The 288,358-nt window shown below is 35.7% G+C and overlaps 4 protein-coding genes and 1 long non-coding RNA gene across 17 annotated transcripts; 4 read left to right on the top strand and 1 right to left on the bottom strand.

Annotated features, from left to right (window-relative positions):
* The first annotated feature begins 11,993 nt into the window (after nt 1-11,993).
* Nucleotides 11,994-40,412, top strand: PLAC8 (placenta associated 8). The gene is made up of 5 exons (XM_051966631.1): nt 11,994-12,200; nt 30,413-30,545; nt 35,971-36,095; nt 37,905-38,020; nt 40,153-40,412. Exons 2-4 carry the CDS (start codon nt 30,431-30,433, stop codon nt 38,007-38,009), a joined length of 345 nt encoding a protein of 114 aa, XP_051822591.1. The 5' UTR covers nt 11,994-12,200; nt 30,413-30,430; the 3' UTR covers nt 38,010-38,020; nt 40,153-40,412.
* A 406-nt stretch (nt 40,413-40,818) lies between these two features.
* On the bottom strand, nt 40,819-76,918 carry COPS4 (COP9 signalosome subunit 4). Its single transcript, XM_051966630.1, has 10 exons — nt 76,804-76,918; nt 64,718-64,797; nt 60,563-60,714; nt 59,519-59,622; nt 56,163-56,316; nt 54,560-54,710; nt 51,445-51,615; nt 49,325-49,440; nt 42,062-42,146; nt 40,819-41,323 (listed from the first exon to the last, which is right to left on the bottom strand). Exons 1-10 carry the CDS (start codon nt 76,875-76,877, stop codon nt 41,190-41,192), a joined length of 1,221 nt encoding a protein of 406 aa, XP_051822590.1. The 5' UTR covers nt 76,878-76,918; the 3' UTR covers nt 40,819-41,189.
* A 52,558-nt stretch (nt 76,919-129,476) lies between these two features.
* Nucleotides 129,477-193,101, top strand: LIN54 (lin-54 DREAM MuvB core complex component). Its single transcript, XM_051964089.1, has 12 exons — nt 129,477-130,233; nt 134,482-134,602; nt 137,268-137,410; nt 148,166-148,391; nt 161,933-162,009; nt 162,305-162,502; nt 167,424-167,515; nt 169,266-169,337; nt 170,995-171,097; nt 172,138-172,275; nt 179,684-179,886; nt 188,812-193,101. Exons 1-12 carry the CDS (start codon nt 129,535-129,537, stop codon nt 189,011-189,013), a joined length of 2,274 nt encoding a protein of 757 aa, XP_051820049.1. The 5' UTR covers nt 129,477-129,534; the 3' UTR covers nt 189,014-193,101.
* A 5,834-nt stretch (nt 193,102-198,935) lies between these two features.
* On the top strand, nt 198,936-206,167 carry LOC127539967 (uncharacterized). 4 transcript variants are annotated; one of them, XR_007948069.1, is made up of 5 exons: nt 198,936-199,053; nt 200,007-200,095; nt 200,492-200,572; nt 205,188-205,382; nt 205,811-206,167. It is a non-coding gene; the product is annotated as an uncharacterized LOC127539967 (long non-coding RNA). The 4 variants fall into 4 exon arrangements; XR_007948067.1 differs by having other exon boundaries at nt 200,007-200,117; XR_007948068.1 differs by having other exon boundaries at nt 198,936-199,071; nt 200,007-200,117.
* Nucleotides 206,168-208,429: 2,262 nt separating this feature from the next.
* Nucleotides 208,430-284,127, top strand: SEC31A (SEC31 homolog A, COPII coat complex component). Of its 10 annotated transcripts, none has more exons than XM_051966267.1 (29): nt 208,436-208,597; nt 210,258-210,337; nt 212,263-212,386; nt 214,345-214,543; nt 219,274-219,369; nt 219,812-219,952; nt 222,242-222,384; nt 224,569-224,668; nt 226,239-226,400; nt 226,593-226,745; nt 229,946-230,176; nt 231,638-231,712; nt 235,795-235,833; nt 236,304-236,381; nt 238,854-238,929; nt 239,384-239,562; nt 245,816-245,942; nt 248,448-248,593; nt 249,555-249,728; nt 250,762-250,938; nt 260,518-260,610; nt 261,328-261,451; nt 263,271-263,609; nt 267,966-268,004; nt 271,117-271,175; nt 272,606-272,875; nt 274,245-274,364; nt 276,423-276,494; nt 278,723-284,127. In XM_051966267.1, exons 2-29 carry the CDS (start codon nt 210,259-210,261, stop codon nt 278,900-278,902), a joined length of 3,795 nt encoding a protein of 1,264 aa, XP_051822227.1. In that variant the 5' UTR covers nt 208,436-208,597; nt 210,258; the 3' UTR covers nt 278,903-284,127. The 10 variants fall into 10 exon arrangements, with proteins under 10 accessions (XP_051822234.1, XP_051822235.1, XP_051822227.1 ...); XM_051966269.1 differs by having other exon boundaries at nt 210,255-210,337; nt 263,271-263,564; XM_051966266.1 differs by having other exon boundaries at nt 210,255-210,337.
* The last annotated feature ends 4,231 nt before the right edge of the window (nt 284,128-288,358 follow it).

Genomic DNA, 288,358 nt, shown 5'->3' with positions numbered 1-288,358 from the left:
ATCCCCTCCATGGATCTTCCCTTTACCTTCTATGCTTTCTCACTTGATGATCTCATCAGCTCATGAAATCAATGGTCATCTTTATGATGATAACTCTTAGATCTAAAGATCCAACCTTTGTCTGTCTGTCTGTCTCTCTCTCTCTCTCTCTCTCTCTCTCTTTCTCTCTCTCTCTCTCTCTCTTCTCTCTCTCTCTCTCGAACATCAGTCCCACCAAACCAGCTTTCCACTGGCCAAATCAAACTAGAGATCCCAGAGGTGCATCAAACACAACATGTCCAAAACAGAATTTGCTATCTTTCTTCTAAAATCCTCTTTTTTTCCAAACTCCCCTATTAGTGACAAAGGTACTACTGTCTCCCCCGGTCACAGGAACTCACAAACTCCTCTTCTTTCCCCAAATATTGTTGTTCCTAGCTTCCTAACATCTCTCAAAAACTCCACATTCCCTCCAATCATGCACTTTAGAGTAGGACTCGGTTGCTTCTCACCTGGATTACTCAAATAGCTTTCCAATTGGTCTCCCTGCCTCAAGTCTCTGCCTATTACAATCCACTACCATCCCTCCTCAACTGCCAATGTGATTTTCATAAAATGTCGGTCTAATCATGTCACGCCCACCCCCAGTAAACTCCACTGGCACTCTATTACCCCTAAGATCCAATGCAAAATCTTCTTTTTGACCTCAAAGACTCTCAGCCAACCAACTGCTTGCAACCTTTCCAGTCTTTACTCTTCATTCCCCCAAGCCTGGAAAGCATATTTTGGGGTGTTTTTGATACCCTTGGCTTTCTTCAAGATTTAGCTTAAATGCCATTTTTTGCAGAGAACTTTCTCTAAGGTTACTTTTCTTCTATTCTGAATATATCTTGTAGGTATTTATTTATTTATGTGCTATCTCCCCTACAAGAATATAAGCTTCTTGAGTACAGGGACTGGTTTTTTGTCTTTATGCAGCGCTTAGCACGGTGTCTAACATACAGTAAGCACTTAATAAATGCTTAAGTGACAGTACATCATATTTAACTAGCTACTTCTTTCCTTTATAGCAAGAGTGCTCTAATCCCCTTTTCAAAGCTGGACAGGCCATATATCTGCAGTTCGGGTTTTAAGGCATCCTGAGACATTTGTATGTATCTCTCTTCTCTGCTATCAGCTCAAACCCCCTACCAACTGTGTTCCCCTCAATTTTTCATGGGTGTGGGGACTAACACCTTTAGTTCCATTTATCCCTTAATATTAAATTAGCTTTTACTAAGGTATATTAACTTCAAAGATGTAGCAAGAACTAACATGCGTTTACCTCCTCTAACACTCTGGGGAAATATTTGTGCCCACTCCTGTATGTCCATTAAATGTGGATGACCCCCAATGGTCTGAAGTGGACCTTCTTCCCTTTACTTCGCATTTTCACTCAGCAATCCCCATTTGGCCCCACAGGTTCAATGATAATCTTTATGTTGATGACTCCCAGATGGGGAGATCCAGTCTCTCTCCCAAGCATCAGCCCCATCAAACTAACTGCCTGTTGGAGATTTTGGACTGGCATAGGATTAAAACTTGGCTCAGGCCAGTTCCAAGGGATTCCCCCCCTCCTGCCCCATTACTCCAACCCGAAGGGTTTTGGGTTTTTTTGCTCTGACCCCTACGACTTGAACAAGTTGTCTCCCTTCTCAGACCTAGCTTCCTTATCCATAAAGCTGGAATGATACTGCTTGTTTGGCATATTAGTCATGCATGTGCATTTCCTTAAAATGTGCTAAGGGCCCTTCTTGCCTCCACTAGCCACGTCAAAGCTGGCTCCTGCTTTTGGCCATAGGTGGCCCAGCACTGGGAGGATCAGGCATTTTAGTAAAAGGGGATAAACTTTGGTAATGATCTTGGTCCTTCACTATTAAAAATAAAATTAGAGAGTTCAAATCTGGTCTCAGACATTTAGCACTTCCTAGCTGTGTGACCCTGGGCAAGTCACTTAACCCTAATTGCCTCAGAAAAATTAATAAATAAAATAAAATTTTAAAAAGAGCCTGATTCTGATTTCTTACTTGATTCACCAACATGGCAGTTAGTTTCTCTATGTACAGGGAGGGGAGGATAAGTAGCAGTGCTCTTCCTCCCACTCCTCTTCCACATGGAGCTTCTACATGGTTTATGAGTTTATGTGGCTCCTCTTTGTACTTTGTATTTCCTTTATTTAATAAGTTATTGAGAAGCAGTGGACAGAACACTAGCCCTGAAGTCAGGAGGACCTGAGTTCAAATCTGGCACTTCCTAGTTGTGCGACCTTGGGCAAGTTACTTAACCCCAATTGCCTCAGTAAAAATAATAATAATAACAATTGATTGAGCATGGTTTTTGAAGGTATAACCTTATGAGTTTAAGAGATCCTAGAAGTCTCTTTGGGGCAACTAGATGTAGCAGCAGATAGAGCACTGGGCCTGGAGTCAGGAGGATCTGAATTCAAATCCAGCCTCAGACACTTACTAGCTGTGGGATCCCGGGCAAGTCACTTTACCCTGATTGCCGCAGTTCTTCCTCTGTAAAATGAACTGGGAAAGGAAACAGAACACCATTCCAGTATTTTTGTCAAGAAAATCTCCAATGGGGTCATGAAGAATCAGACATGGCTAAAATGACTGAACAACTACAAAGAAACCCCTTCAGGTTGCAGTAATGGTTCAGTAGGGGAGGAGTCCTTGGGAACTACTCCCATGTTCTTGGAAAGAATCACCCACAAGACAATCGGCCTAAAGTAAACCTTTTAGCAATAGATGTGTACCCAGAGTTCTTTGGACAATGTCAAAATGAAATAAAATATAGAATGCTTAATTTGCAGTCCCAAAAACTTCTTTATTCTCCTATGAAGTTGAAATATCAGTTTCCTAGCACATTATAAGAGTAATTGCAAGTTACAGAATCCTATTTGTTTTTTATTTGATGTGTACTTTCATTGTTAGTGTTTCTTTTGTGTGTATAAAAACCAACTACCTGCCCTACACTCAATACTCAATTCATTTTATATATTGAATACCTTTTCTCCCCCTTTTTGAGGAAACTTTAACTGTAAACCATTAAGTAAATTATAAGTAACATCATCTCTGGGTAGTAGGGTGGGGTTTAATAAACCAAAGAATGTGAGAAAAGGGAGCCTTCTTTTTTTAGAAGGCAGTTCTCAAACTGAAACTGGTCTAAGCCACATGAGTGGGTACAAAAGAGGGAATGGTGTAGAATACCATCCCCTAGGTATCCAATAGCGCTTTACTCTAGGTTGGACTTGTGTCTACCTCTCAGGGTTGTCGTGGGGAAAGTCCTTGATGAACTTTAAAATACTTGATGTAATTTTTACCATGTTTAACATATATTGGATTACTTGCCATGAGGAGAGAGGATGGGAGGAAAGGGAGGAAATTGGAATACAAGGTATTGCAAGGATCAATGGTAAAAAGTTATCCTTGCATATGTTTTGTAAATAAAAAACTTCAATAAAAAAGATTTTAAAAATACTTGATATGATGAATTGTTATCATTATTATTATCGGTACAGGGATTGTTGTGACGCGAAAATTTTCTATTCCTGCTGCAGACCATAGTAATCTTTCCATTTCTCACTATCAGGAGTACTTAAAGACTGCAGATGTGACATAGCTATCTAGCAAGATTTGTTTTATACTATTCTCTAACATCTCTTTAATTAGATTATCAACTGCTTGAGGGCAAAACCTATATCTTCTATTTCTTTTGCATCTCTCATAGCAAATAGTTATCCTTGACTTCTTCCAGAGTTTTCCCCACACTCACTTAGGGCAGAACCTGACTATATGAAATGATATGAACTATACTCAGGAGTGATAAACTACAATGATGAGTCTTATTCTTATTATATAAGAATATTAGAACATTATATTTATTCTTTTTTTTTCCCCTGAGGCAATTGGGATTAAATGTCTTGCCCAGAGCTAAGAAGTGGTTAAGAAGTGAGGTCAGATTTGAACTCAGGTCTTCCTGACTTCAGGGCTCCACTTCACCACCCAGCTGACCCTAATTTAATATTTATTAAGTATCCAATTTTACATTTTATCTTTTGACTTGACTAGGATTACTGATTTGGTACTGGAAGGAATCTTAGTAATACAACTTCTTAATTTCCCAGATAAATTACCTGAAGTCCAGAGAGATTAAGGGATTTCCTCAATATTTTATGGATAGCAAAATCATAGGATCTTAAATTTAAAGTTAAAAGGGACCTAAGTCATTGAAGTCATAGAATCCAAGCCCACCATTTTACATATGAGTTAACCAAAACCCAATGTTTGTGTTCTATATATTCTCTCTCTAGGAAAAGATCACAATCCCAAATAATAATGTTGCTTCTCTGCCAACTTTCAGACACCATACCTGCTTCAGTTTCCATGTTATTCTATTTATATATGTAATGGAATTCTCCCCTTCCTCCCCCATCTCCACTTCAGAATATGAAAATATTCATTAACTACATGTGGTGCAGTTGGGGGGGAAAACCATCTATGACTCAGTGAGGAAAGTTCCCTGATTGGTTTCTAATCCAGGAGAGGTGATGACATGTGGTACCATTCCTGCCTCTTGAATACAGTCCTCCAGTGACAAGATGTTATTTCAGTAAAGGGTAGAGGAAGACAGTCTTTCTCCACCTGATACATTGATAATGGAAGCCATGATTCCCGACATAAATTCTCGTCAATAAACACTTATTAATTATCTTCTCTGTGTCAGATACGGGTATGGAGCTAAACTGGGGCTACAAAAAGAGGCAAAAGACAATCCTTGCCTTCAAGGAATTTATAACCTAGTCATGAACTCAACTAGCTGGTCATATACTTAGACCACTGATTGTCTTTATGAATATCCAAAGGTCTGGAGCCTCCCAAAAATACAGGCATTGAAGAGGAAGATCAAGAAAGATGCCTGAAAAAAACTCTTCAATTTTACTTTTAAGAGATCATTGATGTGTTTAACATATATTGGACTACTTGCCATCTTGGGAAGGGGGCGGGGAAATGGAACATGAGGTTTTGCAAGGGTTAATGTTGAAGAATTTTCCATGAATATGTTTTGAAAAATAAAAAGCTTTAATTAAAAAAAAAAAAGAAAAGAAAACATCCCTTGAATGTAAAAAAAAAAAAAAAAAAAAAAAAAGAGGTCATTGGGGAATTATGACAATTCTAGGGTTCTACTTCCTGTTATAAGATTGGCAAAAGATGGAAAAAGAAGAAAATATAAATTGTTAGATGGATTATGGGAAAACAAGCACATTATCCACTAATCCACTCTTGGTGAAGCTGTCAACCATTTTCCAAAGTGGAATTAATTTGCAACTATATCCCAAAGTTATTAAATTGTTCCTATCTTTTGATCCAGTGATATTAATTCCTGGTCTGCTTCAGCCATGTCACTATTACTTTACTTCACCTCCTCCCTATTGGTAAACTAGACTCTACCCATGAATCCATCAGCTCTGACATGTCAACTTTTGCTTTATCTTATCAAGACCTGTTTTTCCACAATATTTCCCAGATCTCTTCCTGCTATGTTGCCACTGGAGTACCTTTTCTCTACCTCCCCCTTATGTAAAGTCTTCTTCTATTAAAACATAAATTCTTTGAGGCCAGAAATTTTCTTCCTTTCTTGCATTTCTAATCCTTAGCTCTTAGCACAGAGCTTGGCATGTAGTATTTAATAAATGCACTATTTAACCACTATCTTTCTATATTGAATCTTGTTTAATCTGTTAATTCACATTGTGATTCTCTTATATTTATCATTTTCTGTGAGGGAATGAAGACCCATTCTAAGTTTGATTCAAATTGGTGTGCATTAGAGACAGACATTTTTTACTTCATCTTTTTAGAGGAAACCTAAAAATATTAGCTTTCCAGATTAGCTCAGTAAGGTTATTCTCATGGTTTAACACCCAATGAGTATTCGAAATGGGGAAACCTACTTCTCCTGTTAGTAATGAACCTGGTAGATGATTGATTGGCTGAGTTACAGTACACAAGTTTTCAAAACTCTGTGAAAACCTGTCCTGGACATGTAGCCCAAGTTAGCTGGCAGAGAAATTTTGAGGACTAGTCTTCCAAGTGCTTAAATAAAGTGAGCTGGCATTCAGGAAATAAAGATTTCAAAAATGTGTTTATTATGTAATTCCGATTTTTCACAAATTCAGATTAGCCCCAAGACAATGAGATTTTTTTTTTTGAGGGGAGCATCCCTATCCTAATTCACCATGACATGTCTCCTTTTCCCCAAAAAAAAGAAAGAAAGAAAAACAAAGCCTTTGTAACAAATAGCTACAATCAAGCAATACCAATTTCCACATTAGCCATGTCTGAAAAAATATATCTTATGTTTAATATGATTTATCATCAGTTCTCTCGCTTTATGGCTGATCATTTCACTAATCAAAATTCTTAAGCCTTTCAAAATTGTTATTGTGTAAATTTTTCATTAATTTTATTCACTTCATTATGTAGCACTTCATACTTCTCTGCTTTTCCTGAAACAGAATATTCCATTACATTCAGATTCCCAATATTCCATTGCATATACATTCCTAAGTAATGGGCACCTTCTTAATTTATAATTTTTTTCTTAGTTTCTGGTTCCTTGCTATTACCAAAAAAAAAAAAAAAAAAAAAAAAAAAAAGACCTATTGTAAATATTTTTGTATATATAAGTCCTTTTCCTCTTTTGATCTCTTTGAGTCACAGTTTAGTGACTTTTGGGACATAATTCCAAATTGCTTTTTAAAAAAATGTGCCCACAAATATGGAAATATGTTTAGAAGAATTACACGTATTTAACCTATATGGGATTGCTTGTTATCTATGGGAAGGGGGAGAGAGGGAAAGAGAGAAATTTGGAACACAACATTTTGCAAAGATAAATATTAAAAACTATTTTTGCAAGTATTTGGAAAAATAAAAAGCTAATAAATAAATAATGTTATGCAATCAAAATTATTTTATGTTGTATCATCTCCGTCATTTTAGTAATGAATTCTTCCCCATCTATTATATGAAATTCTATTTCTTCATCTTTAAGATGGGGATGATAAGACCTCCCATTTCCCAGCATTGCTGTGAGGAAGCAGTAAAATAATTATAAAGCTCCTAGCATAATTCCTGACACATAGTAAATGGTATATAAATATTTTCTCTTGTTACACATGTTCCTTGCTTCACGATTTTGTTTATGATGTGACATTTCCCAGTCCTACCCACTATTTGTGTCTTCCTTCTGAGACTATCTCCACTTTATTCTGTGAAAATCTTGATTGTTGCATATTGTCTCCCCCATTAAAAAGTGAGTTCCTTGAGGGCAGACTGTGTTTTTGCTTTTCCTTCTATCCCTAGCATTTGACACAGTGCCTAGCACATAACAAATGTTTCATAAATGTTTCTTGACCAACTGATCTTTTATATCTAAGTCATGTGTCCATTTAGAGTTTAACTTAGGTTATAGTATGAAATACTGGTCTAAATTTAATTTCTGCCAGACTGCAAAATTCCCAGTTGTTTTTATTGAATAGTGAGTCCTTATAGCAGTTACTGGAGTTTTTCAATTTTTCAAACAATATGTTATTTTTTTGTTGTTGTTTCTGTATGAAGGAAAGCCAGAAGGAAATAGACAAATAAAAGGGTTTTAAAGGTTATATGTTGAATTTATTTTATATATGTATATATATGTATATATGTAATATAATATAAAAATATAGTATAATATAAATGTAATCATCTATTTCTATTATGTTCTGTAAATGGAATGCTTATTTCATTTAGTGTTTTAGTTTAGAATATTTTTAATTGAATATAACCCTGTCACCCATGCTACACATATGGAAGGAGACATGACTCCTAATTGGCTGCGCACAATGCCTTGTACTCATGTAATTGAGATTTTTGAAAGAAACTTTGCTGTAGGATTCCAGGAAGGGGGTTGTGAAAGGTAAGGTGAACTTGTGAATAATCATCAGAAATCCCTTGTGTTGCCCATATGTAATGAAACCAGCCTTCCACATATACCTTAGTTTCTAACACCTACAATCCTAGAGAATGGACTCCCCTGGTGAAATCATACCCTCTTTTGCCAAGATCTTGGTTTAGCTGAAATCTTTATCTTGCTTCCAATTGAGGAAATCATTTACTCTTGTGTTTTCTCTGGTATATTCCACTTTGTAAAAATTTCCCTGATTTCCATTTGCTCTTTTCCTTGACAAAGTTTCCTTTTGTAATTATCATTTGGTAGAAGGGACTAAAATGTTGGTTGTAGGTTTATTCACTTAAAAGTGATTTTTGTTCTGAATCTTAGAATTGTATCCCTGGACTAGAGATATATGCAGGTGGCTGACAGAAATAAGCCTAGCTTATTATCTTTCTTCTCTTATTGATGAAGCTAGCATTTCTAATACAATTTTGAATAGTAATGGTGATAGCAGGCAATCTTGTTTCACTCCTGATGTTACTGGGAATGGTTCCAGTTTATCCCCATTACCTATTATGCTTGCTGATGGTTTTAAATAGATGCTACTGACTTAAGGAAAAGTCCATTTATTCCTATACTCTCTAGTGTTTTTAATAGGAATGGATGTTGGATTTTATCAAATGCTTTTTCTGCATCTATTGAGGTAATCATATGGTTTTTGTTAATTTGGTTATTTATATAGTCAATTATGCTAATAGTTTTTCTAATACTGACCCAGCCCTGCATTCCTGATATAATTTCTATTTGGTCATGATGTATTTTGATATCTTTCTTGAACACTAGATTTCAGCCTCAACCTCCCTGGATCCTGCCACTTTCTCCACTCAGATGCTTGGTGGGCAGACCCCTCCTTCTAACCTTTGGACACATGGACCAGATTTCAGATTAAATTTACCCATGTTGTCTATGAGTTAGCTGCCTCTCTCTCTGTCTTTCTCTCCCTCTCTTTCTCCCTCTCTCTCTCTCTCTTTATAAATAAACAAATAAATATATATATAATCTCCACTCCTATCACACATAAAAAAGAGAAAACCTGCTACTCTCTGAGGCAACTAGGTGGTACAATAAGTAGAGCAATAGACTCAAAATCACGAATTCATTTTCAGGAGTTCAGATCTAGCCTTGGACACTTTCTAGCTATGACATCCTGGGTTATCACTTAACCTTAGTGTTCTTTTCTGTAATATGGGGATAATAATTGAACCTACCTCCTAGAATTGTTGCGAATATACAATGAAATAACATTTATAAAGTGTTTTACTAGCCTGAAATATCTATATAAATGATAGGTTCATCATCATGATGGAAAAGGCCTAGGGAGTCAAGGGAATGACTAAGTAATATGCACCTCTGATCTACAAAGTTCCAAATAGTCTAATCTCTAAATCCAAACCATCAGTATAGACAATGTTGCCCACGCCATCTCCAGGGCAAAAAAAGTAAATATATTAAAAACAACAATGAAGTAAGACACAAAAGTTATTTTTTTAATTACACCACAGCATAGAATAACAACTTCCATTATTATTAACAAAATGATATTTTTCTACAATTCCAGATGATTACATTTGTATTATACAAATTTTAACATCTTAAATTATACATCAGGTTAAAATGAAAACTTGTATTAAGGTTGATCACAGATTGTGATGTGATAGCCTTCCCTCTTGAGTATAACTGATTTATTTTCCTTCTTGTACACCTTATAACTTTTCCATTAGATGCTGCAGTGAAATTTGAATCCATGTTTATCATTCATTGTAAACAGACCAGAGGCAGTAGGAGACTCTCCTGACTAAGCTAGAGTATTAATCTGTTTCCTATTACTATAAAAGAAGCAATTTCATTTCCTGGGTGATTCCCAGCAGCTACACTGGGGTGGGGGTGGGCAGTTGAGGGGAAGAAGAAGGGAAGGACCCAGTTCTCTTTTTTAAAATTATAATAGTTATAATTCTTCTGCCAAAAGTTACCCTGGAAGTGGGCAGGTTGCCCTGACTGGCCCTACTTTGCCCTCCCATTCATTTTCACTTTCTAACACAAAATGGGATCAGGAAAAAAATGCTATTGGGCCCAAGGGTACAAACATTCCTGTTCCAAGTCATTTAACTTCGTTCTATGAGGACTTAGGACTGACAAGTCTCCTTTTCAGTTCTGTTCCCCTTAGTCCCCAAGAGCTTGCCTTAAAGTTCTTGGTTGATGTGGTCCCTGAAATTCAAGGGCCTGATTCTAGGCCTCTTCCCCAACAGGGAGTGGGAGTGGGAGTGGGAATTCTTTGCACCTTTCTACAAGGCCAAATGTCTCTCCCCCTCTCCCTTTGTCTCTTTGTTGTATGAGGGCTGTCATGCGTGATCTTGGGGCAAATGCTGTAGGGGACCTGCTTGACCCTGACCCTGGGCCTATTCTAGCTTATGAAAATTACTAACAAACATTTTCTAATTTTTTTCTAAATGTTTTTAGTGATTTTCTAAAATCAACAACATAAGTTTTATATATAAGAACAATTAGAACAAGTTTAGATTTGTTGAACCATAGAAGGAACACTTGCCCTGTTTTTTGAATTCAGGTATCAAGTTGCCTTTAACATAAAAAGAGATTTTGTTTTTAGCAGTCTTAAACATTTCTAACATGATTTAGAGCTAGAATTATGGCAGAAAAACTTTATTTCCCCTGGACCCTAATTGCCAATTAGTTTCTCCATGCTATTTGACCTGACCACTTTGGCCAAATGAAACTTCTGACCTAAAGAAAATCTTGAGGGAACGTTCTCACTCCCACTCCCAACCAAAGGCTCTCCCACAGCAATGGTGTACTTCTGGAAAGCATGAAGGAAATAGGGGAATCTCTTGAGAGCTGCTGGACTCGAAGGCTATCACAGATAGCTGAAGGCTTTGGCAGAGGGTACAATTCACTCCACAAATGTGTGTTCTTTTACAGCTCCAGTGTAGAGAATTTGCTTCTGGGTTGGGCTCTGTCTCCAGAACCCAAAGCAGAATTGTCAGACAGCTTTTGAAAAAAAACCCAAAACAAACCTTCCTTTCCTCCTTTTCTAGATTTATCTTCCAATCATATCACATGAGGAATCAGAGGATCATGGACCTAGAACTTTTAAAAAAATTATTATTTTTATTTTTTGTTATGGTTTTCTTTTTTTAAAAAAAATTGAGTATTATTTTATTTTTCCAAATATATGTAAAAATAGTTTTCCACATTCATTTTTGTTAGACTCTGTGTTCCATGATAATTATATAAATATGTGTACATATATTGGATTTAAACATATATTTTTTAACATGTTTAACATATATTGGATTACTTGACATTTAGGGGAGGAAGTAGGGGGATGGAGGGGAAAAAATTGAAAAACAAGATTTTGCAAGGGTCATTGTTGAAAAATTATCCATGTATATGTTTTGAAAACAAAAGGCTTTAATTAAAAAAAAAAAAAAAGACTTTTGTGTTTCACATTTTTCTCCCTTCCTTATCTTTCCCCCTCCCCAATACAGTAAGCAATCTGATAGAATTTAAATATGTGCAATTCATACATCTAGAACTTGCAAAACTTTCAGGCATAGAATTAAAATCCTAATTTTACAGGGGGAGAAACTGAGGCTCAGGGAGGGTTTGTTTTTTTTTTTTTTTGATCATATAGACAAGGATGTGATCCTTCAGTCTGCCATGTAACTGATTTCTCCCTTTGCTTCAGGATATTTTCGCCTCATCTAGAATATGATGGCATTTGTATACACTAAAAAAAATTAAGTGACACTGGCTTGATATGTGGCAAAACATACTGATATAATTCTCAGTTTTTCTATAGCCCCAAGGTAACCTATTTGCTATGCAGATATTGGGGAAGTAGAAATATTTAGATAAAACCTATCAGTTGTGAGATACAAATTATGATGCAAATATACTTCTCTTTTCTCTGACCACTTCTAGGAAAATCTTAGGTAGGCTCAAAATGTGTAAATACACCTCTTCTAGAAGACTGTTTTTTCACTTTTTTTTTCATTGGCCACTAAACACACTCTAAAACTCGAGTGCCTCTGAGCTTATCCTTTGTTCCACTTAATTACTGTAGTACATTTGTACTTTCCCCCTGCTTTACCTAGGTTTCACTTCTGTTGTGAACACCCAGCAGAGAAGATCTCGCTCTCCAACTCTGCAACTGGCTTTGGACTGTGAGTATTTATTTGGTAAAATAAACAATAAATAAGTGCTTTTTATTATGATTATTATCTCTCAACACAAAAAGCATTATTTTTCGTTAACATTATCTTTCTCAAGCACTTGACTTTGTATGTGCCTAGTATATAGAAGGCATTTGGGAAACAATTGTTGATTAATTGTTTCTTAAGATAATATTAAAAAAAGACTTTTTCGGATGGGCAGGCAATACCTTATATTCTGTTGTTCAAATGAAAAGGGGGGACTCTTTCTGTTCAAGTCTAAAGCCTTGAATTGTTTAATTGGTAATAATTACAGATTTTATTTCTTAGGTATCACTATTTGTTCCCAAGTGTATTCATATTTAAGTATGACTGCCTGATTTAATTTTTTTCACAAAAATTTATTAAGGGTCCTGGTGTGTCTTAAGATATATTCTCACATTTCATCTGCACAAATTATTTTTTAAAATTGAAAAGAAGATGTGACATCTCTGTGGTTTGAGGTTTCACTCTTTTCATCTTTGGATGGGACAATTTGTTGCTTTCTTGTTATTATTATTGTTTTAAAAGTTTATTATTTTATTTTAAACATTCTTTTTTTTTAAATTTTGAATTCCAAATTCTTTCCCTCTCTTCTACTCCTCTCCCACCCACTGACAGCAAGCAATATATAAATTATATATGTAAGATCATGTAAAACCTATTTTCACAATAGCTATATTACAAAAAACTATTAAAAATAAAATATCTCTGGAGGTGGGAAAGTTTTGGGGTTTTTTTTGAGTATTTTTGGAAACATCATGGATCATTGTCATTTACTGCTTTCCAGCTTGGTTTCTGGGTGTCATTTTCTAGTATTTAGAATGTTTCTTGCCTTGCCTAATTCTTATTTGTGGGAGAATGCCTACTATGTGAGATGACAGCATTGGAATGAGAAATTTTATCCATCAAAAACCAAAATGAGGGAGTATGAGTGACATCAGTAAGAAAAATCCAAGCACTATTCTTCTTAACTCATATGCTAGGTCTGCAAAGGAGAGAAAATGAGATACCCCGGCTATAAATTCAGATCCATGAGGTAGGAAGCATTAAATAAGGGGAGGTCTAACTCTGGAATATGAAAATAATTGAAAAATAAAATAAGCAAGTAAAAGATGGGAGTTAACTTTCAGCTGAGACACTAACTCTTTGTTAATTGTCTACATTTTACCCAGTAATTGTTTGTATTGATTTATGGGTAGCTAGGTAATTGAAAAACCAGGCCTAGAGTCAGGCTGGCTTATTTTACTAAATTCAAATTTAGCCTCAGCTTCTTTGGGTGACCCTCAGCAACTCAACTCTGCCTGCCTCAGTTTCCTCATCTGTAAAATGAGCTGAAGAGGAAAATGACAAACCTCTATAATATCTTTGCCAAGAAAACCCCAAATGGGGTCACAAAGAGTCAGACAGGACTGAACAACAATTTATATGATGTCACTCTCATTACCTATGAGCTCCTTGAGAGTAGGGATTATTTTTCTACCTTTCCTTATATCCCTTCGAGACCTCTCAGGGTTTATTTAGCACTGTGTCTGACACTTAATAAATATTTACTGACCTACTGATTTAACAGCCTAATTGTATCATGCTTTAAAATTTGCCCCAAAGCATCTCCCCAGTTACTTGAAGTCTGGGTCATTTTGGGTAGTTTCTCCAGCGGGTGGAAATGGATGGGGATATCCTGTGGGCTTTATCTGGCTTACAGTTAAGAAGAGGCTCATTCTGAACTTCCTGAAGCTTTCCAAAGATCACAGATGAATGGATCTCCAACACTCTCTCCTTTCACATCCTCTCAAATGGAAAGCAGTAAAAGGAACACTTCTTTCAAGGAAGCAAAAAGGCACTTTGTTTAGAAAAATGAGATTTCAAGGAGAGTTTTGGTAGGGAATTTTTATTCATTAAATTGATGTTTGCAGAAGGAGCTAGATTTGAAGTTAGAGAGTCGAAATTTGAATTCTGACCAGATTCTTGAGAATTTTGTGAACTTAACCATAGGGTCTTAGATATGGAAGGGGAAGGGTCATTAGAAACCATCCAGTTACAAGCCTTTTACTTCCCGGAGAGGAATCAGCTCCTTGCCCTCAGTCACAGAGAAAGTCCAACTGAAAGGCCATTTCCTATGAGGAAGCAGTCTAGCTGCTGGCCTGCAGATAGGTCAGCCCCCATGGCTGCTGAACTAGACCAGGCTTTCTGTTCCTTCACAGAGCCGGAATCCCAGGGCTTGCTCTTGAACTGGGATCTATAGTCTTCACTACCTCTAACACCATCTTACAGTAAAGGACACTTTTCAGCAGTCATCTCCCTCTCTGTTGAGTCTCACTATATTTATCTATTCAATGGGAATAATAATAATGCCTTCCAACAGTGACTGTAAGAATTGGATGAGATAATGTATGATTAGCACTTTGAAAACAGTTAAAATGTTCCACAAATGTCAGTTACAATGGGGAAAATAATTCCTGACCTCCAAGAAGTTGTATTAATTTATATTCCTTTTTGTTTGTATTTTTGCTGAGGCAATTGGGGTCAAGTGACTTTCCCAGGTTCACACAGCTAGGAAGTGTTAAGTGTCTGAGGTCAAATTTGAACTCAGGTCCTCCTGCCTTCAGGGCTGGTGCTCTATCCACTGCACCACCTAGCTGCCCCAATATGTATTCTTAATATTTATTTGGTGTCCCAAATTTTGAATAAATTTAAATTTTATTTAAACTACCCTTTAAGCTTTAAATAAACTGAAACTTTTGGGATACCCTGTATAATATAAGTAAATTGCTTTGCAAACCTTAAAATGCAATCTTGATATTATTATTATTGTTATTATTATTATTATTATTATTCCACTGTGGCTAGAATGCCAGACCTGGAGTCAGGAATCCTAACTCATAATCCTGAATTCATATCTGGCCTCCAATACTCACTAGCTGTGTAATTTAGTTCCTCATCTCTAAAATGAGCTAAAAAAGGAAATACCAAACCATTCCAAGTGTCTTTGCCAAGAAAACACTAAATGGGGTCACAAAGAGTTGTACACCATTAAAACAAAGGAACAACAGATTAGTTATTCACAGTTCCACATACAATCCTCTTTTTCTGTTCCTCTTTATATGTGAGAGAATCATGTAGATTTGTGTTTTTCACATTTAGAATAACAAGAAATTAAGTATATATGAATATGTGTGTATGTATGTGTATATAAGTGTCAATAATGAGTGTCAATAAGTGTGTCAATATAGCACTTTCCTGATGTCATTGGTCTTTTTGGAGTACCAAGAACAACAACAACAAAAAAAACAGATAAATATATAGGTGTATACAACACACACACACACGTTATATATACCTACATGTATGTGCATATATTCATATACATGTTTATATATGATGTGTATATGTAACATGTATGTCCTATACATATAAAGGTGTGTGTGTATGTGTATGTTGTTTGTGTGTCCAACCAGTCCAATTATTCTCTGACCTCTGCTCTGGAATCTCTTGACGTAGAGTCTTATCAACAATCCTGTACTGCCCAACCCAAGCCCTGGGTCACTCCCCACCCACCTTATTTGCACTCACACCATATCTGAACCTTAGCCTTTGTCAGCGGATGCCTGAGGAACCTGCGTTCTTTGATCCCATTGGGCAGCCTGACACCTATAAGAACTCAGTAAAGACCCACTGACCGACTGATTGACTGACCGACTGGCCTTTCCTGCGGCAAACCTTCCCCCCTTTATTGACTCACTAATGCACCTTCCAACAGTCTTCTCCCGCTTCAAGCTGCCCGTATGAGTCCTTTTGTCCTCATTCACACAGAGGACGAATGTCCTATTTTACTTCTGTTTTGCTCATCTTCCTCTTCCCCTGCTCACCCACGCTGCTTTTTTGAATACCTATAAGCAGGACATTCTCAGTATAACAAAATAAATACAAGGTAATTTTGTCTGGAAAGGACATTAGTATTGGGGAGAAGAACAGGAAAGGAAGCAATAATTCCAAAAAACCAATGATGGAAAATACTATCCACAGTTAGAGAAAGAACTGATGGGGTCTGAAGGCAAATCAAAACCTACTATTTTCACCTGTTTTGTTTTTTTTTTTTCATGATTTTTTCCTTTTGTTCCATTTCTTTTTTCACAATGTAATTAATGCATAAATACGTTTGCCATGATGGCTTGCCATCTTGAGGAATGGGGAAGAGAGAAAGGAAGGGAAAAAATGTTGAAACTCCAAATCTTTCCAAAAAATGAATGTTGAAAATTGTCTTTAGGGGAAGCTAGATGGCACATTGGATAGAGCACCAGCCTTAGCGACAGAAAGACCTGAGTTCAATGTGTACTCTGACAATTAACATTTGTCAGCCGTGTGATCTTAGGCAAGTCACTTAACCGCAATAATCTTGCCAAAAAAAAAAATTTGTCTTTATGTGTAATTGGGGAGGAAAGATGTAAATTTTTTTTTAAAAAAGAAGGGGGTGCTTGAGCTTTTTTGAAGGCAGCCTAAAAGGAAGAAATGAGGAGGAAATATGTATGTCTGCTCCAGGTATGTGGAACAGACACTGCAAGGGTATGTAGACTAGCAATAATGAGAAAAGGGACCCCGGAAGCCATCTAGTTCAACCTGCTCATTTTACACTAGAGGGAACTGAGGCAAAATGTCTTAAGAAAAGTCACACATTAGTCTCAGGTGACCCAGATCATGAAACCTATTCACGATGCTTTGTTGTGTTTTCCTTCCATGATGTCTCCTTTTGTCCAGTCTCTGATGAAGTCGGTCCTCCTCTCGACTTGTGTTCCTGATCACATCCCCTTCATCTCCTCACCTCCTCAGTCATCTCCTCTCACTCAACAACCTTCAGCATTTCTCTGTCACCTGGTTCCTTTCTTGTTCCCTTCAAACATACTCAAATGTTCCCCATTCTTTAAAAACAAACAAAACCCCTTCACTTGGCCCTGCCAATCCTCTCAGGCTATTGTGCTGTATTTCATTTTCCTAACAACCAAACAAAAGCCTTCTACTTCCTTGACTCTCTGTCTCTTCTGTCACTCTTGATTTACTTTTTAGTTCACCACTCAGCTGAAACTGCTCCCTCCAAGTGTTTCTTACTTGTAAATTCAGTGACTTCTCTGTCTTCATCTATCTTGAGCCTCTTGCAACATTTGACAGTCCTCCTGGACCATGATTGGGTCTTTCCTGGGTTTCAGTGATCCCTCAGCTTGATTCTCCTAATTGACCAATCCTTTTTATCCTTCCTTTTTAGGTCTTCATGTCCTGATAAGGTGATGTGGAACTTTTAATTTTGCTCTCTCTCTCTCTCCTTATTTCTTGGTATCCTAGTCATTTCCTGTGATTTCAATTCTCATCTCCATGTTGATAACTCCCAAACTTCTAGATGGAACCATCTTGTCTTTCTGCCCTGAATTCCCAGTGGATTCGCTCCTCATCTCAAATCTAGAATAAATTTTAATCTCCATTTCTACCTCTTAGAATCCCAAGCCTCCTTCCAAGTCAACTCACAAGCCACCTGCCATGATAAACCTTTCCTTGTCCACTGCTTATTGCTGTCTTTTCTTCCTTCTCAAATTGCCATATATGTACACATTTACCCATTTAATGATATATCCCTCTCAAAAAGCATCTTCCTTGGGGAAGGAGCAGTTTTTCATCCTTTTCTTGGAGTTCATAGTTCCTTGCATATAGCAAACACTCAATAAGTGTCATTGTTGTTTTACTGGTTAAGAGGTAACTAACTGAAGTCCAGAGAGACTAATTTGCCCAAAGTCATGAACATGTCTGGTGACATAGATAGTTGTGATTTGAATCCAAGACCTTCCAACTTGGCCCATAAAATGGTGACCTGAGAGTCAAGTCCAGCAGGACCAAAGACAAAAAGACACTATCCTGGCAGGCTCAGGTCCTTAGATAGAGAAGCTTATAAATCTTCCCCATCTAATCCAAGAACTTTCTTAGCTCAGAGCCAGCAGGAGAGAAAAGGGAGGACAGAAAAGGCGTCCTTGAGGAAGAGGGAACCAGCCAGCCACAGAGATGGTAACAGTGAGGTGGGGGCAGAGCCCATCAACAGACACAACAACGAGATTCTCTCCTTAATTCCCTTTACCAAAAAAATGTCTTTTAGAACAAAGACTTCAACTCCTTAACCCTCAATCGATTGTTGTTCATTTTCAATCCTGACTCTTTGTGATCTTATTTGGGGTTTTCTTGGTAAAGATACTGGAGTGGTTTGCCATTTCTTTCTCCAGTTCATTTTACAGATGAGAAAACTGAGGCAAACAGGGTTAAATGATTTGCCCAGGGTCACACAGTAAGTGGTGTCTGAGGTCAGATTTGAACCTAGAAGCAAATTCTTGGGTCACAAACCAACTAAGACTTGTTATTGAGACTAAAAGTAGTAAAGATGACTGAATGAGTATACATAGGAGGTCATTTCCATCTCGGTGCATTTTATCATTTTCTTTTCTAGGTTTTTAGAGTTGAGGGATTTGGGAAGCTTGATAGAGTAAGTGTCAGGAGGCAGCTCGATAGCTTAAACTTTTACTAGCTGTGTGACCTTGAACAAATCACTTTTATCTGCCTCAATTTCCTCAACTGTAAAATGGGGATAAAATGATAATAGCACCTACTTCCCATTGTTGTTGGGAGGATCAAAAAAGACAATAAGTAATGTACTTAGCACAGTACCTAGCACATGATAGGTATAGTGCCCAGCAGAGTAGGTAGTGTATAAATATTGATATGTATATTAACATTTATATATATACATATATACATATACATATATACATATAATTACTAATCCTAATGGATTTTTCTCCCTCTTCTTCCAAAGATTTTCCACAAGGAATTTATTCAACAGAGTAGAGAACTTTTTCTAGGTCTTGTCTCAGACACTTACTAGCTGTTTGACTTTGGAGAAGTCATTTAGATTGCTGCCTGCCTCAGTTTCCTCGGTTGTAAAATAAGGATAAAAATAGCACTTACCTTGTGAAGATCAAATGAGATATTTGTGAAGAACTTAGCATAGTGCCTGGTGCAGAATAGGTGCTCTGTAAATGCTTATTCCTTACCTTCCCTCTCATGTTAGATTTCCCAAGGAGCAGTATAAAACTTAAGGTGTCCATTCTTACCACATCTCATATGTAATTCTTGCTAATCACATCCACAGACCATCATTAGCAATATGCTACAACTTTCTTGTATTTACCCTCAGTCAATCTATTAACTAGCATTTATTAAGTGCCTGTTGTTCAGTTGTTTCAGGCAAATCCAACTCTTCCTGACCCTATTTGGGGTTTTCTTGGGAAACCTTCTACGTTTTACAGATGAGAAAACTGAAGTGAACAGGATGAAGTTGATATGGTACAGCTTCTAGGGGAAATAAAGCAGTAATCCTAAGGTCCGTTGACCTTAGGTGCTATAGATCTAATAATGTCTGTCAATGATTCCGGACTTAGAAATACAATCATATTTTTCTTGGCAGGATGATAACTGTGGAAATATATATAGAAAAATTGCACATGTTTAACATATATTGGATAACTTGCCATCTAAGGGAGGGATGTAGGGAAGGAAAGGGAAAAATCTGGAACACAAGATTTTGCAAGGATGAATGTTGAAAATTATTTTGCATAAGTTTTGAAAATAAAAATCTTTAACAAAAAAAAGATTTTTTGATTAAAAAAAAGAAATATAATCATATAGCATATATTTCTTTCCCTAGATGTTAGGGAAATATAGCAGTAATCCTAAAGTCCACTGACATTCTGTCTGTCAATGACTAATGTCCTCTGGCCTTAGATTAGTCTTACAAACATTGATAACTGTAATATAGATAATCTGCTGGTCAGTGATAACCAGCTTCCTGAAATAATAGTGAATAGACCACTCCTCAAACCCATAAGCCATAAAATTAGCAAATGAATAACGAGAAGCTCTCATCTCTCTAACTTTTCCTATAAATTTGTCTTCTTGCCCTTGATTCTTTGCTAAATCCTTTTGGAACTTAGCCCGTTTGAATTGGCTTTACAATTACACTTTATTTTGTCCCTTGAGTTGGAGATGGGTTCTAGCCTGCAGATTCTTTTGAGACACCTCATGTCGCCAGTCTGAGACTCCAACCTTTTGGGGTCTCCTTTCTGAACCTCCACAAAATGACCGGGTCACTCAGCTAGTTCGTGTCTGAGTGCCTATTAAATATCTACCAGGTGCCAAACACTGGTGCAGTGAATTAATCAGAGACAGGAGAACCAAGCAAGGAGTCCTGGGGGTGGTGGGCAACCCCACCAGACCTCCAAACTCTAACAGCCATCATCCAGGGGAGCGAATACTATGGAAAAGGGCCCAATCATGTCCACTAACTGCCAACCAGCGGCTACCCATCCAGCGGGCACCCAGTCCAGCTGAAGCATCACGGGGCAGACTAGGCAAACCACCACCAGCTGGACCACCATCTCCCTTCAGGTCCTGATGGAGCTAGCCCAGGACCCTGAACTCAAGAACTTTAGGAATAGCCAGATTTCTAGGCTGAGTTTTCTTTAAACAAAGAAAAAAAAAGAAAAAGAAAAGAAAAAAGAAATCTGATTTTTCTTAATGTTTTTGTTTAACATCATCCTAATTTACAAATATATTCCTCCCCCAGCAGCAAGACATACTTTTTAATCAATTTGTTTAAAAATAAAAAAGGAAAAAAGCAATTTAGCAAAATCAACCACATCTGATAACATATAATATGTATATATACATATGTATATATAAAATATTTCATATTGATACTTCTTTACTTCCGCAACAAAAGAAAGTATATTGTCTCCATTCATCTTTTGGGTCAAATTTGGTCATTATAATAATAACAATAACTTTTTAAGGTTTGCAAAGTGCTTTACAAATATCATCTTATTTGATTTTCACAACTCTATTATCATTTTACAGATAGGTAAACCGAAATTGAGAAAAGCAAAGTGACTCCCCTAGAGATATCCCTTAGATACCTCTGTATCAAGTATTTAAGGTGGGACTCAAATCATTTAATAATAGAGGGGGGTAATGTTCTTTTTCTTTTATAATAACTAAGTCAGCTAACTTAGCCTGACACATAGTAGGTACTAAATAAATGTTTACTGATTAACTGATGGATATTGTGGATATAGAATGCTGAACTTGAGTCAGAAAGACACTGAGTTCAAATATTTCCCCTAATATTTGCTAGTTATGGGGATTTTGGCTCCTCAGCCTCAGTTTCTCCATCTGTAAAAATGGGGAAAATAATAACACCTATCTCAGGGGTTGTTGTGAAAATCAAATGAAACAATCTTTATAAAGTGCTATATAACCTTAGAGGTTATAGAAATACTAGCTATTATTATTGTTTTAATCCTAAATTGCTCGGTAAAGGTGAGTTATTGTTACTTGTTATTTATTTTTACTAAGCCCTGATGTTTTTTTTTTTTTTTTGTATGAGTGAATGCTAGTCCATTTAATTTAACTTGAATCTAAAAACAAGAGCTCTAGGAAGAAAGGAAGATTTGCAAAGGTAACTCCTATTTATTTGAGAAGAAAGGGTGTGTTTAAGTCTTCCTAACTTCATCTTAATGAGTGTGAGTAATAGAAATTGAACTTTTTTTCCCTTTCATTTCCCTGTACTTTTGATTAGGGAAAATGGGTTTGAAGTTCTTAAAAAAGGGTGTGGTTGCTTTTTATCAAGATGAAACTAGGGACTGCATGACTAAATCTTTATTCTATTGCCTTTTAAGAACCATAAATTAATGAACTGTTCATGGAATTGTGAATTGATCTAATCATTCTGGAGAATAATTTGGAACACTGCCCAAAGGGCTATAAAACTGCATACCCTTTGAACTGGGAGTACCATTGCTAGGTCTATATCCCAAAGATAATAAAAAAGAAAAAAGAAAAGAAAAAAGAAATCTGATTTTTCTTAATGTTTTTGTTTAACATCATCCTAATTTACAAATATATTCCTCCCCCAGCAGCAAGACATACTTTTTAATCAATTTGTTTAAAAATAAAAAAGGAAAAAAGCAATTTAGCAAAATCAACCACATCTGATAACATATAATATGTATATATACATGTGTATATATAAAATATTTCATATTGATACTTCTTTACTTCCGCAACAAAAGAAAGTATATTGTCTCCATTCATCTTTTGGGTCAAATTTGGTCATTATAATAATAACAATAACTTTTTAAGGTTTGCAAAGTGCTTTACAAATATCATCTTATTTGATTTTCACAACTCTATTATCATTTTACAGATAGGTAAACCGAAATTGAGAAAAGCAAAGTGACTCCCCTAGAGATATCCCTTAGATACCTCTGTATCAAGTATTTAAGGTGGGACTCAAATCATTTAATAATAGAGGGGGGTAATGTTCTTTTTCTTTTATAATAACTAAGTCAGCTAACTTAGCCTGACACATAGTAGGTACTAAATAAATGTTTACTGATTAACTGATGGATATTGTGGATATAGAATGCTGAACTTGAGTCAGAAAGACACTGAGTTCAAATATTTCCCCTAATATTTGCTAGTTATGGGGATTTTGGCTCCTCAGCCTCAGTTTCTCCATCTGTAAAAATGGGGAAAATAATAACACCTATCTCAGGGGTTGTTGTGAAAATAAATGAAACAATCTTTATAAAGTGCTATATAACCTTAGAGGTTATAGAAATACTAGCTATTATTATTGTTTTAATCCTAAGTTGCTCGGTAAAGGTGAGTTATTGTTACTTGTTATTTATTTTTACTAAGCCCTGATGTTTTTTTTTTTTTTTTTTGTATGAGTGAATGCTAGTCCATTTAATTTAACTTGAATCTAAAAATAAGAGCTCTAGGAAGAAAGGAAGATTTGCAAAGGTAACTCCTATTTATTTGAGAAGAAAGGGTGTGTTTAAGTCTTCCTAACTTCATCTTAATGAGTGTGAGTAATAGAAATTGAACTTTTTTTCCCTTTCATTTCCCTGTACTTTTGATTAGGGAAAATGGGTTTGAAGTTCTTAAAAAAGGGTGTGGTTGCTTTTTATCAAGATGAAACTAGGGACTGCATGACTAAATCTTTATTCTATTGCCTTTTAAGAACCATAAATTAATGAACTGTTCATGGAATTGTGAATTGATCTAATCATTCTGGAGAATAATTTGGAACACTGCCCAAAGGGCTATAAAACTGCATACCCTTTGAACTGGGAGTACCATTGCTAGGTCTATATCCCAAAGATAATAAAAAAGAAAAAAGAAAAAAAGACCTATTTGTACAAAAATCATTACAGCAGTTCTTTTTGTTGTGGCTAAGAACTGATGTATAGTGAAGTGAATAGAACCAGGAGAACATTGTGCACATCTTTGATGAAGAATTGTAAATTCTTTGTAAATTGAAAATGACAGCTACTCTCAGCAAAGACCCAAGATAATCCCTGCAGACTAATGATGAAGTATATCATCAAACTCCAGAGAAAAAACTGATATTGACTGAATATAGACTGAAGCAAACTATTTTTAACTTTTTTTCATTTTTTTCTATTATTTGAGTCTTCTTGTACAAAATAATAATTATGAAAATGTTTTCATAATTGAACATGCTTACTGTCCAAGGGAGAGAAGAGAGGAAGGAGAAAGAATTTTGAACTCAAAACTTCAAAGAAAAATGGTTTTAAAGAACCCTAAATACTTCAAGAATAAGGTTTTTTGGTTTGGTTTGGTTTTTTCTGTTTTAGTACTTATTCTTACCATCTGCTATCTCCTTTTTCCATCAGCACTGTGACCATGAATCATTGATTTTTGTGTTTTGAATCTATAAAACACATACACAGAGTACTTTCACCCAAATTTTCTTTAAATGTTTCTTGAAACATTTCTTGAAATGTTATGTAATACCAGAGAGACTGAGGCAAGTAAAGATTGTTTTTTAATTTTTAATGTGAAGAGCTTAAGCTAGCTGACCAAATGGGATTACAATCCAAAGCATTCGTTGGAGCAGATAAACAGAGGCAGAGAGCTTATATAGGGTTTTAGCTAACTAGGGTTTGCAAACAGAATACATAACCTGAATATACAATTTTATCCTACGAGCTGTTAACTTTAGGAGAAACAAAAGCAGATAAAGGAGAGCAAGGACACTGGGAGGATGAACAAGCCATAATTCCAGAAAAGGATCATAACAATCCTGAAGGGTAGGGGTCTAGATAAGAAGGTCAAGGACAGGAGATAGGGAGATAAGGGGAATACTCAAACGGAGGAGGAAATTATCCTAATGAGGATTGACACAATGCACCTGGATTGTTTATGACACAATGGATGTAAAGGAGTCTCAGAGCTTCAAAGGTTTCCTGGGCTCTTTTCTAAACTAAATTTTCCCAGTCCTAATGGCAAGGAAGTGAGAGTGGCTATGGCTTATTATCCAGGACTCAACAGTTATTATCAATGATAATATTGAAAAGTAAATGCCATTCCCTTAAATTATCAAGAGACCTTAGAATTTGTCTACTCCAACATCCCCATTTTATTGATGAAGAAACTGAGATCCAGAGTCTATATTGCCTAGGCTCTTCCTGACTTCAATTTCAGTAGAATTCCACCTAAAAAACCATTCTGCTTCTGTAAACTTCTGCTTTCCAAGAAAAGAGATTTGCCATAATCCTTTGAGATGATAACTCATATTTATATGGTCACTTTCCCCACAGCATCTTTGTTAGGTAGGTAATACAAATATTATTATCCCCATTTTACAGATAAGGAAAATGAGTTCATCAACTAGTTAGCATTCATTAAGCATCTGTCAGAAATTGTGATAATCATGAGGTTTAGATTTGATTCCCTGAACCCCAAAGCTGCCACTAGACCTTATCATTTAACTCCCTGATCACCAGAAATCCTAATTTCCTTTGGGTGCCCTAAGTCTAAACCTCATCAATTCCACACGAAATGAGACTTGTCCAGTTTATTAGAAGGGCACAGCGGTCAGTTAAAGCCATGATCTCCCTCTAGTATCTGAGTTCTGATATGTGAAGGTGTTCTCTCGCTAGCTCCCCACATTGCATATGTAAAAGTCAAAATGATCCATTAAAAGGAAACTAATTTAGTGAACAGACCATTGCCTACCAAAGTATAACACCTTTTCAGTATTTGCTGACTTGACTTGTTGCTGTCCTTATTTTCCTTGATTTATTATTTTATAGGAAAACTATTTCCATAAAACCTAAAGGCACATATCACAGGGTAGTTATAAAAATGGCTCATTTATCTCCACAGCCTTTGTGGTGGGGAATCTGGGGAGGGGAACAAGGAGGGAGAAGGATGGAGACACAGAGAATACATGGTGACATTCAAGGCTCTCCAATTCATTTTTTTTGTGCTATGGTAACAGTTTAGTAAATACCATTTCTTCATCAGAAATATCTTAGGTTTTGTTCTGCATTGAAACAAGGATGGTAACCGTGCCAGCTTCTGTTTATGTCACACTTTAGGTGTGATATGATGGAGTTAGGGGGTGTAGGGGATAGAGTTATGGGCTGGGAATCAGGAAGACTCATTTTCCTGAGTCCAAATCCTGCCTCAGACATTTACTATCTGTGTGACCCTGTGCAAGTCACTTAACCCTCATTGCCTCAGTTTCCTGATCTATAAAATGAACTGGGGAAGAAATCACTTCAGAAAAAAAAGAGGGAGTGAGAGAGGGAGGGAGAAAGAAAGAATTCCTGCTCTCAAGGAGCTTATATCTAAAAGGTAACAAGAAGCACATATAAATATACACAAAATAAAAAATGAGGTAGTTAGGGAGGGAAGATTTGAAATTAAGATCAAAAAAGGCTTTATTGTAGAATGTAAGTCTTGAAAAAAGAGAGAAATTCTATGAGGTGGGAGTGAAAAGGGGTTCATCCCAGCCTTGGAGAATAGCCAGTGCAAAGGGGCAGAGATGAAAATGTTAGATGTGAGAAATAGAAAGAAGGCCAGTTTGGCTGGACTAGAGTGAAGAAAGGGGAATAATGTACAAAAGGGATATAAAGACATATTGGGGCAAGGATGCAAAGGGCTTTATAAAGTTAAATAACTTCAGAAAAAGAAACTGAGTTAGCTATAAATGAACTGCCAAAAGGGAATGAGGAGCAAAACCAGGACCAGATGGATTCAAAAGTGAATTCACTATCAAATTTTCAAAAAATAATTCAGCCCAATACAGCATAAACTGTGGTAAATATAGCAAGAGATGGATTCTCTCAAAGTCCTTCTATGACACAAATATAGTCTTGATATCTAAACTAGGGAGAGAAAAAACAGAAAAAAGAAAACCAAAGACCAATATTGATAAAAATTTTAATATTAGCAAAAAGGCTACAATTATATGCTATTACCAGGTTGGGTTTATATCAGAAATGCAAAGTTAGTTTAATATATTTAAAACTATAAACTTAACCATGTTAATATTAAAAAAAGAAATCATATATTGATAGATGCAGAATTAGCCTTAAACTACAACCATTTTTGTTAAAACACACACATGCACACACACACACATCCACTAGAAAACAAAGATAAATGTACCTTTTTTTATGCGCTATATAATATATATCTAAAAGAAGAGGAAGCATTATATACTCGAATCCTTTTCATTAAAACTAGAGATGAAACAAGGATATTCATTGTCACCACTTCTATTTGACACAGTGCTAGAAATGTTGGCTATGCCATCAAAACAGAAAAAAGAAATTGCAGAAATAGGCAGCAATGAAATAAAACAAAATAATTGCATATGGTATGATAGAATACTTGGAGAAGAAATAACTTCAATAAACTTGAAGGATATAAAATAAATCCATACAAATTATCAGCTTTGAAGAATAAGACCAATATAACCCAGGAAGAAGAGATAGAAAATGAAATTTTATTTAAAATAACCACAGAACACTCGAGGAATATGCCTTGGGACCTCACCAGGAATCCCTCAGATTACAAAGTGAACTGTCCCTCACTCCACACTCACACACTCTTAGGGCGTACCTGGCCAGGGAGTTTCTGTGATATTCTCCTTTCCTCTCCTCCCCTTCCAGGAAGCTTAGTGTGGAACTTGAATAGGAGCCACAAAGGGATGGAAGAGTAGGGGTGACAAATGTCTTTTCATTTTCTCTTAGAATACCAAAGGCAACTAAACTCAATTACAAAGCAAAAAAATAAAAATAATACAGAATGTGTAAAACACTTGGGAGTCTACCCACTACAGCTCACATAGGAACTCTGTGAATGCAACTATAAGCTATTGTTTCATAGAAATAAACCAATTTGATAAAAAAATTTCTGGAGAAATTGGAAAACTGCACAAAAGACATTTAGTTTATACCTCTACCTATATAGGTTACACCTATAAAATTTATACAAAAGAAGCTCTAAATAGACATATGACCTAGATATAAAAGTTCACGTAATAAATAAATTAGAGAAATGAGTAAGAAATCATGAATGGGATCTTTGGGTAGAGAGTAGATTCATGATCAAACGAGAGATGGCATCAGAGAAGATAAAATCAATAATTTTGATTGCATAAAATAAAATCAAACTTTTTGCAAAAACAAAACTTACTGGAGACTGAATATAAATCAATACCTGCTATGGTCAGTTTTTTTCCTGTTTCTTATGTCCCCCCTCCCCCCATGGTTTTTCCCTTTTATTCTTATTTTTCTCTCCCAACATGATTCATTAAAAAGGTGTGTGTGTTGTTTTAAAATAAACACACATGTATAACGAGAAAATAAAAGAAAATAAAAAAGTTTTCAAAAATAAATAATTAGTTTGGTAAAAAACAAAACCAAAACCTTATATGACTAAGATGAGTAGGGAAACAACCAGGAAGAAACTTTGAAACTTGTTTCTCTGATAAAATTCTCATTTCTAAAATATATAAAGAACTAATTTGAATGTATAATAATAAGAACTTTTCTCAATTGATAAATACTTTAAGGATATGAACAGGCAATTTTAAAAGGAAGAAACTCAGGCTATTTATATCCACACACACAAAAAAAATGCCTTAAATATAAATGCCTTAAAAATAAAAAATGCAAACCTCATTCTGAGATTCTATCTCACACCCATCAGATTGGCAAAGATGATGAAAGAAAAAAATGACAAATGTTGGCAAGCCTGTAGGAAAGCAAGGCTTTGTGAATGGGTCCAGCCATTCTGGAAAGCATTTTGTGACTATGCCCCCCAAATTACTAAATTCTGCATGCCCTTCAACCTATATCACTGCTAGATTTACAGATTAAAGAGATCAAAGAAAGAGATGATCTTACATGTACAAAATATTTATCACAACTCCTTTCATGGTCACACAAACCTCTGGAAATGAGGGGTGAAGGAGTTCCCATTGGGGAATGGCTAAACAAATTATCGTGCATGAACATGTTGGAGTATTATTGTGCTAAAAGAAATTAAGGGGAAAAGTGATTTCAAAGAGACATGTACATGTAACTACTTAACACAAAATGAGGTGAGCAAAACTAGAACAATTTATAATAAAATATCAATATTATAAAATCGACCAATTTGGCAAGACTTAAGGATATTTACTAACTGAATGATCAACAATGATTCCAAAGAACTGCCCACTTCGTGACAGGAAGATGATGAATTGAGATATATATATATATATATATTAAAAATGTTCTTTCTTTTTTTCTTTTTTTTTCTTCCTTCCTTCCTTTTCCTTTCTTCTTTTTTTTTCCTTCCTTTATTGTGTAAGGAGGAAGTAGGGGAAGAAAAAAATGAATGCCCAATAACTGGAGAAACATTTTTAAGCTAAACAAAGGAATTTATCTTTTATTCTAGAAACAATGGGAAGGCACTGGAATTTTTTGTTTTTGTTTTTTAAATAATAGGGTTAGAGCTATACTTAAGGAAAATCATTTTGGCAGCTATATAGATGATAGACTGGGAGAGGTGAGACTTGAGGCAAGAACAATTAGGAGACTATTACAATAGTCTAAGTAAGAAGTGATGAAGGGGCTTGAATTTGGGTAGTATTCTGTGTGGGTCAAGATTTTGAGATATCCTGTGGATATTTAAGCAACCAAACTTAGCAATTGGTGGAGTGAGAGTGAGGAGTCCCGGATGAAGCTGAGATTATCCTGATAGACTGGAGGAATGGGGGTACCTGAGATAGAAATAAGGAAAGTGTATTATTTATTAAAAAAAAAAAAAAAGAACTGGATGTAAAAAAAGAATGAGGAAAAGATGATAAATTCTCTTTTGACATGTTGAATTTCATAAGAAACTTAATCCCCCTAGGGAACTCCCTGACTATAAATTTCATAGCACAGCCTGGTCTATATTGGTAGAAAAAGTTTGCTAATGAGGAGTTTCCTTTCCCAACAATCGCATAGGTCTGAGCTAACTGATTGACTAAGTGAATGAACAAATGAAAACATGCAAACAACTTCATGAGCTAGCTAGTACCAATATTATTCCCATTTAATTTTTATTACTTTAAAAATGTTTTGTCGATGCCTTCTATTTTACAGCAATGATGTAGCACCCTACTGACCCTCAATTTATTATTATTATTATTACTAATTATCATTTTCTATAGCTAAGAAAGACTAAAGTTTTCCAAAGATGCTTCTTTCATTATCCCCTATGTGTGGTTCAGAAGTGGTGAGGGGTCGCCATTTAATAAAAAAAAGTTGGAGAGATCTCTAGAAGCAAAGCAAAGTTCATTATACATTCTCGCATCCCACCCATCAGCAGACAATGGAAGGGAGGAAGCACCTTTAGGGGCAGGGTCAGCACTTTTAATCCCTAATGCAAATGCCCCCTCCCACCACTGACCCTCCTCCTCATTGGCTGAGGGTCTCACATTCGAAATGCGGGAACTACTCAAGAAATTGAACTTGACCAATAAGTACATAGTTGCCCATATTTGGCTGAAATGGGAGAAAGGGGTGTCATAGGAGGATAGCAGGAAGGGGACTTAGGTATGACCTTGACTCAAAGTCCTTCAGGTCTACTCAAACTTTGAATTTTCACAACTGCCTTGGAAGATCTCACCTCATCTCGTTCACATACACTGAGAAGCAGCTTGATCCAGAGGACCTAGTGGCCAAGGCCATCAATAACCTTGAGTTATCTGAAGACACATCATTTCTCTCTTTTCTTTTCAGGCTCTAGACGTCTCAACAATGCAACAAACACCGCCAGTGGTCATCATGACTCAGCCCCAGAGGGGGGGTATCTATCCTCAGAGCTCCAACTGGCAGACGGGTCTTCTAGACTGTTGCAGTGACTGTGGAGTCTGTGAGTCCTTAGGCTGAGTTAATATTGAACGTGACTGATTTAAAATCAAATTTCCAATCATCTTTTCTCATTCTTCTGTCTCTATAGAGCATGTTCCAAATGACATATATCCATTCCTAGTCAATGTGATGCTGTCTTTTTTAAAAGCATCTAATAATGGTCACCAAAGGATTGATACACCATCTTTGTACTTGTCAGTGAGGAATCTTACGTGTGGCTCAAGATTATTTGCATGAAAAAACAACTGTGTAAATATGTATGCATATATTGGATTTAACATACATTTCTACCATGTTTAACATATGCCTGCCATTTAAGGGAGGAACCGGGGGAAGGAGGAAAATTGGAACACAAGGTTTGAAATAAAAAGCTTTAATTAAAAAAAAAAAAAGATTATTTGCATAAGATTCTTCTTATTGATGGAAAATGTTAACTAGGCTCTCTTCCAAGTTCTCACTGATTCTCACATAAAGAAACAAAATGCATTGAAGCATCATTCTCTACCAAAGAGGAGAATTTTATGCAAATAACCTTGAGCCCCAGATTATACTGGAATATATTTAAAAGTTGAGGGAACAATCGATCACTTATCACTGATAAGTAAGTATATAGTTCATAATTAGATCTAAAATTTATTTTCTTTCATTTTTATTAAATAGAATATTGTCAATCAATAAACAAGCATTTTAAAAATACCCATCATGTGTCAGGAATGGTGCTAGCTTCTGGACATAAAACATCAAAAATTTAAATTAACTGTCTACCAGGGGAAAACAACATGTACATACAAATACATGTAACATTTGCTACTTAAATGAAAAGTAATTTTGGATTAATCAATTAAAATTAATTTAATTAATTGACTTCATTAATTTAAATAAAAAGACATTTGAAAAGGTCTCAAGTAAGAGATGGCATTTTAAAAAAGGTAGGAGAATTCTTGGAGACGGGAGTAGGGAAGGCATTCCTGCCACAGTTTGCCTAACCTAAGGTCAGAGGGAGAAGATATGGAAAGTCATATGCGAGGAAGAACTAGGTTGCTCTATTTACTTCTAAATGCATATCAAATCCCTACACAGAAATCAACCATGTTACTTTATAATGATACTATAGTGTAGGAGAAATGTCAGAAAACTGTCAAAAGCCTTGAATCTCTTCTACTATCGTATAAAGTGGGCAAATTCCCTAACCTATTTAATTGCATTATATTTGTTTTTGTTTATCCTTCTGGCATGGTCCAAATAACTCTGCCACCTGATCTGATTAACCTTTATTTAAAATGAAGGAAATGGCAAACCACTCTAGTATGGTTTTCAAGAAAACCCCAAATGAAGTCATGTGGAGAGTTAGACACAACCAAAATAACTCAACAACAAAGCAATATATAAATGCTAACTATTTTTAAGAGCAGATTCAAATCCAACGGCTATTTCCTTTTCCAATGATCTCTCCCACAAATTTTTAGCTTTTTAATTTTGATCCTCATTTTACATCGTTGTTTGTTTTTTCAATGACACTCATATTAAGTGTGGTTTAGAAGCTACAGCAGATTTATCAAGCTGGAACCTTGAGTCATTCTTTACTTTCTAGTTGTATTCAAGATTATCTGGTTGAAGTATCAATTCCTTGGTAATGGTACTGTCTCCTTTCGGAATTTTGATGTGCCAAAAAAAATAATAAAATATGTGTGTATTTATATTTATATATTTATATCTATATCTATCTATCTATCTATATACATATATTTTAGGGGGCAGTAGATTTCTCTTGTTTTTCATATGTCACATTCCAATCCCCCATTGTATTTTTAAATTATTCTACATGATGTAAATGTGTACTTTTTTAGATTGATTTTGGAACAAAATGAAACATTCATGGGTCATTCAACAGTTAGCAAAAGGAGATTCATTTATTTGTATCATGAAAAATCTTTCAACAAGGATAAGCATTGAGAAGCCCTTAAGGTGATTTAGCTAAGCAAAGAAAGCTTCAGTCTTAATTCCCTAGCCAAGTATCAAAGCTCATTGTGGATGCTTTGTACTCTTGATGATGAAGAAACAGCATCCAATGGTTTCAGCCTTTAGTCCCCTAAAACAACCAAATCTCAAGGTTTTTCTCAAAACATTTAAAGGAAAAACCAGCTATACCGGGAAGATTTAAGATATTGCTCCTATCACAATGTTGATATGTAAATCTCACCTTTTTGGCTGCTTGTAAGATTTATTTTTTGATTTGAAGCCCTGGAACTTGGGACAACTGGGTGAATAAAAAATTAGAGCTCCTCTTAGTCAGCATTCTTTGGTTTCTATCAGTGGACTGTCTCCATTATTAGGAGGCAATTTACTTGTATGTGATACTGGGAAATGGGACTCAATTTCTTTAATTGGGCAGGGAGGGGAGTTTAGTCAAATTTTAGTTGTGTTTAACGTTTCATGACCCCATTTGGGGTTTTCTTGGCAAAGATCCTGGAATGGTTTGCTTTTTCTTTCTGTAGCCCATTTTACAAATCAGGAAACTGAGACAGGAAACTGGCCCAGGGTCACCCAGCTAGTAAGTATCTGAGCCACATTTGAACTTAGGAAGATGAATTTTCCAGGACTGACATTCTATCCATTCACCACATAGAAGCTAAAACATCCAATTTGCAAGAAAAATCACTGAGGCAGAACTTCAAGCTAATTAACCATTTAGGGACTTGGCCCCATTTAATGAATGGGTCCTTAGACCTTCCTCACAATTAGAGATTAACCTCCTTACCCTCAGGACCTTACTTTTATAGTACTTGCTACCCAGACAGTACAAAGGAACAGATCAAAAATACAGTCTAATTGATGGATAAATCTTGCCCTTGACCTTCCAGAAGGACCTACACAAAATATAGAATCCCATTAGCTGACAGACTTGCAAACTGACCTTAAGAGACCTCTTTTGACCTTCTAAGAGGTCCTTCCAAAATGGAGGAGCAGACTCATGGGATTGGGCTGATGAACAGATGTCAAAATATCTGCATGTGCTGCAGCCAGGCAACCATGGTCACTCTTTGGCCAAAGCTCATAGTCATTTCCTCGTTGGCCAATAAAAAGCTAATGGCAGAGGGGCAATAGAATGGCTGGGGGATTTTCTGTGTAATTAAGCCACATCTGTCATACTGAACTTAGTCCCCCTGCTCACAGGAAGAGAAGAGGGAGGTTTTCTAGTTAGCTTTCTATGATTAAGTAAGCAAACTTTTGGTAAATGACTTTCTGATTATATAATATACAGTTCGAGGCCTTTCATAAAAGATTTTTTGATTAATATACAGTGATAAGTAATATGTTAATTGATTAAGCGCAAGTATACTGATAACAGATATATTGATTGACTAAATGTATATTGATTTATTTAGTTAACTTGATTGACTAAGTGTATAATGATTGTAGATATACTGATATATTAATAATTACTGCTAATCACCCTTATAAAATCACTAGCTGATTAATATAGAATATAGAGTAAATAGAGATTTAATCATCTAATTCACTTAATTCTTTAGACTTGCAGAAATCTGCCTTATGAGGACTGCTGGTTTGTTTTTGGTTTTCAATTTTATTCTGTCCTTCCTTATTCCTTCTCTAAATTTTCTCAATCTGCCTGAATCACTCTATTCTTTAGAAATGACACAGCTTCATTAAGAATTTACCACCATCAATAATCAAGGCCTATGGCAATCTAGTATTTGATAAATCCCCAAACTCCAGCTTCTAGAATAAGAACTCACTCTTGACAAAAATTTCTGGAAAAACTGGAAAATAATATGTCAGAAATTCAGCATAGACCTACATCTCACACCCCATACCAAAATAAGGTCAAAATAGATACATGCTTTGGGGATAAAGGATGATACCATAAACAAATTAGGAGAACAAGGGATAATTTACCTTCAGATCTTTGAAGAAGGGAGAAATTTATAACCAAAGAAGAACTAGAGAACATTATGAAAGGTCAAAATGGATGACTAAATACATTAAATTAAAAAGGTTTTGCACAAATAAAACCAATAGAAACAAGATTAAAAAGGAAGTACAAAGGTGGGAAAAAATCTTTACAGCCAGTATTTCTGATAAAGGTCTCATTTCTAAAATATATAAAGAATTGTTAAATTTATAAGAAATCAAGTCATTCCCCAATTGATAAATGGTCAAAGGATATGAACAGACAATTTTCAGATGAAGAAACTGAAACCATTGTTAGTATATGAAAAGATGCTCTAAATCATTATTGATCAGAAAAATGCAAATTAAGACAACTCTGAGATACCACTACACACCTGTCAGATTGGCTAAAATGACAGGAAAAGATAATGATAAATGTTGGAGGGGATGCGGGAAACTGGGACACTGATGCATTGTTGGTGGAATTGTGAATACATCCAACCATTCTGGAGAGCAATTTGTCCAAAAGGGCTATCAAACTGTGCATGCCCTTTGACCCAGCAGTGCCATTACTGGGTCTGTATCACAAGGAAATCATAAAAGAGGGAAAAGCACATACATGTGCAAAAATGTTTGTAGAATCTGTTTTTATGTAGTAAAGAACTGGAAAAGGAGTGGATGCCCATCAGTTGAGGACTGGCTAAACAAGCTGTAGTGTATGAATGGGATATTATCGTTCTATAAAAAAAGGTGAACAAACCTGATTATAGAAAGGCTTGGAAAGATTTACACAAACTGATGCTGGGGGAAACAAACAGAACCAGGAATGTAATATACATAATAATAGCAGGAATATGTGATCAACTATGAAAGGCTTGGTTCTTCTCAGTGGTTTAAGTGATCCAAAGCAATCCCAATAGATTGGACAGAAAATGCCATCTGCATCCAGAAAAAGAATTAAGGAGACTGAATGTAAATCAACACATGCTATGTTCACTTTTTTCTGTTTTTTAAATCTCTCCTATGTTGTTTTCCTTTTGCTCTGATTTTTCTCTGCAAATATGAGTCATAAAGGAATGTGTATTAAAAATACTACAATTTAAAAAAAAAATTTACCATCACCTTTGTTACCTTATTTTTATACAACAAATGTGCCAAATCCATGGATCTATAATTAATCACCTATATATGCATAAGAAATAATATTAATTAGAGACCATACTCAGGTTTTTCATAAGCCATGTTGGACCAGTATGGGAGCTCAACATATTATTATTCATGCAGATCTTATGAAAGTTTGTACATGCTAAATGGCATATAAGAACAAGCTAGGGAAATAAGGAGAGCATAGAATGCTTTATCACTGTCAGAATAATGGCTATTTTGTGTGTTATGATGTATTTTATCCCTCCCCCTCACCCCAAATACACTGGGTATAACAGTTTCTCTTTAAGGGAGCCTTGGAGAATTCAAGATTTAATAAGATAACTCTTGCCTGTGGTTTCTTCCCTAAGGCCTCTGTGGGATCTTCTGTACTGTCTGCCTGTCTTGCCAAGTGGCTTCTGACATGAACGAATGCTGTTTGTGTGGAACAAGCGTGGCCATGAGGACCCTCTACCGGACCAGATACGGCATCCCTGTGAGTCAGCTCCTCAGCTAAATGGTGACCCCTGACAGGCTGCTATACAAACGGATGTTACGTGTTCATATTATTAGAAATTGTGCTTTTACTCCTGTACCAGGAACATAATAGGGACTTAAATATTGATTGATAAAAGTTGACCGAGTGGGGGAGATCCTAAATTATTTGCAACTCACTGGCTGTCCAGCAATGTTGCCTCACTCTTCATTTCTTGTCTGAATAAAAGAATTAAAATGCACCATGGGGTGGGGAAGAGAACTAGGGCTGTCTCTGCTTTACTCACTGAAATTCTTTTAGGGCAAGGATTCTTAGGTTGTTTTTCATGGGTTCCTTTGGCAATTTACCCTCTTCTCAGAATGTCTTTAAATGTATCAAATATATAAGATTCAAAGAAAGCAATTATGTTGTTTTCCAGTTTAAAAACAACCAAGTTCATGGATCTTGGGTTAAGAATCCCCTGGCTCTAGGACATAACAGAATGCCTTCGGATGTATTTTAACAATCCCTGCATTTACTCTTTGCATCCTATTTGTACATAAAATGTCCATTATATTTCAGCTATTGTGGTAGCCGTACCCTAGGCAACACTGGTACAAATAAACACTTGAGGTGTTTGTTCTATGGTCATTGACACCGTTCATGTACTTGCCCCCAAGTCTTTGCTGGGGAAGTGACCGGGGATTTTGGCAGACAGTGTCAGCAGAAGCTGGAAAGGCCCAAGTGTGGCTTCTATGATTTCCGCTCTGTCTGCCATCCCTGAACCAGTGTGGATACAGCTGCTAAAGACCACACACTCAATTATATGGATCTCTATCCATGGGTCAAAATGATGGGTCTTTGAAATATTGGAGTCTTCCTAATCGCATTGATGTGGAAGATCCTTTAGGACTGTTGGAATAACTACCTGATCTTGGGAATGAAATAGTGGAAACCCCAAGAGGAGTCGGGATCCCAATCTTTTTCAAGAAATCCCAGCCGATCAGACCCTGGGAATGATGTAATCACCTTCGGGGAATGTAGCTACTGGGAGTGATGTGGCCCAGCCTTGAGGATGTGTGTGAAAGAAAGGGAGGTTGGGCCTGATATCTTTGTTTTACTGAGCTATCTTTCAAGGATGTCTGTTTTGTCATCCCAAAGCCTGGGCAGCTATCTTGCACCTGGACCCAAACAATAAGCACTTAGTTCCATGAAAGAAGAAAAGTATGTGGGGGGAATCATTGTTAGCCCCCATGACCAAACTTCCCACTAGTCATATGAAGCCCAAATCCATGATGGCATTTACCCTGCTCTGCTCTTTGTTCTGTACTCCCCAACTCCTCCTCCTCCAAATTTACCTGCTTGTTCCTTGCTCTTGGCTATCTTCAAGTTTTGGAATTTAGCCTGCATTAATTGGTGCTACATTTATAATAAAACTTTGTCTCTTGACTTAAAAATTATCTAAGCTTCCAAATCTTTTGGGACAGCCATGATACCAGTCCTGAACCCCAATATATCGGGATCTCCTGCACCCAATATCATGAAGTATTGGAAAAAATATAAAAAGGAAAATTTGTATGAAAAAACAGGAAACCTCCTTTACTATAAAATCAATGAATTTGATTTAATCAAATTGGATTCACTGTCTGGTTTTGCCTCCAACATATTTTGAAACCATTTAAAAGTCATAAGCTTCAGACACTTGACACTTAATTAGCTCTGTATGACTCTGGGCAAGATACTTAATCCTGATTGAGTCTAAAAACAAAACAAACAAAAATAAATAAAAGTCATGAGCTTAATGATTTTGATTCTGATTTCTTTCAACAGGGATCTATTTGCAATGACTGGATGGCGACTGTGTTCTGTCTTACATGTTCTCTTTGCCAAATTAAGAGAGATATTAACAGGAGAAAGGAAATGAATGCTTTCTGAATAAGCTAACGGTGAGTCCCTACAGGTCTTTTAAGAACTTTGGACTTCTTAAATTTGGTATTTTCCAATCAAGAAAACTTAGATCTCTCGCTATCATAAAGGTTGATTTCTTTAGGAGAAATAAATTTAGTTTAGTTTGGCACCCCATTTCAGTGGACAGGTACAATGAATTAGAATGGTCGATTTCCCAGGAGCCTACTCAGGATTTGGTCAATCTGTCAAAAATCATTTATTAAGCACTTCCAACATGTAACAAATCCTTTACCAGGTACCAAAAAGAAATAAAACAAATGCGGAGTTACCTCTGACTTCAGGGAGTCAGATTGGAATGACAACTGCAAAATGTCAATTTGAGTTTGTGATGGCTATAGATGAAGGGACTGAGCAAAGTAAAAGCCTACTTGGCAATATTGAGTCTTGAACTAAATAAGGTAATCATAATCATAAACTGGCTCCCCTATGCACCAGCCAGTATCTAATGTCCCTAAAACATCGTTCTGTGCGTTAGCTCTTCCTTCCCTACTCAATTTTATATTTTGATAGGTCAAAATCCAGTAGAGGATTTGCACTCAAAGGGCTTTAATATGAATGTTGAACTTCCATGAGTTTCAATCTCATTTGTAAAAATAAAAGGGTTAGATTAGGTCAATTTAATGGACAGTGTTGAACAGCTGAATAAGTTATGGTATATGAAAGCTATGGAATATTATTGTTCTATAAGAAACAACCAGCAGGATGATTTCAGAGAGGCCTGGAGAGACTTGCATGAACTGATAAGTGAAGTGAGCAGAACCAGGAGATCATTGTACACAGCAACAGCAAGATTGTACAATGATCAATTCTGATGTTTGTGGCTCTTTTCAACGAGATGATTCAGGCCAGTTCCAATGATGTTGTGATGGAGAGAGCCATCTACATCCAGAGAGAAGGAGGGGACTGAATGTGGATCACAACATAGTATTTTCACTTTTTTTATTGTTTGCAATTTTTTTCCTTTTTAATCTCGACTTTTCTAGTGCAGAATGATAATTTTGGAAATATGTATAGAAGAATTGCACATATTTAACATATAAATGATTACTTACTGTCTGGGGAGAGAGGGAAAGGTAGGGAAAAAATTTGGAACACAAGGTTTTGTGAATGTTGGATTTCATCTTTGCATGTATTTTGAAAATAAAAAGCTATTATTAAAAAAAAAAAGACTATTAACAACTAGGGGATTATGAAAAGCTCTGTGTAAGGGGTTAACACTGGGGCCAAGTCTCAAGAAGAGGCAATAGGGCGGAAGGGCAGCCTTTAAATCATACAGAGAAGAGGAACTTGGCTGAAACATAGCATGAGAAATCATATATGATCAGTCTGAAACGATGAGAGGGAGACAGCTCATAAAAGGCCTGAAATGCCAAATAAAGGTAGTCTTTATTTTACTTCTGAGGCTACAAATAAGCTACTGAAGCAGTTTCTTGGGCTTTGGGCAGATTTTGGCAATGGTGGAGAGAGAGAACTAAAAGCCAGAACAGTTGGGTATTATTGATACCAGAAAAACAAAGGGGGAAGGAGGTGTTGGAATTTTTTTTTTAATGAACAAACAGAAATTTAGAAGGAAATAGAGAGGAAGGTATAGACATTGGAACTTACAACATTTAAAAAGGTATAAATTGTTTTTACATGTAATTGCAAAAATATTTTTTAAAAATTTTAAAAAAGAGAAGAAAATACACAAGTCTTGAAAGTAATGTGTGAAATTTGCTATTTAATTTTTAAAAGTGGTATGAAGTGAGGAATTTGGTTTCATATGCAATCTTGTGTTTATGTTTCACTGTGTCAAGAGAAATTAGAGTCAGCAGGAGTATGAGGGTTCATTGGAGATTAGGTAATATGAATTTTCAGAGGACTCCATAATTCCTAAGATTTTAGTATAGAGGAAACTACAGTGACTATCTCTCTGACCTGGCTTAAAGTAAGAATCCCCTTAAGTCAATCTTAAATCTTGCTCATTTCCTTGGCCCATCTCCTGTTCCCCAAACTTTTAAGACTTTAAATGAACAAAATATTGAAAAATAATTAAAGACATGAGAATTAGAACAAGGTTATATTTTTAAATTACCTTAGATTCTAATTCAGCTATTTTTTGTCTTTGCAGATGAAGTTTGTTAATGAAGAAACAACTGAAAAAATTATTTCTTTAGGTATTCCTCTAATTCTTGCTCCTAAATTGCTACATGCCAAAAAGATGTTTAATCAAAATGGAGTGCCATGGAAGTGAAGCTCTTCTTTATTTCTAAGACCTCTTCCCAGAAGACTTTAACCTGCAACTTACTGTAATTCTTATAATAATTCTTGATTTGTAACATGTGGCTTGACCTTTTTGAATGTAAAACAAATAAAGAATATTCAGAGTAAGATTTTTTGCATATATTTTATATTATTCAAGTGATACTAATTTTATGCATTTTATTTACATAACAATTTAGCTCTCTCAGAAATCTTTAGTTTACTGACAATGAATTTTGGTCTATACGTTACAAAAAATAAGATTTCACATCCTTTTGAGGAAATTCTCTAAATGACTTAATAATGATACCCTGACTCTCTAAATCTCAAATATAGCAATGGGCTATATATTATAGTCTATTTTTGGAGATATAATAAATATTTAAGCATGTAAATATGGAACATGTAGTGATATGGTTTTTTTAAATAAAAAAATTAGGAACAGATGTGAAACCATAATAAGGAACTTTTTTTCTTATATAACTATAGGAAGCTGAAGAGAAAAAATATTTAATAACTAAAACACACAAAAAAATTTTTATTTGGCTCATTCCCCTCTTTATTGGAACATCTGAGAGGAAGAAAGCACATACACAACATACCACAAGGTAAAGAACTGTAACAAATCTTTTTAGTCACAGAGATTTCACTCCATCAATTTAAACAAACACTTTCAAAACAACTGAATTAGTCTCATAGACACCCATCAAACAGGGGTACTAAGGATTTAGAAATTTTAAAGTGTTCATTCATACCATCTCCTCTTAAATAATGCTTCTTTAAATAGATTCTGCTGTAAGAGGACACTGAAATGTGAAGGGTCATAGCACAGATTCTTTGGAGTTGTAGTGAAATTAATCTGTATAATAAAGGAGACACTATAGAAACCATCAAATTAGTGTTGAGTCACTGAGCCATCTGAGCTTCCATGGCCTGTGCCGTCCACTCTGGTGCTGTCTGACTTATCTTCTCCAAAAGGTTATTCACTTGGAAACAAAGTGATTGAATCTGTTTGTCCCATGTTGGCAAAGCCTCACGAGCTAAAGTAAAAAAGGAAAAACATAAAAACTTCATTGATCTGCAGTACTTCTAAGTAGAAGGATAGGGACAAGGACTAGACTTGTGATTTCATTGGTTTAAGATAAGAGATATATAGGAAGAATATAGGAACCAGATTATAATGTAAATGGGAAATGTTTTAACAGATTAAATAAAGACACAGCACAACACAGACAAAACTTAATTGTGGTTTTGTAAGTCACTGTGCCTTCAGAGATCCATTTCCACTGGCCTAGGGGCTTTCCTACGTCCTCCCTCCATCCATGTAGACTGGTGCCTGCTTTATAATTTACAGTATGAGGGAGCTGCCATGAGTCACCCAGGCAGGACATGCATCCAGATCTTTCTGTCTTCAGGACAGCTCTCTCTCTCTCTTCATTATACCAAGCTGTCTTTGAGTCAAAACAATACTACAGATTCAAGGTCAGACCTCTCCTACAATTTCTTCTAACACAAAAGAATAAATTGATTATGAAACAATCATTAAGAATAGTATTAAAATGTGTCACCAAAGCAAAAAAGCCCAAAGATTATTACTATTCTTAGAAAATGATAATAATTATTAGACAGTCTCACTTATATCGGGTACAATGTCACAGTCTTCCTATGAATAAAATTACTGCCATCTATTGGGGAAAGAAATTCTTTTTTCATACATCCACTTTAACAGTTACTGACTTGCATTTTAACAATAACAATAAAATGAAAATTCTTCTTACTTTCAAAATGAACTATTCCATCAATTTGATCAATAAATCCATTCATTCGGCCTTCTGTAATCATTTGAGATGCAATCTTTTCTGCCTGAAAATCAAAAATTTTAAAAATAATAGAATCTCAGAACTGGGAGTTCTACCCACCCTTGACAACAATTCTCTAACACCCCAACAAAAAGTGATTCATCACCCATTCTCTGCTGGGAGATTTCTAACAAGGAGAATCTACAATGTCTTGGGGTAGGCCCATTCCCATAATATAAAACTCAATAATGAATTAAGATTAACTTCTCAACAGGTATAATTCAAGACTTTTAAATCTATAATGCAAAGTCTGGGGAAAAAAAACTCTTAAAAGTGTAATTTTATAGGGCTTTTTTTTTTTTTTAAAGCATTTAAAATCTCTGTCCTCATTTTCCTAAACTGAAAAAAATTCAAAGGGGAGGGAGTCTATGTACATCAGAGTGGTATGAAAAAAGGTATTCAGAATTTATCCACTGGAGTTTTACTAAATTCCCACATTGTCACAGAATAACAGGAGACTTAGGGAAGATGATTTACCTCTTTCTGGGATTTAGAAGAGAAGGGAAGAAAGGGAATAAGCATTTTTTTTTAACCAAGTATTCTTTGTTATTAAATTAAGTTAGGAAATTTTGACATTTAAAAATGACTTCATTACATTTGCTCTTCACAACCCTGAATTTAAGTTCTCTTACTACTTGCCTTCTTTTTTTCCCCCACCCATTTTACAGATCTGGAAATTAAAAGTTAGAAAGTTTTATGACTTGTTCATGATTAATCATGCTCATGATTAAAGCCTTCTTTGTGTCTATGTAAAAAAATAAAAATTTAAAAAAGGAGGGGGAAGGTTAATATCTCTAATATTTTCTGGTGTTCCTTCACTCCTAAATTTTGAGATTGTTTTTCTCCTAGACCCATCTTCCAAATCTGAAATTTACACCTGCATGGCTTCCAAATATTTTTTCCAGTTGGGTTACCTTCTGACCTTGTTTTTCTACTTCAACTATGTTCTTTCCTCCATTGCATTGTTTTTTGGCCAGACCCATTGAATTTTTCTAAATTCTCTTCATTATCCATCTTGACAAGTTTTTCCATGATCTCTTAATTCTTCCTTTAATTCCTCTTGAGGTTTTTCTGCTGCATTAAGCTATATTTTTGGTGATGGGGGAAGGAATATGTAAAATGTTCCTTTTATTCTGTTACCCACTTGAGTCCATCTCTATTACTTTGTTCCTCATGCAACTTTTCATATTGTTTTTGCACTTCTAATATTTCCCTCCCTTGTTTCTCTTTCTCTGTAATTAAAAAAAAAAAAAGAAAGTATCTGCTTTTCTTCAGTTTGCTCATTGTCTTTAAAACATTAAAGTTTTAATTTTCTTGTAAAAATTTCTGGTAATTTTGTTTTCAGCATTTCTCTTGCGATTTTTGAGGTAGAACATTAGGAATCTGGCTTCTTTGCAACCTTTCTCATTCCACTGTCTTCCCAGAAATTTGCAGGCATTTCAGAGAGGGCCCTCCACCCTTTGGAATCCTTAGTTTCATCGAGACTCAACTGCAAGAAATAAGCGTTCCTAGAGAAGAAAATTGGGCAGGAGCCAGATTGGCTTGGTGACCAAGCAGTACAGAATCAAAAATAAGTGATGTGATCAAAATGGGCCAAGCTAAAAGGATGACAGTCTTTTTCTTGGCTTCCAGAGCTTCAGAGTGATTTGATTTCTCTCTCATGCCATGAAAATCTCCTCATTTTAAGTGTTTTGGCCCAGTATCTTCTTTAGAAATAAGCATTTCTATTGCACTACTATTATTTTATCTTTTTTTAAATTTTATTTTTTTATTTACAAACCATATGCATGGGTAATTTTTCAACACTGACCCTTGCAAAACCTTCTGTTCCAAATTTTCCCCTTCTTCCCCCCACCTCTTCCCCTAGCTGACAGGTAGTCCAATATATGTTAAATATGTTAAAATGTATGTTAAATCCAATATATGTATACATATTTATACAGTTATCTTGCTGCACAAGAAAAATCAGATCTAGGAAAAAAAAAAAAAAACCAACCTGAGAAGGAAAACAGAAATGCAAGCAAACAACAACAAAGAGTGAAAATGCTATATTGTGTACCACACTTAGTTCCTATGGTCCTCTCTCTGGGTATAAATGGCTCTCTTCATCATAAGATCATTAGAACTGGTCTGAATCTTCTCATTGTTGAAGAGAGTTACATTAATCAGCATTAATCAGATTTGATCATTGTACAGTCTTGTTGTTGCCATATACAATGACCTCCTGCTTCTACTCACTTCTCTCAGCATTAGTTCATGTAAGTCTTTTCAGGCCTCTCTGAAATCATCCTGCTGATCATTTCTTACAGAACAATAATATTCCATAACATTCATATACCACAATTTATTCTGCTTTCCTTCAATTGATGGGCATCCACTCAGTTTCCAGTTTCTAGCCATTACAAAAAGGGCTGTCACAAACATTTTTGCACGTATGGGTCCTTTTCGCTTCTTTATATATATATTATATATTATACATTATTTTATATCCCTTTGGAATATAAGCCCAGTAGAAACACTGCTGGGTCAAAAGATATGCACAGTTTGATAGTGCTTTGGGCATAGTTCCAAATTGCTCTCCAGAATATTTGGATTCGTTCACAATTCCACCAGCAATGTATCAGTGTCCCAGTTTTCCCACATCCCCTCAAACATTCGTCATTATCTTTTCCTGTCATCTTAGCCATATGTTATCTCTTTTGATCCATACAACAACCCTGCAAGCTAAGTGCTGTTAGCCCCATTTTACAGTTGAGGAAAAACAGGCAGACAGAGATTTGCCCAGGGCCACTGGGTCTTCCTAACTGTAGGCCCAGTTCTCTGATCACTGTGCTACCTAGGAGTTTCATTAATCTTCCTAAGAAAAGGCTTCCTTCTAGTGGGAGAAAAAAAAACCAACAAACCACACACACACACACCAAAGAATGACAAATATAATAAATATTTGGTCATCATCTTATGAGGTGGGTTAAAAATGCTGTTTTGTTTACAAAAAGAAAGATGTCATTCAACTCTCATAAAAGATTCTGTGAGACAGTTAGGATATGGATTATTTACCAGGTTACTTAGAAGTTTAATTTTTTCTGATCATATCTGAAAATTCCTCAAATAGGATAAAAGAAGACCAAAAATTCAATGTTCTATTTTCACTGTTTTAGTCTTTCAGTATGTATACATACATTTGTGTAAATGTATACAAACGAGCGTGTATGTGTGTATGTGTGTGTGTGTGTGTGTGTGTGTGTGTGTCTATTTCACACACCTACTATTCATTATCACACAAGTAAGTATCAAAATCACTTACAATTTTTTCTATTTGTACCTGGAACTAAATAGTTTTATGCTATTTGAAGGCTACAATTAGAAAGTGGGGCATTGAGAATGAGTGGGGAGGGAGATAGGGACTGGAATAAGCTTCACAACTTTTGTTTATTAGCTGACTTTTCAACATTAAAAGTAAATAGAAACCAATGTGGGTTTATGGCTATATATTCATATGCATGTAAGGGAAGAATGAAGTATGGTGAGCAACTTGGCAAGTAACACTTAAGATATTTCCTTTTCTCTCCATGACCAAGGCTTAGGGAATGTAAACATAAAATATGTATATATTAATGTATTGCAGGAGATGGATTTTTTTCCTTGACAATCTCAAGATTCTCCACATATGCTATTACCAATTTACTGTCTATTAAATATTGGCACTCTTGAGATCCGATCCTCACTTTTTAAAGACATTCTTAAGACAAAATTATATTACCTAACAAGTAGAGTTATAAATTAAATTAAGGGGAAAAGTTTTAACAAGAAACTTGAGAGCAGGGAGTCTTAACCTAGGATTTCAGAATATCTTGGGTTTGAATAGGAAAAAATTTACATTTTTATTTGTGCTTATCTAACTGAAATTCAGAATTTCCTTCAATTAATTGGTAGGAAACCAAACATTATTCTGAAAGGGATCCATAAGTTTCCTATGAATCTTTATAGGGAGCTAACTGCACAGTGGAAAGAATGATGGGCCCCGATATTAGCTGTGTGAATCTGGGCAAGTTAATTACCCCTTGTCTGCTTTGTTTTCTCAGCCACAAAATGGATATAATACCATCTATCTGTTGTGAGAAGCCAATGAGATACTATTTTTAAAGTCCTTTCCTTGCAAACTTTCAAGTGTCATATTAATTTTTTTTTAATCACACTATGCCATTACACAGTAAAGATTAGGAATCCTTGTTCTAGAGTATCACTTTACTTTCTACTTGCCAAATTATAGAACATTAAAATATGTAAGTTCCATTTTATGTTACTCTTGTTGCAAAATATAATTTTTTTAAAACAAAAATAATTTCACCTTTATGCTACATTCCCATTTCTTTAAGCTTCCCCCATACCCACTCAATTTTGTGAAGCTCTAAGGAATCTTTAACTTCTCCATTCTTCTCTTCTCCACCCAAATTATACATACTCTCAAAAAACAAATCTAACCAAGTCATTCCCTTGCTCAAAAATCTTAAGAGATTTGAAAATTAAATTGCAAACTAGTCCATTCCACCATGAATTTATTATATCTATCAGATGTGAAGAACTGTGGCTACAATATTCAAACAGATCAACATTTGATAATCTGAGGAAGCAGATAGCTCCAAAAATGCTTCCTGGAAAAGGTGAGCACTTAAAAGATGAAGAAGCAGTTCAGGGGATTCAAGGAAGAAGCACTTTCCAGGCAGGAAGCATAGTCTGTACAAAGGCATCTATACAAGATGTGGAATGAATGTGGAGACTAGAGAACAGAGAGTAGGTTAGTTTGCGCAATAGTGACATGGATTAATACTGTAGGCAGGCTGGTATGCTGACATAACCAGAAAGGATTGAAATGGCCAACAGAGAAGTCAGCAACATAAAACCACTGAGAGCTCCTGAAGAGAGAACAATGCAGTTAAACTTAGGCTATAGGGAAATCATTACATTGGCTTGGTTGGAGGATGTATTGGAAAGGGGAGAAAACAGAAGCTGAGAATCCAGTTAGAAAATAACATGGTTTAGGAGAGAGTTTATGGGGGCCTGAATTAAGGTGTCTGTAGAAGTGGAAAGGGACTGTTGCTTCTCACATGGAAGTATAACTCACAAGTCTTGGCAATAGGAAAAATACAGATGATGGGGAGAAAGATGATCTGACCATGACTTCAAAAATCCAGGGACCACTAGGTGAGTGATGCCTTCAGGAGAAACAGGGATGTGTGAAAGAACTGAAAGAGGAGTTTTATTTTGGACATGTTAAATCCAAACATCTTGTTGGAAATGTCCAAGAGACAATAGATGACACATGAACAAAACTAAGAAAAACTAGGGCTAGATTTGCAAGTCACTTGTGTAGAAATGAGGAAACGATGAGATCACCAAAAGAATGGCTATAGAGAGAGAAAGGAAGAGAGCTTTGTGAAATGTTCAGGATTAGAAAGTAGGATACAAATCATGATTTAGACAGAGGACTAAAAAGAAGCAAACAAGAAGAAAGTTTTTTTTTAATTTAATTTTATTTTATAATAACTTTTTATTGACAGAATCTATGCCAGGGTAATTTTTTTTACAACATTATCCCTTGTATTCGCTTCTGTTCCGATTTTTCCCCTCCCTCCCTCTACCCCCTCCCCTAGATGGCAAGCAGTCCTATATATGTTAAATATGTTGCAGTATATTCTAGATACAATATATGTTTGCAGAACCGAACAGTTCTCTAAACAAGAAGAAAGTTAAGTAAGAACAATATGAAAACTCAGGAAGGAGATAACATGCTGCAAAGGAGCAAAAAAGAATGAGAAAGATCACTAGATTTAGCAATTAATGAACTGCTAGTAACCACTATAGAGGGAGTTTCATCTAAGTAATGAGGTCTAAAGTCAAATAAGTTAAAGAAAAGCAGAAACAATGAGAGGCTTTTTTCTGAAACTCAGACTGTGAAAGAATGAATAAAAACATGAAGAAATGGTACAGTTAGGTAAAGATTATTCAAGGATGGAGGGAGGCCTAAACATGTTTGGAGGTAGCAGGAGAATCAGTAGATGGGGAAATTGACAATTAGAAACAGACAATACAAACGAAAAGGCAATCTGCTGGAGGAGACAGAGCAGGATGGAATGAAAGGCACAAGTAATGGGGCTGGTCTTGGTGAGAAGGGCTACCTCTTTATCAGAGACTAGATCAAAAGAGAAAAGAAATGGAAATGATGTTAAGGGATTGTGAGGTACAGAAGAAGAAATTCACAAGGAAGAAGAGAATATCTGAAATAATTACTCTGCAGAGTATGATGAATCAATAAGGAAAAAAGTAAAGCACTGCTGTGGAGCAGCCAGAGCCCAGCTGATGTGAGATTACACAACTGTGATTGGACATCTTCTTCCATTGCCATTAGTAGCACAAGAGGGTTCAAAGCCTGGCAAGGTATTAGGAGGCACAAGACAAAGGGGGGGAAATGGGAGAGTGTAAGACTGTACAGTTGAACTAGTTAACTACAGGTCCCAAAGTGATATGTGAGTAAAGTGAGACTCAATAAAGAAAATGTCCTGGGGGAGCACTAAGGAGGAGAATGAAGATATCACAGGAAGTACAAAGGACATAATTAAGAGGAATGAGGCCTGGAGGATGGAAGAATATAATCATGTACAGAAACTTTCTCAACTCTGTATCGTGTCCTGGGATGCCTCTGGCCAGATTTCTGTGAATGGTAGAAGACCATGAGATGTTGAGGGAGAGGAAGATCCAGTTTTATTCCCCATTCCTCCATGTAAGCACCAGGCTCTAGCTAAACCAAACTCCCTTTTTTGTGGCTAGGTTCTTTGCTTTTCTGCCTTTGTTCATGCAGTTCCCTATACTTAGAATGTCCTTCTCCATACTACCCATATGTATCTGTAATAGCTGCCAATCCTTCAAGGCTAAATCAAACAAACTTCCACAGCCCTTTGTATGCCTTAAGATACCAAATATATTCTGCCATTTACCACAGTTTTTCATCTGGGCCTATATCAATAACCATTGATCCTGAGCTTCTTAAGCTTGTTCTATTCATCTTTGTAAATTTCCCAACATCTGACATTTGGCAGATGCTCAATGACAAAGGAATTAATTCTAACATTCTGCCCCCCCCTGAAATTTTATTACTATTATTTGATATACAATATAAGCAAATACCTTAGCTGCAGGGATCTCTAATAGAGCTCCAAGCTCTTCAAATGTGATATTATTATATAACTTGCTTGCAGACAACAAATTGTGCTCAATGACAGCTCTGTCCAAGATGCTGGAACCTTTATAAATTTAAATAAATAATGATAAGCTCTCAACTAATTTTGTTCTGCATTCCAAAATTACATTAATTTCTTTGCATGTAATACTTATACCATTATCTATATGATGCTTCCAACCACACACAAAAAAAGTCAGTTTAGGCTGTCACCACACACTGATTTTAGCAAAATATCAATTCTAAATTCAATCAAGTGGAAATAGTTTTTAAAAATGCTAATTGGCTGAATGAATTCAACTTTTGGGCTCTTCTTAAAACCAAGATAAGGCATAGTAAGATGGTACAGTGAATAAAGAACTGGTGCCAGAATCAGAAGGCAAGCCCCCGAGGATCACATTCGGCCTCAGAAACTTAATCATTACTAGATGTGTGACACTGGGGAAGTTATTTAACCCATATTATCTCGTACAAAACAAACCAAAACACCAAGGCAGACCTTGTTACCTTGCAAAAGAGAAGAAAAAATATTGAACATTTTTCAAGATAAGAATAAACAGTGACTTTTTTCAAAAAATGACTTTTTACCTTTAAAAGCAGTAATGAAAAAAACACATATAATTTGAGTCAAAAATATTATTGTAGGCATTTATAGATTAGTAAGGTTTTGACCACACAGTATATTCCTAATAAATAAAATATTAGTAAAAATGCAAACGAATTTGGTTAAAATATATACAGAACCTAAGCAATCCTTGGTCAAACTTAACTGCATTATTTTTCCAGGCATTCAGTTATTTTAGCCATAACTAATCACAGTCACAGAATCTCAGAGCTTGGCAGGAGGTTTAGCTCACAACTGACTAAGAAGTACTCTCACAATATCTCTAACAAGCAGTCATCAGGGCTTTTCTTAGAGATCTCTATCAAGGCAAGAAAACTCGTTTCCCTTACACAGGGAATTACTTAGTAAAAAAAACCTTTCCAATATGTTTCTCTAGCTTCTAAGGAGGTAAAATATAAGACTATTCAATCAATAATCCATAAAAGTTGAATAAAAATATACACTTAAAATGAAGGTTTCATTTTTAAAGGTAATATCTACTACTCTGGTCCTTGTTTTCCTGAATTGAAAAAGATTTCAGCAAAAATCAAATAGAAAGAGTCTATGAAAATCAAAAAATAGGAAAAAATCCATTCAGAAGCCAACCACAGGTGCTTTACCAAATATCCACAGTGCCAAAGTCACTATAGGATAACAAAGAACCTAGGAAAGATGACTCTTTTTCTTCTGGATTTTAGATACCCTAAGAAAAGGCTCTCTAGATTAGATGAAATGATAGGGAGTAACAAAAACTAGCTCATTGAGTTAAAAAATATTGATTTGTATTTACAAAAAGAAAGATCTTATTTAGCCCTCACAAAAAATTCTAAGTTAGAATAGGGATTATTGTCTTAGATAAAAAGTTGATAAAACCTAGATGAGAGATTTGTAGTTGTGACTCGCCCAAAGTCATATGGCTGATCACTTTCAGAGCTAAAACTAGATCATTTGTTCTTTTTTCTAAAAAGCACTCTTAAAAAGCACTTTAAAGAAGGTCAAGAAATAAGAGGATAATGAAGACAATAAGGGATAAAATTACTGGCCTTTGTCCCTACTTCATGATATGGAGGTGCTCAAATGATAACGTACTTAATTTTTCTCCATATCAAACAAAATTAATAATATATGTGTAATGTATGTAATTCATGCTGTTTGAGGATAATTACAATGTTTATTAAGTGCCTTGAGATATGAAAAAGTAGACACTTCGTTTGCACATGGCATTTAAAAAAAAAATCTACTGGCTTGCAGTAATTTTCTCTAGTAGAATTAACTTTGTACATAACACATGTAACATTTTTAACAGTTCAAGCTGTATGACATATAAATCAAAATTACAACTAAAGTTAGTTTATAATTAATACTGCCTGATATCTACTAGCCTAAAAATATTAAAAAGCTCACAGGACCATGACATTTATAAATCAGATTATCAGTATTACTGCTATTCATAAAGTCTTTTACCATCAGCTGTAGTTGCTTTTTGGTGAGGCATCAACATAGCAGCAAATTCTTGAAGTTGATTTCCTCTGATAATCCTATCTAGATACATTTTCTCTAGGATTCCATAGGCTGCAAGCTGCTGACACCTTTCATCTTTAAAAAGAGTGGCTAGCATTCGAGAGCGCTGTTGTCCTGGAGAAAAACAAACAAAAGCATCATCAATACATTTCTCTAGTAGAAAACTTATTATTTATGCTTTTAAGCATTAATAAACTATATGGAATTTGTTAAGATGTTTCTTAAAAATTGGACTGCTGGCTTTACATGAAGTAGGTCTAGCTCAAATATTTTTAATGTAATTTCTTTTTTTTTTAAGAGAAGATAATTTGTCAACTTTATTTTTTTTATTGTAGCTTTTTATTTACAAGATATATGCATAGATAATTTTTCAGCACTGACACTTGCAAAATCTTCTGTTCCAACTTTTCCCCTCCTTCCCCCCACCCCCTCTCCCAGAGGCAGGTTGACCAATACATGTTAAATATGTTTAAGTATATGTTAAATACAATATATGTATATATGTCCAAACAGTTATTTTGCTGTTCAAAAACAATCAGACTTTGAAATAGTGTACTATTAGCCTGTGAAGGAAATCAAAAGTGCAGACGGACAAAAATAAAGAGATTGGGAATTCTATGTAGTGGTTCATAGTCATTTCCCAGAGTTCTTTCACTGGGTGTAGCTGGTTCAATTCATTACTGCTCTATTGGAATTGATTTGGTTCATCTCATTGTTGAAGAGGACCACATCCATCAGAATTGATCATCATATGGTATTGTTGTTGAAGTATATAATGATGTCCTGGTCCTGCTCATTTCACTCAGCATCAGTTCGTGTAAGTCTCTCCAGGCGTTTCTGAATTCATCCTGCTGGTCATTTCTTACAGAACAGTAATATTCCATAATGTTCATATACCACAATTTATTCAGCCATTCTCCAATTGATGGGCATCCATTCAGTTTCCAATTTCTGGCCACTACAAAAAGGGTCGCCATAAACATTTTGGCACATACAGGTCCCTTTCCCTTCTTTAGTATCTCTTTGGGGTATAAGCCCAGTAGAAACTCTGCTAGATCAAAGGGTATCCATAGTTTGATAACTGTTTGAGCATAGTTCCAAATTGCTCTCCAGAATGGCTGGATGTGTTCACAATTCCACCAACAATGTATCAGTGTCCCTGTTTTCCCACATCCCCTCCAACATTCCACATTATCTTTTCCTGCCATTCCAGACAGTCTGACAGGTGTGTAGTAGTATCTCAGAGTTGTCTTAATTTGCATTTCTCTGATTAATGATGACTTGGAGCATTTTTTCATAGGGCTAGAAACAGTATCAATTTCCTCGTCTAAGAATTGTCTGTTCATATTCTTTGACCATTTATCAATTGGAGAATGGCTTGATTTCTTATAGAGTCAATTCTCTATATATTTTGGAAATTAGGCCTTCATCAGAACCTTTGACTGTAAAAATGTTTTCCCAGTTTATTGCTTCCCTTCTAATCTTGTCTGCATTAGTTTTGTTTGTACAAAAACTTTTCAATTTGATATAATCAAAATTTTCTATTTTGTGATCAATAAAGATCTCTAGTTCTTCTTTAGTCATAAATTCCTTCCTCTCTTCCACAGGTCTGAGAGGTAAACTATTGTATGTTCCTCTAATTTATTTATAATCTCATTCGTTATGCCTAAGTCATGAACCCATTTTGATCTTATCTTGGTATATGGTATTAAGTGTGGGTCAATGCCTAGTTTCTGCCATACTAATTTCCAATTTTCCCAGCAATTTTTGTCAAACAGTGAGTTCTTATCCAAAAAGCTGGAGTCTTTGGGTTTCTCAACACTAGATTATTAAAGTTATTGACTGTTTTGTCCTTTTAACCTAACCTATTCCACTGATCAACTAGTCTATTTCTTAGCCAATATCAAATGGTTTTGGTAACTGCTGCTTTATAATAGTAGATCTGGTACAGCTAGGCCACCTTCATTTGATTGTTTTTCCATTAATTCCTTTGAAACCTTTTGTTTTTCCATATGAACTTCGTTGTTATTTTTTCTAGGTCATTAAAACAGTTTTTTGGGAGTCTGATTGGCATAGCGCTAAATAAATAGATTAGTTTAGGTAGTGTTGTCTTTAATGTAATTTCTTAAGCAAACGGAGACCAAGATTAAAAGATTTCATATTTCAAAAAGTCATGTTTAATGCGATTAAAACTTATGCTTATCAATTCCTTTCTTATTTTTTTGAACTGAAGTGATTACATTATGTAGATTGGTATAAATATACCTTCTAAATCCAATTCTTCCTGTGCAACAAGAGAACTGTTCGGTTCTGTACTCATATATTGTATCTAGGATATACTGTAACATATTTAACATGTATAGGACTGCTTGCCATCTGGGGGAGGGAGAGAGAGGGAAAATCAGAACAGAAGTGAGTGCAAGGGATAACGTTGTAAAAAATTACACTGGCATGGGTTCTGTCAATAAAAAGTTATAATTGTTAAAAAATAAAAAAATAAAATAAAATAAAATGGATAACAAAAACAAACAAAAAAGATTGGTATATATAGCTTTCTAAAAATGTTAACAATTCACCACCAAACTGAGGCAGACTCTTAGTATTTCTCTGGGCATGCCTTATTTGTTACAATCAATTTTATGTCACATCATTCATTACCTTTTGAAAATTCACAAAGCACTTCCACAGAGATAAATCTTACACAATCTTCACAATTACCTTAAACTTAAATCCTTAAATCTTAACCTACACAACAGCCTTAAAAAGGTGTCTGATTCCTTGTTCAGAACTCTTTAGAGTACAGCAAGGTACAATGCTTAAGTATCAGTATGATATCTGAGTCATTAAACATAAGTATATATTTAGAAATAAGACATTAAAGAAAAAAGCAGTTATTCAGTACACTGACCTCTCTTTTGTTAACACAACTTTTATCTGCCAAAAATATTGGCTATCATCATATGTAGATGATTCTCTCTACAAAAATTGTTAACAACTAGCGGAAAGTTATTAGTCATCATTTGATACAGGGGATTCAGAGACTGAATAATGTACTTACCTGCTGATGCTAAGATGGTACAATGCAAAGCATGTTTTAAGGCCTCTAGTCTCTCACTTTCATGGACTATTGTCTTATATGAGAGCTCATTGTATCTTTGGGCAGCTTCAATGAATTTTCTTCTATAATCAAGAACACGAGCATAGCACACCTGCAGCAGCAAGAGTATGTCTAAATTAGCAAAAAATTAAAATTAAAAATCGAAGGATCAATGGGTCTCCCTTCATATCCATCCAGCCAAAGGGTCCATGACTTATGTGTATTGTAGAGCCTTGGACAGCTAATTATCTCCTTCTAGAATTAAGTTTTATTATGTATAAGATGAAATACAAAGGACTCCAACAACCAACTGTACTGAAATCCATTTATCAAAATATAACAAAAGCCAACCTCCCAGATGCTGGATTAAGAATCCCTACTCTAATGCAACCGATAATTAAAATTCTCTCTAGAACACATTTCACAATCATTCTATCATCCATACTTTTCCTGAAACCACAGTGTGCAAATAATGCTACAGAAGAAAAGAATGGAGGAAGCAGAGAGGAAGGAAGAAAAGAAGGGACAGAGTAAGGAAAGAAGAAAAAGGAGAGGGAAAAACTCTGCACTACTTCCTCTTCAGCTTCTGAGGCAGGTAACTGGGTTTTCTTTCTTTTCTTTTCTTTTTTTTTTATTATAGCTTTTTAATTACAAAACATATGCATGTTAATTTTTCAACACTGACCGTTGCAAACCTTCTGTTCCAACTTTTCCCCTCCTTCCCCCCATCCCCTCCTCTAGATGGCAGGTAGTCCTATACATGTTAAATATGTTAAAGTATATGTTAAATACAATATATGTATACATATTTATATGTTAACTTGGTTTTCTTCTGCAGGCTTCCCTCCTCACCTCCAAAATTTAAGAATTCCCCAAGGTGCTTGGGGGATCAACCTGCTCTTAAGGTTCTCTGGTGGAAGTCATTTGTAAACCCTTTTCTACTAAGAACTTCTTTAACTACATTTTTTTGATTTCTGCATGTTGCACTCATATACTCATAACCCCACTTTACACATCTCCTCACCCTTGCAATTTGTAGCTGGAGCTCTGACAAGACTGAAAAAGATATTAACAATTACAGTTTATACATTAATAACAACCAAAAAAAAACCAAACCCAGTATCAATCTTTAACATTTTTATTACAACGTGAGCCTGGCTGATTCCTAAATAACTTTTCCAAAGGGTAGATTTAGTAAGTTAAAAACATGTCCATACAACAAAAGACTCTGAATTTAAAAAGAAATTAAATGGGATTTTTCTGCTTGGGAAATTTTCTCTGACCTTTATCACCATTATTAATGCAGAAAAATTCCAAAAATAAAATTTAAAAAACAAGTCCAACAAAATAATGGGATAAGCTTAACAAAAACAAACTGTTGGATCTTCAATTTAACTGCTCTTTTCTTCTAGGTCCTCTAATTTGTAAATTGTTCCATTGTACTTTCATGGAATCTTTCCTTCTATTCTGGAACCTGATTCCATTAAATAATTATTCAAATGTTTATATTATGAGCTGTTTAAAGAGAAAAAAAGAAAACAAGTAAGTGCCAAAGTAGGATCACCTTGTAATGGATCTGCAACTGTTCATTGGTTGATTCGTTCTGGAGCAGGGAAGCTCGGTTGATATAAGCCTCTGCCTGAACAGGATCATCATCCTCCAGATACAGTCTGGCAATTTTCAGATAGGTCTCCAATTTATAATCCACATTGTACTGCCTGCAATTAAAAAATTAAAAACCCAGCATATCAACTTTAAAAAACAATATCCATTCTCTTATATGGAATCCTAACTTCTCAAAGAAGCTCAACAAGTTTAAATGTTATCTAATGTATCACAATTAATACATTATTTTTATATCATTAGAAACAAAATATTATTGAGCTTAGTAAATGTATATCATTTGGACCTCTAGCTTACATCATAGTCCTTGCTTATATTTTAATGTTCTTCCTTTTTTGCTTTATTTACACTATATCTTAGCTCCTTTACTTAAATATTCAAAAAGTTGCCAGCCTTCTATGGCAGATATTTGCTTTAATGCTTACTACTTTAATTTAAAATTAAAAAAACAACAACATTGTATCTGTTTTCCCAAACAAGGAAGACAGTAATTCCATTGCTATTAAGAAAAAAAATCAGTTAAACCAAATGGCCAATATGCAATTCCCTAATCAATCTATGTTGTAAGAAAAACCAAGAGAAATTATTTTTAAATTAAAAAAATAACAAAAATGTATAAGAAATATTGTCAGAAGCCTTGCATTTCACAACTACTGAAGGAATAAATAAATGTGAGTCACCAAATATGCTTTTAAGGACAAGAATGGTTTATTATATACTAAAAAGATCTCTTTCAATTAGCTTCTTTTCAGTAGTGTCACCACCAAGGTGTTTCATAACATAAATGTTAATGGAACAAAAGTCCATATTGGTATCTTTCTCACCATTACAAAATTTATGTAGATAGAATCTACCATCAACTGGAAAAGATGAGAAATACTTGGAAATCTGACATAAATCAACTATTAAATCTGTCAGATGAAACAAAGTGAATTTAAAATTGTACTAGAATATTTAATATCTTTCTCCCTTATAGAAATTTGGTGTGGCCATCATATATGCCAAAATATTTCTAGGAGCACTTTCTGTGGAAGTAAATGGAAATGAAGTGAATGTCTTTTGACTGGAAAAAAATTAAATGACACACCTTATTATCACAAATTAATGTAATAAATCACAAATAGTGATTGTATTATAAAAAATCCTTCATAAGATTTGGAGAAATTTGAAAAGATCTGTATGAACTGGATGCAAAATAAGACATGCATAATTAAAAGAACAATCTACAAAATAACTACAATAATACAAAGTGAAAGAGTATTTAAAAACACCCAAAAAAACAACAGAATTCAGATCAATGCACTGATTAATTGGGATTCATGAAGGGACAGACCTGCCCTACTCTAAGGAGAGAGATACGTGCTATCAGATACCATCCCTCCTCTTTCATATCAAAAGTCTCTTTGGGGGGAGGAGGTACTGGAAAATTAAAACTATATGTATTTTTTTAAGTTATAGCTTTTTATTTACAAGATATATGCATGGGTAATTTTTCAGCGTTGACAACTGCAAAACTTTTTGTTCCAATTTTTCTCCTTCTTTACCCCACCCCTTCCCCGAGATGGCAGGTTGACCAATACATGTTAAATATGTTAAAGTATATGTTAAATACAATATATTATACATGTCCATAGTTATTTTGCTGTACAAAAACAATCAGACTTTGAAATAGTGTACAATTAATCTGTGAAGGTAATCAACAATGCAGGCGGACAAAAATAGAGGGATTGGGAATTCTATGTAGTGGTTCATACTCATTTCCCAGAGTTCTTTCACTGGGTGTAGCTGATTCAATTCATTACTGCTCTATTGGAACTGATTTGGTTCATCTCATTGTTGAAGAGGGCCACCTCCATCTGAATTGATCATCATATAGTTGAACCTGAGTTCAAATCTGGCCTCAGACACTTAACACTTACTAGCTGTGTGACCCTGGGCAAGTCACTTAACCCCAATTACCTCAGCCAAAAAAAAAAAAAAAAAAATACACACACACACACACACACACACACACACACACACACACACACACACTTACTTTCAAACCAAAGTAATTCATATGTTCAAAACTTACAAATAAGGTAAAAAATTAAAACTGGAAGTGATAAAATCAGTTGGTTATGTCTGACAATATTTTGTTATGAGAAAATCAAAGTGAACTCTCAAGTACCCAGCCATCCTATCCAGAAGGCCTGGTCAGTGAATTAAAGAAAGTGGATTTCGAGCTAAGTGAATATTTGATTTTGATTACTCCAGCTTCCTAGTCATGTGGTAATCCACATCCATTGTGAAGAAAAGACTAGCTTATGAATGAACAGAAATATGGCCTTTATCTTTTCAATATTCAAAGGAAAAGCCATGAATATGATTTAATACATATTAATCTATATGAGGAAGTAGAATGTAGTTGTCCTTGAAAAGAGGAAGACCTGAGTTTAATTCCCAATTATGACATATATGGGTGTATGAGACTGTGGGCAAATCAATTAAGTTCTCACTGCCCAGGTGACAATAGTCTAAGACTATAAATTGCAGAGAAGGTGCTGATCTATATTTACTGAGGGAGTATTCTTATTAGCAAATAAATCAATAAATTACCAATCAAGCAATAAACAAGACTAAATTTTTTAAAATGACTAAATAATAGGAAAAAAGAATAGATTTAAAGTAAGTTGCTCAAAAACACCATAAGGAAAAACAATTAACAAAGAATTAGGAAGAAATCTAATCAATGCAGTAACCAACTACAATTTCAGAAAACTGATACTTATACATGCTACCTACTTTCAAAGAGACAGGTGAACTCAAAGTGTAAAATATCTAGAGTTCTTCAGACACAGCCAATGTGAGGTTTTCTTTTACAAGGATTTTTGTTTTTCTTTCATTCAATTTTTTTGTTTTGTAAAATGTAAATAAATAATGAAAATATAAACAAACAAATAAAAGTGTCTTCGAAGTGGTTTTTAAAATACACAGAAGAAAGATCAACTGTAAATACAGTCAAGAAGGACAGGTCTGAAAAATACATCTCAGATTTGACATATATTTAAAGGGAGAATGAAGCAAAGCTGTCCACGGTATAATTTCATGGCCATTCATGCTATCGATATTATTTTTCTATTCTGTTTTATATAGAAAAATGTTTGTCTTATTTGCATCTAAGTTCAGAATTCTTTAAATAAAAATTTTTTTAAATCTTCATTTTAAACAACTAGGACCCATTAGCACTTAAGTACTAGTAGAATATATAAAGAAAATTTTAGGAAGAAAAAAAGCATCTTTCACTATTTACTATACTTTTGTCCTGTTTCCAAGGGAATTCCCACCAACACTTGTGCTGCATTTCTCCAGTCTTCTTCTTTCTCATATATTGATGCAAGATGCTGTCTTATTGAAGCAACCTTAATAATTTAAAAAGAAAAAAATCCAACTGTTAATTTGATCCAATTTCAAATGATAAAGTTATTTTTAATTGTCCAAAGTAAACAAGTTCAAATATTAGTGACCTGAAGTTCTCAGATAATAAAAATTATCATAAAACACAATTATTTTTTTAGAGATATTTTTAAAAAGTTAAAACTTCAAACTAATCTACTATATAGAACTAGTGATGTGATACAGTTGTAGTAATAATATTCCTTAAAGAGAAATGACAATTCATTCAAAATTCCCCTGTAGATTATTACTATAAAAATATCTGATCAACATTATTTACATTGTATAGTTGATTAGCACTGTTCCTAATTCTTACTGAAACATTTTTTAAAACATTTATTCCAAATATATTTCTTTCCTCCTTTAATCTTTGTAAGAAAGATTAAAAGATAAAAAACCCTGGATAAGAGCAGTAAATGGCTCCCCAAATCTAAGAATCTGTGCAATGTTTCATAGCTACAAATACCCACTTCTTCAATGAAAAGAAAGGTACATTTTCTTAGTTCTAAACTCTGAGCACAAACTTGGCATTACTGATTATTTTTAGTAGCATTTCAAAAATAGTGCTAAGTACTTGGAAATTCACTAATAATCCCCAAACTTTCTGGAGTGTGTATAATCCTATTACTTGATAGTCTCACGTCTCTTTAATTTGCATTTTATTTTTCAGAATTTCATGACATCCCTTAAAAAACTCTTTGGAGGCACAGTGAATAGAGCACCAGTCCTGAAGTCAGGAGGACCTGAATTCACATATAGTCTCAGACACTTAACACTTTCTCGCTTGTGACCCTGAGCAAGTCACTTAATCCCAATTGCCTCAGCAATTTTGAAAGCTGACAGATAATCAAGGTTTGGAATCACTGCTCTCGACTTTATAAGTAGGATCTGGTTCCTTGCTTTTACCTGCTCCTCAAATGAAATGACTCTGGGCTGGATCTTTTCCAAGGTGAAATGATAGATTTCTTTGGCCGTGCTGTCAGGCAGATTAGGTAGGTGTGTGCAGAAATCAGTCAGCAACTGCCGAGAGATCACTAGACTGACATTCTCATTTACCACTTGGTTCGAAAACATGAGACAAAGAAATATGAGTAACTTACATACTTTGCAAATATTTCACAAGACAAATTTTTCATTTGCTTAATTCTTACACAGGAAGCATCTTATATTTGCTGAAATAAATTAACTCATCTGACAAAACCATTAAGATTTTTGATCTTGATGACAAAAATATGAAAAAAACATCTGCACCAAAAGAAATAAACATTTGATTTTTTAAATATAATATTCAAAGATAATTTTCATAAGTAGTTAAGAACTGAGAAAGCATTCTTTTCCCTACCTACATTTATGTTTTTTTAAAATTACAAAACATAATAGCTATGAATCCAATATAAAAAAGCAAAATTTAACAGAAATGGTTACACAGCTCTCCACAATGAAATTAATCAAGCACTATTCAAGTCAATATCTATGCTATAAACAAGCTGCTTTTAAGAACTAGAGTGAAGATCCTATTTTTAAAACACAAAGCTGATAATGTATTTTTTTATTCATTACTTGATAACATTAAATGGAATGGATTACAATCAGAAACACTAACATTATTGACCTTGATGTCAGTACCAGACCTACAGTGAGGAGCAAATGATATGCCAAGTTCCCTTACTGTGGGAAGGAATGGGGAGAGCAGACTCTCTTCTTCAGACCCTCCAGACCCCACAAGGCCAGGGCAAGGACTGTCTAGTTTCTCATCCCAGTGAAAAAAAGTCATGAGGAAGCCTTAAACTGAAATTGATTTTCCCACAGACTTCCACAGAAACATAACCTGCTTCTTCACACTTGGTACTTGAGCCAAGAGGTAGTAGATGCTCTGTAACAAAGATGTTTTGGGGAAAGGGACTGAAAAAGGCCACCCTCTCTTTCAACACCCACCTCCCAATAAAAACAACCTTCAAGGTATTAGAGACAGAAGGGATCACTTAGTTCAACTCATTGATTTTACAAAAGAGAAAATTAAATCCTCAAAAGAAAGAAAGCCTTGCCTGAGATCACAGAGACACTATGAAATTGAGACTGAGGTGAAATAGACTGATAGATGTCAAGCCTTTGTTTAATCTCATTTTACAGAGGGGGAAAGAGAGAACCAGTCGGTGCCTTACACAGTTCTGGTCTCTCTGCCAGGCTGCTGACATTTGGGCACCTCTGGAGGGCTGCTCTTCCAGAGCATCACCGCTGGTGTCAAAACTCAGAACAAACAGCTGAGCACAAAAGAGAACTCTCTATCCTTCCTGTTCCAAGCTCACCAGCAACACCCAGAAAGGCTGAAGCAGATGAGGAAGATAAAGTTCTCCCAGATTACACTGCATGGGACAGGTAGAGGTAGGACCAGGAGGTCCTATTTTTCTCAGGGAAGAATGCAGAGAGCATGTGGATACCTCCTAGGCCTAGAGAGGCACTTGCAGGAGTCAATTTCTAGCTTTTGTCCATAAAATGGATAACCTGAGGCCTGAGAAAGGCTTCAAATTCTGCACCCATTCCACTGCACTATACTAATTTCCCATTTTCCATATGAAAAAAACAAACTCCTTGAGAAGAACTGAGGTATCCAAGAATTCTTTTGGTTTTTTCGCCCACTTGAATTTGGGGAGCAGCTCATTTGGGATGACTGTCCCAGATTTATAAAAATATGGAAGATAGGAAGGGTCCCAGGCTTTTCAGGAGATTCCTTGAATAGGTCACCAGGAAGATATGGTCCCCCTGCTTCCTTCCCCCATCATGCCTAGCCCCAAGGACCCCTCTGGTACTGGAGCTATCTCATCTCAGGAACTGGCCTGTAGGACTGCCTTTGAGGAGCCATGCAGCTTTAAGAGCCAATGTTAGGGCTCCCTCCTAGGTCCTAGAGCCACCCATGATCTGGACTCCAGCAGCTTTGCCCCAGCCCAGAAGCCCTCCTCCTGATCACTAATGTTGCTCCCCCAAGGCTCTTCCATACAATACCATCAGCCTCAGTCCCTGGCTTTTTTCTTAGAGGAATTCAGAAGCTATTCAAATGTCTCACGAGAACCTGTCATCAGCTCTGGCTTATTATGGAGTAATAGCGGCAGCTAAAGCAGCTCTTCCAAGAAATGCCATTTAAAACTGTCTGCTACTCATATCCAGTCCAGTTTCAACCTTCAGTCCCTCCTTTTCTAGAAAAGGTCATGAAACCATGCCAAATGGTGCGCCCACTTCGCCTCCATCATAGCAAACCCTCTGACTTGGCTGCCAACATTCTCTAACATAAGCCTCACAAAAAGTGTTCCAAATTTCCTTGGTTATGAAACATCTTCAATCTTTCTCACATGACTTGGCCTTCTACTTGCCAAAGAAAGCTGATGCCATCTTTATTTTTTATGAGTTCCCTATCTCCCCTACTTTTCAAAATCCTTCCTTTCCAGGCTACCTCAATAGCTGCCAATTCTAAGACCAGACCCTACACCCTGGCTGATGATCCACTACCTTTTAGGATTCATTCCAGCCCTGATTTCATTTCTTTTCCCACCTAGTGACTGCCACCTTGTTAGCACCACCCCCTCTCCCCCATTCCAGTTTTAAAACCCTACTCAAATCAAATTGTGGAATCATGCTGGGCCTGGAATCCAGAAGACTTGAATAGATTCTGTCCTCATATACATGTGACTCTGGGCAAGCCACCTACCTATCCTGGTTCTCCTATTTCCTCATCTGTAAAATGGAGAAAATAATCACACCTATTTTCCAAGGTTGTTGTGATGATCAATTGAGATAACACATAGCTCCTACTACCACTACTATCAGTATTATTGTTATATTATTGTTAATTCAGCTTTATTATTAATCCTGGAAAAGGGTATATTAAAATCCTCTTCCCATAGCCCCACCAATCATCCTTAGAACTCTTCCTGGCACCAGTAGAACTTAAGATCCTTGAAAGCAAGAACTGTTGATTTTTATTTATCTCTCCAGCACATAATACAATACTGGGCACTATTCATTAATTCCCTCCAGGTTCATCTCAGATAAAAAATCTTCACCAAATACTTGCTGGTCCCTTCCATTGTTAATGCTCTCCCCCCTTCCTCAAATCACCAGATGTTTACTTATTATCAGTAAGTGTCTCATTCTCCCAATGGGAAGCAGACTCCTAGACAGTAGACACTGCTTCCAGGTTTTCTTTAATCCTAATAATTTAATGTCTAATAATCTCTGGACCAGGACTTTCTTAAACTTTTTTCCATTCACAATCTCTTTTCACCCAAGAAATTTTTGTGCAATCCCAAAGAAATTTATGATTTATTATCAGTAATTGTTTGATTTGTGTACCTATTGTTTATCTAAATAGGGATGTTTGTGTACAATAGATATCTAAATAGGGATATTTGTGTATAATAGTGTACACAATACACGATATCTATTGTACATAGATATCCCTATTTAGATATACAATAGGTACACAAATCAAACAATTACTGAAATTGCAAATGATTAATTAATTAATTTTATATTAAAACAATTCTTTGGCAATCATATAATTTTTCCTAAAGATGAAAAGTAAATTGTATACTGAGATTGCTTGTTTATTTTTACACAAGAATTAAATCTTGGCAGAACATCTGATATCTTATACAGTTGCAACCTCATATAGGGTCTTTACCCACAGTTTAAGAAACTTTGCTTTAGGCTACAGTATATGCTTAACAAATGATTAAGAAATTGAATTACAGACTACAAGAAAATTTCACTACAAATTAAATGTATAAAATGTGAGTAATGCTTGAAGTAATATTTGATAAGACATTTCATAATTCAGAAATAACGTCTTTAAATTACCAACTATAAATATGCAATCTGTCCTTAAATTTCAATCTATTTCAAAATAAATCCTATGACATACATAGTTTAAAAATCTCTAGATGGTATTTAAAAAAATACATAGGGGCACTGAAATTGATAATGATTAGCTTCATTATTTAAAAGTTTTTATTTTCAAAACTCAATAATACATAGGAAACCCAAGTGTTAAATTTCAGTTCCACTTACTTGCTTCCACAAAGGCTTTTAAAGCCTCAAGCTGTTCTGCCCCAGGCAATTGAATGGCTTTTTCCAATATCTGCCGATATCTAACAAGACAAAATTAAAATTACTGTAACAGATGCTTAGTGGACTTACTTTCTCTTTACAATGCCTTAATTAACTGACCTCTGGACAGTATGATAATGTGGGAAGAACACTAGATTTCTATTTCAAGAGGATATGAAAAAAAAGAGCTTTTGAATCCAAGCTCTGCTTAGATATATGCAAGACCTTGGCCATGACTTTCACTTCTCTGGGTGTCAGAGAATATCTATAAAACAGTCAAGTGTCAAACTTCCCAGACAGACAACTGCTCTTCTGATGTGGTCAGCCAGATTAAAATGTAATTAGTGTTTAACAAAATAGATAAAAATAAAACACAAAGATAATGTTAATTTTTGGTTTTCTAAATCAATATGCAGCCAGGCAAGGCTCAGTTTCTATGAGCATGACACTACTGAATTATGTAATTTCCTATGATCCAATATCACAGAACATATTTAGTCTATAAGTTTCCATTACTTTGAAATATAAAGATAGTTATACTTAAGCTAATTTAAATTATATTTTATCTTTTTTAGACATATACCTCTGAAAATTTTCTAGGTGCTTTCTCAACAGTTAGATGAAAAAGCAAGACATTCTGAAAAAGAACTGATAGGGAAACAGACATAACTATTACCCAACAAATATCAAATAACACTCTCACTTCATATTCAACTGAAATCACAGCTACTGATTTTTTTTTTAGCTCATTAGTAATGTAAACTGTGTCGCCTTTGATCTTTGGGGGAAGGGTGGTCCAAGAGTGGTAAAAATGCTGCTTGTTATCTTTCCTTCAGATATCTCAGAATATTCCTGTGAATCCATAGAGGGGTTCACCTAAACCTTACTCTTCCTCAGAACCTCTGAAAACACTCTGGAGAAAGAAGGGCGAAATTGTCTGTGTCCTTCTTTCTCTCACTATAATATTCTTCCTTTCTTTTTCTCACTCCATGAATGAGTATTTTGCTCCCAGCATTTTCTCTCCTACTTTTCTTGATGTCATTCTATGGCCCCCACCAGTAATTAACTCCTCCTTAGCCTTTCAGCTAGGGAGCTCTGTGGGCAATGGGGCATTGAGGACTGTTAGGTAGGCCCTCAGCATCCTCAGCCCACAGCCTACAGATGGGATCTGATGCATTATTTGCAAAGGCCCCATTCCCAAATGTCACCATCTCCACCCTGGATGCCACTCCATTTTTTACTTGCTTGTGAAATTTGTTTCCTCCAGGCTCCAAGCTACGAACTTCCATCTACTCGTTCAGTCTGAAGATCATGGGACAACTGACTTGGACACCAACATCTCCTAGATGCTACTGCCACCTACAGATTTCACACTTCCCCTCCAGGCCTGAAACCCCAATGAACATAGTGACAGTTCTATGGCCCTTGTCAGCTTGAAGCAGTTCCAGAAGATGAGAACTTCATCCTTTTGCCCCAAATGAATTTGAGGTGACTCCCTGAGGGGGGAATAATGTAAACTGTGTCTAGGGGCAGCCGGGTGGTGCAGTGGGTAGAGCGCCATTCCTGAATCAGGAGGACCTGAGTTCAAATCTGGCCTCAGACACTTAATACGTCCAGGCTGTGTGACCCTGGGCAAGTCACTTAACCCCAATTGCCTCAGCAAAAAAAAAAAAAGACAAATCGAATGTAAACTGTGTCCCCTTTGATCTTTGGGGGAAGGGTGGTCCTGGGTGAGAGAAACCCTAAAATCTCAAACCCCTCCTGACTTCTGGGAGGGGCCCCACTTTCCAGTTCATAGGGGAAACTCCCAAGCTGTAATCTCCTATTCAATTGGAGATCTTGGCCTGGGAGCATAATTATTACCCTCCATTGGGTTGAAAATTAGTCCCTCAAATTGCTCCCTAGCTCAGGGCAATAAAAATCCAATATAACCAAAAGCCTGTAAATCCATCTCTGCAAAAGATCCTAACAGGATTTTGCCCACTGATGAAGATATTTTCTTCTCAGTGCAATTAACTCATTTTTGCCACAAACCTTTTCTCATTCATTCAGGACTGTGAATTCTTTGCAAAGCCGGCAGCACCAGCCAAGTGATTTCTCACCCTCATTTTTCACACCTCCACATTAGTAACAAATATGTGATTTTATCAATGTGGAATACTCACTCCACTAATGAATTGCTCCCCACGAACTGTTATGACTAAGATAAATTCATCACTAGGGATCAATCTTTTAATAGCAAGACTATGAATTTTGGCTAGGATGGTCTTCAAAATTTTGTCACAAAGTTCATACTTGAAACCTTTAAGGAAGGCTCAGGAAATTCTGCCAAAATTTGCTGTCTAATGTAACTTTCAAGAACCACAATCATAGAATCAAAAGGCGAATACATAATCTCAACTACATTTAGAACCATCATAAAAATTGACTACATATTTATAAAAGCCTCATGAAAGAATACAGAAAAGCAGAAATACTAAACATATCCTTTATTGACCATAATGAAATAATAATTGTAATCAATAAAGGATCTTTGGGACTCAATCTTAAATTCAAATAACTTGATTCTAAATACTTTGTATGTCAAAGAACAAATCACAGAAACAATAGATAATTTCTGAAAGATTACAATAATGAAACTAACTTACAAAAACAACTGGAGTGCAACAAAACTAGTTGTAAAAGGCTGAAACTCTTAAAAGGTTTGCTTGAATCAGTCAACCAAGCACTTAAAGCTAATTACCTATTGGCCAATGATTGGCTAATGATTCTATTAGCATATGTTTGGAAAAATGACCCTTCTCACTGATCCATATTGGCTAGATGTTCTGTGTATACAGATAATTGTAGGTAAGAATTAAGGGGGGTAGGGTGAGAAAGGGGAGAGGACTTCATTTTGTAGCAGGACCAGGAGAAGGGAGGTTGGTGGTGAGCTTGTGGCAGTTTGTCTGTCTCCTTCACTTCTCCCCCTGAAGACCAAGGACTTTTACTTATCCTGACTCTGGCTGTTCCTGAGGCCTCCAAGGAGCTAGCCTGGACTTTACAACTAGAAACTTGTTAAGAAAAAACTTTTCCTTAAACACTTTCATCAGTAAAAGAGAGAAAGAACATACCAATAAAATATAAATAAAGCCAACTAAACTGTAACATAAAAATTCAGGAAACCAGAAGATTAGAATTGGTGACCTATGAGGTCCTCTCCTACTCTAAATCTATGATCCCACAAAAATCAACAACAACAAAAAATTGAATTGATATAGAAAGCTCAAAGCTGTATTTAAAGAACAGATTGGACTCCAACCAAGAATCAACTACCCAGCAAAATTAAGTATTATCTTTCAGGGGAAAAGATGAACATTCAATGAAATAGGGGATTTTCAATCATTTCTGATGAAAAGATTAGAGCTGAACAGAACATATGATTTTCAAATACAAGATTCAAGAGAAGCATAAAAAGTTAAAGAAGGGAAAAAACATTTTTTAAATGTTAAAATGTTTAGATTCTTACATGAGAAGATGATAATTGTAACTCTTGAGAACTGTATCTTTGGGGAAAAGGATCCACATGTGCAAAAATGTTTGTAGCAACCCTTTTGGTAGTGGCAAAGAACTGGAAACTAAGTAGATGCCCATCGGTTGGGGAATGGCTGAATAAGTTGTGGTATGTGAATATGGAATATTATTGTTCTATAAGAAACAATCAGCAGGATGATTTCATAAAGGCCTGGAGAAACTTATATGAACTGCTGCCAAGTGAAATGAGCAGAACCAAGAAAACATCATACACAGCACCAAAAAGATTATACAATGATCAGTTCTGAGAGATGTGGCTCTTTTCATCATCGAGGTGATTCAGGCCAGTTCCGATAGACTCGTGATGAAGAGAGCCATCTGCAACCTGAGAGAGGACTGTGGAGACTGTGTGAATCACAACATCGTATTTTCACTTTTTTTGGTTGTTGTTTGCTTGCTTTTTGTTTTTTTTCTGATTTTTTTTCCCTTTTTGATCTCATTTTTCTTGTGCAGCATAATTGTGGAAATAGATAGAAGAATTGCACATGTTTAACATATTGGATCACTTGCCATCTAGGGGAGTGCATGGGGGCGAGAAAGAAAAAATTTGGAACACAAGGTTTTGCAAAAGTGAATGAAAATTATGGATAGGTTTTGAAAATAAAAAGCTTTTTAAAAAAAAAGAATATCTTTGACAGGGTAGTTAGAAGGGGTATACATACAGTGAAGGTATGTGTATAAGTTGATTTTAGTGGTGATATGAAAAAGAAATTAAGGGATTAAAAAAAAGGAATGTACTGGGAGAATGGGAAAGGGAAGGTAAAATGTGGTAAACTACATCACATGAAAAGGCACAAAAGACCTTTAACAGTGGAGGGAAAAAAAAAGAAGGGGGATAAGCATTGTTTGAATTTTAATCTCATTAGATTTGGCTCAAAGAGGGAATAACATACATACTCAATTTGATATAGAAATTTGTTTCACCCTATAGGGAAGCAGGGGGGAAAGGGAAAAGGAAAGGAGGAAGCTAAGAGAAGGGAGGGCAAAAGTAGAAGGAGAAAGGGATAAAGAGGGGGAGGGTTAATAAAAGGAAGGGCAGATTGAGGGAGATGGGATCAAAAGCAAAATACTGGTGAGAAGGGAAAGGGTGAAAGGAAAGAGAAATGTTTAAATAAGGAAAAATAAGATGCTGGAAAATACAGAGTTAGTAATCTTAACTGTGAATGTGAGTGGGATGAATTCTCCCATAAAATAAAACCAGAGAGCAGAGCAGATTAAGTCAGAATCCTACATTATGTAGTTTAAAAGAAAATCACTTTGGTAACTTAATGGAGAATGGATTGGAGAGCAGGGAGACTTGAGGCAGGCAGACCCACCAATAGGCTATTGTAATATCATGTGAAAAAATGAGGGCCTGCAGTAGGGTAGGTGAGAGTAGGGGAGATATTGAAGAGATGCTACCAAGGTGAAATCAATAGGCCTTGGCAACAGATTAGCAAGGAGGGATAAGAGATAGAGGATCCAAGGATAATACCTAAATTCTGAGAATAAAGGAGTGGAGAGGATGGTATTACCCTGTATCTAAGGAAATATTATATAATAGGGAAGTTTGGAGTGGGAAAGATAAGGGGAAGGATATTAAGTTCAGTTTTAGGTATGTTGAATTGAAAATGTCAACTGGACATCCAATTTAAGATGTCTGAAAAGCAGATAGAGATGCAAATCTGGAAATCAGCAGAGAAGTGAGGGCAGGAGAGGCAGATCTGAGAATCAGCACAAAGATAATCATCAAATCCAAGGGAACCTGTAAGTGTCAGAGAAGAGGACCTAGGACAGACCTCTGTTGAACTCTGATGGTGGGAGAAAGCTGGATGAAAATCCAACAAAAGTGACTGAGAAGGATTTTCAGAGAAGTAGGAAGAGAACCAGGAGAGTGCTGTCCCCAAAACCTAGGAAGTATATCAAAGAGAAGGAGATAAAGTCATAAAGGGCAGAAAATTTCAAATATAGGATAACAATAGAGATAGAAAGATCAAATAAGGATTTTTTGGAAAAAGGGGAAGACATGGGCATATTTTTAAACAATAAGGAAAGAATTTGAAAGAGGATGACAAAGGGGACAATTTGCTGGAGAAGATGGGATGAAATGAGATCACAAGGAATAGGGCCACATCTTCATGTGAATTGGAGGTGGAGGAAATAGTGGCAGAAAGAAATGAAGAAGAGGGGAGAAATTATTCATTGTAAATGGCTTCAATTTTTGCTATACAATATGAGGCAGTTTTCAGCTGACAGAATTGGGGGAAGGAGAATGACACAGGAGGGACACAAACATGAGGAAGCTTTAAAAGTTATAGAAGAGCCACTATAGAGAATGGGAGAACAAGTCAGTAAGGGAGACATAGTAGGATAGCCTAGAAGCAGCAAAGGCCCAAATGAGATTGTATAACATTTGTGGTAGACCCAATCATAATGGTCTAGAGTGAGGTCTGGTTTGGAAAGGCAGAGGGAGGAGGAAGGAAGGCCAATAGATTATGGCCAAATAATTCCACTTTTGTTATTCCACTGCCATCTAAACATAAATTCATCTTTGTCTAGAAACTCTCCAGCTTATCAAACTTCTTCCTAAAATATGACACTCAGAAATAAATTATAGTTTTAGTCTGATCAGCAAAGTAGTATTCCTGCTTCTCCCTAGAAACTGTGCCTCTCTTAATGCAGCTCATGTTCACATTAACTTTCTTGCACCACTGCCACATTGGCATTGTGAGCTCACAGTGGGGAAGAGTTCACTCCAATTCACAGATCTTTTTCTTCTTTAACTCCTATCTAAGCACTCTTCTGACTTGTACTTAAACCTTTCTTTCTCCATCTTTTCCATAAAACAGTAAGATATTAAATACTAAAAACTTCTTTTACAGACATATAACCATAATCAAATTAATGTTCTTCTTTGGAACTATAGACATGATCAGTTTACCTAAACAGGCCACAGAAGCTCAAATATCCTTGCAATTTGATTTTCTAAGAGCACAGGCATATTTCAGTTCTTAATGGTTAAAATTTATATTTGGAACTGGCATCTATTTCAACATTCTACTTTTTTTGTGTTTTAAAGACAAAGTTCTATTTTTCTGGTTTGCCTATACAGAATGAGAAAGAAAAAATAATTGTAAGCAAAAAAGACAGTGCAATGATCTACCACAATTTCAAAGGGCTGATGATGAAACATTCTATAATATTCACCTCTAGAGACTAAATTGATGATCTCAGAGGGCAGACCAAAGAATGTTTTTCCTTCTTTCTTTTTAGATATGACTAATGTGGGAATTTGTTTTGCATATTATACATATTATACATATGTTTAGGTATGGATTGGACTATAATTCCTGAGTCACTTTGTACTTCCAGATACTATGGTTATTAAATCCCGGACTTTTATAATTCCATTTTACTTTCTTTTTTAAAATTCAATTTTATTTTCAATTCAAAATACTTCCTTTTCATGAAAGCTGGAAAAATAAAGGGTCACACACCTGATTCTAATCTCTAATGAAAATGATTACCTATCAAAAACGGAAAGAGCTATTGACTCTCAAGTCTTCTTCAATCAATATATCCAATTCCTTCAACCAATCATCATATGGAACTGTTGAGGTAACAAGGCTGTGTCAGCATGGTTTCCTTGGCTGCATATACTCCAGCTAGTTAATATCTTTGTCAACAAACAACAGCTACTTATTAATTACCTACTATATAAAAGACAGTGTACTGGGAGCTAGGGATTCAAAGACAAAACTAGAAAATCCCTTCTATCAAACAGCTCATATTTTACTGGGGGTCGAGTAAAATACAACATGTAAACAGATAAATATGTACATTATAATTATTATTTGAAGATGCAGAAGAATCAGGAAGGAACCTCATAAGTAGTAGTATGTGTTGAAGAAAGCATAAAGTTACAAAAGGACTTAAGATATTGAAAAGCATAAATGCTGGAAGGAGAATTAGAAGCAGCACTAATTGGCTGAAGTTTATGTATGGAAATAATATGTAATAAACCCGAAAAGGAAAGATAAGAGTAAGACTGTGACTTTAAATGGCAAGTTGATAAATATGTATTTTCTCCTATAGCCCACAGGGAGACACTGAAGGTTCCTGAGGACAGTAAAGTGACAAAGGCAACTTGTACTTTAAGCAGCTGATTTGGCCAGCTAGGTGGAGAACATATCTTGAAGGGGAGAGACAAGGAAAGAGGCTAAGACAAGATCTGAACTAAAGTGATAAAAAGAAAGGGATGAATACTTCCTATGGTATGGAAGTAGAATTGAAAATACCTGGCCACTGATTAAACAGAGGAAGATGAGGCAAAGAGAAGTCAACAAGAATGCCCAGGTTCTCTAAAGATGGTGGCACCCTCCAAAAAAAGTATGAAAGAGGAATGAGTTTAGAAAGAAAAGATAATAAAATCAGTTTGGGATTTGTTGAGCTTTTGGTCAAAAACTCACAGATGATACAGGAGCCCAGGAGAAATCTGGGCTGGTTAGTGAGATCCGGGAATCATTGTCACAGAGATAAGTGAACTTATGGTAACTGAAGAGCTCCCCAAGAATACTGTAGAGAGAAGAGAGCCTGGGTCAAAACATTGGCAGACATTCAAAACTGAACAAAACATTCAGATATGATCTGAGCAGGGTATGTAAGGCGAGACGCTTGAAATGTCCAGTAAGTGCCTGCTGCATCCAGAAAACTGCTAGGAACTTAAGCAAAATTCAAATAAAATACACAGTCCAACGAGGGATACTAAACAATACTAAAGTGGTGGATCTGTGATTTTATCACTGTAGGGACTCCAATTACTTATTATAATCACTTATTAACCACCTAATGTATGTGCCAGGTAGTTTGTGGGCTCCTTCAATACAAGTGAATGACTGTACTAAATGCTGAGTATACAAAGGCAAAAATTTTTAAGTATTTGTGAAGGCATTTTTATCTACTAGGGGACCAACAAGTACACAAGGTAATTTCAAAAGGAAGCACTAGCAGCTGGAGAGATAAAGTCATTATGCAATAGTTGGCAATTAAGCAGTGTTGTGAAGAAAGTTAAGAATTCTAATAAGTTGAGATAATGCAGAAGTATACTTAAGATATAGGGAACATCCTGTACAAAAGTATGGAAATGAGACTTTGCAATGTTCTGCATGGTGAATAGTAGGAATAATAGGCAATTTGGCCCAAACATAAGAGTTCTGTGAAGAGGCATGTTTTATAGTAAGTATAGAAAATTAGACTGAAGCCAGTTTGTGAGGTTTATATGTCAAACAAGAATAAGCAGGTTTATGTCAAGGTTTATATGCCAAACAGGATATAATTATATCCAGAGGCAGAACGGAACTTTTTCAACAGAGGAAAGACATAGTAAATAATATCACAAAAACCCAACAGTGGAAAATTCTGTAGAAGGGCCAAGGATTAGGATTACTCCAATTTTAATTACTAAAGGATTAGGAAATCAAAAAAACACTGACAAATTTGGAGAGCTGTAATTCAAAGAGTGAAAAGTGAATGGAGAGGAAGAGGCAACAAACAGTTTTTTCATGAGAAAGGATAGAGAACTTGAATAACCTGTAAATTATCAACATGCCCTCAAATTCAGGCTACCTCTATCCTTCCAGGCACCAAGATCTACAAATTTAGCACAACATTACTCTACAGAGTCTCAGATGAAAGGCCTGGTTGTTGTCATCTCCAAAACATCTTCTCTATCTGTCCTCTCCTTACGGTCACAACCTCTTAGAGATGAGAACACTGTCTTTCTTAGTCTCCCATGCTCAAATCTTTGCCTCCCCCCTCCAGATCCATGTCAAAGAGAAATTCCTAAAGCCCAACTCTGACCATGTGGCACAACTCTCCTGCCCGGGTACCTTGAGTAGTGCCTTTAGTAGAAAAAACAAACTCCTTGTTTGGTATTTAAAGCCCTTCAAAATCTAGCTCTAGCTGACCTGCACATTTCCCTTCTTCACATGCCAGCTCAACTAATCCACCTTTTCCCAAGAGACAATCTAACTCCTGTCTCCAAGCCTTTGCCTTGTACCCTAATCGTACACCACCACCTCACCCCTGCTTCCTAAAGCTCACTCCAGTATCATCCCCTACAAGAGGTCTGTTCTGAACCTCCCAGGTGCTAGTCTTCCCTCTGTACAATCCCTTTGAATCTATTTCGTAGTGTCCCCCCCCTGCCCCCGCTTTTCCCCACTAATAAAATATTAGCTCCTTGGTGGTAAGGGCTCTTTTCTTTTTTGTTATTATATCCCAAGTGCCTAGCAATGCCTGGTACATATAAAGTGCCTCATGCGGGTTGAATGAGTATCAAAGTTCACTACTGTCAAAAGCAAAATCACTGCACACTTTTCACCTTTTTCATATATTTTAAATTATATATCTGATTAGAGGAGAGAAACTATGCAACTAGACATAAATGTAGGAAAAGATGGGGAAATTATCTCATATTGACTTAGTTTTAAAATGTAATATCTATGCTGTATTTTTATGTTATTAAATATTTCCAGATTACATCTCATTTAATTAACCTACATTTAATTAATTAATCTAATCTAGTTCAATGGGTTATATGACACTTATGCTCAACAAAAGAAAAAAGAGCTCCCCCAGTTTTCACTTGAACATCCCCACTGGGGGGAACTTTATACCTCCCAAGATCTGCATTCCAATATACTGAATTGATGACTTGTTTCTCAGATTGTTTATGAACATGGATAGGGTTCATAAAATACACATTTGTTTCAGGAGTCAATCAGCATTTCTTCTTTGGATTATATTTACAGAAGATAATGTCACAGGTGAGTCAGGCTTTTTATTAAAAAAGCTTGTCTACTATCACAACTTCTACCTAATTGTTGATCCAGAGGCACATGATCTAGAAGGGGAACTTTTATATACTGACAAAATTTCTACATTCTTATTTACTAAAGAGGATATTTGAGATTCATTCTTACATTCAAGGTATGTGAAGTTGTTTTATGTTCCTGTCAAAACCAATTATTGGGTAATTTCTCTTTTTGACAAAAGTAGTAGTACGTCCTGAGTAGTAGTTAGTATTACTGTTTAGTCAATGTGTCCCACTGATATACTTACTGTATTATGAATCAATCTGTCCTCAATCTACATCAAAAAAACATGCTTCCACCATTCAATTACTGGGGAATGGGTCTTAGTCTCAGGTACATGAGTTGGGTTTTAAGGACATGCCTGTACTTCTACATCTATGGTACTTATTTCTATAGAGAGAGTATTCCCCCCAGGAAGCTTTTTGAAAATAATTAGGATTTAGAGCTGGAAGGATCTTCGAAAGTCAACTAGTCCATTTTGCAGATGGGAATGCTAAGGTTCAGAACAGTTGACCAAACTTGAATGGGAGCAAAACCATAATTTGAACTCGAGGTCCCAGACTCCAAATTCAGTGCTTTTTCTATTCCTCTTCCCTCGATCCTATGTCTTTTATCATCATATTTTCAACACACAGAATATGAAAAGAATAAACAGATGTTTAAGCACCTCTCTTGGAGAGATTCATTAAGCTTTAAGCTTCCTGAGGGGCTGTCTTTTGACACTTTTTGTATCCCCATTGTTTAGCATAGTGCCTGACACAAAGTAGATACTGGATAAATGTTTCGTGATGAACAGGTTTGATTAATAGAATTATCCAGGTAGAAGAGATGCTACTTTCCAACTTCAATCCATTTTGATGACTGGATAGACTCAGCTGACACTGACCATTCTGCCAGAATAATCCCTTCCCTGGATTCAGGGACTAAGTGCCCAAAGAAGTCAGTCAGTCCCTCAAACAAGCATTTAGGAAGCATCCACTAGGGGAGGGAGAGAAGGCTGAACTCACTCAAGGAGCCACAGAAGAGACAACATGTAAAATACTATGAACAAATAATAAACAACATGAAGTGGGGCGAATAAATAGGAAGTTGTAAGACGTAGCTGAGAATGGAGGACAGGAGCCGGTCATGGGAGGCGTCAGGGAATCGGATGACTGAGAGATGTTAAAGGACCCAGGAGGAGGCCAGTATTCCTCAATATCGGGGTACGGGGGAAGAAAGGGGGCACAAGGTGTCAATGAATTCGAAAGAGGGCGAGGGAGGTATATCGGGGAGGTGGATAAATACGAGAAACCGTAGAAAGGAGCTTAGCTCCGACCACGACGTCTTCAGGGCAGGCCCGAGGCCCGCTCCTAGCTCGCTCCGGGGCCCGGGGCAGGACCCCCCAGATCCCCAGCCCCAAGCCAGGTCGGATCTCTCGCGCACGCGCACCTTCTAGAGCGTCCCCTCCTTCTCTCTCCCCCCCCCTCCCCCTCCATCCTATCCCATCCCATCCTAACGCCTCTAAAGGCCCGGGCGGGCTCCGCCTCCGATACCCGCCGCTTCCCCGCCGGCCCGCCGCGGCCTGGACCCTCCTGCTTCTACCCGCAGCGCCTCCTCCAGCCTTTCCCGTTGGGCACTCACTTGCCCGCTAGGTCCTTGTGAGACCCGCTTGAGTTCATAAGCTGGCCCAAGTCCTGTCGCACTGCCGCCGCCATCTTCGCTCCGGCTTCGGCCCCGCCCCCAACACAGACGAAGAACGTCACTTTTTCCCGGAAGAGAGAACGAGAGCGAGTCTCCAGCATTCGGCCAGAAGGATCATCGAGAAGCCGGGAGAAGGCTAGAGTATCTCTCTTCCTTCCTCCTCCTCCCGCCGGAAGTGGGGGGAACCGGAAGCTATGAACAGGGACAGCCCCTGAATGGAATTCTTGTCTAGGAAAACTAGAGGAAATCTTGGGAGTTGGGATCTCCTTATTTTACAGGTGTGGAAACGGAATCCCAAAGAGGCAGCTAGAGGCAGAGGTGATGCAACAACAGTTACAATAATAAATCTAACGCTTTAAGATTGCCAAAAAAAAGAAAAATGTGTATTTACGGAATCTCTCTATTGAAGGTGTCATAGTCAAGATCCATAAGGAATTGAATTTAAGATTTAAGAGCCATTCATCCAATAAACGAATTGTCAAAAAATGCGAACGGTTTTAAAAGGAAAAAAATCCAGACTATCGACAATCCAAAAAGTTCTAAATCACTAATTAGAAAAAATGCAAATTAAAGCAATTTTGAGGATGCTCCTCACTCAGAACACTGGCAAAGATTCTTTAAAAAAGGAAAATGACTAACAGGAGGGGTTGTGGGAAAACAGGGACATTTGTGCTACTGGTGGAGTTGTAAACTGTTGCAGACACTCTGGAAAGCAATTGGAACTATTCCCAAAAAGTTATTAGAAATGTTTGTGTTCATACTTGTGACCCACTTTCATCATTACTAAGATTCTACCTCAAAGAAATTAAAGAGAAAAATTTCAAATTCAAAAACATTCAAAGAAGCAATTTTCATTGTTATCAAAATTTAGAAACTAAATTACATAAATTAGTTCTGTAATTACATACTTATATTAATTTAATGAAATGTTATTGTGCCCAAAGAAATAATGAAATGGACAGTTTTCAAAGAAGAGAATTTTATAAACTGAGGTAGAGATAAATAAAAAGCCGGAGAATAATTTATAAATGACCACATTACAAAGGAAAAACAAGCTAAAAGCTGTTCTTTCTGATCAAGCACTGATAAACCTTGAGTCCAGAAGACTAAAGATAAAATACACCACCCATTTCATGACACAAACATTTTTGGGCAATGTCAATCTGGGAATATGTTATGGTGGATTGTGAATATTTGCTATGGTTTTCTATTCTTTCATTTTTGACCAAATTGGGTTTTTCCCAAAGAAAAATTTTAATTTCATAAAACCAGAATTGTTCATTTTCTATTATGTTAGCATGCTTCTTTATTAATTTATTCTTCCTCTATGCATAGAACTGAAAGGCAATTTCTTCCCTGCTTCTCTTAATTTATGTTGTGTTCTTTTTTAACATATCCATTTGTAATTTATCTTGGTATTTGATGTCAGATGTTCTCAACCTATTTTCTTCCAGGCAACTGTCTACTTTTCCCAGCAGTTATCTATTTATTATCCATTCATTATCTCTCTCCAGTTAACTTTTCCTTTAAATATTTAATTCCTATGTTAGTTAGGTACATGTATATTAAGTGCTGAAGTTGATCCATAGTATCTTTAAGCATAAATATAAACTTCTTGCTTATCTATTTCTATCATGTCTATATTTGCTATAACCTTATCTGAAATTATGATGGCTGTGCCTCCTTTTTTTAATTCTGGAGAAGTGTAACAGATTTTTCTTCAACTCTTCATTTTAACTATTGGAATTTTTGTGTTTCAAGTGGTTTTTTAAACATTGTTGAATTATTTTTTCTAATTCATTTTGCTATTCTCTTCCATTTTATTGAGTGAGTTCATTCCATTCATATTCATGTTAAATGTATATTTCTCTCAAATGTATTATTTTCTTGACATTTTTTTCTCTTTGATCCCACTCTGCTCTACAAATAAAGTTAGTAACAGGGAGAGTTTTACTCTTGTGATTTATAAGCAAAATAGCTTGTTTCTATTGCAGCTCTTTTCTTCCTCTTTCTCTGTCCTTGATGCCAGGTTTTTACTCTTTATTTCATTCTTCCTAAACCTCTTGCAAGTTCTTCTCTCTGACATTTCATGTTTATGACTATTGCATTTTCTCACCTATGGCTCCAAGAAGCTGTACATGCATGTGGCCACACCCTATTAAAATAGATGAGCTAAAAAGCTTGACAGGCCTCAAACTTATCAGTTATGGGATCTGTCCACTCCAAGGATATAAAGATTCCCCCTAGTAGAATGAACAGATGAGAATAATTTGTTCAAATGGCACCGTGAAGTGCTTAGAGCTTATCCAACATCAAAGACACCAAGAAATCCACTGAATCTCAAAACAACTAACTTTTGTTCTGCCACTGGGACTTTGATGACTCTGGAAGAGAAAATGAGGCTGACTTTGTATAACTCTGCCTCCCTTAAATCCAATTTACAGGCAAAACGGAACTTCACCCATGAAGTCATTGCCCTTTTCAAAAATTAAAGACAAAGAACAACCAGGTTTGCAAAATACATGCATATACATTATTTCATATGATTCTCACAATATTGTAAAGCAAAAGCTATTTATTGACCCCATTTTACAAAAAAGAGAAACTGAGGCTGAAAGAGGTTAAATGATTTGTTCATGGTCACACAGGCTACTATGTTAGACAGGATTCAAAATCAGGTCTTTCCTGATTCCACATCTAGAAGTAATAGAGCACCCCACTGTCTCAGATCCTACTCCTTCTGGAGTTAAAAGCCAAATTCTGAAGCTGGCATGCCACAAGTCCACCCACTTCAAAGCTATTATTATTATTATTATTATTATTTTACCATTATTTGGATTATTAGCACTGCCAGAATTTGAGGTGGCACAATGGATAAAATGTTGGACCTGTAGTGAGGATGACTGAATTCAAAATCAGCTTTACTGACCCTGGTCAGATCCCTTCAGCCCTACCTGCCTCAGCTTCCTCATCTGTAAAATGGAGATAATAATATCTCTTGATTGTGGGGCTCAACATGAATGGTACCCTCAATTAAATACCAAATTTGAAATTCTGAAAATAAAAGAGGAGATTAATAAAACTGAAAGTAAAAAAAAAAAAAAACTATTGAACTAATAAAACTTAGAGTTGGCTACATAAAAAACCCCAACAAAATATATAAGCTTTTAGTTAATTTGATTAGAAAAAGGAAATGAGAAAATCAAATTCTTAATATCAAAAATGAAAAGGGTGAACTTTCCACCAATGAAGAGGAAATTAGAGCAATAATTAAGAGCTATTTTGTCCAACTGTATGCCAATAAATCTGATAATCTTAAGTGAAATATTTACAATGAATATTTACAAAAATATAAATTGCCCAGATTAATAGAGGAGGAAATATATTACTTAGTCTCATGCTAGAAAAAGAAATTGGACAAGTTAATCAATCCCATTAGAAAAAATCTCCAAGGCCAGATGGATTTACATGTGAATGCTACCAAACATTTAAAGAACAACTAATTCCAATACTATGCAAACTATTTGGAAAAATAGGGAAAGAAGAAATCCTACCAAATCCTTTTTATATCACAGACATGGTGCTGATACCTAAACCGGAAAGGGTCAAATCAGAAAGAAAATTATAAACCAAGTTCCCTAATGAATGTTGATGCAAAAATCTTAATTAAAATACTAGCAAAGAGATTACAGTAAATTATCCCCAGGATAATTCACCATGACCAAGTAGGATTTATACAATGAATGCATGGCTGGTTCAATATTAGGAAAACTATTAGCACAATTGACTATATCAATAACCAGATTAACAAAAATCATATATCTGAATAGATGCAGAAAAAAGCATTGGACAAAATCCAACACCCATTCCTATTAAAAACACTAGAGAGTATAAGAATAAATGAAGTTTTCCTTAAAATGCTGAACAGTATCTACTTAAAGCTATCAGCAAGCATCATATGTAATAGGGATAAACTAGAATTATTCTCAATAAGATTAGGGGTGAAAAAAGGCTGCCCATTATCACCATTACTATTCAATGTGTATTAGAAATGTTAGCTTTGGCAATAAAAGAAAAAGAAATTAAAGAAATTATAATAGTTAATGAGGAAACCAGATTATCACTCTTTGCAAATAATATATGCTATACTTAGAGAACCCTAGAGAACCAACTAAAAAACTACTAGAAACAATTCACAACTTAAGCAAAATTGCAGGATACAAAGTAAGTCTACATAAATCATCAGTATTTTTATGTGTTACCAACAAAATCCAGCAGCAAGAGATACAAAGAGAAATTCCATTTAAAATAACTATAGACAATATAAAATCTTTGGGAGTCTATCTGCCAAGGCAAAGTCAGGAACTATATAAACACAATTACAAAATACTTTCTACACACAAAGTCAGATCTACACACAATTAGAAAAATATCAAGTGCTCATGGGTAGGCCAAGCTAATATGATAAAAATGACAATACTACCTAAATTAATCTACTTGTTCAGTGCTATACCAACCAAGTTCCCAAGAACTTCTTTTACAGAGCTAGAAAAAAAAAATTAATACCAAAGTTCATCTGGAAGAACAAAAGGTCAAGGATTTCAAGGAAATTAATGGGGGGGAAAAAAAGAAAGCAAATGAAGGTGCTCTAGTTGTACCAAACCTAAAACTATATTCTAAAGCATCAGTCATCAAAACCATTTGGTACTGGCAAAGAAATGAGTAGTTGATGAGTAAAATAGGTTAGGTTCACAAGACACAAAAGTCAATAGCTAGTGTTTGATAATCTAGCAATCTAGTGTCTGAGAAACCCAAAGACCCTAGCTTGTGAGGTAAGTCTATCTATTTGGCAAAAATTGCTGGGAAAATTGTAAATTAGTATAGCAGAAATTAGGCACTGACCCACACCGAACACCCTATACTAAGATAAGGTTAAAAAGGGTTCATAATTTAGACATAAAGAGTGATGTTACAAGTAAATTAGAAGCACAAAGGATAGTTTACCTCTCAGATCCGTGGAGAAGGAAGGAATTTTTGGCCAGAGAAAAACTGGAATACACTATGGAATGCAAAACGGATAATTTTGATTATATTTAAAAGATTTTATATAAACAAAATCAATACAGACAAGATTAGAAGAGAAGCAATAAACTGGAAAAAAATTTACATTCAAGGGTTCTGATAAAGGCCTCATTTCTAAAATATATAGAGAATTGACTCAAATTTATAAGAATTCAAGCCATTCTCTAATTGATGTCATTAATAAATAGGAATAGACAATTTTCAGATGAAGAAATTGAAATCATTTCTAGTCATATAAAAAGGTGCTCTAAATCACTATTGAGGAGAGAAATGCACATTAAGATAACTCTGAATTACTACTACACATCTTTCAGATTGGTTAAAATGACAGGAAGAGATAATGACAAATGTTGGAGAGGATGTGGGGAAACTGGGACACAAATACATTGCTGTTGGAGTTATGAACTGATCCAACCATACTGGAGAGCAATTTGGAACTATGCTCAAAAAGTTATCAAACTGTGCATACCCTTTGATCCAGCAGTGTTTCTACTGGGCTTATATCCCAAAGAGATCTTAAAGAAGGGAAAGGGATCCATATGTGCAAAAATGTTTGTGGCAGCCCTCTTTGTAGTGGCAAGAAACTAGAAACTGAGTGGATGTCTATCAGGTGAAGAATGGTTGAATAAGTTATGGTATGTGAATGTTATGGAATATTATTTTTTTATTTTATTTTATAACAACTTTTGTTAAAAGTTATATAATAACTTTTTATTGTTATTGACAATACTTTTCTATAAGAAATGACCAGCAGGATGATTTCAGAAAGGCTTGGAGAGACTTACATGAACTGATGCTAAGTGAAGTGAGCAAAACCAGGAGATCATTGTACACAGTAACAGCAAGATTATGGGGATGATCAATTGTGATGGACGTGGCTCTTTTCAATAATGAGATAATTCAGGACAGTTTCAGTGGTCTTGTGGAGAGAGCCATTGCTTTCAAAGAGAGTACTGTGGGGACTGAATTGTGGATCACAACATAGTATTCTCACTCTTTTTGTTGTTGTTTGCTTGCATTTTTTCTCATCTTCCTTTTTGATCTAATTTTTCTTGTGCAGCATAATAATTGTGGAAATGTATAGAAGAATTACACATTTCACATATATTGGATTACTTGCCATCTAGGGGAGTGTTGGAATCTTTACAAACTGCTAACTCATTAGAGTTGATAGATTATTGATCTGATCTTACAAAAAGATATTTTGGGCCAGAACCTGAAACAAGGTACTAAGTAGAACTAATTGATACAATGCTTGTGTTTGCACCTTTACTCATTGGAGTTCACATGTTTGGGAAATTTCAGGGTTTAGTATGGGATATCTGAATTCACACCTCCCTTGAAGCTCTTAGGGCCAGAGAGCACTATGGGAGAAAACCCATAATCCCATTCTCTCAGAAGAGTCATATATAAGCCAGTGAAGAGTGATTCGTTGGAGAATATTTTCCACTTGGCTGGCTGGTGGCAGAAGAAGAGTTTTCAGAGGAAGAAGCTACGAGTGGAGAGCTCAGTGAAGATTGAGAAGGCTCTCTCAGAGGCAAGACAGATTCAACTTGGTGCTGGCTCTGGAGGTTGAAGAAAGCAGAAGCAGAGACTGAAGGACAAAACCTTTGGATTTGGAGATATTCGGAGGGGGCTCTTGGAACCAAGCAGAGAGAGAGAGAGGCCTCAACTAACCAGGCTACTTTGGAAGGAGAAAATAAACATTTGTATTTTTACCAGATGGCTGCATTTGGGGTAATTATTGATCTGAACTGATACTAAGGCTGCCTCCAAGAAAACCTCCCCCGAGAAACCTACCTTTCTCCCCCAGAGAGAACTCACCTATATATTTAAAAGAAGAAAAAGATCACCACATTTTGGCGTCCAAACAGGGACAAATGGATGTGACCCATTATAAATCTTTTGGTCATCTGTCTTTTATACACATTGTAGTAGACCTTTTCAGGATTCACTTTTGCAATACCAGCAGCAAAAGAGACAGCCCGAGTGGTCACTGAATTCCTCATTCAAGCATTCGCAATTATGGGTGTGCCACAAGAAATAAAAACAGATAATGGACCGGCATATACCTCCAAACATTTTGAACACTTTTGTGCACAGTATAAGATTTTACACACTACTGGCATACAGGCACATACTGACCTTTAATCCTCAAGGTCAGGCAATCGTAGAAAGAAGAAACAGAGACATTAAGACTCTCCAAAAACAAAAGAAAGGGGGAGCCGCGGGTAACCCTAGAGAACTTCTAAATTTAGTTCTCTATACCACTAATTTTTTAATCTTTGATAAAGATGCACTGGCTCCAGCAGACAGGTTTTATAACCCATCAGAAGAGAAGTGTCCAGTGCGAGCAGCTCCACTATCTTTAGATAATCGCCAGGTGATGTGGAGAGACCCAGAAAGTGGTGAATGGAAGGGACCAGATAGGCTAACTGCTTGGGGGAGAGGGTTTGCTTGCATCTCTACATGTAGAGGGTGCCAATGAGCCGCATTCGCTTTGTCCATCGCAGAGAGATGGAGCAGACCCTTGAAACGAAGGAGAAGACCCAAGAAATATCGGGTGGTTCTGTTGCTGATTGTGCTCACCATTGAAAGAGCATGGCTGACAATGAGACTGTTAAAAAAACTTTTAAAACCAGCAAGAATCATTGGATTCCCTGAGATGAAAAATTGTTGATGACACTTTTGCAATACATCAGAGCTTACAGGAACTATTGGATTCCTGGCACATGAACTAATGGGCAATGGAATCCTTTTGGACTATTTCTAGGACTTATGGACATGTGTAAATTTTCAGGATGATTCATGTTATTTGTTACATTACTACTAGCCTGTGTTATATTGCTATGTGCTTATGTGTTTTATGTAATTGCAAGAATCACTGGACTTCTTGAGATGAAAAATTGTTGATGAGACTACTGCAGTACTTAAATTTTCATGTCGATGCATGTTATTTGTTACATTATTACTAGCCTGTGTTATATTATGTGCTTATGTAAATTATGTGTAAAGCCTCCCATATTGATGGATTTATGTATACCATGTATATCTGTTTTAAAGTTCTGGCCCATATTGATGGATTTATGTGTACCTGTTTCAAGTGAGCCCCTTCAGAAACCCGCTAATCTGATTTGACTTCCTATTTCCTTTAGTGTTATTCATCTCCCTTCCTGAGGTGTCAGGGAAGGCATGTGATCACCTTTTTTGCGGGGTTCTCACCTCCTTGAGAAGTCAGGGAGGTCATGACCACCCTATGTTCTAAAGCAAAAGAAAGGGGGAGATGTTGGAATCTTTACAAACTGCTAATTCATTAGCGTTGATAGATTATTGATCTGATCTTACAAGAAGATGTTTTGGGCCAGAACCTGAAACAAGGTACTAAGTAGAACTAATTGATACACTGCTTGTGTTCACACCTTTACTCATTGGAGTTCACAAGTATGGGAGTTTACAACTTTGTGACTTTGTAATTTTGTGAATTCACACCTCCCTTGAAGCTGTTGGGGCCAGAGAGCACTATGGGAGAAAACCCATAATCCCTCTCTCTCATATCCCACAATTCCTCTCTCCCATATAAAAAAAACAGACAGAGGCTCTCGGACAGATTTCAGTGGAATTACATGAAGAGTGGAGCTTGATTGAAGGCTGAAGAAAGCAGAGGCAGAAGCAAAGGACAAAACTGCAAGAGCTCTTAGAACCAAGCAGAGAGAGAGGCCTCTAAGCTAACCAGGTTATATTGGAGACAATAAAAGATCTGAACTTTTATTACCTGGCTGCGTTTTGGGATAATTATTGATCTGAACTGATACTAAGACTGCCTCCAAGAAAACCTCCCTGAGAAACCTGCACCTTCTCCCAGAAAGAACCATTATCTTATTATTTTAAAGAAAAAGAACACCACAGGGGAGGGATGAGGGAAGGGAATAAAAAAAAGCTTTGGAACGCAAGGTTTTGCAAAAGTGAATGTTGAAAATTATCTATGCATGTGTTTTGAAAATAAAAAAAGCTTTAATGATAAAAAATGGTATTCCATGTTTTGGAAACCTAGAAATACTATATAAATGAAGTTTTTTTAGTTTATTAATTAATTTGTTTTTAATATATATTGCTTTATGAATTATGTTGAGAGATAAAAATCAGAACAAAAAGGAAAAATCATAAAGGAGAGAGGGAAAAAGTACAAAAAAGAAGTGAATATAGCATATGAATTACATTTAATCTCCATAGTTATTTTTCTGGATGCAGATGGTATTTTTTATCCAAAGTCTGTTGGAATTGTCTTGGATCACTGAACCACTGAGAAGAACCAAGTCTTTTGTAATTGATTATCATTCATTCTTGCTGTTATTGTATACAATGTATTCGTGGTTCTGCTGGTTTCACTCAGCATCAGTTCATGTAAATCTTTCGAGGCCTTTCTAAAATGAGCTTATTCATCATTTTTTATAGAACAATATTATTCTGTTATCTTCATATACCATAACTTATTCAGCCATTCCCCAGTTGATGGATATCTATTCATTTTCCAATTTTTTGCCACCTGTTGCTACAGGTGCTACAAACCTTTTGTACACATGGGTCCTTTTCCCTCCTTTATGATTTCCTTTGAATACAGACCCAGTAGTGTCACTGCTGAGTCAAATAGTTTGCACAGTCTTATAGCCATATGGGCATAGTTCCAAATTGCTTCCAGAATGGTTGGATTGTTTCACAATTGTACCAACAATGTATTAGTGTCCTAGTTTTCCCATATCCTCTCTAACATTTTCATTATCTTTTCCTGTCATCTTAGCCAATCTGAGAGGTGTGAAGTGGTATCTCAGACTTGTCTTAATTTGCAATCATAACTTAACAGCATTTTTTTCATATGACTGGAAATGGCTTTAGTGTCTTCTGAAAAGTGTCTGTTCATATCCTTTAACCATTCATCAATTGGGGAATGACTTGTATTCTTATAAATTTAACACAGTTCTTTATATGTTTCAGAAATGAGACCTTTATAAGAAACACTGGCAGTAAATTTTTTTCCCCAGTGAAACTGTTCTTATTAGTGTTGTGGTGTAGACAGTGTAGACTGTTCCTGCTTTTTTGCCTTGAGGGGAGGAGACTCCATCCCATTTTCTCTTTGAACTGGAAACCTGTAAATCAAAGGTAGGCCCTGGGACCACAAAATCCAGGAATTTATAGGTTATGGAGGGGACAAGATACCATGTGCACATGTATTTTTCATGTGCTTTAGGCAACTTCTAATATATTTCACAGAGATCTAAGTTGATACCAATAGACTTGGGATGGAAAATCTATCTACATTCAGAGAAAAAACTATGGAGACTGAATGCAGATTGAAACATACTATTTTCACTTTTTTGGGGTTGTTTTTTCTTTCTTGTGGTTTTTCCCTTTTGTTTTCATTTTTTTCTTTTGCAACATGGTTAATATATTTTAAATGATTATACAGTACATGTATAACCTGTATCAGATAGCTTGCTGTTTTGCAAAGGGGGAAGGGAAGAAAGGGAAGGAGAAAAAATTTGAAATTCATAATCTTACAGAAGTGAATGTTGAAAACTATCTTTATATGCTATTGGAAAAAATAAAATACTATTAAGTGGGAATATATATATATATATACATATAATGGGAATATATATGTATATTTTTTAATCTTTATTTACTTATTTATTGCTGAGACACTTGGGGTTAAGTGACTTGCCCAGGGTCACACAGCTAGGAATATATGTATGTTTTTTTGATTACATGGGTTGAACTAAGTGGCTGCTAGTTCAAGCCATGTCATCAAAGAATTCTCATTACAACACACAAATGGTCATTCTGAGTAGTTTCTGCTTGAAGAAGTTCTGGCAATCTTTCTATCCTGTAAGAGGCCATTGTACATTGAGATTGTTAGAAAGACATCCCTTACTTTAGGCCTAAATTTCCCTCTTTGCAATTTTCACCCATTGCTCTAGAGCTGCCTTCTGTGACCAAAAAGAATGCAGTTCATAGATTGTACACAGATCAGAGGATGCTACCCCTAGAGCTAAAAAGATCTGCAAATGAAAGGAATCTCCTAAAAGAATATATATCATTCAGCCTTTGCTTTTTTCTATCTGGGTCCTCTCTACTATCACCTTTTAGCTAAGTAACTAGTATAACTTAATTTTTTTAAAAAAGAAACTTGAAAAGACATTGGTGAGCCATCAGATATTTTTTGTTTTAACCATGGGTACTTTAGAGGATAGTAGCAGGTACAGCTTCCCCCAAGAGATTGCCTCTTCTCTATTACCATTAACTTGTACCCTACTAATTATTCCCCATACAGCTAGCTATCAGTGACTGATCAGCACCCCAGGTCCATGGTACCATGTAATAATTTTTAAAGAAAAAACACACTTTGAAGATAAAACAAGAACACAAATACAAACCCTCTCTCTGTCCTTAGCACCTTGTAGGGCATACTCTTCTTAATAATCACCTTGGTTTTTAGTGAGAGTAGACTCAGGCGGCACAGTTTCTACATAGTATTGGTTACACCGAGTTCTCATCCAAATGCTAGATTAGTCCTTGTGGACTGATTCCAAATGTTGCTCCTTGAGACGTCATCCCTGGGCTAGCTGAAAAACCCAGCAGGGACTCAACTCCTATTGAATTGACTAGACTCCTATTCCTTTTTTTTTAACTCAAGTTTTTTAAACTGGCCTCCAATTCTTCCATGTAAAACAAATGACCAAAGGCCTAGACCATTTTCACAGGATCACATCTCAGCTTTAGAAGAAGCTTCTCCCCTTGTACAGAGTATCTCTCAGATCACCATCCACAAAGGAGTCAAGCCTTTGGAAAGTGCTCTTAATTCTGGTTCTCCTACTTCAGTCAGAGGCCTCTGTCCACCATGTTCTTAGCAGATCAGGACCAGTCATAGAATATCTGCACATGGGTCTCTCCAAAACTCATCATTATGATTCCCCTAGAAGCAAGGTCCCCAATCTCTAGCAATTGCCTGTCAGAGGCACTTTGCACATGGACTAGTTAGTCCCCTGTTATGGAAATAAACATCAATATCTCATAAATCAGTTATTTACTTGGTCCATTCTTTTCTTTTTCTTTTTTTTTTTTTGAAATGCAATCATTGTATCTTTTTAAACCAGAAAAGAAATGTAACCATTTATATTATTTATTTAACTTAGTTATCTGGTAATCTGAATGGAAAAATATGGATAATTGAGATCCACAGATGACTAATGATACAAACTTGTCTTTGCTGAAGTTGTTGTTTGTCCTTTATTCTAGAAGAGAACCATGACATCAGGGAGGGGATTTGAGTGAGGGAGGCTGAACAAGGTCACCTGTCTCACTTTCCCCTCCAGAGCCACCTGAGTCTAATGACCAGATTTCTGCTTTGGCCAGAAACCTGAGGTTCTTCCCCTCCTAAATTCATTCATTTATTTATTTAGATTTTTTTTTTTTTAACTAGGTGGAAGAGGAGATTCTTTGTCTCAATTGCTACCTTGCCTTCATTATTGATTCAGAGTACTGCCTCAGTCAAAGGAGACCTGTTGAAGACCTTAGCTTAAAAAGGCTAAGGCCTCCCACTGTATCCAGAACCATCTCCAGTTGTCTGCTGAAGTAGTTTACAAGAGATATAAGGATATTTTTAGATTCCCAGGCACACAAACAGTATGGTAGACGGATCAGAGGGTTATAGAATCAGTTAGGAGGGCCCCACATCCTCATTTCACCCATCAGGAAGATTAAGTGATTTGCTTAAGGCTACACAGGTAAGGAAGCTGTATGTCAATTTTATCCTTCCCACTGTGCTACATGACCTCTAATGTGATGGAGTATAACTATTACTTTTCTTAACCCCTTACAATTGATTAGCTTTGAAAATGTGAGTTATTCTCCTCTGCTGACTCACCTGGACCCCTAATTGTCCATGCAGGGGTCCTCAAACTACGGCCTGCGAGCCAGATGCGGCAGCTGAGGACGTTTATCCCCCTCACCCAGGGCTATGGAGTTTCTTTATGTAAAGGCCCATAAAACAAAGTTTTTGTTTTTACTATAGTCCAGCCCTCCAACAGTCTGAGGGACAGTGAACTGGTCCCCTATTTAAAAAGTTTGAGGACCCCTGGAATTACTTGTTTTTCATTTGTAATAGCCAGTATTTCATAAATGTCCATTGAGTATAAAGTATTGCAACATACTCAGGAGATACAAAATAATAAAATGTGCTGGCTATTCTTTGTTTTACAAGGTTGAGGGAAAAATAAAATAGATGCACGTGATATTTTCAGACATGACCAATTTGTGCAATATTTTACTTGACCATTTTTATTTGTTGCAAGAGGCTCCAAATCATGAAAAATGGAAGAGTATCAAAGAAACATTTTTAAATGCAAGGAAGAGAACAGGAAGTTAAGAGGAAAACACAAGAAGGACAGCTTTGTAACTAACATGCTGTCTTGATTATACAGTATAATTATTTTTCAAAAGCAATCTCTACATGACAGATCTACATGTATATGTATATAGGTTCATTTTTCTTGAGATTGTCATTTTCAAAATAATCATTAAAATCTAAAATATTTGCATGCAAACAATGTGAAATAATCACAATAAAACCTAGAAACACAGGCAGAGTGATGTAAGACAGAGAACTGACTGGAATGAAATAATTAGAGTGGCACAAGATTAATCTGGAAAGGTTCTTTTTTTTTCCTCTCTTTTTCATCTGACCCGTGTATCTCTCTACTGCACAGAAATTTCATGCCGCGGGCTGAATTCTGTGGGCTGAAACAGCCTCTTGGCTCGACGTCAAAGTGGGGAGAAAAGGGGAAGCAGGTTCAGCCGGTGAGTCCAAAATAAGAGCAAAGCGACAGAATGAAGGCTGTGTGGGGAAGCGGAGCCTCGAGGGTGGGGGAGCGCGGAGGCAGCTGGATGGCCAGCCAGTACCCAAGTGGCTGCCTCCGCTGCCGGCTGCCACCCGCCACGTCACCGTGTCCTTCCCTCATCTGATGGAACCCCCTCAGAAGGGGAGAGCCTGGGAGGCAGGAAGGCTTTCGGAACTTTTCTTTCCCAGGGATCTAAGAAAGCCAGGGCTGCGCCGTAAGCTCGGTCTCAAGGCTGTCCCTCCCTTCCTGGAGGTGGGCAGAGGTTGATTCTGAAGTTTTCTGTTCTTTGATTTGTTTATTGCTGTTTTAATTAACACGCTCGCACCAGCTTATGACAAGTAACGCTTAATCGTTCCTTGTTTTTATTTGCACATTCCCTGTGATTATCATTCGAGTGCTGCAGTAGCTGAGGTCTACATCATGCAGAGGGGATGGGGCCAGGGAATGAGGTCACCCCATCTCTTGCAAACACTGAGAATGACTTCATCAGCCGTTCTTTATAAAGTCCTTTCCACCTGGACTCGGAGACTGCTGCGCAGCGCGCGCGCGCACACACACACACTTTCCCACACCCCCACACAGGAGAGATCGGGGGAGAGAACCTATTAAAACTCTTTACTCGGGATTTGTATTGATGTGCAAAAAATACCCCAAATATGCCCTGCCAAGTATACTAATGAAATATGGGATAGGCTTTTTAAAGTATATATAATATACCAATAAAATTTGTTATAAAAAAGACCCCAAAAGTTCTTTTTTATTTGAGAGGAGTAAAAATAAGCAAAAAAAAAAAAAAAAAAGAAAGAAAGAAACAGTGTCCCAAAAATCTTGGTGCAGGTTTATACCGTTAAAGTTGTATAAAAAGCCTGAATAATATATAATACATATGTATGCATAATTATTGTATTTCACGTTGCAGTAAATACAGTTGAGGAGGCTGGGATTTAGACAAATTAAAAGGCTTGTCCAAGGTCACATAGGCAGCAAATAGAAGCGAGAGCCAGGTCCTCCTAGTCTAATTGCAGTGCTCATCCAGATATAATGGATAAAGCACTCAAGTCTGGAATCAGTAAGACATGAGTTCAAAACTGGCCTCAAACACTAGCTAGGTAGATCACTTGTCCTTTTTCTGCCTCCATTTCTTCATCTATTAAATGGGGATAATATTAACACCTTCCTCCCCAGAATTGTTGTGTGAATCAAATGAGATAATAATCATAAAGTGCTTAGCCCAGTATAGGGTACATAAGTAAGAATGTAATAAATATTTATTTACTAGTGAGTCACTATTCCATACACAAACCAGAGTTCTTGACTTGACAGTTCAGTGAATTGCTACTGAGAAGGTCAAAAGCTATCTATGTAATGAGTGTCCAGCCTCAGACAATTTACTAGCTATATGACCCTGGACAAGTCACCTTACTGTTTGCCTCAGTTTTCCTCATCTGTAAAATGAGCCAAAGAAGGTCGCAGCAAACCACTCCAATATCTCTGCCAAGAAAATTCCAAATGGGGTTATGAAGAATTGGATAGGAGTGAAAAACAACTCAACAACAACAATGGGAATTTGGTAGTGTACATAAGTTGGACTCACCCACACAGAAGGGACTAGCTTCTGGAGGTCAGGAGAACTGACCCATATGTGGACATTTTGCAATGATCCCCCAGAAAATTGTGTATAGCATCTTTTCACTGGCTGCGTAGCTAGAATTGTCTGCATTTTTCTATCTCACCAAACATGGTCACTCTCTTTCTGGTATTTATATCTAGGGAATGACTTGTTCACTCTCACTAAGTGGAGTGGTAAGGAGGGGACAGAGCAGGGAAAGCCTGAGGGCTACCTCCCTCATCCTTCTTTTTAGGCTATATGGTCTGTGATAAATGAAAATATTAAGAGACAGAGTTTCCAAGTAATTAATGATCACTTTATTAATTAGGTTAGCTAATAATCAATGATTGATGGTCGTGGTTTCTCTCAATAATCAAAGACAAAGACCTGCCAAGACTGGAAACCTTACTATACTTTTGGAAAAGGAGATGCCACTGACAGGTGAAAATCAATATTGTTGGGTGAACAATTAATGAAGAGGTAGACAAGAGTTTTCAACTCTTCCTCTGAGAATGTGAGTTGATCATAAGATTTGGCAGGCTCCAGAAATTTGGTCAATCGCTACCCAGATCACTCTGGTTGGTTTTCTCCCTCATGAGCTTGGTCATTGTAAAACTCCAAGGGAGGGGTGGAAGGATACAAGCTCACTTTTTTGGAGTAGGGATTCACTTAAACTAGATTTTATTTACACTTTAAATAGAAATAAGGTCTCCTAGTTAGGAGATTATTCCAGGAGTATGTTCCTGGAGGATTTGGGCAGTCTCATCAGTCAGCCACATCCTTCAGAGACTGACTTACAGGGGCTGGGTCTTAAATAAGGAAATAAAGAAGGAAAAAACCTCAGGTCCCAAGAAACAGGCTTGAGAATTTGTCCTTTTTTGTGAGTATCCTTTTAAGCTCTAAGTACAAAAGACTCCTTGCCTAGAGCTCAAGCTGTGGGGATCTCGGAGCCCAGGATTTGAGGCCAAATGCCATAACCAACAAGGATAATTTAAGCAGCCATGATGCTAACCTAGGTGGGCTTTAAACTTGAATCTGGAGGAACTAATGCTAGCTAGATAGGAAATGAGTTAAGACATGAGTCTATTCTCCTTCTTAGGAGACTTGTGGTGTAGGGACATTTTCCCCAAGATGTTTGAGGAAATGTGAGTGTGTTGGTTGTTATAATATCTCTGCAGTAAATATTCCTTTGTCTTTAATGTTAAGTGGCTAAAAGGAATTAGAGTACTAGTCACCGAATCCCTAAAAAATCCCTTAAAAAAAAGATTCTTAGAAGGGGCTCAAACTGATAGATGGAGAACAAAATCCTACAAACCTTTTCAAGATACTGGAAAACTTGAGGGCCCTGTGGATCCAAATAGAGAAATGAGCCATCCCCTGTTCTCAAGAAGCTCACATTCTAAAACAGGGGTGATAACATATATTGCAAGATAAAGACTAGTGGTCTTGAGACCACACTGATGGAATTCTCTTAAGTTTGTAATTCATGGAATCTATTCAGGGAAACCATTGCTATGAAATCCAGGAAAATCGTGGAAAAATGCCGGTAGTAATATTCTAAAGTTAATACAGCTGTGCATCCAAAAATAATATCTTGTCAACTACCAGTTTATCTTTTCTTCCTACACAGTACCTGTGTACCTTAAAAATTCCCTGTGTAACCTGAATCTTGATATGTAAATCATCCATCTCCAGTCAGCCACGAAGATCAGAGTTTAAGTATCCCTTTCTCAGAAGGATAGGAGTATATACTACTCTTCCCTGAAAGCCCATCTCCTTTTCCTCTGAGCATGTTAATCTTTTGGGACCAAGCTTTCTTTCCCACATGAATGGACCACTTGAATGCCCCTATGCCTCAGGGTTTCCCAACTCTGTGCCACTCTTATGTGAGTTTTATTGTGTTAAGAATATGTCTGACCTGTATATTAAGAGCTTTTCTCCCCTTTTTTTCCTTCCTCTTTCCCTCCTCCTCTTCCCTATTCTTTCTTTTTTTCTTTTTTATTTTTTTGCTGAGGCAATTGAGGTTAAGTGACTTGCCCAGGGTCACACAGCTAGGAAGTATTAAGTGTCTGAGATCAAATTTGAACTCAGGTCCTCCTGATGGCAGGACTGGTGCTCCCTCCCTATTATTTTTAGATAAAACTTGAATTTTAAACTGTTTTTTACTGTTATGACACATTATTCACGGAAAGAGAATTAAGTAAGAAATTTGTTCCCCAGGGCAACTAGATGGCACAGTGGATAGAGCACCAGTCCTGAAATCAGGAGGACACCTGAGTCAAATCTGACCTCAGACACTTAACACTTCCTGGCTGTGTGACAGGGGCAAGTCACAACACCAATTGCCTCAGCACAAAAAACAATAATAATAGTTATTTTTTAAAAGAAAGAAATTTGTTCCCCACCCCCATCTCTGGCTGGCCTATAGTTCTGTCTCTAGGCATAAAACAGTCCCTAGACAAGGACTTTCCTTTCTGACAAGTAGGGGCTTGCACACTCTGGACCCATTCCTAGAAAGCCAGAGGACTGTCCCAAGGGAGCATACTTGGCAGTTTCAGCAGCAACTTAGATGAAAAGATCTCATAGTCCTGAGTGTACAGCAGCAAAGCCTCTTCTTTAATGCTATTTCCAATAAAAATAATAATTTCAGTTTCTGATGCTGAATTATTTGATATTGACAAGAATTTTATCTTCTGGGTCTTCAGTAGCTGTGGCTGTAGCACCTGCTGAAACTTGTCCACAGGAATGATTTCTTTTCTTCTTTCCTCCCTCCTTCCTTCCCTTCTTCCCTCTCTCCTTCCTTTTCTCTTTTCCTTCCTTCCTTCCTTCTTTACTTCTTTTTTCTTTCTTTCAACAGGTATCTAATAAATAGATAGCATGAAAATATGCTAGAAAAATAATTTCTCTAACTCTAAAACTACAATTTCTTTCTAATATTGGTGGTAGTTGTTTAAAGTCCTAGGCTGTCTCCATTAGGGTCTGAGGGAAGATGACAGTCCAAGTGTTGGCTGTGGTTTGACTTACCTGGCACATGCTACCTTCCTCAAGGTGCCTACCTGCTTCAGCTAGGTTGGTTTGCTTGCCCTGTGGCAGTTGGTGGCAATGGTAGAAGAGTAATTGAAGGCACTTTGCTGTTGAGACAATGGCAGAAGCAGGACTCCTATATCGGGTGACTACTGATCCCACCCATAGTATCAGGAAGGAGTTGTGCTTAGTACATGTGATTCTATTGCTTAAAAAGCTATATAGATCAAGAAGGAGCTGGGGAGCTAATAACTGGCTTATTTTCCATTATCTTTCTCTACCCATTAAACAAGTGCATAGAAATCTTTGAACAGAGAGGGAGTCAAGGCCAGTGACTAGAGAAATCATTGCTAATGGGAGGAGACTGGACTGCCTGGACCTGGTTAGTTGCCCTCTCATTTCAAGGGAACTGGCTAGGGAATGGAGGAAAGAACGCCCCTCCTTTTCCTTTCTAAACTAGCCTCCAAAATTTCACAGAAATCACTAAGACTATGCTGGTAACAAATGTGAACCTAGAATATAGGGAAGTTTTTTATAACAGTACATGTACCATTCATAAGAGTATAGATTCAGGGGGCAACTAGGTGGCGCAGTGGATAGAGCACCAGCCCTGAAGTCAGGAGGACCCGAGTTCAAATCTGATCTCAGACACTGTCTAGCTGTGTGACCCTGGGCAAGTCACTTAACCCCAATTGCCTCAGCAAAAAAAAAAAAAAAAAAAAAGAGTATAGATTCAGGATTCAGAATCATCTGTAATCTAAGACCCTCATTTCACAAGTGGGAAAATAGAACCGGAAAGGGTGAGGATTTGGGCCAAGATCACAGTGATAAACAGAGGTGACACTGGAACTTATGTCATGTCTCTAGATCCAGCTATTTTTCCTAATGCCTCTTTGCTTCTTGGACTAGTGACTCGTTGTTATAGTTATTCTGTTGTTTTTACTTGTCTGACTCTTTGTGATCCCATTGCTACTTCTTTTCTAGCTCAATTCCTTGATTTCTCAGATGAGGCAAATAGAATTAAGTGAATTTCTCTGAATTACACAGCTAGCTTATATCTAAGTGAGTCTTCCTGACTCCAGCCCCAGGTATTCTATCCACTGTGCCATCTTGATGAACTAGACTCTTGGAACTAGACAAAAATGGTACTACAGTCAGTTGACTTTTAATGAGTACCTGATTATTAAGAAGTGGAGTAGGGACTTTCCAGAGCACATGAATCAAAAGATGGCCCATTTCTACATTCTCTATTAACTACGCCCCCCCCCATAACAACAACAACAAAAACAGAGAGAAGTTTAACACCTTTGTAAAGAAATTGCAGCTGACCAAAAAGAGAGAATTGTAATGAGGTAAAAGCCTTATGAATTATCAACAGAGAACACTCATCCTTTTTAAAGGGTTCATTCAACATCCTCTCCTCTCTCTGCAAGGATACAAAAAAGAATAAACAGCAACCCTCAGGCCAGTGCCTGGAATCTTTTCTAGAATATTTTCCTGCTATTTGGTACCTTTCATGGCCCATGTACCTTCCACTGTCAGCAAGCAGAAAATACTGATCTGCCTAAGAAGGAGATGCCTTCTACCTGGTGGCCTCAAGGTTAAGGACTATTTCCCCCTGCTTCCCACAAGGTTATAGGAACTCAGTCTGAAATGACCTACCTTTTTTTCCCCCAATCCTACATAAAGCAGCAAACTCTGAATCAGCTCTGAAGAAGAAGGAAAAGATGAAAGCCAAGGGAGCAACTGAGACAGAGAATCAGCCTAAGAGGCTTCATTGAGTTAATGAAGGGAAAAAATGGATCCAGTCCATACATTTCTCCTCCTCACCCTATCCTCAGAATCAGGTTGGCAGTGTATAAATCCACATGGAAAAAAGTGAAATAGGAAGTTAGAAAGTGAGAGTCAGAGGAATAGAATGAAAAAAAAAAAAGACAAAGCAAAAGATTTGAGGCATTCCTGGAAAAATACAAAAACACCTACATGAGCAAGATTATTCAATTTGCAAAGATCCTAAACAACAGAACACAAGAAAAATTAAGAAGTCTAACTGTAAAGTATAAATAAATAAATAAAACCCAGTAAATAAAATATAAAATAAAAATTTAGTATTCTGTGTTTTAAGCATATACATATAGCAGAACAAATTCATTATTTAAATAAATTTTAAGCCTTTGTGCTGGGAAAGAGAAAATGTAAAGAGATAGAGATCCGTCATGCTTTTGAAAATCTTTTTGACAAGTCATGTCCACTTATTCCTCGTATTCTCAAATAAAAAACAAAATTCTACATTGAAGATAAGACATAGTTTGGATAAATTTTTTGTTGTTTTTTTTTTAATAATAGCTTTTTATTTTCAAAATATGTACAGAGATAGTTTTCAGTGTTCACCCTTGTAAAACCTGGTTTTCCAATTTTTTTTTCCATCACTTCCTCCCATTCTCTCCCCTAAACAGCAAATAATCCAATATAGGTTAAATATGTGCAATATATTTCCACGATTATTATGCTGCAAAAGAAAAATCAGATCAAAAAGGAAAAAAATGAGAAAGGGTGAAAATACTATGTTATGTTTCAGTCTTTATTTTTTTCTTTTCTGAGGCAATTGGGATTAAGTGACTTGCCCAGGGTCACACAGCTAATACGTGTTAAGTGTCTGAGACCAGACTTGAATTCAGGTCCTCCTGACTTTAGGGCTGGTGCTCTATCCACTTCACCACCTAGCTGCTCCACTTTTAGCATATTCTTGAAGAATCATTTTCCTAAAGCCAGCTTCCTTTCACCAGTTTCTTTCAAACTGGAAAAGATGGACTGAAAATTTGCTTCTATTAATTTGAATTAATCAAGACTTCCACCTTTTCTTATTCTGATGGGATCCTAATCAAATCTAGGCTTAGGGAAATGGCTTAATCAAGATCTTTGTCAAGTGGCTGCCTTAAATCTCTCTTTGGTCTCAATTAATCAAAGCATTAATTAAGCTCTACCTTATCCTAGTGATGTAGCTAGGTGGCTAGATGGATAAAGCACAGGGCCTGGAGTTAGGAAGATCCGAGTTCAAATCCAGTTTCAGATACTGTGTGACCTGGATAAGTCACTTAATCCTCATATGTAAAATGGAGACATAATGCAAAAAAAAAAAAAACCAAAAACAAATGGCAAACCTTCCTAATACAATCTTTCATGCAGTCATACATAATCTAGAGTATGGTATACAAAGAAAGCCAAAAGATAGCACCTTCTTGAATCTAGCATTGAAGGGGGATTGGGAAAGGCTGGGACTTTAGCTGAGACTTGAAAGAAGCCAGAAAACAAAGAAGAACTAGACAGTTCCAAGCATTGGGGAAGTCAATGAAAACACTCAGGTTGAGATTTAAACTCTTTTGTTGCAAGTAGGCCATTGTCACTGGATTATAGAAAACTTGGATCAATTTGACAAAGAGTAGCAATAAGAAGAAAGAGAGGATTTGGAGAAAAGATAATGAATTCAATTTTGGATATGTTGAGCTCAAAATGTCCACTAAACTACCCAATCTGAGATTCCCAATAGATCACTGAAGATGCTAGACTGGAAGTCAGCCCAGAGGTTAGATCAAGACAAAAAAAAAAAAATCTGAAAGTCATTTTCATAGAAGTAATAGATGAATTCATGAGAGCTGATGAAATCACCAAGTAAAATAGTATAGATGGAGAAAAGAAAAGGGCCTAGAGCAGAGCCTTGGGGCATATGCTTTGTTAGTGTATATAACCTGGATGAAGATCCAGCAAAGGAGAAGATGGGTAGCAGAGAGAAGTGTCATGAAAACCCAGAGAACAGACAGTATTAAGGAAAAGAGGTAGATTGACAGTGGCAAAGGTTACAGAGAGGTAAAAAAAAAGATGAAAATTAAGAAAAGTCATTACATTTGTCAGTTATGAGATCATTTGTAATTTTGGAGAGAGCAGTTTCATTTGAATAAAGAGCTCAGAAGCTATATGTAATGAGTTCAGCAGAGTATAAAAAGAAAGGAAGTGGAAGACCTGTTAATATAACACAAAATATTATTATAGTTGGTATCAAATTTGGAGTTCTCTGCATTTTATTTTAATACATCAAGTGCAACAAGTCAGTAAGATGACATGACCAATTCTAGCTGCTATAACTATATGCCAAGTGGTAAGTAAGAGGGTTGAAGCATGACTTGGATAATGTGAAAGATTAGATTAGAAGGAATAAAGAAAATTAGAAGTAGATGGAGACAAAAAAATCTAGCATTCAGACATATTTAAATCACCAAACTTTCAGTCTCCCAAATAGTAGCCTATTAAAAAAGGCAGAACTGTCTGAGATCATGGTGGTTATTTAGGGCAATTGGAACTTGGAAATCAACTGATCAGTAAGCAGATAATCTGCTCCCCTAAACCACAGTTATTACAAAATAGACATTCTATGTTTCTTTGCTGATTACAATTATACTGCTCATTTGGAGCGTGTCCTTCCTATCCATGGTTCAACCCTTAATGAACCTTATACAACTAGATTCTCATTTGTAATGCTTGCACACACTGTAACTGTGATTGTTAAGGCCAGAAAGTTCATTGATTTTCTCTTTGAGATCAGACATTCCATTATTTCAGGAGTATTTGTGAATAGATTAGGCTCTCTGACCTCCTACAGATCATGTATCCCTGCCAGGTTTCCTATGTCACTCTAGATTCCCATAGTGTCATTATGGGACTGATTGTTATTCTGTGAGTGGAAATACTTCCATTCTGAGGATCTCTGGGCATAACTATGACAATAGCTCTTGAAGGGATTCTTGATTCTTTGTTTAAACTGTCAGGTCAATATTGAGAAGTAAGATACAAAAAGAACAGATAGGAATAAGAGGAAACACTAGGTAATACAGCAGTTAGAGCATTAGCCTGGGCAAGTCATTTAAATCCCATTTGCCTCTAAAAAATATTAAGGATTTATATAGCATGTACTAGTGCCAGGCAGTTTTATCATTTTATCCTTATAACCACCTGGTGAGGCAGGTGCCATGATGATCATAATTTTGCAATTGAGTAAGTTGCATTTGAGTAAAAAGTTGAGTAAATTTGAGGCAAACGGGTTAAGTAACTTGTCCAGTAAATGTCTGAAGCCAAATTTGAAATTAGGTCTTCCTGACTCCAGGCCCAGTGCTCTATCTATTGAGCTATTAGTTGCTTCTAAGTCATCTAATAAGCTCCAAGGATGGTCATTCAAGAAATTCTGGGCCCCAGGGCATTCTTGGTCCCATTGGAATGCCTAAGATGATGATCTCATTCATTAATGAGGAGAGGAGAGTTTTCAAATAAGTGCCTGATGAAGAAATGATGTGGACCATTTCCCAAACCCATTTGTTGTTGATGTGATTAGGTTCCTGTCATAAATTTTTAAAATAATTTTTTGTTGCTGTCTTTTTATCTTTTCTTTTCTTTTTTTTAATAGAGAAGAAAAGAGAGTCCAAGATTTGTAGTTCACTCACAGTTAGTGGATGTAATAGAAATATAGGTTCAGCAAAGAATACTGAGGGATGGTCAGACAGCCTGGAAGAGAACCCAGAAAGGTTAGAAGAGAAGGTAGGCAATAGCATCAAAATCCTGACCTGCAGAGAGGATGACGATTGCAGAAAGACATTAGGTTTGTCTATTAAGAGATCATTTGTTGCTTTGGGGAGACTATCTCTCCAAAGAGCTAGATGATGAGATCAGAAGCCAGACTGCAGAGAGTGTAGAAGATAGCATGGGAAGACATGTACAGCCTCAAACTTTTCTTTTTTAAGGAATTTAGCTGAGAATTGGAGGAAAAATAAAAGAGGAGAATAGTACAGCTGGTGCAATGATTACTCTCATTCCTCTTTCTATTTTTCTGTGAGTGTTATTGTCTCTTCTTGGACTATTCTTGATCAGTCCAAATCTTACCCATGCTAGAAAACCTCAAATACAATGGAAAGGATATTGATTAAAAAATAGAAGGACTTAGGTTTGAATGCTGCTTCTGCTGGATCTCAGTGATTGTGGTCAGGTCGTTTAATTTGGGGGTGGTGGTTTATGTTTCTTCATTAAGGAAAAAAGAAGGTTGGGTTATATGATTACTGAGCTCCTTTATAGTTTTAAATAAATGATTCTTGGTTACAAGGCACCAAGCATTTATTTAGTGCTTATCATGTGCTGGACACTGTTCTAAGCACTAGAGATTCAAACAGAAATAAAAAGGTAGTCCTTACCTTCAAGGAATTTAGCTTTCAATAGAGGAAGAAGGTAGAAGATATCTGAATCATTCTGCGGGGAAAGGGAGGGGAAAAGACGGCATATACAAGTCCAGAAAGGCAGAAGCAGAGCCAGGATAAGAATGGAGATTGACTGACTTTGGCTCCTCCTCACAATGGAGGCCTTTTCTCAGTAGAGGGATGTAGTAGAGGAGAAGACTTCGGGGCTGTTCTAGGATGAGGGGTTCATGATGAGATGGTTGCTGAGGAATGGTGGCAAAATCCAGAGAAACTGAAACAGAGGCCTGAGGCTCTTGATCCAGCTTTCCAGACTTAGTTCAAGCTCATTATGACTCCATGAAACCTTTTCTGAATTTTCAATTTCTCACTAATTTCTCCTGCTCTGAATGCCTAGGACATTCATAATCTGTAACATATATTAATATTATTTTGCTAATTTGTAAACTTGTAGGTCTCAACTCTCAAGGTTGTTCTGATTTCCTCTTTTCTTATTATTAGTGATCTAGAATATTCTTTCATATGGTCATTTGTAGTTTGTTTGAGAATTTTCATATTCTTTAACCAGTTACATTTGACCAGTTGATGGCAGGTGTCAAATTGGCTAGAACACCAGCCCAGGAGTCAGGAAGACCTAAGTTCAAATCCAGCCTCAGACACTTATTAGCTATGTGATCTTGGGCAAGTCACTTAACCCTGTTTGTCTCAGTTTCCTCATCTGTAAAATAAGTGGGAGCAGGGAATGTCAAACCAGTCTTGTATCTTTGTCAGGAGAACTCCCAAAATGGGGTCATGGCATTAGATTGAAGTGATTCAATAACAATATGACCAAAAGCCATTCCCTACTTGATGGTCATAGCAATTAGACATTGCATAATAGCAACATTCTATATAAAATAAAAATACAATAGCTTTTCTGGTTTTTATTACATCAGCGTAATATAATGTAATATAATATAATACAATATCATAACAACGTATTTTATACTGTTTTGGTTTTTCATTCACATGTGTATATTTTGACATCTTAAAATTGATTATAAATTACTTTAAGGTAAGCATCATATTTATATTTCTTCTATAGTCTGCTCGGTAACAAATATCAGTGGATTGAATAATTAATCTTTGCTGTGAATTTATTTCCTCACTTATTAGACTAGGTAAAAACTATCTTCTATTACGTATCTATGCCTTTTCCCCTTTTCTTTTAATAACCATCTCCAATTTTTCTTCTTTTCAATCTGACATATTTACAATTCTATAGCAGAGCTCTCATCATATCACTTCCCTACCTGGTATACACTCCACCCTTAGAATCCCCTTCTTTGTTGAAAGCTTACCTCAGGTACCAGCTCTTTATTCAAGAACCAGCCTGAACCCTTGGCCTCGTTGTTATTACTGTCCTCACTGGAAATTACTTTGTATGTAGGTTGTGTTTCTTTTTCTATGACACCTGAGAGATTGCAAACTTCTTGAGGAAAGAAGTGGTCATATTTTTATATTTGTATCCCCAGTACTTAAGTCTGGCACATAATAGGTACTTACAGAATGAATGAAAATGTATTGAAATTCACACTATTTTATAATTTACATATATATATATAATTATGTGAAATAGATATCAAATTTTTTTCTAGTACAATGGAAATATGCAGTGCAAATTTGAAATAATGAGATGCCTTCAAGGGATCCCTTATTCAAACTATTCAGGACTTAGCTCTATGTGAAAATGAAAAGTATTGCATATATTGCAGGCAAAAGAATGTCCTTCAGATAACTGTCACTTATATAATCTTGGACAAATCAGTTAACATCTCTAGACTTCAGTTTCCTCATATGTAAAATGAAAGAAATTAAATGAAGCTGTGAAATCAGCAAAGTCTGAGTTTGAGTCCTGTCTCAGACACTTATGTGGTCCTGGGCAAATCATTTAATAGTTCTGTCTCAGTTTATTTTTCTGTAAAAAGGGGATGATATTTGCACCATAGGGTTGTTCTGAGGAAGAAGTCACTTCAATAGGTCTCAGTTTCCCCATCTGTAACAGAGGCAACTGGGTGGGACAATGAACCTGAAATCAAAAGATGGGAGTTAAAAGATCAGAATTCAAATTGTATCTCAAGACACTTAATAGTTGTATAACACTGGGTGAGTCTCTTAGTCTCCTCCTCAGTGTTTTTCCTCTGTAAAATGGGGATAATACTTATTTCCCAAATTGCTGTAAGGACCATGTGATACATGAAAATATATGTAAAGCACTTTATAAACTTTAAAGTGCTATTTTTTAATAATAGCTTTTTATTTTCAAAATACATGCAAAGTTAGTTTTCAACATTCACCCTTGCAAAACCTTATGTTCCAAATTTTCCCCCTTTCCTTCCTCCTCTCCCCTAGACAGCAAATAATTCAATATAAGTTGAACATGTGCAATTCCTCTATACATATTTCCACACTTATCCTGCTGCACAAAAAAAAAAAAAAAATCAGATCAAAAAAGGAAAAAGATGTCAGAAAGAAAAAAAAAGCAAGCAAACAAGAACAAAAGTGAAAATACTATGTTATGATCCACTTTCAGTCTTTATAGTTCTCTTTCTTGATGCAAATGGCTCTCTCCATCACAATTCTTTTGGAACTGTCCTGAATCATCTCATTGTTGAAAAGAGCCACATCCATCAGAGTTAATCATTGTATAATCTTGTTGATGCTGTGTACAATGTTCTCTTCTTCTATTCACTTTACTTATTATCAGTTCATGTAAGTCTCTCCAGTTCTGATTGTTTCTTCCTGCTGATTCTTATAGAACAATAATATTCCACGATATTCAAAGAAACATAACTTATTCAGCCATTCTCCAACTAAGGCACCCACTCAGTTTCTAGTTCTTTGTCACCACAAAAAGAGCTGCCAGAAACATTTTTTACACATGTGGGTCCCATTCCCTCCTTTAAGATCTCTTTGGGGTACAAGCCTAGTAAAAACACTGCTGAATCAAAGGGTATGCACAGTTTGATAGCTTTTTGGGCATAGCTCCAAATTACTCTCCAGAATGGTTGGATCAGTTCACAACTTTATCAATAATGCATTAGTGTCCTAGTGTTCCCACACCCCCTCCAACATTTATCATCTTTCCCTTTCATCTTAATCTGAGAAGTATGAAATGATACTTCAGAGCTTATTTGCATTTCTCTGGTTAATAGTGATTTAGAGCATTTTTTTCATATGACTAGAAAAGGCTTTAATTTCTTTGTCTGAAAAACTTGTCTGTTCATATTCTTTGACCATTTAGCCCAATTGGAAAATGACATATTTTTGTAAATTTGAGTCAATTCTCTACATATTTTAGAAATGAGGCCTTCATCAGAATACTCAGATGTAAAAATGTTTTCCCCCAGTTTTTTGCTTCCCTTTTGATCTTTTTTTGCACAAATATTTATTTGCATTAAAAAATTGCAAAAAAAAATTTGCATAAAAAAAGTTCTATTATTGTTAATAAAATGAATGAGGATGGATGAGATTGACATTCCAGCTGTTACCTATCTATGACTCCAAGTCTCTTTGGTTTTTCTGGCAGATGGGAGTCTTTTTTCCTCCCGTCCAATCAGTTTAGGGACTAGAAAACCCTGCTAAGAAGCATTTATTACTATTAATCAACCTTCCCCACCCTCTCATGTCAATAGCTGAGTTATCAGACTGTGGGAAGCACGACAGCCGGGGAAGACTTCCTTAAAAGGGAATGGGGGGAGCAGGAATGGTCTCTTCCAGCGGGATCTTTGCCTCCTCTTACCCCCATGGAACGTTCCATTTGAAAGCTCCAGGGCACGTTCCTCGTCACGTGGTGACCCCACGCCCAGCGTATTGACGATGCTACGGTCGGGTTGCCAAGGGAGGGAAACGGCGGCGAGGGAAGGGAGGGGGAAATCGCGGGGGGAGGGTTCAGCCTATTATGGGATGCGGCGGTGGAATGGCGCTGGGCGCGTGATTTTGAACAAACCCGGGTCTGTGTTTCGCAGGCGCCGCCGCCGCCGCCGCCGCGGCTGCCGGGAGCAGAGGGAGCGCGGGGCGAGGAGGAGGCGGCGGCGCCGCCGGCTGTGGTGGGGGGGTGAGTGTCAGTCACCGGTGGGGGGCAGATTGTGCGGGAGGGGGGAACGAAGGAGGGGGAGACCCCGAAACTGCCGGGGGAGGGAGGGGAGGATGGCGCGCAGGAGGTGTTTGTGGGGGGGAGAGCTGTCAGCGGAGGGCTGCTGCCATCGCGTCTGCGCGGTCTCCGGGACCGGGCGGGGCAGGGCAGCTCCGCGGCGTGGCGCGGCGCAGAGTTGAACAGCTCGGAGCCCGCTCGGGGGAGGGAGGGCCCGCAACCCGCCCTGCGCTCCGGCCCCTTTGTGTGCCACGACTCCCCTCCCCCCACCCGGGGCCGAGCCGGCTCTTCTTATTTCCCCCTTCTCCCCCACTTAAAGCTCTTGCCTAGTGAGCCGAGAAGTGACAACCCAGAATAAAGTTTGGGAAAAGAAACACTCCTTATTGGGCGCGAGCGTAGCAGCGAACCTGGAATGAGGGTCCCCTACTGAGGATCTTAGGGGCAGATAACCCCATCCTTTTCCCCCCAAAGCCGAGAGCGCTGTTAGGAGCCCCCAAACTGTGACTATATCTTACCTGAAGAGGTTGTGCCCGCCAAAAGGGGAATGACAGCTGGTAACAGCCCCTCCCTGCTCCGCCCAGCTTCTCTATTCTCCCCTTCCCCCACTGTCTGCACTTCGGAAGGTCTGGGTACTGAATGACTAATTTTGGAACCTCCTAATCCCAAGCAATAAAAATTATAATAAAATTAACATTCGTATAGAGCTTACAGGGTGCCAGGTACTGTGCTAAGCATTTTGCAGTTTATACACAAACTCACATGTACATATGTGTATGTAGACATATTCACTCAGATATAAAATAGCTAAATAATGTTTTCTTATATTTCAGGCACTATGCTAAACTGCTTTACACACACACACACATAATGGCTATCATTTATATACGGCCTACTATGTATCAGGCATTATATACGAACATATATATGTTTATGTATGTATCAGCACATATAAAATAGCTAACAGTGCTTAGGCATTGTGTTCATTGTTTTCCAATTTATATACACACACACATACAGACATAATTTTTAATGCTTACTATATGCCAGGCACTATACTAAGAGCTTTATTATGTACTAATAATAGCTAATATATAGTGCTATTTCTGTGCCAGGCATTATCCTAAGGGCTTAATTTCATCTGTGTCTATATTCATGTATATCTATGCCTAATGTATGTACTTGTATACATATATGTATACTTTATGTATGTACTTTAATACATATAGTATGGAAACATTTATACATACGCTTTATACGCAAAGCACCTGTCATGTGTCAGGTGCTAGTAATTCTAAGACATTTCTACCAAATGTAATTAAACATAGTTTTTCTTTAATTTGTTGATCATCTCTCAATTTATCCCGTCTAGATTTTGTAAGAACATCGTTCTTTTCATATTGTTTTCTCAATGAGACTGGGAACTCCTTGAAGCTAGAGACTTTTTGCCTTTAGATTTCCTATCCTTAGAACAAGCTTGGCTCCTAGTAGGTACTTTTTCAGTGCTTGATGAGATGTTTGGGCTAGAGACTCAAGAATGTTTCATTGTATTTTAGTCATTCCTATTGTGACTGCTTTCAGTGAGAGGCTAATTATGGAAATTGACATAATAAAGAGAATTTGTGTATTTCACTGTATCAGTAGCAAATTATATTTTAAGTTAGAACTTGATACTTTATGGAAATATTTGTCAATTAAAACTCAGGACAAATCCCCCCCCCTTTTTTTTAAACAATGTTAACAGTTACATTTTAGCTACTGGATCAGATGGCAACTAGGTTTACAATTTTTTTGAGGTTCTAAGCACACCGAGGATTGGAACAGTAGGCCGTAGTTTTATATGTAGAAATGAATAAGTAAACGGAAATGGATTGGAGACGTTGATCATTTGAAATGTGAAGTATGCATTTTAAAAATAGGATTTTGGTGATTGTATCTGTTTGAACCCGCATTTGCCGAAGACATGCTTGGGTCTCACCACTTCTCCTAGTGACCAACTGGACCTGGTGTTTTCCACCTGGAATCCGGGGGAAAAGGGCCGCTTTCCCTGGGGACTGTGGAAATTTCTATACTTAAGGTGTTAGCAAATTAGTAAACTAGTAATGAAAAAACGCCCACAGCTTGGGTCGGCTTTCCCCAACAAGGAAAAGTGAAGTTTGAGTCAGGAGATTGCCAAACAAAAGCCCGGGGCGCCCGGCCGGCGTCAAGGGCTTGCCCCACGGCGCGTTTGAAGGTTGGCGCGGCGCGGGGGCGGGGTTGGCGCGGGGGGCGTGTCCTGGGATTGGGGGGCAGGGGACGCCGCAGAGCCGCCGCGGGCCCGCGCCTGCCGTGCCGCCGTGCCGTCGCGCCGCCGCGCTTCTGATGACGACGTGAAAATGGCGGATCTTTCGAAATCCAATCCCGGCCCCTGACATCCCGGCGGCGGCGGCGGTGGCGGCGACAGCGGAGGAGGAGCCCGGCCGCGCCGCGAGCTGCCGGCCCGGGCCACCGGAGAGCCCGCGGTCCGAGCTGCCTGGAGGTGAGGACGATGCGCTGCCGCTGCCGGGCGGGCGCGGAGGGGGAGGGGATCGGAGCGGAAGGGACCGGGCTGGAGGCCCTGATCCCCGGCCGGCGCCGTGCCGGGCGGACTGAAGGGCTGGGGCCCCTCCGTCCGCGTCTTGCGGCCCGAGCCGCTCCGAGCATCCGCGTCCGCAGAGCTCTGCGGTCTGTTGTGCGTGTTGTTGTTGTTGGCTGGGGAGCGGGACGTCAAGTGCGCGGCGGAGACGGTGGGGGGGAGGTGTTGGAGGGTGACTGTGCTTCTCGGAGTCGGGTTTGAGGTGGTGACATTTCTAGTGCACCAGGGCAACGGAAGCGTTTGGTGCCCGGACCCCGTGTCTTCTTCTCGATTGGAAGCTGAAGCCTCTGTTTAGCTAGGAACATGCTTAGGGAATTTAGATAAGTAGGTACCTCGATTTCTATTCTGTCATGGCAGGTCAGTGCTTGGTTGGGAGAGTTGAGCAAGGTTTGTCTTTTCATGATATATGTTATCTAAAGAACCCATAAAAGCCACTGTTCTCCAGGTAATCGTCTAAGAGCCATTTAACAAGTATGTCCCCACTTTGCTCCTTTTAAATATAGTTCTGAAAAGCTTATAGGTTAAATTTTTGAACATTAATTGTAGTGGTCCCTGAGAGCCTATTCTACTGCTCTCTTTTTCCTGAAATTCATTTAGTTCAGAGTTTAGTCAGTGATTATATCTAGTAGAAAAAATATGTTCTAGTAGATCTAAGTTAAATTATATAGATATTCTTTCTCAGTATTGCATATTGTAATCCATCTTTGCCTGTCTCATGTTATTTGACTTATCCACATCCAGTTTCTCAGTCCATAAGAAGTTACAAGTTAAATTACCTTTGCATTATTTATTTTATTGCTGCTCTTCCTTAGATTATAAAGACTGCTTTAGTTACCAGTGATATGACAAATGTTTGTTATAGGTCATCATAGATGCACAGCAGAGAGAGTTGTATAGGGAACTGTGAATCCGATCTTTTTTCAAGATACCTTTTTTTTAAAATGTTGTGATTTCTGAGGGTAAATTTTAAGTAAATATTATAGTGATGTTCCTAACTTAAATAAATTTCTATGTGTTGATCAGATCCTATGAGTTGTAGAGAAAATTTACAGATGCATAAAAAGGAAACAGGCAAATTTACTATTATACTAAATGTCCTACTTATATTTGTGTATAATATGAAACTTATTTAAAAAATTATATCCTAAAGTTTTTATATCATATATACATACATCTGGACATAACTTTTATTTTTGTTTTTTCAATTTGCTGGTATTTATGAACTTTTGTTATCTCACTCATGTCCCTCTCTTCATTGAACAATTTAAAAGGACAAAAAACTAAAACCCTTATAGCAAATACATGTAGCCTAGTAAAACAAATGTTTGTATTGTCCATGTCTAAGACTATGTCTTGTTTTTTATTTTAAGTCCACTAGCAAAGATATAGGTAGCATGATTCATCTTCAGTTTTCTGGACTGGTGGTTCTGCTAATCAATTCTAAAGTCTTTGAAAGGTTTTTTTGTTTTTTTTTTTTTCCCTCTATAATGTTGTCATTAAGTAAATTATCTTAGTTCTGTCACTTTATTTTACCCAACTACTCCTTTGCTGGATCTTTAGTCAGGTCACAGGGAGTCTGTCCTGAGCCCTCTTTTCCCTCTGTATTATTTCATTAGTTCCCATGGATTCATTTATCTCTATGATGATTCTTAGATCAAGTCCTAAAATCTCTCCTGACCTCCGGTCTTGCATATCCAATTGCCTGTCACACATCTTGAACTGAAAGTCATTAAGACATCTTCAGTGTGATCAAACTTACCTTCACAATGTTTCCCTTCCCCCCAATTCACCCTTGCAAATTTCCCTGTTACTTTCAAGGACACTACCATCTGTGCAGTCCCCTCACAGACCAGACACCTACCCATATTTAATCTTTTGCCATGTCTTGTTGGTTTCAACATCTCCGCAATAACCCCCTTCTTTCTTCTGAGGTTTCCACCTTCTCCTGATTCAGGCCCTCATCACTTCATATTCAGACAGTTACAATGCTATTTGTACAGCAGCTGCTGGTGGGTCTGCCTGCCTCAGGTCTCTCACCTCAGTCTATCTTCTATTCAGCCACCAAAGTGATTTTCCTGAAGCACTGATAGGGGCATGTCACTCCTTACTCAAGCAAACCCCAATGGCTCCCAGTTGTTGTATGTAAAAGTTGTTTTATGTGTTGATCTCTCATTAAATTTGAGCTCCTGGAAGTCAGGAGCTATCTTTTGCCTTTCTTTGTATCCAGTGCCTGACACTCAGTAGGCACTTATTCTTTATTAACTGACTTTATTTTCCCAAAGATCATAGAAGTCTTCCCAGGTTTTTTTTTTTTTTTTTTTTTTTTTTTTTGGTTGTTGTTGTTGAAACCATCCATTTCATCATTTTTGATGGCACGATTTGTTCATATTTGACAATTTGTAGCCATTCCCCGATAGATAGGCACACCTTTAGTTTCCAGGTTGGACATTGATTTTCATGGTGTAGGAAGTACAAATATGTAAATTCTTATATTATTCCTAATGCCTCCCACTGTTTCTGAAACTCCAGCTTCTTCATGGAGATATGGATAACTTGTGCTATTTCTTTCTTGCTGCCACATTTGTATCGAGCCCAAGAGAAAACAGATAAAACAGAAAGGGAGTGTTAAGTCAACATCTCATCTCTTCAGCTCCTACTATGTTATTTGCAGGTGATACAAAGAAAAAAAATGTAGTGTCTCATGTGATGTCTTAGTTCAGAATCTGAGACATGATACAGAAAAGACATGGCAGGCATTATATAGAGAGAGCTAGTTCCAGATTCATTCTAATCCCAACTCTGACAAATCTTTAGCTAGGTGATGTTAGACATATCTCTTAATTCTTCAACACCCTGGCAACTCTCTGAAGAGTAGAAGGATCTGTTTTGATAGAATAGAGGAAGCTTCCTCATGTGAAGTTCATTATGCCCAAGAAAGTAAGGGTCTGAACAAATGAAAGTCCTGCCTCAAAGGTCATCATTTAATAATTGTGACCATCACATATATAATTTTTCTTAAGTTAATAAATTTTATAAATAGGCCTTCAATTATAATTTGTTCAATACCTGATGTGCTATATCCTATTAATAATTATATGACAAGTTAGATTTTGTAAAAGGAAGTTAAATTATTGTAGTAGTTAACCTTTATTTTTTTTTAAGGACTTGCTTAATGTTTCTGCCCCTATATAAAGAGGCAAAAATAGCCCCTGCCTTCAAGGAACTCACAGTTTTAATAGGAAGAAAAGTAAACAACTATCTACAAACAATTGGGTGAGTTGGCAGTAATCTCAGAGAGAAATCACTAACATTTTAATATATGGATAGATTGTAAAACTTGAGATTAAACAAATCAAAATACATACCCATTAGTGGCAGTATAAAATTTTAGATGGATAAATATTGGTTTTAAATGGACATAAAATTACCATCTTTGACATAATATCTATTAAAATTTTTTACAAAAAAGTAGTATACTATTTTCCAATAAAGACTGGCTTTTTAAAAATTTTTAATTTTTTCTATTGAAGCTTTTTATTTTCAAAACCTATGCAAGGATAATTTTTTAGCATTGATCCTTGCAAAGCCTTGTGTTCCAATTTTTCCTCCCCTTCCCTCTACCTTCTCCCCTAGATGGCAAGTAATACAGTATATGTTAAACATGTTAAAAATATATGTAAACCCAATATGGGCATATATATTTATATAATTATCTTGCTGCACAAGAAAAAATAGATCAAAAAGGAAAAAAAAATGAGAAAGAAAATAAAATTCAAGCAAACAACAACAAAAGAAGTGAAAATGTTATGTTGTGATTCACACTCGGCCCCCATGGTCTTCCTTTTTGGGTGTTGATGGCTCTCATCATCATAAGATCATTGGAATTGGCCTGAACTATTTCATTATTGAGAAGAACCACATCCATCAGAATTGATCATCTTATAATCTTGCTGTTGGCATGTATCATGATCTCCTGGTTCTGCTCATTTTTCTTACCATCAGTTCATGTAAGTCTCTCCAGGCTTCTCTGAAATCATCCTGCTGATCATTTCTTATAGAACAATAATATTCCATAGAATTCATATACCATTACTTATTCACCTGATGGGCATCCATTCAGTTTCCAGTTTCTTGCCACTACAAAAAGGGTTGCCGCAAATATTTTTGCTCATGTGGGTCCCTTTCTCTCCTTTAAGATCTCTTTGGGATATAAATCCAGTAGAAACACCTAGCTTTCTTTTAAAATAAATTTCCTTTGCACTGAGAAATTTAAAAGATTAACAAAAAGTACATGCAAAGTACAGTAAAGAGGATTTTTATATGAAACTGAACTATTGAATACAATTAGGTTTTTTTTTTTTTTTTAGTGTAAATTTTAAGATAGGAAGAAAATGATCCTGCTCATCTCTTTCATACCTTCATGTAGAGGCATGGGTGGAGTTTAGTGTTAGTTTAGTGTTTTTTGTTTTGGTTTTGATGAGGCAATTAGGGTTTGAGACTTGTTTAGTATCATACAGTAGGCATTAATTGCTTGAGGAGGGTGGATTTGAACTCAAGTCCTTTTGACTGCAGGGCCAATACTCTTATTTATTGCTAGATCTAGCTGCTCCCTTTCTTATACTTTTTAAAAAGTGTTTCATTGATGTTCTTCCCCCTCTCTCCCTGCTCCCTATCATCTCTATTTCTCCCTTTCACTCTCCAAATAGAAGGTCTCTTTGGTTTTAAAAAAAAAAAAAAAAACAGTATATAATTAAAGATCAACACATTGGCCATTTCGAAAAATGTACGTTTTGTCCCAAATCTCTTGTCTTATCAACTTGCTACTAAGAAATGGATAGTGTGTTGCATTCTCAGAAAGAATAACTTTACATACGAATTTTAAGTAAGAAAAGAAGTGAGCTTCAAAAATTTTAGATGGAATTTTGATGATCAGTTATAGTATCTTTAAGCTGAAAAAGTTTTGCAAACTTGTAAACCTGATATATCAAAAATAGTCTACAGTTTCTCAACTATTTAGTTGGCTTTCACAGTGGAATTTCATTATTTTATTTGAAGTATTGTGATTTCCTAGAACATTGAACATTTGTACTCTATTGAAATGGAGGCATAAAAATATTTCAAAACCAAGTAGAAATGTTTCTTGAGTTATTTGTGGCATCATTGCCCTCTACTGCTATGGATAGGGAATTTAATAATTTAACATTAAAACCACCTTGCAATTTTGAAAACGTGTGTATTGACATTGTATTGCATTATATGGCACATTTATTTTATTGGGTTAATATGGACTCAAATCTGTTTGTCCTGTTTGCTTCATTATCTTAAAGCATTTCCAGAACTTTTATTAAGTATAAATAAAAAGTTTATAAAATTGAGTTCTTGTAGTTTTATGTGGCAATATTATAAGACAAAGTACTATATGAATACCATTGTTATATAAATGTCTTAAGATCAACTGGTTGGTTGATAAGGAGAGGGCAGCCTAGTATAATGGAAGAGCAAATCAACAAAAAAGTGGATTTAAATTTTGTCTCTGAATTTTACTAACTTTGTGAAAAAAATTTTAAAACTAAATGAAAAAATGAAAGAAAACATTTGTTTACTGTATGGGAAGGATGAGGCGTACAAATAGAAAACTAAGATAGCTTCTGTTCTCAGAGAGCTTACATGCTGATAGGTCAGGGATTTTTAACCCCGGGGTTATGAAACCATTAAAAAAAAAAAAAAAGATAACTATTTTACTATAATTATTTGTCCTTGTAATCCTGTGTATTTTATTTTCTGCATTTAGAAAAATTCTCAGATGGAGTGCATGGGCTTCGCTAATCTTCCAAAAGGGGTCTATGATACAAAAAAAGGTTAAGAACTATATTAAGAAAAAAATTCATTTATTTCTATGGTTTCTAGAGTTTTTAATGAAAACAAATATTGTATTTTCAGCATCTATTCAATATATATTGGGTAGTCAGCATCTATCACTACCATTCACAGTTTTTATTCTTTGTTACCAACATGATTTGTTAAATTTAGTGTCTTTATGTTGAATCAACCCCACATTTATATTTCTGATAGAAACCTAGTCGTTGCGTGTCATCTTACTACTAATGTTGTAGTGTACTTGCTAGTATTTGGTTTTAACATGTTGTATCACTGTTCATTATGGATGTTAGTCTCTGCTTTGTTGTTGTTGTTTTTTTGTTGTTGTTCAAACATGAAGACCATATTTGTATCATAGATAAGGATTGAAAAGGTACCTTCTGTTACAAACTCTAAAAATTATAGAAATGGACTTCCCTAAAATAATAAATAATATTATCTAAATCCCCAATTATATGTAATGGGAATCAGAGATCAATCAAGAATTACCATTACTTACACTACTGTATGGAGTATTAGAAATGCTGGTTATAGCAATGAGATAAGAATTTTGCAGGTATTTTGATGTATTTAGGAGTCAGTTAAGACTATTTGTAATAACTTCATCACAGTTTCAGTATATAATATAAATCACCATAAATCATCATCATTCCTTTATATAGCCAGTAAAACACAGCAAGAACTAAAAAGAGAAATTTCTTTAAAAATAATTACAGAACCAAAAAGTGTTCGGGAGTATTATCTTTCAAGATTCAAGGATTATATGAATACAAAAATAACGACAGACCTAAAGGATTATATGAATACAGAAATAAGGACAGACTTAATTGGAGAAGCATTAATTTCTCATGCATAGGTCGAGCTGATATAATACAAATACGTAAAACAGGGTATTTATTTAGTTCTGTACCTACCAAAGAATATTTTATAGAGCTAGAAAAATGTAACAAAATTCATCTGAGAGAATAGAAGAATAGAAGAGAGAGAATAGAAGGCCAAGCACCAGCCCTGAAGTCAGGAGGACCTGTGTTCAAATTTGGCCTCAGATACTTAACACATCCTGGCTGTGTGACCCTAGGAAAGTCACTTAACCCCAATTACCTCAGGGAAAAAAAAAAAAGAAAGAAAATAAAGAAAAAGAATAGAAGGTCAAGAATCTTAAAGGTAATAATGAAAAAGGAAGGAAAAAAGGAACTTTATCTATTTCAGATATTAGACATCCATTTCAGATACTACAAAGAAATAATCGTGAAAACAATGTGGTACTGGTTTAAAAAGAGGTTGATTATTGTATACTGAATATAAATTCAACAAACATGGTAGTAAAGTGTTTTATACATCCAAGTTGTTAGTGGGGAGAGTGACTGTTGGACAGTAATTACTGGTAAAACTGAATAGCAGTTCAACAGAACTTCTATTTAGATTCAACACCTCACACCACATACCAAGATAAATGGAAACAGGACTTAGATATAAAGTCATACCATAAACAAGGAAGATATTACTTCTTTTGGAATTTCTCCAAATTTGGAATTTGGAGAGGAAGAGTTCATGATGAAATAAGTTATAGAGAAGATCGCACAAGATAAAATGGATAGCTTTGATTATATAAAATTTTAAAGTTTTTAATGCAGTAAAAATTAAAAGGTAAATATAACTGGGAAAAAAATCTTTGGAACAAATTTCTCTGATAAAAGTCTCATTTTCTAGATATACAAAGAACTGAATTAAATGTGTAAAACTAATAGCTATTCCCAAATAGATAAATCAGTGATCAAAGGTTATGAATAGACAGTTTTTAAAAGAAGGGATCCAAGCTATCAACCAACCATATGGAAAAATGCTCCAATAATTAGAGAAGTACAATTAAAGCAACTTTGAACTTCTACCTTATATCAGTCTGACAAAGATGACAAAATGAAAGTGACATGATGGAGAGCTGAAGGAAAATCGGTAAGTGCACTATTGTAGTTTTATATTAGAATAGCCATTTTGGAAGGCACTTTCAAGCTATGTTTAGTAAATTAGCAAACTGTTCCTTCTCTTTGATCCAGCTAGTCTACTACTAGACATGTACCCAGAGGAGAGCAAAGGACAAGAAAAAGGCTCCACATGTGCAAAAATATTGGTAGCAGCTATTTTTGTTGTAGCTCCAAATGACAAACTAAGGGTTGGAATGGCTAAATAAATTGTAGTATGGGAGTGCAGTAGAATAGTTTTTATGTCATTAGAAATGATGAAATGAATAATTTCATAGAAAACTGGGAAGACTTTATGAACTGATGCAGAATAAAGTGAGCAGAATTAGAACAGGTCACACAGTGACTACATTACAAAGCAACTTTGAAAGACTTTAGAATGCTGATCAGTGAAACAATAAACTTCACATTCAAAAGAATAAAATGTGCCATTCACCACCTATCAGAGAGAGACAAACTTAGATGAAGAAAGATGCAGTCAGTTTGTACTTAGATTATGTGGGCATTTGTTTTGCTGAACTATGTAACTGTTTATTGTAAGGTTTTTTGTTTGTTGCATTTAACTTAAAATCTTTCTCATTGTAACTCTTTTTTGGGGGTGTGTATATAAGGCAATTGAGGTTAAGTGATTTGCCTAGCGTCATAGTTTTTTGTTTTTTGAAGAACTCTAAGAAAAGGGGGATTATATTGGAGGTTTCAACTTTAGGGTTGGGGAAAAAAATCAAGGATCATTAGGGTAGAGAGGAAAAGCAGATGATAAATTATAATACATCTTTTTTTGTTATAATAATAGTAACTAACATTTGTAAAGCACTTTAAAGCTTAATGTAGCACCTTACACATGTTATCTCATCTGAGTCCCACCACACCCCTGAGAGTACTATTATTTTACGAGATGTGGAAACTCAATATGAGAGAAGTAAGTGACTTTCTCCTTGATCGCACTTCCAAAATGGTGAAAAGCCTTTAAGGCCATATCAATTAATCAACCAAGAAGTATTAGTTAAGCATATGCTATGTGCCAGTCACATGAAGAATAGTTGAAGGAATTGAAAAGAAAAGGTGGAATCAGTATTCTAAGAGTTGTCCTTTGGAGGAGGGAATACTACCATTATTCTGTGGAAACTTTGCTACCCTAGTCACCATCTTTCAGATATATATTTTAGACTGCATAGATCCAAGGAACATACATAAGATTGTAGATGGAGAGTGCACAGTGACAGATTTAGGGTTGATTTAAGGAAAAGCTTCTTAATAATTTGAGCTACTTAGAAGCAGAGTGAGTTACTTCAGGAGGTCAGTAGAAGTCTTCAAACCAAGATGACTACTTGTTGAGTATGTGGTGGAAAAGAATCTTATTCATATTAGGACAAATAACATCTTTAATTTCTTGGAACTCAGAAAATCTGTAATTTGATTCTGTAGCCTCTTCTATACTTAATTTTTAGACGTAAGGGTTGGAATATTACATTTATCAATTCATCTAAATAGATATCATCCATATTTCTAGCTCTGGAAGGAATAAGTGTGCCAATTGATAAAAAAGAAATTTATTATAATTTTACTTTGAGGGCAACTAGATGGTGCAGTGGATACAGCGCCTGAATTCAGGAGGACCTGAGCACAAATTGGGACTCAGACATTTAACACTTACTAGCTGTGTGACCATGGGCAAGGCATTTAACTCCAATTGCTTAGCCAGAAAAAAAGAAAAAAAAAGATTATTATTTTATTTTGAAATAAAACTTTTCATCTTATTTCATTTTCTTTGCCTTGTGGGTGGAAAAAAAATATGCACTTGTCATTCAATGTAGCTTGGTCCTTGAAGGTTTCTTTAAATACTCAGCCTTTTCTTGATAGCTTGTCAAAATCTTTTCAAATGCAGACTTTGTTATCCATTTGTATCTAAAGATTTGATAAATCTTGCTATCTGTGCCTTCTACTTTATATTGATTTTTAACAGTTAAAACTTAAGGACACATCTTTTTTGGTATTCCATTTGTGGACCCTGATGGTTCTGAAGGAGAAAGTGAGCCCTCCCTCATTTAAATCCAATTCATTTGCAAATTATGGCATCACCTTGTTAATGTTATGTCCTCTTCCAGAAAGGACAAGCAATGATCTTGCTTGCTTCTGAGTAGCAGTACCAGTTGCCCTTCTGAGTACATTAGAGAACAGACAGCTTCCTTCCTTCTCTTCTCCTTTCCTTCTCTCTTTCCCCTCTTCCCTTTGTTTTTCCCTCCCTTTCCTCCTCTTCCTCTACCCACTGAGGGGGTACCTGTAAGTGCTCTGCACAAAGGAATGTAAATTTTGATCATATATTGGGGTTTAAGGGTTACATTTATTTCTTAAAGATCTTGTCTTAAATCCAGATCTCTCTACCTCTCTTTGATTGGTCAGCTATAGGTTTCATGCCAAGTCCAAGGGGTCCTTGTTTGGATCCTGATTACTCAGAGTGAATGTAAATAACAGTTGTTACTGTTTTGGCCAGAAACCCTGAGGGTCCTTCCCTCACAGAATGATTTTGGGTTTGATTTTTTTTTTTTTTTTTTTTGGACTAGATAAAAGAGGCCATTCTCTGCTTTATTTCTTACTAGTTTTAATCACTGAATGGATATTTCTTCAATCAAACAGACTTGGAAAAGACCTTAAAAATGTTAAGGCTTCCCACTGCCTCCCAGACACATTTCCAGTCATTCTGATACTGGACTCAGATGGCTCAGAAGGAGAAAGTGAAGTCAGTGAGTTTACATAGCCCTCCCTCATGTTAATCCAATTCTTTAAAGTCATGGTCCTCTTTTTAAATGAGAAGGAAGGACAAACAAAAGGACACCTTTCCAAGTTAATATCTAATCATTAACTATCAAGCCTACATCTTTTCAGTTTCCTTATAAGAGTAACATTTATTAAATGTTTTGCTGAAATTTGTTAGGTTAACAAAGTTACGCAAAAATGAGTTTAGTCCTGTAATGAATCTTTCTCTGCAGAACTTTTTTCCTACACATTCACTAATCTCCAATAATATCTTCTAGAATTTTGCTAGAATTTGAAGCCAAACTCACAGGCCTGTAGTTTGCAGATTTCACTATTTTTCATCTTTCAAACACTGAGATTTGTCTTTTACCTCTCTAGCTCTCCCTTACATTCTCCAAGGTCTTTCAAAGACAAAGGTATCTCAAGTATCCATAGTTTTGTTTGTTTTTTTAAAGATACTTTTTTTTTTTTTTCTGCTGAGGCAATTGGGGTTAAGTGACTTGCTCAGGGTTACATAGCTAGGAAGTGTTAAGTGTCTGAGGTCAAATTTGAATTCAGGGCCTCCCAACTTCTGGGCTGGTGCTCGCTATCCACTGCACCATCTAATTGCCCCAAGTATCACAATTTTTACAGTATCTTTGTGTGTATATAGTCTGGACCTGATGACTTGAACTTTTCAAGGACAAATTGGTGTTCTCTTACCCTATAACAACGAAATTTCTTGAAGAATGGGGATCCGTTGTATCTCTAGTGCCTAGAAGTTTTTTGATATGCTTGTAGATTAATTATTGCACTTCCTTGAGAGCCATTTTTATTGTCTCTTTTCCAGTCTCAAGGTCTGTTTAGTTGGTTGTGGGAAAGAAAGCAGAAACAGGTTAAAGAGTTAATTAGTTCTATCTCAATGGAACAGCGATATTAATGTGGATATTCACTCCACTCATATAAATGGCAATTTATCCATACTTTGTCCATGATCATTGCTAACAAAGACTCTATTTACCATACTAAGGCATCATCTTGGTCTTTTTACATTTCTGAGACTGTCAGTCTATTCTTTGTTCTTGTTATATTTTTTTACACATATCTTCATTGAAATTCTTTATGATATTTCTTATAAGTAAGTCTTCATTGGAAATATAATATATATCTATAGCTATATATCTTTGAAGCCTTTTTACAATCTGAGATTCTGTGATTTTATGTTTCAATTTCTGCTCTGCTATAAGATCCCAAGATTTGTTTAGTTATGTTTGGCCTCTATCCACCTGTAGGCAGATTGATGTGTGTTACACCAAATTCTCTTTTCCAAGTGGACTAGATAGGAATTAAATTTTTGAATCTAGTGATTACCCTTCTCTCCCTAAAGCTTAAAGCTTTTGCTTTTCTTGTTTGTGTTTAAACATAGAAAATAAGAGGAAGGTATAGAAAAATGAAAAAAATTTTTCATCCTTAGTAACTGGACTGCTTGAAAATAAATATCCACAGAAAACTCAGATTTTATGAACATTTGATAAAACTTTGGTGCTTTATTAGATTTAAGGTTTTACTGCTGTGGATAGTCCCTCCTGTAATATAGTTTGAAGTTCTTTTTGTCTTTTTAATCTTATGTAAGTCTTTTCCACATTTTATCTATAAATGATTGGAAAATAGTAAAGAATTAAAACATAGTACAGTGTAAAGAGCACTAGGTTTGGAGTCAGAGCTAATTCTAGGATTTCCTAGGGTTCAAATATGGGTTCAAAATCAAATAAGGTATTTTGCTTATATTAAATAAGATGTTTGCTTAATATCTGTGACAAGTAACTTGCCTAGGCCTCAGTTTCACCTCTGTAAAATAAGGGGATTGAATGAAATGGCTTAACTCTATGATCCTAAAACTAGATTGTGTCTAGTCCATAACATAAATGACAAAGATACTTGGGCATAATGAACACTGAAATTTAGTAACAGAGTAATACTGTTTGTTAACAAAGCATTTTAACTAACTCTCCACTTTCTCAGAAATTTCATTTTCCCAAGGTGGGAAATAATGTAGGTATAATAATGAATTTTAGTACAGCTTTCTATTTTTGCCTTTCATTTGTGGCTTTATCTTTCCTTCCTTCCCTCCAGGCAAGGTTGCTCAAGGGAGAGGAGAACTGCAAGACTCCTACTTCTCTTGGGCTGGCTCCCTGCCTAGAGACACTTGAAGGCTGCAAGTTCTTTAATCCTATCACCGTTGTCCAGTTTCCAGACCAATCCAAGCAAACTCAGGTAGTTCAGTTTTTTCACTCAGCACTGTCTTAACCTGAGGCATGTCCCTGAAAGAAGTGTTAATTACCTCTTGACCTTTCCTTGATGTTATCATCATTGTCAGCTAGAATTGGAGGGAATACAATTTTCTCCAAATTATAGTGTCCAGACAAGTTTCTGTTAAAATTATTATTATTGCTAGGCATATTGCTAGATAACAGGGTCCAGGAAGAACCTATTTAACCTATAGAAGCTGGATCTGATCCTGTATTTTAAGGATTCTAGATTTCAGAGTTAACTTTTCTGATATCTAACTTTTTGTATTAATTAGAAAGATTATCTTTATTGAAACAACCTTCTAATATTTCATTTTTGGAAAATTGTTCTCAAACTTTTTCAATTTTAATCAATTTATATAGATTAAAAGATAATCATTGAGCTTTACTAAATGTCATAAACACCGGATTAGCTCTTAATGAGACAAGACAAAGGAAAAAACAGTTCCCATTGCCAAGACTCTAACTTTTTCATACATAGGAAAAGTAAATCTAAGTGAATTTGAAAAGAGTGAGAACGCTTGAGATTTAGTCCTACCTTGAAAGAAGTTCATGAAAGAAGTCTTGAAGGAAACCAGGTCTTCTAAAAGAGAACTCCTGGAAAAGAGTGTATTGTGCCATGGGAAATTGAAAAGGGGATGGGATGTGGCATTTGGGGAGAACAGCAGAGGGCCAACTTGGCTGGAATCGAGAGTGAATGAAGAGGGATAATATGGTCAGCCTGCATTGTGTCCTAAGGGTGTTAGGGAACCACTGAAGATTCTTTTAGGAATGAACATGGTTTGGCAGTTTTTTTTGTTAAATATATTGTGAGGGAGAGACTCTAAGCTAAGAAATTGTTCAGGAGACATTGTTGTAGTTAGATAATCAGATGAGATATGAAGGGCTAACCTATGATGAACTTCCTCAGGAAGAGGAAAGAAGATGATTCTAGAAATAATGGAGCAGTTAAATGGACAAAATTTGACAACTGGTTAGCTCTATCAGCACCAGAGCTTCCTTTCCCTGCTCCCAAAAGATCTTACTTGGTCCATCATATCTAGACAATCCCAAGCAAAAACCTCTTTCCTCTGTTCATCTTGTTAGCTACACTTTCCCAGTCCTACTAATACCACTAATTCTGAAACACTAAAAGAAAAGGTAAGTCATTTTATTCCCTTGTGTCTACTCACTACCCTTTGAACTTTCTTTGTCCCCCCCATCAGAAAGTGAGCCAGTTGAAGGTGGGTACTACTCTGTTTTTGTATCTGTGTCTCCAGTGTTTAGCAATTATCAACATGTAATAAGTATTTAATAAATTTTTTTTTGTTTATTCATATGAAGAATGAGGGGAAGTGAAGAATAAAGGATGACTCATTTTGGAAATAACTGTAAGGATATTGGTACTCTCAGTAGAAATAGAGAAGACTGGGAGTTGACTTGTTAACTTGGAATCTGGGAACTTTTAAAGATATTTTGATAATTGCATTTCAGCTTAATTGATTTACTTTATAATCTTATGTATTTTGTGTTAGGAATTTTAAAACATTCTTAGAAGAGACCTTCAGTTTCTTGCCTCCTGCATATCCAATAGCATTTTTCCTCTGAGGTAGAAACTCTAGATTTTGTTGGCTGTGACATTGGTGGGGCTTCGTCTCTTGGAGCTCCTTTCAGAAGATGATCAAGGGATTTTTTTTATCTTTTTCTGTTGCCTTGTGGTACTAAGAGATATTTATAACTTTGATTTATAATTTCTTGAAATATACTTTTTCTGCTTTTTTTTTTTTTGCATCATGATTTTCTGGGAATTTAGTGGTTCTTTTTTTTTTTTTTAATTTTAAATTTTATTTTATTTAATAATAACTTTGTATTGACAGAATCCATGCCAGGATAATTTTTTTACAACATTATCCCTTGCACTTGCTTATGTTTCGTTTTTTCCCCTCCCTCCCTCCACCCCCCACCCCAAGATGGCAAGCAGTCCTATATATGTTAAATATGTTGCAGTATATCCTAGATACAATACATATTTGCAGAACCGAACAGTTCTCCCGCTGCACAGGAAGAATTGGATTCAGAAGGTAAAAATAACTCGGGAAGAAAATCAAAAATGCAAATAGTTCACATTCATTTCCCAGTGTTCCTTCTTTGGGTGTAGCTGTTTCTGTCCATCATTTATCCATTGAAACTCAGTTAGGTCTCTTTGTCATAGAAATCCACTTCCATCAGAATACATCCTCATACAATATCGTTGTCGAAATGTATAATGATCTCCTGGTTCTGCTCATCTCACTTAGCATCAGTCCATGTAGGTCTCTCCAAGCCTCTCTGTATTCATCCTGCTGGTCATTCCTTACAGAGCAATAATATTCCATAACATTCATATACCACAATTTACCCAGCCATTCTCCAATTGATGGGCATCCATTCATTTTCCAGTTTCTAGCCACTACAAACAGGGCTGCTACAAACATTTTGGCACATACAGGTCCCTTTCCATTTAGTGGTTCTTAAATTACCTTTTCTTGACCTGTTTTTCAGGTTGATTGTTTGTGATATCAGATATCTTAAGTTTTGTGTTTTTTCAAGGTTTTTATTTTGCTGTAATATTTCTTGTCTAATAAGATCCTATTTAATCTTTTCTGGTTTCAGGGAGTCCATTTTGGAGTAAGATTTACTGTCACTTATGAGCTTGTTCTTCATTTATTTTTTCCATAGCTTTTTAATATTATTTTCTTGCTTCATTTCATTTTGGCTTCATGAAATCTTTGTGGGAATTTTTTTTCCTTTAAGTAGTAGTTATGCTGTTATTCCTTTAAAGTTGAACTTTTGTGGATATCTAGGGCAACAGGAGTTTTTCACAGTGGTCATTTCCTTGCTTTACTCATTTCTTCACCTTTAGTTCAGGGCCAAGCTTTGGGTTTGTGTGATAATCTCCATCCTTTCCTGGGGCTAGGTCCCCTGGATCTCAGGTACCATCTTCTATATGAAGTCTTGCTATCTCTGTTTATCCAACTACCTGGTGCCTAGGGCTTGCCATTTCTTCATTTTGCATATGTCTGTATGTACATTTCATTAGAATATGAGTCTTTAGTAATTTTGTTTAAATTTTTGAAAGTATTAACTGTGTGCCAAGCTCAATGGATAAAAATAAAAAAGAAAGATAATCTCCTAAATGACCTTAGATTTTAATGGGAGAAGATGTCAAAAGGAGGGTGGTGGTAAAGGGAGAAGATACCCATGCTAGAACATGGTGATAAAATCATGAATAAGAAGCATAGCTAGAAGGGAAATGAAACTTGGTTGACCTGGACCTGTTTTTCAAAGTGGATACCTGAGAAGAATCTCACCAACAATCAAAGGGGACCAATATATTGGAGAGTTATTTCAGAGTAAGAAAACCCCAGGTGCAAATGGAAGTTCCAGTATGAGAAGGTCTCTGAATTATGGAAGAGACTCCCTGTTTTTCTCCCTGCATATCTAGGACATTAGATACAGTGCTTGTATTATTTTTAATTTATGTAAGGTTAAGTTTCTTCAAAATCTTTTAATTTTATGTAAAAATATAGGTACAATACTGGGCATGTTGGACTGTGCTGAATTCAAGCAGTCAGAGTCAGAGTTATCTGAATTAAAATTCTCTTTGACACTACCTCTTTGACTGTAGGAAGATCTCTTAACCTTTATGTGCTACAAGCACATAAAGTCTTATATAGTGATTTCTGGTGAAGTAATTTTCACACCAGCAATTATCTGTGCTAACCAAATCATAGTTCGTTAGACTGCATTTTCTTTCAACATATTGTTGTCTTTCTTGATCTTTTAGTCTTTAAAAGAAATTTTAATAGGTTTTTATTTTCAAAATACATGCAAAGATAGTTTTCAACATTCACCTTGTAAAATCTTGTGTTCCAAATTTTTCTCCCTCCCCTAGATAGCAAGTAATCCAATATAAGTTAATTAAACACGTGCAATTCTTCTAAACATATTCCCAAATTTATCATGTTGCACAAGAAAAATCAGATCAAAAAAGAAAAAAGTGAGGAAAAAAAAGCAAGCAAACAACAAAAAAAGTGAAAATACTGTATTGTGATCCATATTCAGTCCCCATAGTACTTTTTCTGGATGTAGATGACTCTCTCCACAAATCTATTGAAATTGGCTTGGACCACCTCATTGTTGAAATTGTTGAAATCATCTAGTTGTTGATCGTTTAGTCTTAAGAAAACTTAACTCAAGGAAAATTATAGAAATAGCATAGTATTTTGATTTTCTAACATTTCTAGACTAAGTCTATTTAGTTTCCATATTATTTTACTTTTGTTTCAAGTGTTCTGCAGTGACAAAACCGTTTTCTTAATGTTATAATGAAACTTTGTTATTGATAACAATTATAGTTCTTTCTGAATAATGATATTTTATTTTTCTTAATCAGAAGTACTTATTAAGCATCAAGTCCTAAAGTTACAAAAACAAATCAACTGGTCCCTGTTTTCTGAGAGTGTATATCCTATCAGGGTAGGTAGAAGTATACTAATTAGTCAACAAACCTTTGCTAATCCTCCCATAGTAATTTTCTTCTTCAATTTTAAAAATTATATTGTTCTCTTTCTAGTTTCATTATTAGATGAGATAATAATCTGGCTTTATTAATTCTTCAAGTTTTTTACAAACTTCACCCCTTCTCCTACTTATTTATTTTTTGATAAAGCTTTTAATTTTCAAAACACATCCATAGTTTTCAACATTCACCCTTGCAAAACCTTGTGTTCCAATTTTTTTTCCTCTCTCCCTTTCTCCTATCCCATGCCCTAGATGGCAAATAATTCAGTATATATTAAACATGTGCAATTCTTCTATATGTATTTCCACAATTATCATGCTGCACAAGAAAAATCAGATCAAAAAGGGGAAAAAAATGATCAAGAAAACAAAATGCAAACAACAACAAAAATGAAATTGTTGAAATGAATTTGTTGTAATCCACATCACAGTCCTGACAGTCCTCTCTCTGTGTGCAGATGGTTTTCTCCATCACAATACCCTTGGAACTGTAATGTTCCCATATTATGTGAGGCCTTGTGTTAAGCGTTGAGTCTATCAAGACAAAATTGAAATATTTTCTACTCCCCAGAGGTATCAGACTAACAACACAGACAAAATCTCTTAAAGAGACTAGAGTGGATGCTAGTATTCTGAGGGAACCAGGAAAAGTTGTCCCCATCCATCCTAGGTTTTGCTGAAAAACAGAATATGTTGTTTGGTTGGAAATGTGTCGCAAACAATGCTTATCTTTAGACTTTCCAGGTGATGATGTTCATTTCTCTCTGCACGTTTTCCAGTAGCCTTTGGCCAAAGCAATTAGGCCCAGACTGGCAAGGACTGTGTAGGTTTGTGTATGTACTTGTTTTGTCCTGAGCCTTGAAGATTTCTCATCCTGGGCATCTTAGATCACTGACTGGACTTAGATGAAATGTGGCCATAAAACAAAGTTTTCCTGAATATGGTTCTATTACCAAAATGTGATGTGACTTTAGCCCAATTTAATTGGTCTCTCTATTTTAATGTGTACTATTGTCAGGGAATTGTACTGGGGTTACTGACACAAAAACTATATAGGCCATTCTTAAAGAGCTTCAATTCTGATAGAGGAAGACAAACACATACACATGAGGTAACAGCAGCTGGGAAAGATTGTTTTGGCTTGATTTTGTCTCTGAGATTGTAGATAGACTCATACATAGGATGAATGTTGACAATTTCTTTTCAGGAATGGTTGTGTTAATTCGATTTTTTTCCCCCAGAGCAAAAGGTAAAAAGAAGATAGAATGAACTGTGGTTGGTTTGGGGCCAGCTAGTTATGGTGAACTTCTACTAATTAGGAGAGCACAGTTCTAGGGAAGGTGAGTGGGTGGATTCAGCTTGGGGAACTGTGGACATGCAGTATAATAGTAGCTAGCAGCATACTTAGTGTTATGATTATTTACTTCTTTATTATCCAAATGGAGATGGGTATGCTATTACTGTGATCATATGGGAGGATATTTTTTAGTGATATTGAGTAGGTAACTCCCTCATTCTTAAATAACTTCAATTCATGTGTTTATATAATACCTCACTAGTATCTGTGAAAAACATAGAATGTTCCTGGGAAGATATAAATAAGATGACTTTTAGGTATATGTACATCAGGATATAATAAAACTAGACAAGATAAAAGAAAAGTACATAATAATGATGTATGTAGATTACTATTACCCTCACCAAGTCAAAGGAAAAGACCAATTTCAAAATTAAAGAATGATGAAAGGAGTGAATTCTGTTCACAGGGTGCCACACTATAACACTGTTGGTAAAACTGAATTGCTTCAGCTGTTTTGGAAGGGAGTTTGGAATTATGTTTCTAAAATCACTGAACTGAAAATAGAGATGGAAATTAAAAGAAAAAGGAAAAAGACCATTGTGTCAAAAAAAATTATTTCTATTAGTGCTTTTTGTTATAGCAAAGAACTGGAAACAAGAAGGGTGTTCATCAGTTGGGTAATAGTTGAATAAATTATAGTATGTTAATATAAGAAATGAAGAATGAGGTGGTTTCAGAGAAACCTAGAAGAGTTATGTGGAATTGATGCAAAGTGAAGTGAACAGAACCAGGAGGGTCTCTGAAGAACTTAAGAACTCTGATCAATGTAATGACCAGCCATGATTCTAGAGGACTGGTGTTGAAAGAGGTACTAAATCAATGGTATAGAATAAATACACACATATGTATTATACATATGTATTTTCATACATAGCTAACATGGAACTAAATTTAACAAATTGTATTAAATTGTGAGCATTTTGTTTTTCTATTTTCAGTTTGGGAGGGGAAGAAGACTAACAGTAGGGTTTTCATAAAAGAAAAAAGGGTCATTGAGTCATTTATAGAATTGCAGAGAAGATGCACAGAAATGTAGTCAAATAGGATAGCTCAAAAGTAAACTGGTACATAAGTGATATTTGTGGTGTCATACACAGTTCCCATTTTCTGTTTTTGGCATATAGAAATGCATATTTTATGTTATTTGTTATGATATTTGTTAAGTTCAAAATAACAAAAAATAAAACTGATTTTTAAAACTCCCTATATGAGGCAGCTAGATGGTGCAGTAGATAGAGCACCAGCCCTGGAGTCAGGAGGACCTACTTTCAAGTGTGGCTTCAGACATTTAATACTTCCTAGCTGTGTGACCCGAGGCAAATCACTTAACTCCAATTGCCTCAGCCAAAAAAAAAAAAAAAAAAAGTAAACATTTAAAAAAACTGTCTAAGAATTCTGAGGAAAGAGTCCTTCCATTTGCTAAGACTGTTCAATCACCTGAATCTGCATTTATGATTCAGAAGCCTAGAGTAAATGGACTTTTTAATTTTAAAGGGTAAATCTTTTGCTACCTAGATATTTATAAAAGTTGCTAATAAAATTCAAAACCGTAAGTTTGTCTCCCAGTTCCAACTTGGTGTTCCCAAAATACTCTCCTAGCTATTTAGACATGAATTACCTAGTAGTTTTAGACTGATTGTGATTTTGGCTTCCTCCCTTCCTGCTTTTTTTTCCTGCCTTTCTGCCTGCCTGTCTTCCTTTTTTATTTTAATTGAAATTATCAAGATTTAAGAATAGTTTAAAAGATAATAAATCATATAGGATATCCATTTCAATGGAAGGTAGGGGGAAAGGGGAGGAACGCTAAAACTTCACAGTCTTGTCTGATTTTTTGAATTGACAATACTGGGTTCCAGCCATATTCATCATAGTCTTAGATATCAAGTAGATAACTGTGACTGTTGGAGCCAAGCCTCTATCTCCCAGGCTCTGAACTCTCTCACATCATGAACTTCACTTTCTCCTGCTGCCTTTGTGGTGCTTGTTCCTTTCCAAGTCTACTTTGAATCTCAAATTCACTGTATTGTCCTGCCATAAAGGAGACTCACTCTGGCTAGGAACTATAATTCCCAGCAGTCTATGCTGCCAGATCGCAGAACTTTTCCCTTCTTGGAGGGAAAGTTGGTTTTAAATACCCAATTATGTTGGCTCAAAAAAAAAATCTCTTTGGTAAGAATTTTCTTGGAATGTTAATTTTGTTGTTGCATAATAGTTATTTCTTTTAGCTGATTTTTTTTTCTCCCATTTTCATTGTAGTACCTGATTATCAAGCTTCCAAGTGGAAGAACTATCATGGAGGTGGTGTCAGCTGAGGTGAACAGTTTACTTCCAGAGGAGATCATGGACACTGGTATAACTTTAGTGGAAGATGATAGTATCGAGGCTGTTATTGTTTCATCCCCAATGGGAGATTCAATTCCCATGGAAACGGACCTGCAAGAAATTGTCAACATAAATTCATCCAGTGAATCTGCAACCACAGCCATGTCTATTACGACAGAACCAGTCACAGTGTCTAGTAACCACACTAACAAAGTTGTTGGGAATACCATAGTTACAAAAACAGATTTGAATACTGTAAAAGCAGCCTTTCCAAGTGGCCTTCAAAAACTTGGTGCCCAGACACCTGTGACTATATCTGCCAATCAGATTATTTTAAACAGAGGATCTCAGACATCTGATCTTAAACTTGGCAATCAAACAATTAAACCAGATGGACAGAAGTTAATTGTAACAACTTTGGGCAAGTCTGGCCCACCAATTGTTTTAGCACTACCCAATAACCAGCTGCCCCAGACTCAGAAAGCCACATCTCAGACACAGTCAGGAGACTCTAAAGTGCAATCTCAACAAATCAAAGTAGTTACTATTGGAGGAAGGCCAGAGATGAAACCTGTCATTGGTGTTTCAGCACTGACTCCAGGAAATCAACTGATTAATACTACAACTCAGCCTTCTGTGTTACAGACTCAACAATTAAAAACAGTGCAGGTAAAAAAAATTGTCTATTAAGATGCATGTACATTGATAAGTTGTAAGGATGTATTTAGGGTGGTTTATATCCAGCTCCTTCACAACAAATAACTTTTGAATGTTGCTTTTAGTATATACATAAAAATAATAACACTTATTGTATAGGAAGATTTTTAGCTTGTAAATTCGCTAGCTAAAGAAGTTTTCTTTGAATTTAATTTTGAACATTTAAATATGTATTTTGTGTATATATGTGGAAGTTTTTTATGCATGAGAAGAAACATTCTTATTAACTAGTACCAAGAATACCTTTTCAGGAATGGAACAAAATTTCGTCTTTGGTAATAGAGATAAGCAGATCTCTGTCCCTTAACTTTGGATCACTGTAAACCTTAGCTTTGGAGATCCATTGTCTCTGCGCCTTTTTTTGTTATGTCATGGGTGAGACATTGAGGTTGAAGGTAACCTACGTAAAATTAGCTGCTTAACTCTTATGAGTTTCTTTGTTCTCAATAAAGACCTTCCTTGTCCACTGAAGCCTTACTCTTTGGGAGTCCTACCATTGCTTTGGGGGTTCTACTTTTTGTTAATTCCTGTTCATACTTAGCTTCTCTCTATGATCCCCAAATGGCTCGTAATGTGCTCTCTCAGATTCAGTCTTCCAAGTGAGGACGAGAAATAGAAGCTGAATATGAGGCAAAAAGGAACTTAGAAAGGTTGCATGGCTAAGTTGATAAATAATAAGGGTTCTTTTGAACAATGTTTTGTAACTAGAACCTTGTTCTCCTGAATAACTTGTGTTATTAGACTGTCTTCCTGTCACTTTTCATAAAATAATTATTATAAAATGTCTTTTTACATCTATTAACATCTGTAAGGAAACTTCCAAACCTGGAGGTGTAAGCCAAGACATTTAGACTTATGGAAAATACTCAGCACAGTAATAATGATCAAGCTCATATTTACATAATGCTTTAAGATTTGCAGAGTGTTTTACTTAAATTATCTTATTTGATCCTCACAGGAGCCTTGTGAGGTTGATACTATTATCCCCATTTTACAGATGAGGAAACTGAGGCTGAGAGAGGTTCAGTGACTCCACAGCTAGTAAGTGTCTGAGGCAAGATTTGAACTCAGGTCTTTCTGACCCTGTATCATTTAGCTTCCCCATATATTGCAAAGCCCATACATTTTATTTTATCCCTTTCCTTTTTCAGGTATACAGAATAATTATCATTTCACACAATTCCTGGTTATTTGGTTTCCCCTAGCAATCTAAAGCTGTTTTCTAGGATAAAAAGAGCTGAAGGCCAATAGCTCCTGATTAGTGGACTAGGAGGAAGGTATAATCAAAGCCTCAGGAAGAATTGATTGTGCATTTTGTTACTCGAGAGGTATGGTCACACTGAGACTCAGCTGTAGCTCCATATACTGCACAGAACATAAAATGTACATTGACTAGAACTTTCTGGGGTGATTTAGAGGTCAGTGGTCCCATAGATAATACTGCAGGTCCTCTGAGGTAATTGGGGCATAAGAATCATTGTGATTATCCATAAGAAAAAAATTAAATTTGGACAGTAACAGTATGAGATAGTGAGTAGAAAGCAGGCTGTGTATGTCTGTAGAGCACCTTAAAGTTTTCAGAGTGCTTTAAATGAACTTACCCTATTTGGTTCTCACCAAAACCCCAAGTTGTAGCTTCCACAGGCATTACTGCATTTTATGGATGAGGAAATCAATGCCTTCTACCCCCTTCTAATTTCTGAGAAGAAAGTTACCTTTCTCATTAAGAGTAGACCCCTCTTTTTTTGTGCCCTCGATTTTGTCCCTTCTGAGCTTCCTGGAGCCTAAGAAGACCTGAGTTCATGTTCTTCCTTTGACACAGAATGATGATACAATCTTGGGCAAATTGCTTAGTGACCTAGCACCCCAGACAGCTCTTAGAATTGTTAGAAGTGCATCAGTAGAGGGAGTTTACTCATTTGGAGTTCATTACAGTAATGAATCACTGATCTAGAACAGATTTTAAAAATTGTTTATAAAGGCACAGAAATTTGTAGTAGATTTTTTTTTTTAATCTTTCAACAAACATTTGAGCATTTTCCAAAAAAAGATTGAAATAGTTTTGCTATTTCAAGGGGTATTCTTCAGTTACCCATAACATTTTTCTTATTCAGAATTTCATGTTTACTGAAAGTAGCAAATCAATAAAGCTTCTTTTTTTCAAGAAGCTGAAAGAGCATATTAAATGCTTGCTCTATTATATTAATTATTGATATATTTACATAATTCTTTGTGATTTTATTTAGGTTTTCTAATTAAATAAGCTTCTTTAAAATGATCCTTTCTTTATACTTTGGTAGTGATCAATTCCAAATGTAATTATGTTCCAATTAGAACCAACCTTTTCCCCCCCTTTATGAGAAGTCTTGGGTTCCAATACAGAACTGGACATCTTTGGTTTAGCACCCTTAAACATAGGGAAATAATGACACTCTATATTGTTCATAAACTTTTTAAATTTTAGAAAAGCTTTTTTGTTTAAATTAAATTTTATTGATTTTTTTTTCAACATTAAGGTAATTTTGAAAATATCTTACTCTTTCCTAATAATTGAGCACTCCCATGTCATCAGAAAAAAAACAAGCACCCAATATAGTGACGTTGTCTGACAGTGTATTTTACAGTCCACCTTAGTAGTTCTTGTACTTCTCTAATGAGAGGAAGGTAGTATTATTACCTTAATTTTTAAAAATTCCTGATTTGAAAGGATTTGTGTTAGCAAACACTTACAAATAAGTTATAGAAAGTATCATGAAGACCTAAGAAAGTATCATGAAGACATATTTCTTATGTCAAAAAAAAATTATTTATCATTAACTTTTTAAGAACTTAAGTATACAATACCATTTTTGTATCTGAAATTCATTAATGTTTGATAGGCCAATAAAATCCTTAACAATTTAAAAATCTTACATGTTTAATGGTAAATGAGAGCTACTTTTCACTTCTCATTATACTATTAACTGAGCATTTACTTAGAGAATATGCTGATTTTTTAAAATCCAATTACAGTTCTTCACATTGTTCATTGTATCAGGCCCATTGTTAGATCTTATGTTACATTTCCTATTTTCCACCATTCTCCCCCTCCCCCCCATAGGATTTTGCATTCATAATGCAAAATAAATATATTTCATTAAAATAGTTCAGTTTGGAATTTGAGTCCCCAGAGCAGAAGATTTCACTGCTCTGTGTTGGGTCCATTATATTGTTCACATTCATGTTGGAAATATATATTATAATATACTTTGGGGAAGTATGGTGTCAAATAGAGAGTATTGGACTTGGAGGCAGAAGACAAGTCTATACCTTACCTCCATTATCAGCTAAAGGTGTGACTTTGGCAAAGTCACTAAATGCCTTTAATTTTGTTTCCTCATCCATAAAAGTGGGGCTATAATAGGATTTTTGGGAGGATAAATGAGGTGATGGATATAAAGTATTTAACCATGGGTATGTGTATGGGGGTGTGTGTGTGTGTGTGTAAAACCTATCACTGTTATAAAGTCTTGATTTAAGAAAGTATTTGTGCAACTTGAAAGACTTTAAGTCTGTAAGTTGGGAGGCTGCATGTTAATTGAAACAAGCAATCTTTAGTACTTGATAATTTCCTTTAGGAATTCTTAGGAATTATTTTTTATAAAAATTTCCTCTTTTTTTTTCCTTCTTACTTTTTTTTTCCCCAATTAGCTATGATTATCTACTCTACTATAGGAAGAGGGTTGTTGGGATTTTTTTTTTTTTGGTAAATTAAAATTGTTCCTTAATATGTATTTGTATTATACTTCTATAGGCCTGAGTTGTTACTTGAAAGTGACCTTACTATTGACTGAAAATAGTATTTTCAGGAGTAATGATATTAGATTGTTTCTCTAAAGTGACTCTTTTTTCTATCCTATTTTTTTTCTTTTAGCATTTCACTTCATATTTTGGGAAAAGAAGCCAAATGGTGTCTTATTAAATATGTTGTTGTTTTGTTTGTGATTGATCATAAATTTGTATTCCAGAAATTTTAAATGCCATTATATAGTACAATGTAAAGAGCTTTGCAATATTATTAGTTGTGTGAAATTTGTTGATTTAAATTCTTATTTTTTGCTGTTAATATTCATATATAATGGTTATTGTTTGCTAGAGCTGTCTTAATTCTAAGTAAATGAGTGCTTTATAGCTATCTACACAGTTATTTATACATTTCAGATTGCTAAGAAGACAAGAACACCAACTTCTGGTCCAGTGATCACCAAGTTAATCTTGGCAAAACCAATTAATAGTAAAGCAGTTACAGGACAGACAACTCAAGTATCACCAGTCATCGCAGGTTGTATTTATTTATTGTTTCTTAAGCTACATTTTTACCTTTACTTTATATAAAATTACATTAAACTCATGTGCATTTTAAGTGTCTTCCTGTTTAAACATTCAGTGAGAAGGGAAAGGCAGCTGACATAAGCTTCAGTTAGCTCTCAAGGAGTTATGATTGTTCAATATATGTAAAAGACCTATGTCCCATATCACAGAAGAGTATAAACTCAGCTGGGTAAAACGAGTTTATTTTCTTCTACTGTAGAATTTGATTTCTCAAATGAAACATTATGTATAAACCCTCAAAGGTCAAATGCATTAAAAAATACTCCAAAACATGTACTTACACTGCAGGTGCTGGGAGCATAATACTTGCATAATATATGTGTTATGTATTTAGACTTTGGAACATAGTATTTCAATTAAAATTAAGAGGCTTTGTTTAATTTTTTCCCCTTTATTCTTATTTACACCTTTTTTTAGAGTTTATATCTCTAAAAATAGCACATAAACCCTATTGTTGGTTTTCATATAGCGAGTATAGGAAGGATTTACTATTTTTGGAAGGATGCTTTATTTTCTTAATTCTGATTGCATTCTGTTGAAGTCTCGATGTTTTTTAAGAGTAGAAATTGTTTATTTTGCATGTGACTCAACAGTAAAGTGCTTTCAGTTTGAAAATCTCTTCACTGTAAATAATGATGTAAATGATGTAGCAGGATTACTTTTAGCTGTGCAGATATTACATTTATATTCAGCAGTGAAACAAACTACTCTTGAAAACCATCAGAAATTTTGATTTCCCAATAGCCTTGTACCTGCTTTGGTTGTTAGAGAATCTAGGTTATACTTGAAATTATGATTGACAAGATGTTAATACGTGATTTAATTTGCTGTTGAACCAATAATATCAGTAAATATAACTTCTTACGTAGCTTTAAGAAACATACCAAAAATGTCAGGAACATATTAGACTGCTGTTTGAATATTTCATTGCATAAAATCAAGGCCTAAAAATGGAAAGAATCACTGTATTTGAGAGTTAGAAGGAATCTCCTTAAGTCTTCTAGTTTAATCCATATACAATACACATGATGATTGGTTGTTTAGTCTTTGCTAGAAGAGCATAGAGGGCTGAAGAAAGGAAGACCTAAGTTCAGATCCTGCTGTAGACCCTTCCTAGCTGTGGACTCACAAATCTTTTCATTGACTTGGTTTCCTTTCTGTCAGATTATGAGTGCACTTCCCTCACAAAGTGATGTTGTCAAGCTTTTCATTGACATTGTTATCATTGTCACTATTATTATAATATACATATCATCACTATTGATATCATTTTTGTTATTAGTAACACTGAGAACCTGCTCTGTGTCGAGGTAGTCCCTTCCAATTTGGGATAACTTCCTGACTTCAATCCGAAATTGGTCTCTTTGTAGTTTCCTACCACCCTGTCCCTGTTCTACTTTCCAAAGCCCAATTAAACAAGTTTCATTCCTCTTTTACATACATGCCAGCCCTTGGGATACTTGAGAATAGCCATCATGTCCTCCCTGAGCCTTCTATTTTTGTTGTTGTTGTTAGTTGCTGAGGCTATTGGGGTTAAGTGACTTGCCCAGGGTCACATAGCTAGGAAGTGTTATGTGTCTGAGGCCAGATTTGAATTCAGGTCCTCCTGACTTCAGTGCTGATGCTTTAACCACTGCACCACATGGCTGCCCCTAGCCTTCTCTTCTTCAGGCTGAAAATGTCTCTGTTCCTTCAATGACACAAACCTCAAGCCTTTTTTGTTCTGGTGGTTTTCTGCTGCCACCATCTTCATAAGCTTTCAACAACATAACTCAAATGTTAGAGACAAAATGTGAAAAAAAAAAAAGCTATCTTTATTTTTCAATTCAAGGGCCAATATAAGAAATAGAGAGGAAGATGGCTTTTGTGAAGACTGTACTTTGGCTTTTTAACCCTCTCAGGAAAAGAAAACTAAAAAAGTTGTCATATTTTTTCTCCTTCTTACTCTTCTTCCATTCTTTTAGCTCCATATCTATGAATTAAACAAGGTGAAACTTTTTTAAAAAGCAACTAATCTGCTAGTTTATGGCATCATAGATATGAAGTTGGAAAAGATGGTTGGGTTAGTGCAGAAAAGAGCATACATAGCTAGATTGGCATAATATGCATTTTAAAAAGCAAACGTTGGGACAATCTCACATATTGGGAAACGGATATTATTGAAGAGAGTAGTATTTGGAAGGATTAATACAAAATTGACCTCAAGCCTTACAAATGACAAAAATGTAATTAAACTTGTTTTCAATGACCACAATAAGAATTCTTCAGATGAAATTTTCAATCTGTCTACGTATATACTCAACATAGTACATGATGCTTAGTATCAAAGTTCAGGAATAGAATAGTTTCCTGAAACCCAGATCCCAATTCTCTCCTTTCATATAAATCAAGTTTTTAATTCTAGCACATTTTTATAGATTGGGGGTTCAATGTGGTAAATAAAAGTCATTAACTTCTTTGATTATACCCTACTTGAGTTCATTCCCTTTGACTGTAGATCACAGTCCTGTCATACAAATCTGTGAGCATGAAGTAATACATATATAGTTAACTCTTTAACAGAACACTTGAGGAAGGCTCACACTATTGTTTGACCTTCTTCCTTTCCTTTGCAGGGAGGGTTCTATCACAATCTGCTCCAGGGACACCCCCAAAGACCATAACGATATCTGAAAGTGGCGTTATAGGGTCAACTCTCACTTCTACAGCACAGACACCAAACAAAATAGCCATCTCACCTCTGAAATCTCCCAATAAGGTAAAAAGGTTATTTTGTGGGTTTTTAAAAAAAATTCTAGATATTATGATTAATGTCTTAATTTTGTTGTAGTATGTCATCTACTTTTCTATACTTGCTAGTGTCTAGCACAGTGTCACAACAGACTGCAGTATAATCATGGACTTCAGTCTCTTAGCTTCCCTGAGCCTTAGTTTTCTCATTTCTAAAATAGGACTAATTAGCACTTTCATATCATAGGCTGTTGAAACTGTAAAAATTTTACTAACAATATAATAGTAATGACCATTAATAATAAATAATAGTTGACTCAGGGCTCTACAAGCCCTGTGATAGTCCAAGTGATATTTATTGCAGCTGTCATATGTTTGACTTGATCAGTTGTCTCATTTCTCAGAGAAGGTGTTAGTCATGGTCATTGTCAGATCTGTGTGTGGTTTGCTTTTTGCATTTGTAGATAAACCCTTTCAGGGCTGGATGTCATCCTTCACTTTCTTTGCTGCTGTGGTAATTATGCTGTTTAGCTAATGGGAAGTATCTATTCCTGTCCAGTAGGGCCATATAATTCTTCTGCCACCCATTGGTTAGCCTGAATATGTATTACTTCATTTCCTAATGGTATAGGTGGGTTATAGCTACACATAATAAGGATCCAGCATTGAGCAAGGCCTTTGGGAGTGATAAAGCAACTCTGATGCACTTGATCAATACAGGGTTAGACCCTTTATGATGTACATCTGTGACCCCCACAATGATTACGTTGCATGAGATTTTGTCATTGTTTTTCCCATAGGCCTCGCCCCCATACATAGACTTCATGTAAACTATCATATTGCACATGCTAGGTCCTTTTCCATGAAACAGTGGAAAAGATCACAATTTGTAAATATTCTTTCAGTCAATAATTAGATTGACACTTTTTCACCAATTGTGTAGCATGAAGTTGAGCCCTTAACAGTGAGCACTCTTTTCTTCAGCTTTCAGTGGGTTTAATGGCAGCAGCAGTTGTAATGTTTTGTGTCTCCATAGTGTCAGGCAGAGCCGTCTATTAATTCAGCCTTTTCCTGCTCTAGAAGCCAATCAGAATCTGCAGGCAACAATTTTCCCAGTGGGAGTAATGATGGACTGACTACCTGACACTTTTCTCAGTTGCACAGAAACTACCACCTCATGTAAAGAGCTAGTTCTAGCAGACCCAACTTTGCCTCCTATGGAATGTTGCATTTATGTTTAATGGTCAAGAGCTCTGGTACCTACTCTATTTACAGAATCCTGCATTACCTAACCTAAAATGGATATCTCAGCTTGGGGATAACTTGCCTGTGGACCTTGAATCATCTTTGCAGTTCTTTTCTACCCTTGTGTCCATATGAGGGACTATCAGATCTAAAGAATGGGCCACATCCTTCATCATTCTAGTGACCAAGATGTCATCATTGTGTTGAGAAATGAAGCCCTTCATTTGATAGTCCTGCCTAACTATCATGTGGTAGTCCATTAATGACTTTTAATTCCAAGGAAGCATTGTGAAAGTGTAATCAAAATCTTCCCAAACTGAATTGGATAGTTCTTAGAGGTAGACATTGATTTTTTTAAAAAGCTTTCATTAAAATCAGAAATGTCATATCACTTACTAGGCAATGCCTCTGCACCATGTATATCATTCTCATTATCAGTGAGGTGAATGGAGTCACTTCTTTGTCCCTAGTGTAGATGCCAAGAATCAATTAGACTAGAGATTTAAATCGTGAATTAGTTGTGGTGAGAACACGTGGTTTCATCATGTTTTTAGTTTTTCAGGAGATGAGACTATCCCAAACTACTTATTTTCTTTGGTGCAAACAATTCCAATGGTTTCCATCTGTGCCTTTCCACAACACCAGGTAGGGTTATCCAATATGGCATTCATAATGATGGCCCCTTAATGTCTATGAGTGGCTGTTTCAGTAATTCACTGCTATGAGAGGAAGCCACTACAGGAAGCAAGAGTAGATTTCATCACTTTTCCCTAGTCCCCAGGCCAAGGTAGTTTAATACCTTGAGTGATGGAATGGCTATATCCTCCATTTGATTTCCATACCTCTGTGTTTAAGAGCCCTCTAGGATAATGATGACAATCATTATGCAGTATAACCACAAGAAATTCTGAACTCTCCATTTGCCATTCCATAGTTACTAGTGCATATGGCCTTTGATCACCAGATAGAGATACAGTTGTTAAATGCATTTAGGGACTTTGACCACATCACAGTGGTAAGCCATATTGATCCAGAGTCTATATTCATTTGTGGCCAAGTAATAAGGCTTTGGCAGTGATGAGAACAATACCAAGCTAATTTATTTTTTTTTCTGTATTTTCATTTCTTTTTTGCATTAACTAGCTAAATTGGGCTATCAATTCTTTTTCCAAGTACCCCATTCTTTAACAACCAGATCCATAAAAATCTCTTTTCACACTCTCAGTTATCTTATTCTCATTTATCCCTTCTAGAATAAAATATAAATTCTCCTGCTTAGCTTTTAAAAACCTCTATAATTTCTTTTTCAAGCCTCATTGAACTGTACTCCCTTTTCTGTATGTTCTTGTTTCAGTCCCATTAGAGTGCAAGCTCATTGTGAGTAGGTTTTCTTTCATTCTTTGTTATCTGTATTCCCAGAACCTAGTACTATTCATAACAGGTGTTTAGTAATTCTCATTGATTGATCTTTTTGTTTGTTTCTATCTACCACTATGGCACCTGTGCCTCCACCCCCATTTAGACTTCTCCAGCAGGTCTTTTATAGGTATCTAGAGATAATACGCATTGTGTCCCTTTAATTTAAGATTGAGACATGAAGTCTTCAAGTGGAAGAGGTGGCTTTATCCTAGGTGAGGCAAAATAAGCCACAAAATGGCATTTGTAGGTTATCTGTGGAGCATGGATTCATTTGCATCCCTTTCCTCTACACTCACCTTTGAGGAGAGCCTTATCAGAAGTGTGTGTCAAGCCTAGATGAAAAACTCATAATCCTGCATGCTCTGGCTTTTGAACTTAGTTGACCAGGAAGCTTCAACAAGGGAGTGACCTTTAGACTTTCAGTGTGTGGCTTCTTGCCTTCTGAGCCCTCTGCTTACTCCTTGGGCTGCCTCTAAGAGTAAAGATCTTTAGATTAGCATCAGAGTTGGCTCACTCATCCTAGAAAAAGAAAAAAAAGAGTCCTGCTCCAACGAATGCCAAGAATGTGAATGAATATCCAAGACAGGTGCAAGATATACTTTGCAATCTTCATTTATTAATCTGAGCCCCAGGGTTTTTTTATATATAAATATATATATTTATTTATTTATTTTGGCTGGGGCAATTGAAGTTAAGTGATTTGCCCAGGGGCACACAGCTAGGAAGTGTTAAGTATCTAATATCAGATTTGAACTCAGGTCCTTCTGATTTCAGGGTTGGTACTCTATCCACTTCACCAACTAGCTGTTCCTGGTTTATATACTCTTTAATGTTACATTAACACTAGCTACCTCCAGGGGACTTTATATACCTTCCAGAGTTAATGCATAGACCATACTCTGAAATTTCAATTCACCTTAACTAGCAATAACAAGATATCTATTGTAACAAGGTCATCAATAACAGAAATTATCAATAGCAAGATATTTGTCAAAACAAAGTTGTAAATAACAGTTGTGATACCTTGTTGCTGTCATACATTCTCCATCAAGATTATTCCAAGTATGTCTTTCAAAAATTGTTAAGGGAGCCAATAGTTAGAATGGCTGGCATTAACAGAGAGCAGGTCTCAAGTAATACCTGAACTGGACTCTTGCATGTTCATGGACTTATTCAATCCTGGCCTTCTACAAGAATTGTCTAGAATGTTATTTATGCTCTAATTGCTTTGTTTGAGCAGTTGTCATTTTTGCTAACATAAAAGTGAGGAGACCTGCAACTTTTACTAGGATCTCTCAGCAAAGGCTATTCACTCAGCCTGCACTAGAAGTCTCTGTGTAAAAGCCTTAGTTCCTAGTTTTGAAGCCAAGAGCAAAACCTCTCTCAACTTTTAAACTAATATAGCACCCCTTCTCCTTGGCAAATCAGCTGGGATACACATGGCAGTTTGTCTCTATCTCCCAGGGCCCCGAGCTAAAGAATCAAAGTTCATTAGGTATGGCTTTTAGAAATTACAGCATTTCAAGCATATACCCAGAGAACTTCTAAAGTAATAATTGTCTGTGTATGGCTTTGTAAAATCAACAACTGATCATTCATAACATTTATCATCTGGGAAGAGCCTTTTATTTCTTATTTTTCATTCATTAAAATTTTTTTTATATGTCCTTTGGCATCTTCATAGCAAAATAACCCTATGCATGAGGTGCTGTTATTTTGCCCACTTTGCAGATAGGGAAATTGAGACTAAGCAAGGTTAAGTGGCTTATCCAGAGTCACACAATTACTGAATAAGGTAGAAGTTGACCTCACATCTTCCTGATTTTGAGTCCCATGCCTTATTCCCTTTGCCATCTAATGGCCTCTGTAAGACATAGATCAATCACATCCACATCTATCTCTAGAAACCGCATATCCACAGATATTCTGATCCTCCAGAGTCAAAAAGTGATCCTTCCTGTTATATGGGGCATTGGAGTATATATAGGACTTCCAAATCCTCCATATGGCTTTTCCACTCATCTATTGTATGATATCCTTGGCTCTACTTCCTGCTATCTGAACTTGGAGGGTGTACTAGTTTAGGTTTGGGTTTGGAATGTAATGAGATGCTCCTTTCATCTAACAGTGAATAGAAAGAGGTTTACTTAGTAGTAGCCTAAAAAATATGTGAAGGACATGACATTATTAGAACTGAATACTCCCTGCCTCCATGTTTGCCATGTGGATGAGCTTGACCAGGATGCCAGGCCTAAAGGAGGAACCCCTGATTTGTACTTAGTCCAACAGAAAATGATTTAAACCTTAGTTTTTGTTTTTTTTTTTTTGATGTCTTTTATTTTTCCCTAGAATCTCTTCTCTCTTATAGAGAACTCTCATGTGACAATATTTATAAAGAAAGGAAAAGAAAAATAGCAAAATCAATCAATACATTGAAAAAATCAGAAAATATGTGTAGTATTCCACAGCTGTGGACCTCCCACCTATGCAGAGGAGTAGGGGAAAGCATCTTCTCATATTTCTTCTTTGAGACCATACTTGTTTTGTATAATTTTTTTAAGTCATCTTTTCTGATGACAGTGTGATAGCCTTTGTGCATTCTGTTTCCTTAACTTTGGATATTTCAGTTTACATTAGTCCATGTAAATTTCTGTGGTTCTCTGTATTTGTCATATTCTTCATTTCTTATAGTACCATATAGTACAATAACAGTAACAACATTCATGTACCATAATTGGTATAAGATTTCCATTGGTCTCCATAAAATGGAGACCATTTCACTTGTCTCCGGTTCTTTGCTGCCATAAAAAGTGGGGCTATAACTATTTTAGTGTATATGGGGACTCTCTTCTCAGTGATCTCCTTGGGATATATTCACTTAGCACTAAGTAGAATCTCTGGGTCAAAAGTATGGACATTTTAGGCACTTTATTTGCAGGATTCCAAATCTTCCTTCCAAAATAATTCTGCGACTTCATAGTTGAACTACTATTGTGCTAGTATCTTCTCACAATCCCATCAACATTGACCATTTCTATCTTTTGTAATCTTTGCAAGTTTTTAGGATGTGTGGATTAAGACCTTAGGACTTTTAATTTTCCTTTCTCATATTAGTAACTTGTAAAGCATTTTAAATAAGATTTTTAGTAGTTTATAATTGACCACTTGACCACTTGACCACTTTTTGGGAATGACTTTCGTCTATACACACACATACACATACACATATGCATGCACATATGCACACACCTTCATATCTTGGATAACAAACCCTTATATGAAACTTTTTAAATTTGATATATTCTTATTTATTCCCTCCCCTTCTTTCAATTTCTGTTTTGCTTCTGTCCCTAGGATATCTGGCAGTTTTCCTGTATAATCTTTTGAATTGAAATATTTGAAAAATTTGAAATGCTGATCCTGGCTTTCAGATTTTCCAGTAATTCTTAAATTATCTCTCAAACTATTTTTCAGTTAGTTGTTTTCCCTTATGAGAAATAAACACTTTTTCTTCTTTTTTTAAAGTTTTTAAAGTTTGTTTTTATTGTTTTTTGATGTTTCATTGAGTCATTAGCTTCCCTTTGACCAATTGTAAATTTTAAGGAAGTATTTTCTTCAACAAGGTATTGTGCCTCTTTTGCTATTTGTCCAGTGCTGATTTTTAAGGAGTTACTTTCTTCAATATTTTCTGTACCTCTGTATCTGTCTTTGTTAAAAAAGTGTTGATTTTTTCCATAATTTTCTTGTATTGCTTTTATTTCTTTTGAACATTTTTCCTTTATTGCTCTTATTTAATTTAAAATTTTTTTTGTTTGTTTTAAAAAATATAAAATCTTTATTTCTTCTAGTAATTGTTGATGAACAGGCTGGTTTCAGGAAAAAAAGACTTACATAGTTGCTGTTGCTGTTGTGAAGTGAACAGAATTAGGATAATATTGCACACAGTGCAAAGTTATGTGATGATTTTTTGTTTGTTTTGCTTAAAAGGTCCTCCCCCCTGCAAAAAAAAAAAAAAAATCTTTGTTTCTTCTAATTGTTGTTGGGCCTATATCCAATCAGCATTTTTCTCATTGATGATTGATTTTGTGTTTTGAGCTCCCCTGTCACCATAGTAGTTTTTATGGTCAGGATCTTTTTTTGTTATTGTTTGCTTATTTTTCTCTTCTCAGGGATTTTTGTCCATATTTATCTATGTGATAACCATCTGAATTAAATTCACCCATTCCCTCTCAGCAATGTAGTGTTCCAAGACAATTCCAAAAGATTCATGATGGAAAATGCATCCAAAGAAAGAATTGTGGAGTCTGAAAGCAGATTAAAGTATACTATTTTCACTTAAAATTTTTTTGTTTCTTTCTTGTGGTTTTACTTTTATTGACATATTCTTTCACATAACTGATTCTTTCATGTTGATTCTTCTTTTACAACATGACTAATGTGGAAATATGTTTGTGATTATATATTTATAACCTACATCACATTGTTTGCTGACTTGGTAAGGGGTAGGAAAAGGAGGGAGAAAAATTTGGAACTCACAATCTTATAAAAATAAATGTCCAAAATTACCTTTATGTATAATTGGAAAAAATACATAATCCTATTAAGTGGAGAAACTTTTTGAAAATAAATAGCAATAAGATAACAAGAAAAGATAATGATATATGCTGAAGGGAATGGGAAAACTGGGACATTAATACATTGTTGGTAGAGTTGTGAACTGATCCTATCATTTTGGAGAACAATTTGGAACTATGCCTAAAGGAAAACAAACTGCATACTTTGATCCAGTAGTATCTCTACTGGATCTATATCCCAAGAAGATCATAAAAAAGGGAAAAGGATGCATAGGTACAAACATGTTTGTAGCACCTTTTTTTGTAGTGGCAAGGAACTGGAAACTCAGTGGATGCCCATCAGAGAATGGCTGAATAAGTTATGAATGTTATGGAATATTATTGTTCTATAAGAAACGATCAGGGTGATTTCAGAGAGGCCTGGAGAGACTTAAATGAGCTGATGCTAAGTGAAGTGAGTAGAACCAAAGGAACATTGTACATAACAACATTATGTGATGATCAACTAAATTGGACTTGGATCTTTTCAACAATGAGGTGATTTAAGCCAATTCCAATCCATTTGTGATGGAGAGATCCAGAGAAAGGACTGTAGGGGTTGAGTGTAGATCACAACATAGTATTTTCACCTTTTTTTTGCTTATTTTTTTTCTCATTTTTTTGTGCGGCATAATAAATGTGGAAATAGGCTTAGAAGAATTGCACGTTTAACATATATTGGATTACTTGTTGTCTAGGGGAGGAGATAGGTGAAGAGGGAGGGAGAAAAATATGGAATACAAGATTTTGTAAGAGTGAATGTTGAACATTTTTACAGTCAAAGGTTCTGATAAAAGCCTCATTTCCAAAATATATAGAGAATTGACTCTAATTTATAAGAAATCAAGCCATTCTCCAATTGATAAATGGTCAAAGGATATGAACAGACAATTCTCAGACAAAGAAATTAAAACTATTTATAGACACATGAAAATATGCTCCAAATCATTATTAATCAGAGAAATGCAAATTAAGACATCTCTGAGATACCACTACACACCTGTCAGATTGTCTAGAATGACAGGGAAAGATAATGCGGAATGTTGGCGGGGATGTGGGAAAACAGGGACACTGATACATTGTTGGTGGACTTGTGAACATATCCAGCTATTCTGGAGAGCAATTTGGAACTATGCTCAAAAAGTTATCAAACTGTGCATACCCTTTGATCCAGCAGTCTTTCTACTGGGCTTATACCCCAAAGAGATACTAAAGAAGGGAAAGGGACCTGTATGTGCCAAAATGTTTGTGGCAGCCCTGTTTGTAGTGGCTAGAAGCTGGAAAATGAATGGATGCCCATCAATTGGAGAATGGTTGAGTAAATTATGGTATATGAACATTATGGAATATTATTGTTCTGTAAGAAATGACCAACAGGATGAATACAGAGAGGCTTGGAGAGACTTACATGAACTGATGCTAAGTGAAATGAGCAGAACCAGGGGATCATTATATTACCTCAACAACGATACTGTTTGAGGATGCATTTTGATGGAAGTGGATCTCTTCGATAAAGAGAGCTAATTCAGTTTCAATTGATCAAGGATGGGCAGAAGCAGTTACACCCAAAGAAAGAACACTGGGAAATGAATATAAACTGCTTGCATTTTTGTTTTTTTTTCCTGGGTTATTTATACCTTCTGAATCCAATTCTCCCTGTGCAACAAGAGAACTGTTTGGTTCTGAACACATATATTGTATTTAGGATATACTGTAACCTATTTAACATGTAAAGGACTGCTTGCCATCTGGGGGAGAGGGTGGAAGAAGGGAGGGGAAAAATCGGAACAGAAGTGAGTACAAGAGATAATGTAAAAAATTACCCTGGCATGGGTTCTGTCAATAAAAAGTTGTTTAAAAAAAAAAAAAGAGTGAATGATGAAAACTATTTTTGTATATATTTTGAAAAATAAAAAGCTATTATAAAAAAAAGAAAATAGCAATAATTTTAAAAAGGAATAAGAAAAAAAAATTCATCCCTTCTTGTCTTTTTAAGTTCACTGACACCCATTATGTTGATGTTTAAATCTTTCTATCTTCTGGTTGACCATACCCATCTTACCTTGGTTCATAAATCTTACATTCCAGGTTTTTATGCAGTATTGTTCTTTAAAGCATCAGATTTTCTTTTTATCACCAAATACATATGCAGCTCAACTTCCTTTCAGCTTTGATTTAGCTGTTTTCTTCTTTCTGAAGCTACTTGTAATTGTCTTTTGTTCTTACCCAACAGTTACATGATGTAGTATACATAGTAGGCATTCACTTTTTTATTTACTTTTTTCCCCTCAATTAACAAGCATTTATTTTCTTCTCCTACTTCTTCCCTTTGAAAAAAGAAAAGAAAAAACCAACATTTTAGTAAGAAATATGCATAGTCAAGCAGAACATTTCCACATTTGTTGTGTAAAATGTATATCACGTTCTGCATCTTAAATCTTGATTAGGAAATGGATAAGACATGCTTCATAGTTGGTCATCAGGAATTATGGTTGGTTGATGAATAAGTCTTCCAAAGCTAGTTGGTCTTTACAGTATAGTTATCATATAAATCGTCAATGGCCATCTTAGCTGCTGCACCTCTATCATTTATCATTTCCTTTATCATTTCCTCTTTGTCAGCATTACCATTCGGAAGAAGGTGAGGTACAACCTCAGAATTGTTTTAATTTGCATTTCTTTATTGGTGATTTAGAGCATTCGTTTTGTAATGACAGCTTTAATTTTTTTCCAATGATAACTGCCTATTTTTATTCTGTGACCATTTTATCAATAAGAATTCTTATTCTTATAAATTTGAATCCATTCTTAATATTCATCTGGAAACAATCTTTAACAGAGAAATTTGCTGCAAAGAATCTTTTCTCACTTAACTACTTCTCTTCTTATCTTAACTACATTCAATTTATGTCCTTTTTTTAACCTATTTTTTCAATTAATGAATATCTTTTCTACCTGTTTCCTCACTCCTTTACTCCTATTGAAAAATAAAGAAAACTAAAAACTTTTGAAACACATAATGCATAATTAAGCAAAACAATTTCCTGCCACATCCATATTTCTCTGTCAGGAAGTATAGATAGCACATTTTCATCATGAGTACTTTGGAATCTTGGTTGATCAGAACTTCCTGATCCTTCTTTTTATGTTGCTCTTGTCTCTTGTGTTTGTATTTCCAATTTTCCATATAGATCTGGAGTTTTCATGAAAAAATGCTTGGGATCACTAAAGATTCATAATACCCATCCCAACTTCCTTGTCCCTTCCCCCAGTGTTGCATTATGCTCAGTTTTGTTGGTTGAGTGATTGATCCTTTGCTTTCTGGAATGCTGTATTCTTACTCTTTTCTTTTCTCTCCCTTTCCTTTTGAGCAGGTTATTCTTAAATTTTAGGATTACATATAATAATATATTACAATTACTTGACAGAGATAGATTGTAATAAAGGCTAACAGTGCAAACATATAAGCCTCTGATTAATGATAACTATGTTGTGTTATTAAATAGGCAGTGAAGTCAGCTTTGCAGACCATCACTGTTGGAGGAGTGAGTACGTCGCAGTTTAAGACTATTATTCCTCTGGCAACTGCTCCTAATGTTCAGCAGATTCAAGTGCCTGGAAGCAAGTTTCATTATGTTCGACTTGTTACAGCTACAACAACGGCCACCACCAGTAGTTCAGCCCAGCCATCTAGTCAAAACCCCAGTGCAAACACTCAACCTCTACAGCAAGGTGAGTTTCTTTCTATTGTCATAGTGCTAGGTTTCATGTTTTTAAAGTCATTTGATCTTTTTCTTGTTAAAACTGTGATAAAATGCCTTCACTTTAATACAACTTTGAATCTGTTGATTAATCCATAGATAACAGGAATATATGATTATAACTGCTACTCAATTAGAACTTGGAAGAAAATTGGAACACTAGATATTTAATACTTAGTACTAACTCTTTGGTCTCTGCCATTACCTGAAGGTCTACTGCCTGTTTTGATTTTTGGTAACTTGGATTTGGACAGAGTCAATTTCTCATTGTTTCATATACAAGATCACCTTCAGTATCATTTACTTTTAAATTTTATCATCTTATAAGATAATTAAATGATTGAGTTTACCATTTTTCCCTGAGGTGCCAAATGTGGCAAATATGAGCTTTCATCCTGGAATCTGCGTGTATAAATCTTTTCTTTCTCTGAGATCAGTGGAAATGGAAGTTTTGTAATATTATTGTATTAGCATAAAAACTTTTCAACTTAGGACATGATTTGTTTTTTAAAAGCTGCTTGTGTCTATCATCATTGACAATTCCTTCAAAGCTTCTTAAGGCCTATTTAAATATGTGAAGTGTCTTTAAGTAAATACTCTTTGCTGAAAGGAAGTAGAACTTTGTATCTTTGCAGTTGTTTTTTATTAAGTTATAGCTTTAGAACTACCAGTTATAATAAATGCAATTCAGTAGATACTATGAGTCTATCAGTATGCATTAGCTCTTTGCTACCAGCACAGATTACAGCTCTCTTTAGCTTAAAAGTACTGGGGACTTGCCTGAAGCATAGAGATGTCTAGTAGCTTGTCCAGTATCTGACACTTAAAGTGTCAGAGATAGAGGTCCTCAAACTTTTTAAATAGGGGGCCAGTTCACTGTCCCTCAGACTGTTGGAGGGCCAAACTATAGTAAAAACAAAAACTTTGTTTTGTGGGCCTTTAAATAAAGAAACTTCATAGCCCTGGGTGAGGGGGATAAACTTCCTCAGCTGCTGCATCTGGCCCATGGCCATAGTTTGAGGACCCCTGGGAGAGGTGGGATTCAAATTCAGGTTTTCCTGGTTTCCTTTTTCTTTACTGCCTCTATAGAGGAAATTTTGGTTTTGCCCTGTAATTTATCCATATGGGAGAAATCCCGGTGTGCAGACTTCTACTGGTGCAGATTGAGAGCTTATCTATAACCGATTGTCTTAGATAGTTGCCTAGGGCACTGAGGGTTTACAGATCACATAGCTAATACATGAATCTTAGGCCAGCCCTTTATGTACCTCATCTCTCAAGAGAAGTCATTTTTAAAAGATTTCATTTTCCTTCTCAAAATTAAGTATTTGAGAAAGAGAAGAAAAATAAAAGTATGAGAAAAATAATACCTGAAACATTTAAAAAATTTTTTTGAGTTTAAATAGTATTCTTTTTTCCTCTTACATGTAAAAACAGTTGTTAATAGTCATTATTTTAAAAATTTTGTGTTCCAAATTTTTTCCTTTTCTCTCTCCTTCCTTCCTGAAACAGTAAACAGTTTTATATAGATTATATGGATGCAACCACGTAAAACATTTTTCCATATTAGTTATGAAACAGACTAAGTGCTTTTCAAATGTTATCTCATTTGATCCATACAACAGCCTTGGAAATCTTATTATCCCCATTTAGGAAACAGGCAGATAATAGTTAAGTAACTTGCCCAGGGTCATACAGGTGATAAGGATCAAAGAGACTGGATTTGAACTCAGGTCTTCCTTATTCCAAGCCTAGTGCTCTAACCATTTTGACACCTACTGGTTGCCTTACATGATTATGACTTCTTGATAAACTTCTAAATCCCAATTGGGAACCCCAATTCCCCAGTAAGCCTTTGTATCGATGGACAGAGTAAGCTATACTGTTCTTTCTTCTACTTTAATAATCAACAAACATTTACTAAATACCTACTGTGTGCCAGGCAGTTGGCTAAGCTCTGTCCTAATCGATTTGTCTCCTGTCTTACTATCCTATTCTTCCATTCTGCCTACTTCTGATTCCTTGATCCCAGATACCTAGTTTCACAGCCTCAGAAGCCAAGTTGCATGCCTCTCCCCAAGCTTTCATACCTGTTCTTTTTTTCCTACAAATTCTTTTTTTTTTAATAGTATTTTATTTTTCCAAATACATGCAAAGATAATATTCATTGTTCACCTTGGCAAAACCTTGAATTTGAATTTTTTTTCTCTCTCCTCTTTTCCTCCTCCCCAAGACAGGAAGCAATCCAATATAGGTTAAATATGTGCAGTTCTTCTAAACATATTTCTATATTTGTCATTTCATACCTATTCTTAAGAACCTTATCCCTTCCAGTCCTACTTCTGCATAATTCCCAGGCTTTCTCTTTTCCTGCATCTGCTGCCATTCCCCTTGTGGTATATTCTTGATAGCTTCCCTGACAGCCCCATTTCTCAATTCTTAATCTCTCTGATTCTAATAACTGCTTTCTCCAATTGACTTTAGCCAATCAGTGACCTGTTCACTTGATAGATTTCACCATCTTTTAATTATGTCACCACTGATATTTAGAACTATCTTAAAATTCTACACTCATACACTCTTGCCATTCTTCCACATCTTACTTGTCACTCACCTGAACCCTCTTCTTCTCCTTTAGGTCTTACAATTCTTGGACTCATTCATCTTCTCACAGTCTCCTTTCCTTTCTTTGGCTTCACTTGGCTTCATACCCAGTTTTTAATCCATTTTAATGTTTCATGGATAAATCTCCATGTACAATCTCTTCCTGCTCCAGAGTTGCTTAAAAACCTGCTGAGAAAAAATTTCATAGTTTTCAGATCTACCTGCAAATTACCCTCCTACTTTTCTGAGAAGGCAATCCTTTTCTCCATTCCCCACTAGTTATCTACATGTACCCTTTCTTTTGGTCACATACTTTTCCATTAATACAGCTTAGAATCACCTATGACTGTTTCTTCTTAATTCCCACAATGGGTCATGTGGATTCTGCATGGAAAACATCTTTTCTATACATGGCTTTCTCCCTAATTCAGGCCTTTATCATAATTCACCTCAGTGACTGCAACAATTTTCTGATTGGACAGCCTTATCTCTAATCACTTCCTTCTCCGAGTCATTTCCCACATAACTTTCCTAATTAATGTTAATAAATGGACACTTAATAAAACAAAAGCTGATCATGTCCTCTCCTCAGGAATCTTCAATATCTACCTCTATTACCTTTAGCATAAAAATACATAATTTTCAACTTGGTATTTAAAACTCTCTTATTTCATAACACTGTACTTCATGTACCTATTACTCCATTTAAATGGGTGTATTGACTGTTCTATGTCACTCACCATTCTGACTTTGCACAAGTAATCTTCTGTGACAGGAAAGCTCTCTCATAAAACCTACAGTTTGTTTTTTTTTTAAATAGAATTCAACAGAATTAGAAGGGCATAGTACATAGTAACAGATATACTGAGCGATAATCATTTGTGAATGACTTAAAACCTTTAGAATTGGATGCTTGGATTTTAAAAATTAGTAATTAATAAGAGTAACATTGTGACAAAAGGTATCCTAAAGGTATGTGCTTGGCTCTGTATTATTTAACTTTTTACCAATGATTTAGATAAAAGCATCGATGATACACTCATCAGATTTGTAGATGGGAGGATGACACAGTATCCAAAAAAGATTCTAATAAGATGAAATTACATTTGAATAAATATAAAATCTTACACTTGTGTAAAACAGTTCACAGAGACCAATGATAATAGGTATGGTTAGACAATTACAGTTTCTGTGAAAGGGTTCTAGGGATTTTCTCTCAAATCTAAAGCTAGCATTCTACGTAATGGAGAAATATTAGATACTTTCCCAGTAATACATACACAAAATAAGGATATATTCCTTTTTAATTTTTTTGAAATAGTTTTTTTTTGAAAATTTTTTTGAAATAATTCTAAAACTGATAGCAATTATAAGGATTTGAGAATAACACTTAAGACATATAGATAATTAAAGAGAAAGTAATACCATTCCTATTTGTTGATGATATTATGGTTTACTTACAATATCTTATGGGAGACCAGCAAAAAAAAAAAAAGAGAGAGAGAATACTTACCTGCTTCCAAAAAATAACTGTTTATGAAAAACTTATAAGAAAGTCTAAGAGGGAATAATGAAGTGATGTCCCATTCAAAATTATTACAAAATACATAAAATATTTGGGAGTCAGCTTACCAAAGACTGTCCAATAACTATATAGATAGAGCTTCAAAAAGCTCCTTGAGAAGAATTAAAGAATATTTTAAGTAATTAGAAGGATAAGGGATGTTCAGTGATAATGGCAGGACAGTCCTTAAGAGTTCCATTATTCGACATATGTCCCAAAAGAAGTCAAAGACAAAATGAAAGCAACCACATACACTAAAATATTTCTAGGAACTCTAGGATCAAAGGACTGAAGACAAAGCACATGTCCTTCAATTGAGGAATAGTTAAATAAATTGTGATACATTAATGTAATAGAATATGATTATGCTAATAACAAATATAGAAAACTATGAGATTTATGTGAACTGTTGCAATGTAAATTGGAAAGAACTCCTACTACAAAACAGTCCAAACTAAATGCTGTAAAATTATGATGGCCAAATTTGTTCCCAGAGAGGAGAGAAACAAGAATAAATTTCTTGCCCTTTTTTACAAAGAGGAGAGACCATGAGAAAAACATCCAAAGGAAGGTAATCACAGTGGGAAGGATCTTGAATCCATATTCCATGAAGAGAAATCCAAGAAACTGGGGCCATTTAGCTTAGTTAAAAGAAAACTTAGAGGACATGTGGTATTGTGTTCAGGTATTTAAAAGGCTGTCGCATAGAAGAGAGTTGAGTTCATGGCATTTGACCCTATAGGAAAGAACTAGAAATAATGGATACAGAGCAGTCCCAGAGAGAGATGAGTTTCCTTCAGAGGTAGCAGATTTGCCCTTTTTACACATCTTCGGGCAAAGAAGTAATTTTGTGGGATACCCTGTGAGGTTTTTTTCTAACTCATCCATTCTGTGAAATTGTTCCATATTAATTTTATAAACATTATTTCAAACTTTATACATACACTACATGTGACAAGGAGTATTATAGTATTAGTATTCAATTAATAAGGATTTATCAAGCATCTTTTTTGTGCCAACTTTACTAGGCATTAAGTATACAAATACAAAGAATAAAATAATCCCAGCTCTCAAGGAAATGAAATAGGATTTCTAAATTAGCTCTTTTACTACTTTCCTTAATCCTGTAGTATGATGACATTTTTGTCACTGTTTTATCCAGCCAGGAATTGTAATATCAGAATTGTCAACTTAGTCTGCAGATATATATCAAGTATCTCTTATATACCAGGAACTGCTGATAGGGGTTGGAAATACAGGGACAAAAGTGAAACAACCTTATTTAAAAACAACAACAATAGTTTTTCATTTTCAAAATAGTGCATAGGTAATTTTCAATGTTCACTCTTGCAAAAACTTGTAGTGTTCCAAATTTTTCTCCATTCCTTCCTCCCACCCATCTCCCCTAGATAACAAGCAATCCAATATATGTTAAACATGTGTAATTCTTCTATACATATTCCACATTTATAATGCTGCAAAAGAAAAATCAGATTAAAAAGAAGAAAAAGAGAAAGGGGGAAAAAAGCAACCAAGGTGAAAATACTATGTTGTGATCCATATTCAGTTCCCATTCTGGATGCAGATTGCTCTGTTCATCACAAGTCTATTGGAATTGCCCTGAATTGCTTCATTTTTGAAAAGAATCAAGTCAATCAGAATTGATCATCATATAATATTGATGTTGCTGTGTACAATGATCTCCTGGTTCTACTCACTTCACTTTGCATTAATTAGTTCATGTAAGTCTCTACAGGCTTCTCTGAAATTATCCTGCTGATTATTTCTTATAGAACAGTAATATTCCATAACATTCATGTATCATAACTTATTCAGCCAGTCCAACTGATGGACATCCAGTCAGTTTCCAAACTACCACTACACAAAGAGCTACCACAAACATTTTAGCACATGGGGCTTTTCCCCCCTTTTTTATGATCTTTTTGGTATACAGGCCCAGTAGAGATACTATTGGATCAAAGTGTATGCACAGTTTGATAGCCCTGTAATCTACTTTTAAGGAGCTTACATTCGCTCAGGCATGGTGGATATATTCAAAATATACTTACTATATAAAGATATACAAAATAAATACAAAACACCAAGTCATTACGGAGGAAGAGTGCTGCCAAGTAAAATAACAGGATTGTTAGAGATGTAATGTAGAATTGGATACTGTTGGTAGAACTTTTAAATTAGGGTTTTGAAGGAAGTATAAGACAAATAATGAAGTAGCATATTTCCAGGAGCGAGAGACTTATAATATTTATAATAATTAAAATAATGATCTTGTTGAAAAGATGAAGAACAAAATAATGTATGAAGAACAGAAAAAGATAAGTTGTTTGTTGCCTATAAAATACTAAAGGGGAGTAATGTACAGTGGAATTGGAAATTAGGTTGGATTCATATTGTGTAGGGCTTCACAAGCCAAACATAAGGTTTTATATGTATCTCATTCTAGAGATCAAAAGGAGCCACCAGAATTTGAGTAGGAAAATAGCATGGTCAAATCTGCAATTTTGGCAGCTATATAGAGAATAAATTAAGATTAGAAATTCTTGAGGCAGGGAAGCAATTAGGAGGCTATTGTAATAGAACATCTAATTGGTGATGAGGGCCTGATATAGAGTGATGTTTGAGTGAGTGATGAGAATGGAATACATAGGAGAAATGTGTAAGATTTGGTAACTGATTAAACATGATGGGTGAAAGGGAGTAAGTAGAGAATAACTCCAAATTCACATATTAGGGAGATCAGAAAAATGTAGTATAGTTTCTTAAAATTAAGTCAACTATTATTAATTGCTTATAGATGAAAGGCAAAAAATAGCTACCTGCTCCCAGGCATATCATAGTTTATTGGGAGCAGTACCATATGAACATATGCAAATAAGATGTAATCTTATTAAAAATTAAATAAATAAATGTTGCTGACAGTACTCCCTAAAAAATAAAAAATAAGATTTAATATTAGAGGGATTATCCATCTAAGAAGTACTGTGAAAGGCTTCTTGTAGCAGATGAGATTTTAGCTGAGCTTTGAAGGCCAGCCTAGAGGCCAGTCATTGGATTGAAGAGTACGTGGTGGGAAGTAAGGTAGAAAAAAACTGAAAACTGGAAGGATGGGAGAGACTATGTTATAAAGGATTTTGAATGCCAAACAGAAGATTTTGATTTTGACTCTGGAAGTGATAGGGAGCCATTGAAGATTATTGAATAGAGAGATGACATGGACAAACTTTTGTTTTAGGAAGATCATTTTGATAACTGAATAGAAGCTAGATTGGAGTGGGGAAAGACTCACCTACACTAGACTGGGAGCAGTAAGGGGGGAGGGTAATATAGAAGAGATAATGTGAAAGTAGGAACAACAGGACTTAACAACAAATTGGATATGGGAGAGCAAAAACTCAAATATGGCATCTAGTTTGTGAATCTGGGACTAGAACAGTGATATCTTTGACAATATTCTTATTCTTTGATCATTTATCAGTTGGGTGATGATGATTATTCTTATCAATTTAACTACTTATGTGTCTTGAAGATTTTTTTCACATTGCATTTTATTTTATTATTTTCCAAAAAAAATTTATTTTCCCTAGTTACATGTAAAAGCAACATTTTTAAAATTTGGTTACACATGTATATTCATATTTTTACATATTTCATGTTGGGAGAGAGAGATCAGCGCAAAAGGGAAAAATTATGAAGGAAAAAAAAGTAGGAAAAAGGAAAAAAGTGAACAGCATGTGTTCATTTATATTCAGTTTCCATAGTTCTCTCTCTGGATGCAGATGGCATTTTCCATCCAGAGTTTTTTGGGTTGCCTTGGATCACTGAGCTGCTGAGAAAAACCAAGTCTGTCATAGTTGATCATCACATAAACTTTACTGTTGTTGTGTATGATATTTTCCTGGTTTTGCTTGTTTCACTTGGCATCAATTCTTCTCTTCTTTCTTTCTTTCTTTTCTCCCCTCCCCCCCCCCCCAGGCAATTGGGGTTAAGTGACTTACCCAGGGTCATACAGGTAAAAAGTGTTAAGTGTCTGAGGCCAGATTTGAACTCAGGTCCTCCTGACTTCAGGGCTGGTTCTCTATCTACTACACCATATAACTGCCCACAGCATCAATTCTTGTAAATATTTCCAAGTCTTTCTAAAATAAGCTTGTTCATCTTTTTTTTTTAATAGCTTTTTATATACAAAACATATGCATGGGTAATTTGTCAACATTGATTCTTGCAAAAACTCCTGTTCCAACTTTTCTCCTCATTCCCTCTGCCCCCTCCCCTAGGTGGCAGATAGTCCCATACATGTTAAATATGTTGAAGTATATGTTAAATACAATATATGTACACATATTTATACAGTTATCCTGTTGCACAGGAAAGATCAGATTTAGAAAAAAGGAAAAAAATAGCCTGAGAAGAAAAAAACAAAAATGCAAGCAAACAGTAACAGAAAGAGTGGTTATGTTCCATACTCATTTCTCAGTGTTCTTTCTCTGGGTATAGCTGGTTCTGTTCATTTCAGATCAATTGGAAATGATTTGGATCTTCTCATTGTTGAAAAGAGCCATGTCTATCAGAATTGATTGTCATGTAGTATTGTTGTTGAAGTGTATAATGATCTCCTGGTTCTGATCATTTTACTTAGCATCAGTTCATGTATGTCTCTCCAAGCCTCTTTGTATTCATCCTGCTGGTCATTTCTTATAGTTGTTTGTCATTTTTTATAGAATAATAATATTCCATTATTTTCATATACCATAACTTATTCAACCATTCCCCAATTGAGGGGCATCTAGTAATTTTCCAATTCTTTACCACCAAAAAAAGCTGCTACAAATAGTTTTGCTCAGAACGTTTTTTCACATGACTATAGATGGCTTTAATTTCATCTAAAAATTGTTCATATCCTTTGAGCATTTATCAATTGGGAAATGATTTGAATTCTTATAAATTTGACTCAGTTCTTTATATATTTGAGAAAAGAGGCCTTTATCAGAAACATTGACTGTAGGTTTTTCCTCAGCTTTCTGCTTCTCTTCTAATCTTGACTGTGTTGATTTTGTTTGTGCAAAAACTTTTTAATTTAATATATTCAAAGTTGTCCATTTTGCATTTCATAATGTTCTTTAGTTCTTTGACCATATATTTCACCTTTCTTCAGAGATCTGATAGGTAAACTATCCCTTTCTCTCCTAATTTGCTTATAATATTACCCTTCTTTATGCCTAGATCATGTGCCCATTTTGACCTTATTTTGGTATGGGGTGTGAGATGTAGGTCTATGCCGAGTTTTTGAGAGAATTATTTTCCGGTTTTCCTAGCAATTTTTGTGAAATAATGAGTTTTTATTCCAGAAGCTAGAGTTTTGGGGTTTATCAAATTACTATAGTCATTAATGATTGTGTCATGTGTATCCAATTTATTCTACTGATCTATCACTCTTATTTTTTAGCCACTATCATATGGTTTTATAATGGAGTATTAGGTCTGGTACTGCTAGGCCATCATTACCATTTGTAATTTTTTTCATCAATTTCATTTTTTTTCCCCATTAATTCCCTTGATTTTTGAGTTTTTGTTCTTCCAGATAAATTTTCCTATTATTTTTTTCTAGCTCTATAAAATACTTTTTTTGGCAGTTTGATTGGTATAACACTGAACAAGTAAACTAATTTGGGTAGAATTGTCATTTTTATTATTAGCTTGGCCTATCCATGAGCAATTGATATTTTTCCAGTTGTTTAGATCTGACTTTATTTGTGTGAAAATATTTGTGTTTTGTCATTATATTTTAACATACTTAACATGTATTGGCTTACCTATCATCTAGGGGGTAGAGGGAAGGAAGAAAAATTTGGAACAGAAGTTTTTGCAAGGGTCAATGTTGAAAAATTACCCATGTGTATGTTTTGTATATAAAAAGCTTTAATAAAACTTTAAAAAAGAAAAGAAAAGAGAGGAGACAGCAGTGCTCCAGGAAGGGTTGAGATAATTTTTCCATGAAATAAACTGAAAGGTCTCATTTAAAAAAAAAAAAAAGAAGAAGAAAATATTCGTGTTTTGTAATTGTATTGGCAGGTAGACACCCAAATATTTTATTTTTTCTACAATTATTTTAAATGAAATTTCTTTTTCTATCTCTTCCTGTTAGACTTCGTTAGTAACAGAAATGCTGATAATTTGTGTGGATTTATTTTATATCCTGCAACTTTGCTAAAGCTGTTAATTGGAGAAAGCTACTTTAAAAGATTCACCCCCAAAGAGTGTGGACTACAACATAGCATTTCTACTCCTTCTGTTATTGTCCACAGTTATTTTTTACCTTATTTCTAAATCCAATTTTTCTTGTGCAGCAAGATAACTGTATAAATATGTATACATATATTGTATTTAACATATACTTTAACATATTTAACATTTATTGGTCTACCTGCTATGTAGGGGAGGGGGTGGAGGGAAGGAAGGGAAAATTTGAAACAGAAGGTTTTGCAGCCTTCCCCATGCATATGTCTTGTAAATAAAAAGCTATGATAAAAATAAATAAAAAGATTCTTCTCCCCTCCGTTATTTTTTTTCTCCTTCAAATATTCTTTATGTTGGCTTGAAAGCTTTTAAATTTTATGAAATCAAAATTGTTTAAAACGTTGCTTTATCGACTTTGATCATGAACTCTTCCTTTATCCATCCAAAAAACAATTTTCCCCTTGATTTTCTAACTTATTTGTGATATTGCCACATATTTATATTTAAGCCCTGTATCTTTTTGGAGTTTATTTTGGTGGGCAATGTGAGATGTTGTTCCATACCTACTTTCTGCTAGTGTGCTTTCTCACTTTTCAGTTGTGTGTTGTGCATCACACAAAACCACTAGAATAAAAATTAGGAAAAAAAAATTTGCTCAGCAAGGTACTCTGATAGGTGTATAGTTTTTTGTTTTGTTTTGTCTTCAGTAGTGAGTTATTACCTCAATAGATGATACCTGTGGGTTCATCTAACATGAGGCTATTTGTGTTCTTTTTTTTTTTTTTTTTTTTTGGTTTGTTGTATGCCTTTTCTTTTTCACTGATCAGCCTTTCTTTCTTGACCAGTGCTAAGTTGTTTTGATGATTACTGCTTTTTAGCATAGTTTGAAATCTAATACTGCTAAGCCTCTTTCCTTTTTCTTCTGGGTTTGTGTACATCCCAATGTTTCATCATAAAAGCTGTGATTTTTTTCCTAGGATTTCCCCATCAATCCTCCAGGTAGTTCTTTCTTTTTTAGGCTTTAAAACCTGCTACCTCTTGTTTTATAATCCTGGCTGATCCTATCCAACCTTTTAATGTGAGTGTTGCAGAAGAGTTCTCTTCTTCCTTTTTTGTTCTTTCTTGCATTTCCTCACTTACTACCTTTATGTATTGTCTTTTTCTATTCTAATCTATTATCTATTTTGTATTGTTTTGTATAGAATATTGTCTATTCTATTCTTTATGTCTAATTTATCTATTATACTATTGTGAAATAATTCACAAATCTTTACTTTCCTCTTTGTGTTCTTAACTCCAGAGTAACAGGCACCCCCGCATTTAACATTTCTAAGAATAAGCCCTTTGTCTTTATTCAACAACCTATTCTTCATTCTGCCTTCCATTATTTAATAACAATTATAATAATACTTTGTTTAGCACTCTAAGTTTAGAAAAACATTTGTGTGTCCATTATATCATTTATTCCTCTAATCAAACTATTTTTACCTCTTTTTCTGATGAGGAACCTAAGGCTCAACTTAATTTGTCCATAGTGACACAACCACTGATGGTTAGAAGTGTGATTCATATCCTTGTCTCTCCTATTCACCTTTTTCTTAGCAACTCAGTGCCCCCCCCCTTTTTTTTTTTGCTAAGGTAATTGGGGTTAAGTGACTTGTCCAGGGTCACACAGCTAGGAAGTGTTAAGTGTCTGAGGCCAGATTTGAATTCAGGTCTTCCTGATTCAGAGCTGGTGCCCTAACCATTGTGCTGCCTAGCTGCTCCTGACAGGGCTGCCTCTTATGACAAAGGCATGACATTATATAATGTAATTATGGCATAGGGAAAGAGATGCTGCATTTGGAGTCAGAAAGGGGACTGAGACTGACTCCATGCTTGTGACATTCAATGGTTTCATAACTACCTCAGTAGTGAAAATAATCACTATGAGGATGATGATATAAGCACCCAAAGGGCCCATGTTTTTGGTAGGCTTTACAGTGTGGCTGTAATGCGCTGAGTGTAATTCTTAATTTCCATGCAGAATTAGTGCATTTTACTAAGTTTCTGACTTCCTTTGAAGGAGTGGCTTAGGCACAAAAGAACCTTGGCCCTCTATATTTTATTCTATTGGTACATGGGCATCTGTAGCTATAGAAACATCATCCAGGATGGTAGCTGCCTTGACAGCCACCTCCAGCATCTGAATAGTTCAGAAGAGTGCTCACAGACCTTTTTTTAAATATGATCATCTACAAACTTAAAAAAGGAAAAAAAAACTCTAATTGTAAAAATTTAAATACCCCAGACTATGTGAATAATACTGTGCTCTTTCTGGAGGCCATGGTTTAGAAATAAGTTGTGCCTCCACATACTGTAAAAACACATTGGAGTCTTTATTGAGAAGAGTCAGCAATGCTCTTTTTCCTGTGAAAATTGATATAAGAGAATAAGCAGTGGGTTTAAAATATATTCTTTGGACAGGTAAGATAAAATAGTATAGATATATTTAATTTAGCCCATTTGAAAATGGTCCTCTTAAGTGGAACCATTAATAGAACAGTAGGCTTGAAATCAGGATGACTTGGCTTTCTGAATTCAAATCTGGCCTCAGATACTTACTAGCTACGTGATCCTGGGCAAGTTACTTTACCCTGTTTGTCTTAGTTTCCTCATCTGTAAAATGAGCTGGACAAGGAAATGGCAAACCACTCCCTTATCTATATCAAGAAAACCCTAAATAGGGACATAATATAACACAACAACAAAAGGCAATCCTATACAGAAATTTTAAAAGATCTATTAGTCTAAAGTTATGGCAGTTATGTTAATAGCAATTAAAGTTGTAGCAGAATGGATTGGTGACTTAAAACATGATTTGGGACCAAAAAAGAGTTCTGGAAACTTTTCTGAGTATAATGTCAAAGTTAATAGGATATTCCCAAGTGATCTTCAAAAATGTTATCTTTAAATAATGGATATCACTGTTTGAGCAGAATTATAATTTCATTTAGGAAAAATTCTATTTTGTGATAAAACTTTTGTAAAGAGTTTAACAGTATTTTATAGTAAAAGAAATAACTCCTGTTTTGTATTTTTATTTTTAGCAGCAAAACCAGTAGTGGTTAATACAGCCCCTGTTCGGATGTCAGTTCCAATTGTTCCAGCACAAACTGTCAAACAAGTATGTATTTTATGATATTTTTTGATCCGCCTAAAATGTTGTTTTAATGTCATACCTGCATCTCTAATTTTTTAAGAATGAATGGCTTTGGCACATAACACCTTCTGACTTTGGATAAATTATTTATGTTGAGTGCCTCAGTTTTCTCATATGTAAAATGAAGTCTGGGGGATAGTTGGCCTAATTCATTTCTAATTTTGTGACGATTAATAATTGCCCCCTAGATTCTTATTGATTTGAAGAGTGCTTTTAAAAAGTTCATTAAATTTAATGTGTTTTTTTTCCTTCTTTTCAGGTTGTTCCCAAACCAATCAGTACAAGCTCACAGATAGTTACAACTAGCCAACCCCAACAACGGCTTATTATGCCAGCCACACCACTGCCACAAATTCAGCCGAACCTCACCAACCTCCCCCCAGGGACTGTTCTTGCACCAGCCCCTGGGACAGGCAATGTGGGGTATGCCGTCCTTCCAGCCCAATATGTCACTCAGGTATGTTGAAGAAATTTAGCCATTTTGATCCTTGGATGGATCCGTGATCTTACCAGGGAAGTATTCCCTGTAATGCTGCAACCCTGTCCTCTCCTCCCACACAATCCTTGCCCGTAACCATAAATGTGGGGATAACCCATGTGCTAATAGTCTTGTACAGATGTCTTAACATTAGTTGAATATCAGTAGAACATGTAGACTGCTTCCCAGTTATCCCTCAAGATCACTACATGACTGCCCTGATCTTTCCCATTCACACACCTTCCCTTCCCTCCTTCCATGTTAGCATTGTAATTCAGACTGTCCCCTACGTTTCCCTAGGTTGTGGTAAACAACCTTCTAACTGATCTCCCCAGCTCAGATCTCTCCCTTTTTCTAGAACTCCTCTCATTCGCTCTGCCGAAGCAATTTTCATCAAGCAAAGGTCTGACCATCCTTAACTCAGCAAATTTGTCTCTTAAATCAGTTATAAACTCCTCTTCACAACCTCTATCTCCCATCTCTAGGCCTTTGCACTGGCCATTCACCATGCCTGGCATGCCTTCACCTCCTTTCCTGGGCCTTATAGAATCCTTTTCTTACTCTAAGATGAAGCTCAGGAACGATCCTCTCCATGAATCCCTTCCTGATCCCGGTCCCCCTCCCCTCCCCCCTCCCCCCCCCAAGTGCTAGTGTCCTTCCTCCTGGATTATCTTGTAATTATCCATTTTGTCTGCACTTCAATTTATTCACTTTATGTTTATGTTGGATCTATTTTTATATGTTTATTCTCCCTAATTTAGAAATTAAGCTCATTGCTGATAGGAATTGCTTCAGTCTTTGTATTTATGTCTCTAGCACCTAGTATCATAGTTCTTTGTATGTTATAATAAATACTTGCTTTTTAAAAAAAAAAACTCTTGTTCAGCATGATGCCTAGTTTTAAAGAGAAGATAGATAAAGAAAAGATTAGAAAATCTGTGGAGGATTTAATTTTCCAGTCTTTTAGGGGGTATACAATTTCCAAGTCCTTGGAAGTAAACTTTTGGGGACTATTATCAAACATCTTACTAGTTCTAACTTTACTAATACACATGTAAAGGCAGCAGACAATAGTAGGTAAAGGGCTAGACTCGTATATAGAGTGACCTGGGACTTTAGGGAGGTTATTCACCAATGCATGTGCTTCTTCTCCCTCCCATTAGTGGGGGTTGGGTGGATCAGTAAAGTTAACCAAACTTTACATTTGGTGATGATTTCATTGGCGTAAAGAAATTGCTTCTAATGAATGCCGCTCTTTTGCTCTGGGAAATATGGTATTCCACAACCTGTAGTCCTTCAGTGTAATAGCAGCAAGATCTTTCTTATGTAATCCTTATTGTAGCTCCATGATATTAAAAAAAAGTTTGTCTTATTCCTTCCAATATTTTCTCCTTAACCTGGGATCTTTGAAACTTGGCTATGATGTTCCTGTAAGTTTCTTCCTGGATTTGTTCCAGGTAGTGATCACTAGATTTTTTTCTATTTCTTTTTTGTCTTTGTTCTAGAACTTTAGGTCAATTTTCCTTGATAATGTCTTGTAATATTGTATCAAGATAATTTTTTATCATAATTTTCAGTCTATTCTTTTTATTATTTCTCCTTTATCTGTTCACCAGATCAATTGTTTTTCTGATATTTCACATTCTCTTTTGATTTTGTTTTATTATTTATTTGTGTTTAAAAAGTCCAATTATAATATTTTAAGGAATTATTTTCTTTCTAAGCTTTTGGTTCTCTAAGTTGGTTGACTTTCATAATTTTCTTGAATTGCTTTCATCAAAAACATTTTTTTTCCTCAGTCTGTTTTTTTTTTAAGTTCAAGAAATTGTTTTTGTGATTGGTCCCATTTGACATTTTTCATTGAAAAAGGGGTGACATTTTTTGCTCCATTATCTTCCTCTGACTCTGAACCCTGATCTATTCTATCTCCATAGTAGCTAATTGTGGTTGGGTTCTTTTCCCTTAGCTAATACTGTTTCCCCTCCCTCCCAAATATTTATTTATTTATTTTAGTAGCCATTGGTCTCATCAAGTTCTGATCCCGAGATATGGGACCAGAACCTCAGTCCTTCTTTCTCTTATTTTCTGTGGGCTGTCGTAGGGCTTAACCTTAGGCTCTCCTTTCCACTCTTAAGCCACAGCTGGAGCCCCCAGACATGCTGTCCTACATAAGCTTTTATTCCCTGCCTTCTCTCTGGTGGTTGTAAGCTATACAGTTATCCTCTTTTTGCTGAGACTGAAACCAGGGGCTCTGCTCACCTGCTAGTACCCACAGTCAGGAGGGTTCCTGCATTTACCCGCATTTAGGTGTGTGTTAGTTTCTTAGATTGTCTTAGGAGAAGAACTGCTTTACCTTGACTTTTGTTTATTTCCACTGCTCTACATTCTGTTTGAGATAATGTTCTTTCTTTTTCTGTGGAGGAAATTTAGAGAGCCCAAAGTTTTCTGACTCACTCAACAAAATTCCTAGAATCCTCTCAGGGCAACATTTATTTTGCAAGAGAAAGAAGGTGGGAGATGGTAGATACTGTCACAAAGAACAGAGAAGTATTAAACTGTATGAACCATTTAAAGAAAGCTTGTCAAAAGACTCATTTAAGTAAAGATACCCTGAGGACATACAATATTTAGATGGAAAGAAAACAAGAAATTTAACAAAAGATGTGGGGAGTGATTTGTAAAGATTTTTATAATAAAATTAAAACACTCAAGGATTGTAAAAATTCCACTTTTATGCTCTTAACATGACATGTGCTTATAAAGGAGGTAGACATGGCCTTGAAAAGAATAAGGATTGGAAAAGCAGTTGTGCTCTGCTACAATACTCAGAAGAGATGCTTCCTGGAGGGAATTATCCATTTTCCATTATTAGCTCTGCTTGGTTTTGATTCCACAAAACCTCAAGCTTCCCCCAGATAAACTGATCACAAAATCTCATTACCTTGCACATTGATTCAGGTTTTCATACTCAACACCTTTTCAAATCCCTACTTGCCTCTCTTGTTGAAGGTCTGGAGAGTGGAGCAGTAAACTCCTCCCAAAGCCTTACTTTCTGGGGGGGCCGATAAATCTCAGAACTTTCCAGAGAACTCCATTTTTCATCAGCAGCATCATGCTCTCTGGTGGCTTAGGCACAGTGTCTGGCACATAGTAAGTGCTTAACAGTTATTGAAATGGATTGCATTGAATTGGAGGCAACAAAATTATGAGGTCATTGAAGAATTGATTCTCCCTGTAAAAAAGAGGGAGATACTAAAAGTGACCAAGAGAACCAGCCTATATAGTTATCCCTTCTATATTGCAACTTTTCCCATTGAAATTTCTATATATCATGAGTTAGCATTAGAAACTAAATGGGAATTTTGGGGGGAGTTTTGCAGAATCTGCAGAAGACACAAAAGGTTTAGAAACTCAGAAATGCATAAAATATAGTATTATATAATATCAACATATTTTATCTTTTAATACCATAATAATTCATACTTCTTTGGTTTGGAAGGAGGACCAAAAAGTTTTATTCAGATTTTCCAGATTGTGAGAGTACCATGCTCCTAATCTCTACATGCAGCGTGGAAGGGATAATTGTACCAAATTTTTCAGTCTGTGAAATTTTAACTAAATCTCTACATTCATCAACAGTATTCTTGGTGAAGGTAAAAGTAATATACTTTAAAAAGAGTACCTTTATACCATCATATAGTTCACTAAGAAATAGAGTACCAGATCCTACTATATTATTGTTTATTTTGATTTATAGGCTTGTATTGGGAACTGCCTTCAAGGCTCTCAAACACAGATTGATATCACATTCCATACTTGCATTACACTTTAAAATTGAAGATAAAATAACAGCTTTATTACACTCTCTAAGTGATATTAAGCAAGGCATAAAACAGAAAGACATGCTTTCCACAGATGTTTAACCTGTCTTGGAAAAGAGCTAGGACAATATCTAAACTGAGAAGCAATCCCCTATAGATGATATTTTTCAGATAATTCTGGTAACATTAACCATTTCCTTGTTGAATCACCATTTAGAACCTAACTATATCTACCTAGGAAAATCCAAGTAGAAGAAGAATGCCTATTATCTAGAAAATCAGATAGACACCATACAGAATTTAATACATTTTTTAGATGGACAGTGCAAGTAAACAATAACTTAGGTCCAGGATATTGCATAATTGTTCTAATGACCCCAGATTTCTCCCTGATACATTATGACATCCTTTTATGACCCTTATTTTTCTGGAGTTATTCTGTTACTGTAAGATATATAACACTAAAGTCTTCAGTGAAGGGAAAATGAGTATCAGGCCAAGGGCAAAGAAGAGCATATATCGGCTTTGAGCAGGCTAGAATATGTTTGTTTGTTTGTTTGTTTTGTGAGGCAGTTGGGGTTAAGTGATTTGCCCCACACAGTTGGGTCACATAGTTGGGAAGCATTAAATATCTGAGGTCAAATTTGAACTCAGGTCCTCCTGACTTCAGGGCCAATAAACTACCCACTGGACTGTTCCTGGAAGACATTATAAATAGAGCATCATATTGCAAAAGCAGACGAAAGGCTATATCTAAGAAATGTATGTGTGAAAAAGGTGGGCTCATCATTTGGTTAGAGGGAGGGATAAAACAGATGGTGTTTTTGCCCCTTTGGTGTCTTATGATGTCAGGAGAAATTGGAGTAGTTCCCCAGCATGTTGTATATGGGGAGACTCCTCTGGCAAGTTAATGGGAGTCCAAGGAAAGAAGAGCAAGAGTTGTACTAAATGGGTTGTGGTCAACATCACTGGAGTGAAAACCCTGTATCACTAAGATCAGGACTCCACTTGAATATTTAATCTTCTTAATGAATTCATTGTCTATTTTTATGAGTTTGACAAAAATCTTATTTTGTTAGTTACAGCAATCTTCATATGTGTCTATAGCAAGCAACACTAGTTTTACTGGGACATCTAGTATACAGACCCAGGCAAGACTTCCATTCAATGGGTGAGTATCCTGAAAATTATTTTACGTTAACTTTAGTATCTTTTTGATTTATCAAGATTTATCTGTTTGAGGTGGAATACAAGCATTTAATAAGCATTTACTCTGTGCCAGGCAATTGTACTTAGAAATTTGTGAATTAGAAAATTGTGCAAAGGAAGTTAGAAAAAGTATGTAGTGGGTGGATAGAATATTGGGAATTGAGATCTAAAATGTCTATATTTCATAACATGAAAAACCCACAAATTTTTGAGCCATTGTTTGCTGTGTTACTATGTCACTAATTAGGGTAGGAGTTGTCTAGGTTATCTCGGATTTACTTCTATAGCAAGTTTATTGTTTCCTACTGGAGATAGAAATTTTCTAATGGCATCCAACCTTTCTAATAAATTCTTGTCGTTTACTTTTTAGGGATTATATATCCCTATAATATACTTGTTTAATAGTTTCATATGCCCTTTTCAGTTAGTAAGGTTTTCCAATATGCTATCAAAAAAGAAAAGCAACTCTTCTTGCAGAATAAATCTAACTTTGGATATTTTCAAACCTTTAGAAGAAAGGTTTCATGATTCTAAATTTGATTTCTTTCCCTTTGGCCAGTCTTCAGAACTCTTTTTCTTTGGGTTTTTCATTTTCTTTTTCTTTTTTTAATAGTATTTTATTTTTTAATTTAATTTTATTTAAATTTAATAATTTAATTTAAATTTAATTTTTAACATTCATCTTTGCAAAACCTTGTGTTTCAAATTTTTCTCCCTCTCCTTTCTTCCCAAGTCATCAAGCAACCCAATATAGGTTAATTCATCTAAACATATTTTCATATTAATGTGCAATTCTTCTAAACATATTTTCATATTAATCATGCCGTGCACACACACACACACAAAAATCAAATCAAAAGAGGGAAAAAACACAAAAAAGGGGAAAAACCCAAGTAACAACAATCAAAAAAAAAAAAGGTGAAAATATTATGCTTTGATCAACATTCAGTCTCCACAGTTCTCTGGGTCTATTGGAATTGCCTTGAATCACATTCTTCATTTTTTATAAAGAGTCACTGAGTACTTCCTTTGATCAAGGACCAGTTTTAAAGTCTAGTGATACTAAAAAATAAGACACGCTTATTTCTAACCTAAGAGTTAGGTTAAAAATTGCTGATCATGAGTTGGAGAACACCATACCTGGGTCTATCCTCATTTTTAAAAAGAGAATGCTCTTATGGGATCTGAATTTTGTCTTTTCACTAGCTATATACAATATAGTCAGCTCTATATTCTAGAGGATCCCTATAATCATTAGGCCTTATTTTAGTTCTGTAAAAGAAAAGATAAGAAAAAAATCCAGAAACACTAATGTTTAAAGATTATTTTGCCAAGGTTGCCTAATCTCACAGATTAATGATAATATGATAAATCAAATTGTTCTTTCTTCATTGGATTGTTTTATTAAGATTGCTTAAATGATATATACACATACAAGTATACTTCAGTGATGTTTGATATTTTTGTTGTTGTGGACATTCTCTGCTGTTTATTCAGTGGTTTTTGAGAGTTGTTGAGGAAAGTTTATTTTTCTTTTGCCATACTGAACCTCAGTGAATTTAGCTCCACTGTTTCTTTTATAACAAACAAATAAATGTCTTCCTTTATCCCTTTTCATCTTTGAAGGATATATTAGAGTTTATGCTTCCCATTATTGCCTTTAGTAATTCTGGGCAATAAGTATAATAAACTATTTAACATTTATTATTTAGGATAATCTCATCAGAGTCTGCAAATCGACCCAGAAAGCCCTGCAACTGTACAAAGTCACTCTGTTTGAAATTGTAAGTATGTATAAATAAATTTGGGGATGGAGTTGGGAGGGCTGTGTTTGAAAATCAATATTTTCATTTGAAGCAATCATAAAAGTTTCCTAAAATTCTTCTAAAAAATAATTTTTAGTGCCATTGTTATATAAACTTCTTATACTTTTTCTTATGCATAAGTGTGGTGAGGGTAATTTTTGTAATTTTGCCAGTAAATGAAATTGTCGTGTGAATGATTTTCATTTACTAAAATTTGTAATTATTATAATAATATTAACATTTACATAGTGTTTTACAATTTGCAAAATACTTTACATATATTATCTCATTGGTTCTAACAACAGTCCTTTGAAATAAGTGTTACTCTTGATTTTACAGATGAAGAAATAGAGATAGAGACAGTTAAGTTATTTACCCATTTCCACACAACTCCCAAGTAATTGTGGCTCGATTTATACCCAGGTCCTTCTTGACTTTCAAAAATCCAGAATTCTGTTTCCTATTTTGTATTGCTTTCCAATTATTTGGCACCAAATAATTAAAGAAATTGTTTTCTGTACAGTACAGTAAGAAGCAGTGCACCAATCTTAAGTAAAGCTCAGTACCCTAAATTTGATTAGTTTTTCCAAAAATAATTTCTTAGCAGCTTTCAGTGATGGATTGATCTGGTTGTAATAGGGCTTCTTAAATATTTTCCACTTGTGACCCCTTTTTGCCCAAGAAATTTTTACATGATCCCAGGTGTATGGTATATAAAATAGGTTACAAATCAAACACTTGCTGATAATAAGTGATGATTTCATGACCCTAACATTTAGTTATGAGATCCCATATGGTTTAAGAAACTGGGGCATCCTGTGTGCCAAGTGTATCTTCTCTGCTTCTCCCTACACAAAGTGGGACAGCCTCTCTCTAAAGTAAATATTTATTAGAAACATGTTGGTAGTTAAAAGACTAAAAAGTACTTTTACAAAACCTCATTCAAGTAACTATGACAACTTAAAATATACATTTCCAGAAGCTGCAGAAAATGGTACCAAATTTACTTGGAAGTCATCTATCCAAGAAGTTGGCATAGAAGGGATTTGTCTTCTACTTATTTTTTTTCCCTAACATTTTCTCAAGTGAAATGATAAGACAGGAGATTTTTCTTTCTACTTAATGTGACCAAGAGAAGAAGTGAAAAGAGCCTAATTGAAGAGCTACAGAGCTTCCTCTTTTGATCTGATAGTAATAGGAGCCAGAGGCTACTTGTTCTAAGGAGCCGGTCCTCTGGAAAGGTTACAAATTCTTCTTTGTGTTGAAATAGGCACAGAAGTTTATTTGAAGATTGTAAGTCATACTCTTGCTTCTAATTCTTTATAAAAACTTGCTGATAATACACAAGCAATATTGAGCTTAAAGAGCACAGTTGGATCTGCTCTTAGGCCAGCTTCAGAATTTGAGATGATTAATCTTGTGTTGTAAGCACTTGGCTGAACTGAGTTACTGCACCAGAATTCCATCAGCTTTGATGGTTAACTAGCTTTTGTGGTTTGAGTATATGATAAGTGCTTAATTAATGCTAATTCATTAACAAACAGTTATAAATATTTAACATTTATGTCTGAATTATTAAATTATTTCAGTTGTAATCAAATTACAATAAATTCATGGGTTATATTTTATTTTTTAGATACTGTGATTGCTTTGCAAATGGTGAGTTCTGCAACAACTGCAATTGCAATAATTGTTTTAATAACTTGGAACATGAAAATGAAAGGCAAAAAGCAATAAAGGTGATTATTTTTTTATTTCATTAAAATTCAAAAACAGTTCTGATTTTATTTTTTATAATGGAAGCCTTTAACCTATAATTGACAATCTATAAGCATGTATCAACAAAAAACAACTGGAAATGTCTACATGTAAAATAATCACTTTACCTAAACTGAAATTGTACTGTAGTTCTGAGATTCAGAATTAAAAGATGGATTTTAGATGACATTGTGATGTGGGAGATATTATTTTAAAGTTTTTTAAACCACAGTCATTACACTGTTTTAAAATGATTTTTTATTGATAAAATTGTTTTTCTATTGCATTACCTGATGTGCCCTTTACTCCTCATTCCAAAGAACCATTACTTGTAACAAAGAAGATAAAAGAAAAGAGAAAAATTTCCTAAATAACCAATATATTGTAAAATCCTGACATTGTGTTCTGTGTTCTCCATAGCCCTTCCACTTTCCTGGTTCTTGTTTACTTCACTTTGAATCAGTTCCTGTAAATCTTCTCAGGCCTCTCATTCTTCATCACATTTATCATTTCTTATAATAATTAATGTTCCATTATTTTCATTTTTATATACACATATACATTCACACACAGAAATTATCTCTCTCCCTCCATGTCTCTCTCTTTCTCTGTCTCTGTCTCTTATATATTTCTCAATTGATAAAGTACCTACTTTTGTTTCCAGTCCATTGTTACTACAATTGTCTTAGATCAGAACTTCTTGAACTTTTTCCACTCACAACCCTTTTTCATCTGAGAAATTTTTTCATAACCCTTGAGTATGTTATATATAAAATATATAAAAGATATACAACTCATACATTTATTGATAATTCATGACCCCCCACATTCAGTTAAAAAACTCCCTATGGGATCATAAATCATATTTTAAGAAGCTGGATCCCAGATATCAGTTCAGATCTCTGAGACAAAATGTGTGAATAGTCATGTTCTCAGAATATTTCTATGTTAATTCCCAGCTCCTTAAACAAATTATTGTATTATGATTCCCAATTTAGTAATGCTTGTTCTCTTTTGATAGGCATGCCTGGACAGAAATCCTGAAGCCTTTAAACCCAAGATTGGAAAAGGAAAGGAAGGAGAGTCTGATCGCCGTCATAGCAAGGGTTGTAACTGTAAACGGTCAGGGTGTCTTAAAAATTACTGTGAATGTTATGAGGTAAGATACCATCTTTTTCTGTAGATTATTTTAAAATGAGCACAGTTTTCAAAATTTGTTAATGTAGGAACAGTTTCACTGATATTTCATCTTTTTATTATAGACATTAGAATGTATTTTGCTCTTTTAAATAACTAATATCTGTGAATATAATTAATCCTCCGAATATTTTAAGTGCTTTTTCTAAATTTACTGTCTGGAATAGTGAGATCTCTTAATTTATTCATTTTCAGTTTATTAACATGACCTTAAGGTATGATGAAACCTTGAGTTTGAAGTATTGTGTTTTTATAATAGCTTATTTTTATTAGCTGATGTCCTTTGTAGTACTCAGAAATTCATGTTCTGAATTTATAATTAATTGATTTTTTTCAAACTAAAGGATGAGAAATTTTAAAGAGCTAGCAGAATGTTATCTGTTTCTGTGGTTCCTAATTTATGGGCTAGGACTGTGGGCCTGAGTTGTTCCAGGTAGCTCAGGAATCTCTATGTATTTCTGTAAATTAGCAAATATGACTTTCACAGGCTAAAGTCCACTGTTTCATGTAAAACTTTTTTCAAATATATATCAGTTATTGTGATTAATATAAATGGAGGAGCATCATGATATAATATGTAGATCTTGGAGTCAGAAAGACCTAGATTCAAATCATATCTTTTTAACTCTTCTGCTTATCCTCTGTGAGACACAATTTTCTCATCTGTAAAATGGGTATAATCATATATACTTCCACAGAGTTGCTAAAACAGCTATGCAGCTATGTAATTGTGAGCTGCTATTATTTTTGTTTTCCGAGTGTTCTCTTTTTTTAATGGAGTTCTGCTAGAAAAGGCCTGTTGAAATACTCTTTTATATTTAATATTCTTCATATTACTGCATAGGTGAGTAAAATAACTTTTTTTTTTTTTGTAATTGAATACACATGAAGAATCAGAGTAGTGTTCTGCAAATTTTCTGAAAGTATTTTAAGTATAACTCACCAAGCAGAATGGAAAACGGCAAACACAGATCTTGCCTTGTTTTCATTAATAAATCTTTGAAAAAGTTTTCATTCTACATACTTGAGAGATTAGTATTTAATGTGACCATATCTTTTTGAAAATGTTCTTAAATGTGTGATCAGGGCTTTGCTGGTGATCTGGGGTACTATTTCTGCTTGGTGATGATGCTCTAGGAGAGTTTGTGGTATTCTAGAGGATATTCTGGGCTTTGTAATGGTCATTCAGAGACTTGTTGTTTGTGAATTTATAAAGGAAAATGAGCTTCTGCTGTGTAATTTTAGCCTTATTTCATTATATCTTTCCAGTAATAACTAAATTTTTACAACCAGCAGCAATAGGTTGCTTGACTTCTACCACTTTATTATATAATTGGTATCATTTGATAAATCCATTATCCTTAAGAATAACTGTTCTATCAGCTATACCCAGCGAAAAAACTCTGGGAAATGAGTGTGAACCACTACATAGCATTTCTAATCCCTCTGTTTTTGTCCACTGCCATTTTTGATTTCCTTCACAGGTTAAGTGTACATTATTTCAAAGTCTGATTCTTCTTGTGCAGCAAAATAACTGTATGGATATGTATATCTGGGGGAGGGGGTGGGGGGAAGGAGGGGAAAAATTGGAACAAAAGGTTTGGCAATTGTTAATGCTGAAAAAAATTACCCATACATATATGTTGTAAATAAAAAGCTATATTAAAAAGAAACAAACAAAAGATCATGAACCAAAGAAAGTCTAGAACCTCAAAAAAAAAAAACAACTGTTCTATTATTTTAGTGACTATCATAAACTCCATTTTCATTTTTTTTTATACAGAGTCCTACCAATGCTCTTTTTATACAAATGAACCACACCTTTCCCACCATGCTAAATTCTTTTTTTTTTAATTGAAACTTTTTATTTTCAAATCATATACTAGGATAATTTTTCAACATTAACCCTTGCAAAATCTTGTGTTCCAATCCCCTCTTCCCCCTACCTCCTGTCCTAGTAATCCAATATATGTTAAATTTTTACCAACATATGTTAATCCAATATAGGCACATGTATTTATACAATTATCTTGCTGCATAAGAAGAAATCAGATCAAAAAGAAAAAAAGAAAGAGAAAATAAAATTCAAGCAAACAACAATAAAAAAGGTGAAAATACTGTGGTGTAATCCATACTCAGTTCCCACAGTTCTCTCTCTGGGTGTAGATGATTCTCTTCATCACAAGATCATTGGAACTGGCCTGAATCATTTCATTGTTGAAGCGAGCCAAGTTCATCAGAATTGATCATCATATCATCTTGCTGTTGTCCTGTATAATGATCTCCTGGTTCTGCTCAGTTCACTTAACATCAAAATTCATATAAGTCTTTCCAGGCCTTTCTGAAGTCATCCTGCTAATTGTTTTTTATAGAACAATACTATTCTGTAACATTCATATACCATAATTTATTCAGTCATTCTCCAATTGATGGATATCCATTCAATTTCCAGTTTCTAGGCTGCCACAAACATTTTTGTACATGTAGGTCCCTTTTCCTCCTCAAAGGGTATGCACAATATGATAACTCTTTGGACATTGTTCCAAACTGCTCTCCAAAATAGTCGGATTCTTTCACAATTCCACCAACAATGTATTAGTGTCCCAGTTTCCTCCTATCCCCTCCAACATTTGTCATTATCTTTTCCTGTCATCTTAGCCAATCTGACAGGTGTGTAGTGGTATGTCAGAGTTGTCTTAATTTGCATTTTTCTGATCAATAGTGATTTACAGCATTTTTTCATATGACTAAAAATAGTTCCAGTTTTTTTCACCTAAAAATTGTTGGTTCAAATCTTTTGACCTAAATGCTTTTTTTTTAATTAAAGCTTTTTATTTTCAAAACATATGTATGGATAATTTCCCAACATTTACCCCTGCAAAACCTTGTGTTCCAAATTCCATCTGCCCCTTTTTCCACACCCTCTCCCCAGATGACAAGCAATTCAATATATGTTAAACCCGTATATGTTTATATAACATGTTAATATATGTTAAATATATTTATATTTATGTTTGATGTGTTAAATTACATGTGTATACATATATATTATATATGTATACATATTTATACAATCTTGCTGCACAAAAAAATCAGATCAAAAAGGGAAAAAAAATGAGAAAGAAAACAAAATGCAAGCAAACAACAACAAAAAGAGTGAAAATGCTATGTTGTAGTCCACATGAATGAATCATCTCATTGTTGAAAAGAGCCAAGTCCATCATGATAAATTCTTTAGACGTGAAAGTGAATAAAATTTCTAAAAGAGGGATGACAGATATCAGCGAACAGAGGATTCTTCATAATTTTGGTAACCACTGCACTCATATTGAGTTATTAGAACAGGAACAGTGAACTTAGTAGAGAAACTTTTATTCCCATTTCTACTACTAGTTATCTTTTTTGTGGCCTTATTTCAGGAATAACTTTTATGTACCTGTTTTTGTTGTCTATTAAGTTCCAGAAAAAATGATAAAGATGGTGGAGTTTATCTCGCTCCTTTTCCTACTTTCCTTTAAAGCATTCCTTTCTTATCTGTTGGATCTCTCCCAACCTTGTGTAGTATCTAGCTTGCTTTTCTTTCTTGTTTTTGTTCTGACAATTTACAAAATACATTCTAATAAATGAGAGATGTTGGCTGATAATAATTATGTTTTAGGAACATTTATACTTTGAAGGGAGCTTTAGCCTTCAAGACCTGATGTACTGATCACCTATATAATAGAAGAATAATGTGTATTCCATAATGGCTTATACTATAGAGAATGTAGAATATGCTGGTTTCTTCTAAAATAATTTCATTGGCTTAACTACAGTTTTTAAAAACTTTTTTTGGTTATTTAGAATTTCAATAAAATATAGCATTTCTATAGATGTGATAGAATACAAAAAAATTGATTCTTTATGTAACTTTGGATCTTCATTTTAAACTATTTACTTTTCAAAAATATATTAATATTCTACATATTACTTCCAGAAATGTTTTACTTATCTTTGTTTCTGTCTGAACTTACTTTATTTCTCTTTCATAATTCATTTTATTTTATTTTAAATTAAGTTTTATTTTCAGTCAACAAAAATCTGCTTTTTCTTCCTCCATTCAATCTCAGTTAAGAAAGAAGTAAAAACAAAATTTTCTGTCAAGCAAAACAAATGATCATGTTGCCCATTTTCCAAAAAAGTTTCAATCTTCTCATCCATCACTTCTCTATAGGGATATGAATTTTACCATAAGTCCTCTATTAGTTGGTCATTGTACTGATCACAGTATCTTAAGTCTTTCAGAGTTGTTTTCCTTCTCCAGGTTCTGTTCACTTTGTTCTTCATTAATTATGTGAAACTATCCTCTCCATTTCTTTATTTTATTTTATTTTGGCAAAGTATTAAGGTTAAGTGACTTGTCCAGGGTCACATAACTAGTATGTGTCAAGTGACTGAGGCTAGATTTTAACTCAGGTCCTCTTGACTCTGGGACCAGTTCTCTATCCACTGCACCACCTACCTGCCTTCCCATCAATATCATAGTTGTACTCCATCAAATTTACATGATCAGTTTAGCCATTACCCAATTAGTGAGCACCCCTCAGTTTCTAATTCTTTGCCACACAAAAGGAGTTACTGTAAATAATTTTATACATTATTAGAGTTTCTTTTGTTTAGAGCAAATCATTTCCTTCATTTTCCTTTTTATTCCACTCTGCCACCTTCTTTTCCCCTTGAATATCTCTAGATCCAACTGTGAAATTTTTTTCCAACTGTTGACCAGTTCAGAGAAGAGTTCAAATGTCAGCTGTATTTCCCCCATACCTTCCTGTTTATTTGTATAGACTTCAGATTTGTACTTCAGTTATTTGAGATGGTTTTTCCCATATTTCCTCTTGCTTTTTTTCTTTTCCATTCTTTTAAGATCATCAAAACACAACAGAACCACTCCTAGATCCTCTTTCAATTTATGATCCTTTATAATGATAGGATTCTTAGAGGAACTATGTTTCAGCTGTCCATATTGGTTTTATTATCTGTATTGTTTAGTCCTTTATGATTGTTCACTTATACTTACCTTTTTATATGTCCCTTGATGGGTATGTTTGCACTTCAGAGTTTTCCTTTAGCTCTGGACTTTTTATAAGATATGTTTGGTGGACCTCTATTTCATTAAGGTCCATTTTTTTCCCCATAGGATTATACTGAGTTTTGCTGACTAAGTTATTCTTGTTAGTAAACTTTCTTTTCCTTTATAGTGGTGACTGCTAAATCATGTGTGATCCTGATTGTGCTTCCTCTTTATGGACTATTTATTACAATTGAAGATCCTAGAAGTTTTCATTTGTGGGTTTCTTTTAGGAGGTGACTAGTAGATTCTTTGGATTTTCATTTTGCCCTCTGCTTTTAGGAGATCTGAGCAGTTTTATGATTTCTTGACATATGATGTTTGGTCCTTTTTTATTTAGTCATGACTTTCAGATGGCCCAATGATTCTCATATCATCTCTTCTTTTCCAAATGATTTGTTTTTACTATGAGATACTTCATATTTTCTTTTTTTTCAGTATTTTGACTTTGTTATAATATTTTTATTGTCTTATGGAGTTATTATCTTCTTTTTGGTCCATTGTGATTTTTAGGAAATTATTCTCTTCACTAAGGTTTTCAGAGTTTGTTGCCTGACCAAAGTTCTATACCTCTTATTGCTAAGCTTTTAATTCTATTTCTAGCTATTTATTCTTTGGGCCTTATTTACTTTATAAATTTTTTTTCTTCTAGCCCTCTCATTTCATTTATCTTTGTTTTTTGTTTTTTGTTTTTTTTTTTTTGCTGAGGCAATTGGGGTTAACTGACTTGTCCAGGATCACACAGATAGGAAGGGTTAAGTGTCTGATGCCAGATTTGAACTCAGGTTCTCCTGACTTCAGGGCTGGTGCTCTATCCACTGCACCACCTAGCTGCCCTGAACTCTCATTTCATTTATAAACTCATTTTAAACTCCTTTGGAGGGGTGAGGGAACAAAACCTCATGCTTCATACGCTTGCAGGAATTCTAACTGGACCTGTACTCAAATTGTGTTCCTTTTTGAGACTTTGCTTATAGATGTTTTAGAGTTACTCTCTTCTTCTAGTTTGTATCTTGAGCATTCCTATCAGCATAAGAGTTTTCGATGGTGGAATTCTACTTTTGTTTGGTCATTCTTCCATTCTAATTCCTAAATTTAAACTCTATTTTCAAATGCCCAATTCTGAAAGTTATGTCTGAGCTGGTCCTGCTGCTACTTTTTTAGGGTATTAAGTGTTGAGTTATTTCAGGATCTTAGGGACAGTTCAGATTGGGGGCCTTCAAACTTTCTGTTTCTACAGAGTGGTCTGATCCAGAGTCAGATTTGATTGCTGCCTTCTGATCTAGCTCTGCATATTCCTGAATTTGAGTTAGAACCACACTTCTATGGACTTGTCTTATTTGGAGATTCAGGTGACTAGTCCTGTAGCCATTAAAAGTAACTGGAAGACTGTTGATTCACAGGGACAAGAATGCTGAGGAATAATTTGTGATTCCGACTAGATATTCCAATGCAGGCTTTAGCCTGGGCTAGGTACTAGAGCTGAGATCCCCATGGTTTCTGCTGTCAGAATCATACAGGTACTGCTCCTAAATTTGCTTCTTGCTTAGGATGGCCCACGACACTTCTTCCCTGGAATGTCTTCCTTAGATGTAGATCTCTCTTGTTCTCATTGAAGACAAACAGGAGATGGGGGGAGAGAGTTTCCTTGTAACGTAAACACATTTAACTAAAACAAATCTACACAGTAGCTATGTTCAAAATTGTATGTGTCTTTCTTAAATTTTGTGTCAGTACCCTCCCTTTAGAAGGTGGGTAACATTTTTCATCCTCACATCTCCAGAAGGATGGTTGAGCACTGTATTTATTGATCAAAGTTGTCTAAAAGGCAATGCCTGATTACCACTTCAGATTCTGGTTCTTTTTTTTTTTTTTCCTTTTACTCCCACCTTGGGGATTAAAAAGTTTGTTTTGCTTGTAGCTGTTCCCCTCCTAGTGTTATTTTCATCTGTCATGCCCCCTTGCTACCTTGATTCTCTATTGAGATTTTTCTGGAGAGTTCAGTAACTTGCCTAGGATTACACATCTGTAAATGTATGAGACAGTGACTCAGGAAATAGTTCTTGTGGCTTGGATAGCTTACCCAACATTTGTACCTTAAGTACAAATTGGGAAATAGCTGTATATGTAGATTGAAATAAATACCTGATTGTTTAATTAATCATTTCCTTAGAAAAATCTGACATGATTCTATTTACCAATTTTTTATTTCTGTAAAATTAATGATATGTCTTTAACCTTTCTTTATTTGGTCTTTTAGGCAAAAATAATGTGTTCCTCAATATGCAAATGTATTGGATGTAAGAATTTTGAAGAAAGCCCAGAACGAAAAACATTGATGCACTTGGCAGATGCAGCTGAAGTAAGAGTACAACAACAGACAGCAGCAAAGACAAAGTTATCCTCTCAAATTTCAGACCTGCTAACTAGACCAACACCTGCCTTAACTAGTGGAGGAGGAAAGTAAGTTAAATATTTCTTCTTTTATACCTAATTTGAAATTACTTGAATATAGTAACCCAATAAGGAAGGAAGAAAAGAAGCATTTAAGTGCCAGGCACTGTGCTGAGTGCTTTACAAACATTATCTCATTTGAGCCTCACATGAGCCATGAGATGTAGATACTGTTTTTGTCCCCATTTTAACAGTTGAGGAAAGTAAAGCAGACAGAGGTTGATTGACTTGTCCACAGTTATACAGCTAGCAAGCATTTGAGTTTAGATTTGAATTTGGGTCCTCCTGACTCTGGGCCCAACACTGTATTTTGCTACTTAACTGCCTAAGAAAATGTAAGATATTGTACGTATTATCAAAAACAACCCATATAGATAACAAGAGTGATTAAGAATCACTGAATTTCTTTGACCAAACAAAAAGGAAGCATATATATCACAGGCAGCTTCCCCTTCTCCCCCAATTGTTTAAAAACCAAAGAACAAGTCAACAATTATATAATATGAGAGAAAATCTTAGACCCACATCTAAGAATCAGCTTTTATTTTAGAAGTCTTTCAATAAGCATTCCTTATGAAAAGACAGTAACTGAATAGGAATTTTGAAATATATACATAAGAATCAAGAGAAACCTACAAAGTTAAATTTGTTTGAACATTTGAAGAAGGTTAGGCAAAAAATACTTTCTAATAAGGCAAGAAAAGACAAGTGTGTCTTGGGTATTGTAATTCCTCAAAGGTCACAGAGAAAATTACATAAGACACAAAGCCTGGAAGTTATTTTGTTTGGTTTTGATGGTCTTAAGAGAAGAAGAAAGGGAAGGGGAAAAAAGGAATACATTAGAAAAGAAATGGGGAATAAAGGAAAGCTTACTTTTTTTTTTGAGGTTATTTTGCATACTTACGAGTGAGTGATGACAAGTATGTAAACATGGAGGGAAGGGGAACCAAAGAACACATGAACTTCACTCTTCAGTTCGCCAGACAAAGAAAGTGTTCATGTAGATAAAGTCCAAAAATTTTAGTGTAAAATCATGTGGAGCTCAATAGGGAAATAAGTGGGCATAGAGGAAGCTGGGCAAGAGGGAAAGAAGATAGGGTCAGAGAGGAAATAAGTTACAGACAAAAGCCAGTTCCAAAGCAGGATTTTAATTAAAAGGAAAGAAAGTATAAGACTTTTAGTGGAAGCAAGATATTTCCATCATAGCTTCCTAATATTGATACCATTTCTTCTTTTATGCCACTTTTTTTTTATAATGAGATGGGAAGTAAAGGATTAAAAAAAAAAAGACTATATGATAGAGGAAAACACTGATTAATTGCCTTAATTTTCTTTTTTTTTTCTTTTTTTTTTTTAAAGCTTTTTATTTTTAAAATATATGCATAGATAGTTCTCAGCATTCACTCTTTTTTTTTTTTAATTTAATTTTATTTAATAATAACTTTGTATTGACAGAATCCATGCCAGGATAATTTTTACACAACATTATCCCTTGCAATCACTTATGTTTCGTTTTTTCCCCTCCCTCCCAATTGCCTTAATTTTCAATGTGAATGGGATAACCAGTCACCAAGTACTTATGAAGTATTTGCTATGTGCCAGGTGTTATACTAAACAGATATTCAGAATAGAAATACAGCGAATTACACAAAGAAAGTGAATAAAAGGGAGTAGTTTTACAGAGGAGAAATACAAGCGGTTTTGGGATATTAGGAAAGGCATCAGTAAATATATATTTAGTACCTGTTAGGCACTGAGTACTAGGGATATAAAAAGACAGTCCCTGCTCTTTAGGAGCTCACAGTCTGATATGACAATATGTACCTTATGAAAAAAGAGGTGTAGCTAAAACATCACATGTGAGAGTTAGAAAAGAGGCCCGTTTCATTGGGTCATGAAAGTGTGGGAGAGTGTGAGAAATAAATATACAATGAAACGAGAATGGTAAGTTGGGACAAGATTGTGAAGCTAAACAGTTGAGTTTATATTAGATCCTAGTGATACTATCATTTATTAAATAGGAGCTTGAACTGGTCAGATCTCTACTTAAGGAACATCACTTTGTGTGAAGAATGGACTAGAGTGGAGAGTGATTTTAAGGCATAGAGATCAATTAGGAGGCTCTTGCACTCATCTGGGTCTGAGGTGAGGAAGGCCTACATGAAGGTAGTAGCTCTATGGGTGTGAGAGTTGTGTGGTGCTAGGAACAGCAAGGCAACCAAGTGGGCATAAGGGTCAAGGATAATCCTGAGATTAAAAACTTGGGACTTGAGAAGAAAGATGATGCCTTCTACAGAAATAGGGGAAACAGAGGAGAAGGAGTTCTATGTTTGACATGCTGAATTTGCAATGTCCCTAAGCCATCTAGTTTGAAATATCTAATAGGCACATGGTAATGTGGGGATAAAGTTTATTGGAGAAACTGGAGCTGAATCTAGATCTTTGAACCATCCACTTAGAGAAGGTAAAGTTGTGGAAATTGATGAAGTTAGCAAGAAAAGAGTGTAGGAGGTCTAGGCCAGTATCTTGTGGACACACACAATTAGGATTCTTGATCTGCAAGATGAACCAGCATATGTGCTAGGGAGGGGAGTGTAAATAGGAGAAACCTGGAGTGTTAATGTTTTGAAAACTAGAGACAACAGATTGATCAATGTTATTCGAGTGCTATAGAAACGTAAAGGAGGAGAGAGGTTGAAGAAAAGCTGTTTGATTTGGTAATTCAGAAACCATTGGTAATTTAGAGAGAACTGCTTCGTTTTAGGAATGATGTCAGAAGACAGGTTGAAAAGAGTTGAGAGTGAGAGATAGGAGAAAGGCAGGATGCATAGTGAATATAAACACGATTTTTCCTGAAGAATTTGACATACCTCCTTCTAGTTCCCCCCAAAATAGGACAGTAGTTTGAGGGGATTGGGAGGAGTCCTTTTTAAACATAGTGGAAATTTGGCCATGTTTGTAAGCACTCAGAAAGGAACCAGTTGACAGGGTGAGCCTGGAGATTAGAAGAGAGAGAAGGAAGGGATCAATGCTGAAGTCTGAGGAAAAGGGCAAGATGGGATCTAAAACACATGTAAATGCGTTCATAAAAAGGAGGGAGCAGAATGGATAAAAAAGCAGAAGCCAACAGTATATTGCTTACAGTGTGTTCACTATAACACATGAAGATTCACATGGAGTTAAAATAAAGTCCTAAAACAGACAACATCTGTACTGTGTACTGTGTACTAAGGCAAATGCTTGGCAGGAAGCATAGCATAGTCCATTAGGACAGAGCATGAGGGTCAGAAGTAGAAAGATGTGAATTTAAATCCCACATCAGATACTTACTAGCTATTTGATCTTGAGCAAGACACATAACCTGTCAAGGCCTCAGTTTGCTCATCTTGAAAATGAGTGTTTTAGAGTGATTCATGGTCTCTAATGTCCCTTTCAGCTCAAAATTTACCATCCGATGAAAAATAAAGTGAGTTAAAAGGAGAAGTATATAACAAAATTATAGCAGTTGGGGATCTATAATAGCCCTTTTAGTCCTAGGCAAATGAAATGAAAAAATTAATAAGAAACAATTTTAATGACCTAAATAGAATTTTAGAAAAGTTAGATTAGAAATAGATTAAATCTCTTAGATTATAGATACCTACAACTGGCACTTTTTTCAAAAACTGGCCATTTTCTATACTTGATGTTAGCCAAAAGGCCAAGAAGCGATGCTGGCCATATTCCATGGCTCAGAATACTCATAAACAAATTTAGAAAAGCTGACTTGAATCTGCTTTAATCATATGCCCTACTGACCACTGCAAAGTATAGTTCATGTAAGCTCTAAGCATCCAAACTCTCTCACTCCCACTGAAGAGCCCTCTGAACTTGGCTGGCTACACTTCCCCCTCAGAGTTCTTGGCTACCTCTAAACGTCAGGAATATTTTTCTAATTCAAGGATTCTTAAGAATCCAGAACTTGGGGGGTGGGGAGGGGAATTTTTTTCTTTTCTTCTTAATTATTGGACTTCTTGGTAATCCTACTTGTTTTATTATTTATTTTTAGTGAGGTAGTTAGGGTTAAGTGACTTGCCTAGGATTACACAGCTAGTAAGTGTTAAGTGTCTGAGTGTGGATTTGAACTCAGGTCCTCCTGAATTCAGGAGCAGGGCCCTAGTCACTGTTTCATTTATCTTTCCTTATTTGATAAATTTAAAAACATGATTTTGAGAAGGAGTCCATAGGCTTCATCAGACTGCCAAAGAAGATCTGTGTCACCAGAACAGTTTAAAAGATCTCTATTCCCAACTGGTGGGATTCTCTTCCCCATCCTGCATCCTGCCAGGATTATCAGTTGAGAATCATTTTAGTCAACCTTAAGTAGCTAAAGTATAACAGAACAGCTGGTATAATATGTCCATCATATCTGTGTCTGTGATATTCCCTCAAGTATATACAAAGTCTAGAATGGGATCATTGAATAAACCTTTTCTGCCATCCTAGTGTGCTCAAGAAGTTCTCCTTAAAGCATGATGAACATACCCAGTGTGTTCTTGCCTCAGAAATCAGACTCTGTCATCAGCCAACTAACACTGGGATGCCACTGGTACACTATAATCTTTCTTTGCATACTTTTTAATTCACAAAGCTCACCCTGACCACAGGAAAGGAGGGAGGAAAAGAGGGCTAAGGGCCAGACTAATGCCTTTCCTTATTCTTTCTCTTCCACCCAAGGCACACCCTTGAGATTGTTCTGGCAAGCCATTCTTTCTCCAGCCTCTCAGATTAATCCTATCTTAACTCATTGATAATTTATAGACTAGACCTGAAATGTAGCCAAGTTTCCTTTGCCTATCTATATATTATTCTCATGTAATGTCATTCTAATTTCAAAGCCTTTTAGAACTGATTTAAAGATATATGAAAGGTCCATTAACTGAGACTTGTTCTTAGCTTAGTTAATCAATGATAACATGGAGGGGGGTGATTTCCAATCCACTTTTATAAAACTAAATATTATGAGCCATTAGTGGCCTTTGAAGAAGCATTCAGACTTAATTGGAGACTAATCCAAAAGAACTAAGTAGCTCAAAGAAGGAATTAAAAAAAAAAAAAAAAAAGACAATTTCATCAAAGAAAATTGCTAGAGTATGGCAATCTGACAAAATTTTTCCCTTACAGAATTCACCAGATGCAGATAATGCTTCAATTTAAGGCAAAATTTATATCTAAACATCTAATACTTTCGTTCAACAGCATAGAGAAAGAATAGATCAAAGAATTGGTTATATAATGCTTATTTTGTTTTTTAAGCTATCAAAGCAATAAGTTAGAAAACTTTTACTAAACATAAGAATAGCATTTAGAGCATAATATTCCAGACAATTCTTATAGAAGGCCAATATTGAACAAGTTCATGAACATGCGAGAGTCCAGTCCAGGTATTACTTGAGACCTGCTCTCTGTTAATGCCAGCCATTCAAACTATTGGCTCCCTTAACAATTTTTGAAAAACATACTTGGAATAATCTTGATGGAAAATGCATGTGAATGCAACAAGGTATCACAACTGTTATTTACAACTCTGTTTTGACAAATACCTTGCTATTGATAATTTGTTATTGATGACCCTGTTATGATTGCTGGTTAAGGTGAATTGAAATGTCAGAGTATGATCTATGCATTAACCCTGGAAGGTATATAGAATCCCCTGGTATATAATTGATGTTAATGTAACACTAAAGAGTATATAAACCAGAGACAGCTAGGTGGCGCAGTGGATAGAGCCCTGAAGTCAGGAGGCCTTGAGTTCAAATGTGACCTCAGACACTTTAACACTTCCTACCTGTGTGACCTTGGGCAAGTCATTTAACTCCAATTACCTCAGAAAAACAAACAGACAAAAACAAATATAAAATGTTTAGATATATGATAGGAGAAATTGAAAATTGAGCTCAATCTCAGAAAAAACAGTTGAACAAATTATAGAAAAACCCCTTTGGCGCATAGGTCAAGGTAAAGGACAAACAAAATCTGGATGGATTTACAATTAAACCCAATCAAATATCCAGTGAGAAATTAGTGTTAATACTACACAAAATGTTTGCAAAAATGGCAAAGACAGAATGCTGCCACATTTTTTCTATGAAGGAAAAGTCTTTTAGATATAGGCAAGTGAGATAAAGCTGAACAAATCATAATTCAATATTTCTAATGGATATGAATGCAAAAGCATTAAATAAATATTATCCAAGAGAATATGCCAACATATTAAAAAGATTATAAAGTGACCAGCTGGATTTATAGCCAGTGTTCAGTGTTAGGAAAAGGTTTTTCATGTCAAAAACAAAAACAATAAAAATTGTGTTATTATGTCAGCAAATGAAGGAAAAGCTTTTGACAAAATGCAATACTTGTTTCTATTAAAAGCATTAAAAAACGGGAATAAATGTCTTTCCATTCATTTCCACAACCTTAATTCAGACCTTCGTCACTTTTTCCTTTGATTATTAAAAGTCTCCTAGCCTCAAGTTTCTCCCCAGAGACTTTCTACTTTGCTTTGAATTTTACAAATTTGACTATGTCACATATACCACTCCTCACCCACCCAGTGTACTCCAGTGTTTCCCTATTAACCTCAAGTATAAACTTGTTTGCTATATCAAGCTTTTAATAATCTGGTCTCTTCTTGTCACTACTGGACATAACTCCAAAGAGATTTTTTTAAAAGATAGAAAGGACCAATACATAGAAAAATATTTATAGTATCATGTTTTTACTGTAGTAACAAAAAATGCAAAAAAGTGGGTGTCCATCAATTAGGGAATCACTGAACAAATTATAGTATTTGAATTTAATGGAATATTATTAAATGGCAAGAAATATGAAAGGAATAGATTTATAGAAATCCAGAAAGACCTTTACAAACTGAGAGTGAAGTGAACTGAAGCAGGAGAACAATTTTATAGTGACTTCAACTCTGTGGAAAAGAGAGAAATTTGAAAGACTTTAAGAACTCTAACATAATGACCCAATGTGGCTCCAGAAAGCCAACAATGAACCAGATTTTGAAAAATAAAAAGTTATTAATATTTTAAAAAATAAACAAAAGAGAACAAAAGGATGTTCAAAGGGAGATTACAAGCAGAACATCTCTAGAACTATTATCATGCTCAAAAAAATTAAAATTAAAATCTTGAATAGAAAAAAATAATTTGTGTACTCATAATGGTATGGGTTTTGTGCTTTTGGTTTTTTTTTTTTTGTTTTTTTAAAATAAAATTTTATTGACATTTTAAAAATAGCTTTTTATTTTTTAACATAAATGCAATGCAAAGATAGTTTTCAACATCTATCTTTGCACAACTTTGTATTCCAAATTTTTCTCCTTATCTCTTCCCTCCCTCTAGACAATGAATAATCCAATACAGATTAAACATGTCAATTTTTCTGAATATATTTCCACATTTATCAAGTTTCACACACACACAAAAAATAGATTAAAGGAGTGGAAATGGGAGGAAAATAAAAGCAAAAAAAAAAGCAACAAAAAGGTGAAAATATTATGCTTTGATCCATATTCAGTCTCAATATTTCTGTCTCTGGATGCTGATGGCTCTTTCCATCATAAGTCTATTAAGAATTGCCTTGAATTACTTCATTGTTGGAAAGAGCCATCATCACAGTTGATCAACACATTAGCTTGTTATTACTCTCAGTTCTACTCACTTCACTTAGCATCAGCTCATGTAAGTTTTCCGAGCTTTTCTGAAATCAGCCTACTTGTCATTTCATTTAGAACAACAATAATTCCATCACATTCATATACCATGACTTAATCAGCCATTCCCCAACTGATGGGCATCTACTCAGTTTCCAGTTCCTTGCCAGATAGTATTAAGTTTTTAACAAAACATTTCATTGTCCATAATTATAACAAATAATTTATATATTATTAGTACTTTCTAATTTAAAATGGTTTAGAAAGGCAATTAAGATTTTCATTAGAACTAAATACATTAAACCTCATTTGCAGATTGTTACCCTTTTCCCATCACTAACTTAAATTGTATCTCTTCCCACTATCCAATAGTAAGTGTTGGCTTTGAAGGATGAATTGGGTTCTACATTGCTTTTCAGCAGGTAGCCTGTATTTAAGGATTGTAGTTATGTATCAAACTCATTCAGTTAATAAACACTAAGCTCCTACTGCGTGCCACACACTATACTAAGTAGTAGATAGCCTATATTTAACTTCAAGAATAGTTTAGAAACAGATGAATGTGTCTGAATATGATGGAAAATACTTTATTAAAAGTAAAGCCCAGTGTTTAATGAAGCCTTAATAGCTAGTGGAGCTCTGTTTGCAAAGCAGCTTCCATTTTTTCCCTCAGAGTTCTGGGTTAGAACTTTTAATTTATAAAGAAAAGACACTAAAACATGTAAAGCTCTTCCCACTTTGAGGTATTTTGACAAAAAAAAAAAATTAGTTGTTATATTCCTAAAAGTTTTCTTGCTTTTACAATTTAAAGGACTTTTTCAATATGAGGATTTTTCAAAATCTGAAATTGTTGTAATATACTGTTATTACACAAATACACAAGTATTTGTCGAAAGATAATTGTTTTAAACACCTGTTGTCTTTCTCCACCAGCCTTCCCTACAAGATTAGTGATTCTATCAAGAGATAAATGTAACTTGTCGTTTATGATCTTGATGCCATGCGGAGAATGGCAATTAAAGAATAAATTAATCATACATGAATTACCAGTTTTCATATGTAAAATATTAGTTTCTAATGCTTGACATCATTTGATCTTTAATTCACAAGTTACTTCAGAAGAATTTGTTTATGGTTCTGATGAAGTATAGTTTTATTAAAAGAAAATTTTAGTCGTGTTAAACCAGCCACATTATGTATCATTAATAATGATATGTTTATTATCATTTCAGATTACCATTTACATTTGTGACTAAGGAAGTAGCAGAAGCAACATGTAACTGTCTTCTTGCCCAGGCTGAGCAAGCAGACAAGAAAGGAAAGTCAAAAGCAGCAGCTGAGAGGATGATCCTGGAGGAGTTTGGACGGTGTTTAATGAGAGTCATCAACTCTGCAGGAAAAGCCAAGAGTGACCCTTGTGCCATGAATTGCTAACTCTTGCACAGAAACTGAAAAATGAACAGTGAGGAACACTTAAAGCAAAGGGGCACTCAGAAAGAAGTGACTTGACTGCATTGTGAATTCAGTGCTTGTTTTAAAAAAAGCTAGGATTCATAATATTGAAAAAGAAGACATTTTTAATGAGGAATTAGTTCTTTTAAATTAGGTAAATCTACTTAGAACTCTGAATTTGAATTATTCTTGTGTTGTTTTGCTTTTGAATTTATTTGCTTAAGTTTTTTAGAATTAGATTGTCTGTCATTCTGATTCTTTTACCTGAAGAGCATTTATAAATTATCTGTTATTTATGGTGGAAAGCCTTGTATTACTTTATTCAAGTGGAAGTTGAAGAAATATTGGTGAGAAATTCTTATTTGGTTAAAGGCTTGATCTTAGAAAATATATACATGTAAACTAATTCTGGAAAAAAAAATACTCAAGAAATATTTTGTTACAGAAAAGTCAGTGCTACCTTTTAAAAAATTAACTGTAGGATGAAAAGTGGAGTAATGCCCTTTTGCCACTTTCTACGTGTAAGAAGAAGAAGAATCCACAGGCACAGCTTTTAAAATGAATATTATTTTGTTTTTAAAAAGATCTTATAATGTATTAATAAAAATTGTAAGCTAAATATCCGAGGACGGGTAATATATTTCTGTATAACGGGACTGATTAACAAGTGCTCTGAGATTTCTCTAGTTTGTTTTTCAAAGTGGTGGTATAGATTTAAAACAAGAATAAAGGGTCAGAAAGTTTCCTAAATATTAAAATGGAAATACTAGACATGATTAAAAGTAAACATCTGTTAATGTCACAAAGTAATCATATTTACATGTATTTATCAAGTGTGTCATTTTCTGAGGGTTTGAAAGATCTAGATATCAAAGCCACAAGAACTGGTGAAATCTGAACATTTGTTTTTTTCTCAATGGAAAGAGAACCTTTTGAACAATGATCTGTGAATTGGATTTGATTTACAGAAGCGTGCCTCCTAACAAAGCTATCACAATTTTTGTTTCTTTTAAAAGAAAAAAGTAATATGATAGATATATTTTTTTTTATCAAAGATGCTATAGTACATTGGTAAAGAATCAGAATTATCCAAACCAAATCTATCATTAGAAGATGATAGTATGATGCTTGAAGGTCTTGATTTTTTTCATAGAATTATTAAAAACATGAAAATCATTTTCTGTAACTCAAGAACCTTTTTTTATTTAAGGATTTAAGTTCAATAGAACTCTAGGTTTTATGAAAAAGAAATAACCATGTTGGAATTCAGCCATTTTTTTAGATATCTTACCTTCTTGGTAATTATTACATGTACATGATTGTTATATTTCCTACAATGGAATTTGTAGCATGTGTGAAGTGCATTACATATATGTGTGAGCATGTCCACTCAACAGTTAGAAGATAGACATTAAATAATCCTTAAAATCCGTTATTCATTAAAGTATCTTCTTTTTCTTATTTGGACTTTCAAAGTAACAGTGCAGTAACTTTAAGTGTAGATAGTATAGCTATTCTTAGCACATCAAATTAGTATGTTCAATTAAAATTTGTATAAATGTAATTAGTGTAAGTGGATAAAATAATACCTAATCAAGTTATTTTTTAAAAGATTACAGTAATTTTTGTCTACAACTAAACTTCTGTGTTCATTTTGTACATACTCTGTGTTTAATTCTAATTGCACCTTTGTGATGTGTATTTATATATACTGTATGCAGAAAATGTTTGTGAAATTTGGTTTATAATTGTAGATTATGTATGATGGCATTGTTGAGAATGTTTTTCTTCTAAAGAGTTGAAGGTGCAATCAATTGCTTTTAGTTTCTCTGGTTTTTCAACAAGCTATCAAAAGTATTTTTCCCTCCCCATATAGTACTTCCTAAATGTTTTCCTTTTGTATTTAGCCATTTGCATCAAATCGCTCAACAATATTAATAATCACATTCATTCAATTATTTTAAAAGAATATTTGGGGTGGGCTGAGTATATCATTTTCTAGTTCTATTTACATCCAAAAGTAGAAAAGAATAAATTTATATTTACTAGAGCTATTCAGAAAATACACTTTTCTATATTGTAAAAACAAAGCAGCAAGATAAATCATAAGGAAAAATAAACATTTATACTATTCTGTAAAAAAAAATTGATTTTGCATTTTTCTTTAGTTTCTTTAAAATTACTATATTTTTATTATATCTGGCAATTTAATAAGTAAGACAGCTTTAATATATGTAGTTTACATTCATTAAAAATAAAATTGGCTTTTTCTTTTTAGCCCACAAATCAGAATTTGTCACTTTGCTCAATTCCTTAAATCAGATTGTTGATTGTTAAAATAATGGTCATTATCTAATTTAGGTTTTTTTTCCCCAACAAAATTTCACAATTTTAGTCTTTTCTAAACTATGAATAGCCTTATACGTACTTTTTTCTTGATGCCCCTTTGTGTCAAGATCTTCTCAATATCTTTATGGTGAAAGAGTTGAGAGAATTTACATTTTTTACATTTTAACATGCCAGAAACTACAAAAGACAAATCACTGCTAAAAGCTTGCATTATTAAGAATTATTTCATATTCACTAAATATACAATTACCTAATAAATTTTATTATTATGTTTCCTGAATCTTTTCTTCCAATTTCTTTAATTACAGGAGCAATCTATAATTTTGGTTGGGATGCTAGATAATGGTTCAAATGATTTTGAGGTGTATATAATAGGGTAATAATAATAGTTCCTAAATTTTCCCCTGAATGATGTATTTTATTAAAAGATTTAAAAACTTTTTAGAGTTTCATTGCATAATACTGTTAAATGAATTCTATATATCTTAATTTGGCTCTGCAACATTAAACACATCATAATGACTCGAATCAAATATAGCATGGCATGTCATTAAAGTCAGTGAAGACCTGGGTTCAAGCCTTGATTTTTACAGTAATAATCCCTTTTTATTTTTTAACCGTACCAAATCAAGCAAAACTAGTTCCCACATTGCTCATGGACCAAAAAAACACTATTTCAATCTGTATCTAGCTTTTTCATGAGTCCTCTGGAATCTTTGTCATTATGATGTCGTTTTTATTGTTTAAATTGTTCTGATCCTGCTTTAAATTAGTTCATACAAATCTTCCCAGGTTCTTTTTTTTTTTTTTTTAACTATCCCGTTTTTTATTTCTCAAGTACAATGCTGTACCATTGTATTCATATACTATCATTTGTTCAGCCATTCCCCAACTGATGTGGGTACTCCCTCAGTTTCCAATATAGTTTCCAGTTCTTTGCCAACAGGAAAAGAGCTGATAGAAACATTTTTATACATATATGTCCTTTTGCTTTTTCTTTTATCTCTAGGTGGCATACTCCTATTAGTTGTATCATTAGGTCAAATAGTATGCATAATAATAACTTCTGGGGCATAGATCCATATTGGCCAGACCAGTTCACAGCTATATTAATAATACATTAATACATCTGTTTTCCATAGCCCTTTCAGTATTTGTCATTTATTTGTCAACTTTATCAATTCATGTTTGAATTGAAACCCAGAGCTGCTTTAATTGTCTTGATAGTTGCTTCTATTAGTTATTGGAAGAATTTATATATGTGTGTGTGTGTATGGTTTATTGATAGTTTGGATTTCTTCCTCAGAAAAGCTATGTGCATATGCTTTTGCATATTTATCAATTGGGGAATGGCTCTTATTTTTATAAATTTGAGTCAGTTCCTTACATATATTGGAAATGAGACCTTTATCAAAGATTTTTTTCCTTTTCTAATTTTAGCTGCGTTGATTTTGTTTGTGCACTTTTTAGTTTTTTCCTTTTTCCCATTTTGTCTTCCGTGATCCTCTCTATCCTTCTTGGTAAGACCCTTTATATAATTCTTCAAAAATCATGGAGTAAAGAATTATTTTTCTTGCTATAATACAATTTTGTCAGAAAAAAAATTACACCCCAAAAGCTCAGTACTTGATTCATTGTTTATCCTAAAATTAGCACATAGTTATAACTGTAATCTAAATTTTATCAAGTATAAAATAAAGTAAATTTATTTTTGTAACGTAGTTTCATTTTTTTAAAGATTGCTGTTGTTCTTCACTGTCAGGGCTACTACTCACTGAGAAGCCACTGGCAAAAGTTGAGAACTCTCCACACTGCCTTGGGCTCCCCTATTAGGGGCGGGGCTCCAGCATGTGTCATTGCTTGCAAGCCATTTTCCTCACTTTGAAATTAAACTTCTATTTGTGTTCTGACTCTCCTTGTCTCTGGCCTGCTTTGTTCTACTACAGTTCACTCTCAGGTTAGAGATTAGTTCTAGTTCAGTTGATACTTAATTGCCTTTTCAAATTTTAATTTTAATTTTTGTATTTTTTTTCAAAGTACAGAGTTTATTTTTCTTTTTTTATAACGCTTTTTATTTTAAAAACATGGATAATTTGACAACATTGACCCTTGTGTTGCAGATTTTCTCCATTTTTCCCCTACCCCCTCCCCTAGATGGCAAGCAATCCAATATATGTTATACATGAAAAACTATAACTTCAACAAGTGAACTGGGAAACTCAACTGATCAAGGACCTCCTTGACCAAAACCCTGCTGTGGTGTTCTTCTTTGTCTATAATATATAATGGTTCTCTCTGGGAGCAGGTTTCTCGGGGAGGTTTTCTGGAGGCAGCCTTAGTTTTGGTTCAGAGTAATAATCACTTCAAATGCAGCAGATAAAATCCAAACATTTATTTTCTCCTTCCAAATCTTGTCTCTTTCCTTGGGCCCGGTTAGCTTTCTTAGAGGCCTCTGTCCCTCCTTGGTTTCCAAGAGCCCTTACAGCTTTTTTTTTTTTTTTTTTTTGCTTCTGCCTCTGCCAGCCTCAGCCTCTAGCTCAACTTCGACTCCTGGCAATCTTCCGAACTGACTGACTGACTGACTAAAGCTCTAAGAGCTTCTTATATATGATCTCTTAAAGGTGTGAACCCAAAGGTTGACTCTTCCTCTGAGAGTGGGATTATGGGACATGTGAATTCACAAAGTTACAAAGTTTTGTGTATCTCCCATACTTGTGAACTCCAATGTGTGAGCCAATGTGTGAATTCTCAAAGGTGTAAACTCAAGCATTGTTTCTACCAATTCCAGTGAGTTATCACTAGGATTCTAACACCCTGCTATACTTATTATTTCAGAACAATGACCCATTTTTCTCTTTCCTTATCTCTAAATAAAAACTGAATCACAGCCAGTTTTGTATGTTCCAAAGCACACGTCTATTCAGAGTAGTCTAAGAGCTTGAAAGCACAGACTTTTTAATTCTTTTTCTATTCCAAATTTCTCCCCCATATTATTCCCAATCAATAAGACAAGAAAAACAGATCCTATTAAAATTGTAGCTATGTAAAAATATGTATAGATATGTAAAATTTCTGCGTAAGCCATGTTCAAAAAAAGACAAAAATATATGCTTTCATTTACATCTGGTGATAACATTTTTATTATGTTTTTATACATTTTATACATTATATCATGTTTTTATACTTTTTGCTAACTTTAACATTTTTTCAATTGTAAAATTTTAAAACTTTGAGTTCCAAATTCTTTCCTTCCCTTTCTCCTCTCCCTCCTCCCTGAGATAGCAAGCAATTTGATATGTTATACATATCATGAGTCCTTTGGAACTATAGCTGATTATTGTATTGGTTAGAGTTATTTAGTTTTTCAAAGCTGATTATCTTTACAATATTTATTTTATTGTGTATGTTATTCTCCTGATTCTGTATACTTCCCAATATAGCAGATCATACAAATCTTCCTAGGTTTTTCTGAAACCAGCCCTGTTCATCATTTCTTAGAGCACAATAATATTCCATCACATTCAGTTATTGCCCCCAGTTGGTGAGAATTTCATCAGTTTCCAATTCTTTGCCACCATACAAAAAAGAATTACTTGGCTCTTTTTTTTTTTTTTTTTTTTTGCTTCTGCCCCTTAAAAAATTTTTTTTCTGCTCTTATTAAAAATTTATATTTTTAACTTCTAATTCCTACTGGCCTTGTGTTCAATCTAGATTTTTTTTTTTTTGAGGTTTTGGCTATAGATGTTTACCTTCTGATGTTTTCCCAGCTCATTCTGAGGGTCTGTAAATTTTCAATCCTTCTAATGATGAGGTTTAGGCTTTGGGGTTCCCTTTAGTAGGGAACCAAATGTCTAGATCTAGGGAACCAAAATGAGATTAGGGTTTCTGGTGGTCAGGGAATTATGATAAGGTCTAGTGGCTAGTTTGGGGTTCAGGGAGCCAAATGGAAAGGTTTGGCTCCCCTGCACCTCTTGGGATTCAGTGCAAGAATAGGGAGTTTTGGGAAACTCCTTTCTAACAGTGCAGAGATTCTCTGTGAAGGAATGTACAGATCCAAAAAAACCTAGATTGATAAAAGAGGTTTATTATAGGAATTGGGAAGTAAGGTTAGAAATTCTGACAGAGAGGCATAAAGTCTGCATAGGGAAATAAGTGAGGGTTAAGAGAGGATAGCACTGGAAAAGAATATTATTCCAGTGGGCAGAAGCATACTTGGCATAGCATGGCATGTTTGGAACCCTTGCAAAGAGGATTTTAGTTTGGCTCTTTTATAATAGGAGCTTTGTCTACAAGCTGAAGGGGGCTAGTGTGTGGAGTCCCAAGTTGGCTCATGTACTAGCTGGGTTTCAGCTTGAGCTGGAATTTGAATAAAATGAGTTTCTGGAATAGAGTTGGAATTCTTTTTCTAAGGACTAGAATCAGCTCCACTTAGATAACAGAATGAAACTGTCTTGTTTCCCTTAGGCGGGGTTCCTCACTGAGGAACCTTCCCACCACAGGTGCTAGGTCTGCTTGAATACCACATACAGCCTGCTGTCCTGATGTGAGGTCTTCAAACTGCTGACCAAAGTACTGACCTAGCCTATATTGTATTTAAGTTTCAGTAGTCTATTGCTGAATTCAATTATTCTTATTCTATTGGGAAGTTCTGCAGGTTCAGGTTTAGAGTGACTGAATTGTTTGATTCTGTTTTGATCTTGCTTTCTTGCCATTGTTTATTTAATTAATGGCTTATTGCAGGGCTAAATGTTAGAGTGACATCCTCCAATACTCTCAGACTCGGTGCCACACTGTTAATTTTTTAGAACTTGTTCCCACCCCACGGAACTAAGATAAAGTGGTTTATCTTGGTGGGACTAGTTGAAGTATTCAGTTCCAAGATTTTCTACCCCTAATGTTGGCTCAAAACAACTCCCAGTAAGTGGTCTCATCTAGGCCTGGGGGCAGTGACAGCAATGAGGGAATCTCATTCAATTGAAATTTCTGTCTCAGATTTCCTTATAAAAATGATAACTTGGGGCTCAATCCTTGCGGAGGATCTAATATGCCATGCCAAGGAAACTCTCTCTTCCTGGCATAGGCAAACTCTGCCCCCTGGAATATTCTCTTTCAGCGTTAGTCTCTTTATCCTCATCTATTTCCCTAATAAGACTTTATATCTCTCTGTCGGGATTTCTCTACTAGAAACTTTACTTCTCTGTTGGGACTTTGCCACTAAAGAATTCTGCCTTTCTATTCATGCATAGCAAAGCTGACTTCCAAATACCTATAATAAACTTATTTTTATCAGTCTAGCTTTTCAGGGTTTGTAAATTCCTTTATGAATGATCTCTGCATTGCCAGAAAGGGGGTTCCCCAAACTCCCTACTCATGTGCCAAATCCCAAGGGTAAGGTTTAGAGGACCCAAACCTCTTCATTTGGTTCCCTGAACGCCGAACTTGCCACTAACCTTATCATTTAACTCCCTGACCACTATGAACCCTAATCTCATTTGGTTCCGTGACTGGGAACCCCCAAATTTAGAATTCCTGACCAGGAATTGAACCCGGGCCACTGCGGTGAGAGTGCCAAATCCTAACCACTAGACTACCAAGGACCCTAATCTCATTTTGTTTCCCTGAATCTAAATCTCATCATTTGTTTTCCTGACCAGGAACCCTGAAATCTAGACCTCATCAAGGGGACTAGAATGTAGGAGAAGTAAAATCTGGATATGAAGATATACAAGTTTCCTGTATAGAGATGATCACTGAATGCTTAAGGACCCAGGAATAGGAAAAGACGTAGAATAGAAATTTGGGGTCACATATCCTAAAGGAATGGATGATGGACAATGGTCAACAAGGCATGAGACAGGTAGGGGGAGAAGTGGTCTTAAGGGAGACAAAGTATGAGACTACATTGGAGAAAGGAGTGGTCAATCATGCCCCAAACCACAGAGACAAGAAGGATGAGGATGGAGAAAGGGACATCAAACTAACACATAAAAAACTGTTGGAAATTAAGACAACTCTGAGGTACCACTTCATACCTCTCAGATTGGCTAAGATGACAGAAAAGATGATAAATATTGGAGGAGATACGGGAAAACTGAGTCACTGATATATTATTGTTCTGTAAGAAATGATGAGCAGGCCGATTTCAGAAAAGTCTGAAAAGATTCACATGAACTACCACTGAGTGAATTGAGCAGAATCAAGAGGATATTGTGCATGGTAACATTATGTGATGACCAGTTGTAATGGACTCTGCTTAGCAATACATTGATTCAAGATAATACAATAGACTTGGCTTGGTAAATGCCATCCACATCCAAAGAGAGAACTAAGGAAATTTAATATGGATTTAAGGCTAGAATTTTCATCTTTTTTTTGGTTTGTTATTTCTTTCTCATGTTTTTCCCCCTTTGGTTGTAATTTTCCTTGCACAATATGACAAATATGGAAATATGTTTTGGATTGCACACGTAACCTATATCAAATTACTTGCTGTCTTGGGGGAAGTAAGAGGAGGGAGAAAAATTTGAAACAAAATGTCTTACAAAAATGAAGGTTGAAAACTATCTTTACATATTTTACATTTTTGGAAAAATAAAATATTACTAAAAAATGGTTCTATTCTTCCACAAAAGCAGGGGTTCTCAACTCTGATACCTGCAAAATGTAACAACAACAACAAAAAAGGATTGTTAAATTAAAAAAAACAAAACAAAAAAAAAAAATGTTGGCAATCTGGGAAAAGGCAATTTCAGTAGAATGGTGAAGTTAGAAGCCAAAGGATTAGAATCTTTTGAGAGTTTGGCTGTAAAAGTGAGGTGAGATATACAAAGGTAGTTTGAGGGGACTAGAAATGAAGTTTAACGGACTGATTATACATAAGCACACGGGGAGGAATAGAAGAATGAGGTTGAAGTTGAGAAGTAAAAAGGCTGATTGAGGAAGCAATCTTGTGATCTTTGATTACCGTGCTGGGGTCCTTAAACTTTTTAAATAGGGGGTCAGTTCACTGTGTGGGGTGTGAGGAACGGCTTCTTCTAGAAAATGATTTCTGAGCCGCAGCAGAGGGGCTCTGGAACGTGAGGAGGGGGCAGTGCATTCTAGGCACGTGCAACTTCCCAGAGTCCAAGATAAGAGACATAGTGCGAACAGAGAGTGCGACGTGCTTAACGTGCGGCAGGGTACCTGCTGCCAAGTTGTGAAAGATTTAAAAGTTAAACAGAGAAAGGACGGAATTCCGTTAGGTGACAGAAAACAGGGACATCCGACCACCTCTACACTCCCTAGTAGTAGCCCGCTCCCGGATATGACGTCGAAGAACGTTAGCTCCATCCTCGGTCTGGGCCTCCTTAATGCGGCGGGAAGATTGGGTATGAGAACTAACCGACGCGTCGCTCCTCCTCCACTGACTCCTTTCTAAGGCTAGCCCCACCTTTTTTTTTGAATGCTGCCTATCACAGCCCGCTTTGCACTTGACGAACCAATCGGAATAGAAGCTTCGGCTTGCTCTGGGCCCCGCCCCCTTCTGGCTTTAAATGGGGACTCGCGGACGCTTTCCTTTCTTTTCCTCCTTCCTCCTGTAGTGTTCCCATCTTCCGTTCTGCTGCTGCGGCTCCCGTGCCCCGCGGTCGAAGATTTCCAGCATGAAAGCCGTTGGGAGTCTCCCGAATCGAAGGGTGAGAACGGACGGAGGGGTGAATAGGGACCCGCCCAGCTTGCTCTGCTCTGGCCGGGAGGGAGATTGTAAGCAAGCGGTCACCGGCCCACTGCCGGGCCAGGCAGGAGACACGTGTGGAGGCGGCGGGCTGGTGGTGTAGGGGAGCTCTGGTCTACCTTCTCTCCCAGCCCTCGCGGCCTTTTTGCCTGGGCATCGCGGCCTAGTAGCCAACTCCGGGGGCGGGCGCTTCCGTTTTTTTCCTAGTCTGATAAAACCTGATAAAACGCGGCATCTCCGCGTCTATCCCAAGCTTGATAGCGGCCTCCTGCAGGCAATCCAAGCGCATTGTAAATCCCATTTTAATGCAATCTTTGCCTAACTTGTATTTTTACCTAGTTTTGTATCCCAACCCTCACCTTTTATGACATTTAATTAAAATTAAATTAGTTAAAAAAAAGAAGTGAAGAAACCCCAGCAAAACGTAATTTTATGTATGTGTATGAATAACGAAGGGAATTTATAACACTTGAGGACACCGCCCTTCCATTCCTTTTTGAAGAGTTTTCTAATATTCTACCCAAAATAGGATGTCTATTACTTTGTAGGAATCCGATTTAATAATAGAAACTAAAATGTATGCTAGGTCACTTCCTTGGGCCTCCATATTATGTTTACGTGTGTGGTTCTAGAACAAAATATGTGACCAATGCTACTACTTTTAGAATATTTTAATAGGAATTAAATCGTTTACCATTATTCCCTTTTGTGTCACAAACATCTTACAAACCCGCCCCCCCCTCCCCCATATATTGCGGTTGCAATACCTGAATTGCCTGATTTTGGACAGTTTGCAACAGTTGTTGACTAAACCGAATCATTAATCATTTGCAGAGAAATTGTTGCATCACACACAAATCCATCTAGAATTTGTGTTTTTCATTAAGCAAACATTAAAGTGATGGTTTTGTGCAGGGCACTGTGCCAGATGCTCGTGATCTAGAGGACTTTCTGGCCTTGAAGCAGCTCCTGAGGCCAAAAGAATTCGGTATCCAGTGGAAGTGGTGAGCATTTAGGTATAGACAGGTGAGAGCTAAGGTTATCCTTATCACTTCCTGATTTTAGTGGAGAGGTACATATCTTTGAAGATTAAAAAATGGCATAAGGTTTCAATTTCTTTTATTATTGATACTTTTGACCTCATTTCCTGATTTTAGTGGAGAAGTACATATCTTTGAAAATTAAAAATGGTATAAGGTTTCAATTTCTTTTATTATTGATACTTTTGACCTCATCTAATGACTTCATATCCAGTGATTAAACCTTTTCACTGCTGTTCACATCATGAACCGTTGTGATTATTAAATATTTGTATGAGGATATGCAAATTGGTCTAAAGATAGTGTTTACAGGTATCTGGTTGGGTGAACAGATCATTTACAGGCTATTTCTTCTCTTAGGAATTATGTTCTTCCCGACATTGGAAAGGGATAACCTGAAATTCTGAAGATAATGAATATGCAGGTGAAGTGGATTAAAATGTAAGTTACCCTGAGAGTACTATTTTGGGGTATGTGTGAATACCCCTCTCCCCAAAATGGGTGTTTTGTTTCAAAATAACAAGTTACTTGATGATTGATCGCCATTATAAAATCTGATTAGCTAGAATATCTTCAGGGTATCCATATTTACTTTTATTTAGTAGATGATTTGAGTAACAGCACTTATAGAAATAACTAATATAAAATAAAGTCAAAGATACATTTTTTGTGCAGAAAAGGAGGTGGTAAGGCTCTAGTAGCTGGTGTAAGGAATCAAAAAAGGCTTCTTGTGTATTAGGTACTTAAATAGAATTTTGAAAGAAAAATTTGAGAGCTGAACATAATGGTAAAGTGGGAATATATTTCAGAGATAGCCAGAACAAAGGTATGACCAGTGTCGAATGTGGGAAACCTCTAGATAAGTTCTAAAATGGAAAATGTCTGGATGGAAATAATGTAGGATAGTTTAGAAGGGAAGTCTGGGGCTGGGTTGTGAAGGGCATCTTTGGGATTTCTGGATCAAGAGAGTGGAGGATGGGTTGGAGAAGAGAATAGATTGGGAAATCAATTGGTAGATTATTGAAATTGTCCAGGCAGGAGCTGACGAGTACCTGAATAAATTTAGATGGTGACCTTGGGAGAAGAGAAACTGGAAACTGGTGGGGTGGAAGTGTAAGGGAGAATGGGAAGTCAAGGATAATGCCAAGGTTGCAGATGTAGGCAAGGGCAGGGAGAAGGAAAATAGGGCCTGAAGTTTAGGATAGGGATTTAGTAAAGGGAGTTGGATAGAGCACCAACCTGGTTCGAATTCTTCCTGGGACACTTAACACAAAGGTGAGTGACCTTGGGCAAGTTACCCCCACCTGCCTCACCAAAAAAAAAGAAACCGAGATGATACTGTACTATGTGTATAGGAGAGTATACTTAAGTATAATAGCAGGATGAACTAGTCTGGCAAGTCTAGAGAAGACAGTATCTAGGAGATCAACAGTGTTAGATAGTTGTTAACATTAATAACTTTACCTGTATATATCTCCTTAAGGTGACCTAAGATCACTTGATAATTTGGGGAAATCTAGGGGTGCCTGTTCTTTTTCTTAATTTAAAAATATTTTTGTAGCGGAAAGTGTTCTTTGCTTCCATGTTTTGTGCCTTTTTTTTTTTTCTTCATGTTCGTGTCTTCATGATTTTTGCTCATGTCCTTCCATAAATTACATAATTCAACATTAACCCACAGAGATGTGCAATACTGAAGAGTGGCTATATCTTTTCTTTCATTATGATGATAAAGATGAATTCTGTGGAAGAATATTTCCTTATTACTTACAATAACTTTTATTATGTTAATCAGAATTTAAAGATGGCATGTTGTACAGTGATGAGGAAAACCTGACGGTGTTTTTATACAAAATGTTTGGGTTTAAATGTTCAAATTTGATATATACAGATTTTCTCATGCATATTTTAAATTAATTAAAATATTTTCCTCTTGAAGGTTCCAACAATCCAATTCAAAAGGCATTTATTTAGCCCTGACTATGCAAAGTGCTGTGCTAATTTCTGGGAATGGAAAAACACCAGTGTTTTCTCCCAGATTGTGATCTCATTAGCAGTTTGTACTTTGGTCATTTCAAAATCAAAACTTTCTTATTTCACAACAAATTCAAACTTGAGTTTCAACATGGGTTTCAGAGAACTCCTAAATTTAATAGATGCTATTTCTGAAGTTATATTTGGGATTATTTTTTCCCTTTTTGCTTTGCACATAAATAAATGTTTTAGCTGGAAAATACAGAAATAGATCACCTTCCTTACCTGCTAATGAGACAAAATCTCAAGCCTTTACTGTGAGTTTATTGGAGAAGTTAATCAGATTGTTGAGAGGATCCATAGATTTGAGTAGCAGGAAATATGGAACATCTCTTAGGAATTCAAGATTAAACTACCCCTTATCATAAAAAATAGGAGAAAAGTTGGAATATAATGTAGCATCATAAATTAAGTAGAAGCAAACTTGGGGAATCTGTTCCAGACACTAATTTTAAAGGTGAGAAAGCTGAGATCTAGACGATAGTCTTTATTTTCTTGGTGAGGTCTTGTCTTTTCAATCATCTATATTTGACTTTATTCTTCCCCATCCTGTTTTTTGTTTCATCTTATTGATATGCCTCCACTTCTGACATCTGTTTTTATCTTCATTCAGATAGACATTCTCCTCCGTTTGCCAAATTAACACTCCTAAATAGCACAGATTTGACCATGTCAGTTGGCTAGAAAATCCTCTATTTGTCTTGCTTGTAGGAAAAAATATGAAGTGTTTGTATTTAAGGGCTTAAAGTCAGGATGTAATTACTTTAAAAAGTTATTGTGAATTTAATAAAATGGGCATTTCCTTACATAGAGTAACAGAGTTGCATATGAAAATGATTTTCTATTATGCGTAGCTTAATTTTTAAATAATTTGTGGGTAAGTAGGCTTCATGTAGATCTGCTTCTAAGCTTTTACAGAGACAAAAAACTATTCTTGGCTTAAGGACCAGGAAAAATTATTTCCTATTATTGGTGATCAATTACTAATTAGGATCCAGGTTTTTATTTCCTTGTTTAGGGACCAGTTCCTTAAAGGTCAGTCTCTGAAGGAGGTGGCTAATAGAGGAGATTGCCTTAATTCTTATTTCTCTTTGAAGTATAAACAAGATCTAATCTAGGTGAATTCAAAGTTATTTAAAACATTCAACAACTTTCTCATTTGGCTGAAGGTATTAGAAAACTGTTCCCTACATAGGTAATAGGGAACTCCCAAATGAGGAAAGTCCCTCCACTAATGTTGGCTGGCAGGTTCTGCAACTTTCTGGCAATATGTCCTAATTAGCATAGGATATTGAAGTGTTAAGTGAATTGTTTGTATACAAGATGTTGAACTAAGATCTTGTCTCTGAGATTAGTAGAAGTTACTGCAAAGTAAAATCATCACAGTAATGTCACCAAAATGGATGTAAAATACTTGGAAGTAGAAAGCACTAGAGGCTGGGGGGAGAGGAAGTGAGGGGAGGGATAAGGGGAGGAGAGTGTCAGAAGCTGCTATTCAAACAATTTTTGCCTTGGTATCTTAACTACGAAACTATTCTATAAAACAGCTAACATAATTTCAAAGCCACTTCTAAGTTTCTGCTTTCGTGATTTATGAATTGGATGAAACTACGTGGTAGAATTAAGTAAAAAATCAATTATTTCCATATACAAAATAATATAGGAAAAAATTATACTGAGTGTAACGGGAAACTGAGGACTTCCCAAGAAAGCCATTTTAAAAAGAACCCCAAAACTTAAACCTCTCACTTGATAATTCCAGACCCAATTTCAAAGGTCTGTTAATCATTAAGACTCTGGAAAGGAGAACAAAGACTTGCTCTAGTAGAAATATCTGATCTCCTGGACCTCTACTTCTTAGAAGAAGTTAACTGATGAATTGGAGACATTCTAAGGGATCTGTAAACTGCGTGATCTCTATTGAGGAAGCCTGAGGTAAACTGAGCTTCCTTGGTTATCCTAGTTTAATGGATTACTTCTAAACAAATCTTTGTGAGGGGATCATATGGTTTCTTACAAGATCATTAACTAAGGTAGATTGAGATTTAATTTATCTGGGAAACAAAATAGGATAAACAGTTGTAAAACAGTCCATGATAAAAGTCAAGTCAAAAAGTTCATGTTAATGTTGAGGTCTAGATTTGGGGTACCTAAATGAAATTAGAGTTTAGTTAAGGTCTAGTGACAGGTTTGGAGTACAGGGAGTCAAGCAAAACTCCCCTGCAACCCCCTTGGATTCGGCGCAAGAATACGGCGGTAAATGGGGTCTAGTAGCTGGGTGAGTCCACAATAAAAGCATTTATTGGCCTGAGAGCTACATTGATAAAAGAGGTTTATTATTGGGTTTGGAAGTAAGGAGATAGGTGAAGGTAGAGATAAAGAGGGCACTGGACAGAGGGTCCTCACATGACTGGCATGTTTGGAATCTCTACAAAGAGGGGTTCCCAGTGTGGCCTTTTTATAATAGACTTAGCTTGAGGGGCTTTTGGCTTTTTTTTTTTTTTTTGGTTGGCTCAGATCTGGGTGGGGCTGGACAGGTCTGGATTTTCTATCGGAATTCAAAGGGACCAGGATTTGTGAGTTAAAGGGTAATTTACATTAACTGGGGAGTGTTGGGAATCAAAGATAGGAATCTTTCCCACATCATTACTTCCAAGCATTATTCTTGTGGTCATGACTATATAACTCATTTTAATCTCTATGGAAATTAACCTATTTAGACTGGTCTGGAGTCCAGTTTGGAGATGTTCGCTTCTTGAAAGTTGCTAAGAATAAATATTTCTGTTCTTCACTTGAGATATCTGAGTATTTGTAATTGGATTTGCTGTACCACACAATACCAAATTGTTACATAAAGCTCATTGTATTTTTATGTAAATTTAACTTGTTTATTATCATTATTGGATCCTATACTCTTTGTCCTCTCTCCCCCAAAAAAGGGAAAATTGGGCAAATTAAACCCACACACTGACCATGTCTGAGATGTATCTCATTTTGCACAATATTGATCTGAGTCTTTTCCTAGGAATAAAGCTGGATATAATATAACTTCATGAAGAAAATCATCTGTTCAGAATTTGATCCAAGAGTTCTGGAGTGTGTAGTCACAGCTGAACTTTGACACTGTTGTGACATTTTCTCCTGCTTTATCTACAAAATGAGATTTGATTAGATGACCCAAGGTCCCTTCCAGCTCTGTTAATTTATATACTAGAAAAAGGTAAGCTTGCTAGTTGTCATTTTTGCAAAATCTAAATTGCTAATTGAGGAACAATAGTATGTATCTGCAATTCTGATCCATATCATTCCCTGTGATTTTCTTTGCTTTCCTTACTTCTACATAGACTTTGCTTCTGACTCTTTCCTGTCAGAAAAAGTGCTTATAAAAATATGGCTTGAGTTTTTTTTTTTTTTTTTTAAATAATGACCCCTCTTTAGAGTATAGACTTCCTCTGTTCAGTCTCCTAACCAAAGAGAATGGACATTTTAACAACTTTATTTGCCTCATTCTAAACTGTGATAACATTTTATTGATAACAAATAAAACACTTTATTAATGTTAATGATTTATAGTGCAAAGGTATACCCATCTTACCATAATGCTTCCAATATTGATTATTCTGTTTTGTCATGTTTGTCAATTTTCAGGTTGTGACTTGAGACCACCTCATGTTTGGAGTTTCAGCATTAAAGTTCAGTACATTGCAGTTTTTGGAACGTTCATTTCTGCAGATGCACAACTAAAGGATTGTTTTGTAATTCTGTTCAGATGCCCTCTGCATTTGAGTCCCAGTCTCTCCAGTCAGCTCATCAGCTTCTGATTAGGCTTGTGTAAAACCAGTTTTTCATTCAATTTAGTAAATTTCCAAAGCCTTCTTAATTTAGGAAGTGAATTTTCTTAAATACTGTTTTGGATTTGAGTCTGGCTAACCAGAGTATGACTTCTTCAACATTTGCCATCTTCAGTCAAACAAAAAGTTAAAAATAAAAGTATTTAAAAAGAAATTTAACTTAAATGATGTTTTTCATTAAGCTTGCAAGTAACACTCAGTTGGATTAGACAGCCACTTCCAAGTCTAAAATTCTGTGGGAGCAAATTCAATGTTCTTAACTTGGTTTGAATAAGAAATTTATGCTGGGAATGAGAAGAAAGTTAGATAATGAGTTGAATTATAATCCTGTTAAATCTTTGACAGCTCTCCCATAAACATTTTCTATTCACAGTGAGGACTTTTACCTCCCAGGTCTTACCTACTTCTTTCCACCTTATATCTTCACCAAAAGAATAGGAACCTTCTTGTTTCCATGTTTTTACATTTTTAGTGCTATTATGATGTTGAAACATCATTTATAAATGTTCAAGCTATTTGCTAACGGATTTTAGTAAATGCAAAATATACAAGATATAACACACAAGATGCCCTCATAAAGCACCTCATGAGTAAAAAAATGTAAAACAGGCTTTTTAAATTTTTCACACTAGAGAGATCTCTGCTAATTTAGAAATATCCAATTATGTCTCACAAGTTCACTGTTTAATATAAAGTTTTCCCAAGTAAATAGGCTATCCAATTACCCCTCCCCCAAGTTGTTTTGATAGAATACAGCCATTAAAACTTGCTAGGGTACAATTTCCAATTTCTATCTAACTTGAATTTACCCTTTCACCTATGCCTACCATATAGGTAACTGGTTATGATCATCCTTAGAGCCTTGCAACTTCTACTTTTACAACATTCTTATCACTTTGGAATCCCTCATTTGCTCCCCATTCCAATCCATTTCCCAATAGACTATTTTCGAAAAGCCCTAGTGCCACACAAATTTCATCAGTTCCCTATTACCATCTGGATCATTTGCACTTGACATATTAGCACACACTTATCTTCAATAACAGGTGCTAATAATATGAAGAAATTGAGGCAGTTGGTTTCAGGGCTCCTCAAACTACAGCCTGCGGGCCAGATGCAGCAGCTGAGAATGATTATCCCCCACATCCAGGGCTATGAAGTTTATTTAAAGGCCCACAAAACAAAGTTTTCGTTTTTACTATAATCCGGCCCTCCAATAGTCTGAGGGACAGTGAACTGGCCCCCTATTTAAAAAGTTTGAGGACCCAAATGGGGTCACAGCTGAATTTGGAATTTTTTGACTCGGCCCAGTGTTTCCCCTACACCTAGCACTCCACTCCTCGACCTCATTTCCACTTTATAATCCAGCTGCCCCAGCCTTACTGCAGCCTGCCGTCTCCATCTCCCCTTTACTGGAGGCTGCCTTTAGTTTACCTGGCTTAAAATCCTACTTCAAGCAAAGGCTCTGTTTATCCTTTACGGCAGCCCACCAGTAACTTTTGCTAAGATGCTGAGTTCCATTTCAAGTTTTTGCTGTTTTATCCTTTCTGCTCAGCAGTTTCTGGCGCTGCAAGCACTTAATACTCATTTCGGAACTTATCACAGTGTTGACTTTCAATAAAGCAAAACTTATACTCTTCCATTAATCCTTGCTGCTTTACCAGCGGCAAGTGACCTGGGTTTTGAGGTTTAAAAGATAAATGCAATGCTTTGAGCTCCATGCATCAAATCGAGGGTTTAAAGCTACTGGGTTCCTGGCCGGTCTTCATTAGAGACGTCGCCCTTTCTAACTTCAGCCCGTTACTCTTGGTTATATGTCCCAAGCAGCCCAAACCAACATCTCAAGATCTCCCCTGCACATCCGAAGACCCTGCCACTCTCCATTCCAGTCGGGACGTTCCTCAGCCTCGTCCCAGCCTCTAGTTTTATGAGATGATCTGTGACTCAACCCGGAAGCGAGAAGATTGGAAGGGGTGGGGTACGGATCGGTATTTAATGGTAAGCAAAAGGGACCGCTTTACTCGAGGTACTTCCTCTTCCGCCGGATATCGGAAGCGTCGTGGCCTCTGGCACTCGCCAAAAGCGCCTCTGTGGCAACGTGCGCCTGCGCCAGTAGGGAGCTCCCAGTGGCTGCATGTGCGCCTGCGCCAGTAGGGAGCTCCCAGTGGCTGCATGTGCGCCTGCGCCAGTAGGGAGCTCCCAGTGGCTGCATGTGCGCCTGCGCTCGGGAAAGCCTTTCTTCTTCCACACCCCTACTCCTCCGGCCCCTTTGCTCCCGGAAGTGTTCGCGGGGCGGGGCCGGGCCGCGGCTGCCACGTTGGAGAAGTTCACCGGTCGGGGGGAGGGGCACAGCGGCGGCTGCGTCCAGAGGAGCGGCGCTCGACTGACTGACCCACGACCTGACAGACATCTAGGCTTCTCATCGCCTCTGCTCTTGAACTGTAGGTCCGGCAAGTTTCATCCTTCTCCTTGGCGGACTCGGAACCGGCAGTGAAGCGGTAATAGCGGCAAGCCCGGCTCGGCCCCGGCGGGACCCCAGGGACAGAGCGCGACCCGGGGCCCTGACGGACCCCGCAGGCTTTAGGTGCGTACGGAGTCGGGGACTGGGGCCAGCTCTTGTACTTTTGCATCTCCGCAAATGCCGCCTGTTGTGCGGGGTTTGCTACTGCATTCTCCCGCCCACCTCTGTAGGCAGATGCAAATGGGGAAACTGAGGCAGGCGGGGGGAGGACAGCGCGACTGCCTTGGATCCCCCAGCCTGCTTCTCTCTTTCGAGGCGCGATCTTAATTTCCCCGTCGCAGCCAGTTTGCTCCTCCAGCTCATTTGGGGTGCAGCCGCGGATCCCGGGTTTTGGGTTGTCAGGGACCTTTGATCTACTCCTCCTTCCAACTGAGAGAGTTTGTGGCTCGAGGTTCGGGCCGGCGGGGGCCAGCCCCTGCAATCTTAGTCTTTAATACTCTTGCTTGTCAACTCCTAGCTTTCTCTGTAATGATAATTTTGCGTTCTAAGACAGAATGCAAGCTGAGCCTTTTGGAGAGCCAAGCGAGGGAAAACTTTGATACGGTCTGTGGGCGATTGTGCAGGGATGTTCACAAGCCCGCAAACGAGTAAAATCCAAGGCCATCGTCCTTGCAACCTTTTCTAAAACTTGGACTCTATTCCTAAGCCCCAGTGATATTTATACAGCAGGAAGACGGCCCGGCTCCTTTGTAAGGATCCGCGCTGCTCTAGTCTGGATAGAGGTTTGGGGTAGGAAGCCTCTGCTATGGGGGAGAAGAGCCATAGGCTTCCCACAAGTTGTGGTCATATTGACCTTACTGTTTCCACTAGAAGGAGATGGGGGTGCAGGGTGGCCAGAGGGACATCCGTCTCGGGGTACCCTCCCACCAGCTCAGTCTCTGGGGTGAGAACCTGGAACGAAGTATAGTTAGAATTAAGAAGTGGGAAAAGTGGAGGCCATTTCAGGTGGGAGGAAATAGATCAAAAGTCACTTTCCAGGGAGTTTGAAATTTAAAAAAAAAAAACTAAGGTTCTCATGACACACGTCTCACAAGTTCTGGTTACCATACTCTCCTGGTTTAGTATCTTAAGTATCGTTTCTAAGCCTGATTTCTCTTTTCTTAAAAAGTGTCATGATGTGTTATTTTGTCAGTTACAGCCTGTAAGTCTCATCATTTCTTATGTAACATAAAATTTGTGTACTTAAGGTTTTTTTTTTCCTAAAAGATACTTAGAAACAAAATTATTGAAATAGATTCTTACATAAACTAGGTGATTTGTCATATTTATCATATCTTGTGAACTTCAAGTTCCATCTTTCCCATTACTTCCCTCCCCTACCTCTTTATATTTGAGGATTTTTGATGTTTTTCCTCAAAGGTATAAGATGTACATAATTGAAATTAGCTTCTGTTTGGGTGCTATTGCTTAATGGATTTAGCAATAAGTCATTTCATCTTAGTGTCCCTGTCAATTTTCTAAACCCACTTCTGCTGAACTGGTACAGATTTGCTTTGGTTGAGGGAGTTCCCTCTATGGCTGTCTATACCAATAAAAGTACTAGTCTGGATTGGGAAGAAAAAAGTTGCTGAATAGAGCAGATCCCACTGGTATTTATTTAGTGTTGGTAGTTATTGTTTATTTTTACAGAAGGCAGTCTTAGGCTTGGTCTATCTGGCAGAGTAGAGATAGTAGTGAGTTTCTGGCATTGTAATGCTGCCTCCATAATATTGTTGTATAGCAGGATGAAGTTAAAAGAAGTGGACCGAACTGCCACACAGGCATGGAGCCCTGCCCAGTGTCATCCCATTTATCTGGCTACAGGTAAGCTGATGAGAATCATTTTTCCTAAAAGCAGGTTTGCTTAGAATTTTTTTCAATTTATTTCAATAATTTCAATTTTTTTCAATATATTGTTTTATTGTACAGATAAATAGACACTAGTAAGTCTAGTAAGAAAATGAGACTTCTTTTTAGAGAAATGTAAAATTTGTTCTTAAAATTAATTTGTTCCATTCTTCTCCTTTCCCTAACTAATCACGTCCTGCTTTTTCTTTGTTATAGCTATTTAAATATCCATTTGATTTCATACATATCAAGATTTTGGATTAAAGTCTTATTATATCATTTCCAGAATAAACTATAAAATACTTCAAAACCCTTCATAATTTGGAGCTCCCTTCCTCCTCAATTTTTGACCTTACCTCTTCCTCCTTCCCTCCTTCCTTTCTTCCCTCCTTCTCTTCTCTTCTCTTCTCTTCTCTTTCTTCTCTTCTCTTTTTTTTCTTTTTCTCTTCTCTTCTCTTCTCTTCTCTTCTTTCTCTTCTCTTCTCTTCTCTTCTCTTCTCTTCTCTTCTCTTCTCTCTCTTCTCTTCTCTTCTCTTCTCTTCTCTTCTCTTCTCTTCTCTTCTCTTCTCTTCTCTCTCTCTCTCTGTGTCTCTCTCTCTGTCTCTCTCTGTCTCTCATCCTTCCACCATCTTTCCCATTACTTCCCTTCCCTCCTTCTCTCCTGCTCCGGTGACATGGGCTTCTTTGCTTTTTTCTTCCTTGCATGAGACTAGAAGTCCATCTTCTACAGGAAACCTTTTTTAGTGCCTTGATTGTTTTCAATTTATCTTGTAAATTGAACTGATTTGTATGTAGTTGCATGTTGTCTCAGGCATTAGACTAGGAGCTTTTTGAGAGCAAGGATTATCTTTTATCTTTGGTGCCTAGGATGTAGTAAGTACTTAGTAAACCTTTATTGAGTGACTGACAATGAAATTCTTAAGAAAAAAGATAATTGAAAGGAAAAAACTTAAGTTGTTATTTTAGACATTTTTTTTGGAAAGAAGTTTGTGGAAAATACAGTGATAGATGTATTTTTAAAAATATTTTTAGTAATAATTTTTTGACAATACTCTTTTTTTTATTCTTATGTTATTGCCATTATGTAAACTGTTCTATTATTGCTTACTTTTTTCTGTATCAGTTCAGTAAGTTTCTCTGAATTCTTTGTATTTTTTAAAGGTTCATTAATATGGTTATATACTATTAGTTTCTTCAATCATTCTCCAATCTATAGTCATTTACTTTCCTTCTTGTTCTTTGTTACAATGAAGAGGACAGCTATGAATATTTCTTATATCTGGAACCCTTTCCTCTTGTCTTTAATCTTTACAAGATATTTATTGTTATTTATTTTGTTTCAGTTGTTTCAAACGCTTCATAACCCCTTATGAAATTTTCTTGGCAAAGATACTGGAATGGTTTGCCATTTCCTCCTCCAGCTCATTTTACACATGAGGAAACTGAGGCAAACAGGTTTAAGTGACTTGCCCAGTGTCACACAGTTTGTAAATATTTGAGCCAAAATTTGGATTCAGGTTTTTCTTACTGCAAATATAGCACTCTGTACATGGTGCCTCCTAGGTACCCCCTGGTTCTGGTGGTATATATAATTTGGAGACTTCTTACTATAATCTTAGATCATTTTTGAGAATGATTGGACCAATTCACACTTCGACCAATAAAGTCATAATGTGTTCCTTTCCAAACTTGGGATTTTTATCTTATGTCATCTTTGCTGGTTTGATAGATAAAATTAAAGTGTCATTTGTTTCAGTGTTCATTTCTCTTAATGATACAGCTTTTTCATAAGTCCGTTGGAATTTTTTTTTTTGCATCTTTGTTAGAGAAAAAAACTATTTTTTGTTATAAAGACTGTTTCCCCTAATTTGCTGCCTCTTTTTTTGAATTATTTTTCATAGGAACATCTGCTCAACAATTGGATGCAACATTTAGTACCAATGCTTCTCTGGAGATATTTGAATTAGACCTGTCTGATCCATCATTGGATATGAAATCTTGTGCTACTTTCTCTTCTTCCCATAGGTATGAAGTTTAGTCTGCACTTAACTCTGTTTGTAAATAGTGTACTGCTTTTTGTAGTTAGTGTCCATTCTAACCAGAATTTGTTGTTGGAAATCTCTTGAGTTTGATTTGGTGTGATAATGTTTCAGTTTTTTCAATGTAATGATTAATTTATTTCTTTTGAGATTAAAAAAAAAGTTTTTCACACTGTTAACTATGTAAGGTGCTTTTTTTTCTTCTGGATAAATCATTTAATTGCTCTTAGTTGCTTTAGCCAACACTATAAGTCACAGAACAGGTCCCTACCTTCATTCCCCTATCATTTAAAGAATATGAAAAAGTAGTTCCATTGTGACAGCAAGAATTCTATTGGAGGAATCTGGTTGCTCTTGCAAAACCACTAATGACTTAAGTGATAGATGGTAATGTTAAAATACTCAAATTCTGCAAATTATACATTTTCTTTTTAGAGCATAAGTACATCAGGTTTGATTGCTGGATTGGGAACTTTGACACTATCTAATCCTACCCCTCTAATTTTGCAAATGAAAGAGATGAAAAGATTTGCCTTGATTAACATAGCTAGTTGTGGTCCAGTTGTTAAAAACAAAGTATTTCAATACTTTGCCTATTTAATTTCTCTAAATTAATTGCTATGGAGAGTGACCTTGCCTCCTATGTGCACAAGAGGGATGAGACTTCTTTCTATTTCAAGAATCCACAATTCTATGACTTCTGTTTTCTTTTTCCAATTGAATATGAGCTCTTGAAAGTCAGGGGCTGTTTTCATTTTTGGGCTTCATATTGTACACCCTATGTCTAGCCCAGTTTTTAATAAATGCTGGTTGGGTTAAAATAACATGAGAAATAGGTAGATGATTTATAGTCAGCATCAATGTAGAGATTTCTCAGGGCACCTTACTTTTTCTGGTTCTGCTTACTTTATATCATCTCATCTAAGTCTTCTCAACTTTTTCTGAAAACATCCCCCACAGCATCCCTAGCCTAAGAAACTTCCATCTTTCACATACCATAACTTTCTCAGCAATTTCTCAATTCATTGACATCCCCTCAGTTTCAATTTTTGTCACAACAAAAAAGAGCTTCTACAAATTTTTTTTACACATAGTGGTCTTTTTTTTTTCTTTGATCTTTTTGAGATGTAGTCTAATAGTAGTATCACAAGGTCAAAGGCTATGCAGTTTAATAATTTTTGAGGGTATGGCTTTATCTTTCTAGAATTACTGGACCACTTCACAGCTCCATCAACAATGCATTAATTTCCCTGTTTTCCACAGCCTCTTAAGCATTTCTCATTTTCTTTTTTGTCAACTTTGCCAATCCGATGTTTGTGAGGTAGTATTTCAGGATTGCTTTAAAGTCATTGATTTTGAACATTTTTTTTTTTTGCATATGCCTTTGATAGTGTAGCTTTCTTCTCATTTAAATTGTTTACTTTTAATCAACTTAAATTTTACCAACTATCCATCCTGAATCCTGAGTTTTAAAGACTACACCAGAAGAATGCCTGCTTTAACAATTCCTATTAAACCCAGAAAGGTGTTGAATAAGGAACAGTGTTAGTGATGTTTTATGTTTTTTTGTTTGAGTTTGGAGCAACTCACTTCCAGTTCAGTTACAAATCCTCTGAAACACCATCTATTAAGTTAGAGAGGAGTTGCTATCTATTTCAGTATAAGGAACATTTTTATATGTCCTGATAGTATTTGTTTTTCTGGTGCATTAAACTAATTTTCTAATTTGCTTTTGCAGAAGATTTTTATGTTCTCTATTTATGCTTGAATACACAGGAATGCTGTTTCTCTTTGATGTTTAAAATAGATTCTGAAAGTTGCAGTGCTTTTCACAAAAGTGGATATCTGGGGGGAAGAGGTACAGAGGAAGGTGTGTCATGATTTTAGTCCCTTGCATTTTATTCGGCACCATAGGTGACTTGTTTTACTTTTTTTGTCTTTCAGGTACCACAAATTGATTTGGGGACCTCATAAGATGGATTCCAAAGGAAATCTTTCTGGAGTCTTAATTGCAGGGGGTGAAAACGGGAATGTTATTCTGTATGATCCTTCCAGAATTATTGCTGGAGACAGTGATGTTGTGATTGCCCAGAATGACAAACATACAGGGCCTGTGAGAGCCTTGGATGTGAATGTTTTCCAGGTTAGATTTGGAGAATTGAGTAAAACAGCTCTTTGGGGCATTTGTTGCCCTGCTTTGAAGCAGGTAGACATTAGAAGATATCGGTAATTAGTCTTGGAATTAAAAACTAAAATCCCAAATAATTGAATAGTATGTATTTCTGAAAAATGGTCAGAGTGTGTGAACATGATTGCTGTTTTTACACCTACCTATGCTTTTTTATGAAAGGACAATACATTATTGCATGTTGAGAATTTTTACTTTTCAAATTTTTTTTTAACTTACATAGAGTAAATTCTGTTCTTCTAACATGATCAGTGATTACAGATGCAATGTATCAAATTTACCTACTAAAATAATTTTTTAAAAATTTCATGTGAAAAAATGTAAAGGGCTAAGTAGGCAATTGATTTTCAACCCAGAGTTAAAATTCAAGTTAGGATTTCACTGAATGTTTATAAATAAATCTTAAGAGAATCCTCTAGATTCTAGAATCTAAAGTCTAGAAAGGCTTAGAGAGGGAGCTGAGCTTACTTGGCTTCTGGTGACAGGAGAAGTTTAGTTCCTGATTTCAGGGATTCCAGTTTGGGCAAGCACACTTCCTACTCCCTTATTACCTGAAGCCCTATTGTGGAGAATGCCTTATCCTCTCATGTGTTACTCAGAAGTTTACAGAACTTTACACAGGGCCTGGAATTTCTGGATTGTCCAAGCAGCTAGAGCTTAGGAGGGCCAGGATTTCCCAGGATTTCTGTTATGGGAGTGACAGCAAAGATTTTTCCCTTTGAGAAAAGTTGATACCCTACCTGAAGCCCAGCTAATACATTGACCAGTCCTTATAGTGGTCCCTTATAGGGATCCCATACTCCCCTCTCAGCATCCTGACTTTTGTTGATACAGGTGGTGCTGAGCTTTGCTGAGGTTTCGTCAGGAAGCTAGCCACAGGGACTTCTTGTCTTCTTTCTAGAGTTGTACAATACTAGCTCCCCTTGAGTTTATTTAAGACTAGTTGTGGTTCGTAGGCCTGAGGATATACTTATCCCTATTGGGGATGAAGTGTGGAATGAAGTTTGGGGGCCTAATGGATACTCATATTCCATGGACCATTCCATGGATGAATGTGGGGTTTTTTGAGCATAGAGTAGAAGAGGAATTGTGAACTTGGTGATTCCATAGGCTTGAGTTTAAAGGCCTGGGATAGCTGTGCTCCCCTGAGAGTACACAATTGACTCTGTTCTGGGGAAGAGGAAAAGAGAGCTGAGCTGGTGGTGATTCCCTCTCTAGGATTCACATACTCACAGCAGTATAGACTGGCAGGGCTGGAATGGGCAATGGACAGTGTTGGGAATGGACAGTCTCTGCCCTGGGTTGAAAATGATACTCGTCAGGTCAGAAGTGGGAGAGATGATTGTGTAAATCTTTATGGGATTATAGGTCCCTTTATTCAATCACCCAATAGCAAGAACTAATGATAACTAACATTTATATAGTACTTTAAGATTTACAAAGTGCTTTTTATACAAACACACACATACACACACGTGCCTACGTATATGTATGTGTGTGTGTAGTCAGTTGATCCTCACAGTGACCCCAAGAGGTAGGTGTTATTATTATCCTCATTTTAATAATGAGGAAACTGGCCCATCTGGAGATTTAAGTGCCCAGGGTCATTGCTAATAAGAAAAGTAGGATTCCAACTCTTGTCTGGGGCTCTATCAATTGTACTGCTTAGTTGCTTGTAATTTATTAAGTATTTATTAAATGTTTGCTTACTACTCCTACCTTTGAAACTATTGATTGTATGATAATGAAGAAGTCATTTAATCCCCCTGTGCTCCAAGTGACTCTTTATAAAACAAACAAATGCTGTGTTTCAGAGATAAAAGGAATTTCTTCCTCTGGGAGTTCCATGTACCAAAACAATCTTAAGTCCAGTCCCTTTCCATTTTTTATGTGCAGGGTGCTGAGGCTACAAAGACAAGGGAAGTAGACCTGCCTTCAGGGAGCTTAAATTCTGTTGGGGAAGATGGCATCTACATAGAGAGGTATAGAAAAAAATAAATTCAGGCTAGATTTGGGGGTGGTGGGGAAGGCATTAGCTTTCAGGGCCTCATAGTTGGAAAGGACCTCATTTTTCAGATGAAAAAAATTGAGGTGGGGGAGGTTGAGTGACTTGTCTGAATTCACAGAGACAGTGAGTATGGGTCAGTCTTTGGACCAAACCCTATATTCTTCCCATTATACCTTATTTTTAAAAAGCCTTTAGTAGAAAGGTGATGTTTGCATTTTTTTTTTTTTTGTAAATAATATTTTATTTTTTCTGATTACACTTAAAGATAAATTTCAGCAGTCATTTTTTTTTAAATAACATTTTGAGCTCCAAGTTTTTCTCCCTTTACTTCCCCGATTTAAAATGGCAAGCAATTTGAAATAGTATATACATGTTCCATTTAGTTTTTATGGTAAAGAGGTAGAGATGAGAAGAGAGTGCTTTCTGAGCAAGGGGTGACAGTTTATATCAAAGTAGGCAGGCAGGAGATAGAGAATCATGTATAAAGAACAAGAAGATCTGTTTGACTTGATTGTGGAGTCTGAAGGAAAGTCATATCTAGGACCAGACTAATAAGAAATGAGGTTTTAAATACCTTATAGAGGAGTTTATATTAGGAAAACTTACTGGTTGTGTTCAGCAGAGACTAGATGGTCACTCCTTAGTACTTGATATTGGGCATGTGGGGTGGACTTGGACCACTAGAGTCCCTTCCAACTGGGATGAGCAAAAGTACTGATGGCTTATCATCCCATTTCCTCTCTTAATTATCTTTGAGTTTGTGTAGGCAACAGATCCTCAATCTGGACTGGATCAGATGCAGAGGAGGTTAAGAAGGAATCCTTACATGACTTGCTGCTGTTGTATATATGGAGTTGCCCTGTTGTTTGAATTTTATTTATAAATTTTAATGAAAACATATATCCCTGAGTCGGAAGAAGGTAGTATAGTTCTATAGTTTTGAGTAAGATTTAACAAAGATAATAATTGCTACAATGAATTTACAAGCTCCCAATGTAACTTCACAACTGGATTTGTCAGTTCATGCTGACTCCTCCTAGGATTGGAGAAGTACATGTTAATATTCTTAGGTTTATGGAATGCCAGATAGCAATTTGTTATAATTAAATTTGAGGATTTTTTTTTTCCCATTAAGAGCAAGTTATTACAAAACTTTGTTATGAAAGTGCCTCTTTTTGAAGTTTAAAAGTATTCATTTTTAAGTAATTGCTTTGGTTATTGAAACCAAAAACCCAATTGCTAAATCTCTAGATTTGTGACATCTGTCTAGGAATCTACACTTAGTAGCTATGTGATCCTGGTTAAGTCACTTAAAATGTTTGCCTTTGTTTCCTCAATTGTAAAATAGGGATAGTGATAGCACTTACCTCCCAAGATTGTTGAAAGGATCAAATGATATAATATGTGTTAAACACTTAGCACAGTTCCTGGAATACATAGTATTAGCCCTCCACCCTTTTGTGTTAGTTATATTTGTACCCAACATTTAGTTTTTCTGTCAGTGTCTAGAATCTAAGAAGCACCCACCACTACTTTTTTCCCCCTAGTTTTCTGTTGAAAGTTCATAAATGATATCTTGGGCTGTGGTGACAATGGCTCTCACCTTATCCTGAATGCCCTGTTTTCTTTCATGGCATGTTTTTATATTGCCATGAAGTAGCTTCCCCTAAGACAGGCAGCAAAAATTAATTGAGAAGTACAGAGAGATTTAAAACTTGGTGGTAGTTATAGTTTACACCAGCCACCTCTTGTAGCTTTTCCTGCATTTATCTCTTTAAGGAATGACTCTTAGGTCAATTGTGGGGATGTCAGAGATGCAAAACTATAGGAGGGAATTTTGCATGGTAGTGATTGGGAATTTTCCCAGGCTCTTTAAAAATCATGAAAAAATGCCCGTTGGCATAAAATGTCAATATTTCCCTGTACACAACTCCAGAATATCAGGTACCATTTCTCCACAGTTGATTTGTAATCTTGATGGTTAATGATGAGAGGTGGTTTCTTTTTTTTTTTTTTAAACATCTCCAAGCTTATTTTTATTTATTTTTCTTCTCAGTAGTATTTTATTTCTCCAAATAGAAGTAAAAAAAAGTAAATCATTTTTTTAAGATTTTGTGTTCCAGATTTTTTTCTCCCTCTTGCCTAAGACAGTAAGCAATCTGATTTTATACACACACACACACATATATATATATATATATATATATATATATATATATATATATACACACACAATTCTTTTAAACATACTTCTATATTTGTCATGTTGTGCAAGAAAAATCAGTCTAAAAATGAAAAAAACCATAAGAAAGAAGGAGGGGAAAAAAAGTGAAAATAGTGTGGCATACTTTGCATTCAGTCACCATAGTTCTCTGGATGTGCATGGTATTTTCCATTCCAAGTCTTTTGGAATTGTCTTGGATAACTGCATTGCTAAGAAGAGCTAAGTTTATCATAGTTGATCATATCATAAGAGTTTTATAGCATGGTACGGAAACATTCTGTTTCATTGATTGTAATTTATTTTTCTAAACAAATGATATGATGCAGAAAGTAGATGTGAAAAATAGAGGCAAAAACAAAGGTGGCTGGCTTATCCTTGGTTTTATAGGTGGAGAGGAGGGTCATTTCTCATGACTATTTTGACAGCTGTGTTTGTTGTTATTTTAAATTGCAGACTAATTTGGTAGCCTCTGGGGCTAACGAGTCTGAAATCTACATTTGGGATTTAAATAATTTTGCAACTCCCATGACACCTGGAGCCAAGACACAGGTATTAATTATTGCTTTGATTTCTTTTAAGTTTTTGTGAAATAAACTGATCCAAAATGGATTCTGATACTTCAGAGGTTGAACAGATTTAAATTTACTCCACAGGAAATGGAAATACATTTGAAATTGTGGTTTGTATATTGTTGATTTTTTTCCCCAGTGAAACAAATGTTTTTAAATGTACTTATGCATACTTTTAACTATAAAAGTAGTTAGTGAACAGGGTATTGTTGAGTTTGAGATGAGCACTGGGCTCAAATTCTCTTCTGCTATTGTATGAATTTAGGAAAGTCACTTAACCTATCGGGGTCTCAACTTCCTCATCTATGACAAGGAGGTGGAGTAGATGATCTCCCCAAGACTTTTCATTCTGTGACCTGATCCTCAACTTGTTTGTGACAGTTTTTTTTTGTTTGTTTGTTTGTTTGCTTTGTTCCATATAGCCCCCAGAAGATATCAGCTGCATTGCTTGGAACAGACAAGTCCAACATATTCTAGCTTCAGCCAGTCCCAGTGGCCGGGCTACTGTTTGGGACCTTAGAAAAAATGAACCTATAATCAAAGTCAGCGATCATAGCAACAGGGTGAGTATCTTTTGTAAAGAGCTTGTTAAATTTACTAAAATTTTTAATATTTGAAGTGTGGTAAGCAGTGTGATATAATAGCTAGAAAACTGTCCTTGCCAGAAACACTTGTAGCCCATCTGTAACATGATCTGGCTGTATAAAATTGGATGAGTCCCTTGGTCTCCTAGAACTCTATGTAAGCTGCAGAAAAGGTGCTGGCTTAACTGGCATCCCAGTGCCAGTCTAATCTGAGAGTGGTCCTTATCCCTCACCTATTAAAGTATTGGGGTACTCTCTTTCTTGCTTTGTGAAAAGGCTGGGTTCCAGAAGCAAATTTGGCTATACTGCCAAATCCTGCTTTTCCATTGACTTTTGTCTTTGAAGTAGAGCATCTTAGAGTTCGAAAGACCAGAGTCAGATCCTAGTTCATAATTTGCTCTGTGTTCCTTAGCTCTGAAATTGTTTGCTCATGTGTAGGATGGGGATAGTAATGCCTGTGAAACTTCATTTCTCAAAGAGAAATGATGAGATTCAGCATGTATGGAAAACACTTTTTTTGGTGAACCCTGATGATGTGATCTCAATACCATTCTTTTATAAGAGAAATAAAGATCTTCCTGTTGGGAAAAAAGCTCACAGAAAATGGAGTTGAAATTTTTTGGGAGAGTGAGGAAGAACTTAACAGGAAGGTGGTGAGCCAGGTCTGTGGTATTCTTGTTCCTGGGGGAATGCTCTTTTTTTTTTTTTTTTTTTATTTATTTTTTTAATTTTTTATTTAATAATTATATTATATTGACACTCATTTCTGTTCCGATTTTTTTTTCCCCTCCCTCCCTCCACCCCCTCCCCTAGATGGCAGGCAGTCCTTTATATGTTGGATATGTTGCAGTATATCCTAGATACAATATATGTTTGCAGAACCGAACAGTTCTCTTGTTGTGTAGGGAGAATTGGATTCAGAAGGTATAAATAATCCGGGAAGAAAAACAAAAATGCAGATAGATCACATTCGTTTCCCAGTGTTCTTTCTTTGGGTGTAGCTGCTTTTGTCCGTCATTTATCAATTGAAACTCAGGTCTCTTTGTCAAAGAAATCCACTTCCATCAAAATATGTCCTCATACAATATCGTTGTCGAAGTGTATAATGATCTCCTGGTTCTGCTCATTTCACTTAGCATCAGTTCATGTAGGTCTCTCCAAGCCTCTCTGTATTCATCCTGCTGGTCATTTCTTACAGAACAATAATATTCCATAACATTCATATACCACAATTTACCCAGCCATTCTCCAATTGATGGGCATCCATTCATTTTCCAGTTTCTAGCCACTACAAACAGGGCTGCTACAAACATTTTGGCACATACAGGTCCCTTTCCCTTCTTTAGTATTTCTTTGGGATATAAGCCCAATAGAAACACTGCTGGGTCAAAGGATATGCACATTTTGATAATTTTTTGGGCATAATTCCAGATTGCTCTCCAGAATGGTTGGATTCGTTCACAACTCCACCAACAATGCATTAGTGTCCCAGTTTTCCCGCATCCCTGGGGGAATGCTCTTAACTCATATTCTTGGCCCCATAATCTTTCCATCCGGCTCTTTTTTGCCCCAAATAGGGAATTCTTTCCTGCTTGCAAATTTGGGAGGTATTAACCTCCCAAAGCCCATCTGCACTTGCAAGTCCTTTGAGAACCCAGCCTTACCTCCATACCATGATGAAGCTTCTGTTGGAGAACATGTAGTGAGATGGAAATTTTTAGATAAATAAACTATTCTTAAGAATAGTTAGTAATAATCAAAAAAAATTTATGCCTTGGTCTCCTTTACAAAAGTGTGAGAAAAAAGTGATTTTCTTTTAAAGCATTTAAGTTCAACATGAAACTTCTAAATCTGTCTTGCTTATTAGTAATGCCTTCTAGCTTTCCTTCTGTTATAGTTTATGTATTTTTTTAAAAAGTCAGACTATCAGTTGTAGAGACAGTGCTAATATGTACAACAGAGGGAATAGAAACATGAAATCATAGATCCAGTTCCTTCATTTGTGGTACATGCAGGAAAATTCATTTTGGCCAAAAATTCTGGTCTTACCAGATATCACATAAATTTAGTGAAAGCATCAGAAATTAATCTTTCTGAGACCCTTAATAAAAATTTCCTGGGGAAAAAAAAGTTAGATTTTTTTTTGTTTACAAATTGGTCCTGAGCTAATAGATTAATTTTGATTAATGTGTGCTAATGAAGAAATGTTTTTACTTCCAAGCTAATTTTTAATGGGTTACTCTCCATTCTGTAATTATATACATATAGATGCACTGTTCGGGATTGGCTTGGCATCCTGATATTGCTACCCAAATGGTTCTTGCTTCTGAAGATGACAGATTACCTGTGATTCAGATGTGGGATCTTCGGTTTGCTTCTTCCCCACTCCGTGTTTTGGAAAACCATGCAAGGTAGGGAGGGGTGTGTGTGTGTGTGTGTGTGTGTGTGTATACATACATGCTGAACTTATATTGAGTATTTGTAATTCTCAAGTGAAAATTGTTTTTTCTTTAATTCTTAATACTGAAATATGTTTTTTTAAAACTTGATTTCATAAATAGATTTTCAGTCACTTAAGGTTTAGCGAAAAAATTTGCCAAGTCCTCATTTTGTTATAAAATAATTTGATCTTTATTATCTTCTTTTAAAAATATATATAATGCAAATTAATTTATATAATTTATAACACAAATGAATAGTAAACACATAAAATATTTAAAATATTTCATGATATATTTCTGAATTCCATGTAAATTATTTTAATAATTTATATAAAATTTTGAGTTCCCAATTCTCTCCCTCCCTCTTGTTCCTCTCCCCTTCTTGAGAAGATAAGCAATTTGATGTTACGAATGTGAAGTCATGCAAAACATATTTCTATATTAACTTATGTTGCAAAAAAGGAAAAAAAAAGGAAAAAGAAAAACAAAGAAAGTTTAAAAAGATATGTTTCAATCTGCAATCAGTTCTCTTTTTGGAGGTGGATAACATTTTTCATCATTCATCATCTTGGAATTGTCTTTAATCATTATCTTGATCAAGTACCTAAGTCTTGATCATCCTTACAATATTGCTATTAACTTTGTTGCACCTTCATTTTTTTAAAAACGCTTTTGATGCCAATAAATCCTTCAAAATTATTTTAATAATAAAAGTGAAAAAATATGCTTTTTGGAGAAATTAAACATTTGATCTTTGTTTTTAAAAGACTCTCAGGTTTCTCTTTGGTTAATTTCTATACTTTGGATTCGATTGATTTTTGCCTCTGTGACTGATCTCTGCCCAGATCATCTGCAGGCTTCTAGCTCTTTTCATGTTCAGCTCTGGATTGGATGAGGGATATAGAGCCATGCCTCTTTGGTTTTCATTCTCATTGTTCTAGTGCATTTGTAGAGATTTTTTGGTATGTTTGTGGTAATTCTGGGTTCCTCTAGACTTAATCATATTGCAATTTTAATATCTTGTTGGCTTCTATTAAGAAAAATAGAATTAGCCTTTTGTAGGAAGAAAAACTGGTTAAAAAGCTTTGCTAGATATTCACCTGCCACTGTAAAGGACTTGAACCAATAATTCTGGATTTCATATGGAACTTCAGCTTTCCAAGTTTTGTAGAAAAGCTAAAATTTGAGATAACTTTTTTTTAGTCATTATATTAAAAGTAATGTAAATGTTCAAATCTTGCTTATTTGATCCAGCTTGTACTTTTATTACATTGTCCTTGGTTTGAAAATACAGACTAGACAATTTTTGCAAATTCCTTTTTATGGAATACTTTTAACTTTTTAAATGTTGCTCTGCCACCTTCTTTGTTCAAGCTTACAATTCTTGTCTCTTCACTCTTCACTGGATTTTTAATTTAATTTTTTTTGCATGTTTCTTTGACTTCTTTGCTTTCATTTTATCTTTTACTCTTCAGTACTGGTTGAGTATTCAGGATTATCTACTCTGTTCTAGCTTTCAATTTTTTCAGACAGTTTTTCTTTAGGAGATTGGCAGTAAAGAAAAAAGAACTATGGAATGAGAACTTAATGATTATCAAAATATGGTGAGGGCATCCTAGATGGGTCTGGCAGGAGCTGAAGATAGAAGCATGATTGAAAGTGCCCTGGCCTCTGAAGTGGAGACCTGCAGTCAAATTTTACCTAGACATTTCACCATCTGCTTAGTCTTGGTCAAATCATTGACCCTCTCTAGAGCTGGGTTTGTCATCTCCAAGGTGTGATGGTTTCTGAGATCCCTTCTAGCTATAAGATGATGAAGCTATATAGAGGATAGGAGATCGGAGGAGGTTGAAGATGAATGAGATGGGGAAGGAACAATTTTAGTGGTACACTGCTAGAGGATATCAGAAGAAATGGGATCCTGGGAATAAGGGGGCAGCCTTGAACAGAGTTGTCTTTTGTCAGAGATTGGAACAATTAAATAGAGAAAACGGAATGATGTTAATAGATTTTAAGATTTCTCTAGAAGGAAGAAAAAGTAGTTAACTCTTCATTATTTTGCACAGATAAAAGGAAAATTGATTGTTTTCTCTAAAATACTTGATTTAATTACACTTAAAAATTTATTTTCTTTCACCTTCCATATCTCTACAGAGGAATTTTGGCCATTGCCTGGAGCATGGCAGATCCCGAGTTATTGTTGAGCTGTGGAAAAGATGCCAAAATTCTCTGCTGCAACCCCAACACAGGAGAGGTATGGGAAGTTTAATATTGTCTTAAAATTTGCTGTCCCTAAGGTAATGATATTTTGTTTTTGTCTGAAGAAGAAATTCTTTAAACTGTTTGAGTATGGGAATGAAGGATAGCTGAAAGTATTATAGAGATGTGGGTGAATTTTTGTACTCAAGAAAAATTTTGTCATGATGTTATCTGGGCACTAATATTCTGCAGAGAAGTTAAATATATAGAGCAACTCATTGTTTTTATAAATCTTATCAAATTATTCTTATTAATCTTACCAAAGATTAGTTAACATAGTAGCCAGTTTTTAAAATTTGTTTTGAAGTGTTTGAACTTTATACGTTATCAACAAATTGTCTTATCAACTTAGTTATTTTTTAATAAGTTAATTGGGGGAAAAAGGCTAGGTATGCCTTCTTTTTTTTTCCCTCAATTAACTTATTACTTTATAACAAATTTTTAAAACTGGCTTTGAAAAATAATGTGACACTGGGTACCTAATGCATTTGATATAAATGTGGAAGAATGTGATATTTCTAAGCCTAACATGCAAATTGGTTTCACTGCTTTAATGTAAAAGGAGTACTTACTTTATTAGTAATATGTTACTATGTTCATTCCCATACTCATTGCCTTTTTTTGTTTGTTTCTATTTTGGAGATTTTCACATGTAGCAGAAAATACTTGAGAGGGAAATTGAAGTTGAAAAGTAAAGTAGGTTTGGAGATAGAGTAGATTTCTGAAATCATATTAAATTTTGCCTAATAAAGTTTAGAGACCAAATCCTATAAATCATATTCCTTTGCATCATTCCAAGGAAAAAATCAGATTTAGAAATAACAATTTGACTTATTTAACTTGGTGATGTGACTTCTTCTATCATCAAGACTATTTGTTCATTCCTGAGGAAATTAGAAAAATACTGCTGATTGTGAATATGATTTTAAATGGTTATAAATAGTTATTTGTCATAGCCAAATTAGCCATTTTAAACATGAAAGATGTGCATTTTATTTGAACTTTTAAAAACTCTGACAGACAGGTAGTATCATTTTATGTCTTGAACAAAGGAAGAAAGTACAGAAGTGCTTGTATTTCTTTTACCTCACAAGTAGAAAGCTGTATCACTCTTGGATCTTTTTTTTAATTTTTTTGATGTTGTTCTTCATTGCTTAAGATAAAAATAATAAGACTCTGAGTCATCTAAAATCTAAAAAAAGTTGATATCATGTTGGCAGATAAAGGTCCAAATGGACCTACTATCACATATAATTTCTACTATAATGTATATTGTCCTTTTTTATTCTCATCAGCTCCTATAAGTAAACGCTGAAAATATTCTGTTTTTGAGATGCAGTTATATGTATTATTAATTTTTATGGGAAGATCTCCTTACTTGTCTCATTCCTAGAATGCTTGTGCATTGGTTATTTTAGGACTCTACTTATGCTTTGTGTGACATTTCCAAAGATAGTTTAAAAACTTGAAGATAGCTTTTGAATGTTATTTGTCTGCTGGCTGTCCTAGTTGTAAAATGATAATGCTATTTCCTGATTTTGGTGGGGGTTGGGGATTTGCTCTAGGTGCTGTATGAACTTCCCACCAACACACAGTGGTGTTTCGATATCCAGTGGTGTCCCCGAAACCCAGCTATCCTCTCTGCCGCTTCCTTTGATGGACGTATTAGTGTTTACTCTATCATGGGAGGGAGCACAGATGGCCTGCGGCAGAAACAGGTAGACAAGGTATGGAAAGTTTGGGATTTCATTCAAGAATCTATTTTTCTTTCTGATGGACAAACTTGAAAGCAGCTAATTAAAACAATAAAACTAGGTAATGCTGATTATGCAGGACCATTTTATGTTTTTTTATGCCACATGTGGCATATGATGCCTAGCAGAAATGAATTTTTACATTATTTTACCTTTTTTATTAAGCTCTCGTCATCATTTGGGAACCTTGATCCCTTTGGCACAGGACAGCCTCTTCCTCCTCTGCAAATTCCACAGCAGACTCCTCCACAGGGTGTCGTGCTGCCATTAAAGAAGCCACCAAAGTGGATCCGAAGGCCTGTGGGGGCTTCGTTTTCGGTATGTGATTTTGCTTATATCAGCTCTGTGAGGGTAAGATTGGTTATTAAAGTACTTTTCTCGGTAAAGTGTCCTTTCAGAATGGAGAAGGTATAGGTTTTCAGAGTTCCTGTATAATATAGTATAATCCAGTTAAAAGGCACTGAGATTGTTGATTGGACTTAAGAGAGAAAGAACATAGGAAACTAGGGTACAAGTAGGGATGTGTGATCATGTCCAGTTCACCAATGACCCCTTAGTCCATGGTTTTGTGATCTCTCGACAGTGTTGTGGAATAAGCTAAATCTAAGGAATCCTGTGCTAGATTCCCCTTGACATGCTTTGTGGTTTTGAATTGATAGCATGTTCAGATTCAGTAAAATTCCTTTATAAAAATTGTTTGTTCTTCCAGAGGTTGTGATGCTATAGATCCAATCATGTCTCATGTGTATCTAAGGATTTTTAGGGTAGCTCTAGAAATCACATACTTACAGGGTATTTGTAGCTCTTCTGACCCTGGACCCTCCAACATTATGTACTAATAAAATTTCGCTCCATTTCTGGGAATTCAATGTGTGTGTATTTTATTTTCCCCCAATATATGTAAAAACAATTTTTAACTTTAATTTTTAAAATTTTGAGTTCCATATTTTCTTCCTCCCTCCCTACTGCACTCATTGAGAAAGTAAGCAATTTGATAAAAATGATACATGCACTTAATGTGTGTGAAGCTGAACTCCCCTTGGTGCTGTGGGATTGTCTCGATGCCTCATTGTCTGTTTGTATAGTAAATGCTGAAGAAGTACTTTCTAATCTCCTAGCAGTGGGCCCTCTGTTTCTAGTTACTTCGGTTCAGAACTTTGATATCATCTTCAACTTCTTCCCATGCACATGCTTCCTGACTGCAGATAATTATTTATCAAGTCCTTTGCTCTTCCTGTAACCATCCACAGTCAAGCTTACTTCTGCACATTGCTGGGCTCCCTGTGGACTCTTTCCTTGTTCCTTTTGACACTTCACTGCAGCATGATTGTCTTGTTAAAGTAAATTCATCAACAGGCATCTAAAATATACTTCATGGATTGTATCACTTATCTGTTTTGAATCCTTCAGGATAATCTATCATCCACAATGCTGGAGAGCATCTAGTTCCACCTGTGTCTGAAAATGGACTCCTGATAAAGAGCCACAAGCTCCCAAGGCAACCTGCATATTTCTTTGTGCTGAGAACTTAAGCACAGGTCTGATTCTCAGGCAATTTTCCTTATGTCCAGACTAAGGCTTGCTTTTGCTCTTATTGCTTCTAATTCTATCCTGGGAAGTCTAGTCAGGCCAGGCCAGGCCAGATCATTCTTCCATACAGTTGCCTTCAGGTTTTTACAACTGGACCCTCCTCTCCTGTTCCACCTTTATGTGTCACTCGACACATCTGGCCTTCTGGTGGCTCCTTAATGAAGTCAGCAAGGGGCACCACAATGCATAGAGTACTCTGTTGGAGTCAGGAAGACTTGAATTCAAATCAAGCCTCAGACACCTGCTTGGATCCTGGGCATGCCATTTCATTCTTGTCTGCCTCAGTTTCCTTGTCTCTAAAATGGGGACAGTAACAGCATCTACCTTTTGGCATTGCTAAGCTGAAATGATATTTGTGAAGACCAAAGCACAGTGCCTGACATATAGTAAATGCTATATAAATTATTCTCATTCTTCCTTCCATCTCTTATCTTATGCCTTTGCTTTAGTGTCCACTGTGCCTGGAACTTTTTTCCTTCTTCATATCTTGGAACCCCTTTTGTCTTTGAAGATTTAGTGCAAACACCAACTTTGGTATGATGCCTGTTCGGGTACCCTTAGCTATTTTATCCTTTCTTCCATTCTTCAGGTTACCTTGAATCTGCTCTATGTTTTTTGTATGAATCCTACTATGTTATATCCTAAAAAAGGATGTGAAGTCCTAGAGGTTAACTATTAGTTTGTTTTTGTCTTTGTCTTCTTAGAGTCTATGATGGTTTAGGGCACATAATAGGTGTTTTATAAAAGAATCTTGAGAGTCATAGCTGTCTGACCCCAACCTTATTGTTTCCTCCACATGTTTCCTCTAGTCAGACTGATTGACTGAATGTATATGAAAATATTGCTTGTACCTAACAGTTTTGTTTATGCCTTTCCTCTTACTGAATGTGCCTTCCTAATAATAACTAATATTTACATAGTACTTACTTAACATTCCACTCCCATCTTTTCCTCACTTATCAGAATTCTGCTTATCCTTCTAAGCTTCTTTTTTAAGTCCCATTCCTTTTGTGAAGTTTTCTCTAAGTGAATCTTCTCTCAAGAATCTCTCTTATCTTTCAAACTCCTCTTTTCAATGTTCACAAAAGATCTTTTTTCCAAAAACAAGACATCCCAGATTTATCTCTTTTCCTTTTTGGACAAGGTTACTAAATTGGATGATCAGAGGCATTCTGCATTTACCTATATTTTGCCAAAGCATTTGGTAAATTATTTCATGCTTTTTTGGTGAGAAAGGTATGAATTTAGATGAAATGGTCTAGCAGATCTGGTCACCTTATTAAGCACCTGTTATATGTGAGTACTATGCTAAAGGACCGAAGATAGAAAAAGTAGAAGAAACCATCCTTGCCCTTAAGAAATATACAACCAGATAAATTCAGAATTGTTTGACTGGCCAGACTTAGAGTTGTCTTCCCTGGTCCAGTGTCAGGAGATTGTAAGTAGGCAGGAGTGCCCCTTGGGATCTGACTGTGACTTTTAGGTTGTGTGACATTTGTATCAGTGACTGGGCTAGGTCTTAGACAAAGTTCTCTGCCTGGTGCAGATTACACAGAGCTAATAGGGAGTGATCACTCATACCCTGTGATGATTAAAATTTAAAAAGATGTTTGCAGGTTAGTGTATTGAGATAGTGTAATTAGATAAAATGCAGTAGTGAGGAATGTAATATCTTAGACTTGGATTTAGAAAAGTAACTCTACAATACTAGCTGGGATGACTAAGGCAGCAGTTTGAAAAGATCTGGGCCTTGGATGAACAGTGACAAACTCTGAAGTTTAATATTAGTGAACATGAATTGTCTAAGATCCATGTTGGTGTATTTACATCACTAAAGTTCTTACAACCTTGATTGAAATGATTATTGTTGTGGTTGTTGTTGTTGTTATTGTCAATGTTTATGTAAGTTTTTCTTTGTCTTTTTATAGTTTGGAGGCAAGCTAGTGACTTTTGAGAGCATGAAGCCGCAGCCAGGAGCAGAGCAGCAGCTCCAGCGCCACCAAGTGCACATCAGCCAGGTGGTCACAGAGAAGGAATTCCTCCTGCGCTCTGATTACCTCCAGCAGGTTGTGCAGTCACAAGGCTTTGTCAGCTACTGCCAGAAAAAAATTGACGCTTCACAGACTGACTTTGAGAAAAATGTGTGGTCTTTTTTGAAGGTAAAATTTACCCTCCAGCTCATTCTTGCATCATCTCTAATTAATTGATTGCCTGTGACCTTGAGCACATTCATTGATTTTACTATTCTGCCTTCATAATAACTGTTCAACAAAGTACTATAAGATATCCATCAACAAAATTCCAGAGTTAGAGTTTTAGGAGTCTTATGGGTAACTCTTCTAGCTTTAAGGGGGTATCTTCAGAGTTTGAATGATTAAAAAAAAGATTTTGCTTTGCATTTTCTTGTGAGATTTACTTATGAATTATATAACTCAGTTTTGAATGTGGGGATAGAGGAAATGATTCCAGCTATTTTATATTTGTACAATTTTTTTATATTTTGTTTTATTTGTTCAGAGAAAATGCTTAATTGAAGATTGTTCTCTATAGCCATTGTGCCAACTTTTTTTGGGGGGGCTATTATTTGAATTTTATTCTTGTTTTATTATATGTAGTGTCTACTTTCTTCAGATCTGATTAATAATTCCTTAATAGACATGTGTATTTGATTCAGTTATTTTGTTAAAAAATTAATTCCTTTTGTGTTTTTGTTTTCTTATTTTTAATAGTATTTTATTTTTCTAAATATATGCAAAGATAGTTTTCAACATTCACCTTGAAAAAGCCTCATGTTCCAAGTTTTTCTCACTCTACTTTCCCCTCCCCATTTCCCAAGACAGCAATATTAAGTGTGTGCAAGTCTTCTAATTATATTTCCAAATTTGTTGATGCCTTTTGTTTATGCATTGCAATTTATTTTACTTAATAGTATTTTATTTTTCCAATTATATGTAAAAATAGCTTTCAGCATTTCTTTTTGTAAGATTTTGAGTTGCATATTTTTTCCTTTCTTACCTTCTCTCCCCAAAACAGCAAGAAGAATGATATAAATTATATATGTATCATTTATAACATATTTCCATATTAGTCATGTTGTGAAAGAGAAATCAGAACAAAAGGGAAAAAAAACTAACTAAATAAAAATAGTATGCTTTGATCCACTTTCAGTTTTCATCATCTCTGAATGTGGATGACATTTTTCATCCCAAGTCTATTGAAATTGTCTTGGATCATTGAATTGCAGAGAAGAGTTAAGTCTATCATAATTAATCATCAAAAACCTTGCTGTTTCTGTATACAGTGTTCTCCTGATTGTTCTCACTTAATTCAGTATTAGTTCATGAATTAAGTCGTTCCAGATTTGTCTGAAATCAGCTTGCTTATATAATTTCTTTTAGAATAATAATATTTCATTACATTACTATAACATAATTTATTCAGCCATTCCCCAATTTGTGGGCATCTTCTCCATTTCTAATGCCTTGCCACTGCAAAAAAGAGCCATTGCAATTGATTTTAAACAATTAAAAAGATATACTATAGCATTAGATTGGTTTTTATGAAAATGAAGATTTTTAAATACTGATTTTTATGTGATGATGTGTTTTATTTCTTAAAAGGTAAATTTTGAAAATGATTCTCGTGGAAAATACCTTGAACTTTTGGGATACAGGAAAGAAGACCTGGGGAAAAAGGTAGGCGTAAGAAAAAATTGAAAAAGATGTACTTGGGCATATGTAAAGTTTAAGTCAGACTTGTCCTGTAACACTGTGATTTATTAATGTCAAGCAAGGTACAAATTGTCATGAAGAGAATATACAATGGAAAGTTCAAATAAAGAATGGGTTTCCAAAAAGATTGCAATTCTTCTGTTTGCAGATGAGATAAATCTGATTGTTTCAAGCCTTAAAACACTTGAGAGATTCCTGAACGGGATCATTGGTTCTTCACTTGACTCTCCGAATGAATGAACATCAGTTCCTTTATCTTGAACAGATACTTTTTATGGACAATTAGCTGGCTAGAATTAAATCCAAGGAGAAGACTGGGCAAAACTGCCTTTGAGAAATTGTGTATTGTTTTTAAGAATAAGAGCTCATCTTCTTCACACCATTATTCTTGGCAGAAAAGACCCATGTATCAGTCATCAGTAAACTCTGGCATATTTCTGGCAAAGAATTGTACAAGAAACATTGGGTACAAAATTTTATCAGATAAAGGACAGCTAGGCACCCAATAGATAGAGCACCAGCCCTAGAGTCAGGAGAACCTAAGTTCAATTTTGGCCTCAGCCACTTATGAGCAGTGTGACCCTAGACAAGTCATTTACCCCTGATTGCCTCTCTCCCCTACTCCTCCCTAGGAAGAATTTCATCAGACAGATATGTGCCTGGACAAGGAAATGTGCTAGTCAATTGACTGATATGGAGGATGCATGGCCTTCACACTCCATTGTTGTTGCTTTTTTAAAATTATTGATGTATTTTATATTTACATTACAAACATATAGTTAGATAAATTCTTCTAATTTATACAATCTAATAAAATACAACAAGAAAGGAAAACTGACAATACAGGGACCCTATCTGAAAGTTCTTGAAATATTCCATACTTGTAACACTTCTTTAAAAAAAATTTTTTTTAGTGAACAAAAGTCTATTTTCTCTTCTTCCTACCACTCATCACACTCAAATAAAGAGGAAGATACTTTTTTTAATTAGCACAGAAGTATATATTAAATCCATCACTTTGTTGTGGATAGTATGTTTCATTATTGGTCCACTGGAATCCTGAATGAACATGGTGTTGATTGTCCTTTTCACAATTATCCAGTGTTTTACAGTTATGCAGTCAATACTGATAAAATAAAGATTTTGGAAAGGATAAAAATCATAGAAGGAAAGGATATGGAGCTAAAACTTATGTAGTTAGAATACACATGTAGGAGAGCTGATTCCATTGGAGTCTTGCAATCTATGGGTTATAGAAATTTTGAATATAAAGTTGTTGTTTGAAGTTCACATACACACACAAATTCTTGATCTGGGAAAACCATGCAGAAAATAGCATTCTGGTTCTGCATCCTTGTAAGGAGAAGAGGAGCTAGCTAGATAACTAATCTTTGTGCAGCTCTCTTCCAGATAACACCAGCTTTTCTAAAGCTGTCATTCCCCTCCCTCCCCCCCCCACCCCCATTTGCTGATTTCACCCTTAAAGGCTTTTAGAGACTTGGTTTGTATTTTGTTCCCGCTGATTCCCAGGTTTAAAGTTTTAGTACAGGTTCATTAAATCTGCTGAGGAGCAGACTATCCCTCTCCCTTTTTTTTTTTTTTTTTTTAAACGAAATCCACGTTGATTTGCTGATATCCTGTCATTAAGACTGCAAAGACCATGTCTTAGTGGTTTCTCTGTTTTTGTTCATTACCGAGAACATTTAATCAGTCCTGTATTCTTTCTTTTATAATTAATGAAAATGCAGTAGTACTGTGCACATTTTTCCTCCTCTTACATTTTGTACTCTCATTACTTCTGATAGCCTTTCACTGTGTTCAGTAAATAGAGTAATAGGTGCTTGGTGGTATTGTCAAGGAAGGGCGAATGGGTGATTTTGAGGCCAACATTGTTGTCAGGCCAATTATTTCATAAAGAATGTTTGTAGTTTATTAATGGTAATACTTGGTGTTACAGTTAAGTTAGGATGTCAACAGTAGCACATGTATTATGGAAAAGAACTTTCAAGGTTTTAAAAAAAAGGTAAAAGAGGAAGTAATAGAGAAGAATTTTCTAGTTGTCGTGAAAATTTGTTACTTTTTCATTTTAGAGTTTTAATATCCCCTTTCCTCTGTAGCCAGAGGATTTTTTTTTTTTTTTTACTGAAACCCACCAATGCTTGTATGCCTTGGTTACTGTGCCAAAAAAAAATTGACTTAGTTGAATTAAGATTTGAAATGCTAAGCCTGGATTTTGTATGGTAAGTAGAGTTTATTTTCTTTAAGAAAATTTTTTATTTATGCCTCTTATTTTTCTGTCACCTAGATTTCCTCCATATCTTTCTCCCTTTCCTTCCCAGAGAATCATCCCTTGTAACAAAGAATTTTAAAAAAAAAAAGAGAGAGAAGGAAGAGAAAAAAAAAAAATCAGCAAAACCAATTAACTTGTTTTTAAAAATCTGACATTTTACACAGTGCTCCACACCCATTGACCCCAGGGGCATTGTCTTCTCATATTTTCTTCTTTGGAACCAAGCTTGAAGAATCTGTTTGTGAAGAATATGTACCTCAAAGACATTGACTTGTTAATCTCATTAAATACTTTAATCTATGGAATGCTTTCCCCATGCTCTAGATAGCTCCAATGAAGTAGGTGATGCACTGGATAGAGCACCAGGCCTAGAGTCAGGAAGATCTGAGTTGGGATCCTGTCTCAGACACTTATTAGCTGTATAACCCTGGGCAAGTCACTTAGCCCTATTTACTTCAACTATATGTTTATAACATGGGGACCCACTGGAGAAGGAAATGGCAAACCACTCCAAGATCTTTGCCAAGAAAACCCAATGGACAAAAGTCCATGGGATCATGTAGCATCTGACACAACTGAATGACTGGACAACAGCAACAACAAATAGCTTCAGAACCTGTAAGGAAAAATCTCCTCATTTTTCTCAATATCTTTAGAACTACTTGTTTCCCAAGTCTTTCAGTTTGATTTAGTGAGGTTTGCCAGAATTGCACTTTAAATTATATTTGATAGCACTTCAGTTTTGACTAGTGTGACTAACTGGCATTAAATATTGCAAGATAGCCTTTTAAAAATTTTTTTGTAAATGATAGTTATAGAATAGGATGATAGCATCATAGAAGATGAACATCAAGAAATTAAGTCATTGGTATATATGGGTTTATTTTTCACTTAGGTTTTTTCTTCTAATTTTAGCAACACACTTAATATTGATTAAGCTAAGTGTTTTTAATACTAGATAGTCACTTTCTTTGGGTTTTACAAAAATATGGGGCAGCTAGATGGTAATGAATAGAGGACCAGCCCTGAATTCAGGAGGAGCCAAGTCCAAATCTGGCCTCAGACACTAAACACTGTCTAGCTGTGTGACCCTGGGCTAGTCACTTAACCTCAATTATCTCAGCAAAGCAAACAAAAAGATGGACACTAAATTAATATAAAGATATTACAGGTAGCCAAATGAAGGGAATAAAAATTCTAAGTCAAAATATATCCTGATTTCACAATGGCTCCAATCTTCGCAACATGGGTACCAAAAATTAATTAGTTTTAGCATAGAGAAGAATGTCTGTTTTAATGATTAAACGGGGATGAGGGTGAGGGGAGGGGGCGGTTAGCCTGTCGGATTTCATATAAATTAAAATAATATCATTAAAGAACCAATTTTGGAAAATTGTTTTGTAAAAGTCTCAAACACATTCTTTTCTTTGTTTAAACATTCTGGATTATTTTGCCATTAAGAATTTAGTAAGAGGGGCAGCAAGGTGGCATATTGGATGGAGCCCCATTCCTGGAATCTGGAGGACCAGAGTTCTAATATGGCATCAGACACTTGATACTTACTAGCTGTACAAGTACTTTTAGGACCAGAGTTCAAATATGGCATCAGACACTTGATACTTACTAACTGTGCAAGTACTTAAACTTGATTGTCTCACAAAATTTAAAAAAAAAAAAAAAAAAACACGTAATAAAATGTGAAGTTTTTCTATAGTGCAACAAAATCCTACTTGATACATTTTTTGTTTTGTTTCAGATTGCTTTAGCTCTGAAGAAAGGTGAAGGGCCTGAACTGGTAAGAGAACCAAAAACAACTTTTGTCTTTAAGTTTTTCATCTTTAATGGAAGAGCAAAATGCATTTTTGTCTCTTCTTCTGTTCCATCACTGACAAACTATATCTTGCTTTGAAAAGTTTAGTTCAGGGTTATAATTTTTTGATTAAGACATTTTATCTTGCTCTTTGAATTGTACTAACTCTGTCAGAAGAGGAATAACTACAAATTAATATTTAATATATTTGTAAGCTTGCAGGTATTTGGAGCTGAGTGTAGATTGAGAAGAAGGATATTAATTGTTTGTTATCATTATTATCATTATATTTTCATTGCCAGTAATTTATTGTTTCAAGTTAAAATCATTTCCTGTTGCTTTTTATGGTAAACTTATTCTGAATTGTCTTAGGTCTTTTGGATTCTTTGTGCACTAATGTTCTTTAACTCTTACATTCTCTCAACTCTTGCTGTGGCTTATTTCCTCTGCTAAAGGTTCTCAAAGATTCTGACCAGTTGGCACCAAGTGATGGTCAAGAGAGCCATGCTGCTGAAGAGAATTTTTTTGGAGAGGTATTTATTTTTATTTGTTTGTTGGACATGTATTTCCTGAGTGCATCTCATAATTGCCTAACTTGAAACTCACCTTTTTCTGACTCATATGTGCAGTTATAGAAGTTCAGACATTTATGTGTTTTGCTAGATTCCAGTGTCATGCCCTTAGACTGAGGATTTTGTGCATTTTTTCATTCCTATAATTCTGTGACCATTTTTCTAAGAATATGTGTACCATAAGCATCATTTGAACTAAGATTGTGGTGCAGTGGATACATCAGAATATCAGGATGAAAAATACACAATCCATAATAGTCTGTTGGCTTTAAATATGAAGTTCATAACATCATAATTAAAAAACTGAAAGAAATCTTAGAGGTTGTCTAGTCCAATCCACTTTTACTTTATATATGAACAGATGGAGGCCTGCAGAAAGTAAGGGACTTTACCACGGTCTCACAGGCCGAGAAGGGGCAGAGCTGCATTGGGAAGTGTTTTTTCTTTTAAACCATACTGTCTCTCTTTTTTTTTTTTTATTTAATAATAACTTAAAATTGACAGAATCCATGCCAGGGTAATTTAAACCATACTGTCTCTTAAAGGATTAAGTGTCTTCTCTCCTCTTTGGCCCTGTATATAGGGTATAGTTGATAGAGGGTTAAGTCCTTGAATTGGTGCTCCATTATGGAGTCCAGGGAAAGGCAAATTTACTAACTTGTGTCTCCCGTATTGTTATTGTCGTGAAGAAAGGAGGAGAAAACTTTTCTGTTATGTTTTATATTTTTTTATACCAATGACTAGACAGTCCTTTCATTTACATTTTTCTCCTTGGTATTTGATATCAGAAACATTTTGATTTCAGATGTTTTATCCTGTAAAGTTGGTCTCAATATTTGTTTCTTCCTTTACCTTCACTTTTTCATTGTACTTTGAGTCAAGTTTTGACAATATGATCAGTGATGATGGTCAGTGAATTTTTTAACTGTTAAATCAGGGCAGGGGGGAATTTGTATGGGAACACGTTAATTTATAGATTATTCTAAAAGCTATTTTTAAAAATTACTTTCAAGTATTTAAAACCAGGAAGCTAAATAATTGTTAGTAAATACAGTATTATTTGGGGAGACAAGTAAATAGACAATAAACAGGTAGTTAGTACAGTATTATTGTAAATGGGTATTTTCCATAGTACTTGAAAACATTTTATGTATTAAGGTTCCTTAACATCTTATTAGGCTATTAATTTACCTTTAAAGTACTTTTCTTTATAGATTTTACAAAAGTAATTTCCAGCTCAGTTTTTCTTTGAATTAAAGATGAATTCATGAAATCCTAATTTGACTTTACTATTCTTTTATTTAGGAATTAAACCTGAAGAAAAAAGATGTTCTGTGCCTGTGTGCGTGTGCGTGTGCCTCTATGTGTGTGTGTGTGTGTGTGTGTGTGTGAGAGAGAGAGAGAGAGAGAGAGATCATCATAGCTCTCAAAAGAAAATCTCTCTCATAGAAAACTTTTCTGTAACTTTATGCTCTTTTTGATCCATGGATGGATAGTCCTTTCTTTTAATAAAATTTATTTTATTTTTATAAGTTTATCTTATTATAGTTACATTATCTTCTTAAATAAATGTAATTTTTTTCCTTCTAGTCTTTCAATCCAAAATAAAACCTAGTCAAGTAAATAAATCTCAGTGAAAATTAACTTTAAATGACCAATTTAAATTAATATTCTCTGATTTTTTAAAAGTTCTTTTTTGTTTATCTTTAGGTGGGGGAATGAGAAATGAGATTTCGTTATTCTCTAATCATTGAATTTTAATTTTACAATTATGAGAAGTTGAGGGGACTTTGATTGGAACTGACTCCAAAATGTCATTCACTGTTCATAGGCCTGTGACTTAAACTTGAACAGACAAAGGCTATCGAATCCAGTGAGAACTGAGTTTTTATGTGATTATCCCACAGTCATGCAGTAAAAAGCGTGGCTGATGACTGCTGGGGATGTGGAAGGAGAGAGGAAATGACATTTTGTTTATAATTATTTATTTTTTTATTTTAGTTATTTTTCCTTTCTTTACTTCATTTTATAGCTTATTACTTTTCCTCATGTAAAGATCGAATTTTTAAATTTTCCTTTTCTTACTAACAAGAGAATTTATAACTTTAATTCACTCTTATTAAAAATAATTTTTTGTTGAATTAGATCACTGGATTTTTACTGTATACACACTGGCAGGTCAGCAGACAAGGAATTAATATCTTCATTTTTCTGTTGAGGAAGCAGGCTTGGCTTAATAGTCCAAGACTGGAAGTGACAGCCTTGTAGCCCAGATCTCCTTTCTCTTTGCACTGATGCAAAGTGACATATTCTTAGGGAGAACCTGCTCAATCAAGTTGTTATATTCATAGTCATATACTTTTATATTACTTAGAGTAGTTTGTTCATAGCTATTTTTCCACTAAATTATATCCTTTTCCCTCTGTCTTTAAGATCACCAAAGAGAAAAATCAAGAGACTGAAATTTCTCTGTCAAGTGGAGGAACATTTAATATTTCTGTCAGTGGAGGTAAATGCATATTTGTTTTGTTTTCAGTTAGAATTTAAATATTTTGCTTTTTCCAGTGGAAATATTACTTCCTATCCTGAGAATTGGTATAGTTGGCATAAGGGACAGAAGGGAAAATATCCATTATTAGTTGATGTGTTGTTATTGTTCCATAAATTATTTACTTGTGGCCAAAGTCCTGGATAATAAATATACTTAAAAGTTCTTACACAGCTATTTAAATATGGCCAGAGTAGAAAAATATTTTACTTTTCTTAAAACTTATTAAAATGTTTTCGAATTAATGAAATTCCAAAAATATAAATATTTCCTATCATTTGTGTGTATATGTTTATGAGAGAGAAAACGAATAGGCCTAATTATAATGTATTTTCCCACATTGTCTTCAAAACACAGATTGCTGTGTTTAATGCTAAACCTAATTTAATTTGGTGGTTTTATTTCCCTATTGCAGATATTGATGGCTTAATTACACAGGCTTTGCTGACTGGTAATTTTGAAAGTGCAGTTGACCTTTGTTTACATGATAACCGCATGGCAGATGCCATTATATTGGCCATAGCAGGTGGACAAGAGCTCTTGGCTCGAACTCAGAAAAAATACTTCGCAAAAACTCAAAGCAAAATTACCAGGGTATGTATTTTTAATTAGATAAAAGATGAAATAAAATCTCTCACTCTCTTTTTAGTATAAGTACCATAATCAAACGTCTATCTTTCCTTTTGTTTTTTGAATTTTCTTTTTCAGTTGATTTGAAGAGTAATACCATGTTAGCATGTTGTAAGATTACTAATTTTTTTTTTAGATTATTTTACCTTCCTAAACTATGAAAATGTTAACTATGAGAAGAAGAAAACAGTTTCTTAAAAGACAATTAAACTTTTGGGTTTTTAACCCAAGTAATTTTAGTAGTGTGAATGTTTGTGTAAAATAGTGAGGAATACTATTATAAAGAACAGTTTCCTTTTTGAAGTATCACTTAGATGATTTGATCACAACTGTGTGAGAAATACTGCTTTTTCTTCCTGTTCTCAGTCATGCTCTGTGTTTTTATTAGTGATATAGGTGAGAAGAGCAGAGCTGAAGGAAGGGTAGCTGAGCCTTTTTAATAGTATTTTATTTTTCCAGATACATGCAAAGATAGTCCTCAACATCCACTCTGCAAAACCTATGCTTCAAATTTCTCTCTGCTTTCCTCCTTTCCCCCGCCTAAAACAGCAAGCAATCTGACAAGCCACCTACAATTTTTAAACTGCCTTAATCCCTAAAATACCCATCAAAACAGAATGCCATATTGGGAGATTCCAGGAACATGAGTAATTTGATGAAGCTTCCCCTTTCCCTATTTCACTTGCCTGGCCACAAAAATCTCATTGTCAGCAGTATTTCAACACACAAGGTCCTCCTATAGATCAGAGATTACAGTTTTAGCAGTTTATTCTTTGTAGCTAAATCCCCTTAAAATATTTTTAAAATATTCTAAAATTTATCATAATGAACTTTATCTAAAATAATAGCCATGCTGAATAAGCCAAATGTGAAGAATGACTTCCTATTATTATTTAAAGCTCAATTTCTCCCCTTCTAGTACGTGTGTCTGTGTGTACATTCAACACACATATACATATACATTATTTAAGAAAACTCATTGAGATGTTTATTTTAAAATCTTGCTTTAAAAAGAGTTCCCCTCAACTCCCTACAATTATATGTCTTATTAGGATCTAGCTCCATAAAATAATGCTATTTTATGTATTGTCCAGCACTAACTTTTATAGGAAGTTATTTTCTTATAGAAAATTTTATTTATGTATATGAATTTTTTAGTGGTTTTCATTATTTGACTTATCAATTTCACCTTTGATAGGCTGTGATCTCTGAAGAGGATTTTATTTCATCTAAAAAATAGATCTTTATTGATATCATTTGTTTTTAAATAGCCTGCATTTCCACCTATATTCTTTTCATCTGAGAGCCATCTTGTATAACAAAACATTTTCTGAAAAAAGGAAGAAGAGAAAAAAAATCTGTAAAATTAACCAACATATCAAAAAAAGTTCCATGCCTTTGAAACCCCCACTTCTCTTTTGGGGCAAGAGACGGTATCTTCTTTGGGTCCAAACTTGGTCTTATATATATGTTCTCAACATTCATTTGCAGTTGTTACAGGTATTTTAGAGTGCTTTATTTTGCATTGGTGTAGTTAAATTGTATATTCTTTTCTTGGCTCAGACTACTTTGATTTTGCATCAATTCAAGTAACTCAATGTTTCTGTACTTAACGTTAATTAATCATTTCTTACAGCACAGTTAAATTCTTTCTTTTGCATTTTGTTTTAATTTTCTATTTATTTTTAAAAAGAAAATCCTTGTACCAGATCTGAAATTCAAAGGAAACAAATTCCTTCACTTGTCTATATCCAAAAATGTGTATCTTATTCTTCATCTTGACTCCCATCACCTCTCTGTCAGGAACTGGGTAACATAAATCATCATCAGTCTTCTGGAATAATGGCAGGTCATTGCATTCATTAGAATTCTTAAATCTTTCAGAGTTTTTATACAGTGTTATTGTTTTGCCTAAATTGTTCTCCTAATCCTGTTCTTTTCCTTCCTCATGAAGTTCTTGTTATATGAAATTTTACATTGTTCACAAACATTAATGTATTCAATGCCTTGATTTATAGGCACCCCGTTAGTTTCCAGTTCTTTTTCACTATGTAAAGAATAAATATTTTTATTTGTGGGTTCTTTCCACATTATTTGTATTTGTAATTGTTTGTGACACTATAAAAAGTACAACTTTTGTATATATGAAGCCTCTTATTTTTGTTAGTCACTGATTTTTTTAATTAAAGCTTTTTATTTACAAAACATAATGCATGAGTAACTTTTCAATGTTGATCCTTGCAAAATCTTCTGTTATACATTTTCTCCTACTTCCCCTACTCTCCCCTAGATGACAGGTAGTCCAATACATGTTAAATATGCTAATATATATATTAAATCTAATATTTGTATGCATATTTATACAGTTATCTTGCTGCACAAGAAAAATCAGATCAAGAAGGAAGAAAAAAAAAGCGAAAACAAAATTCTAGCAAACAACAACAGAAAGAGTGAAAATGCTATGTTGTGGATCACACTCAGTTCCCATATATGGTCTCTCTGGGTATAGATGGCTCTCTTCATCACTGAACAAGTGGAATTGGTTTGAATCATCTCATTGTTGAATAGAGCCACATCCATCAGAATTGATCATCTTATAGTCTTGTTACCATATATGATGATCTCCTCGTTCTGCTCATTTCACTCAGCATCAGTTCATGTTAGTCTCTCCAGCCTCTCTGAAATCATCCTGTTGATCGTTTCATATAGAACAATAATATTCCATAACATTCATATACCACAATTTATTCAGCCTTTCTCCAATTGATGGGCAGCCACTCGGTTTCCAGTTTCTAGCCATTACAAAGAGGACTGCTACAAACGTTTTTGCACATGTGGGTCCCTTTCCCTTCTTTAAGATCTCTTTGGGATATAATCCCAGTCTAAACACTGCAGGGTCAAAGGGTATGCACAGTTTGACAACTTTTTGAGTATAGTTCCAAATTGCTCTCCAGAATGGTTGGATCCTTTCACAACTCCACGAACAATGCATCAGTGACCCAGTTTTCCCATATCCCCTCCAACATTTGTCATTATCTTTTCTTGTCATCTTAGCCAATCTGAGAGGTGTGTAGTGGTACTTCAGAACTGTCTTAATTTGCATTTCTCTTCATCAATAGTGAGTTGGAGCATCTTTTCATGTGACTAGAAATAGTTTCAATTTCTTTATCTGAAAATGTCTGTTCATATCCTTTGGAAGTCACTGATGTTTTGGATTAATTAGCAAGGATGGAACATCTGGGTCAAAGACTATAGACATTTTAGTAATTTTATTTGCATAATTCTAAATTGCTTTCCAGAATGGTTGTACCAGTTCATAATATATGTCTTATTTTCCATAATTCCTTTAATGTTGACTATTTTTATCTTTTCCAGTTACTAATTGTGAGATGGAATCCCAGAGTTTGTTTTGATTTTATTATTAATTTGGAGCATTCTTTCAGATTGTTAATAATTTCCTTTTATTATTATTTTTTAAATTGTTGGTTCATTATCTATTGGGTAATAGCTTTTTAGTCTTCTACAGTTTTTTAGTGTTTATATTTTGAATATCTGACTCATCAAATACTTGATATGGAATTTTTTTCCCAATTAACCTTTTTTATTCACCTTTTAATGTGTCCTTTTCGAGTACCTTTTAGAGTTGCCTTTATCTACAGTGAGTTCTTTTTACTGATTGTATTCTTTTAACTTTGCTTTCTTGATTTCATATCACTTAGAAGTTTTCCTGTCTTTCTCTGAATTCATCATATTTCCCATTCCTGTTGGATCAGTACTTCATATGGAAAGCTGGATAGAGTGCCAGGCCTGGAATCAGGAAGACTTTTCCTCCTGAGTTTAAATCTGACCTCACACACTTACTAGTAGTGAGACCCTAGGCAAGTCACCTAACTCTATTTGTTTCAATTTCTTCATCTTTAAAATGACTTGGGGAAGGAAATGGCAAACCAATGCGGTATTTTTGCCAAAAAAAGTCCCAAAATAGGTCCCAGAGTTAAAAGTGGTTGAAAAACGATTAAATTTTCCCACATTTTCTTTTTTTGGTCATTAATAATCCCCAGAAGATATTATCTTAGTTCTGGATTAATAGTTGTGAATGACCTAGTAACTTTTCTTGAATATTCAGATTATTTTCCCAGAATATTTAAACCAGTTCACAGTTCCACAAACTGAATTAGCATGTTTGTCCTCCATATACCCTCTAGCAATGAATTTTCCCTTCTCTTACCATTCTTAATGGATGTGAAGTATTGTTTTAAATTGAATTTTTCTGATTATTAATGCTTTTAAACATCTTTTAAGTGATTTTAATCATTTGTATCCTCTTAAAAACCATTCATATTCTTTAGCCCAATAGAGGAGTCCTGTTGGGGAGAAATGATTCTAATTGGTACACTTTTGTATCCATTCCCTTTTTCATTTGAATGACAAACTTTTATTAGAGATAGTTAATGCAAAGTTTTTTTTTTCCTCTTAATTCTGGATCTTCTCATCTGATTTTACTTAGACAGGTTTTATTTGTGTACAGGATTTTTAATTGTATGTAATTACAATTGGCTGCTTTTTGTTTGTTTTGTTCTGTGGGAGGCAGTATAGAACAATGGTGCAGTTGGAGTCAGAGACCCTGGGTTCAAATCCTGCCACTTGGACAAGTGCCTTGACTTCTCCAAGCCTTATTTTCCTTAACTCTGTAGCGAGGACTAAATGTCCCCTCTTTGAACTCTAAATCTGATCTTGTGAATTTTCCTCTTATCAATAATTGTAAAAGTCATAATCTTCTACCAATCAGAGGAATTTCAGATTGGTGGCTGATGCTAACCAGGTTGATGATCTGGAAGATCAGGATTTTGGAGTGGAACTACAGGTCTCCTTTTTTATTGATATAAAATTTTTATATAAATAATTTATATGTCTCTTAACGAGGTGTTAGCAGAGGACAGGAAGATTTTCTCATTGCACAAGAGATCACATCTTTTCTTTAAAGCAATTGGCTTTAATGGATAGCTGTAGAGTGTTCAATATCATAAAATTAGTGTTGATTTGTTGATTTTTTGAAAGCATTTGATTTGATAGAGCAAACTGCTCTTCTAAACACTTTCAACAGGGTGTTTTCCATTTTAGAACAATAATAGAAAAATAATCATTTTCTTTGAACTCTAATAATTTATATCAGACAAAGTATAAAACAGAGAAATGAATAATCTTGGCCCTTATCAGAGACGATGTCCATCCCAAAATACAAGTTGTTGAGATATTCTCTGTCAATGCTGAAATGATTTAGCTTATGTAATTATTTGTTAGTTGATTTTTCCTCTGTCTTGACTTCCACATTTAGGGTCTTCTAAATTACTTGAAATATATATTTGTTATTGTTTATACAAGATCAACTTGGAAATTGATATAATGAATAAAATAGGATAATCAGAACTTGGAATTATTTTACTGAAGTTTTAGGTATTATTTGAGGAAGAGAAAAATCCTGAACTGTAGCGAGGCAAAGCCTGCTGGGATTCCATTTCACCTTGACCACTTTCCCTTTTCTTTAATCCATCTCACTGTTTAATGGGAGTTTGTTTTCTTTCTCTTCCTATTCTGGCTTCTTATGAGAATAGTAAACAAAAATATCCTGATTATTTCAGCATGTTTTTTCCATGTTCTTGCTTCTTTTATATTATTTGATTTTAGAATTTGATCACATGGCATTAATCCACATGAAGTATGCACACCCTTCTTCTTCACCCTGTAGTTCAGCTAAATTGGCCTTCCTTCTTCCTCCCACATGACACTTTATTGCCTCCCTCCATACTTTTGCACTGGTAGTACCCTCAGTCTCTAGTGTGTATTCCTCAATTCTACCTCTTCCTTCAAATGATGTTCAAGCATTATCTTGTGCTGAAGACTTTGTTCATCTCTAAACTGGGAACCATCCTCACTCTTAAGCTGTCTTGTATTTGACTGCTTAGTATGGATTGGTATTTATGTGGTGTATGTTTTTATATGTGCTCATCTTCTCTGTTAGAGTGTGAGCTACTTGCAGATAGGAATTATTCCTTCTTTTTATTTGTCTCCCCAGCTCCTGGCACAGGGCTTGGCACTTGAGGTGTGTTTAGTAAATACTTGACTGATTGATTGATACCATATTTTTCCAAAACATTAATTCTTGAGGATCCAAGCATTTAGGAGGCATTTACTTTTCTCTTTACTTTCTTTTTCCAAGCTGATTACAGCAGTGGTGATGAAAAATTGGAAAGAGATTGTTCAGTCCTGCGACCTTAAGAACTGGAGAGAAGCTTTAGCTGCTGTGTTAACTTACGCTAGGCCAGATGAATTTTCAGCTCTTTGTGGTAAGAAAATGATAATTTTTTGAGCTTTATTAAGTGTCTGTGTTACGCTATAGTATATATAACAGTATATATACAGTTATATATACACATATGTGTATGTGCGGGTGTGTGTATGATATAATTATATGATACTAATATATTGTAATGTGTCATCATAAGTTTCCTTTTTTGCTACTCTGTCTTCATCTCTATCCTTAGCCATCTTTTGTTCCTTTGACTTGGTCTTAGCAGAAGAGACAGCTGTCCTCTCTGCCAAGACTGATTGTGTGTATCTTCAGTCCTATTCTCTAAGGCATCTCCTGAGACTTAATTCTACTTCTCATCCCTTTTCCCATAAACTTTGAGTCTCCAGGCACCTGGATTTGCCTGTTTCCCCTTCTCCTTTTAGTATCTGAAGCTCTTCTCTTCCCTTCAGCACCAGCAAATTTCTGTATGATTTACTGTTGTGCTTTGCATACATAGATAGAGTCAATGCTTAACAGGTGCTGTGAAATAAAGTGAATATAACTATGACTTCACATATAACCTCTTCCCAGAATTCCAGCAGCATAATACATTTCAGAGTAGAAAGCAGTCTCACAAGCCACCTCCCTTATAACAGATCTAATCTGTATTTAACTTGTACTTGTTTGAAGACCTCCTGAGGTAAGAGATACACTAGCTAACAGGTGAGGGAATCTGCTCAGTGCTGGATAGTTCTCATGGTTAGGAAGATCTGCTTCAACTGCTGCATTCAGATATTCCTTGTCCTCTCCTCTGGAGCCCAGTATGTCTCATTTCTCTATTGCTGGACGACCTTCAGTTCCCATGAACACACAGTCCAAGGAAACCCCTAGGTCTTTGTTCATATGAATTTTTATATAGCCCCAGCCATCTTCATTTTTTACTTCTATAGCTGATTTCCTAAAGTTTAGTCCCTTCACTGTGGATTGGGATCTCCTTGGTTTGGGGGAGAGTTGGATGTGTTTTCAGTGGATTGGTTTTCTGGCTTTGATTCCCCATACATATGGTATGCTCTCACCAAACTGGAGTTTGTTTCTGTTTTCTGCTTTGCAACTTTCATGATTCTGTAGTCATGTGACTCTGTGCACATGCTTACTTCCATCCAAACGCTAATCCTAACTTAACCCTTACTTCTAAAAGTCTCACCTCTCCTTTGAGATCCAGTTCAAATGATGCTGTTTTCTACATGAAACCTTCCCTAGATTCTTCCAAGTAAGAATAGTTATTCGCTTCCATGACTCCTCTAGCCCACCTTTGATTTGTGCTTTGAGAACAATCCATTTCTACACTGCACAGCTAGAGAGAACCATGGTGTGGAAACAGTAAAAAGAGACCTGGATGTGGTGAATTGAGGCTCTACCACTTAGTATGTAGCTGTGTGACTACAGGGAGATCATGGAACTTCTCTGAGCCTCATTTCCTCATTGGCAAAATTCTTCTCTCAGTCTCATGGATTTTTTTTGATTGAATGAGCTCATGTCCATAAAGGCTTTGTAAACTTGGAAGCACTACATAGATGTAATTTGTTATTGTCACATTCTTAGTTGTAATCATTCTTGTAGTTATCTGAGTTTCCTTGCTAGAGTGGAAGCTCCTTGACAGCAGTATCTTAATTATGAGGTACTCCACTTGCTTGCCTGTACTGTGGCAGATGCTTTATATATGTCAAATGAATGTTGAATTTCTAGATAAAAATTTGTTGGTAAAAGAGAAATATATACATTTAAAGGAAGTTAATAATGTATTCAAATAATCAAATGTCCTATGTACTTTTTTTTTATTATATTCAATTTATTATCTGCCTTGGGAGTTTATTTTTTCCTGCTATTCATGAGTTACAAAGATTCATCTCCTAAAAAAAATTTTTTTTCAGTTACACATAAAAACGTTTTTTAAAATCTGAGTCCTAAGTTATCTCCCTCTCCTCCCTACTTTTTGAGAAGGCAAGGACTTTGATGTAGATTATACATGTGAAGTCATGGAAAACATTTTCATATTAATTATGTTACAAAAAAAATTTTTAAAAACCTCCCAAGAAAATAAGGAAAGTATAAAAAAGTGTGCTTTGATCTGCATTTAGACTCCATCAGTGCTTTCTTTGGAAGTGGATAATACTTTTTACCATAAATCCTTCAGAGTTGTATGGGATCATTGGATTGCTGAGAATAGCAAAGTCATTCATAATTGAGCAGAAAATTCATCTTCAATTATAATAATATCTAAAATTTATAGATTTACAAAGTACCTGATGTATTATTGGATCTTCACAGTGACACTATGAGATAGGTGATGTTATTATTTCCATTTTATGGATGAGGAAACTGAGGCTGAGGGTTAAGTATCATGCCTATCTTTTAATAGCTAGCACGTATTTCAGATGAGACATTTACTCTGGTCTACCTGACTCCATGTCCAGGATGTTATGTACTGATTGATACTGTCTCCCTTCAATAATCTTACAATTAGACTACTCATGTGTCATTTACTTCTTTTTCTTCTTAGATCTGTTGGGCACCAGGCTTGAGAATGAAGATGATCCTCTTTTGCAGACCCAGGCATGTCTTTGCTATATTTGTGCTGGGAATATAGAGAAATTGGTTGCGTGTTGGACTAAAGCTCAAGATGGAAGCAACCCTTTGTCACTTCAGGTTAGTGTCCATTTAACAGGAGGTATTGATGCCATGTGTTACAGGTATTTTTATGAAAGGTTTTTCTTTGTCTTTTTAAAGAAATTTTTCCCCAAGTACTTGATGAGTAAACTCCTTCCCTTTAATACTTTAATTTGAACTTTGGTTTTCTCTGTGGGATTTTATTTCTAGATGGAGTAAGAGGCTCATCTGTTGAAAATGCAAATATTTGTTAAGATTTTTGTGTCAATTTATGCAGAAGAAAACAATTATGGTTTAAATTTAGATCCTGAGTTTGTGAGTGGTTTATGTGTATAAGGTATTTTCAACCGAGACACTTCTCTTTTTGCAGAGTTTTTTTTTTTGTTTTGTTTTGTTTTGAATGATGGCATGGGAAACTTGTAGTTATTATTAGTATGTCCTATCACTACAACTCTGGCAGCTTTTTGTTTTTGCCACCCATGAAAGAATTGATCCCTCTGCACCTCCTTCAATCTTGAGTCTTCACTTCGGTGCCACACTGGTGGGTACTGACATCTTTGTCAGGCAAGTATGGGCTCAGGCAGAAGCAGAAGCCAGCTATTGGGTGATGTGGAGGTGCCCAAGATCTCATGTAAGGTCAGCCAAATCTTAGTCCTGTTAGGACAATTTATGATAGAGGCTGACATAAAGGTTTGGATTAAGGTTTTGGATTAAGAACCTCCTGCTTTCTTTCTTTCTTTCTTTCTTTTTTTTTTTCCTGAGGCAATTGGAGTTAAAAGTGACTTGCCCAGGGTCACACAGCCAGGAAGTGTTAAGTGTCTGAGGCCAGATTTGAACGCGGTTCCTCCTAACTTCAGGACTGGTGTTCTATCCACTGCACCACCTAGCTGCCCCACTTCCTGCTTTTAAATGCAATAAGTATCGCTAACCATTAGACTTAGTTTTTAGTAAGTGCATTAATCCTTTCCTGTCCTTTGTCTCTTTGTTCTCTCTCCTTTAGGATCTGATTGAGAAGGTTGTCATCCTCCGAAAGGCTGTCCAACTCACCCAGGCATCAGATGTTAATGTCATTGGGGCACTTTTGGCCGAAAAGATGAGTCAGTATGCCAATTTGTTGGCAGCCCAAGGCAGCATTGCTGCAGCTCTGGCTTTCCTCCCTGCCAACACCAGCCAGGTAAGGGGGTTGGACTGTTTTTCCTACTTTTCCTTTCTATGATTAATTCTTACAGGTGGTACCAAACCTGCTGGTAGGTTGACTGCATTCTGGAGAAAATGAGTTCACTTCCTCTAAGTGAGGCTAAGTCTTACTGACCTCAAGTTCTGGGTTGTGTCTGGACTGACTGGAGTTGTACCAGTGGATTAGAATATTAGGCAGCAAGTTTTAATTAATGAAGGGCTTGTCTCAGTTGGGACCATACCTGGACTAAGAGGTATGGAAGGCCATGTAGAAAATGGAATGTTCTTACCTCTCAGAGAGCTCCCATTCTGGATGAGAGCAGCCTAGTGGGATAGCTTCAGGTGGAGGTAGATCTAGGCTGTGTATTCTAGAGGAAGGGGGTTGATAATGGTGTATGGTGGGGAAGGGCAGGGAGAGTACATCCTGAGGGCTGGCCTGTGCTGAGGCTTAAGGATGAGAGCAGCAGTGTTCTAGGTGAGGGGCAGAGAGTATGTGTCACAGGGGCCAAACTCAGCCTCTGCTGCTTAGGCGAAAGAAGGCTCTCTCAGGGTTTGAGGTCCAGGCATTAGAGGAAGGACTTCAGTGGAGGAAGTGAGTTTAGCCTGTTGGTAAACACTTGTCTTTGGCCCTACTCTTCAGGGAGTGCCTTAGTTCCTAAGTTTCATTAACAACTGAAAAAAAAAAAATCAGGTGGATTAGAAGTAGAAGTCTTTTTCTAAAGCTTATATTTCTTACATGCCCTGCTGTTATTTTTCTGAGGAAAAATATTTGGATGTGTTCAAAAGTATTATATATTATACTGCAAGGTTCAGTAGTCTAGGATTGGTTCCTTTTTTTTTTTTTTTTCTTTTTCCTTTTCTTCCTTTCTCTTTTGAAAAACAGGTTCTTTTAAACCTGAAAACAGGTGGTAATATCTCTTCTCTTAGGAAATTCCTAGACTCCAAATATACTGTGTAGTTAGGGACAGAGTGATCAGTCACATGCTAGATACTGGACCAATCACTCATTTTCTTTCCTTGTTTTTTTAAAGCCAAATATTGTGCAGCTTCGTGACAGATTGCGCAGAGCACAAGGCGAGCCTGTGTCAGAGCAGGAAGTTTCCTCTCGGGCTCTCTATGACAGACAACGTGTGTCCAAAGGAGGACCTGGGCCAGCTGCAGGCCAGACACAGGTGCCCCGAGCTACAGCCCAGCAATATTATCCTCATGTAAGTAATTACAGACCATAAGAAGGTCTTCCTATCTCTGGCTTCTTTCTCGCTTGGAATATACTGTTGGTTATCATTATCATTTAGCTTTAATGGAAGAAGGTGACCTTTAATTGCAGCATACAAGTGTCCTTTTGGATTCTTGTAAAACCTTAGAAGTGGTGTTTGTGTAATTGTTCTGAAAACAATGCCCCAATTTAGTCAGATTACATTGATTCTTAGGTATAAAGTAAAATTTAAATTCCTAAATCAGGGATTTTCATCCTGACATTTGGTCTTTGGATTAATGTCAGGATACCTTGAATAGTAAAAAAAATAAAACAAAATAAATTATAATTTTTCACTCATCTCTTAAATTTTTCATTTTCATCATTGTGAATTTAAAAGAAAAACTAAAACCCATTCTAAGGAGTCCTTAGATTTTATCAGATTGCCAAAGGGTTCCATGACACAAAAGAAAGTTAAGAACTTTGCTCCAAATTGTTAAGCTCAGAAGGTTATACATTTTATTTTCAGTGAAGATAGGTTATCTGTAGTATATAAGCTAAGTCTTGAAGGCTCTAAGGCTTCTAAGAGATTAGTAAGAAAGTTTCTCTCGGGTGTGGGGAAGGTGAGAAGGTCATCACAGTAGTTGAAAGAAGAATGAGTGTCAAAGAAGAGGGTATGGTCAGTAGTATCAAAAGACCTGGATTGATCTTTGATAACTTTGGAGATTATAGTTTTAGTCATGGTAGGATTAGAAACCAGCTTTCAAGGAATGAAAAAGCAAGTAGCAGGTTAGGAAATGAAGATCATTAGAGACCTTTGGCTATGAAGGAAAGAGAAATAGAAGATGATGGGAAAGGGCACTTCAGGATTTTGAGAAAATTCTTTTGTTTTTTAAGATAGGGGTTACCTGGGCATTCATAATTGTAGGCATTAAAAAGGCATCTTAATAAAAGAGACCCACGGGCATTTAAAAGAATTTGACTTTCCTATTCACATGATAAAAGCTAAGTCCATTAAGAATGCCTGTTATTTAGAACAAGCCTTCTTAAACTTTTTCCACTCATGATACCTTTTTCATCTGAGAAATTTTTACAAATCCAACATTTACTGATAATTTATCATAATTTTTCAATTGCATTCAGTTACATGACAGGGTTGTAAACCACAGTTTAAGAAGTTTTGGTTTAGACTGTGATGGGCAGTTGGATACTTAAAATTGGTCTGCAGACACATAGGCTGTGAAGTGAGTATTTAACAAAATGAAGAAATGGACCTTATTATTACCTTGGCTTAAAGCCTTAGGCTTTTTTTCCTGAGAAAATTCTTTGGCACAAAACTCACCAGTATTATATACTATGAATCAGTCTGAAGAACTAAAGTTGTGTAACAGCAGAAGAAAAACAAAGGTTCTTGGTGGGTGTAACTAAGAAGTGAAACATTATTAGCAGACAGACTGGTGGTGTGACTAGTAGGTGTCTCCAGAAAGATGCATGATTCAAAAAGGATGGGCTGATCACTTAGCAAGAGGAAAAGATAATGAAGAGATGACCAGTATGTCCTGGTGGTATCCATGCGATGACACATGGTTTAGAGGAAGATCCCCAGAACATAGAGTTGACTGTCTGTGAATGATGCATGGAAGGATGTGACACAAGTTGCTCAGAATGACAGCCTTCATTGATTGTAGTCTGCAATTTTGAAGAGAGTACCTACATCAGAGACCACAGATTTAATTAATTTCAGCAAACATTTATTAAATGATGTCTGTGTGCTCTACAGATATTGTGGGCACCAAGGCAAAAACATAGTCTTTTTCCTTCAAGGATCTTATATTCTACAAGGCAGAGTAAAACATGGACCTTAGTAAATATAAAGTTACCACAAGGGAATTTATAGAGAGAGAGGACATATTTATAATAACATGGGGCGTTTGAGAACAGGCTCATGTGTCAGAAATGGCTCCTGAGGTAGGCTTTGAAGAAGGTCAGAACTTATACCAGACAGAAATGAGGAGAGTGTGCACTCCCCTTATGGAAGGTCCAGTTGTACAGAGGTGGGAGAAGGCATGTTTTGTGAACAGAGTATATGAAGGGAATAGTAGCTGGAAATTGAATTGGAGAAGTGACAAAACTGGAGGCAGGAAGACTAATTGCAGTAGACAAGGTCATAGAAAGTAAAGACCTGAATTAGGTTACAGCTTTCTCGTGTGAAGAGAAGGGTAAGTGTATGAGAAATGTTGGGCACTTAACAAGACTGGCAATTGACTAGATATGGGTTTGAGAGAGAAGAAAATTTCAAGCATGATTAATTACACAACTGGGATATGGATCTGGTTATGGATTTGGAGGGGAAAGATATGCTGAATTTGAGGTAACTATGGGTAGAAATAGGACCATGAAGTGGCACCATAGCGCACAGAGTGCCGGGTCTGGAATCAGGAAGACTCATCTTTGTGAGTTCAAATCTAGAATCTGACTTTCTGACTGTGAGGCAAGGTACTTAACCCTCAGTTTGGCTCATGAAAGAGATGATTCTTATACTCATGGGAGGTGATGAGATCATTGAAGGAGAGAGACAAAAAGAACTGCAGAAGGCCTAGACAAGAGACTTTGTGGGCAGAAGGAAGAGTAGAACACAGCAAAAGGACTGAGCAGGACCAGGTGGAAGAAGGACTTGGGAAGAGCATTGTCACTGAAGTCAAGTAGTAAGAGGACATCCAAGAAAGAGAATAGAAGAAAGCTGCAGAAGTCTGTGAAGCCTCCATAGTCTGACTTCAGCCAACTTTTCCAGACAAATGCCAAGTTATTCTCATAAATACAATCTGCATCCTCCTAGATATTCCCTGTGTACAGCATTGTACTTTATAAATATTTTTTCTCTTTGGCCTCTAATGGACTTCACATTTTAGCTGCAACTTCCCTTTAAAGACTTATTTCACATTTTCTCTGCACCAGCTGAACTGGTCTGCTGAGCCATTCCCCACATATATCATCCCATTTCCCTTGCCCTTATCTAGGTGTCTCTGTGCCAGGAACATTGTCCATTCTCACCAGCTCTTTAGAGGTCCCTTACCCTCTGCCTTCAAGCCCAGTTCATGTGACACTTGCTATAGAAAAAAAATCTTGACTTCCCCTCATGTTGTTTTGTCCGTCTTCCTTTGAAATTGTTTGGTTTTTTTTTTTAATTAAATTTTGTATTTATCCATTTGGTACCTGCTTCCCCAAAATAAAATGTTAGCTTCTTGATGGTAGGGACTGTCATTCTGTTAACTAGCACTTATTAAACTCCTGCATGTGCAAGGTGCTTTGTGGCACTGTCAGGTGTTGTCCCAGGGATGCAAAGAAAGGTAGAAAGTCCCGGCCCTCAATAAAATGCTCAGTCTAATGGGAGAGACAATGTAAACAATTATGTACAAACAAGCTGTGTTCAGGATAACTAGAAGATTATTCTCAGAGGGAGAGCACAGAGGTTAAAGAGATTTGCGAAAGGTTTCTTGCAGAAAGTGGAACTTCAGCTGAGATTTGAAGGAAGCTGGGGACAGAGATGAGGAAAGAGAGAGTTCAGGTGTGGAGGTCAGCCAGTGAGAATGCCTGGAGTTGGAAGTCAGAAGCAAGGAGCAAGGACATCAGCGTCACTGGATCAAACAGTATATGGAAGGGGAGTCAAGGAAAAGAATACTACAAAAAGTATGAAGGGCTTTAAAAGCGCTGTGTCTTTACACAGAAATATGGTTTGGAGTCATCCAACCATTATAGAGACAAGAATATCAAGAAGAGAGTGATCAACAGTGTCAAGAGGCTGCAGAAAAGTCAAGAAGAATGAGGATCGAGAAAAGGCAGTTGAGAGATCATTGGTAATTTTGGAAGGAGCAATTGAAGTTGACTAGTGAGATCAGAAGCTAGATTATAGTGGAAAGGGCGGTGGGGGAGAGAGACAGACAGACAGACATGTTAAGTGAGGGGTTTTTGAGGGTGGAGCAGACATGGACATGTTTGTTATCATGGGAGAGATTGAAGATAAATGAGAGAGAGAAGGGATGATAGATGTGTTGTGAAGATGGATTGAGATGGGATGATGGGATCACTTGTATATTGTGAAGGTGTTGACAAAGAGAAAGGCTCACCTCTTCATCAGCCAGAGGTGAAGAAAGAGACAGCAGGGGAAGATGCCCGAGTCCTTTAGGTCAGGAGGAGGAAGGAGTGCTGGGAATTCTGAAGCTAGGTTCTCTGCCAAGGGGATACTTGGAAGAGGGAGCTCCGGGAAGCTTGAGAAGAGGTGGAAAAGTTTGGAAAACTCACTCTGATGAGTTGGATAGTGATTCATTCAGGGGAATGTAAAAGGATTGCCATGTTGGGGTGAAGGCCATGGGGAACTTATATACAGTGTACATTGGGAGTGGACCCAGGTTACACAATTTGGTAATTTTTCTCATTTTGCTCTGTAGGATTTAAATACAAGCAGAGATAGCAGATGGTGGGAATAATCTAAAGCTGGGCCTTGGAAGGGATGAATTTTGATAGGATCTAGGGGCAAAAGAATTTGAGAAAGGAGAATAATGAACAGTTAGATTATATTCTTTTTGTCTTTGTATCCTCAGGTGCTCCACACACTCCCTAATGTGTTATTACACATTAATCAGAGTTTATTGAATTGAATTCTGTGAACAAGGACTTTGGATTTTAGTCTTTGCAATGAATTAGCTTTGTGATGATGGGCAAGTAATTTGTACAGTCTGAGCCTAAGAGGTCTCCTCATTTGTAACATGAGTGAGTTGGATTGGATAACTCTAATCATTCCTATCAGTTTTGGTATTTTATTATCTGAGAACTTTCCTTTTATTCGAAAGACAATCCTGTGAAATGGGTGCAACAAGTTGTTAACACCTCTGTTTTAGAAACAAAGAAACTAAGATATGAGAGAGGTTAAGGACCAAGGGTTGTAAAGAAATCCATTAGATGGCTGAGCTGGTGCAGAAATCTGAGATATTCGTGGGCCATTGTGTGCATTTAGGAAGCCAGCCTGCCTCTATAGAAGCACCCAGCTCCATGTCCAGCAGAGAAGTGGCTATTTGATTGTTGAAGTGGCAGGAAGAAGCTGAAGAAGCTTATTGAGCAGCCATGGTCAGAGCTGTGCTTGGAAAGACCACTGTGATATTTCTGTGGAGGATGGATTAGTTAGGAGCACCCTCAAGGCCACAGAGGGAAAAGAGAATATCTGTTTGACTATTTTCAAGTCCTTATGTTTCAGTTGTCCTTTAAAATGGAATAAGGTATTTAAAAATAGTTGTTTTATAATGTAATTTACTGTGTTTTGTTATATATCAGTATCTAAGTGGGTGCAGTAAGATCAGTCAGTTTAATTATAATATCAAAACTGTTTTTGCCAGTTGCCTTCTAGATAGTATATACTTATAGTATAACATATACTGTAATCACATTTTGAACATCTTGTGCTTGTGCCTTAATAGGTCTAAATAAGTCACATCAGATTTTAAAATAGATTAATTGATCTTTGTCAGGGAGGTTTTAGGGGAGAGTCCTATGCTGGAAAAGTGCCATGGATGAAAAGTATGGAGCATTGGGTTTGGAGTCAGAAAGAAGTGTCTTCAAACCTGCTTCAGGTGCTTCAAATCATTGAATTTTGCTGAACCTCAGTTTCTTCTTGTGGAAAATAAAGGTTTTGAACTTGATGACTTCTTTGGTAACTTTCAGTTCTAAATCTATAATTGTATTTTAATTAAAGGATTAAGCTAGGTGACCTGAAGCTGCTTACCATTCTAAGATTCTTTTATGTCAAAAACAGAAGATATTTTCTGATTTTCCAGATTGCATGGTAGATGTGGAAGAGTCAAATTTCAGCCCCTGAATATTGTCTGTTGTTGCTTTGGCAGCATGCAATAACTTTGATTATTGGAGTACCATATCTTTTTAGCTGAATTGCTGGCTCCATTCTCTGATAATAATAATAACTAGCATTTTATCTCATGTTAATCTCCTAACAACTAGGTAGATGCTATTATCATCACCATTTACAACTGAGGAAATTGAATTAGACAGAGATGAAGCATTTTGCTTTTAACTTGTCTTCCTGATTCCAGGTCAGGTTCTCAGTCCATTGCATCATCTGTCACAACTTGTACTACTTTTATCCTTGTGGAAATCACACATTGATAAGATTGTACCATTTCCAAAATAGTCATCATTCTCTTTCTGTTAGAATTCTTTTTTTTTTTTTTCCTGGTAGAGAATTTTTGGTTTGCTCACATTTTTGAATTGTGTGGACTTTAAAAAAAATAGTAGGCCCTATTGTGAATGTAATCTAAAAGTTGAATGGTACTTTAAATGGCTTGCAGTCTTATAAAAAAGCTGTCATTTTTAGTGACAGGACTGCTAACTTTGTATAAAAGCTACCACTGTTTGCATTTTCTGACAACTTTGTTGAACATTTTCACCAGGGTATTCTATGACCATCTCAAATTGATCATGTCCAAAATAAAAACCTGTGATTAGATTGGATAAAAGGAAGAGGAACAAGGAAATTAAAACAGATCCTTGAAAACATAAATTGTTAGTGTTAAGAAAACTCATTTTCATTCACCACATTTTTCTTCTTTGGAAAGCTAAGGGACCGGAGCATAGAGAGGAAAAAGAACAGGTAGATAGGATAGAAGAAAATAGTTAATGTGAATGTGATAAATTCACTCTTAAAATGGAAGAGAATAGAATAGTGGACTAGAAAGCAAGATCCAACAATATGTTATTTGTAAGCAGCATACTTGAAATATAAAGATTCACTCAGAAGTAGTGGATAAAATCTCTATGTTTCAGGTGAACTAAAAAGCAGGGATATCAATTATGATTTCAGACAATGTGACAATGAAAATAGATTCAATAAAAAGAAATAAGCTGGGGAAACTATTATATTCTCAGAGCCATCATAGATAACAACACAATATTGACACCTATTAATATATACTAAATATCATAGTATTTAAATCCTTAAAGAAAAAATGGCAGCTCTTATTGTGAATGTAATCTAAAAATTGGTTTGAGGGTGGGACACTAATAAGAAAGTGTAGTTGTTAATTACTCTGATTAAAATAAAAGAGGAAAATCAAATTAAATCAAAAATGAAAAAAAGATAATTAGGAACAATTAAAGATGAAACCAGATATATGGCAACAGTATTGCTAAAATAGATGAATTGGATAGAGTAAAAACAAAAATATAAAACATTCAAGATTAACAAAAAAAAAAAAAAAGAGAGAGAATTTAAATGACCTAATCTCAGAAAAAGAAATTGTACAAGCCATAAATGAACTCTTAAAGTAGGGAGGTGGTGAAAACAACCCAGGACCATAGGAATTATGAGTGAAACCTTCAAAGAAAAATTAGTTGAAATATGAAGTAAACTGTTTGGAAAAATTGGAAGAAGGGATTCTTCCAAATCTGTGATAAAAATGTGTAAGAGTTGTTCTAAACTATGAGTCAGCATCATATATAATAAAGATAAAATAGAAACCTTGTAAGAAGATTAAGGATGCCTATTATTTACCCCCATTATTTGATATTGACCTAGAAATGGCAGATATAGTAATATAGTAAGAAAAAGAAATTGAGAGAATTACCATAGAAAAAAGGTGACAGATCTGTGGCTTTCTGCAAAAGATTTGATGTTGTATCCAGAGTACTCAAATGAGTCAAGTTTAAAAAAAAAAATCAATTCAAAAGAGTAATCCCAAGCAAAATTGTAATAAGTCCAAATAAATCATTAATATTCCTTTGTATCTTCCTTCCCATTCCTTCTTAAAAAAACCTAATAGGAAAAGATATAGAAATTTCATTTAAAACGATTAAAGCAGCAAAAAATATTTTGAGATCCCCATTTGACAAATTGGACATAGGAACTAAAAGAAAACAATCACAAAACACTTTGTAGCAATAAAAATAAACCATATTAATTGGAGAAATATTAATTGCTCATGTCTAAGCCATCCCAATTTAGTAAAAATGACAATAATTCCTAAATTGCTTTTCTTCCTCCAGTGCCATACTAGTTAAACTGCAAAATGATTTCAGAACTGGAAGAAAAAAAAAGTCATCTGGAAGAACAAAAAGATCAAAATTCTCAAAAGAAATAATAAAAAAAAATGGGAAAGAAGGAGACTTAATAATAAAACTCAAACTATATTATGAAGCAGTGATTATCAGAATTTTCATATTAGTTTAAAAAAAATTTTTTTAATGGTCAGGGAACAGAAGAATAATCTTAATAAATGCTAAGAACCTCTTAGGTAAGCACTTGCTCTTCACAAAACCTTCTGGAAACTAAGTAGACTGCTTTCTGGCAGAAATTAGATTTAGATTGACAGCTCACACTATATAAAGCTCCAGATAGGTATGCCATTTAAATAAGAAATATCATAAGCAAAATTTTTCTGTTATGAATTTTTACATTTAGGTTATGTATCTATTTTGAGCTTTGATTCTGACCTTGTATATGATACAATATCTTAATCCAAATCTAATTTCTGCCAAACTTTTTAATTTTTCTAGCAATTTCTGTAAAGAAGTGAGACCTTTCCTCAATAATTTATTGGCTTTGTGATAATTTTGGGGGTTTATGAAACACATAGCTGCTATTTTCACTTACTTCCTTACTCTTTTCCACGTCTCTGCTTTGTGACAACTGCTTCTTAATATAGTTTGAGGACTGATAAAGCTATACTTATGGGACTAAGCCCTCATTGTTTGTAATTTCTCATTTCTCATTAGATTATATATTTTTATTCTTCCAAATGAATTAATATTTTAGTCTAGGTCTTTTAAGCATTCCCTTGATAATTTGATATAAACCTAAATCAACAAATTAATTTATGTATTGTCATTTTTATCATATTGTTAAAATTCATTCATGAGCAGTAATCATCTCTCCAATTATTTGCCTTTCTTTTATTTCTGTAGTATTTTGTAGTTGCACTTTTATTTTTTAAAAAGAAAAATTAAGATCACTCTCTTGAACTTGTATTGAATAAAATAAGGAGAGGCCCATGGAATATTAGAAGTATATTTATAGAATCTAGGAGATTTGGGTTCTAGTCTTAGCTCTGATCATCTCAGCCAAGTTGCATCATTTTCCTCACATGTAAAAACTGAAGGGATTGGATTAAGGACTCTTCAGCTTCCTCCCAAATCGTCATTTCAGATTTTGGTTGGAGCCTATGAATGGCAATATAATGTCATTTTTTTTTTTTAAAAGCAGCTTTAAAAAAAATATTTACAGACCTAATTGTAGTGGCATGACTACTACTACTCTTCATGCTTCATGACTACTCTGTCACTTTTCTAGATGCTCCCTTTACTTCAGTATCTTGCTTGTGTGGCAGTTTTCAATGTGCTTTGATTTAGATTTTGCCACTGATTTTTTTTTTCCCCATCTTAATTTTGCTTTCAGAATCCCAGCTGCATTCTGAGCAGTGGCTTTTATTCATGCAGTCCTGCTTTGCATCTGGCTTTTTAATACCCTTTAAGTTTTTTCTGTTTTTTTTTTATTTTTTATTTTCTGTGATTGGTATTTCTTTGTTTAATTCAGGTTAGAATTGCCCCTACTGTCACTACCTGGAGTAACAAAACTCCTACTGCCCTTCTCAGCCATCCACCTGCAGCCTCTCCCTCTGACACACAGGTATAAGCTTTGTTATTCCTCTTTGAGAGATCCTTAACTCACTTAGATAGATTCACGTAGGCTCTCATCTTTGATCCCAGTTTGCCTGTTTGTTGCATCTTAATGCTTTTAGGAGCTAGGAACTTGGTTTTAATACGGTTTGTTTCATTTCCTCCCTAACCTGCTTTTCTTCCTGATAAATTCTCATTTAAGTTCTGGGTACTACTTACCACCCAGGTGACTGAATTTGAAAAAAAAATTTAGCTGTGATTTTAATAGTTTTATCAACTGGCAACCATCACTTAAAGATCTCTTTTGAGCAAAAATTCTTAAAATTCAAGGGAAGCAAATGTTACTTTTGTAGCATTTAAATTTATCCCTTGAGTTGGGAGTAAATGAATAGAGAGTGAGCGATGGAAAATATTAATGGCTTTTCACGAATATCATGGAAATTTATGACAAATATTACTGCTATTCTTGTATTTTATGGTACTATTATTTACTCTCAGCTTCTATTGCCCTTCACTGAAACTGTCACTTGAATTCTTATTTTGAAATTACTCAGAATGCTTGTCTCCTGAATCCTGATAAAGCAGGAGATAGAGTGTGCAATAACATAGTGGTGCTTTTGCTAATGGAAGATTCTTATTGACATGAACCCCAAGGCCCCAGTAAGAAATCCAATTATGGAGTCATGATATCCTCAATGCCAAACCCAACCTTTCTCTTGTTTCCCAGGGAGAAAATCCTCCACCTCCAGGTTTCATTATGCCAGGACCTAGTAATCCTAATATGGCAATTCCGCAACCTACTTCTCCTGGCCACATGTATGCACAGGTATCATCTTATCCACAGCCACAGAGTAAGTAGTAATGTCTGAAATCCCTTTTTCCCAGCATGACATGACCATCTTGGTGCCTTCTTTCCCTGATTCTCCAAAATTATCTGTAGTCTTATCTTGTTAATGGAAGAAAAGATTTGTCCATGTAAGATTCCTTCAATCTTTGCTGCATGAATACCCATTTCCTTGAAAAAATAAGTTTCAATCAGCATGTCAGAACTAGTTGCTAATAAGTTAAAGTACCCCAAGCACTAGATCAAGATAAATTTTTGTTGAAAGAGTATTAAAATTGAAATTGAGAATTTCTGAAGTCCTATTTTGATCTCTCTTGATAGCAATCTAGCAATCCCATAGTTTTGTTATAAGAAACATTTCTTTAGCACTTTTCTCAAATTCAGATATAAACAGGGACCTTCATAAGGATCCAGCAGATGGGCCTAATATATGAATTTAGTTAAAAATTTAATGTTATTTTTGTTTTATTGTATTTTATTTTGTTATGTATTTTCCAGTTATATTTTAACCTAGTTCCAGCAGAACTCAGGAGTGTTGTGGTAACCTGCAGGCCCTGTGTTATAGTACACATTTCTTTCCTCCGGTAAAGATTGCAACTTGATTATTCCAGGGGAATAGATCTATTGAAAGAATAATATTTATTTCTTAAGAAGTGACTATTTTTAGAAAGGTACTCATTAGAGCTAAAATAATAGCAAAGACAAGAAAAAATTGATCAAAAAGAAATTGGGGGAAGAGTATTGGAAGGAAGAATAGTAAGGAAAAAACCAAAGCAAAAAGGAAGATGATTTCACAAAAAGGAAGAAAGCCAGCTGAAAATGAGGCATCATTATTATCCCTAGTATGGGATCGTCTGGTTATGTCATTTATTTTTCCTTAATAAAAATGGATGTAAAATAGAATCTATCCCTTTTCTACATAGATCTCCATGTAGCTATAAATATTTCATATGTATCCTCAGAAGTTTAGTGCGTTATTATTCACGTTGTATTTCATTGTATAGAAATCAGGAGGTAAATTTCAGCTTACATAGTGAATAAAGGAGCTGAGAGTGTTTCCTAATTCTCTGTTAATTTGTTTCCCTAATCAAAACTGAAAACATCAAATAAAAGATAATTGAATGTCAGGTTTTTTGTTGCTGTTATTTTCTTTTAAAAATCAATAAACTATATAGAATTTAATCTTAACAATTGTTTTGTTAAATGTCAACATAAGAGAATTATCCTTGGACCCAGAACCCATGTCTGCTCTCAACTAAAAGAAGTAATTATTTTTTTTTTTATATTGGATGATGCTTTTTAGCAGCTGTAGCTGCTATAAGATTGATTTTCTATCAATGGCCCTCCTTGTAATAGAGAAATCTTGCAAGCCAAGCTTATTCTAACTTTTTAGTGGAAAGATTTTGATCCTCATGTTCTACTTACATAGTGTCATCTGGATACCAAGAGATAATCTGTATTATCTGCTTCTCTTCCCCACCTCACCTCGTTTCCCCCCCCCCCCAAAAAAAAAAAAAAAAAAAACAGATAAAGGTAAGCTGCTTACACCTCTAAGGTTTAGTAACTAGATTTTTTGTATAATAAGGAAGAACTTGGAACTTGCAGCTTTCAAATTTTGTGTCTAATGATTTAAAAAAGAGGTTCTTTGAAGATTTATTTTTGAAACATTTTTCACACATTAATTATATGGTGATATTACAGTCTTATAAAAGAGAGAAGTATGAAGGTTATTACTGCCAGGATAAATATTCATTTATATTATAATGTTGTTTTTTTTGGTATAAACTGGTAAGTAATAAATCTCTCTCTCTTCCTTTTTCATGTAGCGTATCAACCAACTCAACAGTATACATTCGGAACAGGGGGACCAGCAATGTATCAGCCACAGCAACCTGCCCCCCTTCCTGCTTCAAATGCTTACCCTAATCCTCCTTACATGCCCTCTGCATCTTCCCATTCTGGGCAGTCTCCGATCTTTGCCGCCCAGCACCAGGCCTCTCCAAACACTCCCAACTCTATGTCTGCTTTCCCTCCTCCCCCTTCCGGAGCGTCCTTCCAGCATGGCGGGCCAGGCGCTCCACCGTCCTCCACTGCTTATGTCCTGCCTCCTGGATCCACAGGTACACTGCCTGCTACCAGCGAGCTGCCTGCGTCCCAAAGAACAGGTCTGCGCTTGGTTTGCCTGCCTTTCCTCTCCCCCATTCTTGTTGTTGGCTAGGGGTGGGAGGTGGTTTCTGATTTTTTTTTTAACTTGAGTTGAATGTGAAAATTTAGCCATAGGTTTTCAGGGTTTGTTCTATTTCTAAAAGCAGAATCTTCTCTGTAGAAATTCTAGTTATTAAATGAGTGACCTTCAAGGGCATCTGAGATATAGCACCATATTCTTTTCTGGGTCAGCCCCGTTGGTCAGGAGTCTCCATTTAAGTTAAACTCTTACTGAAGCAAGCCAGGGATCATCAGATAATTCATTTCCAGGGGTTTTAATGCTCTTAGAAATCTGAAGCCCATAGACTTGTGAACAGGTACCTTTAATAAAGAGGGATAAGGAATAGTCCTGAGAGTTTGTGGATTTAGCCGAGTCCCAGATGAGAAAGGTTCCTTTCTTGGTGCTGGTTGACACCTTCTCTGAAGTTTATAGAGAGTTTAGTCCAGGTCACATAGCCAGTATGCAAGGTGGAGCTTGAAACTCAAGGCTTCCTGAGGGCTACTCTGTCTGCCATCCCATACTTTCTCCATGAAATTGAATGAAATGGGACTATCTAATATAACTTCCTCCTTTTACAGATGGGCAGACTGAGGCCCAGAGATGCCAAGATTTGTCCATCAGAGGTAGTGCAGGGAGCAAAGCCCATTGCAAGGTGGGAGCTTCGGTTCTCTGCTTTGAGAGCCAGTGGTCTCTCCACCCTACCTGAATTCCCCCAAAATCAGATTGTGCTAAGAAAAAAAGCAAAGGACAGGCAGCTGAAACCTAGTGCTCAGAGTCAATATGACATGTATTTGGAACTTGATGTCTTGTAGTACACGAGGTGACTGCTGCTGTGATTCCTCCAGTGAGGGGTAAACTGGCTTTCACTCTTCAGTTAAATCATTATTTTTCTTAGCAGCAATATCCCTTATGCATTGCTTCCCCAATTTATTTCAAAGATATATTTTAGCATAGTACTCTGATTAAATGAACATAGAGTCAAATTACCTCAGTTTCTGTAGTAATAATTTGAAAGACTATGGAAAATTGTTTCTAAAATCCCACTTCTCTAAAAAGTATTTTTACAAGTGTACACAATATTACATGAATTAGCCTGTAGAAATTGAATATGTATGCAAAAACATGCTATTAAATACTCAGCCATGGGGAGGAGCGGGGAGAATGCATATTTTAGTTGTCAAAAATATTTAATTCATGATTTAAATTTTGGCTTCATTTTTAATTGTGAAGTAACAGGCCTTCTGCTCCCTGGGTACACTTTGGAGCTTTCCAAGGGCTAAGGGAAATCCTCAAATGGATATGTATTAAGCGTCCACTCTGTGTTATATCTGTGTGTATGGGATAACTGCCAAAGTTCCAGAGCTTTCCCATTAGTGTACAATAGTGCCCTGTTGTAGCTAGCATTTCGATATTTTGAGTGAAAAGTAGCATGGGCTAAATCACATCTACCAAATAGAGTTGTGATTAATCTAGTCTTAAAGTTAGGCCACAAGCATTTTACACTTTGATAGAACTCCAAAAATTGTTTAGCAGCACCACAGTAGTCTATGTACACTTCAGATTAAATTTCAAAGTATGAAGATACGTATACATTTGGGATGTGTTTGAAGGAGAATCAGCCTGCCTGCTTGTATTTGGGATAACAAAAGACTGTTCTGACCTGGCTGAACAACCGAAAGGGAAGAACCCCAAGAAGCTGACCTTTCTGGGCTTTGGCATGCATGGAAGCCTTGGCTGCTGTGTTACTTGTTGCATGGTAACACTTCTGTCTAACCTTTCTTTGTGGTACTAATGGTACTCTTAAGCACTTTGTGCAAGTTATATAAGCATGACTGAAACCGCCATTTTGGTGCTAGTCTGCTGTGGCAGTTATGTAGAATATGGTTTTATACAGAACTGGAAAACTGATTTGTCAGCTCCTAGCTCAAGAATGCCATTTGCCATTGTCTAAAGCAGCATTTTTCAATCTCTAGCAGGACTGAACCAGAAGATCCCACAGTTTGGAAAAGCCAGTGTTTTTTGGACACGTGGTGCTCAACAAACTTACTGAATACTGTTCAAGGCAAAATGTTGCATTCAAAGTTGTGCTAGGAGTGATCCCTCCTCTCAAGTATACATTATAATGGAAAAGATAAGACACATCAGTAATTCAGGGCAGGGAATAAGTTGTTCTGTTGTTTTCCAGTCGTATCTGACACTTTGTGCTCCCCTTTAGGATTTTCTTGACAAAGATGCTGGAATGGTTTGCCATTTGCTTCTCCTGCTAATTTTACAAATGATGAAACTGAGGCAAACTGGGTTTGACTTGCCTGGGGTCACACAGCCATTAAGTGTCTGCGGTATTTATCTCAGTTTTCTCATTTGCAATGAGCTGCAGAAAGAAATGGTAAACTACTTTAGAGTCCTTGGCAAAAAACCAAATGAGATTGTGAAAAGTCAGACACAACTGAACAATAACAACAAACTTTCTTGTAGTTGGACAGGGTATAAGTGCTACAACTTAAATGCCATAGACCTGCAATTCAGTCCAACAAATATTTTTTAAGTACCTGTCTAGGGAAAAGCATCATGTAACAAGCCCTCCTTGAAGTTTGGGTAATATCATGGACAGAAATGGAATTAAGTACATTCTCATCCTAGAACATGGTAAGAGCAGAGGTGAAAAGTCATGATATATATTTAGGCATAGAATAGTCCAGATTATCTAGACTATAGGGTCCATATTGCCCTCTGGAATTTCCCATTTTATAGTAACAAACTTGCCTTCATTTCAGATCTCTTCTTCTTGGGCTTTTTCTGATTCTTTGAGCCCATGGAGACCTTGTTGTCCTGCGCACACCCCCACCCCTCAAGACAACACTGTGTCCATAGCTATCCTTATTATTACTGGCTATATTTTTTGTCAGACAATCCTAGAGAATGAACAAGAAGTTAACCTTTACTCTCTGTTGCCATTTTTAGTGATATCAGTCATCAGTGCCTCCTTAGTTGAGGTATATGCCATTCAGATTTGTTACCTAATAAAAAGATGTTATTTTTTGTTCTCTTAGGAGAATGTGGGGGGAGGGGAGGGACTGAGAAGGGTGCATACATGCAAGTGTGCGAGTGTACAGGTATACATAGGTAAGTGAGATTAAAAGGGATTTTTATATTATATAATAGAGAAGTAGTATGGGACAATAGAGAAGGAATGATCCTCGAACTCGGGAAAATCAGGGTTCAAGTCCCACTTGTGATTGCATAATGGTTGTGGGATTCTAGGTAAATCCCAGAGACCAGGTATAGAGCCAAAGATTGGCTCTTTGGTTCTTTCAATAAATACTGGGTAGAATGCTACCTTTGAGAAGCACCAGGGATTGCATTTGAGTGAACATATGCTGGCTCCCATTGACTTGAGAACATAGTAATCCTAAAAGTTCAGGTTTGAATTAGGGCAAGCTTAGAATTTTAATATTTCTTGATTTGGGTGTTCATCACCATACTTACCTTCAAAATCTGAATGACCTTCAAATTGGCTAGTTACAGGCCTACTATTAGATGTTCTGATCTTTTAATTCTTTAAGGGGTAATAAAAGGGATCTCCAGCATACCTATACTAAACTAACCTTAAACAAAGTAATTTCTCAGGCCTCCTGTTCCCTGGGTGTACTTTGGAGCTTGCCAAGAGCCAAAGGAAATCTCAGATGGATATGTATTAAGTGTCCACTCTGTGTCATATCTATGTGTATGGCATAACTGCCAAAGTTCTTACCATTTCAATATTTTCATCTGACAAGTACGATACTGAAAATTTATCAGAACCATGTGACTACCCCCTAAAAATGCCTTTTAAAATTGCTTTAACTGTTGCAAAGATTCTTTTTAAAATATTAATAATAATGCAAATATTATAGATTTAACACGATGAGTGAAGGAATACCATCACTTAGCAAATACTACTGGATTTCCTTCATCTGAAGGGAAATAAGCCACAGTTTTGAAACTGTTATATTGAGAATAATAAAGTTCACAGTAAAATGAGATTTCATTTTTTTCCAGGAGAATCAAGCTTGAATAGAAGAAAATTATATTTCTCGGTTGACTAGAACGGACAAGGCTTATTTAGTTTATTCTTTTCATCCAGAAACAAATTATTTTCTCAGTTAAAAGACATTTCATATTACACAGTAAAAGATCAACCTTAATAAGTATATCTGATCTTGGGAGGAGGGTGGGGCAGAGACATGTATGGTTTGTTTGTTTGTTTGTTTGTTTTTTTGGGGGGGTTGCGATTTTCAAAGTTTATATTATTGAGTGACTTACATTTTGTTTGCAGAAAATCAGTCTACTCACGACCAGGCATCTATGTTGGAAGGTGAATTTGAATGTAGAATACATTTTTGGAATCTTTAGATCACCAAATGACATTTAATGAAAAAATATTCCCATAATGCATGTGAATTTCCAAGTTGATCAAATCCTAAATCAGAGCAATCTCATTTTGCATTGGACTTCTTAAATGAATCAAATTCTAAAACTGATTGAGTTTATATAATAAATAACCACAGACTTTCTAACAACCTCTTTCTTACAGATTTTTTTACAATAAATAAATTATATTCTTCAGTAGAGGTTCCAAAATTATTTTTAGGATGATGTTTCAGGAAGGGAATTTTTGAGACAATAAATTCCTTCCAAAGAGGTAGTGAAATATAGTGGAAAGAGTGCTAGACATGGAACTGGATGGCCTGGATCTGAGGCCTACCTCTCATAGTTGCGGGATGTTGGGCCTATCACTTATTAACCTTAGCTATCATCAATTTCTTCATCTTTGAAAGGGGAATAATAAACATTTCCCAGCTTAGCTCAAAGATATGGTAATGAGCAAGATGGTATATATAAAGCACTTGATGGAAATTTTTTGCTAAAGCCCCAAACAAATCCCTGCTTAACTTTCTGTGGCTTTCTAAATTGAGTGAGGGGCTGGGAGTAAGAACAGGAAACAACTCATAGAACTGGAGATAGATGGAAGAGGAGGTGGAGGAGAGAGGAGCCAATCAGCCTTTTGTTGTTAGGGCTGTGTCTCCTTTTGGTTTACTTTAAATGTCTTTGACACATCCTATTTCTCCCTAAAACTGCTGATAAAGTTTTCTGACTTCCTCATGTCGTTAGTGGCTTTTTGCAGAAATTCTTAAGAATTCACCATTATAATTTGTTGAATTGACATTTGATGAAATTTATAAATACTCATTTTTAATTAATTAAAATGAGTATGTGTTTACACATATAAAAAAAATGCTCATTTTGGAGAGTAACCCTTTGCTCTTATTTGGAAGATGTTTTTTAAAATCATATCTTTGACAAAAATACTAAATTATACTGTGATTTAGAAATTATCCTGCATATGATCTATTTCCAGTCTGCTTTGTTTGTTTATCATCTTTTTAAGGTTACTCACATTAGAGTTTCTTTTAGTCTACTTCTATCAGGTGTCATGTGAAGTTGTTACATGTTACTTTCTTCTTCACTTTGTGTTCTTTAGGAAGACAGGTGCTCTTTTTAAAAAATGCAAAATGCCTTTATAAGAACCACCAAAAAGTACCAGTTGCAGCTGGAAGATAATTAGATCTGGAGATGAGGGTCTAGCTTCCTTTCCCCTTATATCTGAGGTGAAGGTACCTCAGTTTCCTCATTTCTAAAATGAAAAGATTGGGTAGGATAGATCTGTGATCCAATGATTCACTTGCAAAAATCAAATTTCCTTTTTTACGAGTCATCTTTAAAATGTTTTAAGTTTAATTTGTTATAATTTACATAGAAATTTGTTTTTGGCAATGACTGTACATATCTGCAGCATATGTAGCTGGGCTCTGTCTTAAAGAATTTAAAGATTTTTTTTTAAGAATTTCCTCCTTATTTATTTATCATAAAAAATTATTCAAAAAATGTTGAATTGCTTTCTTGAAGGAGAGCAAATTTCTGGGGTTTTCCCCCATGTTGAATATATTAGAAGTCTTACTTAGCAGATTTATAATTAGTAAATATATTTTTTCTTTACTAAAGAGGAAAACAAACTTTACTTCCTCAGAGTTACCAAAGAAATAGAACATCGTTAGTTTATTTTTTAAGAATTTATTTATTTTGAGCATTTTTTCTTTTAAAAATATAAAAACTTAAAAAAGAATTCCAAATTCTCTCTCTCCTTCATACCCCCTCCTATGCTCACTGAGAAAGCAAACAGTATATCACTTAATGCATGTGAAATTATGCAAAATGTATTTCTACATTAGTCATTTTTTTTTTAAAGCAAATAAAAAAATAAAGAATGCTTTAATTTATGTTCCATAGCTCTCTCTGGAGATGGAGAGCATTTTTTTTAAACAGTCTTTTAGAATCGTTGTTGTGCACAATGTTGTAATCATGATCAACTGTGAAAGACTTGGCTACTCTGATCAATTCAATGATCTAAAAAAAATTCTGAACACTTCATTTTGCATTAACAACTTAAGTTGAAACACAGCTTTGTTATATCTATTTAAATAGAATTAATTGTAAAGACCAGATTGTCTTGAGAACTGCCTATCAGCAGTGTACTGCCTATATGCAGTTGGAGGCCTTCCGTAGAAGCAGGGTTTTGCACAGGATTAAAGCTAGAATTGGATCCCAGAAGCCTTAGAAACACAGAATCTGACAAAAAGGAATGTAGTGATCCTCCCTCCATGTGAAGAGCGAGGCTCACACCTGCTGCATGAGGCCATCCTTCTGTGGGCTGGCTCTTGTCAGCAACAAGTGTTTGTTTCTCAGCACCTTCTCACCATTCCTGGTTCCTTCCTCCGGGGCCAAACAGAATAGGTTAAAACCTTACTTTCTACTCACTCAGAGCTGTAGTTGGTCCACTGCCTACTGAAATATAGCCCAGAGAGCTAGAAATGTTATTTATGTTTTTTAAATAATTTTTTTTTTTTAATGATACAAAAGTAGTATGGCCAAAAGTGTTGCAAAAATGTAGGTACATTATGTTCACTCCTAGTTGGAACCTACATCCTAAAATTTTCCCAGTTTTAAAATCCACTGGATTATTGTATACAGGCTCTATTCTCTTTTTTTGAAAATTAGGGTAAAATTTGCTTGTCTCCTCTGCTTGTTTCCCCTATTCTATCTTTGATTATTTTGAGTATCAACTCTATTAGTTATTTTTGTTTTGTCATTTCCATTGTCAAAGCACTATTCAGAGAAAACAAACAAATTTAAGAGTTGAAAAGCTCTTATCTTCTCTCTGTTACCAGGGAGTTTGATTCCTTCCATGACAATTGAAAAAAACCAATCCTAGATTGCTTAAATTGTCTTCCTGGAGGTCATGCAGCTAGTAAGCATCTGAGACAGCACTGAAGCTTAGGTCCTCCTGCTTCCCAAGTCCAGTTCTCTGGCATTTAGTATTCAATGTAGTTTGTTTTCCTAATGGAAATTACCTTTATTTTCTGTTACAGGACCTCAGAATGGTTGGAATGACCCACCAGCTTTGAACCGAGTTCCCAAGAAAAAGAAGGTACTACATGAAAACAGTTCTTTTCCTATGCACCTGTTCGGTAGCATATCACTGCTGCTCTGAAAATTCCATAAAAAACAAAATTGACTATCTAAATTGACTAAATTGAAAGGGCATTTCAGTGCCATCTCTAAAACCAGGAATGAAAATTGTAAAATGGAATCAGCAAACCTGGAACTGATGAATTGTACTTGAATTAAGGATCCTTTTTTAGAGGGATAGATGTCAAAGTCCTCTTTGCCTTCTAAAAACATGCTTGCAATGGTCTAAAACCAAGGGTCTCATGTCAAAGATGGAGTTTTTAGGGGTTTGTAGATCTTTAGCTTTCATTGCTGAACAAAGGTTGGACAATTATGAATTAAACCACTTACAGGCTAAGCAGCGAGACTGTGAGTGAGGTTATGGCCATTTTTTAGCTAAGTGATGAAACAGAATCAGATGAGAAACAAACCAGAGAGTCTTGGAACTGAAAGGAAATTCAGAGGCTATCTAGATCAGTATGTGACTCAAAACAATTTCCTTCTACTACAAAGGGAGCAAATGATTGGTCATCTAAACTTTGCTGGAAGAACTCCAATGAGATGAAATCCTCTCTCCTTGGATAGTTCTAATTTAGAAAAAGATTGTCCTGGCGACAATCCTAAGTTTGCCCTTTTGCCACTCCCACTCCCATTTTTGAGTTCTTCCCTGTAGTAGTGATAATATAACATAATCAAAGGTCAAGTGGCTTCCCTAGTCCTGAAATGTATAGAATGAGCAAGTCTAAATTCAGTGGTTCCCTAATAAACATTCAGCACCCAGATGCTTCTTTTGGTAAGTATTGTTTTTTTAGTATTTCCAGATGCCCAGGGTATTGGGTGTTAACAAGATACTAGAGAGAGACTTGGAATAAAATCTGGTTCCTCCTTGTAGAACTGATAGTTTGGTAGGGGTAATATAATAGGACATAACATAAGTTTCAGAGTTATAAGACAAAGTGCATTGTAGGAGAACATGATTATTGTGAATGGAAATCAAGGAAGCTTTCCCAGAGAATGAAGAGGGGGAGGGGTTCAGTGTTCCTAATATAAGAAGTTAGTATGAGCATAGCTTGTGTTCAAGGAGGGAAGGGGATAGGAGGGACTTGCCCCATTGGATTGGAGAAGAGAAAGCTTGGAATAGAAGAATATAATAAAACAAGGCTGAAAAAATGTATGTGCACATGAAGATCGTTTACTGCATACAATCTATGTAATGATAATGCTTCATCCTCACAAAGTATTTCTTGGAGGTCTGATTTGAAACGTAGCTATTGGTCTGTATTAAGAGGTGGATAGAATTAGAACCAGAGGTACCTTAGAAATTGGTCACCTGGCCCAACCCTCTAATTTTAGGACAGTGTAACAATATTTTAAATTCTACTATTGTGTTTGTGTTTTGATTTTTAAAAGATCCCTGAAAACTTTACACCACCTGTACCTATCACTTCGCCAATCATGAACCCTGTGGGTGATCCTCAGTCACAGATGCAGCAGCAGCAACAGTCTTCTGTTCCAGCACCTCTGTCGGGCCAGGTTCCATTCCAGCAACCACATCTCTCAGGGAGCCAGCCCATCCTGCAGAATCCCTTTCATGGCATGCAGCAACCATTGCAGCCACCAGCTTTCTCAAAGCCTAGTACAGAGGGTGCCCCAGGAGCTCCAATAGGAAATACCATCCAGGTAACCAGAGAAGTCCCAGTTTAATGGCATCCCTTTGTTTTAAGTTAAATGTCGAATACTTAGATTAAGTGCCTAAAATATTTTCAAATGTGAACTACCTAAGTCATGTTAGTGACCTTTGAATATTGATCATGTACGTAAAAACTGCAGAATTATGAGTCTGTGTATGCACAGGTACCTGCAATGATATTCCTGTCTCCTGCAGTTCCATACTGTCCTATTTTCTGCTTATTCAGTGTTGGCTACAATTTCAGGTCGTTCTTCTATTCTAGGTGGTTATATATAAACCATGAAATACAATAAACAGAAAGTTGTATTTCTTGTAGCATAAAATGTGACTATTTGGGGTAAGCATATATGTTTGATTAGAACACTTAGAGGCTCCATAGATAAAAGAGTTTTACTTTTATTCAGCATAATGCTTTGTATGCCTAGGATGTGATTCTAGTTTCAAATAATGGGATCATGTCTTGAGAAAAGAAGTCATCTTGTTGGGAAGCATAAGGAAGCCTCAAGACAATAATTATCACCCATAATTTACTCTTGAGAGATCCTTCTTAGAGTAATGGTTGAGGATTTAAAATATTCTTTTAATTGGGGCAGGCCAACATTTTCCTGTTTTTCAAAGATCTTCAGATTTGGAGAATTCCATCCTTCAAATGTTAAACTAAACATTGCTGCCTTGTAATGTGTACTGCACAAGCCAGAAGGCATTGTTAGTCTATTTATACTCAATATACCTTTTAGAGTTCAGGTCAGTTATGGATAATCATTGTTAGACCAGAGATAATCAGAAAGTTTCAGGCATAGCCAAATCCTAAAGTCTGTTCTTGGTAATTCAAATTGACTTGAGATGTATGGATAATTATAACTTTTCTAAGTTCTTGGTGTCCTTGGTATCCAAGGTGGCTTATATTATTAGGCCTGTCTTATTAGGATAGGTTAGAGGGAGGCCCTCAATTAGAAACACATTGGAAACCTAGACCAGTCTTGGGTACCAGGAACTTAGCTCAGTAATATAAAAGGAATCTAAAACTGTATCTAAAACTGTTCCTGAATTGGCCACTATAAATCATAGTGCCATGCTACTTAACTGTCCACAACCAAAAACATTGTTGTTGTATTTTTTAATCAAAATATGTCTAGGTTTGTTACTTCTCCTCACCAACCAGTATGTAAAGTAGTATTGTAAATATTATGTCCACTATGGTGGACATTATATGGTGGGATAAATCATGAAGAATGATCTAGCTGTATTGTTTTGAGTCTCATTGAATAGAGTGCTAAGGCCTGCTTGTCACCTGAGCTTGTATGTATGAACATATAGAGAGGAGGTCTGCACTCCTTTCACAATAGCTGTGTCTTTCAGCATGTGCAGTCCTTGCCAACAGAGAAGATTACCAAGAAGCCCATTCCAGATGAGCACCTCATTCTCAAGACTACCTTTGAGGAGCTCATTCAGCGATGTCTTGCCTCTGCCACAGACCCGGTAAGTGATTTCCATATTCTATGCATTAGAACCATCCTGAATGCCTGTGTTTGTCTGAGAACTGTTAGCAATGAACTGTCAAGATATATTCTTAAAATTGCCATGTTTACCACTGAAAAAAGCTCATTTTACTTAGAACACTCAAACCCAAAGAGAAAAGGGATGGAGGCCACTAAATTGTACATAAGGATCCCTGCAGGCTCTGTGTTTACAAAATATAATCTTTTCTGTGTTTTTTATTATATGAATTTTTTATTCATTAAGTAAATATAAATATTTACTTTGCTAAATATTTCCCAATTACATTTTCATCTGATTGAGCTATAGTTAGGAGTCTTGCAGGCCTGTAGCTGCATTTGACACTTTTGACTTAGAGAATATTATAAATACCCAGACTTACAATTTATGATACACATTCTTTTGGGGAAATTGGAAGAATTCTCTACTCCATATCCTTAGCATTAAACATATTTAAAACCATTCACACCAGGTTGCTCCCAAAAGAGCCTCTATCCCAATTCCATCCTCATTGTTTCCTGGAAGAGTTAAAGGTCAGATCCTGGTATGATCATTGTAGATCAGGGCAGAATAGTGGTAGCTGATGTTAGGGTTCTGTAGCAACATCCTCTCTGTTTTCCCTCTCCATTGCCATCAGCTATTCCATCAGCTTTCAGAGTTCTACTTTCTTTTTTTTTTTTTTTAATATTTTATTTTGTTTTATAATAACTTTATATTGACAGAATCCATGCCAGGGTAATTTTTTTTTACAACATTATCCCTTGCACTCGCTTCTGTTCCGATTTTTCCCCTCCCTCCCTCCACCCCCTCCCCTAGATGGCAAGCAGTCCTATATATGTTAGATATGTTGCAGTATATCCTTGATACAATATATGTTTGCAGAACCAAGCAGTTCTTTTGTTGCACGGGGAGAATTGGATTCAGAAGGTAAAAACAAGAGTTCTACTTTCTGATCCTGTTCTACCTCTAAAGTTTTTTAAAGCAGATAAGATTAAAAAGAACAAAGTAGCTACTAGACTTGCTGTGACTGCAACTTCAAATTAAAATTCTGTCAACAAACTTTGTCCTCTCAACCATTTATCTTTCTTCTGTCAACAAATTAACTTCTGAGGACTTTTTTTGTGAGATTTTTTTTTTCCTGGACAAAATTGTCATTTTCACCATTAGTACAAGTTTTATTTTAACATAATCCTACTCCCAATTTTATTTCAGTGCTTCCAAAAGATAGGAGGTAAATTATGTCTTTTGGGATGATGTCATTGGCAGGCACTTGACTAAGTTATGGGGCTCAGTCTATCATTTCCCTCCATTTGGGGTATTTATACAAATGACTTAGTCACAATGAACTAATTCTCTTCTTCCCCTTTTCCTCCCACTTCCTGATGCCCTCCTCTCCCCCCAATACATAAGACACAACAAAAAATCTTTTCTAGTCTGCATTTGCTCTTGTGTAGCAACACTACACTCACATACCGCAATTTGTTCAATCATTTACCATGTTATTGGTTTCATTCCCAATTCTTGCTGTCAAAAAAAGCACTTCTAATATATATTTCTTTCTCAGAGTATTAAGTATTCATAAATTGAAACTTCTCTGATGTGACTTTGTTTTGGTTAGTTTAGCTTTCTTCTTTCAAGGACTATCTAGTCATGTTCTTTGACCATATAATTATAACCAGCTCTAGAACACCAAGCCTTTATTTATTTATTTATTTATTTATTTATTTATGACATCTTATTTGTTCCCCTCTACTTAATAGTACAGTATTAAGATTTTAGATAATATTTAATATGTATTGGACTACCTGCCATCTAGGGGAGGGGATGGGAGGAAGGAGGAGAAAAGTTGGAACAGAAGGTTTGCAAGGGTCAATGTTGAAAAATTTACCCATGCATATGTTTTTAAATAAAAAGCTATAATAAAATAAATTTTAAAAAAAGATTTCAGTTATAAAGTAAAAAATAGTTGGAAAGTTCACGAAATTCTTTGGGTAAAATATATTATTGTTATTATTTAATTCTTTTTTTTCTCTTCCATAGCAAACAAAGAGAAAGTTAGATGATGCCAACAAACGCCTGGAATTTCTATATGATAAACTTAGAGAACAAACAGTAAGTTTTTGGGGTGTGAGAAGAAGGATGATAAATTTGTTTTACATGGTACAGAAGCAGTTCCCCTGACTTTACTCACTAAAGAAAGGAAATGAAGTATCACTATGATCCTATTGGCTTAATTAGAAACTGACTTTCTAACCTGACGGTTCTTTTTTTTAATCTACTAAATTTGTCAGAAAAATGCCATGAATCTAGCTTATACTTTGTTTTCAAACCAAGTAAGCAAACCTCATGATCTCCTGTTTAGGCTGTGAGAATAGGGAGGTGGATTCCAAAGTCCTGCCTGCTGGATCCGTGTTAGTCTGAGAGAAGTCCCTTAGGTTAATGTGACAGAATTCCTTCATCTGCACTTGGCCACACCTGTGCTCTTCAGCGTTCATTACATGGATGACCTGCTTGTTACATTTCTAGATGAAATGAAGCTGACAGGGATAACTAATTAAATGCCAGAAATGAGACCCAAAACATGTGAACAGATTGGAATCATTAAATCTAATAAAGTGAAATTGAATGAGGAAAAATGTAAAGTTCTCTACTATTAGGCCCTTGATTTTTCTGAACCCAGATACTAGATAGGAGAAGCTGTAACTAGATGATTCACATGAAGAAGACCTGGTGAGAGTCAGTGGCGTGGTGAAGTAACTTTTGGCTCCCCAACCTGAGATATTCTGGTAATGCCAGGATATGACCTAGCGTGAGGAGGCAGTGTTGTGTTTATCAGCACTACATTTTCTTGGGGACCACTTCTCAAGAATTCGGTTCTGGTTGCTACCTTTTAGAAAAGACATTGACAGATTGGAAGTGGTCCCAGAAGAGGGCACCAGAAGGAATTGAGAAAGATTAGCCTAAAGAGGAGAAGACCCTATAGGAAGCATGGATAGAAGGAATAAGATGTATTCTGTTGTATTCAACGAGGAAAATTGGCATCTATTACTAAAAATTAGAAGAAAGCACATTTTATACCAGCTTAAGGGAGTTTTCCTCTTAAAACTGTCCAGAATGTTACAAGCTTCTCCAGGAGGTTATTTGTTCCCTAATATTAGAGTTTCCAAGTGGAAATATAATAATCTTAGAAATGTAAAAGCATCATTTGAAAGATTGATCTTCAGAGATCCCAGAGAAGTTAAGGTCACACTTGGAAAGGAGGTGCCAGAGCCCATTTCCCAGAAGTTATGAAGAGGATTCTGCTTCAGATTCTGTGAATTCATATCTAGATCTTAAAAGCATATGAGTGCTTTTATATTTATTTAATATATTTAATATTTATTTATTTACATATTTAATATCATTAACACCTCCCTTTAATTAGCTTGGAGATATAATTGTTATATTATTAATGTAAAGTTGAATTTTGTTATAAGAGTAGAAGGCAGATTGGGCGGAGATTGCATAGAAGAGAAATCCTTTCTCTTTTTTTAATAGTAAATGTAAACTATGTCTAGGATGCTTTCCAGAGTCTTCTTTGTTTTCTTTGTGGCTTGAAAAAATAGAAAGTCATATTTTCTAGAGACCAAATTAATCATCTTTCTTGTGGGTTTTATGAGACTTGACACTCCATTTCTAGGGCAGTTGAAGTTCAAAAAAGGGTAGACAGTAGAACTTAAGTAATATGAGCAGATCATGTATACTAGAAGTAGATTTGACTTCTGTACCCTTGTTTACTATTTATACCCTCCCCCGTACTCTGTTGTATTAATGAGAGTGAAGGTGAGAATTACATATTTTTGGTATTTATATTGAAGGATTTGGGAGCACTTTTGCCAATTTGGATATTTATTTTTCTATTTTGAGAGAATTTGTAGTACTAGGGCACATGCACTCTGTCACATCTTAAGATGAGGTTATGACATAAGAGTTAGGTGGGAAGCTGCTTGAAGTGTATGGGAAGAGAAACTTGTTTACTTTCATTTTTTAAAATTTAAGAAGATTTAAAGTTCTTATTAGAGGAAAGCAGCATTTTATACTTATTAGAAAAAATCGACTCTTTTATTAATTGAATATTGTAACTTTTTACCACTTTAGTAAAATTAATTTGGTAATAATTTGCTTGGGTCAATTTTAAGAACTTAAGAAATCTCAGACTCACAAAATATTTTGAGAAACACAATTTGTTGTGTATTTTAAATGATTTCATGCCTAATTTTGGTTTCTAAATCTAGTCTGTGGGAGGTTTTGCAGTCTGGTAGAAAGCTTCATTCTCTGAAATGTCTTTGTTCTTGTTACAGCTTTCCCCAACGATCCTCAATGGTTTGCATAACATTGCGAGGAGCATTGAAACTCGGAACTACATGGAAGGACTGAACATCCACACGCATGTTGTAAGCAATAGCAACTTCAGCGAGACCTCAGCCTTCATGCCAGTGCTCAAAGTGGTTCTCACCCAGGCTAATAAATTGGGTGTCTGAGTGAAAACCTTGTCGCAGCCATCGCAGGCCACTCATTTCAGGAAATCCCCACTCCCCCAAAAAGTGTAAGCTGCAGACCAGGCACCAGTCTTCACTAGCATGCTTCCATGGCCATCTAATCGAGAGCCTTTGTGCTATTTTTGCTGATAAACTCAGTTTAGAGTGGCTCCAGGACACTCTGTGCTTTACTTTAATCTCTTATTGCCCATAATGATTCTTCTCTGCAGATAGTAGATTTCATGGGTTATGCATAATATGGTCTACGAAAGTAAATATTGTACTAATAAAAGGTTTTTAATACTTTGATGTGCTTTTTAAAAAAGAGCATTCAGTTATGCATTAAGCAGAGGTAAACCAATTTTACTTCATATTTCTCTACTTCCTTGGTATCAGCCAGACTTAAAACATATAATCTTATCTAATGAGTTTAGTTTTTCTATTGTATCCCAAAATTTAGTTTAATCTCATTTTTGAAATGAAAAGAAAATATTATTTTGAATCAGAACAAATAACCAAAATCCAGAAGATAATACATGGGTTTCAGGACATAGTAATTCATTAAAATATACTTATGCTAATACTTCAAAGATCTATAGTTTCATCTATGTCAGTGCTCTGTTCACTGGTGTAGAGCACAACCTCTCCATGCCTTGATAAAGAGCTTATTGTTATGGACAAAACAAAACCATCCCTCAGTGGTCAGCCCTCTCATGGTAAGTCTCTTTAAGCTTGACTAGGCTAGGCCTGAATGACTGACAGACTTTAAAACATGCTTTTAGGAAAACAGAGGTTTCTAGAGTTAAAAACCATCTCATATGGAGAGCTACGAAAATGTATCTTTGGACTTTGGTCCCAAAATAAGTGTTGGTAATAAATATATTCAGATTTTTAGTTGAGGTTTTGTTTCATGTCTGTTATATTTTATTTTCATTTTCATTTTCCCTGATTTGAGTTCAATTAGCTTGGAAAATCAGAACCCAAAGTGTGCTGACCTAGCTTCCCTAATTTAGAAGGACCTGCAATAAAACAAACGGCCTTGTCACCACAGCTCTCCTCAGTGAATGACTGATCTTGTCCTTCCCCTCCTCCTCTTAGGCTGAGCCACAAGGACAGATTGGCCCCTTGAGTCCTTTCATGATGTTGGTATTCCATTTCTCTCATCATCCACACCCATCACTCTCCCAAGGTTGGTGGGGCCAAGAGACTGGAGTCAGGCCAGATCATGGCACCTAATGGTCAGATGGTGCACTGGGAAGACCTCTGGACCTAGAATAGCGGTGGGATCCTGGGAGAAGGCACTTGCCTCTGTAGTTTTCTCATCTGTAATGGGGGAATAATGCTAAATAAAGCCCACCTACCTCACAGGGTTGTTGTGAGGACTAAATGAATTCATATTTGTGAAACACTCCACAAACTTTAAAGCACTATATAAGTGCTACTGAGTATTATCGTTTTACTGCTTGTGTGACCTAGGGCAAGTAGCTGAAATTCTGAGATTCATTTTCCTCATTTGTAAAATGAGAATTTGACTATCTTGGATAGCTGCAAGTCTCTTTTACTTCCATACCTAAAATCCTAAATGTAATGGTGTACTGGTTTAGATTAAAAAGTCTTAGTGCTGTTTTAAGCTTAAATGGTTTAATGGTTTAAAACTAAACTAAGATTTTTGGGACATTGTGCATATTACTATTTTGGGACACAAAAGCACACACAGTCTAATGTCACATCTTCTACTGGTAAATCCTATCAGAAACTTAAAATTGTCTTTTCATTTGGAAAAAACTCATATTTTTTAAAAAATCAAAATTACTTTGTAAAAATGTCCAAAAGAGTTCTAGACCTACTGTGTATACCCAGTGGTGTATATTGGTTGAATAGATGAGTTTTTACCAACTATGGAAAATTATCCTACTTTCAAAAATGCTTTTTTTTGGGGGGGGGGGGCGGCGGGAAGCAGATTATTCAATCTCTTTATTTTTATTGCTCATGGCCCTTCAAATGAATGTAGAAAAAGGTGGGTTAACTGCTGAAACTTCTGTTTTAAGTTAGGGAAATAATTGGAGTACAGTATTTATGGGAAGAGGTTTTTTCCCTAAGGAGGAAAAAAGACCTCAAAGGGTAAATTTATATTGTTTTCTAAAACAAAAGATAAAAATTTAGCTCTACTTTGTAAATGATTAAAATGTTAATGATAAACATCCTTTTAAACTCTTGATGATAGCTTGTGTCTGTGCTTATTAAGTACACTTTGGATAAAGTTATCAAATTGTATTGGGATTGGGGATTTTCATTTGATTCATTACCATTCTTATTTACTTAGAGGATCTAAAAGCCCTTGTGTGTAAAATTGACTCATCTTTCCAATTAGATTGAGAAAGCCATGAGTTTTTTGTGTCCCTACCACTATAGTCAGTGTCTGAGGTTGGTTTTGGTAATGATTAATCTTGGCCAATAGAGAAGGGTATCTGTGCTAAAACCTCTAAGATCACTTAATCTCTAGTAAAGGCAGTAGACTACAGCTGCATTCCTCCCTGAGCACAAAATAAAGTGCCTATCCTGTAGCGTGTTTCTCATGTTCTGGCAACATGCTAAATGGTGGCTCCACGTGCCATACTTCTCAAGAAGCACTGAATTCCAGTGGAATAAAATTGTACAGGCATTGCTAAGTGCCTAGTAAGTTCCAGCAACCGTGTTGGCAATACAAAGGTAGCCCCTGCCCGCAAGGGCCATGTATTTGTAAGCGCTCATGGTATCTGTCAAGGTAAGAATTTATGATTTGCCTACAGTGCCAGGCAGTGTCCTATGCACTGAGGATATAAAGAAAGGCAAAAAACAAAAACAAAAACAAAAACAAAAAAACTCAACTAATCAAGGAACTCAATATATTGTTTTAAAAGTGAATAGAAGATTATAGGTCATGCTAACCAGAGACTCTCTTATCTCCCACCCCCACTTCCAGGCCCTTTCTTATACAAACTGTAGTGATTTTAAAAATTTAGGCATTGTGCTAGGACTTGCAGATACAGCTCACTTCCCCTTGAGAAATCCAAGTCTAGTTGAGATGGCATATATGTGGACATACATGAAGAAAACATAACTATCCCAGCAAAAGAAATCCAAACCTTTTGTCTCTGCCTCCCTAAATACTACATTTAACAACAACAACAGATGCCTGTTTATTGTAATATATTAGCTAACCTTTATTTTTTATTTTTCATATTTTCTTCTATTTTTATTTTCAAAATATATGCAAAGATAGTTTTCAATATTTACTCTTTTTTATTATAGCTTTTTATTTACAAAATACATGCATGGGTAATTTTTCAGCTTTGACACTTGCAAAACCTTTTGTTCCAACTTTTCCCCTTCTTCCCCCTCCCTCCTCCCCCAGATGGCAGGTAGACCCATACATGTTAAATATGTTAAATACAATATATGTATACATATCCATATAGTTATTTTGCTGCACAAGAAGAATCGGACTTTGAAATAATGTACAATTAACCTGTGAAAGAAATCAAAAATGCAAGTGGACAAAAACAGAGGGATTGGAAATGCTATGTAGTGGTTCACATTCATTTCCCAGAGTTCTTTCACTGGGTGTAGTGGGTTCTATTCATTGTTGAACAAATGGAACTGATTTGGTTCATCTCATTTCAACATTTACTCTTCCAAAAACCTTGTGTTCCAAATTTTTTTTCCTTCCTGCCACCCCCTCCCTTAGAATAGCTAACATTAATGTAGCACTTTATGATTTGCAAAGTTCTGAACTGGAGATTCTGTACTCAATCCTAGCATTGTATTGGGAATAACATTGGCATTTAATCATATCTGGCTCCAGGCTGCCTTTCCAGGGAATATTACTCGCAACTGTTCTTCAGATATTCTATCTTATAGTCCAACCAAACTATTTGCTGTTTCCTTATGTGCCAGTCCATCTCATTCCCATGCTTTTCTGTTTCATATCTGGAATCTACTACTCCCTCTCCACCTCTGCCAGCTTCCTTTCTAGTTCACTTCAAACGCTTTGGCCGCAGCAGATCTTTTCTGATCCTCAGGCCAGCTGCTAGCATTCTATCCCCAGAAATTACCTTGTATCTATCTTGTATTTGTTTTCTTGTCCCCAGTAGACTATAAGCACTTTGAGGTTAGGAATTGTTGTTTTCCTGTCCCTAGCACTTACCATCGTGCTTTCATGTTTTTCAATTTATACTAATCAAATTTCAAAGATAACCTTGCCAACTTCTTATAATGCTCAGGAAATTGTTTACTCTCAGAAAATTTTAAGTGTTTCAGACTTGGTTTTAATCATGCCTAAGTGGATCAGTCTAACAAAAGAGCTCTTTTCCTCTCGCAGCTTTCTATCACTGAGAAGCTGAATTAGTAATTGATTTTTTTCTTAGTGTAGGCTGACTCCCTGAAGCAGTAATGTTTCTTTCATTTGCAGTTTATAGCAGCTCCCCAGTTTTCCCCTGTGCTTTGTATTGTTATTCAGTTGTTTCAGTCATGTCTGACTCTCCGTGACCCCATTTGGGGTTTTCTTGGCAAAGATACTGGAATGTTGGCTATTTTCTTCTTTAGTTCATTTTATAAATGAGAAAACTGAAGCAAACAGGATTAAATGACTTGCCCAGGGTCACACAGCTAGTAAGGATCTGAGGCCAGATTTGAACTCAGGAAGATGAACCTTCCTGATTTTTGTTATCAAGCTATTTCATCATACTTTGAAATGTAGAAGAAAAGCTCTCTAGGACTCTTGTTAAGTGGTATGTTTGTTTATCTTTCAGGTTTGAGTTTTCCATTGGCTGTAGAGACTACCCTAAAAATATATTTCCTTTTTTTCAAGGAGACTAAGGGAGTCTATATGTTTGTGTGTGGGGATGATGTGGAAAGGGAATATAGTACCTTTCTAACCCTAAACAATTGTGCCTCTTGTTTTTGAATTCTGGTTGTTCCCTTTTTGCCTGAGCTTAATGTAATCATGTCTTTATTTTACACCAAAACATTGCATACGATTACTTTGTACTAGGAATAGTTCCTCAGTAATCCTTGAAAAAAATTTTTTTTCTGAACTTAACATTGCCTCAGTCCCAATAATTTATCAGCATTTCCATATACAAATTAGAACCCAAAACAAGAATTATATATGAAATTGTGAATGCCTTCCATGCTGTCTGTTTTTTAAAATTTAAGTATTTAATAAATTCAGCCTGTCAATTTAAAAACTGTCCTGATTGTCTATATTTTCTTCTAAATTACCTTCTTTATTCTGGGTACTTTTAAAAATGTTTCAGTGATCTCCCTTTTTTCTTTTTCTTTTTGGCATTTCTGTTTTACATTCCCTCCCTTTACATCCCCCTCAGAAAAAGAAGGGAATATAAAAATTAGCATAATGAAACAAAACTTACAAATGATCTTGTCCAAAAACAAATGTCTCCTTCTATACCTTAGTTTTCACCACCAAGGAGGCATGTTGGACTTATTTATTAATCAGCTTTCCTAAGTCTTTCAAACCTGTTTTCTTTTATGATGTTTTCACTGGAAAATGATTCTCCTGGTCTGCTCATCTCAGTCTGTCTCATACTTTGTCAGAATTCTCTGGCATGATTTCTTCATTTCTTACAATGATGTTTGTTATATTCATATGCCACAGTTTATTTTAGCTATTCCCCAAATGAAATTCACTTCCGTCGTTTCTGGTTCATTGCTCCCCCTTTTCCCTACTAGTCTCCTTTCTGTAACAGTTGTTTGTTTTACTTATGGCCATTTTTTCCCTGGGTTTCTTGTTCAGTCATATCTGAATCTCTGTGACCCATTTGGGATTTTCTTGGCAAAGATACTGGAGTGGTTTGCCATTTCCTCCTGCTGCTTATTTTAGAGATGAGGAAACTGAGGCAACAAGGTTAAGTGACTTGCTCAGAGTCACACTGCTACTAAGTGCCTAAAACTGAATATGAATTCATGAAGAGTCTTCCTGATTCTAAGCCCAGTGCTCTATTCACTGTGATACCTAGCTGCTCTCCCTGGGATTATCCTCTCTCTCTAAACCCTTCCTCTCCCTATTTTCTCCTAATTGAGACTGATATATTTAAATGCCAAACTCCTTGGATGTGAATTCAATCCTGTGTAATTTACATGGGAATGAAGTTCCTCCAAGATGCACTACTCTCAGCGTCCTCCAAGTCTTTAGATACTTTCTCTCACCCACCCTAATTAGGGGGAAATAGCCCTATAATGAGAAATGGCCAGCCCCATCCCTTTTATCCTTTCTGCCCTAGCACATTTTTACCCTTCTCTTTCCTCTGGAAATCTTTAATTCACTTTTGGTGCAATTCTGGGGTGAATAAAATCACTCATAATTTCTTACTGGATTTTTTGATCATTATTCAGTTTGGTGGTATTTTCAGGTTTTTATTGGGTGTGGGAGGACTGGGGTTCCTGCAGTCATTTTGGCAGCCTTTTTGCCACAAACCCTCTTGGTAATTCTTGAGATCTTTCTTTTATAGAAGTGGCAAATCTATTTAAAGGGTTTAATCTTTGATTTATCCTCCCCTTAGCCTAAAAGCCTGAATCTGAGAGTCTGGCAGGCACTTAATAATAGGCTACTTAATAAATATTTATTGACTAATTGTAGAGTGATACTAAGAACTCTGCCCTTGGCATTAGAAGATTAAATTCCAAATGTCCAACTCTTCTGCTGTCTGGTACCAGGTTGCCTTGGTAAATTAAATTAGATTCAACAAATGACAACATTATAAAAAAGATGGAATAAGATGCAGACTCTTACTTCAAGGAGAACAAATACACAAATAAATGATTCAATCGATATTGTAATAAATATGAGATGGTCTCAGGCAAAGTACTATGAGTAATTTAAAGGAAAGAAAGATTGCTTTCTTCTGGAGAAGGTTTTCAGGGAAGGCTTCATGGAAGAGGTAGAATGTGAGTTGAATTGTAAGGCAAGGGAACCATGAAGAAAGGGAAAGATTTTCAACAAGTAAAGGGTTTGCGGGGAGGAAGCGTTTTATTTTAGACATTGAATTATATAGATAAAAGCAACAAAGCAGGGGAGAGCAGGGAGGAAATGGAATTATCTCATTTGGCTAGATGGCAATATGCATAAGAGTAATATTTAATATATGCATATAATATAGAACATGTTATATAATATGATAAAATCTGTATGTTATGTTATAAAATATAAATGTTACAATATAATATATATTGCATAACATATATAATTATGTATAATTTTATATCATATTTCATATTATAACAAATCATACTATATTGGCTCCCAGAGGTAGCAAGTTCATGAGTTTTTTTATTCCAGGACCAATATTCTTTAATACCAATGATTTCCAAACTGTATTGTTGTAGAATACCTTGAAGCTGTTCAGAGGATCATAATTTCATAGTTTGTAATGTTCGGGCTAGTTCTCTAGAGGTCCTTTGCATGGGCCTTGGTCTCAGCAGGATAGATATCACGAGAATGGTCAAGAATAGAGTCTAGAGTCCTTATTCTGGCCCAATCTTGATCTTAGTGCAGGAGGCAGGAGAGCCACCACCAGGCTGGTCAGAGATAGAATATCTCTCTTCCAGTCCGTTTTAGCCCTTATATGCCTTATTGTAATTACATTATTACAGCATACTGATCATGTGTGAACTTGGAGAACCATTCCATCACCATACTAAGTCCTAAGTATATGTGTGAACTAGAGAACCATTGTCTCATCAATTCCATTGAGTTAACGCCTTGTTTCAAGTAACTTCTTGATATCTCACCCACAATCTTATAATTACAAAGACTACACAGGAACATCAAACAAAGATTATCAATAGGATTATGGATGACTGAAAAAAGCATTGGACCAACCATGTAGCAAAAGCAAGGGATAGTGTTTATTAGCTTGACTTCTTCTTTATAGCAATTACAAACATTTTTGGATTCCCTGCTCGCTGGGAGATTCTTGAGGAGACAACATATAACACATACACACACACATATTGTATATATACATGCATACATATATACATTACAAATGTAATTTCAGAGATAAGGCAGCAACAAGTATTGGGGGGGAAATTATGAACAATCAGTTTGATTCTAGGAGATGAAAGTGAGAATGTAGTGTATTCCAGATATAGGTAACAACTTAAGCAAAGACTTGGAGGTGGAAGATGAAGTTTAGGGACTAAGAATCGTTTGGCTAAATTGTAGAGAGCATGTGGGCAATGTATAATATACCTAAAGTAGGTAAATTTGCAGGTTATAATTGTGCAAATAAGAGCTTTCTCCAAATTAGCTGTGTATTTCTTGAAGTTTAATATTGTATTTATGATACCAAAGTATTTGTTCTAAATAAAAATTTATATTTTATATTTATGGAGAATAAATCTGTCTAATTCATCCATTCATTCTGTGGTTCCTTGTGTCTAGAATAAAATATAAACTCATTTCAAAAGTTTTCAATTAAAAATATATTTTATTTAAAAAAAGTTGGTGAAGGCTTTTAAAATGCTAAGCAGAAGACTTTGTATTGATTAGATTCTAGAGACATGATGTACCTTCATGACATTCACGGAAGATTTTAAGCTTGACTAGCCAAATTTCCAGCTGGTATCTTGTCATGAATTAAGGAGAGGCCATAGAATGGAAAAACAATAAAGACACAAATGCTTAAGTGCCAGATCCTTCCTTATTCCAAATAGCCAAGAAAGCTGCTCTCATTACAAGTTATAATCTTGAGGAGTGCTTCAGCACTAATGATATTTAAAAATCATTCCTGTCCCACAACTGAGATGCCATAACTGATTAAGGTCATAGATCGTGTCACCTGATCTTAATTTTGTTTCTTGTGTTATAGGTATTTATCGCTAGCTTATCTTTGTGGGGGAATTTGAAGGAACCCCATAAATCTACAAAATTTTTGGCCACCCCAGGAAGTGACTATGTTTATGGGGCTCGGGATCCCATTTTCCCCCACTGTGGAAAGGATGTGAACACTGAATTCAAAATCACTGGGAATTTAAATCCCACATCTATCATTTATCTCCTAGATGGCATTGGGCAAGTCTCTAGGGCTCAGTTTCCTCAATCACAAAATGATTCTTCAATAGCAAAATAATTTAAGAGAATGAATTGGGTAATCTCTAAAGTTCCTTCCAAGGTCAAATCTGTCCCCCTATAATTCTATAATGTGCATAGAGGGATGCCCTAATGGCCATACTTGCCATTGCTGCCCTGGCAAAACCAGTGCTCTCCAAGTCACAGTCACTATAAAACCAGATGATGGAGATGAAGTCTGCAATGCTAAAAATCAATACTATTAAAAATCTCATTGGCTGATGAGATAGAGCACAATCTCTGATCCTAAGGGAGATTCTAGATATTCAACCCTTTCTTTTGATTCTTATCACCTCTTATCTAGATTACTGCACTAACCTTCTAATGAT

This window comes from Antechinus flavipes, chromosome 6 (genome assembly GCF_016432865.1).
Source record: "Antechinus flavipes isolate AdamAnt ecotype Samford, QLD, Australia chromosome 6, AdamAnt_v2, whole genome shotgun sequence".
In the NCBI taxonomy this organism is placed as follows: domain Eukaryota; kingdom Metazoa; phylum Chordata; class Mammalia; order Dasyuromorphia; family Dasyuridae; genus Antechinus; species Antechinus flavipes.
The sequence above is the reverse complement of the archived record's forward strand: the minus strand, read 5'-3'. Positions and strand labels throughout refer to the sequence as shown.

Coding starts and splice junctions, on each gene's coding strand:
- PLAC8 (XM_051966631.1), top strand. CDS start 30,431: ATGCAACAAACACCGCCAGTGGTCATCATGACTCAGCCCCAGAGGGGG. Junction 30,546..35,970: donor TTGCAGTGACTGTGGAGTCT/GTGAGTCCTTAG, acceptor TTCTTCCCTAAG/GCCTCTGTGGGATCTTCTGT. Junction 36,096..37,904: donor GGACCAGATACGGCATCCCT/GTGAGTCAGCTC, acceptor TTCTTTCAACAG/GGATCTATTTGCAATGACTG.
- COPS4 (XM_051966630.1), bottom strand. CDS start 76,877: ATGGCGGCGGCAGTGCGACAGGACTTGGGCCAGCTTATGAACTCAAGC. Junction 64,798..76,803: donor CACAAGGACCTAGCGGGCAA/GTGAGTGCCCAA, acceptor TTGTCTTGTTAG/ATATCGGCAGATATTGGAAA. Junction 54,711..56,162: donor AGTTGCAGATCCATTACAAG/GTGATCCTACTT, acceptor TTGCTGCTGCAG/GTGTGCTATGCTCGTGTTCT.
- LIN54 (XM_051964089.1), top strand. CDS start 129,535: ATGGAGGTGGTGTCAGCTGAGGTGAACAGTTTACTTCCAGAGGAGATC. Junction 148,392..161,932: donor CACTCAACCTCTACAGCAAG/GTGAGTTTCTTT, acceptor TTTTATTTTTAG/CAGCAAAACCAGTAGTGGTT. Junction 162,010..162,304: donor CAGCACAAACTGTCAAACAA/GTATGTATTTTA, acceptor CCTTCTTTTCAG/GTTGTTCCCAAACCAATCAG.
- SEC31A (XM_051966267.1), top strand. CDS start 210,259: ATGAAGTTAAAAGAAGTGGACCGAACTGCCACACAGGCATGGAGCCCT. Junction 224,669..226,238: donor GCAACCCCAACACAGGAGAG/GTATGGGAAGTT, acceptor GATTTGCTCTAG/GTGCTGTATGAACTTCCCAC. Junction 260,611..261,327: donor CCTCTCCCTCTGACACACAG/GTATAAGCTTTG, acceptor CTTGTTTCCCAG/GGAGAAAATCCTCCACCTCC.